The 283,206-nt window shown below is 47.2% G+C and overlaps 10 protein-coding genes and 1 non-coding gene across 14 annotated transcripts; 5 read left to right on the plus strand and 6 right to left on the minus strand.

The window, feature by feature from the left end:
- The first annotated feature begins 14,024 nt into the window (after positions 1–14,024).
- CLIC1 (chloride intracellular channel 1) lies at positions 14,025–51,601 on the plus strand. The gene is made up of 6 exons (XM_053379383.1): positions 14,025–14,217; positions 46,746–46,855; positions 47,006–47,131; positions 47,745–47,851; positions 49,295–49,476; positions 51,223–51,601. Exons 1-6 carry the CDS (start codon positions 14,179–14,181, stop codon positions 51,382–51,384), a joined length of 726 nt encoding a protein of 241 aa, XP_053235358.1. The 5' UTR covers positions 14,025–14,178; the 3' UTR covers positions 51,385–51,601.
- Positions 51,602–52,848: 1,247 nt separating this feature from the next.
- LOC128409157 (protein Bouncer-like) lies at positions 52,849–61,415 on the minus strand. Its single transcript, XM_053379410.1, has 3 exons — positions 60,573–61,415; positions 56,111–56,233; positions 52,849–53,664 (listed from the first exon to the last, which is right to left on the minus strand). The coding sequence occupies exons 1-3, from the start codon at positions 60,622–60,624 to the stop codon at positions 53,453–53,455; spliced, it is 387 nt and encodes a 128-aa protein (XP_053235385.1). The 5' UTR covers positions 60,625–61,415; the 3' UTR covers positions 52,849–53,452.
- A 21,281-nt stretch (positions 61,416–82,696) lies between these two features.
- On the plus strand, positions 82,697–123,192 carry DDAH2 (dimethylarginine dimethylaminohydrolase 2). Its single transcript, XM_053379359.1, has 7 exons — positions 82,697–83,016; positions 104,102–104,410; positions 112,178–112,277; positions 115,693–115,766; positions 118,151–118,270; positions 119,729–119,872; positions 121,702–123,192. The coding sequence occupies exons 2-7, from the start codon at positions 104,105–104,107 to the stop codon at positions 121,816–121,818; spliced, it is 861 nt and encodes a 286-aa protein (XP_053235334.1). The 5' UTR covers positions 82,697–83,016; positions 104,102–104,104; the 3' UTR covers positions 121,819–123,192.
- A 2,988-nt stretch (positions 123,193–126,180) lies between these two features.
- On the minus strand, positions 126,181–140,015 carry LOC128409107 (TNF receptor-associated factor 1-like). Of its 2 annotated transcripts, XM_053379333.1 has the most exons (6): positions 139,886–140,015; positions 133,457–133,523; positions 132,466–132,753; positions 130,685–130,862; positions 129,060–129,208; positions 126,181–127,597 (listed from the first exon to the last, which is right to left on the minus strand). In XM_053379333.1, the coding sequence occupies exons 1-6, from the start codon at positions 139,888–139,890 to the stop codon at positions 127,379–127,381; spliced, it is 906 nt and encodes a 301-aa protein (XP_053235308.1). In that variant the 5' UTR covers positions 139,891–140,015; the 3' UTR covers positions 126,181–127,378. The 2 variants fall into 2 exon arrangements, with proteins under 2 accessions (XP_053235308.1, XP_053235307.1); XM_053379332.1 differs by lacking the exon at positions 139,886–140,015 and having other exon boundaries at positions 133,457–133,692.
- On the plus strand, positions 137,128–137,198 carry TRNAG-CCC (transfer RNA glycine (anticodon CCC)). The gene has a single exon. It is a non-coding gene; the product is annotated as a tRNA-Gly (tRNA).
- A 3,652-nt stretch (positions 140,016–143,667) lies between the features above and the next one.
- On the plus strand, positions 143,668–152,259 carry LOC128409097 (uncharacterized). Its single transcript, XM_053379311.1, has 6 exons — positions 143,668–144,213; positions 146,908–147,240; positions 149,492–149,606; positions 150,888–150,934; positions 151,065–151,150; positions 151,857–152,259. The coding sequence occupies exons 1-6, from the start codon at positions 143,754–143,756 to the stop codon at positions 151,989–151,991; spliced, it is 1,176 nt and encodes a 391-aa protein (XP_053235286.1). The 5' UTR covers positions 143,668–143,753; the 3' UTR covers positions 151,992–152,259.
- An 875-nt stretch (positions 152,260–153,134) lies between these two features.
- Positions 153,135–164,009, minus strand: LOC128409122 (uncharacterized). Of its 2 annotated transcripts, XM_053379358.1 has the most exons (5): positions 163,755–164,009; positions 162,096–162,407; positions 157,847–158,140; positions 154,519–154,586; positions 153,135–154,152 (listed from the first exon to the last, which is right to left on the minus strand). In XM_053379358.1, the coding sequence occupies exons 1-5, from the start codon at positions 163,810–163,812 to the stop codon at positions 154,051–154,053; spliced, it is 834 nt and encodes a 277-aa protein (XP_053235333.1). In that variant the 5' UTR covers positions 163,813–164,009; the 3' UTR covers positions 153,135–154,050. The 2 variants fall into 2 exon arrangements, with proteins under 2 accessions (XP_053235333.1, XP_053235332.1); XM_053379357.1 differs by lacking the exons at positions 153,135–154,152; positions 154,519–154,586 and adding an exon at positions 156,009–156,469.
- Positions 164,010–167,819: 3,810 nt separating this feature from the next.
- On the minus strand, positions 167,820–206,242 carry ABHD16A (abhydrolase domain containing 16A, phospholipase). Its single transcript, XM_053379206.1, has 20 exons — positions 205,955–206,242; positions 199,472–199,528; positions 197,978–198,044; positions 193,004–193,090; positions 191,008–191,093; positions 190,133–190,206; positions 188,947–189,051; positions 187,614–187,728; positions 186,554–186,655; positions 185,499–185,562; positions 183,893–183,942; positions 181,598–181,721; positions 180,466–180,570; positions 177,950–178,013; positions 175,831–175,887; positions 175,554–175,616; positions 173,970–174,046; positions 171,631–171,729; positions 170,130–170,176; positions 167,820–168,149 (listed from the first exon to the last, which is right to left on the minus strand). The coding sequence occupies exons 1-20, from the start codon at positions 206,084–206,086 to the stop codon at positions 168,066–168,068; spliced, it is 1,659 nt and encodes a 552-aa protein (XP_053235181.1). The 5' UTR covers positions 206,087–206,242; the 3' UTR covers positions 167,820–168,065.
- A 1,007-nt stretch (positions 206,243–207,249) lies between these two features.
- LY6G6F (lymphocyte antigen 6 family member G6F) lies at positions 207,250–225,582 on the plus strand. The gene is made up of 6 exons (XM_053379347.1): positions 207,250–208,381; positions 211,518–211,778; positions 214,171–214,494; positions 218,466–218,604; positions 221,415–221,452; positions 225,244–225,582. The coding sequence occupies exons 1-6, from the start codon at positions 208,273–208,275 to the stop codon at positions 225,294–225,296; spliced, it is 924 nt and encodes a 307-aa protein (XP_053235322.1). The 5' UTR covers positions 207,250–208,272; the 3' UTR covers positions 225,297–225,582.
- Positions 225,583–234,757: 9,175 nt separating this feature from the next.
- LOC128409158 (sperm acrosome membrane-associated protein 4-like) lies at positions 234,758–253,161 on the minus strand. The gene is made up of 3 exons (XM_053379411.1): positions 253,014–253,161; positions 238,767–238,880; positions 234,758–235,625 (listed from the first exon to the last, which is right to left on the minus strand). The coding sequence occupies exons 1-3, from the start codon at positions 253,066–253,068 to the stop codon at positions 235,414–235,416; spliced, it is 381 nt and encodes a 126-aa protein (XP_053235386.1). The 5' UTR covers positions 253,069–253,161; the 3' UTR covers positions 234,758–235,413.
- Positions 253,162–268,466: 15,305 nt separating this feature from the next.
- Positions 268,467–277,385, minus strand: LOC128409154 (sperm acrosome membrane-associated protein 4-like). Of its 2 annotated transcripts, XM_053379408.1 has the most exons (3): positions 277,073–277,385; positions 270,049–270,180; positions 268,467–268,764 (listed from the first exon to the last, which is right to left on the minus strand). In XM_053379408.1, the coding sequence occupies exons 1-3, from the start codon at positions 277,125–277,127 to the stop codon at positions 268,550–268,552; spliced, it is 402 nt and encodes a 133-aa protein (XP_053235383.1). In that variant the 5' UTR covers positions 277,128–277,385; the 3' UTR covers positions 268,467–268,549. The 2 variants fall into 2 exon arrangements, with proteins under 2 accessions (XP_053235383.1, XP_053235382.1); XM_053379407.1 differs by lacking the exon at positions 277,073–277,385 and having other exon boundaries at positions 270,049–271,502.
- Between the last annotated feature and the right edge of the window lie 5,821 nt (positions 277,386–283,206).

A 283,206-nucleotide genomic window follows, 5' to 3' on the forward strand; every position in this document is an offset into this window, starting at 1 on the left:
CTTCCTGTGGCTGTTATGAGGGGTGGTTTCCCTTTGTTTCATTTTTGGCTATCATCTACAGTGGTACCTCAGGTTCAGGACTTAATTCGTTCCAGAGGTCTGTTCTTAACCTGAAACTGTTCTTAACCTGAAGCACCACTTTAGCTAATGGGGCCTCCTGCTGCTGCTGCACCGCCGCCACACGATTTCTGTTCTCATCCTGAAGCAAAATTCTTAACCCGAGGTACTATTTCTGGGTTAGCGGAGTCTGTAACCTGAAGCGTATGTAATCCGAAGCGTATGTAACCCGAGGTACCACTGTATTTACAGTGGTACCTCGGTTTTAGAACAGCTTGGCTCCTGAACAACTTGGAACTCGAACGCTGCAAACCCGGAAGTCAGTGTTCCGGTTTGCAAACTTTGCTTTGGAAGCCGAATGTGCTTCGGAGCTTCCAATTTTACTGTTGTGCTGCTAATTTGCACCCCCCCCATTGTAATCAAAGCCTTCTTCCTTCTGTTCTCATTGTTGCGCTGCTAATTTGCTTCTCCCCCAATGCAATCGAAGCCTTCCATTTCTGATTGCAATGTTCTGAGGTGATATTTGGAGCTTATATTTGGTGCTTTTGTTTTTGCTATACTTTTGCGTTTTTGTTTGTGTGGCTTTTTCATTTTTGTGACCGTGGCTCGTTCTTCGTTTTATGATTGATTGATTGTGTGACTGCAGAAATGGATAAAACAATGACTATCATCAGTGCAGGTAAGAAAAAATAATAATTTTAATTTTTATCATCTACAATACTGTCTTATTTATTTTATAGCGCAGTACATTGATTATCGCTTTCATTTTATGGATCAGTGGTCTCATTAGATAGTAAAATTCATGTTAAATTGCTGTTTGGAAGGGATTAATCCATTTTGCATTACTTTCTATGGGAAAGCGTGCCTTGGTTTTGGAACGCTTTGGTTTTGGAACAGACTTCCAGAACGGATTAAATTTGAGAACCAAGGTACCACTGTATTTGTGTTTTTAACGGTATTGTAGCCACTTGGAGACTTTTGGATAACGTGTTTAAGAAATATAATAAATTATTATTATTAATTATCAATAATAATTAGTTGTTGTTGTTGTTAGAAAAGTGTGAGGTGAACAAAGGATCAACAGGAAGATGTATTAACACCACTCAAGCAAATCGAGAGGAAATCAGGATGGCTGCTCGTTCTCATGCAACTTCCCCACAAAGAAATGAGAAGACATAGTCTAACCTCAGAGTGAATTCTCAATAAACAGGTGATCTGAAGAAGCCCTGAGATTGGCTGGTGTAGTTGCTCCGTTTGTGTGCTTTTCTTGCTTTTTTATTTCATTCTTGTAGTTTTAAAACCACCCCCTCTCCGCTGTTCTAAGAGGCTTTGAGCATGTGTTGGGAAAACAACATATAACTGTTTTAAAAATATATTAGCTGATGATGGTGATCCTTGTGACTTACCCTTCAGCCAAAGTTAAGGAGGCTTCAGATCTGACGCTGACACAGTGGGTGCAGGAAGCAAAAGTGTCTCTTACTTTCCTTCCCGTCTGCATCTTGTCCAAAATCGAGCTTTGCAAGTTTCCTCTTGTGGTACTTTAGGCCTGGATAGCACCCACCCTGTCCTTAAATTTTAAGAGAAGTGGATGCTTTGTGCCATATGCGAAATGTTCCACCTTGTGGCCATTGGCTGAAACGTCCCCGTATTAATTAGTAAAAGGAAAGGGAGTTGGGGGTTGGAAAAGAAGGAAAGTTAAACTTGAGGGATTAAAAAAAGCTAACGTTCAGAAAGGATGTTTATGTTTCAATGGCTGTGCAGTTAAAAATAAATAAATTGCAAAGCACTCAGAAGCCTTGTCCGGCACTAAGCGATATCTAAATAAGTAATTAAAAGCTTCAACAGCACTCTCTCTTTCTGAGGTTCCCAACAATTGGCATTCAAATAGCATGCTGCCTCCAGCAGTAAAGATGGAAAATAGCCTTCAGGGTTAACAGCCACTGATAACCACCATGAATCTGTTTAATCCTCTTTCAAAGCCTTCCAAGTTAGTGGCCATCACCGCCTCTGGGGGAGCAGATTCCATCGTTTAACTATTTATTTATTTGTTTGTTTGTTTGTTTGTTGTTTAGTCGTTTAGTCGTGTCCGACTCTTTGTGACCCCATGGACCAGAGCACGCCAGGCACTCCTGTCTTCCACTGCCTCCCGCAGTTTGGTCAAACTCATGCTGGTACCTTCGAGAACACTGTCCAACCATCTCGTCCTCTGTCATCCCCTTACTACTGATGCATTTAACAGAGGGAAGGTAGACGCTTCACTCAGCTAAACCACTTCACTGTATGAAGGGCCTCCTTTCCTCTATTAAACAATTCACTTGGGCCTGCCTGCGACTTCCCATGCTGCAGTTGGCATGGCCACCTACTGGCGGCAAAGCAAACTGCAGAGCGTGACGATACCTTACATTTCTATGTATATAGGAAGATACAGTGTGAATAGTACTGCTACCACCACTACTGATTGAATTGTTACAAGCTTAAAAGTATAAAAGAGTGGTATAAATACTTTAGATAAATAAACATAATGATGCAATTTCGCAGAAGGGAGAAAGTTTACTATTATTTTTTTTTAAAAAAAGATGAATAAATGCATAACAACCTGCAATTTCCTATAACAAATATTCAGAGACTTCCATAGCATCCTCACTGGCCCTGCTATATGTTTCTGAGTTGTGTCCCCTCCCCATTCCAAACAGGCCTCACCTTATCCCTGTTCTACCACCCATATTCTCCCCCTCCCCGATTCTCCATTCCCCTATGCCTTCTTAATTACAGCCATACCTCAGGTTGCGAACATGATCCGTGCGGGACGCACGTTTGCAACCTACAGCATTCCCAGCCTGAAGCGCTGTGTCTACACATGCGCGTGACGCGATTCGGTGCTTCTGTGCATGCGCGTGACGTCATTTTGTGTTTCTGCGCATGTGCCGAAACCCAGAAGTAACCTGTTCTGGTACAACCCCAAAATTTACAACCTGCAGCGTTCGTAACCCGAGGTATGACTGCAGTTTTTTGGGGGTCAGGGGCCGAGATGGCAATAGCTGCAGAATAGAGCATGGAGCCCTGGGAATCCCTTTGCTAACCTGCCCCAGAGTGGCAATGAGGCTGTGGGGGAAAGGGAAGGGATGTGGTGGTCAAGAGAACAGATGCTACCTGCAATTCTCTCGAATTTCTACTGCAGCCTTTGCTTCCTGGTGATGGTCCCTTATGGACACAGAGAACAGTGATCTTGGAAGTCAGGCTTGAATAGAATCATTTGAGGAGGGGTGTGATAGGTTTACGTGATGCCAGCTCTTCCCAAAGGCCTTAGAATATGAGCTGTGCAAAGGGGACGAATATCTGTTTAATGGGATATCTGTTTTTAGGTTTTTTAAAAAGAGGCTCTTTGAAAAGCAGTTGGGGACTCAGAGAAGTAGCGAGGAAGTCTGTGCTTTGATCTGCAGAACTGGCCCTTTATGCACTTGTAAGAAATCGATCCTTTCGTGTGGCAGCACCTACACCCCGGAACTCCCTGCCCATTGACTGTACTGTGTTCGGCTCCTGATAAAAATGTTTTCCTGCCAGCAGGCCTACCCAGGCATGTAACTTTAGTTTGCAATTTTTCACTTTTTCTGGTCATTATTATGAATTACTCGCCCTTCATCCTAAGGCCCCAGATTGGGTTACAACATTAAAATACAGTGGTACCTCGGGTTAAGTACTTAATTCGTTCCGGAGGACCGTTCTTAACCTGAAACTGTTCTTAACCTAAAGCACCACTTTAGCTAATGGGGCCTCCCACTGTTGCTGTGCTGCCGGAGCACGATTTCTGTTCTCATCCTGAAGCAAAGTTCTTAACCTGAAGCACTATTTCTGGGTTAGTGGAGTCTATAACCTGAAGCGTATGTAACCTGAGGTACCACTGTACAAGGGCAGGTTGGGGAGAAAAGGAAGGCGTACAAGCAGTGCAATAGCAAACAAGGATGAATGCATATTGTTGCATAACCTCAGTGCAAAGAAATGGGAATGAATGCTTCACAAAAGCCAGACATAGTCTAACCCAGGCATAGGCAAACTCGGCCCTCCAGATGTTTTGAGACTACAATTCCCATCATCCCTGACCACTGGTCCTGTTAGCTAGGGATGATGGGAGCTGTAGTCCCAAAACATCCGGAGGGCCGAGTTTACCTATGCCTGGTCTAACCTTAGCATTAGCTTTGTGTAGACAAACAAGGATGAATACAAAATAAACAGGATGTGTGGAGAAGTCCCTTCATTTCACTCTTGTATTCTCCTCTCCTGCAGCCATGGGATGGAGGTCTATGTTAGGGTTGGAGGAGAAATATGATTCAGTTGACATATATTTATTTATTTGTACGAATTATATATACTGCTTATATTTAAACAAAACTCTAAGCGGTTTACAAAGGAGAAAGTGCTCAATTCACACTTTCTGAAATGTTATGTAACACACAACCATTCTTTGAATTTTGCAATCCTCTGGATTTTGCAATACTGTTCGCCAGCCAAGTAAAGTGTATGAAAAATTCAAATGCAAGGGTAAAGGGTGCATTAAAATGTATACAGTGGACGCTCGGCTTGCGAATGTGATCCGTGCAGGATGCACGTTCGCAACCCTCAGCGGCGTGTCTGCACACACACGGGCTGCGATTCAGCGCTTCTGCGCATGCGCAAAGCACGATTTAGCACTTCTGCACATGCCCAACTGCCGAAACCCAGAAGTAACCCATTCTGATACTTTCAAGTTTCGGCGGTTCATAACCCCAAAAAAACGCAACCTGAAGCGTCTGTAACCAAGGTATGACTGTATATTAATGAAATAACATTAAAACACAACATTTATGGGGATATGGCTTTGCAAAAGTGTGTGTTAGTATTGTGCAGTGGTTAGAGTGTTGGCCTGGGCCACCAGGGTTCAAATTCCTACCCATTGACCTCGGGCCAGAGCTAGCCAACCTCACAGGGTGGTTGTGAGAATACAACGGGGAGGAAAGGAACTATGTGTGCCAACTTGAGCTCGGAGGAAAGGTGGTATAAAGTGGTACCTCGGGTTACAGACGCTTCAGGTTACAGACGCTTCAGGTTACAGACTCCGCTAACCCAGAAATAGTACCTAGGGTTAAGAACTTTGCTTCAGGATGAGAACAGAAATCGTGCTCCAGTGGCGTGGCAGCAGCAGGAGGCCCCATTAGCTAAAGTGGTGCTTCAGGTTAAGAACAGTTTCAGGTTAAGTACGGACCTCCAGAACGAATTAAGTACTTAACCCGAGGTACCACTGTACAGTGCTTTTTTTTGTACCAAAAATGTTTAGGGGTACTCTCCTTTTTCCAACTCATATTGAAATACTGCCCCTCAATGAGGCCTAACGTAGATTCACAAAACGTCTAGGGGTATGCGTACCCCTGCGTCCCCCAGAAAAAACCCACATTGGTGGTATATAAATGTAAACAACAGCAACAACATTGCGCAAAATTGCACACAAACGTGTGTATGCAGTATTAGGAGAAATTCGCTGATGAATTTCCCCTTGAGGACTTGCTTTAAAAAAATACAAAATTACAAAGTGAGCTGTGAATGTGGAGAGTTGAACTTGTGACAGGAAAAAAGGAGACACTAAGAGAAGCAGGAATTGACAGGTTTAACCATCCTTGGTCTTCAGTAGGGCCATGGGACAGTTTCTCATCAGAGGATGGGGTTGGTGGGGAGACACAGTTTTTGCCAAACCTTCCCTAAAATTAGAGGGTGGAGGAAGAGGAAATCTGCAACCAGTAGCTCTTTGGAAAATCTGGCCTGGACCAGCTTTTTCCAAATTGTGCCTCCTGCACAATAGCCCCTCCTAGTGCCATACTGGTGCCAGTAGTGAAGCCCCCGCCTCCCCTCCCCAGGAACGCCACTCTGCTCTCAAGGGAGGGGGAGGAGAGAGGAATATATATATTTGTTATTTCTTCCCTTCCACCTAATGTTTTTCTCTCTCCCCCCCCCCCATAACAGAACCTAGAAGTGAATGATGGGCTGTTTTAAAAAGGATGTGGCTTGTGGCCAGCCAGTCTCCCATTCATTGGAGTGCACAGAGGTTTATTGTGCTGCTTCAAGTCCACATCCACCTGCATCCCTCTCTTGGCAGTTTCCTGTCTGTAAGTCAGGGGAGTTAAGAGTCACGTCTTAGGAGCTGAGCTCAATGAGATTCTGAGCCTCCTTCCCTCCCAGGATTCGTCAGTCTTAGCTACACAAGAATAAACGTCCATTATATTTGTGAATGTGCTATTGTTGTGTTATACCTATTGTTTGAATTTAACTTTTTACCTTTTTTTGTTAAAACACACACACTATTACAGTCATACCTCAAGTTTAATGCGCTTCGGGTTGAGAGCGTTTGAGTTGCGCTCCGTGGCAACCCGGAAGTAACGCGTTCGCGCATGCGCAGACGCTCAAAATGACGTCAGGCGCATGCGCAGTAGCAGTGAAACGTGACCCGCGCACATGCAGATGCGCCGTCACATCTTGTGTTCTGTTCAGGATGTGAATGGGGCTCCAGAACGGATCCCGTTCGCATCCTGAGGTACCACTGTATTTGGATTTGGATTCATGGATTGTTTTATTGATTGCTGTGCCATCCCTTGATGACATGTCTATATGCGTAGGAAATAAATCCATTAAAAATATAAAACTTACCCGCTTGAGAATCCAGGAGTCCTGGAAGGTGAGAGAGCAGGTCAACTGTTAGGATTGAACATCGACTGATGGTCTGACTAGTATAAGGGTTCAAGTCTGTGTGGAAGTCATATTCCTTTTATCCAGGCAGGCTGTGATGTAACGCTGCGAAGAAGAAAGGAAAATGCACTTTGCACATGTTTGGAGGCACCCTCAGCACATCACTACACAAGCCTAGGGCTGGGGCATGTCTCAGCAGAAATTATGTGCCAAAGATGAAGCTATACAACAGCAGAAATAAATATGAGGAGGAAACAGATTGTTCTTAACTGGGAAAGGCAATTATTTACAATTTCGTCTTGCACACAGAATAAGAGGAATAGCCTTTCTTGCACTTAGTTTTGCTGTCCATTTAAAATGTCAGTTTTTGAGTAACGCACATGCTCTTACCCTGAAGAAAAGTTTTATGTCACTAAAAACTGTGCTTGCTTTTTATGCAACAGAAGGTGGTTCAATCTACATATTTTGTAGAACGGACACAGCTACACCCCCTCCATTTTATAGCTATAGATGTTGGAAAAAATCACAGCAAACGCCTATATTTACAAAACAGGAAGGAGCAGCATGGCTGGACGTGGGAGGAATCCAGGTCTCCCTGATCTGGGTGCAAAACTCGACTCCACCCTCGGTATGCCTATTCATAAATAAGCCCCACTTTCATTTCCCCCAGGCCAGGAAAGCCTGCAAGGAAACAGCTTGTACAGGGAACCGATACAGGAGCTGGCTTTGCCACCTCTTCCTGACTCTCATTAAAGATTTGCTCCAGGAAATATCTGTCGCGAGTGCAATTTCCATATACTTCTCCTCCCAACTCCTGAGGAGCGTCCCAGGCAGAAGTGGGGAGCTTTGGCAGGGACTGGAGTTGACTGACGGCTCGCCATCTCCTTTGTTCCTGTGGGTCTGGAGGAGATGGGGTGGGTGTGAGAGAGAAAGCTAGCCAGGAAACCTCCAGCCCTAGGGGCAGGTATGTCTGGATCTGATAGCTCCTCAACATCATTAGCTCTGTGTGGAGATCTGCTGGAGGGCCCAGCTCGCCTCGCTCATCAGGATCTGAGGTCTGGACAAGGCTGAACCCTGACACGCATTGCATCCAATGGAACTTACTCCCAGGCAAATGTGCTTAGGATTGCAGCTATAGCCCTGTGCGCTTTGCTGGTTCTCGGCGTGTATTATTATTTACTATTATTATTATTTACTAAATTTGTTAGTCGCTTTATCTTGCCCAAGGAAACACAAAGCAACTTACAGCAGTACCTCGGTTCTCAGACGTAATCCGTTCTGGAAGTCCATTCCAAAACCAAAGCGTTCCAAAACCAAGGTGCACTTTCCCATAGAAAGGAATGCAAAACGGATTAATCCGTTCCAGACTTTTAAAAACAACCCCTAAAACAGCAATTTAACATGAATTTTACTATCTAACGAGACCATTGATCCATAAAATGAAAGCAATAATCAATGTAAAAAGGTAAAAGTTAAAGGACCCCTGACTGTTCAGTCCAGTTGCGAACGACTCTGGGGTTGCGGCACTCATCTCACTTTACTGGCCGAGGGAGCCGACGTTTGTCCGCAGACAGTTTTTCCGGGTCATGTGGCCAGCATGACTAAGCTGCTTCTGGCGAAACCAGAGAAGCACAAGGAAATGCCTTTTACCTTCCCGCCAGAATGGTACCTATTTATCTACATGCACTTTGATGTGCTTTCGAACTGCTAGGTTGACAGGAGCAGGGACCGAGCAACGGGAGCTCACCCCGTCGCAGGGATTCGAACCGCCGACCTTCCGACCGGCAAGCCCTAGGCTCAGTGGTTTACACCACAGCGCCACCCACTGTACTATGAAATAAATAAGACAGTATCGTAGATGATAAAAAAATATTATTATTTTCTTACCTGCACTGATGATAGTCATTGTTTGGATGAGGTGGCTTCTATCCATTTCCGCAGTCACACAGTCAATCAGCCAGTAGCTGAACTGGGTTCCACACAGTCACAAAAACAAATTAACCGAAAAAGCCTCAAAAACAAAAACGCAAAATAAATAGCAAAAACAAAAGTGCCAAACTTAATCTATTCCTGAAGTCTGTTTGACTTCCAAAATGTTCGAAAACCAAGGCACAGCTTCTGATTGGTTCAGGTGCACTGGAAAACAATAGCCGACAGCCGCATTGGACGTTTGGCTTCCGAAAAACGTTCGAACACTTACTTTCGGGTTTTCGGCATTTGAGAATCAAGGAGTTTGAGAACCAAGGTACAACCACTGTACAACCAACCCCACCATGGATACCTCAAACCAAGGCTGGGGGGATAGAAATACATTAAAAACATTCCACCCACTTTGAAAGGCCAGAGATAAAGGCCAAAGGTCTGGTTACAGAGGAAGGTTTTCGCCTGGCACCTAAAGATATATACAGTGGTACCTCAGGTTACATACGCTTCAGGTTACAGACTCCGCTAACCCAGGCCTCCTAACAGGTAAACGGCGTTTCTGTGCGCTGCTCTGGTTCACCAGAAGCGGCTTAGTCATGCTGGCCACATGACTCGGAAGCTGTACGCCGGCTCCCTCGGCCATTAAAGCGAGATGAGCGCCGCAACCCCAGAGTCGGCCATGACTGGACCTGATGGTCAGGGGTCCCTTTACCTTTACCAACTCTCAGTGCTCACAACAAACTGCAGTTCCTGAGATTCTTTGGGGGAAGCCATGTCTGTTCGAAGCGGTGTGAAACTGCTTTAAATGCGCAGTCCAGATGGTGCCACTGGTCACCCAGAGAGGGTTAGCTTTCTTTCTGAGGGGCTCCTGCTGAATCCTGTCAGAATGAGCAATAGCAGAGGCAGTGTTTCCCAAACTTGGCTCTCCAGCTGTTTTCGGACTACAAATCAACCCGGTCTTGCTAGCTAGGGATGATGGGAGTTGTAGTCCAAAACCAGTGGAGACTCAAGTTTGGGAAACACTGGGTTAGACGTTCCGTCGAAAGGATGGGAAGAAGCTGCAGCGCTCCAGATGCGGTTGGACTCCAGCTCCCATCAGCCCCAGCCAGCGCGGCCAGCGGTCAGGGGTTGATGGCAGTTGGAGTCCAGTCACATCTGGAGAGCCAATGGTTCTTCGTGCCCCAGTTCTGCACTCAAGGCATGCATCCTTGCTTGTTCGCAGGCCTTTCCCTTCCGACATAGACATCATCGTGACAGGCATTTTAGTAACAATATGGGGTAGCAATCATAACTGTGGTAGTAATTATTTTTGCAATAACAAGGGATTAGTAAGAACAAGGGGATGAAACAGAATGGAAGATTCAATAAAACTGGAGCAAGAGGATTTTTGTGTTCTTTTCTCCGAAGGAAAATAGCTCAAAAGGCCTAGCCAGCCCAGTTGGGGGAGCGGGAATACTAGCTGGATATTGTGAGACGTTTACAAGCAGGGCAAGATTGCTGTTTAACCCCCAACAAGAGGTGTTCTGTTTCTAAATGTACAGCTTCCACTTAGGCGTCCTCGATAAATTTGTCTTGTCTTGTCTTTATTTTTTTAAGGCAGCATGTTGTGGCAACGAATCCCACAAGCTTGTTAGATGCTGCATGGAGAAGTAACCCTTTCTCTGCCGGGTCCCAAATCCACTAAGAAGTCAAATTTAAGGCCTGGCTCCAAATTTTCATGCTTGGGAAGAGAAGTCTTAACCATTTTCTCCACACCAGTTCTATAAACCTTCTTTTAGTTATGGTATGTAAACGAAGCCTATCAATTAGAAGGCCATAAATTACCCCCCACACACACACTTTTAAAGGTGTACATTAAGCGACCTTTTTAAAAAAAATACTCCTGAAAACATAAGTCACGAATGCAACAAATGTGGGCCTTTGCAAGGTGTGAAATGTGCAAATATGCTTTGCCAGAGGGCTATACAGTGGTACCTCGGGTTAAGAACATAATTCGTTCTGGAGGTCCATTCTTAACCTGAAACCTTTCTTAACCTGAGGTACCACTTTAGCTAATGGGGCCTCCTGCTGCCGTCGTGGTGTGATTTCTGTTCTCATCCTGAGGTAAAGTTCTTAACCTGAGGTAAAGTTCTTAACCTGAGGTACTATTTCTGGGTTAGCGGAGTCTGTAACCTGAAGTGTCTGTAATCTGAAGCTTCTGTAACCCGAGGTACCACTGTATTGGCTACAGCTCTCAGATGAGTGTTACTTGTGACAAAACCCAGGTTTCTAGAAACTAAGAGGAAAATGGGAAGTGGATTCATACTGAAGTGGAGGGTTGGTGCATCCAGCCCAATATGGTCAACAATGAGTGGCAGTGTAGGCTCCCAAGGGTTTGAGACTCTCCCAGTCCTAGATGGAGATGGTGGGGGGTGGGGACTGCAGCAGACACTTGTGCAGCAGACACTGCCCCCCCCCCCAATCTAGGACCCTTCCCGTTTGAGCCATACAATGCATGAAACGGCCCAGTCGCTTTGATTTCTGCCAAAACTATCTCCCTGCCCCCAGTAGTGATGTATGGAAGTGAGAGCTGGACCATAAAGAAGGCTGATCGTCGAAGAATTGATGCTTTTGAATTCTGGTGCTGGAGGAAACTCTTGAGAGTCCCATGGACTGCCAGAAGATCAAACCTCTCCATTCTTAAGGAAATCAGCCCTGAGTGCTCACTGGAAGGACAGATCCTGAAGCTGAAGCTCCAATACTTTGGCCACCTCATGAGAAGAGAAGGCTCCCTGGAAAAGACCCTGATGTTGGGAAAGACGGAGGGCACAAGAAGGGGATGACAGAGGACGAGATGGTTGGACAGTGTTCTCGAAGCTACAAACATGAGTCTGACCAAACTGCGGGAGGCAGTGGAAGACAGGAGTGCCTGGCGTGCTCTGGTCCATGGGGTCATGAAGAGTCGGACACGACTAAACGACTAAACAACAACAACATCTCCCTGCCCCCCAAGAAAAGTGCTTTACATTGGCCAGAATAAGCTTGGGAGACGGAGCCCCCATGCCTCTGGGAGACTCTACCCTCAGCTCAACAGGACTGGCAGGCTTTTGTAGTATAGCCAGAGCCTGAGAAACCTGTTGGACCAGCCGCAACAGGGCAAACAGTGGCACTTATGTCACTGTGGCTCATGGAAAGCGGTGGGCCACTTTAATGCTTTAAAACAGGGGCAGTATGTCGGGGGGCAGTGGCCTGTGGCCCTCAGGATACTGCTGGCACTGCCATGCCCACCCGCCCCAGCCAGAGGGGTCAGCGGGAAAGGACCATGGGAGCTGCAGTGCGCTGCGAACATCTGGAGAACCACAGGTCCCTCCACATCCCTGCATTTTTTGGGGGCGAGGGAACAAGTTATCATTTGAGTGTCCTCCGAGGCTATAAGGGGTTGGGGGGCTAGCCAGGTTTTTTGCCCTGGGTGAAGCCCCCAGAGGGGCCTCCCAACCGGGTGGGTGGTGCGTGCCAAACTTACTACTACTACTACTATTATTATTATTATTATTATTATTATTATTATTATTATTATATTTGTACTTTTCAGGTTTATACATTTCACTGATTTTACAATCATTTTGATATTTCAAAGCTTGACCTCCTCCCCCCTTTCTGCAGTTCCTTAAATTAATTTTTAATATCTCCTGCATATTCAAATTAACTTATTTGCTCATTCATTCACCTTCTTCAAATATATACTCTTATGAAACTGCAGCTTATTACAAGAATCCTGCCAGTGTTCTTATCTGTTTACAACTTATCTGTCAATATTCAATAAACCATTTCCATCCTGTTATAAAAAGTTTGTCATCTTGATTTCTTATTCTTCCGCTAAGTTTTGCCATTTCTGCATATTCCATAAGTTTTTGTATCCGTTTTCTTTCCGTTTTGGGACAAGTCACATTCTTGCTGCTGTAGTCGCATACATGAATAAGTTTCTATACAGTTTCTGAGCACAATTCAAAGTGTTGGTGTTGACATTTAAAGCCCTAAATGGCCTCGGCCCAGTATACCTGAAGGAGCGTCTTCACCCCCATTGTTCTGCCCGGACACTGAGGTCCAGCTTTGAGGGCCTTCTGGCGGTTCCCTCAATGCAAGATGTGAGGTTACAGGGAACCAGGCAGAGGGCCTTCTCTGCAGTGGCGCCCACCCTGTGGAACGCTCTCCCATTAGATATCAAAGAAATAAACAACTATCTGACATTTAGAAGACATCAGGGAAGTTTTTAATCTGTGACATTTTAATTTATTTTTTATCTTTGTTGGAAGCCGCCCAGAGTGGCTGGGGAAACCCAGCCAGATGGGCGGGGTACAAATAATAAATTATTATTATTATTTAAGTCAGGCATGGCCTAACTCGGCCCTCCAGATGTTTTGGGACTACAATTCCCATTATCCCTGACCACTGGTCCTGTTAGCTAGGGATGATGGGAGTTGTAGTCCCGAAACATCTGGAGGGCCGAGTTTGGCCATGCCTGGTTTAAGTAGCCCCTATAATTTCCAAAGGGACGTGGCTAGCGCTGTGGGTTAAACCACAGAGCCTAGGACTTGCTGATCAGAAGGTCAGTGGTTCGAATCCCCATGACGGAGTGAGCTCCTGTTGCTCGGTCCCTACTCCGGCCAACCTAGCAGTTCAAAAGCACGCCAGTGCAAGTAGATAAATAGCTACCGCTCCAGTGGGAAGGTAAACGGCGTTTCCGTGCGCTGCTCTGGTTCGCCAGAAGCGGCTTAGTCATGCTGGCCACATGACCCGGAAGCTCCCTTGGCCAATAAAGCGAGATGAGCGCCGCAACCCCAGAGTCCTCTGTGACTGGACCTAGTGGTCAGGGGGTCCCTTTACCTTTATAATTCCCAAAAGAAAGGCTGCTGGGTTTTGTGTTTTGTGTTTGTTTTTTAAAAAACGTTATTTTAAACATCCTTTTCATTTCATTATACACCATTTCCGAGTAAGCTTTCACCTTACTACCAGACCACCACAACTGTGCGTGCCAAACTTTGACCCAGGTGAAATGAAGCCTGGTTTCCCCTCTGCTTTAGGGCTTAAGGAAGAGGCTGAGAAAGTGGAAAAGGGGCAACGGGAGCGAAATCGGAGGAGAGGGCGAAGCGAAGGAGGTTGGCGCAAGAGAGAATCCCACCCGGCGGCTGCTCCACGGCCCCCCAGCCGGGGCTGGTCCTCTCCCTCCCTCTCTCTCCCTCCCTCCTTCTCTCCCTCCGCCCGCGCTCTGCTCCCATCCGCCCATCCTCGGTGACTCACGGCTCGCCCGGGCTCAGTTCCTGGGCGTGGCCCGGAGCGGCGGAGGGAAGTTGCTTGAAGTTGCGAGAGGCTTTGCTCTTCTTTCTCTTTTTGAGCCGATCGGCGCGGCCCGTCGTCCTCTCCCTTCAATCCACCGAAGCTTCTCCTTTACACCCCCAAAGCAGCTTCCCTCCCTCCCGCCCCCCAACCCCAGCGCGCCCAGCCTCCCTCGACATGGCCGAGGAGCAGCCCCAAGTCGAGCTCTTCGTCAAGGTAAGAGGAACGCTGCGCCCTGCGCGCCCTTTCCTGCGCCTCCTTTCCTTGCGGGGAATCGGGGAGCGTGGAAGCTGAAAAACCATATATATGTGAGCTCCCTCTCCGGGGGAAAGACGCATCCGATCCTCCTTGGCCGCCACCCTCTCCTCGCTTCCTCCCTGGCTGGGAGAAGAAGCCCCCGCCGCGCCCTTTTTGGGCAGACTTCTGTTTTCCTTTTTTGCTTTTCTTAAAAATACTTCCCCTGGCGGTTATCTGTCTGGTTATCTCGGCGCCTCATAGCGTGAGAATGGCCGAGAGTTAAAGAAAACAAACGCAAAACTTTCGTTTAAGGCGCTTGGCTTGATGTTGGGGGGGGGGGGGAGAGGGGAAAGCCGCCTTTCTGTTGCAGCCGGAGAGAAACAAAGAAACATGTGGCAACTCTGAAAATAAAGAAGGGGAAAGGGCTATCCAAAACTGTGGTCGCATGTCCTTAGTGTTAAACTCTGGACCTGGTTGTTTTAAGTGCAGGATGATGGGCATTGCCACATTTGGGTGGGCGAGGGAGGTGCCCGTTTTGCTGAGTTTCTGCCCCCCAAGTCTTAGATGGTGCTGCTGGTCAGAAATTGATTTCCTGCAGTTTTTTGTGCTTGTAAAAAACTCTTTATTTGCTGTCAAACTTATTTTGGAAATTGCTTTCCTGCAGTTGTGTGTGTGGTTTAAAAAGAACTTTTTTTGCTATCAATCTTATTTTGGAAGTGGCAGTGGCAAGTTAGAAAAGAGGTGGGAGAGGGTTTTATTTATATTAAATTTGCATCCCGTCACCCCCTCCGACTTTTCCACCAAGAACCACAAAGTGATGTAAAAATGGTTCCAGCCCCACATCTTTCCCTCCTCTTGCCACAGCCTTGTGCAGTAGGTTTGGCTGAGAGGCAGTAGTAATTGCCATGAGGTCACTCAATGCACTCGTGTGGCTGAGTCAAACTCTAGTCTTCCAGGTCATGGTCTGACACTCTTAGCCACGCTGGATGACGAGGGCATTTGGCATTTCTGGCACAAATCCACTGCCTGAGAGCTGTGTGGAATGCGTGTTCCGAAAGGCGAGGCAAACCCATCCCCTTTTTGATGAAGTTGCGGCGGTCCCATGTCTTCTGTGCTTCTGGTCCATAGATGGCCAACTCGCTTGTGCAGGAAGGGGTGTGGTATCTCTAGACAGGAGCAGGAGGACTTGTGGGCCAGGATGTGGTGTGGAGGTTCAGTCTACATGCTTCTTCAGCCCTCTGAAAGTAAAGGAAGGCAGGAAGCTGATTCGTACCAGGTCAGGCTAACCGTCTCTCTGGTTTGGCATTGTCTGCACGGACTGGCAGCAGTTCTGCAAGGCTCCAGGCTAAAATATCTTCCAGTCCTATCTGGAGATGCCGGGGACCTTCTGCATTCTTGACCCGCTGAGCTATGCCTCTTCCCGAAGGAATCAGTATGATCTTGTGCATTGGACTTGGGAAGCCGCCTAGGACTGAGTCAGGCTTCTAGTCCCATCTTCACCCTACTGCCAATATCTCAGGTCTTCCCCATCACCTCTTAACCCGAGGCTACGTTTAGCTGAAGCTTTTGGGGACTGGACATCAGCATGCGCTGCATGTGTTCTTCCACTGATCTGAGCCAAGTTACAGGGAACCAGGCAGAGGGTCTTCTTGGTAGTGGCACCTGCCCTGTGGAATGCCCTCCCACCAGATGTCAAAGAGAACAACAACTACCAGACTTTTAGAAGACATCTGAAGGCAGCCCTGTTTAGGGAAGCTTTTAATGTTTAATAGGTTATTGTATTTTAATATTCTGTTGGAAGCCGCCCAGAGTGGCTGGGGGAAGCCCAGCCAGATGGGCGGGGTATAAATAATAAATTATTATTGTTATTGTTATTGTTAGGCCCCTCCTATGAGGCAAGGCGTGGTGGGGTCTCTGTTCTGCCTTCTTAAATCGGTACCCTCCTCCTGCCTCCATTGCTTCCTTCTGTTCAGGCCTTTGGGGACCCTTTGGTAAGCTGAATGGTTCGTTGCTTCCCATGTTTGCACCAGCTGCTCAGTGTCCAGACTTGCGCTGTGAGCAACGCAGGGCCTGTTGCAACCCTGCGTGGTGGGAGTGTGCTGTGAGGCAACCTCGGTCCTCTTTTGATTTGTGGCTCCGCAGCCTGCTAGCCAGCCTGCTAGCCAGCACATGTATATTTGCCTGTGTTTGTTTCAGTCAGGAATGTGGGGGCTTCACCTTGGGAGCCAATTGTGGCCTTCTAAGCCTGGCTTCAATGTGCCCTTGGACACTGGTCATGCTTCCATGGATGGGGGATAGAGAGGGCTGGCTTTGCAAGCAGCTTGTGTGGAAACCAGCCTACCACACAAAGGCAAATTTGACATTCATTGCATTGCGTATGCTTGGGGCATCATACCTAGTCCTGCTACTCCCCGTGTTGTCCTGACAGAAGTTTGGTTAGGCTGAGAGGCAGTGATTAGATCAGGGTCACCTGGTGGTCTTCATGGTGGAGCAGGGATTTGCAGCAATATGCCCTAGACTGACACTCTAACCCAGGCATGGCCAAACTTGGCCCTCCAGCTGTTTGGGGACTACAGTTCCCATCATCCCTGACCGCTGGTCCTGTTAGCTAGGGATGATGGGAGTTGTAGTCCCAAAACAGCTGGAGGGCCAAGTTTGGCCATGCCTGTTCTAACCACTATGCTGGCCAGCAAGCCATGCTTCTCCAAGGTCTGGGGTGGGTGGTCTTTCCTAACCATACTACCTAAAACTGGAGGCAGGAGTTTCTGCATGCAAAGCAGGTGTTGTCTGGTTGTGTTGCTTCCCTGGAGCATTTGGCGACATGCAGTTCTTCCTGTACTCCTGTTCTGGCAACCCACCCACCCTCTTCCTGCCTTCATGTTAAGACCCTCCACCCATTCCTAGCTCATGTCTGGCTGCTCTTTTCTCAAGCAGGCGGAGTTAAGGCAAAGCACCACCTTTGCAGCTTTTAATTTCCGAAGCTCATTACAGTTTTTAGTTTCAGGAGCTCATTAAGCTTTCAAGCTCTGTCGCTTTTTGAGTTATTCTGCAAGCCGGTGGGTTTCTTCTTATCCGTGGGTTCCCGGTAGGATGTCACCTCTGCTAAAGGTCCCGAGGGCAGGCAGCAGTGGCTTTTAAATCCCAACTGGACCCGGAATGAGGGTCATATTCCCAGGCCATTCAGGTATTAAAACAACTGGCCTGCGTGCCGGAAACTGGGAGTTCTGTGACCTTTACCTCCTTACCTTTCAGAATGGTGCAGGGATGGACACGATACTGACAAAAAGGGTGAAGGGTGTTAAGTGCTTTGTGGCTTAGGGCCCTTGTATTTACGGGACCTCCTCTCCTGGTATGCCCCGCAGAGGACCTTAAGGTCCATGAATAACCATAGTTTAGAGGTCCCGGGCCCTAAGGAAGTCAGACTATCCTCCACCAGGGCCAGGGCCTTTTCAGTGATGGCTCCGACCTGGTGGAATGCTCTGTCCCATGAGACTAGGGCCCTTCAGGATTTAACCTCCTTCCGCCGGGCCTGTAAGACAGAGCTATTCCGCCTGGCCTTTAATTTGAATTCAGCCTGATCTTTTATTTCCCTTCCCTTCCTTCCCCCTCCCCTTTTATGAAGATCACCCATTCTGAGACCCCACAGCTAATTCTCCCCTGGCCTCCTCGCTGGCCCAAGTAGGACTAATTCAGCCAGCTAGCCCTGGTGACTATCTACAATGGTTATGGGGTTGCTTGTGCGTAAGTTGCCGCCACTCCTGGCTAGGTGGCCTGGTTAAACCTTTCCTGACTGGAGAGCCCCTCACTTCGTGGCTGTTCAGTCGCTGGCAGAATCCGACAGTGGGCGTTTCTTCAACCTTTTCCAACATAAAAGTTCTTTGACGCCCAGTCTCCTCCTAGCCTCCCTGCGCGGAAGCCTTCTGCGCAGGGTGGGCGTGGGTAGCGGAGGACCTGTGCTCTCCCCACTGGTGTCCAGTGAAGAGTCTCTGAGCCTGCTCTCCACTTCCCCCATTGGCCTCCCTCCATCCCTGGTGTTGCGCTGATTTTCTTCCCCAACAGGAGACCTGCCTCTCTCCCTACTTGGCCCCTCTCCAGCATCGTCGTGGAGCCCCTCCTCCTCCTCTCGTTCTGATGGCAGTTCCCTGACACTATCTAATGCTTATTCGATGGATTTCCCCTAAATTGATATCTGAACTCTGAATTTTATTCTTATTCATGTTTTTATACTGTATTTTATGCTGCTTTTACAATTAAGTGTTTTAAATTTGTTGTTAGCCGCCCTGAGCCCTGAGTTTTTGTACCGGGAAGGGTGGGGTGTAAAGAAAAAAAATATTATTTATTATGTAAGCATCCCAGAATAATCTGGCTGACAATTCTTGGGAACAGGGTGTTTGGCTGCATGGACTTTGCGTCAGGGCCATGCAGAATATTTGCATGATCTTTTTCTTTTCTTTTCACTTTAACACACCAAGAAAGACAATTATCCGTATACATCAACACAAAAGAAAACGAAAAATAATATACCAAAGAGTAATCACAAAACGTTGAAATAAAAATGGTCTTTTTCTGTAGACCCGACTTCCCGTCCAGGCGAAGGAGTAAGGATCTTTGCATGTTCTTATGCCTTACTGCCTCTTTCAGCTTCCCCTGGTTTTGTTTCCAGGTTTCCCTCATAAGAAGAGGCCTTCTGGACCAGGCCAAAGACCTAGTCCAGCCTCTTGTTCCCATAGCAACCAGCCAAATGCCCATAGGTAAAACATAGCCACTGTGTGTAGCATCCAGTGGTAGTCTTATCCACCATGATTTTTGTCTAATATTCTTTTTAAAACCATCCAGTTGGTACCCGTCACTCTCTCTTTTGGGACCCGATTCCTTAGTTTAAGGATGCGCTGTGTGAATAACTGCTTTCTTTTGTCTGTCCTGAACTTTCCAGCATTCCACCAGGTTCTGGCATTATGAGAGAGGGAGAAATCCTTACCCACTTTTCCTATACTGCTCAAAATCTTACACATCTTCCATGCTCCCTTAACCTAGAAGACTAATCCCCGGGCCTAACAAAATAGCTTGGTTTGTCTCCTGGGTGGCTACAAAAATTTTATAAACGTATTCAGGAGTATATGAATCCTCAGTAGCCAGAAATGAGATACCTCAGTGTATGGTGTACTGTAGTTTTCTGTGTATAAAACTAGGTTTGTTTCTTTAAAAATCCTGCTAAAAAAATGAGGGTTGTCTTATACATGGGTAGTGGTTCGTTTGGTTGCTGCTAGCAGCTATTGTGCATGTTCTTGGTTGCTGCATCAATGGGTGGTGTTGATTGCCTGACGCTGCAGCAAATTGGCGGGTGATTGGCATCTTCTGCCAGCGATAGGACAGACGAGTGCCATCTCCCCCCATTTTCTTAAATTTGAGTCCCCAAAAATAGGGGGCGTCTTATACATGGGGGCATCCTATACACGGAAAAGTACGGTACTTCTCAAGCACCTAAGTTCCTAGTGGAGGGAAGAGACCCAGAATGATATAACAGAGCTGTTTCTTTTCATGACTTCAATATTTCTCAAGTCAAGGCAGAGAGCAGCGTTCGAAATGGACTGGGCACATTTTGCACCTGGCTATTGGCCACTTGCAACCAATTGAAAATGTCTGGGCATCAGGATGGTGCCTGACGTCTCCACCATCTAGAGTTGGAATCCATGGATCTTGATCGTTTTCACACACTGGCAACTCATCCTGTGGAATTCTATCCCTTACATTTTATCCGCACAATCGGAACAAATTTCAGGAACCAAAAAGTCTCACTGAAAAATAAAACCTTTGAGCCGCCCGGCTCCAAAATAGCAACTAGGCATTCTGTTTTGGTGACTGTAACCCTGGTTTAAGGAGCCATTGCCTAGCATATATATCTTGAGTTTCTAACACTGGCAGAAAACCTATATAGGTGTTCGTTTGTTTTTCAAAAACCTGGGCAGGCTGGTAGCAGATAATAAACAAAACAGGAACGTTTGTCATTTTAATACGAAAGGGGAAGTCGCTCCCCCCCGCCCACAAACTTAGCATGGGATGCTGAGCAGGCAAACAGTGCTGTGTTGTAATAAGGCACTGTCATATTCTGAGGAATATTCAAACACGCAGTCCATAAATTTCCTGGAAGATGAGAAAGAAAAAGAAGGGGAGATCAGTAACCAGAGAACCACAAATTTGGGAGGCCAGTTAAACCTTGCCCTCTTCAAGAAGCATGGTAAAAAGGTCCAGGCTGACACACTGGGAGTTAGAGATGTTTTTACTGCCTGAGTGGCTGCAGGGAGAAAACAGCCTTCCCAGCTCTGAGCTGAGGAGGGACTGTGGCTTGGTGGCTGAGCAAACTGATTTGCATGCAGAAGGTCCTGGGTTCACTCCCCAGGTTAGCACAGTAGTACCTCAGGTTAAGAACTTAATTCGTTCTGGAGGTCTGTTCTTAACCTGAAACTGTTCTTAACCTGAGGCACCACTTTAGCTAATGGGGCCTCCCGCTGCTGCAGCACAATTTCCGTTCTCATCCTGAGGTAAAGTTCTTAACCCAAGGTACTATTCCTGGGTTAGCGGAGTCTGTAACCTGAAGCGTCTGTAACCTGAAGCGTCAGTAACCTGAGGTACCACTGTACTGGGGAAAGACTCCTGTAACTGAGGCTGATGGGAACTGTAGTCCAAAGCATTTGGTGGGTACCAAGTTGGATGCGGGTGGTGCTGTTGTGTAAACCACTGAGCCTTGGGCTTGCCGATCGGAAGGTCGGCAGTTCGAATCCCCACGAAGGGGCGAGCTCCCATTGCTCGGTCCCTGCTCCTGCCAACCTAGCAGTTCCAAAGCACGTCAAAGTGCAAGTAGATAAATAGGTACCGCTCTGGCGGGAAGGTAAACGGTGTTTCTGTGCGCTGCTCTGGTTCGCCAGAAGCGGCTTGGTCATCCTGGCCACATGACCCAGAAGCTGTATGCCGGCTCCCTTGGCCAATAAAGCGAGATGAGCACCGCAACCCCAGAGTTGGCCAGAACTGGACTTAATGGTCGGGGTCCCTTTACCTTTACCTTTACCCCAAAGATGCGCAGCACAGAAATTGCAGGGTGTGTCTCCCCCCAAAAAACTATGTGAGGATATAAACTCATTCTCAGCATTGGACTCGGGCTTTGTGATGGCATGGAATGTTCATAAGCATTTTACTTGTTCGAGGGCAAGGTGCCCACAGTAGAGCACTGACAGGCCATGACATTTCTCTGAGAGGAATTAAAAGGTCATTTCTCCTATAACAAACATCACATGGTTTACGGACAGAAGGGACTGTGTACTTTTGTCAAGAAGGGAGTAGACAGGCAAAAAAAAGGAGGGTATGTTCAAATGTTGGATCTAAAGTAGGCCAGCGTAGAATTTAATTTATTTTAACCTTGCCCAAACCTGAAGGCTTAGAGCTAGTAAACACCATTTCTCCTTCCTTATAATAGCCTGCAAAGGTAGGTCAGGTTTATTGTTTGAATTCTGTAGGTGGAGAAACAGGTGCTGAAAGGTAATTGACTTGCCTGGGGATATCAGAGAATTGCAGAGTTGCAAGGGACCCCGAGGGTCATCTAGTCCAACCCCCTGCAATGCAGCAGTCTCAACTCAAGCATCCATGACAGATGATGATCCAATCTCTGCTTTAAAACCCCCAAGGAAGAAGAGTCCACAACCTCCCAAGGGAGTCTGTTCCACGGTCAAACAGCTCTTGCCCTCAGAAAGTTCTTCCCGATGTACTGTGGTACCTCGGGTTAAGTACTTAATTCGTTCCAGAGGCCCGTTCTTAACCTGAAACTGTTCTTAACTTGAAGCACCACTTTAGCTAATGGGGCTTCCTGCTGCCACCGCGCAGCCAGAGCACAATTTCTGTTCTCATCCTGAAGCAAAGTTCTTAACCCGAGGTACTATTTCTTGGTTAGTGGAGTCTGTAACCTGAAGCGTATGTAACCCAAAGCATATGTAACCTGAAGCGTATGTAACCCAAAGCATATGTAACCTGAAGCGTATGTAACCCGAGGTACCACTGTATATATCAGTGGTGACTGTGGCTGAATTGAGGACACGTGTTTTCAAAACATGGTTCTCCCTTTAAAACGTGGCAAGGAAGAAAGGAATGAGCTGCCTCACTCTCCTTGAAGGGCACTGCTTGAAATGTGTGTCTCCCTTGCACAATGCATAATTAAATCAATGGTGTTATATATTGCAAGGTGTGATGGCCTCTGGCTTAGAAGCATTCTTTAGCTTAGGTCTACCAGCAACCATTGGTCATCCTAGCAAAATTGGAACTTCTTTATGCAGAGGCATAAATACCAGGTGCTGGGGACAGCCAGATACCCCCTGTTCCTTCTCATTTGCAGAGTCTGTATGTCCCCAGACGCATCTCTGGTTGGTCTCTGTTGGAACATAATATTGGACCAGATGGAATTTTATCTGCTCCGTCAAAGCCAGGAAACCAATGTCCCAACTGTGGAAGGACGTGTGGATCCAGAATTGGCCTCCACAGTCACTTACGGACTCATTGTTAAAACCGTGTTTATGGGAGACAATCTTACTCGGCTACGAGCGATCGCCAAAGAAAGAAGTGGGTTGGCCCCTTATCTCCCCGTGTCAATCGTCACAACTATGTCAGGTGACCTGTTTATGCCTGTGCTGCCAATCAGCTGATCGGTGCGGCTTGCAAAGTGCCAGAAGCGAAGCTTAAGCAGGGCCTGAGCGTCAGCTGATAGGTGAGGCTTTGCAAGCCCAGACAATCGGCAACCTGCCCCTGTTAGCCCAGCCAGCTGCAGGTTTCCCTGTCACTCACACGACATCGTAAAGGACATCCGCTCTAGGACAGGTGGATTGGGCTTAATGTCCTTTTTTTTTTTAAATGATATTTATTAAAAATTTTCCATTATCCAAAAAAGTCAAAGAAAAACACAAAAACACAAATAAAAAACAAAACAAACAAAAAAATTAAAAACACATAAAATTCAAAGCCCTCACTTTCAATGACATATTTTCTTGACTTCCCCCCACCTCCCCCTCTTGTATTCCAGTTCAAATTGTTAGCTCAACAAATTCTTATCCCCAATTCTTAACCTTTTTACATTTTGGTCATTTTAAAAAACCAATTTTAACTTTTAAACTTTTGACTTATAAATTTATAATTTATAACTTATAAACATCAATAATTGCATATCTGTTCTCATACTTAAAACCCTTTTTTCCCCTAAAGTCGACCTAAGTTCCCTTCCACGATTTCCCCAATTCTCATACATATAACCAAACAAAATAAAAACAAAGCAAATTATAATTATGCCCCCTTTGGATTCCCAAACTCCACCCCCCCTTTCCCGGTTTCAGTCCCCAACAAATGTCCATCAGTCTTAGTCTACTTTCAGCCTGGGGATCTCACGTCCGAGGCCCTCAATTCTCTCTCAGTTCCTCTCTGCCGGCTTTTTAGATAGTCCTTAGTGTTAAACACCAAATCTCGGAGAAGCTCAAGTCCAATAAAGTCCATATTTCTTCCAGCCAGGCCTCCACACTCAAAATTGGAGCCTAAGTCTTGTTTCTTACTCTTTTTAAATCCAAATGTCCCAAAAGCTCCAACTTCCATCTTAATCAGATTTGTAATCCATAGGTCTTCAGATCTCCACACAAGAAGATCTCTCCATTCTTCAATCTCCAATTCAAGCCAAATTTTCACCATCAAGCTCTTATCTTCCTTTACAGCCATCATGCCAGGCCTCTGGCTCTCCTTTGCCCTCTGTACAATTACAGCTCCTCCTTCCTCTTTCTCAGGAACACCATATATCTCTTTCTTCCCACTCTCAAAACTCTCCAGTTTCTCTTCTTGTTCAGCTACATGAACTTCCTGTGTCGATTCCTTGTCAGATTCAATGAGTTTGTTTACTGTTAAGTCCAGAGTTGTAACATTTGTAGCCAAAACATCAATTTGGCCTTGTAACTTTCCCAAGAGAACAAAGACTCTGTCCAGTTCAGCTTGAATTTCCCCTCCTTCAGCCATTCTTGTAATGTCCCAGAACCCCCTCTAGAGGGATTTTGGTTACTTAGTGTTCTTTCCAGTTCAAACCCAAAAATCAGATTAGTTTGTATCGGTTCTTCCTTGTTTTCAACAAAATATAGTCAAATTGTAACAAATATAGCCAGCAGACGCAACAGAAACAAAGTTCTCTCTTTCCGTCTGACAGCTAATTTGACAGCTGTCAAACTCTTACAGTACCTTCAGCAGGCTCTCTCGCGGATCACTCCCGGGTCTGGGAGGGTGGCACTTCAACTCCGAAAAATTAGCTCTTATCCTCCAGTAAGATTTCTTCTAGTGCCAAATCGTGAAATTAATATCTTTTATCAAATGATGAAAGAAAAATTCTCTCGACCTTAGTTAGCAGGTCCTTGCTTTAGGTTGTTTACAGGAGGAGGAGGCTGACTTCCTGTTTACACCTCCCCCGATCGTACCTAATTCTTCAAAAAATTTCATTTAAAAATCCAATTTCCGTACTACTCACGGGTTGTTATTTTGGAGTCCAAATCACAAGAAGAAGTCAGCGCTCTCCGGCCATGGCACGCGGCTTCACTCCACAGGAGGAGCAGACGACTCACAGCACCGCGCCGCTCACCCCGTCCCCCGTTCCAGAGCCTTTAAAAAGGCTCCTTCGCGGGTCGGGGGGGCGCAAATGGTGCCCGCCGAGTCACCAGGTTCACAGGCTTCAGCGCCTGTGATTTTTAAGGGTCTCCGCGTCGCCGCAGCGGTACGACCCTAATCCTGTAGAGCCGATTCCCTCCGGAGCTCGGAGGCAATCCGCCATTAGCCGTTGGCGCTAACCCGGAAGTCCCCGGGCTTAATGTCCTTGTGGGCCAAATGGGGAGGGGGCCTGGAGGGCCTGAAGTGGCCCAGAGGCTGGAGATGTCTCACTCCTAATCAGAGCAGCAGTTATATTTTGTGCCTGCAGATTGGCTAATTTTACATAGGCGCGGGCAATCTTTTCTCTGTTGAGAGCTGCATTCCCACGGTGGCGTTTGGGGTGGGTCGATGGGATGTCCTGGAGATTGCATAGTAGCAGCAGGCAGGATCAGAGCCGAAAGTGTGTGGGGCCACCCCTCTTCTTTTCCCCCTTGGCCATGTGTTTGCTGGATTCACATGTGCTACCCTGGCCGCATGGGGATTGCTGCACGGAGAAGCAACTCCCATGACATTGCCAGTGCATCGTGTTTTGCAAAGGAAAACACCCCTGTTTTTCCTTACACTGAAAATTCCTTCTCATCCCATACGCCCCCATAAAGCAGGGGGATTGGAACAGATGAGCCATCGGGGTCCTCCCAGCTCTCAAATTACGTTTTTAAAAGTCACAGTTGCAGAAGCAGTTGCTAGTGTGACAGGGCTCCCCCCCTCCGGAATTGGCTTGTGGGGATCAGGAGAACCCCAAAATAGCAGAAGGGGGTCATTTCACCTGGCAAGCTGAAATGTGTGCACTGACAGAATGACTGCCATAGTGCTATGCTGAATTCCTTCCTGCGATTCTGTTATATATTGCTGAAGTATATTTTCTGCTTGTGTTATGTTGCTCTGTGATAGTCCGTCCTGCACTGATTTACGATACAATAATCTTTATTGTCATTGTCCCATACAGAACAACAAAATTGAAAATCTACCGTATTTTTCGCACCATAGGGCGCACCTAGTTTTTAGGGGGGGAAATCAAGAAAATTGATGTGGGGATCCATTTTGCAGCACAAGGCTAGGGTTAGGGGGGCTGAAGTGACAGAGCCCCAGGCCAACCATCCCAAAGACATCTTCCTTCCAAATCAGGTTGACAAAACCAAGCGCTGCTTTGCAAGCGACACGATGTATGTCTGCACTGATCTTTTTGCCGTCTTAAGTCGTGTTTGTGTGTGAAAACCGTCCCCAGTGCAGGTGGGGTAACAGCAGCCAGGATTTGGGGCTGCAAAGAGGAAGGAAACAGACCATGTGGGGAGCGGGATTTAAATCCACACTCTCGCGCTTAAACCCCGCCCCCCTGTAAACGCTGCTAATAAAATCCCCTAGCACTGCGGCGGGTTGGACTAGATGACCCTTGGGACCCCTTTTAACTCTACAATTCTATGATCAAAGTCGGACTTCTATGATTCTATGCTTCCCTTGTGGCTGCTTCAAAGTTTATAAAAAAGAAAGAAAGTCGGGAGATCCCATCGCGCCTATTCTGCGTCTCCTTTCCCGGCTGCCTTCGCTGCCTCCCCCTGCAAAAAAGGGGCCGCTTCTTCTTCAGGAACTCCCCTACTCCAGCAGGCAGGGGCGACGTGTTTTGGCGCGTTCCTCGTCTCCCCCCCCCCACCTCCGCCTCGCCTTCCGGGTTCCTTCGCTCCCTCCCCCGGCCGTTTCTGAGGTGGGTGCTGGCAGGGCTTTCCTTCGAAGAGCAATCCCCCCACAGCGGTGAGGGAGAGGGGCGGTGGGAGTGCGCGTCTACGTCGTCGTCAGGTGGAAGGGAAGCCTCACCGCCTTTAAATGGCATTGCTTGTCATCTGAGCATGCTCCTGTGTCGGCAGGCAAGAGAGAGAGCGTGGCGCGGGGACACCAGCGGAGCGCGTGCTTCTTTCTGCCAGTCGCCGCCACCAGCCCTCCCTCCCCAGCGCGCTTTTTCGGCTGCGAAGCGGCAGAAGCCACCCTCTTGCCCCACCTCTGGCGGCTTTCCACACACATTTCTCCTTTTTCACCTGGGTCTCCCTCGCATTAGAGAGAAACGCCTCAAGGCAGCGAAGAATAAACAGCAGCACAAAGCGAGACCCAACTGCGAGGCGCTCTTTGGGGCACTGGTTTTCTGGCACGCGCGCTCTTTCTCGGCTTTCCCTTTTTTGCTGCTTTTCTCTTTCCCCCGCTTGATGGCTGCCGCCGCCGCCAAGCCCACGGAGCTGATGGGCATCTGCTCAAGCTACCAGGCGGTGATGCCGCACTTCGTCTGCATAGCCAAGGAGTTCCCTCAGCCCACCCGGCCGGCCAAGCCAAGCTGCCTCGGGGCAAGCTGTGCAGACCCTGCCAGTCGCTCTTCAAGATGCAGCTCTCCCGGCTTCAGCAAAAGAAACCCGAAGCCTTTGGAGCAAAACCCGAGTTCCTGCTGCGCTCCAAAGGCTTCAGGCGTCTATCCCTGAAGCCTGCGTTCGCTCCATAGGACGCACACACATTTCCCCTTCATTTTTGGAGGGGAAAAGTGCGTCCTATAGAGCGAAAAATACGGTACATCAGACATTCAAAAACCAACACGCCTGCTATCCCAGCCTGGTTAGCCCCCTAAAAACTCTGATACCCTGTAATTAAATACAATATACTCCCATAGAGACTACCTTACACTGCATTTAAAACCAAGAAGTAAACCAAAACCCCACAACACTCTCTCTCTCTCTCTCTCTCTCTCTCTCTCTCTCTCTGTGTGTGTGTGTGTGTAAAAACAAACAAAAACAAAGCCCTTGCTTAACAGAATCCTTACTATCACATAATGGATCTGACTGCACTGAGCTTAGACTGCAGCTATGGGATTGGCGAATCAGTCTTTATTTCTGGCCTGTGTTGGTTTTGTGTGTGTGGTCAGGCATAAGCATTTCCCGTCCTGTTTTGCTTCAATCTAAGAAGCTTCTTTTGTAAAAAATAAAAATAGACGCAAATACAGACACGGGCAGTGTTTTTCTCACAAATTGTGCGTTTCTAAATATGCATTTTATGTGCTGTTTGGGCATGCTTTTGAGCCGAGAGGTGCAGAATCTGAAAGCGACCAGTGTCCTGATCTGCAAGCCGGGTCTCTGAGGTGGAGATCTGGCCAGCTCCTCTCAGAATTCACTGATAAATTCCTCAAGCATTCCTAAGCTGCAACTGAGATCCCTTTTAGCAACTTCTGCTATCTAGATAAGTAGCTATGGGGGCGTAGATAAAGGGGAAGCAGTGAACTGGGGTGTGTGTGTGTGTGTGTTGCACATGTGAATATGTATGCTAACACTTCTCTTTTTTAAGAAAAATAAAAAATAAAAATATGTTCTTCAGATTTCTCCGAATAGAAAATTAGGGGCAAAATGTGATTCACCAGGAACAGGTAGCAGAATATTGGAGCTTTTTCTGGTCAGTTAAGAGAGCTGGGAGCATATTATTGTCACTTACTAAATTTATGACCTGCTCTTCTCTGGCTGAGGCCTGGGTGGGTCGCAGGAATTTAAAATTCAGAATTAAACAACACCTGGAACAGAGCACAGTCACGGGAATATGGGGGCGGGGGCTGAAAACACACACCTCAGGTGTGTTTGGCCAGGTGTGTTTGACCAGCTCAGCGACGGTGCACAATTTTGTATACAGTTTCAATAATTCAGTCCTTAGGAGATGGATAGCTGCCTTTATTCCAGATCAGAGCATTGGTGCATGAAGCCCAATGTTCTTGACACTGGCTGGCAGCGGGTCTCCAGAGTGTCAGTGGTCCTTAGTATCTCAATGGGAAAGGTTCAGATAGCAGATGAAAGGAAAGATCTTAGGGAGTCACAGCTAGTCATAGACCACAGGTCACCAACCTTTTTGGACCAGAATTTTGAGAGTGTTCTGTGGGTGCCAGCCACAAAATGAGTGCTTTATTGCAGGGGGGGCAGGGGGGGAATGGCATAACTCAGAATTAGAGAGATGGCGAAGCTTTCCCCAGAGTTGCATTTTCATGTAGGAAAAGGCTGAACCGGTTGAATTTCTGCCTGCTGGGCAGCTGCTAAGGGCACAAGAACTCCATTCCCCCACCCCCAGTTGCCAACCTGAAACCAAACATAGGCTGCCATCCCATACTCACTTGCTTGGGCGTAAAGCTCTATTAAACACAAAGGGACTTCTAAGTAGACATGCCCATTATTGCTGTAGATGTTCTGTGTGGTATTAATGTATCGCATAAAGGAACTTTAATAGAGAAATTGCTTTGAAGGGTACTTGCACGCTGTGATTTGTAGCTTTCTTTCTGGGGAGGATTGGATAGTTACCGTATTTTTTGCTCTATAGGCCGCACTTTCCCCCCTCCAAAAATGAAGGGAAAATGTGTGTGCGTCCTATGGAGCGAATGCAGGCTCCTTGGATTCAGCGATAGCAACGCGAAGCCTCCGAAGCGCAGAGGGAGTGCTCCCTCCGCGCTCTGGAGGCTATGCGTTGCTTTCACTGAAGCCTTTGGAGCGCAGCGGGAACTCGCGCTGCGCTCCAAAGGCTTTGGGTTCCTTTAGCTGAAGCCGGGAGAGCAAGACTCTCCTGGCTTCAGCAGAGAGGGAGAGCTGTGCAGCGCCCCTTCAGCGAAGCGGGAGGAGAAATAGAAGGGGCTTGTATCTCCTGCCGCTTTGCTGAAGAGGCGCTGAGCAGAGAGGGGGAGAATTTTATCTCCCTTTTCTCCCCCTCCTATGGTCCGGTGCGTCCTATAGAACGAAACATATGGTAAATTCTTTCTTTTTTTCTTTTTTAAAAGCAACTCCACAGTCCAGGAGCCTTGCCAGGGGGCCACCAACAAAAGCTATAGGGGATTTTATGGTGCTCGTGGGCAGTGCATTTTAGACAGTAGCAGACTAAACGGTCAAAATACTCTGACCTTGAATATGGGGGGAGAGTTATATAGGGCGAACTTTTCTCCAGGCGTCTCAGTCTTGATGCATGTGTTTGTGTGTTTAAAGTCTCTGTTTTTCATCCAAACACCCTGATCCTGTCAGCAAACAGATTCTGTTTGAATACCATGACAAAGTCCCCTCTGTGAGGGTCTTAATTCATCAGGAATGTTTTGTTCCGAGCCAGGTTTACCCTCCAACCAGAATTGTCTGTTGGGGGCCATTTTTTATTCTGAGGCAGCCTGGTGATCGATAGCTTGGAAGCACCTCAGGTGAGCTTTTTGTTTTCCCAGTCATGCTGCCGGGGGGGGGGGGGGGGAATAGCCCTATTGTGGTGATTGAATGGGGCAACAGGGGAGCGGTGGCTGGCAAGAATCTGCTTTATTTGCCTGTGTTAGCAGCACAGAGGATAAATCAGAAAGCTGAATGGGGAGTCCGTGGGACACCGCTCACAAATACATAATTCAACTTAGTCCCTTCCCGGAATGCCTGCTCATTTGTGCACAATATCTGCAAACTGTATGGTATAATTTTAAATGCTGTGGTGTGCTCCGTTTATGGTGAAGGGCAGGTTGTGAAGCTTGCCAAGGGTAATAATTAATTGTGAAGGCTGTTGGCTGGTTCCGCAAACTGAATTGATTCAATAAATCACGTGCAACTAACCCACTCCTCAATTAGGTATTACCTCTGGGGTGCCATGTTACGAACGAACATGACTTTGCCTCCCATTCCACTTCCAGTCATAACTTTCCCACTTTATTTATTTTTATAGTAAACCTTTTGGTTCTGACACCAAATATATTTGCACCAGCTTTTTAAATAATCTTAAAAAAGAATAAAACAGAAGATGAGCCCTACTGGATCAGGCTAGTGGCGCATCTCACTGTGGCCAGCCATGGCCCATGCCTATGGAAAACCTTGTATCACAAGAGCGTTCTGCCCATGTGTATTTCTCAGGAACTGGAATTCAAAGGCTTGCTAGCAAGGGATAATGTAACCATTGTGGCCAGTAGCCCTTGCTAGTTTTATCCTCCATGTTTTCATTTTTATGGTACCTTATGGTAAAGGTAAAGGGACCCCTGACCATTAGGTCCAGTCGTGGCCGACTCTGGGGTTGCGGCGCTCATCTTGCTTTATTGATCTTTATTGTCATTGTCCCATACAAAACAACGAAATTGGGAAAAAATCTACATCAGACATTCAAAAACCAACAAGCCTGCTATCCTAGCTTGATTAACCCCCTAAAAACTCTGATACCCCATAATTAAATACAATATACTCCCACAGAGACTACCTTATAAAGGTGAAGGGACCCCTGACCATTAGGTCCAGTCGTGGCCGACTCTGGGGTTGCGGCACTCATCTCGCTTTATTGGCCAAGGGAGCCGGCGTACAGCTTCCGGGTCATGTGGCCAGCATGACTAAGCCGCTTCTGGCGAACCAGAGCAGCGCACAGAAATGCCGTTTACCTTCCCGCCGGAGATACCTATTTATTTACTTGCACTTTGAACTGCTAGGTTGGCAGGAGCAGGGACCGAGCAACGGGATCTCACCCCATCGCAGGGATTCAAACTGCCAACCTCTTGATCGGCAAGTCCTAGGCTCTGTGGTTTAACCCACAGCGCCACCCGCGTCCCTTACCTTTATGGTACCTTCATTTTTATGGTACCTTCCCAAGCTTTCTTATAACAGGAACTTTCATGAATAGATATCTTCTGGAATGGATTTCCTCTGGATGGATATCCATGAATGGAGGCTAGATACCTCTCTCTGCCCCCCCAAAAGATGAGAGTGGATTGCTTCTTCCAAAATTTGGCGAGCAATACCTATTGGAACATCCTCCCTGTAAAACCTATTAATTGTTTGGCAGTTTTCTTTTGCCTCAGTTGGTTTCAGTTTTGTACCACTGTCTTCTCATTGGTATAATAATAATAATAATAATAATAATAATAATAATAATAATAATAATTTATTATTTATTCCCTGCCCATCTGGGGTATGGTTGTTTCCCTAAACAGGGCTGCCTTCAGATGTCTTCTGAAAGTCAGATAGTTGTTTATTTCCTTGACATCTGATGGGAGGGCGTTCCACAGGGCGCCACCACCGAGAAGGCCCTCTGCCTGGTTCCCTGTAACTTCACAGTGAGGGAACCGCCAGAAGGCCCTCGGTGTCCAGGCAGAATGATGGGGGTGGAGATGCTCCTTCAGGTATACTGGGCCAAGGCCATTTAGGGTTTCAAAGGTCAGCACCAACACTTTGAATTGTGCCAGGAACATGCTGGGAAGATGTTGCTTTACGGTCCGAGTTATTAAGCTTCAGTGGTTGAACATTGGTTCCATAAGATTTATATACTGCTTGATTGTAAAACAGCAACATCCTCCATAGTGCTTTACAAAAACAGGGTGTGTGAAATTATCAGGAAAAACATTTAAAACCAACTATTTACAATATTTAAATTTTTTTTTAAATCAGTCAGATTAAGACACATGCCAGCATTCTACATAGCTGGATAGGCTTGCTAAACAAAAATGTTTTTAGCAGGCGCCGGAAAGAGAACATTGAAGACGCCTGCCTGATGTCTATAGGCAGGGAGTTCCAATGTATGGGTGAAAACGAACATGTTTGCATTAGGGGATGTCCTGAAGTAGAGGACCTTATGCATTATATCTTGCGCTGCCCCTTATATAATGAAGCAAGAGAATGATTTTTAGCACTTATAATGACAAGGTCCCCTGGCCAGAACCCCTCTGACATGACTTTATATCTCCTTGCAGACACGCCACTCCTGGTCTGTAGCACTCTTTGCAACTGCTGCTAGGAAAATTAGAGCAAATTATATAGCCAAGATAGCCACCAACTGTAAAGGAGATGAATTTATTTGACCCTATCTACATCAAGCTAGAGACACGGGTGGCGCTGGGGGTTAAACCACAGAGCCTAGGACTTGCTGATCAGAAGGTCGGCAGTTCGAATCCCCGTGACGGGGTGAGCTCCCGTTGCTCGGTCCCTGCTCCTGCCAACCTAGCAGTTCCAAAGCACGTCAAAGTGCAAGCTCTGGTGGGAAGGTAAACGGCATTTCCGTGTGCTGCTCTGGTTTGCCAGAAGCGGCTTAGTCATGCTGGCCACATGTCCCAGAAGCTGTACGCTGGCTCCCTCGGCCAATAAACCCAGATGAGTGCCGCAACCCCAGAGTCGGTCACGACTGGACCTAATGGTCAGGGTTCCCTTTACCTTTACCTTTACATCAAGCTATATTCTATCTTTATGACCAAACTCCGAATATAATTGCACATTGTATTAATTAACCTTGTTTTTTAACATATTAGTGGCCATGTGGTGATTTTTGCCTATAAATTTTATTGTTTAATGTCTTAACCTGTATATTAAGGTACTTTTTAAAGCTCTGTTTAGAGTAGGTAATGTCTTGATAATATAAATGTTTTAAGTTTTTTTGTATTAATCCAGCGTATTTTCTTTTAATTGTTGAACGATTCTGTGTACATTGCGGCAGCCTTTGGCTATGTGCAATGAAACTGACTGACTGACTGACAATGTATGGGTGTGACCACAATGAAAGATCAAGTTCTTACGAATGTGGAATGAGTATCGTGTGGCACTGGCAACAGTGCTGCTTCCACAAATCTAAGGTTGGCAGGCGTATTTAGAAAGGCATTCAGCACATTGTTATAAACAGGTCAAATAAGTTGTGCAGGCCTAGGGTGGAGCTGTACTGTGGGACTTCGAGTCTCTCCCTCTCTGCCACATCTTCCCCTGTCGTCTTGGATTCCTGTTTCAAAGACACCTCCTGGCTGCCTGTCGTCTTTGTTAGGCGCCAAGGTAATCACCGGAGGAAGGGCTGTTTTCTCTTCCAAGTAAATTTTTATTATTTTCTTTACATACCGTATTTTTAGCTCTATAAGACGCACCTAGTTTTTGGAGGAGGAAAACAATAAGAAAAAAAACTCTGAATCTCAGAAGCCAGAACAGCAAGAGGGATCGCTGCGCAGTGAAAGCAGCAATCCCGCTTGCTGTTCTGGCTTCTGGGATAGCTGCGCAGCCTGCATTCGCTCCATAAGACTCACACACATTTCCCCTTACTTTTTAGGAGGGAAAAAGTGAGTCTTATAGAGCAAAAAATACGGCATTCTTTTCCCAACAATCAGGAATAATTTATTGAATATTTAAAGGTGCACTGTAAAAGTGTAAAGACACTAGCAGGACTGGAATAATAGCTTCAATGTAAAGCAGTAGGGATATAAGAATAATGTGCGCGATAAGAATGGATTTAATATACCAGTTGCAGGGAGGGAGGGAAATCAAGACTCGGCAGAGTCAAAGGGAATATATGGTAATGATAAGGAAGGGCTGTTTTCTCAGCTGCTTTCCCCATCATTGAATTCAGAGGAGAGAGCAGCAAGCACAGGCAAGGAGAGTTTGGGGAGAAGAAAATCAGCAGAGGCTTTGGGCAGTCTCCAGCAGGTAGCTGAATTCTGGTGCTGGAGGAGACTCTTGAGAGTCCCATGGACTGCAAGAAGATCCAGCCTCTCCATTCTGAAGGAAATCAGCCCTGAGTGCTCACTGGAAAGACAGATCCTGAAGCTGAGGCTCCAATACTTTGGCCACCTCATGAGAAGAGAAGACTCACTGGAAAAGACCCTGATGTTGGGAAAGATGGAGGGCACAAGGAGAAGGGGATGCCAGAGGACGAGATGGTTGGACAGTGTTCTCGAAGCTACCAGCATGAGTTTGACCAAACTGCAGAAGGCAGTGGAAGACAGGAGTGCCTGGCGTGCTCTGGTCCAGGGGGTCACAAAGAGTCGGACACGACTAAACAACAACAACAAGCAGGTAGCTCAGTGCTTTGCAGGGCAGAAGGTCCCAGGTCTGCAGCAACCCTGGAGAGCAGATTCCAGTCAGTGGAGGCAAAACTGAGCTGGATGATCCAAGTGGTCTGACTCACTGGAAGTTATCTTCTTCCAGGTGATAAGCTGAGTGCATTTTGCAGGGGCTCTGTAAAGGCGGAAAACTAGAAATGCACGCAGGATTCCCTACCTATAAAATGGACCTTTGCCTATTTTTCTCCTTAAAGAAGGAAGTCTTTCCCAGCACGGAAAACGATTATAGTGGTACCTCAGGTTAAGAACTTAATTTGTTCTGGAGGTCCATTCTTAACCTGAAACTGTTCTTAACCTGAGGTACCACTTTAGCTAATGGGGCCTCCCGCCGCTGGGTGATTTCTGTTCTCATCCTGAGGTAAAGTTCTTAACCTGATGTACTATTTCTGGGTTAGCGGAGTCTGTAACCTGAAGCTTCCAACAAAAGATTAAAAATACATTAAAACATCAGTCATCAAAAACCTCCCTAAACAGGGCTGCCTTCAGATGTCTTCTAAAAGTCAGATACACTAGCACCTCGGGTTACAGACGCTTCAGGTTACAGACTCCGCTAACCCAGAAATAGTACCTCGGGTTAAGGACTTTGCTTCAGATGAGAACAGAAATCGCGTGGTGGCAGCGGGAGGCCCCATTAGCTAAAGTGGTACCTCAGGTTAAGAATAGTTTCAGGTTAAGAATGGACCTCCGGAACGAATTAAGTTCTTAACCCGAGGTACCACTGTAGAAGATTCCTGCTGGATCAGACCTTGCAAATATTGGCCTGAAGCCAGTCTGAAGCAGATTTCTTTGAATCCATGTCAGACTTCAGAGAAGCAGTCTCAAAAGAGGCGTTTTGCAATAAACGGCTAAAATTACTTAACTTAATCCATTAATCACACAGAAGCCAAGAAGTTAGGGGGATAAACTGTCAACAGTCCTGGTTTCAGATGACGGTCAGCACTGCAATTTACCAGTGTTTGACTTCTTCTCTTTTAGCTGCAATCTGACCTTTTCATTTTTTGTTTTAGTACTTCTGCAGACATGTGACCATGCCACGGAGGCATGTGATCACAGGTTGTGCCCAACTAAGCTCCTACTCTTGAGTAGGCCGATTGATTGAAAGTAATGAGTCTAAGTTAGCCATGTCTGTTAACTTCAGGGTCTGCTGTTAAGTAGGACTAGCGTGGGTCATTGGCTCTAGCAACTTAATTTGTAGAGGGGAGGAATCATAGAACTGTGGAGTTGGAAGGGACTCTGAGGGTCATCTAGTCCAACCCCCTGCAATGCAGGAATCTCAGCTAAAAGCATCCATGACAGGTGGCCATCCAACCTCTGAAGGAGCCTCTCCACCCCCATCGTTCAGCCCGGACACTGAGGTCCAGCTCTAAGGTCCTTCTGGTGGTTCCCTCACTGTGAGAAGTGAGGTTACAGGGAACCAGGCAGAGGGCCTTCTCGGTGGTGGCACCTGCCCTGTGGAACACCCTCCCACCAGATGTCAAGGAAATAAACAACTATCTGACTTTCAGAAGACATCTGAATGGAAGTTTTTAATGTTGGATGTTTTAATGTGCTTTTAATATTCTGCTGGGAGCTGTCCAGAGTGGCTGGGGAAACACAGCCAGACGGGTGGGGTATAAATAATAAATTATTATTATTATTACTATTAAATAGAAGTCTAACAATACTGGCCTAGAAAATGTTTATTGAGTATATGGGGGGGGAATTGTGTACAGTTGAAAACGCTGGCAGCATTAAGATAAATTGAACAGCATAAATAAGTTTTGATGGATGTAATAATGGAATGCTGATTGGTTTAGTTTATGTAAAGTATGCAGGGATTTTATGTTACGCAAAATGAACTGTGGAAAGAGAAGAAGGAAAGTCACTGATACTTTAAGGTTGTTTAAATGAACACTCTAAAAAGTAAAATAGAAAATTTAATAAAATATATACGAGGGGGCGGGGGAGAAAGGACTCAAGCCAGGAACCTCTCAGATGAAATAAAGCAAGCTTACTTTTGATTGCTCACAGGTCCCCACCCTCGTCTTCAGCGCAGGGGATAATAATATTGACCTTTGTTACTAGGTGTCATTACAACAAGGTAATGTATCTAGAGTGCTATTTAAAGGGCGGGTATTATTATGCTTCACAGGGCACAGTCAGAAACCATGGAATTCCCTCGCACAAGATGAGCTCTGCAGGGGCAGCAGTGAAACCCTGAAGGAGGGAGGTGACAAAATAGTGCCACTCCCGTCCTGCTTGTAAGATGACAGCCAGGTGCGGGCAGGCTGAGGTTGGTGGGCCAGTGCCCCGTTTGCCCTGATTAACCAGGCCTCCCCTGTCACTGGTGAGATTCCCTCTCCTACAGAACTATTAAAGGCACAGGAGCATCTTCTCCTTCGCCTTTTCTTTTTGCATTTGGCTACTTTGCTCGCAGCAAATTTACCTGCACGCCGGTTTTCCGGGTCTCTTGCGCAGCTGTGAGCTCCTCGCAGGATTTCTGGCTTCATGGAAAGTTGTGGAAGGGACCTTGAGTAGGACTAGCCGCCTGAGAAACAGTTTTTATCCAAATGCGATTTTGGTTTTAAACGCAGTGTAAGGTAGTCTCTGTAATTATTATTATTATTATTAATAATAATAATAATAATAATAATAATAATAATAATAATAATAATACCCCGCCCATCTGGCTGGGTTTCCCCAGCCACTCTGGGCGGCTTCCGACAAAACACTAAAATGCAATAACCTATTAAACATTAAAAGCTTCCCTAAACATAATATACTCTGTGGGAGTATATTACAGTGGTACCTTGGGTTACATACGCTTCAGGTTACATACGCTTCAGGTTACAGACTCCGCTAACCCAGAAATAGTGCTTCAGGTTAATAAATTTGCTTCAGGATGAGAACAGAAATTGTGCTCTGGCGGCGCGGCGGCAGCGGGAGGCCCCATTAGCTAAAGTGGTGCTTCAGGTTAGGAACAGTTTCAGGTTAAGAACGGACCTCCGGAACGAATTAAATACTTAACCCCGAGGTACCACTGTATATTTAATTATGGGGTGTCAGAGTTTTTAGGGGGTTAACCAAGCTAGGATAGCAGGCTTGTTGGTTTTTGAATGTCTGATGTAGGTTTTTTCAATTTCGTTGTTATGTATGGGACAATGACAATAAAATTATCGTATCATGAAGTTGGCAGCTCTGGGCGGAAGCCTTGATCGGCATTCTGCAGATCCTCCTCCGTGTACACCAAGTATGGCGAAACTCGGAAATCCAGATGTTTTGGGACTACAACTCCCATCATCCCTAGCTAACAGGACCAGTGGGCGGGGATGATGGGAGTTGTAGTCCCAAAGCTTCTGGAGGGCCGAGTTTGCCTGTGCCTGGTGTACACCATCAGAAAGGGTTTGCGGAGTGAGGCCCTGAGAGGGCTGCAGTGCCCCTGATATTTGCATCGGCAGGCAAGTCCTGTCCTCCCCGCAGCATTGCTTTCAGGGCTCTGCAGCGACGCTCACCTCAGCTTGCCACATCCTTCTCAGGTGTGCACACACCTTCTGGAATGTTGCACCATTTGCATTAATTAACCCTAGCGCAGAATCTGGATCTCCCTGAATCAGCAGGTGCATTCTGCATATTTGTGGCACCTAACAGAAACTGCGCCTCCCTCCCTCCCTCCCTCTGTTCCCTGGAATCCATTTCCTCACAGTGTAGCTTGTTCTTGGCTTTTTATTCCCTTGTTTTTATTGTCCGGGTTGCATTTGATCTGAGCACCGGCTGCTGGGTGTGTGCGCGTGTGTGGGCAGGAACGCTCTCGCAAACTGTACGCGTGTGCTGGAGTCTGTTGTCACTGATTTGCTTCTGTATCTTTCCTGGATTAGGCCAAAGGCTGTGGCAGAGGTAGAGCGTTATCAAACCCAGCAAATTATTCCAGCGTGAGTGTACTCTGAACTAATCCGGGGTCAGGAAAGAGGACTTAGAATTTGGAGTCCTGGGCTCTTTGAGTTGGCGGTGGGGAGGGAAGAAGGAAAGTCTACTGTTAGGTTAGCCAGATGCAAAAGGGGAAATGGATCCTGTACCTTTACTAGTTGTATGGCAGGCTGTCCTTGATGAAATCCCCTCTCCTATTAAAGATACAAGATGATAATGATGATAATTTATTTGTACTCCACCCATCTGGCTGGGTTTCACCAACAAAATATTAAAAACACAACAAAACAAACATTAAAAACTTCCCTAAACAGGGCTGCCTTCAGATGTCTTCTAAAAGTCAGATAGATGTTTATTTCCTTGACATCTGATGGGAGGGCGTTCCACAGGATGGGCGCCACCACCGAGAAGGCCCTCTGCCTTCTTCCCCACCTTCATTTTACAGCTGACCATCCTATCTACCAATAAAAAAATTATAAGATTTAGCTATGTTGGTCCATATTGGGGGAATTCAAAAAGACAGTATATTTATTCATTTGTTGGTCGGTTTAATTGAATTCCATTTATGAATCTCTTCCATAGAATACCTCAAAGCAATTTTGCAAATAAAAATGCCACCTACCAAAACAACTGCAATTAATAAATTTTGCTTGATGTCGGAAAGTTGTGAGCGAGCTTCTCAGATGTTCGACAGAGAATCAAATCCCAGCCAGTCCATCTTTCGGAAAACAAGGCTTTAGAGCCGTTTTGCCCCCAAATAGCAACTAAATATTCTGTTTTGGTGACTACCACCTTGGTTTAAGGAGCCATTTGAGGCCTAGCTTATATACCTAAGTTTGTAACACTGGTCAGAAGGGGAGATGGCAAATTTGAAAGTCATTCCAGTTTTTCATTTTTACCCCCTTTCCCTTTTTCAGGCAGGAGATGTTGTACGTGTGCTTTAAGCTCGGCTGCTCTCGTCATGGTGCGAAATGCAAATACATAAATATTGGGTTAGAGACGGGAAGAGTGCCAGCAGGCTTGGCTTTAAGAGGAGAGCAAAGGGAACAAAGTCTCCTTACAATGTCTTTTCTGTGTGTGTGCTCTAGTGGAAAAGAGAGAGAGACGGAAATAGGGATCCCCGGTTCCCTCTGCCTATATTTAGCCCCTCAAAATGTCATTTCCTTAGAAATGCTGGTGTCATCGCTGGCTGGAATGGGCCCCTGAACTCTATTCATGCCTCTTCCTTGCCTGAATGGAGGAAGAAATTTGTTGAAACCAGCCTTCTGTGAGGAAGGAAAAATTCATATCTGTTGCTCCACCCACTTTTGCCCTTGGCCCCGCCCCCTGCTGATGTGGCCCCCCAAAAGTTGCCCGGTGGCCCTAGGGCCTGAAGAGGGTTCCACCCTGAAGGAGATTCCTTTTCAGATTACGGACCTGGCAGTCTCATTGGTGGGCGTTTGACGGTCTGGGCTGCCTTTGCAGGTTCAAAGGAGCTTGAGGGATCAAGTGGATTTGAAGGTTGGAAGGAATTTGTGAAAGGGAATAAGCCGTAGTGAAGAAGACGTCTCCTCAGCTGCATTTTTAGGGGATTAGAAGAGAGAGAGTGGCTGGGTATCCCACTTTGAGGGTAGGAGTCCCATCCTTAGCATGGTTGCCAACCACTCCTCAGCTACACTAAGTGCTGGCCAGGGGAGTAGCATTTGGCAAGTTAAATTAAGGGTTGGGATTCCTGGGTTCTCCCAAGAGAAGTGGTTCAAAAAAAGGTAAAGGACCCCTGACTGTTAAGTCCAGTCGCGGACGACTCTGGGGTTGCGGCGCTCATCTCGCTTTACTGGCCGAGGGAGCCGACGTTTGTCCGCAGACAGTTTTTCCGGGTCATGTGGCCAGCAGGACTAAGCCGCTTCTGGCGAACCAGAGCAGCGCACGGAAATGCCGTTCACCTTCCCACTGGAGCGGTACCTATTTATCTACTTGCACTGGTGTGCTTTTGAACTGCTAGGTTGGCAGGAGCAGGGACCGAGCAACGGGAGCTCACCCCGTTGCGGGGATTCGAACCGCCAACCTTCCGACTGGCAAGCCCAAGGCTCAGTGGTTTACGCCACAGTGCCAGCCACGTCCCAAGTGGAGTAGGGTCTAATTCAGGGTGGGCAACCTTCTCCACCTTGAGGGCCACAGTCCCTCCCAGGCAGCCTTTTGAGGGCAGAGCAAAAGTGAGGAGGGCGACAAATGCAAAATTGTCATACGTAGGGCAGGCTAGTTTCTACATGTGCTCACACATCCCTCCTTCTGTGCCCTCCATTCAGACAAGCAGGATTCCTTATCAGAGTTCCAGGGTGCGTTTCAGCAGGACCAGTGACGGTGGGGTTCTCTCCTCCTGGCATAATTACTTAGAGTGGGGTTGAATATCTGTGGCCCGGACTCCTGGGTTCCTTGGCAATGGATGAAGCGTGGCTTCTCCAAGAGCGGAATGGATTAGGTGGAGATAAGGGGGCGTTGGGCGGCTGAGTAACTTCTGACAGCCCATAGTGGAATTTCCTGGCTGCCGTTCAAAGGCTGAAATGAACATCTCCTTAGGTTTTTTTTAAAAAAAACCCTTCCAAGTCTCAGAATGATGTCAGCATGGGAGTTCCCTCTTGTCTCCTACAGATCAGACTAGGCTGGCCGCCCCAAACCACCAGGAAATCATGTGACTTCATCTCCACCCTCCATCCTTGTGTACATGTTTTCTCCAGAAGCTAGTCGACTTATCACTTTTATGGCTCATTCTTGCTTGATCTTTTTCCAGGGAAGGGCGTATCTCTCTCTCTCTTTTTCCCATGTAAGGGTTTGCGGTTTTGTTTCTGCGCCCGATTTAGCAACTGGAGAGTCATGGTTTCTTGTTGTTTTTTTTAAAAAAACCTTAAACCTGCTAGTCCCTGGAAGAAAGGAAAGGGCAGAGTTGCCATGAGAACAATTAATCACGATGGCAGAAAGTGGTTAGGAAAAGGCACTGGGGATTATTTAGGGTGGAAACGTTGGTGGGGCTACTGGCTGCATATATTTATAGAACTTTGCACAGTCATGGCTTCCCTGCAAAGAATCCTGGGAGATGTAGTTTACTCCGCCACGGAGCTATGCTTCCCAGCAGTCTCAATAAACTACAGTTCCCAAGATTCTTGGAAGGTGGTTTAAAATGTATGGTACATATGGTATGCAAAATATTCTGGGGAAAGCGCTTGCGGCCCTTTAAAATTACTAATTTTCTGTTTGGAAATTTAGGAAGTTAAAAAAAGGAGAAAGGTTTTTCTTCTTCTTCTCTGGACTGCCAGATTCTTCTTGCCATCGGAACTTCTTATGCAGCTGGGATGCCCGTCGAAATCGCGGTCTGTTGAGTCATGGGAAATGGGCAGTCTGGCTGGATGCAAAAGGAAACAGGGCTCTCTCACACCTTTAATTACAGGGATGGGGAAAACTGATATTGCTGGACTAGAACTCTCAACATCCCTCACTGTTGCCATCGACAGTTCTAGCTGGGGCTGATGGCTGTTGGAGTCCTGACACTACGTAAAGGGCCACAAGTTCCCTGTTGCTGATTTAATAGTTTTTTGGGTGTTTTTTTTTTAATCTAATTTTAAAATATTTATTGGGTTTAAATTTTTTTAAAAAAAATATTTTTAGATACTTTTTGGGTTTTTGAATACGGTTTTGTTTTCTTTAAAATCGTTTTGTTTTATCAAGGATGTGTTTGCCACCTTGGGCTCCTTTGCGAAGAAGGACAGGATATAAATCAAATTATTTAAGTTCAAGCAAACTTATTAGTACTTGCTCAAAAGCCCTGTTTAGCTTGCATGACAGGTTGCACTGGAGTTCCCTCTTCTGTACAAATATGAAAGGTGCAGGAGCTGCCTTATTATATATTATATTATATTATATTATATTATATTATATTATATTATATTATATTATAATATTATATTATATTATATTATATTATATTATATTATATTATATTATATTATTATATTATATTATATTATATTATATTATATTATATTATATTATATTATTTTTGCTACCCTGAGTATATCTTGCACAGTGACAGTCGAAAAATGGAGATGGTTACGTCAGCACAATGTATTCTGCAACCTGAGTCAGGTTTTCAAAGAATTTTAGATGTGGGTTTTTCGTTTTGTTTTTGTCTGCACGGGAATAGCGAATTGCCAAAAAAAACCAAACAAACAGCCGATTGACATTGCGGAGCAGCTCTTAAGTCCGGCGGCCATTTTGATTGATGAATGGCTCCACACGCCTTTCTGTTTGGGCATTTCTATAGCAACTTCTTGTCCCTTGTGCCTGCTGAGGGGTAACCATTGCTGAGTAGTCGAAGTAGGAATTCTGGCTGCACCGTGTTAAGCTGGTGACAACTCAACTTTCTGGAGGATGTTTGGGGAAGCCCTTCTGTTCCCATGGCAACGGTTGGTGGCCGTAGTCCTCCATGGAAGATGATTCATCTTATCTCCTCCTTGACTGTATGGGTTACTAGAGCAAGAGATCTTCTTCCCTTTGGCAACTGTTGATAAGAGATCCCTGTTGTCTATGCAGCCCACTGTCCCCAGAGGTGCTGGCTTGCCCCAAGTTTGGCCATTCTGGCTGGGTCGCACATTGCATCTATCCCCCCCCCCCAATAAATTTTTATTGTTTTCTTTACATAATCTTTCCTTCCATACATTTCATACATACATCAACATATAAACCATTTTGCTCTGCCGAGCCATGACTTCCCTCCTTCCCTTCAGCTGGTATCCCTTGTCACATTCTTTCGCGTATTTTATCCTCTCATCTTATTTATTTTACTTTGTAGAAGTTACTTCAGTCCTGCTAGTGTTTTTAAGTTTTTACAACTGTCTTTTAAATACTCAGTAAATTTACTTCAATTATCCTGGAATCTCTGGTTGTCCCCATCCCAAATCCTTCCCGTCAGTTTGGCTAGTTCCATGTCGTCTATCATTTCCGACTGCCACTCCGCAATGGTAGGAACTTCTTGTGGTTTCCAGTTTGGGGCCAACGAAGTCCTTGTCGCAGCTGTGGCATACATGAATAATCTTTGGTCCTTTATCTTAATTTCCTTTCCCATCAAACCAAGCAAAAAAGCCTCTGGTCTTTTGGGAACAAAGGCCTGTATAGTTAAAGCTATGGTTTTCCCAGTAGTGATGTATGGAAGTGAGAGCTGGACCATAAAGAAGGCTGATCGCCGAAGAATTGATGCTTTTGAATTATGGTGTTGGAGGAGACTCTTGAGAGTCTCATAGAATCATAGAATCATAGAGTTGGAAGAGACCACAAGGGCCATCGAGTCCAACCCCCTGCCAAGCAGGAAACACCATCAGAGCACTCCTGACATATGGTTGTCAAGCCTCTGCTTAAAGACCTCCAAAGAAGGAGACTCCACCACACTCCTTGGCAGCAAATTCCACTGTCGAACAGCTCTTACTGTCAGGAAGTTCTTCCTAATGTTTAGGTGGAATCTTCTTTCTTGTAGTTTGGATCCATTGCTCCGTGTCCGCTTCTCTGGAGCAGCAGAAAACAACCTTTCTCCCTCCTCTATATTTGAACATGGCTATCATATCACCCCTTAACCTCCTCTTCTCCAGGCTAAACATGCCCAGCTCCCTTAGCCGTTCCTCATAAGGCATCGTTTCCAGGCCTTTGACCATTTTGGTTGCCCTCCTCTGGACACGTTCCAGTTTGTCAGTGTCCTTCTTGAACTGTGGTGCCCAGAACTGGACACAGTACTCCAGGTGAGGTCTGACCAGAGCAGAATACAGTGGCACTATTACTTCCCTTGATCTAGATGGTATACTATTGATGCAGCCCAGAATTGCATTGGCTTTTTTTAGCTGCCGCGTCACTCTGTTGGCTCATGTCAAGTTTGTGGTCAACCAAGACTCCTAGATCCTTGAACTGCAAGAAGATCAAACCTCTGCATTCTGAAGGAAATCAGCCCTGAGTGCTCACTGGAAGGACAGATCCTGAAGCCGAGGCTCCAATACTTTGGCCACCTCATGAGAAGAGAAGACTCCTTGGAAAAGACCCTGTTGTTGGGAAAGATGGAGGGCACAAGGAGAAGGGGACGACAGAGGACGAGATGGTTGGACAGTGTTCTTGAAGCTACCAGCATGAGTTTGACCAAACTGCGGGAGGCGGTGGAAGACAGGAGTGCCTGGCGTGCTCTGGTCCATGGGGTCACAAAGAGTCGGACACGACTAAACAACAATATTTCAATATTTTTTTAAGCTTGTTATAGGAGAGCACATTGCATCTAAAGTACATCATCAAACGCAGGTATAGTAAAAGATAATAAAAGCAACGCCATTAAGGCGCCCCCTTCAGTGCAGTTTGGCCGCTTGGATCCCCCGTGTCTTTCCTCATTTTGGACTAGGAGAAATCCTGCTGCAGGCTTGCGCCCTCCCAGGAACTTGTATAGAGCCCGGTTGATAAACCTGCTTAGTTAGCGACTCCTGTGTGGCAAGCTAAACAGAGATCAAGGTTCAGCAGGAGCTCCCAGCCTGCAGGGGAGACCGAAACCTGCAGAAAGCATGCCAACTGATCACCAGCGCTGTGATTTACAGCCACTTCGGAACAGGGCGACTCTGTTTTTTTCTTTTTTTTTAAAAAAATGGTTTGGGTGGCTGTGACCTTTGTAAGCACAAAGAGCCCAATACTATATTTCACTGTGGCAGAAGGTATTGTGATCTTTCGTATGCCACTGTCTCCCTCTAGTGGTTAAAACTCTCTCATTTTTATTAAGTTTTCAGTTTTACAATTTAAAGTACTCATTTCTACATCCTTAAGATATCAGTGACTTCCCTTCTCCCCTTTCCATGGCTCATTTTACATACCATAAATCCCTGCTTAATTTACGAAAACTATACCATTCAGCATTCCATTATTACATCCATCAGAACTTATTTGCGCCGTTGAATTTGTCTTCATGCTTCCAGCGTTTTCAGCTATACACCGTTATTTCCCATACATTCAATAAACGTTTTCCAATCTTCTCTAGACGTATGTCCTTCTTGTTCTCTTATTCTATATGTTAAGACTGCAAGCTGCGCATATTCTGTCGGCTTGAGTTGCCATTCTTCTTAGGTTGGGACCTCGCTCGTTTTCCAGTTTCTGGCCTGACAAAACACAGGCCACAGTAGTGGCATACATAAATAACATTTTTTGACACCTGGGAATTTCAAGTTGCAAGTCAGTCTCAGCCCTTTACTACATGCTTTTGTGGCTTCCTGAAAGCCAAGTCGCTAGTAAAAAGTGCTGTGATTCTGACTTTTGTAAAACACCCCACTCGTACTAACCATCCCAGGGCGCTCAACCACTGCCACAATGTCCTTTCTCCTATCAGATCAAAATTGTTCTATCAGATAACAGCAAAGGTTGCTAGGTTCATAGCAGGGGCAATCAGAAGAAGGGCCACTAACTGACGGCTGATTCAGGACTTTACATTGTGCTCTTAAATCAAACTTCCTTTTCTGCGTATACTGTAATGTTTTACTGTTGCTATGGCCATTGGCTAATGTGAATAAAGTTTTATCTGTCTATCAAACACTGGCTTGCAGCAGGAATTACTTTAGCTACGTTTCCAGAATTACTTAAGCTACGTTTCGGGTACCATCCCAAGGCTGTGGGGTTAGCTAGCAGAGTGGCTGGGGAAACCCAGCCAGATGGGCGGGGTATAAATGATGATGATTGTTATGTACTGAAGTTCTCACCCTGGGCCAGCAGGGGGATACTGTAGATAGTTTTCACTCAGGTCCACATATGCAAATAAGGGATTGAAAGTGACGTTCAGTGATTGGATAGTTACAGAAAATGGTTACTGTTGTGTTCTAGTGGAGCTCTATATAAGCAGGCTGGCTGAACCCTTCAGTTCAGTTCTGTTCTGGCCTGTGAATAAACAAGAGCTGTTTGAAGAATCGCTGTGTCGTCTGATATGTTCACCCACAACTTAACGATGATGATGATGTACATAAGATGAGCTGGATTAGGCTAAAGGCGGGTCTAGTCATTGAATTATAGAATGGCAGAGTTAGATTGAGGCTTAGATCTCAATGTTTTGGTTTCATTTCCTCAGGCCGGCAGCGATGGAGCCAAAATCGGGAACTGCCCCTTCTCCCAGCGTCTCTTCATGGTCCTTTGGCTCAAGGGCGTGACCTTCAACGTCACGACGGTGGACACCAAGAGGTGGGTAGAAATTGCCGCAAGGACACCCTAGGGCGTCCTCCCTTTTGCTATGGACTCGCACCGGCCAGCATCGCTTATCTTCGCTCCGGGGTCCTTCTCGCAGTTACAAACACTCTTAATATGTTCTTCTTCTTCTTCTCTTCCTTGTAGGAGGACCGAGACGGTGCAAAAACTATGCCCCGGAGGTCAGCTCCCATTCCTGATGTACGGGACCGAGGTTCATACAGACACCAACAAGATTGAAGAGTTCCTTGAGGAGGTCCTTTGCCCTCCCAAGTAAGAATTATTTGAGGCAATTGAGCTGATTGTGGGCATACTAAGGATTATTATTGTATACCAGAAGGAGCATCTCCACGCCCATCGTCCAGCCCGGACACTGAGGTCCAGCTCTGAGGGCCTTCTGGTGGTTCCCTCACTGTGACAAGGTTACAGGGAACCAGGCAGAGGGCCTTCTCGGGAGTGGCACCCTCCTGTTGGATGTCAAGGAAATAAACAGCTATCTGACTTTTAGAAGGCATCCGAAGGCAGCCCTGTTTAGGGACATTTTTAATGACTGATGTCTTAATGTATTCTTAATCTTTTGTTGGAAGCCACCCAGAATGGCTGTGGAAACCCAGCCAGATGGGCAGGGTAGAAATAAACCATTATTAGTATTATTATTATGAGCATTTTTTAGGAGATCGCCCCCTCAAGGGGGCAGGCTTCTGCTGGGGGGCAGGGGGCAGAACCTCCGTTTATTGAGCACTTTCAATGCTTTTCAATAATTTTTGTGGATCTGGGGGAGCTGGTTAGGGAAAGGGGGTTGCTGGGTCTCTAGGAGGAGTTGCGGGAGACGCCACGAAGCGAGGCCACTTCACGGTTGATGATAAATCTGCCTTCTCTCCCACAGGTACCCCAAGTTGGCTGCTCATAACCCCGAGTCCAACACAGCTGGCCTTGACGTCTTTGCCAAGTTCTCTGCCTATATCAAGAACTCGAACCCGGGGCAGAACTCCAGTGAGTATCTTGGCCCCCAAATCTTCACTGGGCGGCCTCTTCTCAGGTGTTTTGATTCTCAGTTTGTTATTTTTTCAATTCTATCGGCCCCTTCTTTCCCAGGCCTCTCAGTGAACTGACTGGGATATCCTTTCGTTGTCACTGGCTTCTTTCGTCCATGGGGTTCAGTTGCTGCTTGCTTGCATCTTCGTTTTAATTGGGCGGGATTCATCTAGGTTATTGCATCTGACCCCCCCCCCCTAATTTTTAATAATTTTTATTAAAGTTTCCAGGTTTTACATTTCCATGTTAGCATCTTTCATTATACCAGGGTGGATAAAAAGCAGTGATTAAAATAAATAAATAAAATAAAATAAAATCGGATTATTATTTTTTTAAATTGATTTTTTTAAAATTAAATTGGATTTTTTAGAAATAAAATGCTTTTGGAGGAAAAAAATTCTATAGATAGTTTTCTATTTAAGTCCAAAGGCTATTCATCAGGAAATAAGGATTTGTTTTAAGTTTATCATGTGTGCTAAAACTCAGTCTTAGGTTGTTGTTTTTTAATTGTTTAACCACATCAGTTAACAAACATGGATACATATGCTATAATGTTATTGTTTCAGTTAAATAAATTGTTTAAATTGTTATTATGGAAATGATTATTTTCCCCCTACCAATAAAGCACAGCAGAAAAGTTGTCCAAATATAAACAGTTAACTTATTAAACCTCACAATAATTTCATAATGACCTGTCTATGCATTTCCAATAGTATAACCAAATCAGTATTTTTTGATATAACTGTAAAAACTACTCTGAAAATTTATTATTCCAAAAATGAAACCTTCATTTGGTTGTAAATATTAAGATTATACCAGCAAAAATGTCTTTCTGTAAAAAAAAAAGTTTAAATCAAGTCTTACTATCTAGTGATTTTAATTGTGATTTAAATCGATTTGATTTAAATCAAATCCACCCTGTATTATACCCATACATTCAACGACTTCCCACCTCCCCATTCCAAAGAAAAAGGTGCTGAGACCCTTTTTCTCCTTCAGTGCTATGATTCCCAAAGTTCCTTGAAAAGAGGGGTCAATCGTTAAACCACTCTGGGAATTGTAGACCTGTGAGGCGTATAGGGTGACTTTCGGCACCCTTAACAAACTACACCTCCCATAATTCCTTGGGGGGGGATCATGACCATTTAAAGTGGTATGACACTGCCTGAAATGCAGATGGCGCCTTAATTCCTTAATCTCATTGGCTCTGTCATTCTCTTTTTCTTGGATGCCATTGGCTCCCTCTGCCTCTCCCTCTTGCCTCAAATCCCAATGGCTCCCTTTCCAGCTTAGATGCTACTTGAACCCTTCCTGACGTTTCCCCTCGTCACTCCTTGGCTTTTCAATGGTTCCATTCATTCCTCCCCCCTCTCCCCCTGCCCGTCCCCCCGTATTTCTTAGATCTTGAGAAAGGTTTGCTGAAAGCGTTGAAGGTGCTGGATGTTTATTTGACAACGCCGCTACCGGAGGAGGTGGATGAGAATAGTGCCGAGGACGAGGGTCAGTCCCGCCGCAAATTCCTTGATGGGGATGAGCTCACGTTGGCCGACTGCAATCTTCTGCCCAAGCTTCACATCGTCAAGGTGAAAACCTCTTCTTTTGCTCCTCCTCCAGTCCCACTCCACCCCAACTCCCCTAAGGCAGGTTGGATGTAATCTGGGAGTTAAGAGGGCTTTCCCCAGCGGAATTGGAACTTTAGATTCCCCAAGACTCAGGTGATAAAGTTAACCTGGCCAGATCTCACGTGGGATTGGCTTTTAATTTAAATCATTCTTCTAAGGACAAAAGGGCAAAAAGATAGGCATCTCTGTGGAAAGTTTCTCCTGTTAAGTACCTGGGTAGATGGCTACTTCAAGATCTAAATACTGTATATTTCGCTCTATGACGCACCTAGTTTTTAGAGGAGGAAAACCAGAAAAAAAAATATTTTGAATCAAATGTTTTTGAAGAGGCTTCACGCGGCTATCCCTGAAGCCAGAACAGCAAGAGGGATTGCTGTGCGATAGCTGCGCAGCTGCGCATTCGCTCCATAAGACGCACACACACATTTCCCCTTACTTTTTAGGAGGGAAAAGTGTGTCTTACAGAGTGAAAAATATGGTAACTTATCAAAATATAAGCATGGAAAGCTGTTGGGTGCAGTTTGAGGTTAATTAAATCACTGGTCTTTCTTGAAATCGAGCTACAGTGGGAAAAGAAAAATTATCTTCATCCACAGTGGCCCCAGCTGCACCACACATTCAAAGCAGTTTGTTATGGTTGCTGAGTGTAGCAGAGCTACAGTTCCCACAGGCATTGATGGCTAAAAACTGCTCTGGAAACTGTAGCTCTGCGAGGGGAACAGGGATTGTTTCATGACTCGGTCCAGTATACCTGAAGGAGCGTCTCCACCCCCATTGTTCTGCCTGGACACTGAGATCCAGTGCCGAGGGCCTTCTGGCGGTTCCCTCACTGTGAGAAGCCAAATTACAGGGAGCCAGACAGAGGGCCTTCTTGGTAGTGGCGCTCACCCTGTGGAACGCCCTCCCACCAGATGTCAAAGAGAACAACAACTACCAGACTTTTAGAAGACATCTGAAGGCAGCCCTGTTTAGGGAAGCTTTTAATGTTTGATGTATTATGGCATTTTAATATTTTGTTGGAAGCTGCCCAGAGTGGCTGGGGAAGCACAGCCAGATGGCCTGGGTATAAATAATAAATTATTATTATATATTATTATGACTTTCGGCACCCTTAACAAACAGCAGTTCCCAGGATTCCTTGGGGGAAGACATGACTTCTTACAGTGGTATGATACAGGTTTAAATGTGGAGTGCAGCCAATCTCATTAGCTGTGTCCCTTCTATGTTAATAAACACGGCAACAAGAATGCTTGGACAGGGGTACAGTGGTACCTCGGGATAAGTACTTAATTCATTCCAGAGGTCCGTTCTTAACCTGAAACTGTTCTTAACCTGAAGCACCACTTTAGCTAATGGGGCCTCCTCCTGCTACTGTGCCACCGGAGCACGATTTCTGTTCTCATCCTGAAGCAAAGTACTTAACCCGAGGTACTATTTCTGGGTTAACGGAGTCTGTAACCTGAAGCGTCTGTAACCTGAAGCGTATGTAACCTGAAGCGTATGTAACCCGAGGTACCACTGTATTGTGTGAGATGTTATCTGTCCTGTTTTGAATCACACAAGCAGGCAGAATGCTTTGATTTTACTGAATTCTAAGTTCTGCACCTATTACCAAATTCCTTCTTGTGTGGAATCTCAGAAGGCATGCCCGCCTGATTCATTCATACGCCATGTTGCTGAAATTGTTTGATCTCTCCGTCTCAACAGGTGGTGTGCAAGAAGTACCGCAACTTTACCATCCCTGAGGCATTCCAAGGCATCCACCGCTATCTCAAGAATGCTTACGCCCGTGAGGAGTTTGCCAGCACCTGCCCAGACGACGAAGAGATTGAGCTAGCTTATGAGCTGGTTGCCAAAGCTTTGAAATAACAAACTTCTGAGAGTTGGAAAAAGGGACGTAGGGTTTCCGTGGCAGGGATATTGGGGTCTGGGGTTGGGCCCATTGAAGGGTATTTTTATGTATGTACTTAGGTTTGGCGGGGAGGAAGGGGGGAGAATGACTTATTTTCTGGGGGGGGGGGGATGTGATTTGAATTTCAGTAAGAACAAGAATAAAATAAAAGTACACATTTGTAAAAATATTAAACCCGAGTGCTTTCCCTGCCTCCTCACTCCTGAAAATAATGGGGAACCAATGAATGGCTACTGAAATATTTGGCTGCTTCTGTAGTATTGAGGAATCTTAATTGGGTAGTTATGCAAAATGGAGAGACTTGAGGGTCATACCATAGGAATCTTATTAAGTATTTGAGGAACGGCGGTGAAATGTTCTGATTGGCTAATTAAGGAGACTGACTGGGTTAGAATGCTGGGGTCCTTCCATGAGTTTTGAGGGACCCCACCGATTGGTCCTGCTGCTGGTGGCTGAAAGAACTCTGGTTGGCTGCTTCTGGTCAGGTGACTAGAAACATCAGCGGTATCTCGGATTTTATCAGTGTGACACCAGCCACTAACTGCCACGTGATTATTAGTGTTAGATGCCCAACTGGGCTGCACTACACATTTAAAGCAGGATTGTACCACTTTAAACAGTCACGGCTTCTCCCTAAGAAACCTGGCAGCTGTTGCTTTTTAGGGGTGGTGAGAGTTGTTCGGAGACACCCCTCAAAGGGGACACGGGGAGAATAGTCGCTTGGGTGTGATGATGAAACGGGGGCTCCTTGAGTTTGCCTTTAGGAGTCACTTTTGTCAATCTCTTGCGCCAATCCTTCCTTGGCTGTTCGTAGCCACGTGCTCTGTGGCATTGGGAATAATGCCCCCTCGCTAAAGGTAAAGGGACCCCTGACCATTAGGTCCAGTCATGACCGACTCTGGGGTTGCGGTGCTCATCTCGCTTTATTGGCCGAGGGAGCCGGCGTACAGCTTCCGGGTCATGTGGTCAGCATGAGTAAGCCACTTCTGGCGAACTAGAGCAGCACACAGAAACGCCGTTTACCTTCCCGCTGGAGCAGTACCTATTTATCTACTTGCACTGGTGTGCTTTCGAACTGCTAGGTGGGCAGGAGCAGGGACTCTGCCCCCTAGCTAGATGATGCCTAAAATAACATTAAAACACTTTTTAGTCAAGGCATTCTATAACTAAATAATCCAAAGTGCCCTCGAAAACTTCCAATAGTTTTTTGTTTTTAAGGTTTAGCTCTCTTTCTGAAGGATTTCCTTCCCCTTGCTAATTGGTGGGGGTAGGAAACCAGGTCACTGTCTCCCAAATCTTGTAGGAAATTCCACGGTTCAAGGTGGTTGTTGCTGTTACGTACCCATGGTACGCGGTGCATCCAAAGTACCACCTTTCCCCAGCCTTCTGCCCTCCAGATGTAGCTAGACGTACTCATTTCATTTCATTTATTTTCATTCATTTTATTTATTCCATAAAGCTTATATACCACTTGATTGTAAGGGGACGACGACATCAACGCGGTTTAGATTTGGATGCTTTAGTTGAGATTCCTCCCTCGTAGGGGGTTGGACTCTACAATTCTATCATTCAACTCCCATGGGAATTATAGTCCAAATCATGTGGTAAGGAAGGCTTCAGCAAACAAACAGGGCTCTGCCCCAAGCAGCTTACACTCTGAATTTTGAAAGCACAGAAAAGGCAAAGAAAGAGGAGAGGCTTGTGTCCCTCTGTTTCTACCATCCTACCAAATTTCCCCCCTCTTCTTTTTAATGCAAAGCCAACTGTAGCATCAGATAGCTGGATAAAGTTGTGCGTGCGTTATGGGGAGGGGGGTGGTTTAAAATAAATTTCCGTGCACAAATTGCAGTTAAGAAGATAACCCAAAGAAAGAGATGAAAAAAGCGATGTGAAACCAGGAAAGTTGTTATTTAGACTTCTTCCAGAGCATTTTGGTTATCGGGGGCCGAGAGAAAGCAGCGGTATGAGGTGACTGGTCCCGAGTCGTCTCACATCCTGGGGCATAGCTGCTTTGGGGGTTGGCTCTCATTGGAGGTTGACCAGGATGATTGACAGAGGGATCAGGGCGGCTTGCCCCCAGAAAAGGCTCGGCCCCCTGGCAGCTGAGTTGCACAGGTCAGTGTCGCAGCAGGAAGAATAAAAGGTGAAATTGGTTCCCAGCATGGATCGGGTGCCGTGGGCCCCACACATCGAAGAATCCCCACAGGTCTTCTCATAGATAACCAGTTCCAGGGCACCTGAGGAAAAGAGATCAGGGATGAGGGTGAACAGAAGATCAGGGGCAATCCCACATGCACCCATTTCTTCCTTTTCATAGACTTGAAAAATGAACGTCTGAAATCAGGTGTTTCCCAACTGTGGCCTGTGAGCTTCCTTCAGTCGCTCTAGGGGGCGTCTATAAAATTACGATTCAAAACCCTCCAGTACATTACAATTGCAGGAAAAGTACCATATTTTTTGCTCTATAGGACGCACTTTTCCCCTCCAAAAATTAAGGGGAAATGTGTGTGTGTCCTATGGAGCGAATGCAGGCTCCTTGGCTTCAGCGATAGCAACGCGAAGCCTCCGAAGCGCAGAGGGAGCGCTCCCGCTGCGCTCCGGAGGCTACGCGTTGCTTTCGCTGAAGCCTGGAGACTGAGAGGGGTCGGTGCGCACTGCCCCTCTCGCTCTCCAGGCTTCAGGAATAGCCGCCTGAAGCCTCCGGAGCGCAGCGGGAACTCATGCTGCGCTCCGAAGGCTTCGGGTTCCTTTTGCTGAAGCCAGGAGAGCAAGACTCTCCTGGCTTCAGCAGAGAGGGAGAGCTGCGCAGCACCCCTTCAGCCAAGCGGGAGGAGAAATGGAAGGGGCTCCTTTCTCCTGCCGCTTCGCTGAAGGGACGCTGAGCAGAGAGGGGAAGAATTTTTTTTCCTTGTTCTTCCCCTCTAAAACAAGGTGCGTCCTATGGCCGGGTGCGTCCTATAGATCGAAGAATACGGTACTCTGTGTTCCACCAGGAATCTCCACAATTTTCAAGCAGTCCATGGTCTGGGCCATGTTGCGTGAGGAAAGGAAGATGCCATCTCAGGAAGCTGAGTTATAACGAGTCTGATCCTTTGGTCCACCTTGCTCAATATTGTCTACACTGACTGGCAGCGACTCTCAAGGGATTCACACAGGGACATTCCCAACCCTAACTTGGAGTTGCCAGGGATTTGAACCTGGAACATTCTGCATGATAACTTTGGGTGTTGCTTTCCCTCATCTGGAGCAGCAGGAGTATACCAACTGCAAACAGGAATTGTTATTAACAGTAAAAAAAGGTAAAGGTAAAGGACCCCTGGACGGTTAAGTCCAGTCAAAGGCAACTATGGGGTTGAAGCACTCATCTCGCTTTCAGGCCGAGGGAGCCGGCGTTTGTCCACAGACAGCTTTCTGGGTCATGTGGCCTGCAGGACTGAACCACTTCTGGCGCAACGGGACACCGTGACAGAAGCCAGAGCGCACAGAAACACTGTTTACCTATTAACATTAGTGCATTTATAACCCACCTTTCCTGCAGAGAGTTAAAAGTGGTGTGGAGAGTTCTCCCCCTTTCCCATTTCACCCTCTCAACAACCCTGTGAGGTAGCAGAGGCTGAGAGAGAGCGACTGGCCCCCGTTTCCCCAACAAGCTTCATTGGCTGAATAGGCATTTGAACCCTCAACTCCCAGGCCCTGGCCCAGCAATCTTGCCGCTACACTGATGGGAGATACACCCAAACAGGAAAAGTTGGGTCATGTTTGATAGACTTGGTTCTATGTTTTCTGACGTTGGAAAACTGAAAACCCTCCTTTGCTCGTTACTATGCTTTGACTAAAAGAAAGGGCTGGATCTGCTTCCAGTGTAAACAACAGAGAAGCTGGCTTTGGAACCTAAGAGGAGTGGGATCTGTAATAAAATGTGGCAGCGTAGCCTCACCCTGAAACCTGAGCTCAGGGTGCCAGCTGGCCACACTCTCCACTGCAATATTTTAAGCAAATAGGGGAGAGGATGGAGGACAGCATTCATTCTGCTCTTTTCCTCTTCCTAGCTGACACTCAGAAGTCCATTAGAGTTGTACCTTGGAAGTCGAACGGAATCCGTTCCGGAAGTCCGTCCGACTTCCAAAACATTCGAAAACCAAAGCATGGCTTCTGATTGGCTGCAGGAAGCTCCTGCAACCAATCGGAAGCCGCGGAAGCCCCGTCGGACGTTCGGGTTCCAAAGAACATTTGCAAACTGGAACACTCACTTCCGGGTTTGCGTCATTCAGGAGCCAAAACGTCCGAGTACCAAGGCAGTCGGGATCCAAGGTACCATTGTACTCCTGAGCATAATGGACAAGCCCAGTGGACAAACCACTTCCTTCAAAGGTGGTACATAAATCTAAGAAATAATAAAACAAAATAAAATCCAGGTTCCCCCAGTGTGTGGGTGCTTTCCCCTTTGTTTCCTACTGGGCCTGTTTTTGTCTCCCATTTCTATTAGCAGTAAAAATTTTGAGTTTGCTTCTAGAGGGAGTGGTAGCTTCAGAAGTTCAGGGCTGCTCCCTGTCCATCTCTGAAAACATTCCCTCCTCTCTTCCTCCCACGTTCCCAGGATTTCTTTCTCTGGCCTTGACAAAAGCAGGATCAAAACGTCAAAACTATTGGTAAAAGCGATCGCTAGAAATCTGGCAGCAGAACCTCTGTGCCCTCTGATGACGGACGTGAGGCATCTCTGAGACGGGCCGCAGGGTGTGGGGAACTTCAGGCAGTCCAGCGGGGAGATGGTAGGAAACAGGCAGGTGTAGCATCGCAAGGCGGATCCTGAAGGCAAAGAACAAAGGTGGCCTTAAGGCACAAAGTACTGAAAATCAGAGCTCTAAATTGGCACAGTGGTGCGGACCAGGGATGAGCAACATCTTGCCTCCTGCAAATGTTGAACTACAACTCTTGTCACTCCTGCCCATTGCCCAAGCTGCCTGGGACTGATGGGAATTGGAGTCTAACAGTATCCAGAGGCCAAATACTCCAGGCGTAGAAAAAATGGTAGCCAATAATACTAAAAAACTTATTTCATTTATGAACTGCCTCTTACGAAGTACAGTGGTAACTTGTGTTACAGGTGCTTCAGGTTACAGATGCTTCAGGTTACAGACTCCGCTAACCCAGAAATAGTACCTCAGGTTAAGAACTTTACCTCAGGAAGAGAACAGAAATTGTGCGGCAGCAGCAGGAGGCCCCATTAGCTAAAGTGGTATCTCAGGTTAAGAACGGTTTCATGTTAAGAACCGACCTCTGGAACGAATTAAGTTCTTAAAGGTACCACTGTATCACAAAGCAATTTCACAATTCAATGAAACAGGGATAGCTCAGTCAGTTGAACATGAGACTCTTAATGTCAGAGTCATGAGTTTGAGCTTCCATGTATCTAGGACTACAGCTCCCATCCGTCTCAGCCAGGCAAAAGTTAGCATAAGGTTATATGCTACTACTGCGGCCCGTGTTTTGTGAGCCCAAAAATGGAAAATGAGTGAGGTCCCAACTAAAGAATGGCAACTTAAACTGATGGAATATGCGCTGCTTGCAGACTTAACATAAAGAATTAGAGAACAAGAAGAACATACGTTTAGAGGAGACTGGAAAATGTTTATTGAATATACAGGGGGAAATTGTGTACACCCGAAAATGTTGGCAGCATTAAGATAAAACCAACAGTGTAAATAAGTTTTGATGGATGCAGTGATGGAATACTGAATGGTTTAGCTTTTGTAAAATATGCAGGGATTTATGATATGCAAAATGAACCATGGAAAGAGAAGAAGGGAAATTGATATTTTAAGGATGTTTAAGTGAGTATTCTAAATTGTAAAACAGAAAATTTAATAAAGATATTCTGCTCTGGTCAGACCTCACCTGGAGTACTGTGTCCAGTTCTGGGCGCCACAGTTCAAGAAGGACACTGACAAACTGGAACGTGTCCAGAGGAGGGCAACCAAAATGGTCAAAGGCCTGGAAACGATGCCTTATGAGGAACGGCTAAGCGAGCTGGGCATGTTTAGCCTGGAGAAGAGGAGGTTAAGGGGTGATATGATAGCCATGTTCAAATATATAAAAGGATGTCACATAGAGGAGGGAGAAAGGTTGTTTTCTGCTGCTCCAGAGAAGCGGACACGGAGCAATGGATCCAAACTACAAGAAAGAAGATTCCACCTAAACATTAGGAAGAACTTCCTGACAGTAAGAGCTGTTCGACAGTGGAATTTGCTGCCAAGGAGTGTGGTGGAGTCTCCTTCTTTGGAGGTCTTTAAGCAGAGGCTTGACAACCATATGTCAGGAGTGCTCTGATGGTGTTTCCTGCTTGGCAGGGGGTTGGACTCGATGGCCCTTGTGGTCTCTTCCAACTCTATGATTCTATGATTCCATTCTATATTTATAAGAACCCACTTTTTCAGCGGTGCCAACTTGAATCAAATATTGGGTTTGGATACTGACCCACGTGGCACAGTTTATGACGATTCAATTAAATGCAGGCAACACAAGCATAGTTTGACTATTCATGACAGCAGTAATCGGGTTACCACAACAGAGCTGCTGTTAGTCCTCCTTCCTTCCACAAGGGGGAAACATATTCCTCCAAATCCCATTAATCTCAGGATATGATTATTTCCCCGTGGGCAAGCAGGCCTCTAGCTCTGCCAGATGCTTCTCGCTGTAAAGGAACTCCCTTATTATGCTGAACAGCTGTTGCTTTATTCCAGAACATCTTACTTCGATAACTCAATGAAAAGAGCCTTATTGCAGAAGGATCACAGCCTAGCAGCCTTCAACTTTGGGGTGTCCTGGGTGGGGACTCCAAGCTCTTCCCTCCTTCTCCCAAAGTCCTTCCCCCTCTTAGTCATAGAATCATAGAAGAGTTGGAAGAGAGCACAAGGGCCATCGAATCCAACCCCCTGCCAAGCAGGAAACACCATCAGAGCACTCCTGACATATGGTTGTCAAGCCTTTGCTTAAAGACCTCCAAAGAAGGAGATCTTTCATAGATGGTGTGTGAGAAGGTGAACCCAAGATCTCTGTTTAAGATAAAATTAGAACCATTAGCCATCTGTTTTGCCAGGGAATAGGGCAACAGGGGCCAAAGGTTTTCTGATAATTAAGGTGCCTGGTCGAGGTAAATGTAAGATATATGGCTACTTGTCTGCCATTTATAGATAGTAGGAAATATAGCTCTTTGTCTCCCATAAAAGGTAAGAGGAAATGGGTGTATCTTTTATGATTGGTTCTAGCAAACAGCCAATAGGAATTTCAACCAGGCTGATTGGACAGAGGCAGCCAAAGGAGGAGCAAGGGGGCTGGGCTGAGGGAATATAAGTGCTGGCTATCAGGGCTGGAGTGGGCAGAGCTTTGGTAACCATATACCACTGTGTCTCTCATTTATTTGTCTGACAAATAAATTATTATTTTAATTTCTCTATTGCTGCGTTGAATATTTCATTCCAGCTAAGCGTTAACCACAAGCAGGGTGCTACAACATAACTCCATATCCTCCAACATTTCTCTGATGAAAATCAGGCCGTCCTAAGGAAAAGCAGGACATTCCAGGATAAAATCAGAAACCAGGGTGGCTTCTGTAAATCCAGGGCTGTCCCTAGAAAATCGGGTCACTTGGAGGGTCTGGCCTTCTGCATGAAAGGCAGATTTTCTGTCTCTGAGCTATGGCTCTGCCCCTTTCCTCCTGTTATGGCCTTCCTTGTGCCAACTTGATTGTAAGCTCCTTGGGGCAAGGATCTGCCCTCTTTCTTAAAGTGTAAAGCCCCTGTATGTTGATGGCATTGTGTACAAAGAGTTGTTATTTTTGCACTGTTTTTGCCTTATGGCTGAGGAGGTCCACAGTTTCAATCACAGTCCTCCATGTTCCCAAATGTTGAATAGGCATTCTTCATCCCCACATATATCTATTTGCTAGGCTTCCCAATTTTCCACTCTGTTCCAGCTCTGCTCTGGGAAAACTTTACTGACTACATTTATGCCTGTCTGCCTGTTTAGCACCACAGGAGCTAAACCAATATAAGATAATATAAAATGTTTTGTTTTTTTTAAAGTGAACAGTTTATCAAGACTTTCCATTTTTTAAAAAAAACAAAACAACCGGGCAAAGAATCACTAACAACTTGTGCATGTACACTTATACACTGGGTTACAGCAAACCTAAGAGCGAAACCAGTAGACAACAGAAATTATATACAATCCACAACACATGAACATTCAGTGAAGCAATCAGGGAACCATCACAAAAGCCATCAGCTAGCCAAGCGTAAAGAGAATAATTCTTTTTCAAGTCAGTCAGCCTGAAACATCAATCCATCCGTATGTTGTCAGGAATACATTCCCAAATATTTTCTTTATATTTGCATTCAGCTATCCTAAAATCCCAGGGTCTACCTGGTCCTCTGCTCCAAATTAGTTGCTCACAGTATAATCCCACACTTGTTTGCTGGGAATCAGGGAAGGGCAAACCTCTCCTTTTCAGTTTATTTCCCATCCTTCCAGGCTTTAAGTTCCCCAGGTCTCGATGTCGCTTTGTGATTTCCATGAAAACCCATCAGCATCTCAGAACAAATTTATCCTAATGTATGCATACGTGTATGATTTTTTTTGCCCAACGTACACATTTTCGCGGGTCCCTTTTCCTAACGTGATGCATCTTTGCATGCTATTTTCACAAATATATGCATTTAAAAGCAAATCCCCCCACCCCCCGGATAATGTGCATTTTTGAACATATTGTTGTTTTGTTGTTTAGTCATGTCCGACTCTTCGTGACCCCATGAACCAGAGCACGCCAGGCACTCCTGTCTTCCACTGCCTCCCGCAGTTTGGTCAGACTCATGTTTGTAGCTTCAAGAACACTGTCCAACCATCTTGTCCTCTGTTGTCCCCTTCTTCTTGTGCCCTCAAATTACTGTGCTGGAAAAGTGCATTGCAAAATTCAGAAAGGCCCAAATTTTAAGGGGTGGCTTTGATTTGGTTTACAAATTGTTTTGGGAAGTGTGGATTAAGGTGGAGCCACCTTTAAATGTGAACGGAGTCGAATTCCTCCCCTACTGCTACTCAGAAGTAAGAGGATATAGGATTGGGTGAGGCCTGCCACTTAACTTCCACTTACCTGATGGAAGGAGAAGGAGGGTTGCACAGCTGACCAAAAACAGGACCTTCATCTTTGGCCTTATCCTGTCCCTCTGGCTCTTGCACTGCCTGACTGGGCTAGGCAGAGGGTCCCTTTTAAAGTTTTCCACCCCGCTAATGAGCAGCCTTCTTCATGTGATTAACGTTAATTTAACATCCGGGCTTAGAAGAGGCTGGAAAGGCAGAAATTGAGGAGGACAGTGCTTTTCAAACAGTGGCAAGAACTTCAGGCTTCCTTGGAAACTCCCATTTCCTCAGAGTTTCCTTTGTAATGGCGAACACTCTGCTTGAAAAACAGCCCGCTCCCTTTTTAAATTAGCTTGTTTCTGTTAAAATTTTAAAAGTGAAATCCTATGTGTGTTCACTGGCAAATAAGTAGGAAGAAGTAAATAACTCAGAAGTAACAAGTAAGTGTTCAGCCATCCTCTTGAAGCCACCCAGGGTGTTTCTATCAAGAAGGTCCTTGAATAATAGAATCATAGAATTTTAAGAGCTGGAAGGGAACCAAGGGTCATCTAGTCCAACCCCCTGAAATGCAGGAATTCTGAGAATCCTAAAGCATCCATGACAAGATGGCCGTCTAACCTCTGCTTTAAAACCTCCAAGGAAGGAGACTCCACAGCCTCCCGAGGGAGACCATTCCACTGTCAAACAGCTCTCACTGTCAGAAAGTTTTTTGGTATGGAATCTCCTTTTCTGCAACTTGAAGCCATTGATTCGGTGTTAGAATTCCTGCTCCATGATTGCAGTCATGGGATTTTTGTCTATCACATGACGGTGTATGTTTTGACTCCACAGAGTGGGAAGTGACGGAAACAGGATGTTTGTGTTACTGTGTTCAATGAAGTGGGACTGTTGTCCTTTGTTCTTTTTCTCTTTGCTGTCTGATGCTAGACAGAGAGGGAGCCATTTTGCAGTGCTCCGTGTGTGTTTATATGTAAATAAATTAGATTAGCCAAAAAGATGAGTTGCTGAGGTCTGTCATGCAAGTTGTGCAAACTCTGCGGATCCCCAAGTGTGCCGGTGTCTGTTGCCATCGGTTGCTTTGATGTTCGGGCAAAAGAAAGCTTTTGAAGCTCCCGAACCATCGACCAGGAGGGAGAGAACATGCCAGTTGGGCATGTGTCTCTGCCAGGGTCCTACTCGAGTGTAGGTTGAACTCCTGACATTCGGGTCTTACCCTCCAGAGCAGAGAAAATAAGCTTGCTCCATCTTCCATGTGACATTCCTTTCAGATGATTTGAAGATGGCTATTATATCTCCTCTCAGTCTTCTCTTTTCCAGGCTAAATATACCCAGCTCCTTCAGCTGTTCCTCTTAAGGCTTGTTTTGCATCAGTATGTATCACACTGAGGTGAAGGACTCAGAACGTCGTCTTCCTCTTCTTCTTCTTCCCAGTATGTTTCGAGGGCACAATTCAGTGTTGCTGCTGACCTTTAAAGCCCCCCCCCGCAAAAGAGTAGCCAAGTTACTAGTCCTCATGGAGGCAACACAGAAACCTGATAACACTGATGCTCCACCCCCATTGTTCACCCGGACACTGAGGTCCAGCGCCGAGGGCCTTCTGGCGGTTCCCTCACTGCAAGAAGCGAGGTTACAGGGAACCAGGCAGAGGGCCTTCTTGGTAGTGGCGCCCGCCCTATGGAACACCCTTCCATCAGAAGCCAAGGAAATAAACAACTATCTGTCTTTTAGAAGACATCTGAAGGCAATCTTGTTTAGGGAAGCTTTTAATATTTGATGAATTATTGTATTTTAATATTTTGCTGGAAGCCGCCCAGAGTGGCTAGGGAAACCCAACCAGATGGGCGGGGTATAAATAAATAAATAAATAAATAAATAAATAAATAAATAAATTGTTGCTGTTGTTTTCTTATTATTATACCATACCATCCTTCATCAAAAGATCTCAGGGCGGTTCAGAAGATATACAAGATAAAAGCATAAATAAATACTTAAAAAAGAAACAACAAAACAACAACTCCCTCTCCAACAAACACATTTAAAAAGCTGTTGTATATAATCAGCCAAAGCCCTGGTTGAAGCGGTATGTTTTTGCCTGGCGCCTAACGATACAGTGGTACCTCTGGTTACGAACTTAATTCATTCCGGAGGTCCGTTCTTAAGCTGAAACTGTTCTTAACCTGAGGTACCACTTTAGCTAATGGGGTTTCCCGCTGCGCATGTGCCTCCGGCGTGTGATTTCTGTTTGCATCCTGGGGCAAAGTTTGCAATCAGGAGCAGCTACTTCCGGGTTAGCGGAGTTTGTAACCCAAAGCGTTCGTAACATGAAGCGTTCGTAACCAGAGGTACCACTGTATGTGACAAAGCCTCCCTGGGGAGAGCATTCCACAAATGGGGAGCCACCACAGAAAAGGCCCGCTCTGCTTTCGCCACCCTCCGGACCTTATGTGGAGAAGGCACATGAAGAAAGGACTGTGATTATGATCACAGGGTCCAGGATGGTTTGTATAGGGAGATGTGGTCTTGGAGGTTTTGTGGTCCTGAGCTGTACTGATCACCTCAAAGGCTGGACTAGAAGGCAGTCTTTTAAATAGGTAAAGGTAAAGGGACCCCTGACCATTAGGTCCAGTCGTGACAGACTCTGGGTTGCGGCGCTCATCTCGCTTTATTGGCCGAGGGAGCCGGTGTACAGCTTCCGGGTCATGTGGCCAGCATGACTAAGCCGCTTCTGGCGAACCAGAGCAGCGCATGGAAACGCCGTTTACCTTCCTGTCGGAGCGGTACCTATTTATCTACTTGCACTTTGACCTGCTTTTGAACTGCTACGTTGGCAGGAGCAGGGACTGAGCAACGGGAGCTCACCCCGTCGCAGGGATTCGAACTGCCAACCTTCTGATAGGCAAGTCCTAGGCTCTGTGGTTTAACCCACAGCGCCACCTGCGTCCAGTCTTTTAAATGCTCTGGTCTAAAACAGTATACACAGGGATTTACGTAGTATAACCACTGCACAAGTAAATTATGACGGATGCTGAATAAACAGGCTGCCGGGAGGTGCCCACGCCTCAGAAGACCCTGAAGCATTTTGAAGGCAGGCAAATCGATGTGAAAAAGAAGCGCTTCCTGAGTCGTCGAAGGCTGAAACTAACTAGATGTAGGTGTGGCTCTGCCTGGTTCTGATGAGGCCCAGATAAGCTGTCTGCCATCAGAGGAAACCGCAGAGTGTGTAAGTTTCAGAAATCGAACTCGGGGCCGAAAGACGATGGTTAAGAATAGCCCCTTTAATCCCGTTACCCCTTGAAGCTGGATAGGGAAGGCGCTACGGCAGGTTGGAAATGAGGGCCTTCAGCTGCACGGCGCTCGTGTGCCAGATTCAATGACTGCTTGCGCTCCTGATCCAAAGCTCCAGGGATTTGAGATTAACAGGCCTAATTGACTTGGCTCCGGGCCTCCGGGGCGAGACAGGCAAGACGTCAGCGAAAGCGAGCGTCAACAACAGCAGCCTCTGGCTCAGCCAAATCATGCTGGGGCCGCAGGCACCCCGTAACGGGAGAATTGCGGCCCCTGGAACAAACGCAGAAGAGCGAGGCAGTTAATTCTCCGTCCCCCTTCCACCCCTGCCCCTAGCTAAGCCCAGGGCATTTGACCAAGCACCCGAAATTTCTGGATTCAGAATGGATTAAGCTAAAAGGCAAAGGGTCTCCAAATCCTCAGCAATTTTTTTAAGCAGGGGTGCGGATTTTTTATCGGTCTGATGGCCCCCTTCCGGAACTTTCCACGGGCCACATGCGATTAGTGGGCGGGGCCAGAGTTAACAAGTGGGCAGAGCAACAGGTGTGGGCTGCATTTCCACCGCTCACCTTCAGAGATTTCTTTCTACACACGACGCACGCCTTGCTTCTTTCCCTCTAGGCGAGCGAGAAGCATTGGTCCCCATCTGCACTATACATTGAAAACAGCATCGTACCACTTCAAACAGACACAGCTTCCCCCACAGCATCCTGGGAAGGGTAGTTTGTTAAGGGGGGGTGAGAGTTGTTAGGGTACTTCTGCCCCCCACACACTGTTTACCTCGTAGACCTAACAATTCCCAGAGTTCCCTGGGAAAAGGGATTGACTGCTAAACCCCTCGGGGAAATGTCCGCTTAAATAAAGCTAAGTCAATAAAACGGTTGTGCCACAGTTTGGGTGCCTTTCCCCACCTCTTGCTTTGCAGCAAAAAGTCAGATTTCCTTTGGGGAGGAGGGGAGTGGGTTTGTTGCACGAAAGCAACAAATCCACTTTAATTACGTGTCCTGAATTTGCCAATAGGGGATTGAATCTCGCCTGCGAAAGAAGGACCCGAGGAGCTGCTCCTCTCTGCTGCTGAGATCCTTTTTCTACTGGAAAAGCCGGGACACAGGACCTTTTTGCAGTCCTTCTCCAAAGGAACCGCTACTTTGGGTTGCTTTTGTAAAATCTCATTACAACCCCAGCAATGTTACCAATGCAAATCACGTAGCCTCTCTCTCTCTCTCTCTCTCTCTCTCTCTCTCTCTCTCTCTCTCTCTCGTGAAGGATTTATGCCTTTGGCAGGCCTAGCGACTCGAAAGAGGCCCATTTCACTGTTTATAACAACAGGCACTCAGTGTATGGAATCAGCCAGCCAGCTGAGAAGACACGTGGCCCTGCAGAAACATCACATGGTGGTCTAACATGAGGTTGGGGGGCTGCGGAAGTGCTATTCACCTCCTGGCCCCCGCCGAAGCCCTCCTGAAATGGCGTCTTTGATAACAGATGGCGCCTGGGCAAACCTTTTGCTACAGGCTTTCTTCGCAGACTCCGCGCTGTCACCTAGTTCAGCTACACATTTCAAGACAGCCCACCAAAGAATGAAGTGGGGCACGATCGGAGGAGATACACCTTCAGATACCTCTGTACCTCAGGTTACAGATGCTTCAGGTTACAGATGCTTCAGGTTACAGACTCTGCTAACCCAGAAATAGTACCTCGGGTTAAGAACTTTGCTTCAGGATGAGAACAGAAATTGTGCGGCGGCAGCGGGATGCCCCATTAGCTAAAGTGGTACCTCAGGTTAAGAACAGTTTCAGGTTAAGAACGGACCTCCGGAACGAATTCAGTTCTTAACCCGAGGTACCACTGTATCTAAAAAACTGCCTGCTCCTACGCAGATCTAGATGCACCCTCGAGCATCTATGGAAGCCCTCCTCAAATGGTCTTTGCCCTCTGGCATGAGGCAGAACAATGGAAGCGGCAAAGGTTTTGGACCTTTTTCAATCCACAGCTCCCCTGAGTGACGGCATCCTTTCTGCGGCACCTCTGTGGGGCTCAGGAGCCCAGTCTTCTCATCCCTTGCCTGCAGAGCCGGCAGCCTCTCACCCTTTTTCGAACACTCTCCCTTGTGGGGTGTTCCCTCAGCCTCCTGAGGGCCTCAGCTCAGTGCCCAGTGCATGCACAAAGCTTGCGCAGCCTAAATTAGTCCCTGCTACATAGCAGTTTCAAGGCTTCAAGGCCTGATGAGGAGTGGTTGAAGGAGCTGGGTATGTTTAGCCTGGAACAGAGGAGAGTTGGTAAGAGATATGATAGCCATCTCCAGCTATCTAAAGGGTGTCACATGGAAGATGGAAGCAAGCTTGTTTTCTTTCTTTCTTTCTTTTTTAAAAAAGTTTTTACTGTATACTTTTCAAGTTTGTACATTTTATTAGTTTTACAGTCAATTTAACATTTCAACGTTGGACTTCCTTCCACCTCTTTCTGCAGTTCCTTGAATTAATTTTTTTAATATCTTCTGCATATCCAAATTCATTTTATTTGCTCATTTAGTTATCTACTTTAAATATATACCCTTATGAAACTGCAGATCATTACAATAATCCTGCCAATGTTTTTATGTGCTTGCAATTTATCTGTAAATATTCAATAAGCCATTTCCATTCTTCTATAAAAAGTTTGTTATCTTGTTTTCTCCTGCTCTGGAGGTAGGATTCGAACCCATGGCTTCAAGTTACAGGAAAGGAGATTCCAACTAAACCTCAGGAAGAACTTTCCGGCAGTAAAAGCTGTGGACTCTCCTTCCTTGGAGGTTTTTAAGCAGAGGTTGGGTGGCCACCTGTCAGGCATGATCTAGTTGAGATTCCTGCATTGCAGGGGGTTGGACTAGATGACCCTCAAGGTCCCTTTCAACTCTACAATTCTGTGAGTTCATGATTCTATGGCTCAAAGCCTCTTCAACCTATAGGGGTTGCTGGACTGCCAGCAGCCACCTGCCCCAGTGTGCTGGGCCTGGGGGTAACCCATGAAAAGCGGTCCAGGACCGGACCAGAATCTGGAGGTTCCTCTAGGAGTCAGTCCGACAGGGCCAAGGCAGGACATGAGGCAGGATACCAAGCAAGGACAGGTACAGGATCTCAGGCATGCAGCAATGTTGCTCCCGCAACCTGGTGTGGGGTCCGACAGCCTTTGTCGGGGTAACAGCCGATCCTGATCCCCCGGCGACTCACCTCCTTGTTTTGCCCGAAGGCGAGCACTCCTCTTGCGAGTACTCGGGTCTCTCCTTCTCTGAGACCTGAGTCTCTGCAGCTTGGGAGACGTCGGTGGGTTACTAGACCCAGGGGCCGCCTCAGCCTCCCCTGACCCAACTGGTAGTGGAGCAGCTGTAAGTGATGGCCCAGCTGAAGGCAATGAGGTAATCCCCGCATCTGGAGCCAGGGCAGGCTCAGGCCCCTGACTCGGCCCAGCTGGTGTTTGTTGCAGGGGCACCTATGCAGACTGGGACTCTTCAGGATCAGGCCCCAGGCTTGGTTCAGGTGATGCCTGAGGCAAAGGATCCGGTGCAGACTGAGACTCCTCTGGTTCCGAGTCCGAGCCTGAGTCCCAAGCCATCACACCCAGCCAGCACAGCTGATGGCTCAGGAGTCATCATCTAACAACATCTAGAGGGCCACAGGTTCCCTGCTGCAAATGTTTTAATCCAGCTGTGGTGCTATGTTGCTGCTGTGTTGCTTTCTTTAAATAAATAAATAAATAAATAAATAAATAAATAAATAAATAAATAAATTAATAAATTTTTATTTTATTTATATCCCGCCCTTCCCAGCCAAAGCCGGGCTCAGAGCGGCTAACAACAGTAAAAACAGCACAGTTTACATAAAATCACAGTCAATTAATTGAAATACATTCTAAAATCAATTCAGAATCAAATTAATGGCAACCATTGGGCTAGATTTCTGTGAGGATTACAGAAGGAGAGAGGGGGTCAGACTGTGCCTTGGCCAAAGGCCTGGTGGAACAGCTCTGTCTTGCAGGCCCTGCAGAAAGATGTCAAGTCCCGCAGGGCCCTAGTCTCTTGTGACAGAACGTTCCACCAGATCGGGGCCAAGGCCGAAAAAGCCCTGGCTCTGGTTGAGGCCAGCCTAACCTCTCTGTGGCCTGGGATCTCCAATATGTTTTTATTTGAAGACCGTAAAGTCCTCCGTGGGACATACCAGGAGAGGCGGTCCCGTAGGTCCGAGGCCGTATAGGGCTTTAAAACCAGCACCTTAAACCTGATCTTGTACTCCACCGGGAGCCAGTATAGCACCGGGTGAATGTGATCTCGCAGCGAGGACCCCGTAAGGAGTCTCGCCGCGGCATTCTGCACCCGCTGGAGTTTCTGGGTCAGTCTCAAGGGCAGCCCCACGTAGAGTGAGTTACAATAATAAAGAAGAAAAGAAACCCAACACATTTTGAATTTTTATTATTCCAGCTGTTTTGATCACAGCCACGAGAAGCTCAGAAAGCACTAATATGGAGGGGGGGGGGAGAGACATTAAACCCCAAGCAGATAAACAGAGGCGCAGCTAAAATGGACACCCTGGGCCAAAGGTTCTGAATAATTCAAGCAAGAGCATCCAGCCGAATGCTTCTCAAGAGAGAGCAAAGCGTCTGCAGGGCTCCCTGACGATCTGACCTGCGGGCGAGTGGCTGTCTGACCCCTGCTGTGGAAAACAGCAAGAGCCAGTTGAGCAGGAAAAGATGATGGCATCCCACCCCCCAGACTGTATGACTTAAGGCTGTGGTCATCAGCATATTTGAATCAGCTGTGCTCTCAGGGCAGGACTCTGGGGCAGAAGTCCCAGGCCCCACTCAGCAGAGATGGCTTACTATACGTTTGTGTGTTTGTGTGTCAATTAAGGTTTCCCTTTTTTCAAACCAGCTCTTCCCATTTCCGCACCAATTTGCACTTTAAAAAAAAGTCCTCATAAAAACCTACCAGCATTTTAGTGTGAATTTCTCCTAATACACACGGTTTTGCATGCAATTTGGCAAAGTGTACTTTCCCTAATCTAATGCTTTTTTTTTTTTAATGTTGTATGTGGTCACGGCCACAAAATGGAAGATGGCAGATGTCAGCATCGCCCTTGAGCCAGTGACACCAACTGGACTCATACACTGCAGCCCCGACTGGGTTAGGCGAGCTGGGTAGCACTTTCAGAGACCACCTTCTGCACAGGAACAGGTCAAAGTGCTGTGGACTCACAACTTAAGAGTTGTGAGCACCGGATTCACTCCAACAAGAAGACAGTCGTCGCACAGCAGAGTACAGCAGAGTATAGCAGAGCATAAACAACTCAGAGAGCAGCTCTGTAGAATATCTTCTTTTATTCTATCTACAACTATAATACACAACTATGTACAGAGCTAAATGAGGTCTAAGCGAAAATGCTGAACTGCACTGAGTGTCTGCAGCTGCTCTTAGCAGCAACCTTATCTATACACACGATCTCTCTCTAACACTCAGTCTCTCTCTCTCTTTGATGTGAGGCTGGAGCGAAATAAGTAGAGAGCAGAAATCGCCCCTCCTCTCTGGAGAATCAGCAGAGAACATCAGCAGATTCTTGGATATGGGAGGGGTGAAATCTCCTCAGCAGAATCCCCAAGGATGTGCTGGCTTCAGGTACCAGGCCCCTGTGAAGCTAAGGTCCAATACCAAGGTGAAGGTCTACCAGGCTAGTGTCTTGAGCATGGTGCGAGTGCAGCTTTCTCCCGATTGAAGTGCAGAGTGTTTGAGGACCAGCACGTTCGCAGGGAAACCAAAATGCTTGTTTACAAAGCTATTGTACTAACAACCTTACTGTATGCTTGTGAAACATGGACCACTTATAAACGCCATCTCACACTCCTCAAAAGATTCCATCAACGGTGTCTCTGAAAATTTTTACACATCACTTGGGAAGACAGGCAAACCAATGTCAGTGTACTAGAAGAAGCAAAGATCACCAGTGTTGAAGCAATGATTCTTCAGCATCAACTTCGATGGACTGGTCATGTTGTGCGGATGCCTGATGATCGTCTTCCAAAGAAACTACTCTATTCCGAACTTAAAAATGGAAAGCATAATGCTGGTGGTCAACAAAAGAGGTTTAAAGACTGTCTCAAGGCAATTTTTAAAAAAATGTAGTATGAACACTGACAACTGGGAAACTCTGACCTGCGAGTGCTCCAGTTGGAGAACAGCCTTTACCAAAGGTGTCATGGGCTTTGAAGACACTCGAACACAGGACACAAGGGAGAAACGTGCTAAGAGGAAGGTATGCTTGGCAAATCCACACCGTGATCAGCTCCTGCCCAGAAACCAATGTCCCCACTGTGGAAGGACGCGTGGATCCAGAATTGGCCTCCACAGTCACTTACGGACTCATTGTTAAAACCATGTTTATGGAAGACAATTCTTACTCGGCTACGAGTGATTGCCAAAGAAGAAGAAGAAGACAACTGCTAGGAGTGATGCCTCAATGCCTTCCAGATGTGTTGCATCAGGAACAGAGTTTCAAACAAAGATGTCCTCTCCCAAGCCGACATTCCCAGCATGTTCGCACTCCTGTCTCAGCAACCAACATCTACACTGGCTTGGTCATGCACACAGAATGGAAGATGGCAGGATCCCCAAGGATGTGTTGTACGAGGAGCTGGCTTCAAGCACCATGCCCATCGGGAGACCAACTCTGTGTTACAAAGACGTCTGCAAACGGGGCGTGAAGGCTGTCAACATCAGCCCTGCCATCTGGGAATCCCTTGCAGATGACTGCAGTGCCTGGAGGCAGACAGTCAGGTTGTGCATCCACAGCAGCGGCCAGAGGAGGAATGACTGCTGGGAGGAGCACAGAGAGAAGAAACGCCACGGTGCATCTGCAGCAGCACAACTGGACGCCTTCATCTACCCCAGCTGCCACAAAACATGTCTCTCCCACATCAGTCCTTACAGCCACAGCAGGCAATGCAACTGTCCAAGAGCTTGACTTCACTCACAAAGGCACGCCCTTCCATAGTCTCCTGAGACAGATGGAAGTCAACATTCAGTCCAGAATAACGATGGCCAGGGACGATTGTGTCTGTAGCCCAGCAAAATCCGGTCCCCTGACCCTGATTTAGCATTTGAGCTCTTGTTGAGGAAAGCGATTTGGAAGCATCCTTTTCCCAGAGCAACTCCTGTTTGGACACTTGGTATCCTGCAGCTTTTACCTCATAAACGCTAGTCCCAGAGATGGAAAGAAGACAAAGTCCCTAACAGAGAGGAATGGCGAGCTAAGTTTGCCAAAATGGCAAAGCTGACTGGAAAACTCAAGAACCAAGAGGACAAACACTTTACGAAAGAAGGGGGGAAATTCGTAAGTTATCTAGGAAACCACTGTAAGCAGATGGAAGCATTAGCAGGATTTTAATTCCACTTGTAAGGTAATAATAATAATAATAATAATAATAATAATAATAATAATAATAATAATTTATTTGTACCCTGCCCATCTGGCTGGGCTTCCCCAGCCACTCTGGGCAGCTTACAACAAAGATTAAAAATACGTTAAAAGGTAACCAATACTATGGACAATATGGATTGAGATGGAAGAATATGCAGTTGTAAATGTTTAGAATGTTTAGAATAGGACCCCATGGAGGGCGTGAGGGGAACTCACGAGATTCAGAGTAATCTCTACATATGGATTGTAATTGTAATTGGATTGTTATAATTTCCTATTTGTAAAATCAAATAAAAATGATTTTTTTAAAAAAAATCAATACACCGCAACTTGTGTGTCGTTCTGCAGTATGATTTAAGCAAATGCTTTTGTCATAACTTATTGTGGTTTTCCCCGCTAACTAATTTTAAAATCCCATTGCTTGTGTTTGATGTTACGAGAAACCTGCCTCTGAGGTCTCCATACGGAGGGAGGGCTGTAAATTACGAAAATCAACAAATAAATGCACACTTCAGTTCTGCTGATGTTATAAACTGTTCCTTGCAGCACCCAAGGGGATACAGCACGGTGCTGTCCTGCTTACTGAGTCAGGCATCACGCGTACTGGTACCATAAACAAGTTTATGACTGTTGAACAGCTCCCTAGCAGGGCACTAAATGCAGGCCTGCGGCAGGGTTTCTTGTCACAGGAAAGAGAGGAGCCTGGAAGCAGTACTTAAGGCTATTAGCAAAGTCACTGAAATAATGCAGAGTCCAGACACAAAACCTCGATAACACTTTACGGAGGAAACAGAAGCAAAACAGTGTATAGCTGAGGAGGAAAAAACAGAGAGGGTTTGTCTTTCCGACTTCAGGCTTTGCGCATAGCAGGAAAACATTCAAACAAACATTCAAAGCAATTGGAACTGTCAGAGATGCACAAGTGTTGGTGCTGACCTTTAAAGCCCTAAACGGCCTAGGTCCAGTATATCTGAAGGAGCGTCTCCTCCCCCATCGTTCTGCCCGGAAACTGAGGTCCAGCTCCGAGGGCCTTCTGGCGGTTCCCTCACCGCAAGAGGCCAAGTTACAGGGAACCAGGCAGAGGGCCTTCTCGGTAGTGGCGCCCGCCCTGTGGAACGCCCTCCCATCAGATGTCAAAGCGATAAACAACTACCTGACATTCAGAAGACACCTGAAGGCAGCCATGTTCAGGGAAGTTTTTAATATGTGACATTTTAGTGTATTTTTCATCTTTGTTGGAAGCCGCCCAGAGTGGCTGGGGAAACCCAGCCAGATGGGCGGGGTACAAATAATAAATTATTATAATATTATTATTATAAGGGAAACTGTGTTTTAATGCTTGGGAACCCAGGAAAGTCTTCGCTGACTTTTTAATACTATGGATGTATGCTTTGTTATTAGTTTATTAATTGTTGTTGTTGTTTAGTCGTTTAGTCATGTCCGACTCTTCGTGACCCCATGGACCAGAGCACGCCAGGCACTTCTGTCTTCCACTGCCTCCCACAGTTTTTCAAACTCATGCTGGTAGCTTCGAGAACACTGTCCAACCATCTTGTCCTCTGTCGTCCCCTTCTCCTTGTGCCCTCCATCTTTCCCAACATCAGGGTCTTTTCCAGGGAGTCTTCTCTTCTCATGAAGTGGCCAAAGTATTGGAGCCTCAGCTTCAGGATCTGTCCTTCCAGTGAGCACTCAGGGCTGATTTCCTTCAGAATGGATAGATTTGATCTTCTTGCAGTCCATGGGACTCTCAAGAGTCTCCTCCAGCACCATAATTCAAAAGCATTGCTTAATACAATTTTGTCATGGCCTTCGGCTAGAACAATACACTTATGAAAGGGAAAACTCCCTCAGAACTACACAGCCAATCAGGGTACATGCTGCCTCAGGAATGATCATACTTCTTTGCCTGGTTGCTACATAACACGTCCACCCTGCCCGGCTAGCTCACTTTAATGACGATAGATTTAACCCTTAAGTTTCACACGGAATGATCTCTGCTGTGATACAGCCAACAAAAGCAGGGGCAGGGAACTTTTTCTAATAGGAGTTATTGGCACAGAGGGGTGGGAAATCAATTGGGCCCACACACACCTAAAAAAGGACCTCTTCTGCTACAGGAGAGCTTTTGAAGACACAGCCTGATCTGTACTTTTAAAGCATATCAGGCAACAGGCAACAAAATCCACACCTTCCGGTTGGCTGATAACAGGCGTGATCGGTTCCTTCACAGCCCTCCTTGTGCGAGGGGTGTGTGGAATCCAGCAGATTTGGCCCCCCAGGCTATAAGATCTCCACCCTGACTTATTCCATAATGGCACAGTTAATTGACAGCACCTGTCCTACAAGGTTCAACACCAACTTGCTCTTGTTAAATTGAGTTGGTTGTCACGCTTAACTTCCAGTAATTAAGAGGGGCCACCACAGAGAATAAGGGATAGAGGAACACCTCACTCTGCAAGCGTACTAGAATTACAGTCACAATATGGACCAACGTTGCATTTTAACTGAAAGTCCAAGCTGTGTGAGACTCTGATCTTTTTCTGTCTCGGTACTTAAGACCTCAAGCGTGAATTAAAAAGGAGGGACCTGTTTCAGAACATCCACCCTATCTGATCTCCTTTGTCTAGCTTGGGTTTCTGCAGGGGTGTCCCCCCCTCCATCAGCAAAAAAGTTTGTTAAAGGAAAATAGGTGGGGATAATCTAGATGAGGATGAGTAGGGGAATACAGCTTGGGAGGAGCATGAATCTCAGCCTTTGCCCTGACACTTCCCTCTGTGCTTTGCAATGAGGACTAGGAACTAAAGACCCTCCCAAATCCACATGCTGTGCCATGCACAAGGTTCTGTATGGATTTTTAATAGCAGCAGGCGAAAAAGAACAGCGACACATATTGTTGTCTTCCTGTGCTCTCTCTTTCTCTCTCAACTGATCTTTCTTTTGCCGTGGATCACATGGTGTCTTTCTCCTCTTAGCTCAAAACACAGAGCCTCCTGTTGTTTTTTTGTCCCCTTGTCTGTGTCTCTGTGTCAGGGCTGGCCCTGCTGTTAGGCACAGTGAAGCAACTGCCTCAGGCAGCAGATGATGATGGGCGGTAGCAACAGCAGCTCCCGGCTGTTCTTCCAGAGGCCCCCGTTGCCATTTCTACCTGTTGCCAAAGCGTCTTTCCTGAACCCCACAATCTTGCCAGCTGCCTCAAGTACAGTGCAGGGCACTATCCTGTCACCAGCGTTGAAGCAAGACCCCATCCAAACCATGTATTTGAAGTACTATCATTTCCTTTAAACAGCCACAAGGAGAAATTTCCCTATATAGAACACATTTTGGGGTACACTATTTTCAGTAATATGTGCACCTTTACCCTAGCGCTTGTGTTTTTGTACATGTTACTTGGCTGGAGAACTGCATTGCAAAATTCAAAGGAGCGCGGATATTTTTCCTTTTAAATGGTGGTGTTTCAGTTCACATACAGTCATACCTCGGGTTAAATATGCTTCAGGTTGACAAATTTTGGGTTGCGCTCCGTGGCGATCTGGAAGTAACGGAACGGGTTACTTCTGGGTTTCGCCATTTGCGCATGCGCAGACGCTCAAAATGACGTCACGCGCATGCGCAGAAGTGGGTTGCATTCTACTCAGGACGCAAACAGGGCTCTGGAACGGATCCCGTTCGCATCCAGAGGTACCACTGTATTGTTTCAGAAAGTGTGAATTGGGTAGGTTTGCCTTTAAATGCAAACTGCAGTGGATTTCCCCCCTCAACTCTGTGTTGGTGTTGTTTGACTACAAAACCCATCATCCCTCCCCATTAGGCAAGGAGTGATGAAAGCTGAAGTCCGGCAACTTCTCTTCTCGAACTCTCTGTTACCTCAGGAAATATGCGTTTGCCTGTAAACGACAACACAAAGGGGGAAGGATTTGCAGGACTGAGCTGGTGAACACATGTGGACTTATTAAGACCACCAATGCAAAGTACCTCTCAAGAGGAGAGAGGAAAAGAAGACTTAGCACATGCTGAGATTTAGGAGAGCAATGTTATTCACACATGCAAGACCCACAACAGAGTGACAATTACAAAGCATTTCTATCTCTCTCTCTCTCTCTCTCTCTCTCTCTCTCTCTCACACACACACACACACACACACACACACGAACACGCTGGAGCAATTTGGAAACATATGCCTCAAATCAGCGAACACAAAACAGAATTCAATTATTTCAACAGGCTTAAGTGCGTCTACCTCTTGCCTTGGATCATGGCCAAGCTGCAAATGGAAACAGCTTTCCCTCAGGGAGATTTATGGTGTAAGAGCCTGAGGGACGAACTGTACCCTAAGGGAGTGCTCGGATCCTGTTTTTTCTCTATAAAATGAACAAATCCCAGAATTCTGCACCGAGGGTGTGTGCGTGTGTGGAAAAAACATTTTAAAATGGTATAAACTGAGGCAACTTTGCACACCTTTGCACAATGTACGTTGCTTTTGCTGCTAATTAGAAATTAGGAACAAGGTGAAGAGGATAAAAAGCCGGCATTCGCGCCATTACAGTAAGCAGAATCCAACCTCCTCAGACATGACGCACGGCCATTCTGGGGAGAATGGGATAGCCACACCATACAACGTTTTAGGACTCAAAACTGTATCGTGTGTCTTCTGGGACATGCTCCTGGGTGAGTCATGTGACCTGCGCCTCGCTCTCACCCCCTGAAAAGCACTTTTGGAGGGGGCAACTTCTTGCACAGAGCCCAAAATGTGTGTTTTGGGGTGCCACACAATATTGCTGTTCCCCCAAAGTGTTTTTTTCAGGGTGACAGTGAAGCATGAGAGCGGGTGAGATCATGGCACCCAAAATGGCTGCCACAATCTCGTGCGGAAATCATTTTGTATCATAGACTTGCAGGAGGACTTGCAGGCCAGCTGGTCCACACCCCAGCTTGAAGCTGGAAATCCAGACCCAGAGCTCCCATAAAAGATGGCTGTCCACCATCTGTTTCATTGTTGCAACTCCTCTCGCCATCAAGAAGTTTGTTTGGTGTTCCACCTAAATCTACCCTCACGCAGCTTAAACTCATTAGATCTCTTCCCACCCTCTGGGACAGTGGCGAACGAGGCTGTGTATATTCAAAGCGCATGACTTCCCCCCACCAAAAAAATCCTGGGTATATATGAATAAATGATAAACTACAGTTCCCATGATTCCTTGGGTGAAAACAATCATGTGCTTTAATTGGATAATATCTACACCAGGGGTCAGCAAACTTTTTCAGCAGGGGGCTGGTCCACTGTCCCTCAGACCTTGTGGGGGGCCGGGCTAGATTTTTTTGGGGGGAAATGAACGAATTCCTATGCCCCACAAATAACCCAGAGACGCATTTTAAATAAAAGCACACATTCTACTCATGTAAAAACACCAGGCAGGCCGCACAAAGAACCCAGAGATGCTGTTATGTACTGAGTTGAATAGGATCCCAAAGGCAGCAGTCTGATTTGTCCTAGAACAATAGGATTCAGAATGCAGCAGTCTGATTGGTCTTAGAGCAATGCTGCAGTATGATTGGTCCACAGGAGCCACCCAATCCAGCTCCAGGTGGAAGTGAATCCGCAACCTGATTGGCCTACAGGAGAATCCCAGAATTAGCCAATCACGTGCGACCCATTGTGTAAATAATGTATATATAGCAGATAATTTGGAGGAGCTTTCATTCCTCACTACTATGAGCTGAATAAAGAGCATGAAATCCACACTCGACTCTGAGTATATTTCAGATGCATTTTAAATAAAAGGGCACATTCTACTCATGGAAAAACACGCTGATTCCCAGAACATCCGCAGGCCAGATTTAGAAGGCGATTGGGCCAGATCTGGCCCCCGGGCCTTAGTTTGCCTACCCATGGTCTACACGGCCTTTGGCCTCTTCACTGTGTCAGCCCTGCTGGCAATTTTTATGAACGCAATCTATACAGCTTTGGCCTTTCTGCACAGGAATGCACCATGTGCCTCAAGGTTGTCTGCTTTTTCGTTGTTTAACCACCAACAGTAAATATTGTCTGTCTTGTGGGCCTGGCCATTTATATGCAACCTGCTGCAAATTCCTGCAGTTCTCTGAGTTAATGGCTGCAAGTCTACGTGCCCGTCCCCACTGACACAAGGAAAACTTTGGAAATGCAATGCAAACACTCCAGCAAGACAGACAGACATCCCCAGGGCTTTTAAAATTTATTTTTACAGCCGGAGTTCAGCTCGGGAACCTCTCAGGTGGGCGCCGATGCCATTCCAAGAGAGCTCTGGCTCCTCTTTTTTCTAGAAAAATTGCTACTTAAGCGAAGTTGTGCAGTTTCTATACAAAAACTGAGCTATACAAAAGCCACAGATGTATTCCAGCACAGCCCTCGGAACACAAGCGATAAAATACAAAGGCCGAGATTCATCAAAGAGGCAGGGATGCTTGCTGGGTGTGTGACAGAAAGTGGTCAGAGGAAGAGTGGGATAAGACCGGGAGGAGGAGGTGTCAGAAGCTGAAAAGGTAACAGGGTTTAGTGAGCAGGAAGAGGCTGTGACAGAGAGCAGTGTAGAACAAGAGGCAGAAGCGGAGGCTGGAAAGGAGGAGGGCCAAGATACAGAGATGAGCCCGGCTGGTGAAGAGGCACAGGTGTTTTCTCCTCCTGCGACGGGCAGCTCCCATTTCCCCTGGTCTCACAGAACCCAAAGAGACATGAAGAGGGTGGAGCAAAGACAGACAAGACGAAAGAGTCTCAGAATGCTTGGGAAGGAGCCAAGGGAGGAGAAGACTTAAGGATCGGTTGGAAGGTGGGGACATTCAGTCCTTGCAACTGCCTCACTGGGGCAAGATCTACTGGGAAGAGTTGCTGTGCTCACTAGGCCTGAGCTGTTTTGTTTCTTTGAATAAAGAGTTAACTTTGCTGACGCCTTGTGAATTATTACTGACCTGACCCTGGCACCCATTTTGCTGGAGCACTTTCCACAGCTAAAAAGGCAAGCGTCTTTTAAAAATTGCCTCTTTGGCAATGGGAACTGACGTGTCAGAAACAGCAAGCAAAAAGGCACCTCGTGTGTGTTTGTATGTGTGTGTAGTTATGGTATTTCTGACCCACGCTTGCCCATGCTTTAGATTCCATCTCCAGACCTGTGGGCAAGCAATTAACAAGCCAACATCACAAACACAGCTCTTGTTCAGATCCTTGCAAGTTCCCCACAGAAAGACAAAAAACGGGAGCTCAGGGGATCAAACCGGGCACAATATTTCAGCATGCATAAGCACACCGAGACAACCGGCTACACAAAGTAAAGGAAGAAGGAAAAGCACAACCAGCTGGTAGTTACACAATACAGAGGCACAAGCCCATCTTGCAGAAGAGAGCCGAGCCTGAAGACGACACATAGACACATTACACCCACAAAAAAGGGGGCTGGTGGGAAATCTGAAAGCACACAGATGGCTTGAACAGACACTCTGATAACATAAACAGTAAAACACAAGCTGACTGATAAATACGTTCTCTCCTTCCTGCCTGTCTCCGGGAGCTAAGCCCACACATGTTCTGATCCACAGAATGTGAGGAGCCCCACAAGTGCAGAAGTGTCACCTTGTCACCTCTGTTTCCACAGAGATGAGCTTGGCAAAGGATCTGGGTAGCATGCTCACGTTTCTGGGATGCCATGTTGTTCTCTGGATAAGAGCAATGAGGTGCAGTAGCAGAGACAGGGTCACATGACTGATGTGAAGTATCTTAAGACACCACAGAGGTCACCTGGAGATTGTCAGGATTCAACTTTCGGTTTGTGCAACCAAAGTGGACACAAAGGCTTTTGCATGAAGACTCCGCCTTTTTCTTTTCTTTTTTTAAAAAGCGGACTTTTGCAGTTAGGAAAGTAGCAGGGAAATGCACTGAAAAGCAACACAGTGTTTCTCCAACTTGGGTCCCTAGCTGCTGTTGGACTCCAACTCCCATCATCCCTAGATTAGCAGGACCAGTGGTCAGGGATGATGGGAGTTGTAGTCCAACAGCTGCTAGGGACCTAAGTTGGAGAAACACGGGGTTAACAGGAAGACGGGTAAACGCCATTCAAGCCAATCAGGATGGATGGATGCTCAAGAATACAAGTCATTTGGCATCACTAACGGCCGCAATTCCTTCCACTAGGAAACATACTGATGATGCCCATCGTGTTTATTTAAAACGTTAAGGTAAAGGTAAAGGGACCCCTGACCATTAGGTCCAGTCGTGACCGACTCTGGGGTTGCGGCGCTCATCTCACTTTATTGGCCGAGGGAGCTGGCGTACAGCTTCCGGGTCATGAGGCCAGCATGACTAAGCCGCTTCTGGCGAACCAGAGCAGTGCACGGAAACGCCGTTTACCTTCCCGCCAGAGCGGTACCTATTTATCTATTTGAACTTTGACGTGCTTTCAAACTGCTAGGTGGGCAGGAGCAGGGACCGAGCAACGGGAGCTCACCCTGTCGCGGGGATTCAAACCACCAACCTTCTGATCAGCAAGTCCTAGGCTCTGTGGTTTAACCCACAGCGCCACCCGCGTCCCTCATTTATCCATGCGGAAAATGCCAGTGCCGATATTCTCCATGAATTGCGGTAAATATTGTCCTCCGTGGTCAGTTCACCACATTCCACTTCCCACCCCCACAGACATTTCGATATTCGCCTCTGGCCCACATTTAGGCCAGGCGACAACGGAACGGCATTCCCACTGGGAGAACATTTCACCCAGCATGTTCACTGCAAAAGAATCTCAAGACTTCAGTTCTCACAATGTGGTTTTATTTCAGACTTCTAAGTCTGCCTATAAAGCCTTGTGGAGGTCGTTCCAAAGGGAGAAAGATAGGCCGATATTGGCCCATGCTGGTGTCCCATTCTCAAACTGGAAATACGTTTACTGTGAGAACGGAGAAACATGTCCTTTCCTGTGGAGGTGAGTGATGAAGACCCTTATTAGCAAAACATTATCTGTGTGCCTATAGTGTGTGCGATGAAGTTAAGTGTGTTTAAGTGCCCCTGAGAATCATATCAACATACCCGTTTTTTCCTTCTGGCTATCCAACCTTGCCTGCGCTGCAGTTTTCAAGCTGCAGGCCAAGCCCCATTCAGCTCATTACATGGTAGTGTAGCTATGTGACCTGGTTGCCCCCGGAAGGTGAGATATTTGGGCCTCGGTCCTGGAGCCGCAAAGGCAGGAGGACCCGATGGAGGAGAGGGTGAAAGAGCTCTTTAACTCCCAAGTACTTAATTCGTTCCGGAGGTCCATTCTTAACCTGAAACTGTTCTTAACCTGAAGCACCACTTTAGCTAATGGGGCCTCCTGCTGCTGCTGCGCCGCTGGAGCACGATTTCTGTTCTCATCCTGAAGCAAAGTTCTTAACCTGAAGCACTATTTCTGGGTTAGTGGAGTCTGTAACCTGAAGCGTATGTAACCCGAGGTTGTTGTTGTTGTTTAGTCGTTTAGTCGTGTCCGACTCTTCGTGACCTCATGGACCAGAGCATGCCAGGCCCTCCTGTCTTCCACTGCCTCCCGCAGTTTGGTCAAACTCATGCTGGTAACCTCGAAAACACTATCCAACCATCTCATCCTCTGTCGCCCCCTTCTCCTTGTGCCCTCCATCTTTCCCAACATCAGGGTCTTCTCCAGGGAGTCTTCTCTTCTCATGAGGTGGCCAAAGTACTGGAGCCTCAGCTTCACAATCTGTCCTTCCAGTGAGCACTCAGGGCTGATTTCCTTCAGAATGGAGAGGTTTGATCTTCTTGCAGTCCATGGGACTCTCAAGAGTCTCCTCCAGCACCATAATTCAAAAGCATCAATTCTTCGGCGATCAGCCTTCTTTATGGTCCAGCTCTCACTTCCATACATCACTACTGGGAAAACCATGGCTTTAACTATACGAACCTTTGTCGGCAAGGTGATGTCTCTACTTTTTAAGATGCTGTCTAGGCCTGTCATTGCCCTTCTCCCAAGAAGCAGGCGTCTTTTAATTTCATGACTGCTGTCACCATCTGCAGTGATCATGGAGCCCAAGAAAGTAAAATCCCTCACTGCCTCCATTTCTTCCCCTTCTATTTGCCAGGAGGTGATGGGTCCAGTGGCCATGATCTTCGTTTTTTTGATGTTGAGCTTCAGACTATATTTTGCGCTCTCCTCTTTCACCCCCATTAAAAGGTTCTTTAATTCCTCCTCACTTTCTGCCATCAAGGTTGTGTCATCTGCATATCTGAGGTTGTTGATATTTCTTCCGGCAATCTTAATTCCGGTTTGGGATTCATCCAGCCCAGCCTTTTGCATGATGTATTCTGCATATAAATTAAATAAGCAGGGAGACAAAATACAGCCTTGTCGTACTCCTTTTCCAATTTTGAACCAATCAGTTGTTCCATATCCAGTTCTAACTGTAGCTTCTTGTCCCACAGAGAGATTTCTCAGGAGACAGATGAGGTGATCAGGCACTCCCATTTCTTTAAGAACTTGACATAGTTTGCCGAGGTACCACTGTACTAATGGATTGCCTGACATCTAAAAGGTAATAAGAACAAAGGTGCCAGGTGAGTTTGGTGTGGAATACTTTGAGAGCTGAGATGCTAACGTTTAAAGGAGGTCCTTTAGAAACTTTTTGCTCCAGTCTGTTTAGGACTTTATATGTTACAGCTGGAAGAATCAGAAAGCAGCAACTTTCCAGAAACACCCCCCCCCCAAATTCCAACATCCTAAAAACACTAACCTCCCAAGGTAAGAGAGGAGCTCTCTCCCCCTAAACACATCATAATATCATTATCCCAAGGGACCAATTTCCCCCCCAAGTCAGGGGCACAAAGCTCAGCACTGCCATTTGTTTCCAATGCCAAGCCCAGAATACCTGCCACGATAAAGACACATAGAAGCATGTGCAGAGTGCATTTCCCCCAACCCACCTACAAATCTCAGCTAGTTGTTACATAATCGGGGATCATGAGGTGACAGGGTCGAAGAGGAGTGTCAATCCCTGCCTGCGCAGCTCAGAGCGGTATATAAATTCTGCAAGATGAAATAGTTCTGTGCAACGGGAAGGCTCGCTGCGTCCCACGAAAAGGACGCATAAGATCCCCTTTCTAAGCAGAAAGGCAGGCGGTAAAAACTTCATTAAGCACGGAAAGAGGGTGTGGCTCCAAGGGATATACACATTAAACCACAAGGGTCTCCAAGAAGGATTCTAGTGTGACAAAAGAATTCTCCACGCCCTGCTCCGCCCCCGCCTCTCAGTCTAACTCTATCTAACGATTATCAATATTGCACACTTTTTGGAGACGATCGAGTCCACCGTGACCAAACAACAGGAGCGTGAAGCTGGGGAAGAACTGGCGGGGGTGGGAGTCGGCGCTTGCTTTTAACCCCTTGGGAGGGGAGGGGCGTCCCGGAGCCCCGCCCCCTCCCCGCCCCAGCCTCGAGACAATGAGATCCCAGCCCCGAGCTGCGCTAGCAATGGCGAAGTCGGCGCCGCGCCCCCCGCCCAGCCGCGGCCGCTTTCGGGGGTGACGGAGCCCAGCCGGGACCCCTCTCCTCCGCCTCCCCTGCTCCCCGCTCCCTACGGGGCCGGGAAAGCGCGCGGGCTGCGATCGCCTGCCTGCCTGCCCGCCCCCCATCCCAGGCGAGAGAGCGGCGGCGCCCTCCCGCTTCCTCCCACCCCATACATTCTCCGGCGAGGAGGCGCCTGGTGGATGGAAGCGCCCTGCGAGAGGTGAGAGGGGCACGGGAGGGCCGGGGTGGTTTCTTTTTGGGTGGATGGGGGGCGCTGGCTGAGCTAGGACGCCTGGGTTCCTCAGGCGAAGGGGATCTAGCAGGCTGGATGTCAAAAGAGGTGTCTCTGGGATGGACTTCTAGGTCCCACCCCTTCCACGGGGTCTGGTAGGATAGGTCATAGCAGGGGTGGTGGTGGTGACTGTTCCCAATTTTGTTTGGCTGTTTTGGAGGGGCGGTCTAGGACCAAGGTGGGAGGGAATCGGGACGCCTAGGTCCTTTGGACAGTTTGGGGGCTCTGGGGGCGCGCAGCTAGCAGGAGGTTTGAGAGCAAGGGGGCTTGGGAGGAGGAGTGGGGTCAATCGGACCCACGGTCGGAGGGTGGGGGCTGACTTGGTGTTCTTGGGTTACCACCTCCTGGGAGATGGGTGTGCAAGTCAGGCCAGCAGAACAAGGGGGGGCCGAGGCTCCTCTGGGTGGGAGAGGCTCGTGGGGGTGTGGCCTTTTTGGGTGGGTGGGTGGAGATCGAGAGCCAAGAGTCCTGGTTTCTACTGGTCCGGGACTGGGACTGCAGGTGGCGGCACACGGAGGATTGGAGCCGGTTCCTGGAGGAGCAGGCGTCTAAGCGCGCTGGGAAGGGGGAAGCTGGAACGGGGGTCCTTTGGGAAAACACAGGTATGGTTCGTACCTGGTTGGAGAAGAGTGCCAGACAGGGCACAGCACAGCCAAATCCACCTGTTTAATGAGCGAGGCATGGGGCGAATTCCAGAGGGGCTTCAGCTGCCTTGGTGAAACCCAGGAGTCCTGGCTTTTGCCCACTAGTCTCCTCCAGATATTTTCCTTTGGCCTTCTGCCACCTTCGTCCCCAGACTTTGTGACACTTAAAACAACAACAACAACCGAGAGTTTCTTGTTGACGAGGATTCCTGGGTTCCCTTTTCGGCAGGAGTGCGACATTTGCCAAGAAGACTTTAAAAAAGTTGTGGGGCGTTGCAGAGTTGCTGAGATCGCTGTGTTCTGGGGTCGTGGGGAGAAGGAAAGAAGTGTGGAGTCCTGGGCGGATGGTGTTGCGCATGGTGCTTGATTTGCAAAAAAACCACACGCACGCAGTAGGTTGGGTTAGGCTGTGGCGATGCACTGCCAACGCCCCCTGGATTTTCTGCTGAGAGTGGGCTTTGCCAGCCAGCCTGGTGCCCTCTGACCCCCGGAGGTCATCAGCTGGGTGGAGACTGGGCTAGAAGGTTCTGAGCTAGCTTGGTGGGGAGAGGCTGTGGCTCAGTGGAAGGAAAATGTGCTCCGCATCCAGGTTCAATTCCTGGAAGACTCCCGTCTAACATCCTGCTGGCCAGAACAGGTGGCACATAAGAATATAGGATGCTGCCCTGCATTTCATCCGACCATTGGTCCATCTAGCTCCATACCGTCTTACACTGACTGGCAGTGGCCAGGTTCCAGCAGGGCTCTCTCCCATCTCCTACCTGGAGATGTCTGGGATTGAACCTGGGACCTTCTGCTTGCAAGGCAGATTCTCTGCCGCTGAGCCACAGCCCTGCCCTGGCCCTTCCTAGCACTGAGCTGGCTGTCAATGGTATATGACGCTTCTGACACTCCTTCCTGAATCTTTCTCTCTGGGGTCCTGTTGGTTCCAGGGTGAACTTCCTCACATTAATGGTGTTCTCTATCCTAGCGGCTGCTGAAGCTGGGAGTAAAGAGGCTGAACGCTTGGGTTTCATGGGCTCTTGTTTTCTCCTTGTTATTTATTGAAATATTTGGCGCGGTAGGAATGCATTGATCTCAGCGGGTAAAAAGTTTGTAGCTTGTCAAATTGATTTTCCAAATAATAAATGGATACTGGGCTTTTTTGTATTCTGCTTATTAGTGAAGGCTGCTATTCTGTACCTACTTACCTGGGGGCATGGTTGTACACAGGGAGCGGGCATGTAAGGGAGCAGTGCCCGTCCTGTCCTGTCGATGAAGTGTGACCCCGGCTCTCAGCTTCCTTAAATAAAAGTTTCCAGCCCTTTTAGAACCTGTGATATGAGACAAAATGGATAGACACTCTTCTGTTTCCTTTGTGTGAAAAAATTGCATCCTCCTCCTCCTTCAGTGTTTTATTTTGCCCCCTGGAAAAATTTAGCATCTCCCAACCTGGAAAAAAGTCCTGTGGTGCCCTTGACTGTGGGTTAGTTCCACTTGCATCAGTGGGGCTTACTGTTTAGAAGGCATGTATGGGACGCAGATGGCGCTGTGGGTTAAACCACAGAGCCTAGGACTTGCTGATCAGAAGGTCGGCGGTTCGAATCCCTGCAGTGGGGTGAGCTCCCGTTGCTCGGTCCCTGCTCCTGCCAACCTAGCAGTTCGAAAGCATGTCAAAGTGCAAGTAGATAAATAGGTACCCCTCTGGCGGGAAGGTAAACGGTGTTTCCGTGCGCTGCTCTGGTTCGCCAGAAGCGGCTTAGTCCTGCTGGCCACATGACCTGGAAGCTGTACGCCGGCTCCCTCGGCCAATAAAGCGAGATGAGCGCCGCAACCCCAGAGTCGGTCACGACTGGACCTAAATATGGTCAGGGGTCCCTTTACCTTTTTTATAGGGTTGCCCTGTTAATTATGACAATATTGTTAGAAACTCAGATATATAACCTTGGCGCCAAATGGCTTCTGAAATCAAGGTTTCAGTCGCCAAAACTTGAATGTATCACTGCCATTTTTAGGCAAGATGGCTCTGAAGTCTTATTTTTCAAATGATGAGCTGACTGCGATTGATTAAGCATCCAGCTAGTTCAGATGACAACCTTGAAGCTAGGTTAAGAACTTTGAGAATTTAAAGAAGAAAAGTCGCTTGATCCAGGGACAATCCACATATTTATTGACCTGTTCTGACCTCTTTTTCTCCCGCTCAGACTGCACAGAAAAAGCAATTTGGTTCCAGAAATTCATTTCGATTGTGCAGATAAAATGTAACTGATAGAATTCTACAGGGTGTAGGATTAGTGTGTGAAAACAGTGCAGGTCCAAGGATCCTCAGATGGTGGGGACGTCAGGTGGTTGAAAGCCAAGTGAAATATGTTTGGGAAGAGAAATTGCTTCACATGTCAGTGTAGTGGTTAGGGCAAGCATGGGGAATCCTGTGGCTGATGTTGCCTCGTGTGGTCAGAAACCTGTCTCAATGGCTTTGGGCCAGCCACTCACTTGCTCTCTCAGCCCTAGCCTACCCTACAGGGCTGTTGTGATGTTGAAGTGAGAGGTGAGGGGAAAAACTATTATACCGTATCTTTCGCTCCATAAGACGCACTTTTCTCCTCCTAAAAAGTAAGGGGAAATGTCTGTGCATCTTATGGAGCAAATGCGTCTGTGCATCTTATGGAGCAAAATGAGCTGAATTGCCCAGGGGCAAAAAGCAGTTCGTGCTCTTTTTTAAAAAAAAAGAGGGAAGGGGGTGTTGAAACAAAGCCGCTGAGCAAAACAATAACAACAAGAAGATCGGAAGATGGGACTTGTGAACACCAAAAGCAGCAGAAATATGAGATGATCGGACCCTTACTGAACTCGAAGCATGGGAACCCCCCACAAAAATTTAAAATTTGGCAAAATATTTGGACTTTATGATATGTATTGATATAATTTGGGAATCTAATGTGATATGATTGGATTGTTAAATGAAAAACTTAATAAAAATTATTTTAAAAAAAGAAAGAAAGAAAGCCGCTGAGCAGCAAGCAATCGGGAGGGGAGATAAGGGACTCTAGTGATAAAGGAGGCTGCCTGGGAGGGGGGAGGTAAAAGCCCATGGATCCTCAGGATTTTTGCATTGGGTCACCCCCAAATTCACCATCAGATCACATAGCATGTCTGTGGCCACAGCATGAATCACAAAAATCATACATCCACTGTTTCGTTCAGAATATTTTTTTTCTTGTTTTCCTCCTCTAAAAATTAGGCGCGTCTTATGGCCAGGTGAATCTTATGGAGCAAAAAATATGGTACGTTGCCTTTTGCTCCTTGGAGGAAAAGCAAGATACAAATGCCGTAAGCAAATACATAACTTGGTTTGGGCTCAATTGTGTCTTTGAAACCAAATTACGGAGTTGGGTCGGGTGAAGCCCTGACAGGTGTGTTGGGCAGAATACATTCCCAGCTAGAGGTGCCTCTGTGTGTTCATTTGTGGATATACAATTAAAGCCTGCCAACTTTGCTCTTGAAGTTTCCTCCCTAGGCTTCCCAAGATTTTTAAACAGATTTTTGGCAATGGGTGGGACAGTTCTCGAGGCCAGCTGTGGAATTGACTGTACTCAAGAGTTCAAGAGGCAGAGGAGGAGTGCAGTAAGTCCCGAGTTTATTACTTGTGTTCCCACATCATCAATTCCTTTCCCTTCCTCCTGGCCAGAACTAAACCAAACCAATAAAAAGAATCCGCTGGATCGGGATCAGCCTTTTCTTTGGAGAAAGGAAGGAATTGGGGCGCAGGTATGTCACGGCCAGCTCCGGTTCTTGTCTTAGACAGCAGAGAAACAAAATAATGAATTAGCAGGTCAGGAGGCAAAATGGGGAGGGAAGGAACTGCTGCTGAAACGTGTTCTTTAAGGAAGTGGCGAATACATATTTCTTTTCTTGACAAGGCTTATATTCCGCCCAGAGGCCCTTTCCTGGTTTTTCTCGCTCTGTGTTGCATTTTTGCTGTTCGTTCTCTGATTGCTTCTGTGCTTTATGATTCCTGTTGGGGAAAGGGCGTGTTGATATGTGCGCCCAGGGAGACTGGCTTTGAGCTGCTTGGCTGTTGGTTAGCAAAACTGCTTCTTGATAAACTTGGGGGGGGTGTGTGTGTGTCACACGCTGAGACGGAGAATGTAGAGTCCACCTCAGGGACGAGTCATTCCACTTGGCTCGTGCCGGGAATCTCTGTGGGCTTGAAGGTTTCGACAGGGGATGTGCGCGGGAAGCGCAAGTGAGCTCTTTCACGGCTCCCACTTAAGACGATCTCTCTTTTTCTTGCCGGATTTTGTTGCCCACCCCAGTTTGCCCTCCGTCCAAGCCTTCTGCAGTTCTGCTCACCCTGGCGAGTCTGCCGCTGACTTCTGGCGAGTGTGACGGGAGGAGGGCCTTTCTCCCGACTTGGAAGGTGGGCTGGGATCCTTCTGGCCATTGTGTAGGCTCTCTGTCACCCCGCAGCTTCACATTTGGGAGGAAGGAGTGGCTGTTGTCTGGTAGCTGTGCGGAAAGGGTAGAGCAGGGATGTGGAGCCTGTGGCCCTGCAGATGGCATTGGCCTCCAACTCCCATCCAGAAAAGCTATTCACCACGTGGCTCATGGACCCTGGGTTATGGGTGCAAAAACAGAATGGCTAGTCACTTTTTTTCTCATTACAGCAGCACTTTCTATTTTTTTGAAATGCATGAACTATGACACTATTGGCACCAATGACACATTGTTAATACCACGTTTTTAATAGCAATTCTTAATTGGACGCCGCAAATGTAAATGGGGCTCAGCCCCTCCCATTGTGGCCAAAATCAATAACAATAATTTGTGTGTGTAATATATGTTATGTAATGTACCGACAGATGCCAAACAGAATCCGTTCGACTTCAAAAACATTCAACTTCCAAGGCGCGGCTTCCGATTGGCTGCAGGAGCTTCCTGCAGCCAATCGGAAGCTGCAGAAGCCCCACCAGACATTCGGCTTTCGAAAGAACGTTCGAAAACTGGAACACTCCCTCACAGTTTTTGATCGTTTGGGAGCCGGAATGTTCGACTCTCAAGGCGTTCAGGAGCCGAGGTATGACTGTATTGTGCTAGATTTGAACTAGAATCTTGAATCTCAGTTACCATACGCAGCACCTAGACTTCTCAGATTGCTTGCAGTCAGACGATTCCCAGTCGCAAAATGCACCTGCCTCCCTGCTGATTTTGAATGCTGCTCCCATCAACCTCAACCGTTGACCAACATAGGGGCTGGTGCACCATGTCCTCATCCCTGCCGGTAGGACTTTGGCCAGCCAGGGCCTAACAAGGGGGAGGGCTTTGTAGCTCAGCGGTGGAGCATCTACATGAGGAAGCTCCCAGGTTCAGGCCCCAGCGTCTACAGTGCTGCCCATAACTCTGGGGCTCTGCTGCCAGTCATTCCAGACAATACTGAGTTTGGTAACACTTCCGGGTTTGCGGCGTTTGGGAGCCAAAACGTCTGAGTACCAAGGCGTTTGCAAACCAAGGTACGATTGTATTTCGTTTGGTCAGCAAGGCGAGACTGAGATTGAAGACCCCCTGCTCTTTCCGTCTCGTTTTACCGCATCAGGGAAAAGAGAGGGAGGCGGCCTGAACATCTGTCCTGCTACCGACCCTTTGGAGTAGCACATCACCTTGGGCATTTGGCTCTTAGGACTCCCAGTTGTGCCAGCAACCAAATTTGGAGTCCAGTCCAGCCCCTGTCCTCAGGTAATGTGGGAATAAGCTCTATTCAACATGTTGTTGTTGTTTAGTCGTGTCTGACTCTTCGTGACCCCATGGACCAGAGCACGCCAGGCACTCCTGTCTTCCACTGCCTCCCGCAGTTTGGTCAAACTCATGCTGGTAGCTTTGAGAAAACTGTCCAACCATCTCATCCTCTGTCGTCCCCTTCTCCTTGTGCCCTCCATCTTTCCCAACATCAGGGTCTTTTCCAGGGAGTCTTCTCTTCTCATGAGGTGGCCAAAGTACTGGAGCCTCAGCTTCAGGATCTGTCCTTCCAGTGAACACTCAGGGCTGATTTCCTTCAGAATGGAGAGGTTTGATCTTCTTGCAGTCCATGGGACTCTCAAGAGTCTCCTCCAACACCATAATTCAAAAGCATCAATTCTTCGGCGATCAGCCTTCTTTATGGTCCAGTTCTCACTTCCATACATCACTATTGGGAAAACCATAGCTTTAACTATACGGACCTTTGTTGGCAAGGTGATGTCTCTGCTTTTTAAGATGCCGTCTAGGTTTGTCATTCAACATATGTCTGAGTAAACATAGGTTTGGTGGTTCTTTCAGTTTGGCTTTTCTTGCATCCAAACAGAATGCCAGTTTATTTTATACCAGATTTATTGCTCTTGCTAGAACAGTGGCTACATTTTTATCCTGCCTTTCTTCCAGGGATCTCAATGCGAGAAGCATAGCTTCTGCCACCTCTGGTTTTATCACCAAACCTCTTGGGTGTGTTAATGGCTCAATGACATCCGGGGAGCTTCCAAATTGAGCAGCGATTTGACCCTGGAATATCCCTGGGCCTAGTCTGGCACTAGTATCACTGTGACACACAGCCTCTTAAGCATATTGTATTATTTTTCAGGAACTGTAACATGAAACCTGCTTAATTTTTGATCGACACGCCGCCGCCCTGCTGCTTTTTGTGTGTGGAGTTAACAAACACCAAGAAGGGCACAGCTGCCGCGTGGCAGGAGGGAATCTTGACAGATTTAGCTTGCCCTCATCTATACATTTACAGCTCTGCCTTAAGAATCGTGGCTTCTCCCAGAGAATACTGGGAGCTGTAGTTTATGAAGGATACTCCGGGTTGTTCAGAGAACCCTATTCCTCACCTGGAGCTTCAATTCCCAGAGTTCCCTGGGAAGAGGGATTGGACTGTTAAACCACTCTGGGAATTGTGGCTCTGTGAGGGGAACAGAGGTCTTCTTGCAACTCTCAGCTCCCTTGACAAAGTAAAGGTAAAGGGACCCCTGACCATTAGGTCCAGTCGTGACCAACTCTGGGGTTGCGGCGCTCATCTCGCTTTACTGGCCGAGGTGTACAGCTTCCGAGTCATGTGGCCAGCATGACTAAGCCGCTTCTGGCGAACCAGAGCAGCACACGGAAACGCCGTTTACCTTCCCACCGGAATGGTACCTATTTATCTACTTGCACTTTGACGTGCTTTCGAACTGCTAGGTTGGCAGGAGCAGGGACTGAGCAACGGGAGCTCACCCCGTCGCGGGGATTCGAACCGCCGACCTTCTGATTGGCAAGTCCTAGGCTCTGTGGTTTAACCCACAGCACCACCTGCATCCCTTCTTGACAAAGTACAGCTCCCCTAATTCTTTGAAGGAAGCCATGACAGTTTAAAGTGGTATCGTAGTGTTTTAAATATGCAGTGTGAATGTGGCCCCGCTCAATTTATTTCTATGCCATCCAAACTCTGTTTAAGTATCTCCAGTGAAGGAGAGACTGGTCTTGCCATCAGAATGTTCTTCCCAGCGTTTAGTTGGAGCTGTCATTTGACTTTTCGGTTTGGATCCTACTCTTTGGGACAACAGAAAACTACTGGAAAGGCATAGATGAGTGCAGAGCAACTGCTTTGCAGCCAGAAGGCGTCAGTGCTTGGCTTCCAGAATCTCCTGATAGGGCAGGGGAAAGACTCCCTGTCTGAAACTCTGGTGAACCTCTCCCTTCATAACAGAAGACCCAGGTGGACTGAGCCAGGCTTGGCAGCTTCTTGCAAACATCCCATATATTATCAAAAGCAGTATGGAGGAATCATCAAAGGGACTGGACTTGCTTCTCAACAATGGTCCGAATAACTGCGCAGGCACAGCGTGGAAACCTCCTTGAGGGATACCCGAAAACTAAATGCCTGAATCTCTGCTGGAAGAGTGTCCCAGCAACCCCAAAGGCCTGCTTTCTGGTTGCTTGCCCACAGGAAAGAGATTCTCCCTTATTTCCTGTGTCTGCTGCACAAATATTCCCCTTGAGCAGTTGCCCCAAGGAGCCTGGAGAGTTCGTTTTGCTTTTGCTTGTGGGATTTGGGTGTGTGGTGGCGGAGGAGAAGGCGGAGGCCCTCGAGAGCACCTTCTGGGTATCTCTGCTGCTTGCAAATCCCATTGTTTTCCTTTCCCTCTGCCTCTCTCTTGTCTCCCCCCCCCCTTTATCCCTCCGACATGAATTTAAACAGAAACATGTGTTGCATTTTTTCCGCCTTAGCGCATCCTGGCTGTTCCCCTTGGCTTGCAAGGCCTTCCCCTGTGGGGTCCTGGTTTCCTTTGGCTAAACGCCCCCAGCTGCAAGACTGGCCTCCATTAGTGACCCTCGCTGACCTCGGCTGGCAACTTCGCTGTCCCAGCCCATGAGGAGGAAAGTGTCTCCCTCTGTGTGTGTATATGTGGGGATTTCTGGGTGAGGCAGGGGGTTCCTCGCCCTCCCCTTTTCCTGCTGAGAACCGCTTCTTGGCCAAAACAACCCCAGCAACAAAGGAAGCGCTGTTTGTTGCTGCATTTCGACCGGAATGAGCCGCCCGAGATAAGGGTTGTGTTAACATTGGGAGGCCGGCTGGCTCACAGTCTGCTTCTTCCCATCTCCAATCTCTTGAGATTAACAGCAAACGGGCCTCTGGTCCATAACCGCCATCTGTGCAGCGGGGTTCACGGGAAGGTGGGGCCGAAATTAAGAAGGATGGAAAACTTGGGAGGACCAAACAGGGCTGTGGAATGCCAAAACAATAATACAGTATAGCAGGGGTTGGAAGCATAGAATTGTAGGGTTGGAAGGGACTATGAGAGTTGTCTGGTCCAACCCCCTGCAATGCACGAACCTTTTGCCCAACGTAGGATTTGAACCCAAGACCCTGAGATCAAGAGTCTCATGCTGTGCAGACTGAGCTATGCTTTTCCAGCCAGAGAGCTGCATTCCTTTTTGGGTGACCTGCCAGGGGCCGCATGCCAGTAGTGGGAGGGGCCAGAAGCCAAGGTGGGTGGAGCAACCCTTTCATTCTTGCATTTCCCCTTCTATCCTTCATCCAAAGGCAAGCAAGAAACTGATCCTAGACCTGGGGGACGCCAGTGCTTATTGGGGTACGCCTCTCTAGTTCCTCCAGGGGGGTCTTGGTGACACAATGGGGTGCATGCTTGTGGGGTACTTTATCAAGTGTTCCCTCAAATGTAGAGCTGGCTCTGATCAAAGGGAAGAAGCTTTCTCTTGAGGAAAAAAGAAACTCAGACAGATGATGCTTTTCGTGGCAGATTCGTGCACCAAATTCTGTTCTTGCACAACCTGACTGCAGATTCCCGTCATAGTTAGCTCTACCTCTCTTTTAAATCAGAACCAGTGAAGGCGGTGAAGGTCCTGTATGAGTGTCTGGAGGTGGTTGGAGGATGGATGGCGGCTAACAGATTGAGGTTGAATCCTGACAAGACAGAAGTACTGTTTTGGGGGGACAGGGGGCGGGCAGGTGTGGGGGACTCCCTGGTCCTGAATGGGGTAACTGTGCCCCTGAAGGACCAGGTGTGCAGCCTGGGAGTCATTCTGGACTCACAGTTGTCCATGGAGGCACAGTCAATTCTGTGTCCAGGGCAGCTGTCTACCAGCTCCATCTGGTACACAGCCTGAGACCCTACCTGCCCGCAGACTGTCTTGCCAGAGTGGTGCATGCTCTAGTTATCTCCCGCTTGGACTACTGCAACACGCTCTATGTGGGGCTACCTTTGAAGGTGACCCGGAAACTGCAATTAATCCAGAATGCAGCAGCTAGACTGGGAGTGGCCGCCGGTACCACATAACACCTGAGAGATCTGCATTGACTCCCAGTACGTTTCCGAGCACAATTCAAAGTGTTGGTGCTGATGAAAGAAAGATTCCCCAACTGAACAGAGAACAATTTTTAATATTCAGTTGGAAGCCGCCCAGAGTGGCTGGGGAAACCCAGACACATGGGCGGGGTATAAATAATAAATTATCGTTATTATTATGTGCAATTGAATGCTATGGACAGAACTTTGCCATTTGGTGAGAGAGAATATGGGTAGCATCCAGCCAGGTTCTACTCAGAGTTAGACCCACTGAAATCAATAACTTCAGTTGTGCTCATGAACTTAAATTAGTGCACTCTGAGTAGGGTTAACGTTGGATACAACATTTTATTTTTAAGGGCAAATTGGGGTTCCTTGTTGTTGTTCCTCCTTCCTCACGCTTCTGTTGCAGGGAGGGAGAAACCCTCCCCCCCCCCCCGGATTTCAACTAGGGAAACCTGGGTTTTCCATGCTAGGAACTGGTGGTGCTAGAGGCAGTTTTGTGGAGAGGACACGGGCTCTTCTTCCATTCCTACTATAAGCTACATTCCAGCCACACAGGTAAAATGTTTTGACGCACACACACACACACACACACATGCACCCATTCAGGCAAGTAAAGGTCACTCTCGGGATTGAAGGCCACATTGCAGCCAGGCAGAAGGACTGGAGTAGAAAGTGGAAGCAGGGCTGGTGAGGCGCATGATGCCTTGGGGGAAGTGCTGGGGGCCAGATGGAAAGCCTGAAGGTCCACTTGGCCCCTGGTCCTGAGGTTCGCCACTCCCTACTTTGTTGCCTTCCACATTGCCTGTTTTAGATTGTAAGTTCCTTGGGGACAGGGATCTGTCTACTGGTAATAATACAGTCGGGTGGCTCTGTGGGTGGCTCTGTGGCTTAAACCACAGAGCCTAGGACTTGCCGATCAGAAGGTCGGCGGTTCGAATCCCCGCAACGGGGTGAGCTCCCGTTGCTCGGTCCCAGCTCCTGCCAACCTAGCAGTTCGAAAGCACCTCAAAGTGCAAGTAGATAAATAGGTAGCGCTCCGGCGGGAAGGTAAACGGTGTTTCTGTGCGCTGCTCTGGTTCACCAGAAGCAGCTTAGTCATGCTGGCCACATGACCCAGAAGCTGTACGCCGGCTCCCTCGGCCAATAAAGTGAGATGAGTGCCGCAACCCCAGAGTCGGTCACGACTGGACCTAATGGTCAGGGGTCCCTTTACCTTTAATAATACAGTCATACCTCGGGTTACGAACACTGCGGGTTGCGCGTTTTTGGGTTGCAGACTGCGCCGAAACCAGAAGTACCGGAATGAGTTGCTTCTGGGTTTTGGTGCTCACGAATGCGCAGAAGCGCAAAATGCCGTCACGCGCATGCACAGAAGCACTGAATCGCGTCACACACGTGTGAAAATACAGTGCTTCAGGCTATGAATGCTGCGAGTTGCGAACATGCCTCCTGCACGGATCCTGTTCGCAACCAGAGGTATGACTGTAGTAGTTGGTTGTTGTTGTTTTTTAAAAGAATGATACTATTATTACTTCTACAAGCAGGACCTGTAACAAAACGTTGCAGTTTAGAGTGGCCCCTCACAGAATACTCTGTTCACTTCTTCGTTTCCTCCTGATTTTCTGTCCCCCACCCGCCAAACCATCAATTGATATTCTGTAGCTTATGTTCCCCACAACTCCTTCCCCCCCTTTTTTGCAGTGGGGTTACATTTGCAAACCCTGGGTTTTATTTATTGGTTCTTTCAAAGCATTTGTATCCTGCTCTTCATATTGCACGTGGTTTGCATATGAATAAAAGCAGAACAGAATAGTACCTCTTGCTGATACCTCTTGTGCATGGATGGCTATGACACTCACCGCTGAACATCAGAAAGGGATGTTATTATTCATGACATCCCCATTCGAAAGCCTCCTTGAATTTCCTTCTGCCTTAGAAAGGTAGGACAGAAGTGCTCCAATAAATACTGTAATTACATGTGCATGCTTACTCAGAGGCAGGTTCCGCTGAGTATATGTAGGATTGTAGCATCTCCTCCACTTACGTAAATACAGTGGTACCTCGGGTTACAGACGCTTCAGGTTACAGACTCCGCTAACCCAGAAATAGTACCTCAGGTTAAGAACTTTACCTCAGGATGAGAACAGAAATTGTGCGGCGGCGGCAGCGGGAGGTCCCATTAGCTAAAGTGGTACCTCAGGTTAAGAAACAGCTTCAGGTTAAGAACGGCTCTACAGAACAAATTAAGTTCTTAACTCAAGGTACCACTGTATATAGTTGGGTTGCCATGTTGGGTCGCCATGAAGTGGGGCAGGAATTGGGACATGATGAGGAGTGGAGTTCAGGCAGATGAGACAGGGTGTCACTGCCTTGAAGAAATATGTGTGACATCAGCTTAATCCCTGTCAAGCCAGCTATTAATTTTTTATTTTTTAGTGCAGAAATGGAAATTCCTTTTGGGAGAGCACCATGTTGTGCTTCTGTTTTGGAAAACAGCTGGGACTTCTTCTTTTTTTCCATTTTTGGGCAAGTAACATTCTTGCTGCTGTAGTAGCATGCATGAATAAATTTCTATACAGTTTAGGTTGTTCTGTCCCTTTAATTCCCAAAAGGAAGGCTTTTGATTTTTTTAAATGAAAGTTATTGTGTTTTTCCATGTATAAGACTTCATTTTTTCCTAAATTTTTGAAGTTTAAAATAAGGGGTGGTCTTATCCATGGGAGAACAGCCTTTACATCAAAGGTGTCATGGGCTTTGAAGACACTCAAACTCAGGACGCAAGGGAGAAACGTGCTAAGAGGAAGGTACGCTTGGCAAATCCACACCGTGATCAACTCCCACTCAGAAACCAATGTCCCCGTTGTGGAAGGACGTGTGGATCCAGAATTGGCCTCCACAGTCACCCACAAACTCATTGTTAAAACCGTGTTTATGGAAGACAATCTTACTCGGCTACGAGTGATCGCCAAAGAAATTCACAGTGCATTTTCTTAATTTTGAGACCCCCAAAATAGGGGGGTGTTATACACAAGGGCATCTTACACACGAAAAAGATGGTATTTTAAACATCCTTTTCAATTCATTATATATCATTCCCCAGTAAGCTTTCACCTTACTACAAGACCACCACATACAATAAAAAAAGAACCTTCTCTTTCTTCTTTTCGGAGAACGCATGTTGTGCTTCTGTTTTGGAAAACAGTTCACCATGGAACCGAGCAGATCTGTAAGCAAGGATTACCAGATTCTCTAGATCAGCGGTTCTCAACCTGTGGGTCCCCGGATGTTGTTGGACTACAACTCCCATCATCCCTGAGCTCTGGCCTTGCTAGCTAGGGGTGATGGGAGTTGTAGTCCAACAACATCTGGGGACCCATAGGTTGAGAACCGCTGCTCTAGATGATGGGACTTCTGCGATGGGAGGAAACCGACCAGCTACGTTTTGGGGAGAGGGTGGGGGGAGGGGAGGCCATCTGTGAATAAAAATGTTAAGACACCTTGAGGGAGAATGTAAGGCGAGCCCTTCTGGTCCAGCAGCCTGTTCTCTTCCCTGCTTGCCAATCTCCGCAACGGGCATTCACATTCATGCTGCTCTTTGGCAGTGGAGGTTCTTGGCCCCCGTCTGTCTCGAGAAGCAATGGAGTGTGCCTCTGGGGCAGGGGGCAGCAACCTTTTTCAGCAGGGGGCCGGTCCACCGTCCCTCAGACCTTGGGGGGGGCAGGCTATATTTTGGAAAAAAAGAGAGAACAAATTCCTATGCCCCACAAATAACCCAGAGATGCATTTTAAATAAAAGGACACATTCTACTCATGTAAAAACAGGCTGATTCCTGGACTGTCCAGATTTAGAAGGCGTTTGGGCTGCACCCGGCCCACGGGGCTTAGGTTGCCTACCCCTGCTCTGGGGGGTGAAGTCAAACCACCCTGTTTAGCGGCACTGAAAGTGACCTTTCCCGGGGCGTGAGAAATGGAGGTGAAACATAGTCATTGTGGCTAGTAGTAGCCATTGGTAGCTTTGTCCGCCTGTTGATGGTGCTTCTGTTTTTAGAGAATTGATTTGTTTCCGTGTTGTTCATTTGTTCTGGGTTCTTTAAAAATATGTTTGTTTGTTTGTTTTTTAAAATACTGGTAATTTTATTAATTTTCAATTACAAAAATCCAATACAGTGGTACCTCGGGTTACAGACGCTTCAGGTTAAAAACGCTTCAGGTTACAGACTCCGCTAACCCAGAAATAGGACCTCGGGTTAAGAACTTTGCTTCAGGATGAGAACAGAAATCGTGCTCTGGCGGCGCAGCAGCAGCAGGAGGCCCCATTAGCTAAAGTGGTACCTCAGGTTAAGAACAGTTTCAGGTTAAGAACGGACCTCCGGAATGAATTAAGTTTTCAACCCGTATGCGTCATATTATATCCACACCAAATAGCAATACCAATTCAAATACAAATTAATTACATCAAATAGCAATTCAATTGCAAATCAATTACATATGTTTCAACGGTTTTCTTGCACGCTTCCACAATCTATATAAAAAGAGAGAGAGAGAGAGAGAGTGCATATGCAAACACACAGACCCTCGTTTTTATAAGTTGGTTTTATAAATAGGTGGGGAGCTGGCTTATCGCAGCTCACATCAGCCACTACACCTGACCAGGCGGTCCAGAATGGGCCAATTAGAGTCCTGCCATATGAGTCCTGCTTTTCCCTCTGGAGACTGGTTCTTTGTGTTTGTCACCTGCACTATATCCCTATTTCCCCTTATTAATAATGGCAGAAGGCCGGGCTGGAATAGCACCTGCCAGGGAGGGAGGCTTTTTATCGAAATATTTTTATTTTTATTAAAAAAGGTAGGCGGTATGCAGAAGGGGAGTAGATAAATTCCAAATAGAGTGGTACCTCGGGTTACAGACACTTCAGGTTACAGGTGCTTCAGGTTATAGACTCCTCTAACCCAGAAATAGTACCTCGGGTTAAGAACTTTACCTCAGGATGACAACAGTAATTGCGTGGCGGCAGCGGGAGGCCCCATTAGCTAAAGTGGTACCTCAGGTTAAGAGCAGTTTCAGGTTAAGAACGGACCTCCAGAACGAATTAAGTTCTTAACCTGAGGTACCACTGTAAAAAAAAAAAGCACCACCGCCGCCATAATCACACAGAGAAGGGAGGTGTCTCCACCCAGCCGCTGCCTGTGACGCTTGCCAGAGAAGGTGTACGGAACCATAGAACTGTATAGCTGAAGGGACCTGTAGGGTCATCTAGTCCAACCCTTCAATGGAGGTATCTCAGCTAAAGCACCCATGACAGATGGCCACCCAAGCTCTGCTTGAAAACCTCCAGTGAAGAGTCCACAACCTCCCAAGGGAGACCTTCCCACTGTCAAACAGCTCTTAGTTTTTCCTGATGTTTTAATCAGAATCTCCTATCTTGTAGCTTGAATCCATTGGTTCGAGTCTTCCCCTCCAGGGCAGGAGAAAACAAGCTTGCTCCATCTTCCTTTTTTATGATTGTGGAAGTGAGTTTTGTTTTTTTTTTTATTCCAAAACCAAAAAAGAATTACAAACATCAAATTCAAAATCCATATTCGTTTTGTAACATAAGCCTATTGCATAGTTGCCTAAATTAAAATATACCTAATTGCTATAGACTTCCTTTTGCTGTATATAAATGCAACACAACTAGAAATATTATATTAGAATTTTTTATAAATTCCCCTATACCCTCCACTCCCCTTCACCCATGTGTGATCTCAATTTTTTTTTACTTCTTCCATCTTGTTGTGTTGTTGTAATTTAATAATTATTCAATTGACTCTTTTATTATTTCCTTGCTTACCCCTGCACGTTTTACACATTATTAATATTCCAGTTCCAGAACCATATTTTTTCCATGTATTCCTTCACTCCATCCCACTCTTTAATTATTCCCTGATTTGAATGGCCTCTAATGATTGCCGTCAATTTTGCCATTTCCACAAACTCACAGAGCTTGCTTTGCTCCATCTTCCATGGGACAACCCTTGAGATGGGATAGCCATTGTCAGCTGTCTCCTCTCAGTTTCCTCTTTCCCAGGCGAAACATTCTCAGCTCCTTCAACCGCTCCTCATAAGGCTTGGTTTCCAGACTCTTGTATCATCTTGGTTGCCCTCCTCTGCACACTCTTGTTGATGGATCACAGGTTTCCACTAGATCCCAAAAGCCCATAGTCCGCCTTCCCCTAAAATAGAAGACTAGAGAAGATGTGGAACTGAAAGCTGTGCGTGGGGTGTTCTTGCCCCCCCAGTGCTTTGTATACCATTTGGGAATTGAACAATTGAGGATTGGAGTGTTGGACTACTTTGGAAAGAAAACGAGGAAACTCTGAAATCCAGGGTAGGTGGTAAAGGGACCCCTGACCATTAGGTCCAGTCGTGGCCGACTCTGGGGTTGCGGCGCTCATCTCGCTTTACTGGCCAAGGGAGCCGGCGTACAGCTTCCGGGTCATGTGGCCAGCATGACTAAGCCACTTCTGGCGAACCAGAGCAGCGCACGGAAACGCCGTTTACCTTCCCGCCGGAGCGGTACCTATTTATCTACTTGCACTTTGACGTGCTTTTGAACTGCTAGATTGGCAGGAGCAGGGACAGAACAACGGGAGCTCACCCTGTCATGGGGATTTGAACCGCCGACCTTCTGATCGGCAAGTCCTAGGCTCAGTGGTTTAACCCACAGTGCCACCTGTGTCCCTAGGTAGGTGGTAGAAAATTCAATTGATGGGATTTGGAGGCACGCATAACACACAGGAATGGATGGGTCAGTCTGTTTCGGGTTTGTATCAATCCATGTATAGGTCCACCCCATTTCTGCAACAGTTTGCAAATGTCAGTATGGAAAATCTGCAGGGGGGGGGGAGTGTATTTAAATATTTTCGCTCAAAACACACCTTTCTAAACAGATTTGATCCTAAAACACACATTTGGGTAACATGCCGGTACGTGCTGCAGAAGTCAGAGACGTGCAAAATCCAAAGGTTAGCAGCATTCCAATCTGGACTGTGGATCAGGTCAGTTTGTACTGGGATTTGCAAAGATCAGGCCCCTCACGCTCTGAACTTTGCAAACCAAACTGGAGCGACTCACGTTAACATTCCATGCCTGGCCTCAGACTCTGTGCTAACACCGCCTGGGTCTTTGCAATCTGCGAAATGGATGGAACTGTTGCTGATTTGGGTCGTTTGCATAAATTGCAGCAAAGAGCTCTGGAGGCCACTGAAGTGGTGCCCCCTTGACCTATGGATATTTCTGCTCCGCCCCAGAGATGTCGTCTGGCAGCATCTGTGTACTTGGAACCATATTTCCGCAAGCCTTGTGCATGTCAAAGTGTACGCCTTGGTTTTGTGTGTGTGCTCTAAAGAATGCTGAAGAGTTCCAGATGTTGGACTGTTCAGTGCTCAGCTCGTGACTGATTTGTGCAATGAGCAACAACAACAGCCCAGCGGCCAGTCCCAAACGCAGGGCATTGATTTGCTGATTGGCTTCCTTTTGGAAGCAATTACCTAATCAGCTTGGTGCTTGAGTGGAATCTATTATTGTCCTCTGGCGCTATTGATTGGCCTTTGGAAGACTGTTTGAAACCTCCCAGGAAGTCGGGAGCTGGTGGAACCTTAGAACCTTTGATCTGGGACCTACTTAACACACACACGCACGCACACACACACACACACACACACACACACTCCAATAGAAGGGCGGAGGGGGATGCAACCCTTAACTAGATTCCTAGCTTCATTTTCTGCACAGATGAAGTGTCTCTGTTATATTCATAGCCCACCATTATCCCTTGGGTTCAGAGTGTCCCACAGCAATGTCATTAAACTCACATTTATCAATGCTGCCTAAAGGATCACAAGATAAGGGGGGAGGGTTTGAAGGACAATGCTTTGGCCTGCAGAAGGTTATAGGTTGATCCCAAGCACCTCAAACAGTAGGCCATTGATATAGAATTGACTATTGTTGTTTAGTCGTGTCCGACTCTTTGTGACCCCATGGACCAGAGCACGCCAGGCACCTCTGTCCTCCACTGCCTCCCGCAGTTTGGTCAAACTCATGCTGGTAGCTTCGAGAACACTATCCAACCATCTCATCCTCTGTCGTCCCCTTCTCCTTGTGCCCTCCATCTTTCCCAACATCAGGGTCTTTTCCAGGGAGTCTTCTCTTCTCATGAGGTGGCCAAAGTATTGGAGCCTCAGCTTCAGGATCTGTCCTTCCAGTGAGCACTCAGGGCTGATTTCCTTCAGAATGGATAGGTTTGATCTTCTTGCAGTTCATGAGACTCTCAAGAGTCTCCTCCAACACCATAATTCAAAAGTATCAATTCTTTGGCGATCAGCCTTCTTTATTGTCCAGCTCTCACTTCCATATATCGCTACTGGGAAAACCATAGCTTTAACTATATGGACCTTTGTCGGCAAGGTGATGTCTCTGCTTTTTAAGAATGGACTATAGGTAAAGGAGCCCTGGATGGTTAAGTTCAGTCAAATCCAACTATGAGGTGCAGCGCTCATCTTGCTTTTCAGGCCAAGGGAGTTGGTGTTTGTCCGCAGGTAGTTTTCCAGGTCATGTGGCCAGCATGACTAAACCGCTTCTGGTGCAAGGAAGCCAGAGCGCACAGAAATGCCGTTTACCTTCCTGCCACAGCGGTACCTATTTATCTACTTGCACTGGCGTGCTTTTGAACTGCTAGGTAGGCAGGAGCTGGGACAGAGCAACGGGAGCTCACGCTGTCATGAGGATTTGAACTGCCAACCTTCTGATTAGCAAGCCTAAGAGGTTCAGTGGTTTAAACCACAGCACCACCACATCCCCTAAGAATAGACTAGTAACAGCAGACTAGAAGGGCCAGGAGTCTGTCTCTGCGTACGAGAGGCTCCATCCGTATTGGCATTCTGCTGGCTTTTGAAGAGACACCTGTTTACGCTTGCACTCCCTCGATCTCTTGATCTGAACCTCCTGTTTTAATTGCTGTTTTGTTTTTAATCAGGACTGTCTTATTGCGTATTTTAATTAGGAATGCATTTTAATTATGAATGTTCCTACTTCCATGCTTGTGTATCTGCTGTTTGCACTTCACATACGGCTCAGAAGGCTATTTTAGCATTAAGTGGCATATCAATATTGTTGTTGTTATGAATATAAGACTGCTACTTACGATTAGTGTTTGCAATTCCAGCACTTTTCTTCAATTAACCAGAACATTTCCTTTGATAACAGGGTGTGTACATGGCTGGGTGTCTCTCATCCCCACAGCCCAGTTGTTGTGTATGGCTGGATGTTTTCATTTTGTTTTTACGTTGTGCTGCCTTTGCTGTTTCCGCTTGTCCTGGGACCCTTATAGTGAAGGGCAAGAGATTGAATGAATGAATAGCTCAGAGGTGAATTATTTGGAAGAAAAGCTCGCCTAAGACTAACCTAGTGAGTAGCCCTGGGCAATGTTGTGATACATTGCCCAGGACTGGTTTGAGGGGTAGAGTGCAATGGCGCCTTCACCCAGTGGTATATTGCAAGTGAAACTGGGTCCCTCCACTGCCAGCACCCACCATGCAGAGGGAGGAACAAGCTGCGTTGGTTCCGGCCCGCAAGGCTTCAGCGTGAAACCACCACTGCAGCTTGTTCTTCCCTCCAATTTTCCACATTGCGATGTGTCACTAACAGTAAACAGGCAGCCCTGTTTAGGGAAGCTTTTAATGTTTAATAGACTATTGTATTTTAATATTCTGTAGGAAGCCGCCCAGAGTGGCTGGGGAAACCCAGCCAGATGGGCGGGGTATAAATAATGAATTATTATTATTATTATTATTATTATTATTATTATTATTATTATATCACGGTGTTTGGCTGGCGATACATAGCGACGTTGAAAAGCTGATCTTGCCCAACCCTACTTCCAACCTTTGCCCCCCCCCACCGCCATGGCACATGCTGGCGCCTGTTTGGCGGCCATCTTACGCCTTCAGAAATGGTATCCTAACATTTCCTGGGAAATACTGTTAACTGGACCCAACCACTCGTTCTAGAATGACAGGGGTGTTTGAGTCATGCAGAGCTGGCTATATACCTTGCTCCTTCCCTAAGAAAGCTCAGGGCATGGAGAGATCCCCCTTTATCATTGCAACACCCCTATGAGGTGGGTAGGCCCGAGACAGCATGACAGGTTTGGTGAGCTTCGTGACCGAGCAGGTATTTGAACCCAGAACTTCCTGGTTTCCTGTCATGCTGACTCTCAGTTCAGTGGTTCGTGTGTTGGACTAGGACTTGGGAGACCAAGGTTCGATTCCCCACTGGGCCAGAAAGCTCACTGAGTGACCCTGGGCCAGTCACTGCCTCTCAGTTTTAACAGGGTTGTTGTGGAGATTCAGTGAGGAACGATATGCATGCAACAACAAAAATCCAAGCTCTGTTTCTTCTGGGCCTGAAGTGGTTCTCCCTCGTTCTCAACAGCTGACCAGGGCAATTCATTGTCTTGCCCCTCAGACTTGAGCGAGAGGAGCAGCTTGCCAGCCAGCTCAACGGTTCATCCCTCTGTTCCTCTCTTCCAGACCATGGCCAGCGTCTCCTCCTTTGGCAAGTATACGCACGCCATTGTCCGCTGCATCCCTTCCTCCTTCGGCACGGCAGAGACAGCGGCAGACGCGTCTGATGGCGGGGCTGAGCCTGTGGACCTGGCCAAGGCCCATCGGCAGTACGGCGTCTACACCGGCATCTTGCGCCAGAAGCTAGGGCTGCAGGTCATTGAGCTGGCTGCGGACGAGGGCCTCCCCTGCTCCACGCTGGTGGGGGACCTGGCCGTCATACAGGGAGACACCGCGTTGCTCACGCGGCCATGGGTGCCATCGCGGCGGGACGAGGTAAGCTGTTCATTTTGTTTGTGTTGAATCACCTTGCAAATAAACCTGCCAGGGTTGCCAGTCGTCTTGCGATCTCCGCTTTTTATTTGCTGGGAGCTATTTTTCTCCCATTCCCCCCAAAATGTCCTCGCCTGGTTGCCCGGAGGCAGTTTTGAAGCACCCTAGGAAATGGCTATTTACTAACTTGGCAGTGAGCATTTACAGTGGACGCTCGGGTTGCGAACGTGATCCGTGCGGGATGCACATTCGCAACCCGCAGCGTTCGCAACCCGTGTCTGTGCATGCACAGGTTGTAATTTGGTGCTTCTGCGCATGCGCAAAGCATGATTTAGTGCTTCGGCGCATGTGCGACTGCCGAAACCCGGAAGTAACCCATTCCAGTACTTCCGGGTTTCGGTGGTCCGTAACCCGAAAAAACCGCAACCTGAAACGTCTGTAACCTGAGGTATGACTGCACTAACCTTTAGGCCTTTGAAGCCCGAGTATAAGCCCAGTCCTTGTGCCAGATTGCTACGGTTGGTTTTTATTTCTTTTTAAAATTTTAACGGGCCATTATTGAGGGTGTGACAAGGTCACGGGGATAAGTCAGGAGCGTTCTCAAAGTTTGTCATAGCATGCTTCCGTGAGGCGGCAAACGGCTGCCTTAAATACATTTGCCAGCCTCATCTGTGGGCGAGTCTTGCTCTTGAGTAAACATGCACAGCATTGCCCTCTTAAGGTTCCAGTCCCGTCCTAGTGGATTTGCTGCCTTCGAAAGGGTGGGGGCGGGGGAGAGCAGCCGGTCGGCAGCTAGCTGTTAGTTAAACCCTGTCAATCGCAGGTCCCATCTGTTCCTCTGTAGGAACCTCTGGGACTAATCCCACCCGTGTCCCCAGAGCGCTGAGGCAAGCCGCCTGGCCGGTTGCCTCAGCAGTTGGCATCCTGCCTCATTCCCACCCGCTCTGCCATCCGCCATTCTCATGACCCACCTCCCTACTCCAGTGCAGTGTGCTGAATATAGAATTGTGTGTCCATACACACTCTACCCAAGCCCTGGAGAATATTTGGCACCTCTTAAAGGGTCCACATTTTCTTGCCTGCTAATTACTGCCAGACAGAAGTTGATTCATTCTCTCTCTCTCTCTCTTGTGTTTTTCTTCTTATGCTTTTAGTTAAAATAAATATAAGTGTTTTGCGGCACCTTCACCCATGAACTCCCTGTCTAACTGTTGCTTCTGTGCCATATGCTGCCATCTTTATTTTGTTTCTGTTTTTTTAAAAACAACAACAACTTCCTAGCAACTCATTTGTGGTGTCTCTGAGCATGCATGGAAGGCCTTCTCCACCCCTCAGTGGAATGGAGTTGGCCTTTTGAAACCCTTTGAAAAGGGCTTCAGAGCACTTCCAGAACGCCTTTCCGCAGCTTAAATAAAAGGAACGTGAAAAGTACTGAGTTTCCCTTGGAGCAAGCTTAAAAAAGGCTCTTGTGCAAGTTGGAAATTATCGAAGCAAAGGCACCACAAGAGATCCAGTTGGCTGACCACTCTGTACACACATTATCATGTTGACACAGTGTTGGCTTGGCCCAAGACATTTCGCTGCCTGAGGCAATTTAGCAAATGGCTTCCCTTCTTTCTCCCTCTCTCCCCTCATGCCCTGTCCATCAAATCAAGGCGCAAAGTAGTCAGGGAGCCCTGTAAGCACCTCTGGGAGTCAAAATGCAATAAAAAAAAATGATATTTACCCTTTCATGACACCCCAAACCAGCTGCCAGAGTTAATAATAATAATATATTATTTATACCCCACCCATCTGGCTGGGCTTCCCCAGCCACTCTGGGTGGCTTCCAACAGAATATTAAAATACAATAGTTTATTAAACATTAAAAGCTTCCCTAAGCAGGGCTGCCTTCAGATGTCTTCTAAAAGTCTGTTAGTTGTTTTTGTCTTTCACATCTGGTGGGAGGGCGTTCCACAGGGCAGGCGCCACTACCGAGAAGGCCCTCTGCCTGCTTCCCTGTAACTTGGCTTCTTGCAGTGAGGGAACCGCCAGAAGGCCCTCACCGCTGGACCTCATTGTCCGGGCTGAACGATGGGAGTGGAGACGCTCCTTCAGGTATACTGGACCTAGGCCGTTTAGGGCTTTAAAGGTCAACACCAACACTTAGCCACCTCCCTCTGCCTAATGGTAGGGACGGCACCTAACATGTGCCTTTTACTTTTTGTACATAAAGAAGGAGGTTCATGTTGGTAGACGTAATGCTGGGGAGCCCAGTTGATGTTTTATGTGTGCTTCCAGCTCAGGGGTCGCACAAAGTTTTAGAGGCCAGCTCCTGGGGTACTTGAGGAGATAGATTTTGGTGGGCTTTTCCTATGCTTAGTATTTGTTTGAGTTTGTTCTAAGTGTAGTGTTTTGGTCACCTCCTTTGTACAAAGGGTACATCTTAAAGCAGTGGGATCCTGTGTAAACCTGGCAAAATAGACACACATGCAGTCAAAGTGTGCTGGGCCCCCTGGGTAACCCGTGAAACGCAGTCCAGGTCCGGTCCAGATTTCAAAGCTTTCACTAGGAGTCAGTCCGACAGGGGCCAAGGCAGAACACCAGGCAAGGACCCGTACAGGATCTCAGGCAGGATCTGGCATACAGCAATGTTGCTCCTGCAACCTGGGGCGGGGACCGACAGCCTTTTATCTTTGTAGGGGTAGTGGCCGGTCTCAATCCCCCAGCGACTCACCTCCCTGTTTCACCCAAAGGCGAGCACTCCTCCTGCGACTACTCAGGTCTCTCCTTCCCTCAGACCTTAGTCTCTGCAGCTGGGGAGACGTCGGTGGGTTACTAGACCCAGGGGCCGCCTCAGCCTCCCCTGACCAAACTGGTAGTGGAGCAGCTATAAGTGATGGCCCAGCTGAAGGCAACGAGGTAATCCCCGCATCTGGAGCCAGGGCAGGCTCAGTCCCTGACTCGGCCCAGCTGGTGTTTGTTGCAGGGGCACCTGTGCAGACTGGGACTCTTCAGGACCAGGCCCCAGACTTGGTTCAGATGATGCCTGAGGCAAAGGATCCAGTGCAGACTAAGACTCCTCTGGTTCCAAGTCCAAGCCTGAGTCCCAGGCCATCACACATAGAATCATAGAATTGTAGAGTTGCAAAGGCACCCCAAGGGTCATCTAGCCTAACCCTCTGCAATGCAGGAATCTCAGCTAAAGCATCTAGGACAGTCATTGCATATCTGTGTAAGATGCAACTTTTTTAAAAAAATATTTTTATTGGTTTTTAACATACAAAATTATAAAACATACTGCACAATTTATCACAAATACATTCTTATTGGACTTCCATCAGCACCTCTGATAATCCTCCGTCTTAATCACTTCTTGCGCATTTCCTAACTTAATATTGCCTTTACATTCTTAACATATCACGTCTCCTCCTCCATTTTTGCAATATTTCTAATATTATTCCTCACAGAACATGCAACTTTTTGCATTAAGCAGCCCTCATTCTGGGGTGCTGATGGTTAACCCTTTGTTTCTGAAGTTTTTATTATTATTATTATTATTTCTCATTTATTTGTCACACTCAATAAAATGTCTCAAAGTGACTTAAAATGATCAAAAACATTCATAGCTTAAAACATCAAAGAGAATAAAGCAACGTTATTTAAGGGCTCGCCCTGCAGTTTTTATAAAAAGCACACATCCTTCTATTAATTCCCTTTGTTCTCTCTTTTTTAATATCTACCAGTAATATGTGAACTATGGCACAGAGGGTGAAAAAATGTAAATAGACTGTCGAGCTAAGAAACGAGAATGAGGAAGTATCCTGAGGTTATAAGACTGTGTAAAATAGGAGGAAGTCCAAAGCAAAAACTCATAATTTGATGAAAGGGAAATCTTTGCTGTGGTCAAAACCCGATAGTACATCCCGTTGTTGACTTCAATTACCGTATTTTTTGTTCCATAAGACTCACTTTTTCCCTCTTAAAAAGTAAGGGGAAATGTATGTGCGTCTTATGGAGCAAATGCACGCTGCGCGGCTATCCCAGAAGCCAGAACAGCAAGAGGGATTGCTGCTTTCACTGCGCAGCGATCCCTCTTGCTGTTCTGGCTTCTGAGATTCAGAATATTATTTTTCTTGTTTTCCTCCTCCAAAAACTAGGTGCGTCTTGTGGTCTCATGCGTCTTATAGAGTGAAAAATACGGTAATTAAATTGAAATCTTGGTCTGTGTGTGAGAGAGAGGCCTGTGAATCATCTGTGAAATAAGCCTGGCCCAGAAGGGTCTGTGGAATGAAAATGAAACAAAAGGTCATGCTGATTTTCTGGAGGCCCTTCTGGCCCTCTGAGCCCCCCCCCCTTATATAACCAGGGCTTGAATTAAACTCTGCTATAAACCAGTGCTCCAGATCACAGTTTGGGCTTTCTGGCAATTCTTGTCCTGAGAATATTTGCCTGTCTGGAATTCTATGCAGAATTGTGTGCTTACCGTATTTTTCGCTCTATAAGACGCACCAGACCACAAGACGCACCTAGTTTTTGGAGGAGGAAAACAAGAAAAAAATATATTCTGAATCTCAGAAGCCAGAACAGCAAGAGGGATCGCTGCGCAGTGAAAGCAGCAATCCCTCTTGCTGTTCTGGCTTCTGGGATAGCTCCATAAGACGCACACACATTTCCCCTTACTTTTTAGGAGGGAAAAAGTGAGTCTTATAGAGCAAAAAAATACAGTATATAGCGAGGAGGACTCCCATCCTCAGGAAATATTTCCAGGCCATCTCCCACACCATCTTGGAAAAGGAAAAGGAGAAGCCGAGGAAATCAGAACCCTTCTGTGTCCTTTTACCTTTTTAAAGAAGCTGTTTGGCAACTGCTCTAGCTTGGGGAAAACTTTTCCAGCCCTAGGATGGGTCAGTTTCTGGAGGTCTCCTGCCAGCGGTGAGGAGGGTGAGAGGCAAAAGCAGGCCAAGCCATGGATGCGAAATTTACGTCGTGCAGCTGGCTACGTTCCAGATGTTCAGAAGCCTGTGGTTCTACACACATCTGCGCTCTCCCCTTTCCATCCTTCATCCGGTACTGAGTTGAATAGGATCCAAAAGGCAGCAGTCTGATTGGTCCTAGAACAAGAGGATTCAGAATGCAGCAGTCTGACTGGTCCACAGGAGCCACCCAATCCAGCTCCAGGTGGAAGTGAATCCGCAACCTGATTGGCCTACAGGTGAATCCCGGAATTAGCCAATCACGTGGGGCCCATTGTGTAAATAATGTATATAAAGCAGACATTCTGGGGGAACTTCCTTTCCTCCTCACCATTCTGAGCTGAATAAAGAGCATGAAAACCACTCTCGGCTGCAAGTATATTTCAATCACATTGCAAAGATTCTAACCAGCCCCCCACCCAATTTTACTGGAAGAGGATGTGGAGTGGGGCTTGTAGGGAGATGGTTGTCCTAAGGGGCAGAGAGAGGAGGCCGTAAGGCCGCATTTGGGTTCTGTGGTTCCCCCACCCCATCTCTACTTGCTGACTTTGCCTGCTCAGGCAGCATCAATTGCCTGACGTTGGACTGCCTGCGGGGTTGAGCTAGATGACCCTCCAAGTCCCTTTCAATGCTAGGATGCAAACTGATTGCATATGGCTTCCTCAAAGAGAGCTGCAACAGCCGTGTGTGTGTGTGTGTGTGTGTGTGTGTGTAATTTTTATTAAATTTCCTGTTTTACAATTTAGAATATTCATTTAAACAACCTTAAAATGTCAGTGACTTCCTTTCTTCTCTTTCCATGGTTCATTCTGCATGCCATAAATCCCTGCATATTTTACATAAATGAAACCATTCAGTGTTCCATTATTACATCCCTCAAAACCTACTTACGCTGTTGAATTTATCTTAATGCTGCCAGCATTTTCAAGTGTACACAATTTCCCCCTATACAGTGGTACCTCGGGTTACATACACTTCAGGTTCCAGACGCTTCAGGTTACAGACTCTGCTAACCTGGAAAAATAGTACCTCGGGTTAAGAACTTTGCTTCAGGATGAGAACAGAAATCGTGCTCCAGCGGCGCGGCGGCAGCAGGAGGCCCCATTAGCTAAAGTGGTGCTTCAGGTTAAGAACAGTTTCAGGTTAAGAATGGACCTCCGGAACGAATTAAGTGCTTAACCCAAGGTACCACTGTATATGCAATAAACATTTTCCAATCTTCTTTGAACGTATGTCCTCCTTATTCTCTTATTCTATATCAGGGGTCAGCAACCTTTTTCAACCGTGGGCTGGTCCACCGTCCCTCAGACCATGTGGGGGGCCAGACTATATTTTTTGGGTGGAGGGGGTAATGAATGAATTCCTATGCCCCAGAAATAACCCAGAGTTACATTTTAAATAAAAGGACACATTCTACCCATGTAAAAACAGGTTGATTCCCGGACCGTCAATGGGCCAGATTGAGAAGGCGATTGGGCTGCATCCGGACCCCGGGCCTTAAGTTGCCTACCCCTGCTCTATATGTTAGGTCCGCAAGCTGTGCATATTCCGTCAGTTTAAGTTGCCATTCTTCTTTAGCTGGGACCTCGCTCGTTTTCCATTTTGGGGCTCACAAAACACGGGCCGCAGCAGTGGCATACATAAATAACCTTTTTTCGACACCTGGGAATTTCCGTCTGAATTATCCCCAACGAAAAGGACTCTGGTTTTTTTTGCAAAAGTACTTTTAAACATTCCCCCTGCCCCAATTCGTTATAGATTATTTCCCAACAGTCTTTTACCCTTTTACAGGTCTACCACATGCAACAACTAGAGTTGATGGGGTTTCGTGGCAACAGGATTTTGTTTTCCTCACTTTTTCTTGTTTGTTTTCAGCGTGACTCTATATGAAGCGCCTTCCGAGCTGAGGCCATTTTAGTTTTGCTTTAATTCACTTTTCCACATGTGGCCGATTCCTGTTGTTGGGCAGGCGTGGAGTAAAGCAATTTGGGGAGCCGCCAAACAGGGAGATCTTGAGGCAGGCCACTGTGGGGAGTTGTTTATGGAGGCTTGCATATAGCGTCCATTTTGTGGCCCCTGGGGCCTGTCTGTCAGTGATACGGCAACGTTTGATGGGAGCCAATAATAATAATAATAATAATAATAATAATAATAAATTAATTACTTATACCCCGCCCATCTGGCCGGGTTTCCCCAGCCATGCTGGGCTGCTCCCAACAGAATTAAAAGCACAATATAACATCAAATATTAAAATCTTCCCTAAATAGGGCTGCCTTCAGATGTCTCCTAAAAGTCAGATACAGTGGTACCTTGGGTTACAGACGCTTCAGGTTACAGACTCTGCTAACCCGGAAATAGTACCTCGGGTTAATAACTTTGCTTCAAGATGAGAACAGAAATAGTGTGGCGGTGGCGTGGCGGCAGCATGAGACCCCATTAGCTAAAGTGGTACCTCAGGTTAAGAACAGTTTCAGGTTAAGAACGGACCTCCAGAACGAATTAAGTTCTTAACCCGAGGTACCACTGTAGTTGTTTATTTCCTTGACATCTGATGGGAGGGCGTTCCACAGGGTAGGTGCCACTACCGAGAAGGCCCTCTGCCTGCTTCCCTGTAACTTCGCTTCTCACAGGGAGGGAACTGCCAGAAGGCCCTCGGAGGAGGACCTCAGTGTCCGGGCTGAACGATGGGGGTGGAGACGCTCCTTCAGATATACTGGGCCGAGCCTGGGTTGAGAGTTGCATGAAGAGGTGTTAAGGAAAGGGGATGCGCTAGAAAATGTCTGATCTCTCCCTCTATCCCTGCTGCTTTCCCAGATCAGCAGCGTCAAGAAGGTCTTGGAGGAGCTCAAACTGCGCGTGGTGGAGGTTACAGATGAAGGAGCCACCTTGGATGGGAGCGATGTCCTGTTCACAGGTAAATGACTCCTCTGTCACCGAGGACGGTGGCCCTTATCTCAGGAGCGGGGAGGTCCAGAAGATGGAGGGAACTTTGCATTTGGGTTAACCTGACAAAATGGGAATTTGTAAGTGCACCACGGGGTTTTCGTTTCTTTGTTCTGCGGTAAGGGAGAAGGGCAATGACAGGCCTAGACAGCATCTTGAGAAGTAGAGACGTCACCTTGCCAACAAAGGTCCGTATAGTTAAAGCCATGGTTTTCCCAGTAGTGATGTGTGGAAGTGAGAGCTGGACCATAAAGAAGGCTGATCGCCGAAGAATTGATGCTTTTGAATTATGGTGTTGGAGGAGACTCTTGAGAGTCCCATGGACTGAAAGAAGATCAAACCTATGCATTCTTAAGGAAATCAGCCCTGAGTGCTCACTGGAAGGACAGATCCTGAAGCTGAGGCTCCAGTACTTTGGCCACCTCATGAGAAGAGAAGACTCCCTGGAGAAGACACTGATGCTGGGAAAGATGGAGGGCACAAGGAGAAGGGGACGACAGAGGATGAGATGGTTGGATAGTGTTTTCGAGGTTACCAGCATGAATTTGACCAAACTGCGGGAGGTAGTGGAGGACAGAGGTGCCTGGCGTGCTCTGGTCCATGGGGTCACGAAGAGTCGGACACGACTAAACGACTAAACAACAACAAAAGGGTGACTAAGCCTTCAAAACCACTTTTCATAGTGGAAGTGCCATGTAAATGAAGATGGTAGCACTGAGAGCGGTGGAGAACTTGATGAGATTCTGTGGAGGGTTTCCCCCCACCCCTGGTGGCTGGTTAGTTTCTGTTGCGTGGCGAGTTCCCGCCTCCCACTAGTAGAAATAAAGACACAGGACACCATAATTTAGGTTAATGGCTAAAATTGGCCACAACTTTATTGATTACAGGTGATGAGCGGTATTGGCTTAGGCATTGGTCCTAATCAACTATCCGGCTTCAGACTGTCTGACTGAGAGGCCGGGAAGGGTTAACACCAACAGGGGGGAGCCCTGCTGATGCACATCAACTAGGCCAGGGGTCTGCAACCCGCGGCTCCGGAGCCGCATGTGGCTCTTTTACACCTTTGCCGCGGCTCCGGGGCGGATACTAGCGAGGGGAGGAGGCGCATTGTGCGTCCCGACACTCCCCACTGTGGCGGGCGCTGTACTGGCTGTGACGTCGCATGGGGGCGGTGCGTGCGTTAGTCACGCATCGTCCCGACGTCACCTGCCCGCCCGCCTGCTACATTGAAAGGGGGCATGTACGCTGGTCCCTGTTTTGAAGGGGAGTGAAGAACACACACGCAAAAAAAGGTAACTTGTTAATTTAACGTTTATTTCTATGAGGAGGAGTAATTCTGAGGGGTCAAACAAAGAAATAATAAAAAAGTGACAAAAAAGTTATTTTTATAATGACGATTTTTGCGGCTCCCAGTTTTTTTTTCTTCGGAAACGGGGCCAAGTGGCTCTTTTTGTCTTAAAGGTTGCAGACCCCTGAACTAGGCACTCCCTGGGGGTCACCGCTCGGGAGCGTGACGTGGGCCCTGACCTCCATAGGCTTTGGATGGAGCCACGCCCCCCGGAGTCCTTTACCGGACTACCCTTCACTAACCAGGGGAGGTGATGGCGCTCTTCCCCCCCATTCATCTACATAACAATACCCCGACCAATGCCTAACTGCCAAACCTTGGACGATTTGCTACGAGGTAGGCGAAAAAAACCAAATGGCCGGTGCCAATTTGCCAAGTGGAAAAATTCCTACCAGGCCCCTTAACGGCGACCTTAACCGAAGTCCATAGCAAGGTCAAAGGAGGAACCTAAAGGGTGGGTGGGAAATTCCCAGCTGATCGGCAGCAAAAGAGGAAGCTCCTCTGCCGCGCTAGCCTTAAATGCGGCAAGCCACACCCTCTGAGCCAGCCGATTGGCTCGCCAGGGGGATGACGCGCTAGAGGATTCCCCTGTTCACGCGGGGCTGGGAGCAGGAGCTCGCAACACCACCTCCTCCCGAGGTCGGAAGTGGCTTTCTAATAACACACACACACACACACACACACACACACACACACACACACACAAAGCTGCCTGGAAGTCATAGACACCGACCTGAAAACCCTTTGCCCTCCAATCCCAGATGTCTGCAGGTGGGCATTGAAGGAGAGAGGGAGCTGCACTTAATGCATACTCAGAGGCACTCTCGCCAGTACGGATCTGCATGTTCCAGGACTGCCTCTTGCTATTTGTAAATGCATTTTAGGCAGAAGCCTGGTGCAAATGAAGCCCTTTCTCCTCTCCACATACATTCCCCCTTTTTTTTTTTTGATGATGATGATCTTTATTGAATTTTTAGTTACATGCTGTAATGGGTATGAGTTGCTCGTGCGTAAACTGCCGCCTCTCTAGGCTAAATAGCCTTGTTAAACCTTTCTGACTGCACAGCCCTTCTCATCGTGGCTGCCTCAGTCACTAGCAGAATCCGTCAGTGGGCGTTTCTTAAACCAACATAAAAGCTGTTTGACTCCCAGTCTCCAAGAGTCCTGGAGCCCTCTCTCCGATTCCCCCATCTGCCCCCCTTTATCCCTGGTGTTGCGCTGATTTCCTTCCCCCTCTACTGAGCTGCTTCTCCCCCTGGTGCTGGGTCCTTCGCCAGCATCATCTGGGAGCCTCCCCTTCGCCTCTCGCTCCGATGTCAGTTCCCTGACACATGCTATACATACACATACATTATGTTTCATATTTGTTCTTACTCTCCCGAGCTGACTTCCCTCCTTCCGGCTTTTTTATGTCATCTTTAACTTTTCGCATTGTCTTTGTCCATTTTATATATAATTGTTCTTCAATTTTTTCCCTAAAATGTCTGTAAACAAATAAATCTTTCTGTATATACAATTCTTGTTGTCTGTCTATATTCATTTACAAATATTGTTCAACAATAGTCCTAATATACATTTTTAATTCATTTTGATATTATTATCCAATAAATTTCTTGTGTTTCTCTGTTACGAGGTTTATTTTAGTTCTACTGTTTCCCTATTTCACATTGTCTTCTCTATATATAACATAAATTTTCCCCATTCTTTTTTATACGTTTCGTCACCCTGATGTCGAATTTTTGCTGTTAGTTTGGCTTTTTCTGCATATTCCATAACCTTGTACTGCCACTCTTCTATTGTAGGCAATTTTTGCTGTTTCCACACCTGAGCCAGCAATAACCTTGCTGCTGCTGTTGCCCTCTCCACATACCTTCCATGATTGTAGCTTTAAGGCAGCAGTTGTAGTCAGATCTGAGTTGGAAAGAGATAAACCAGCATTGTTATTCAGGTCTGGGGAGAGCTAACGCTCAGGAATATGGCTTGCCCTTTGACTTATTGCCGGTTCTAGTATTCTCCATCTTCTTAATGCCTTTTACAGGTAGAGAGTTCTTCGTGGGCATTTCCAAGTGGACTAATCACAGAGGAGCAGAGATGGTTGCGGATGCTTTCAGGGTGAGCTGGAATCTTGGAACTAAACCTTCGCTACCTCCCTGCCCAAAACCTGCACAGTTGTGGTTCCTAGCTATTCAGTTGTTGCTATTCTGCTTCTGCTCCCCACCCCTGTTCTAAGGTGTACGGCAGCCTTGCAGTTAAGCAGTAGCCTGGTAGCCATAGGGGACAAGGATATTGCCTGCAGGCAAGTGCCTGCAGTTCTGGGCAACTGCTTGAGCAGACTGCTGCAGGAGGGCTGGAACTTTCTGCCCCTCCTCTGCCAGCCCCTAGCAGACAAGTAAACATTTTTCTGGCCTTATTCACAAGGCTGGCACATGTTTAGTTCATCTGTTGGATGCCCCCCTCCCCCGACGCTCCGCATGAATAGATGGAGTGCCCCGGAAATATAACCAGTACAGTGGTATCTCGGGTTACAGACGCTTCAGGTTACGCATTTTCGGGTTGCGCACCGCGCCGAACCCGGAAGTACTGGAACGAGTTACTTCCGGGTTTTGGTGCTTGCGCATGTGCAGAATAATAATAATAATAGTAAAGGTAAAGGGACCACTGACCATTAGGTTCAGTCGTGACCAACTCTCTGGTAGTGGCGCTCATCTCGCTTTATTGGCCAAGGGAGCCGCGTACAGCTTCCGGGTCATGTGGCCAGCATGACTAATCCACTTCTGGTGAACCAGAGCAGCGCATGGAAACGCTGTTTACCTTCCCGCCGGAGCAGTACCTATTTATCTACTTGGCACTTTGAAGTGCTTTTGAACTGCTAGGTGGGCAGGAGCAGGGACTGAGCAACAGGAGCTCACCATGTCGCAGGGATTTGAACCGCTGACCTTCTGATCGGCAAGTCCTTGGCTCTGTGGTTTAACCCAAAGTGCCACCCGCGTCCCTTAATAATAATAATAATAATGATAATAATAATAATAATAATTTATTTATTTATATCCCACCCTCCCCAGCTGAAGCCGGGCTCAGAGCAGCTAACAACAGTAAAAATAACACAGTTTACATAAAATCACAATCAAGCACCAAATCGCGACCTGCGCGTGCACAGACACGACACTGCGGGTTGCGAACGTGCCACCCGCACGGATCACGTTCTCAACCCAAGGTTCCACTGTAGTCTCCTGTGGTGTCACATTAAAGGGAAGATTGATAATTTGTCTTTCAAGGCCACTGCTGAGCCAACTTCTACTCAGAACTCCCACGTTGAAAACAATTCAAGAAATGAACAGAGACTTCTTTCCTCCCAACTGCTTAACCTTTCCACTGCTTCCTCAGCTATTTTTCCTCGCTCCACATCCCAATGTGACCCGCATATCAGAGCCACACCCAGAGAATGTGGGCCATATCCTTGTCCTCATCTTGGGACTCTTCCTTAACCCACTGAAAAAGCAACTATTGGCTGGTGGTGGACGGGCTGGGGGTGGGGGCTGCATTTCTTTCTAATTTCTCTTTGCCTGTGCATTTGTATAAAACATGCTCCCCCATGTTGTGAAAGGGAGACTACCAAAATATAAATATTTTTCAGCAGCTCACAGCCATATAATTAGTCTCACCATGTGTGATCCTCAGGTATAAAAAGAAAGCCCCAAATGAGTTGTTGTTGTTGTTTGTTGATATATTTTATTGTTATATTTGTACAGACTGGGTTGCCCCAGCCACTCTGGGTGGCTTCCATCAGATATATGGTGGAACGCCCTCCCACCAGATGTCAAAGAGAAGAACAACTACCAGACTTTTAGAAGACATCTGAAGGCAGCCCTGTTTAGGAAAGCTTTTAATGTTTAATAGGTTATTATATTTTAATATTCTGTTGGAAGCTGCCCAGAGTGGCGGTGGAAACCCAGCCAGATGGGCAGGGTATAAATTATTATTATTATTATTATTATTATTATTATTATTATTATTATTACTACTATAACATAATAAAGCATCAAACATTACCAGCTTCCCCATACAGGGCTGCCTTCAGATGTCTCCTTAAAGTTGTATAGTAGTTTTATATAGTTGTATCTCCTTGACATCCAATGAGAGGGCGTTCCACAGGGCGGGCACCACTACCGAGAAGGCCCTCTGCCTGGCTCCCTGTAACTTCGCTTCTCGCAGGGAGGGAACCGCCAGAAGGTCCTCAGTGCTGGACCTCAGTGTCCGGCAGAATGATGGGGGTGGAGACGCTCCTTCAGGTATACAAGACTGAGGTCATTTAGGGCTTTACTTGCAGGGGAAAGATCACCTCATCAGCAGTTCCCTGTTAGAAACTTGTGTGGAGCCTCCCGTTGGTTTCTCACCCCTGCCCTTTTCAGTCCTGTATGGGGAAAGAATGGGTGGAGCTCTTGGTTGCGACTGTGTGGCATGGACTTCTGGAAGTCTTACGGAATGTCTCTGTGCAGGATTTTGCAGTGTCGACTGTTCCTGTCTCGGGTACGTTGCACCTCCGCAGCTTCTGCAGCATGGCTGGCTCTGAAACGGTTGTCATTGGCAGCAGCGACGTGGCCAAGAAAGCCATGAAGGTAACGTCCACAACCTCCCAGGGGGCCTCTCCCGAGAAAGAGCCGCAAGGCAGGAGTGGAGAGCGCTGTTACGCTCAGTTCCTGCTTCCCATTGGGGCATCTGATTGGCAACTGTGAGAATAGGATGCTGGATTAGGTGGGCTACTTGGGTCCGCCTCCTCTCCACTCCAAGAGCCAGTGTGGTGCAGTGGTTAAGAGCGGTGGACTCGTAATCTGGTGAACTGGGTTTGATTCCCCGCTCCTCCACCTGCAGCTGCTGGGTGACCTTGGGCCAGTCACAGACTTATTTGAAGTCTCTCAGCCCCACTCACCTCACAGAGTGTTTGTTGTGGGCGGGGGGGGAGGGAAAGGAGAGTGTTAGCCGCTTTGAGACTCCTCAGGGTAGTGATAAAGCGGGATATCAAATCCAAAGTCCTCTTCTTCAAGAAAGCCTTTATCCCTTATGAATGCCTTATGAGACTTGCTCCTTCACACCCCCCAAATACCAGAAGCCGCACCCCACAGAAAGTTGAAGCAGGGCCTTCTGCGTAGCTGCCCCTGTTCTGTGGAGATGTGACTGGTGCCTGCTATCTGTGCTCTTCCTGAAACCACATTATTGGGGTGACCAGCTCTTCTGGTTAGCAGAAGAGATCTCTGCTTTCCCCTCCACCCGATGACCTTTATTAGTTTTTACTATACATAAACATATTACATTATATTTTACATTTGTACTTGTTCCTGAGAGCTGACTTCCCTCTTTCCTTCTTCTGGCTTTTTTATATCTAAAAATTTTCACATTGTCTTTGTCTATTTTACATATTGTTGTTCTTCTTCCATCTTTATCCACAAAGTTTGTATACAAATAAATCTTTCTATGTATACAAATCTTGTTGTTCATATTCATTTACAAATACTGTTGATTATCTTAATTATATTTTACATTTTAGTTCACATGTCATTAATGTCTAAGACAGTTTCTTTTTATTTTCCCATTATGAGTTTTAATTCCATTCTACTGGTTTCACTATTCCATACTGTCTCTATACGACATAAATTTATCCCATTCTTTTTAAAATGTTTCATTGCCCTGTTGTCAATTTTTCCCTGTTAGTTTGGCCATTTCTGCATATTCCATAACCTTATAGTGCCACTCTTCTACTGTCGGCAATTGTTGCTGTTTCCACACCTGAGCCAGCAGTAACCTCGCCGCTGCTGTTGCGTATAAAAACAATTTCTGGTCCTTCTTATCAATATCCTCTCCCACCATTCCCAACAAGAATGCCTCTGGTTTTCTTCAGAAACGTCTCCGCTTTCAGAAGAGGTCTCTGCTTTGGGTCTTTACTCTGTGGTGTTTTTAGAACTTATCTTTCTTGGTTTTGATGTTGGTCAGTTGCCTTGGGGCTCATGTGAAGGCCTACTCCTCCATCCCTCTGTTAATGAACTTCTCCCTTCTCTTCCCACTACCCTTTTTTGTTGAAGACCATGGAACAATTGACCGATCACCACTATGAAACACTGACGGTGCCGGATGACCCAGCTGCAAATTGCGTCTATGCACGGCTTGGTCAGAAGAGCAGTGTGCTTCTGCATCGCAGTGCTGAGGAATATCCTAACAGCGTACAAGTAAGGGGAAAGAGTGCTTTACCTGGTGGGTGGGGGATAAAGGGTTGAGTTTATATTCCTGGACCAGGTGTGGAGGCTGCAAGGAGGAGGAGGAGGAAGAAGAAGAAGAAGAGGAGGAGGATTGCATCTAGGAATAATAATAATAATAATAATAATAATAATAATAATAATAATAATAATGTGCCACTTAGGGACGCGGTTGGCGCTGTGGGTTAAACCACAGAGGCTAGGACTAGCCGATCAGAAGGTCGTGGTTTGAATCCCCGCGACGGGGTGAGCTCCCATTGCTCGGTCCCTGCTCCTGCCAACCTAGCAGTTCGAAAGCACCTCAAAGCGCAAGTAGATAAATAGGTACCGCTCTGGTGGGAAGGTAAACGGCATTTGTGCTGCTCTGGTTTGCCAGAAGCGGCTTAGTCATGCTGGCCACATGACCTGGTAGCTATACGCCAGCTCCCTCGGCCAATAAAGCGAGATGAGCGCTGCAACCCCAGAGTCTGCCACGACTGGACCTAATGGTCAGGGGTCCCTTTACCTTTAATGTGCCACTTACTTGTCAAAATGGCATCTAAGTAGCTTGCAAGGTTAAAATCCATGCCTAATTAAAATACTCAACAAAGCAATTCCAACTCAAAGTATTAAAAGCGTAAACCCTAGCCAGTTAAAAAATGCATAACAATTAAAGCAATACAGTTGTACCTCAGAAGTCGAATGGAATCCGTTCTGGGAGTCCGTTCAAATTCCGAAACATTTGGAAACCAAGGCACGGCTTCTGATTGGTTTCCAGTTGCGCAGGCACTCCGGAAACAATAGCAGAAGCCGCACAGGACATTTGGCTTCCAAAAAACAACAACCCAAAAAACCACCATTCAGAAACCAGAACACTCACTTCTGGTTTTCGATCGTTTGGGAGCTGGAACATTCAACTCCCAAGGCATTCGGGAGCCGAGGTACGACTGTATGTACTGTATTTTTTGCTTCATAAGGCGCACCTGACCCTAAGACGCACCTAATTTTTAGAGGAGGAAAACAAGAAAAAAAATATTCTGAACGAAACAGTGGATGTATGATTTTTGTGGTTCATGCTGTGGCCACAGACATGATATGTGATTTGACGGTGAGTTTGGGATAGCCCAATGCAAAAATCCTGAGGATCCATGTGGATCCATGCTTTGTAACCACGTTTTTGTGCCATTGCGGCCCCACGAAACAGTGGATGCATTTTTCTTTGGTGCAGGCTGCAGCCATGGACATGCTATGTGATCTGATGGTGAATTTGGGGTGACCCAATGCAAAAATCCCAAGGATCCATGTGCTTTTACCTACCCCCTCCCAGGCAGCCTCCTTTATCGCTAGCGTCCCTTATCTCCCTCCCGACCGCTTGCTGATCAGCTGCTCAGCGGCTTTGTTTCAACACCTCCTTTCCTCTTTTTTAAACAAGAAGAAAGCACAATCTGCTTTTCGCCCCTGGGCAGTTTGGCTCCAGGGACCACACATTCGCTCCATAAGACGCACAGACTTCCCCCCTTACTTTTTAGGAGGAAAAAAGTGCGTCTTATGGAGCGGAAAATACAGTATTTATGTCAATTCATTTTGGGGCAGAATTTGAGACGCCGTAATGGCCAGCTCAGAGGCTGCCACAAAAGAATGGTGGCTCATGCGTTGACCTTTGAGCATGGCCTTTTGCAAGCTTTGCAGCCATTCTGTGTGCTCTGTCTCCCCGCGCAAAACCGCCTGCCTTTTCACGAGCTTCAGGTGTGGCTTGGCCACTGCAGGGGTGGAGATTGCTTTGGGAAGAGGTCTAACCGGTTTCTCTCTGCCTCCTCTCACAGCCCTTCCAGAAGCTTCCGGACTACACCCTCATCCCTGCGGCTTGCACTGAGGTGGCCAAACTTGGTGGGACTCTCAGTTCCTGCTCTCTTCTCATCAACAAGAAGCTGGAGATCTAGTGCCTATTGAACCCCACAATACAACGCAGGTTCTTGCATTCCCTCGAGAGGAACCCCTTCTCTTGGTTCCTTTGTGCAGGCACCCCGCTTTCTCTCCCCTTAGCTTCCTTGTGAGGCAAGGACACCTCCAAACACGCTAATTTGACCGGCCTTAAATCTCGCAGTTTCTCTCTTTTATTTACATTGGATCTTCGCTTCCACGGAGCCACACAAGTCTCTTTTTATCTCCTGTCTTCTACAGTGTACGCTTTACGAATACATTTTTTTTACCCCAGAGTAGATAGGTGCTCAACTTTGCTCCAAGTGCTGAAGAAAAAGCCATCAGCGGGAAACTTGAAGTTCTAGCTCTTCAATCAATGATCGCTTTTTTCTTAGTGAGGTTCCCTCAAGTTTCTTAGCCCATTATGGACCGTTAAAAAGAGCAGCACTGCTCTCCCTTCATCGCTGAGGGGGACGTGTTATGAAACCGGGTGCTGAGAAACATTGGTGGGCAGCCATCTTGGAAGGTGCTTAAGGGATGTGTCCATTGTGAGGACTAGACCCAAGATGGTGGCCATTTCTCTTTCATAGCCACCATGTTGGAAGAACTGTTGAGCAGGAGACATGGGCGGGTGGGACATAAGTAGCTTTCAAAGTGTTTGAGGTGATCCAAGTGCTACAGAACCAGGCAACTCCATTACGATGGATGGTTGTGGGACTATGGGGTCTCCTGCTCAGTTTTGAATCTCAACAACTGATGATTCGTGTCAGATATAGGAAGGTGTCCCTAGAGTCAAGCACTTGCCCTGCCATGAGATTCAATAACTAGAATGAGTTTTGTTGGACTACATCTCCCATCATGCTTGACTATTGGCCATGCTGGCAGGGACTGATGGGAGTTGGAGTCCAACAAGTTCCACAGGTTCAACCATCCCTGATCTGGAATGACCTCTGGAATGACTTTCCTTCTGTGACTGCTTGGCCTGCCACATCCATCTCTTATGGTGCTGCAGTTTGGGGACTGGGGGTTCAGAATCAGACCCCCCACGCTCCCCAAACTCAAAACAATGGCTTCCCCCACTGCCACCCTCAACAGATAACCTCTCTGCATATCCGCAAGGCAGCCACAGAGGAGCAGCTAGATTAAGACAACGAGTTGGCGAGGGTCTCTGCTTCCTTCCGAGCGGCGCTGTTGTATGTGTTTTGTGTAACGTAGTTAGGGGGCAGGAGTGGGGTGGGGGTCATAGGAATGTTCTTGAAAACTGTAGAGGGAGCGCCCTCTGTTGGGGGGAGTTAGGCGTATTGACGGATGTAGGACTTTAGATTCACTCACTGCCTCTTTAACCCCTTGTGGAATCAATTTACACAATTAATAATAAAAAAAGATTGAACCAAGTCACCGTCTTGATGAGTCTTTTTTGCTTTTGCTGCGGGGCGGTGGGGAAGCTAGGTTCCTGAGCGTAAGGCGTGTGGACTAAGCCCCTTCAACACGGGGAGGTCCTGGCTTAATGCAATTAATGCAATGTCTTTAACGGCTCAGGAACGCAATACGTCAAGGGCTGCCTCTTTCCATATGAACCTATCGGGTCCCTGAGATCACCCTCTGAGGCCCTTCTTCATGTGCCCCCTCCTCGAGAGGTGCGGAGGGTGGCAACATGAGAACGGGGCCTTCACTGCAGTGGCTCCCCATCTGTGGAATGCTCTCCCCAGGGAAGTCCGCCTGGCGCCTTCATTATACACCTTTAGCCACCAGGCAAAAACGTTCTTTTTAAACCAGGCCTTTGGTTGACCTGACCAACACCCTTTTAAAATGTGGCTCTTTTTGGGAGGGTGTTATTGGGTTATTGTTTTTATTTTTATTTTAGATATTGTGATCTTTTTTTGTGAACCACCCTGAGACCTCCGGGTATAGGGCAGTACATAAATTTAATAATAATAATAATAATAATAATAATAATAATAATAATATCCTTTGGGGGGGAGGGATGATAATCACATCCTATTCCAGGTGTCACCTTGTAACAATGTTGAATTTTGGACCCTATAACAATAACCCTTTGTGTTGTATAGGTCCATCCACGTGTGTGTGTGTGTACGCACCAATGTGGTTGGCAACCTATTTCCGCTAACAGCCATTTGGTTGCCCTTGGTCTGCGGAATAGCATTCCTGTTGAGATATGACAGGTGCCCAGCTTCTGGAAACACCCAAAGACAGTTCTGTTGTGACACACTTTCCAAGTCAGATAACTGGGTCTTTACCACAAGTGTCCATGTTGCATGGTTTCAGCTGTGTGTGTATATTGCTATTTTTATAGGAAAAAGAGGTGCCGGGATTCACCATGAACGACTCTCCCTTGTTCTCTTATAATGCCAATGGCGACCACCTGAGAGGTGCCGGAATTGAGTTCCGGCTGGGAAAAAAGCCCTGCTGTTTCTGCGTTGTACATCTTCAATGTACAGTGGTACCTCGGGTTACAGATGCTTCAGGTTACAGACTCTGCTAACCCAGAAATAGTACCTCGGGTTAAGAACTTTGCTTCAGGATGAGAACAGAAATCGCGCGACGGCAGCTGGAGGCCCCATTAGGTAAAGTGGTGCTTCAGGTTAAGAACAGTTTCAGGTTAAGAATGGACCTCCGTAACGAATTAAGTTCTTAACCTGAGGTACCACTGTACATCGGCTTGATATGGCTGTTGGAAGGGAAAAGATCAATAACAGTAATGAAAAACAGTAATTTCAGTTCCTCTTTTCAAAGATTCCTGCCAGAAATTGTGTATTTCTGTGGTAGCGATCTTGAGCGAGGCCTCGGCAAGTGAAAGGAGTTGGGGCCTGTTCTTTTTTTTTTTTTTAATCATTTTTATTAAATTTTCCACTTTAACAATCCAATCAAATCACATTAAATATTCCAGATTATACATATACATATCAAACAATCCGAATATTCTGCCAAATTATAAATTTCTTAATAGGACTTCCCATTCTTCAAGTCTGGAGGGTTCTGATCATCTCATACTTCTACTGCTTTTCATAGTCACTTCCGATGGTTCATCTAATTCTTTCTGTTGTTAACCTTCCTTCTTTCACAGTCTCTGAGTTGTTCCCACAAGCAAGTTAAAACAAGCAATGATGCGTTTCTGTGTGGATTTTATGTCTTATGATTCCCCTCTATTGTGGTGATCAGATGGGATCACTATGAGGAATTATAAAATATGCATCAAGCCATTGTGTCCGCAATGAAAGCATTGCGTTGACTGGGTTTGATTCATTGACAATAATTTCTGATCAAATCCCACAAACTGCTCCATCTCTGCCATTTGATTTCTCTATGCCAGACAGGCATGTATAAGCATTCTAAACACAGACTGGTTGTTCATCAGGCATCCTGGGTCATGAAGATACAGTGGTGCCTCGCAAGACGAAATTAATTCGTTCCGCAAGTTTTTTCTTCTTGCGAGTTTTTCGTCTTGTGAAGCACGGTTTCCCATAGGAATGCATTGAAAATCAATCAATGCGTTCCTATGGAAACCGCCTTCAGACCAGGTCCGGGGACAGTCTGTCCCCCGACCTCTTCTGAAGGCTGGGGGGGGCAAGGGCTTTTCTTCCCACCGCCAGCCTTCAGAAGACTGTTCTGAAGGCTGGCGGTGGGAAGAAAAGCCCTTCTCCCCACCTCCCACCCCGCAAGCTCCGGGGACAGGAGGGCTTTCCTCCCGACTGCCAGCATTTTAAAAGCCCCCAGGACAGTGGAGACTTCTCCGCTGTCCCGGGGAGATTTTAAAATGCTGGCGGGCGGCAGCGAAGCCTTTGCTGCCGCCCGCCAGCATTTTCAGATCGCCCGGGACAGCAGAGAAGTCTCCGCTGTCCCAGGAAGGCAGGCGGGGGAAGCAAAGACTTTTGCCCCCCGCCGGCCTTCAGAAGAGGTCCAGGGCCTCTTCTGAAGGCCGGTGGAGATTTCCCTATGGGCTTTCTTCTTGCGAAGCAAGCCCATAGGGAAATTCGTCTTGCGGAATGACTCAAAAACGGAAAACTCTTTCATCTTGCGAGTTTTTCGTTTTGCGAGGCGTTCATCTTGCGAGGCACCACTGTAGTAGGTAGCTTCTTTGATGTAGCTATTGTTAGTTTTGTTAATCTTAGGGCCAGGAAGAGAGTTCACAAATAGATGGTAAATCCTGCCATCCCGCCTCTCCTGTTTACTCCTGTTTATGACCCCCGGGGTTTCCTAAAAGCATTCCTCCTTGCTTCCTATTTTATTTACTCTGGACTACTATGCATGCTCAAATTAGCTCTTTGTAGTTTTAACTTTTAACTTCGTCCCCACGTGGGTGGTTTTTTAAATGCTCAGAGGAAATCTGATTGGTTCTTACGAACACTGTGTAAAAAGTTCTTTTGTGAATAAAACGAGGGTTGGAGAGAATTATTATTATTATACGCGCTCCTCCCAGAGTCTTGCTGGTCAAGCCTCGTGTGTATTTTATTAATCAGAGTTCAATTCTTCCTTGCTTTGAGAACGCTACACTCTATAAGTTCGCAGCATCTCCTCGCACGCTGGTGTTTCTGCCGAATCAATCCAAAGGTCTTTTCACGGCTGGCAGCCGCCATCTTCACTCAGTTCTGATGAAATCAAGTCTAAGCGTTGGGGCCTGTTCTTAGCGCAACCGTGACTGTAGCACATCATTTACAGTCGTTGCGATCATTATTATGATCATTATCCCATTGCCTGTCACGCAAATGTGTTCCAGAGCAATTACGAATTTAGTAAGATGCAAATAACGGCGAAACGCATCAAGGCCACTTGGAAAAACGAAAACAAAAAAACCTACAAATGCTCACCCATCGATACGTATAAAAAGCACAAATCCTACCCACCGTAGTACAAGGGAAATAGACCTCATATCTCAATACTTTAATGGCCAAAAGTTCTGAGTGCCTGCAAACAAGACTGTCGGTGCTACGCTGCGCTTCCAAGGAGACCATCGTGTATTGAGGTCTTTTCAGGTAACTTGACAACCTCCCTGACCTTGCAGTCCTAAGAAGGCAAGGGAGAAGAAAACAACAACATTGAAGGCCTATCAGACCACTGGCAGGGCACAACACCAGCTTGGTGGGTCGCTGGTTTCAGGTACAGCAGGCGGAAAACCAACAGGTGCAGTCTTGGCATGTGCCACAGGGAGGGGGAAAGCTTTACTTGTTGAGATACTAGAATTAAGGCAGAAGCTTTTTTTTTTTTTAAGTTCACACCTTTCATCCGTGCCGTAACAGCCTGGATTTTACACGAAAGCGCTACACAGCTCTTGGAATAAATTTCTAAGTTTATAGAACCTGTCATGTTTTGGGTGCTGAATTTACTTTCTTCTTCTTCGGATAGCACAGAGCGCTCGCTGCCCTGTCTTGCTAGCGTTTTGGGGGGACAAGGGAAGCTTCCAAAGGTTTCCTTTTTTTCCTTTTCCAGTCGCACCCCATTTGAGAAGAGACTGTGGAGAATGCAGCAAAGGGTCCCTTTGGGCAGAGTTCCCTTTGGAAACTTGCCACCTCGGCCTCTCGGAGCAGCAGTCATACAATAGGAAGGGTGAAAGTTGCTCGAAGTCTAAGCCTTTGTGTCTATCACAGCTTGAATGGCTAATGTGTCGTTATGGATATAGGTAGCCCCCGGGGCGTGGAGCAAGTTCAAGGGGCAAAACTCGGGCAGGCCACTGGCCACGTTGGCTTCGCTCATGGGGCGCTGGAAGGAAGACGAGGTCTCCAAGGGGCGGAAGGAGGTGGAGATGTGGCGCTTGTTGACTTGATCTAGGAGAGTGAAGGTGACCTGGGGGGGGGGGGCGGGAAGAGGGCAAAAGAAGGGATGTCTCTCAATTGCAAATTTCAATCCATTGTAACCATCACAGCTTCTGAGTGGTCTTTCATACGTCATTGGCAGTGTTAGATATATATGAGCTCGTTGCCAAATGGAACCTTAAATCACAACGGCATGTCTAGGCACCGTCCTCCATGGAGTTGTTTATTATTATTATTATTTTCATTTTTATACCGCTTTATATTTTAAGGGGGGGGGGAAATCTTAAAGCGGTTTGCAAAAACATTGAAACATCAAGCTTCTAGCTTCAGCGAAAATATTTCAGATCCTGCTCTAAAAACGCAGCAACATTAGAAAAGAAGCAATGATTTGATGTGCTATAAACATGCAACACCAGTTGGCGGCAGAGAGCAGGAAATTTTTAATACGCTTTTTTCCATAAGGTTTTTGTTTTGTTTTGTTTTGTTTTTTGTTTTGTTATAGCAATCTAATTCCCAACTTATTCATAGTGGTCGTCGTCGTCCCCCCCGCCCCGCCTGTGTGTAGATCCACATTTGGTGACATTTTGCTTTCCCCATATTTATTTACCGACTTAATTTATATAGCTGCCCCGTAGCAGAAGAACTCTGGGAAGCCAGTGAGGTGTAGTGGTTAGTGTTGGACTAGGACTTGGGAGATCAGGGTTCAAATCCCCACTCGGTCGGGAAGCTCACTTAACCTACCTCGCAGGATTTTTGTAGAGATTAACTGACATGGGGAATGAACCATGTATTACTTGAAGAGAGAAAGTGAAAAATGAACGCAGTAAATAAGACCTTCTGCTTACCTGCTTAAAAAAAATGGAGGCCAGCCCAAATGGAAATGTCGGTCGCCAGCCTGGCTTCCCGAGATCTCCACATGGTCGTAGCACCAGTCACAAAACACACCTAGCTAATTTCTAACACCGGTTGTTGGACTCCAACTCCCCTCAGCTCCAGTCAGGGATGATGGGAACTGGAGTCTAGCAATGCCTGGAAGTTTACAGGCTGCACACCGCTGCCTTATGGTTCTTATTCGACTCTCCTATACCCCCAGCAGGACCGTGTCCCAGAGGGACACAGGTGGCGCTGTGGGTTAAACCACAGAGCCTAGGACTTGCCGATCAAAAGGTCGGCGGTTTGAATCCCCGCGACAGGGTGAGCTCCCGTTGCTCGGTCCCTGCTCCTGCCAACCTAGCAGTTCGAAAGCACCTCAAAGTGCAAGTAGATAAATAGGTACCGCTCCAGCTGGAAGGTAAACGCCGTTTCCGTGCGCAGCTCTGGTTCGCCAGAAGCGGCTTAGTCATGCTGGCCACATGACCCAGAAGCTGTACGCCGGCTCCCTCGGCCAATAAAGCAAGATGAACGCTGCAATCCCAGAGTCAGCCACTACTGGACCTAATGGTCAGGGGTCCCTTTACTTTACCTTTATACCCCCAGCACAAAAGCCCCCGTACCTTGTGCCGGAAAGGCCACTTGAGATGGAAGTCATGTTCTCCTCTCATCAGAACGAGGAAAAGCGAGAGGTGGGTGCCTGCTCCGGCCCCGTCTCCGTTCAGGAACAGCTTGAGACAGAGCTTGTAACCGTAGCGGCTGGTATAAAACGCTTGGGGGCAAAAGGGAAGGAAACAGGTGGCGTCAGAAAGTTGGGTCTGGCATTGAAAGTCTACTCAATATTGATCCAGAGCAAATTCCAATGTGTATACAGTGGTACCTCGGGTTACATACGCTTCAGGTTACAGACTCTGCTAACCCAGAAATAGTGCTTCAGGTTAAGAACTTTGCTTCAGGATAAGAACAGAAATCGTGCTCCGGCGGCGCGGCACCAGCAGGAGGCCCCATGAGCTAAAGTGGTGCTTCAGGTTAAGAACAGTTTCAGGTTAAGAACGGATCTCCGGAACCAATTAAGTACTTAACCCGAGGTACCACTATAGTTGGCAGAGTAAAAACTGAAACACGTTGCAGGATTCCCCCAAAATACAGTGGTACCTCTGGATGCGAACGGGATCTGTTCTGGAGCCCCGTTCACATCCTGAAGCGAACACAACCCGCATCTGTGTGTCTGTGTGGGTCGCGATTCACCGCTTCTGCGCATGCGCGTGACATCATTTTGAGCGTCTGCGCATGCGTGAGCAGCGAAACCCGGAAGTAACGCGTTCCGTTACTTCCGGGTTACTGCGGGACACAACCCGTAAACGCTCAACCTGAAGCAACTTCAACCCAAGATAGGACTGTAGACCAGAGGAAATTAAATTTCATCCAGCAGAGCTTTACTGAAGGCAAATGAGCATAATGGTCACAAATCCGAAACATTCAGGATTGGCACTGCCCATAAGAAGAAGAAGAAGAAGAGTTTGGATTTGATATCCCGCCTTTCACTCCCCTTCAGGAGTCTCAAAGCGGCTAATATTATCCTTTCCCTTCCTCCCCCACAACTAACACTCTGTGAGGTGAGTGGGGCTGAGAGACTTCAAAGAAGTGTGACTAGCCTAAGGTCACCCAGCAGCTGCATGTGGAGGAGCGGGGAAGCGAACCCGGTTCCCCAGATTACGAGTCTACCGCTCTTAACCACTACACCATGCTGGCTCCCAGTTGAAATCCAGTTGCAGCAGACTTAACTTAAACTTACAATCTAAACCTTAACACTAAGCATGCTGCATGCTATGTACAGAACACCATACCAGAAGGAAGAGAGAGAGAAAGAAAGAAAGAGAAAGTGAAACCCAGGCTCCTTCTGGCCTCTTTTTATAGTCAGCATGACCTTGACAGAAGGGGTAGCAGAACCTGTTTAGGCCAGCTGTACTCAGCTTCTCTGACAGAATAACTCAGACATTGCGAGCCTTCTGCTTGTTTCTTTCACACAGGGAAGCTTCCAGAACCCTCTTGAATTAAGTAGAATAGGAAAGATCTCCACACATCAGATCAATACTTTCTGCACTAAGAAATGAAAACTGACAGGGTTACGGTACCTTAACCACTACACCACAGTTTAAAAACTGGTCCCTCTTCACAGGGAACGTTCTTACAAAACCAGAACCCCCCTTTGTGTTTCTTTCCTCTTTGCGCTTTCAGGTCAACTCACTGGGGGAGTACAGGGCATGCCTGTTTCCTGTTTGCACCTCCTGCAGTCTGAGTCCCATCTCGGGGACTTTCCAAAAGAAACACCCGTCGTACGTGGTTTGCTCCAAGACTTGGAGGCGGGATGCTAAGTTGCTGATCATCACATCCTTCAGGGTCAAGAGGGAGTCTTGTTGTTGAACCTGGAAGGAAATGAATGGAGAGCTGTAAAGAAGCTGCCGTCCATTTGAGTGGGAGGTGAACAGAACATAAAGCAAAAATGCTCACAGGGACATGGGAGGAGCTGCCTCAGACCATCTCAGTATTGTCCCAGACTTGGGTCTCCAGCTGTTTTTGGACTGCAGTTCCCATCATCCCTAGCTAGCAGGATCAGTGGTCAGGGATGATGGGAGTTGTAGTCCAAAAGCAGCTGCATGGCAGCAGTTCTCCAGCCCTAACTAGATTTGGTGGGCAAAATTTGTGCTCTGTCACTGAGCCCAAGGCTCTTCCTCAAAGTCTTTTGCATCAAATTATTCATACCTTCAGTAACAGAGGAATGGTGGAAACTGCCTAATGCAGTCATATCATTGTTTCATCTGGACCAGTGTTTTGCATAATAATAATAATAATAATAATAATAATAATAATAATAATGGCCCTGCGCTGCTCTATAAATTTCTGGAAACCGGACGTTTAAATAGCAGCATAGGAGTGTTTGCAAAAGGACTTCAAAGCACAGTGTCACCTGGTACCACTAAGGTGCCAGGTGATTGACAGGTGGGCAGCCCCACCCACCTGTCAAATTTGACCCTCCAGGCATGGGAAGATAAGGCTCCTCAGCCTGCTATGTAGCGGAGCTGCTTTGAGTGTTCCAGTAGTGCCCTTATAAATGCTAAGGAATAAACCCTACATAAATCTGGTGTGGAGTCCCTAAGGCGGTTGAATATGCACCTTGTACGTCTCCTGGCAACTCCTGCAGCCAAGCTGGGGCCAAAACTCTTGCTTTTCTTTCCTTTGGACCACATCAGCGAGGCTGAGAGCGGGGACTTGTCACCTGGCCAGTCCAGGACCTCTGTATGCACTGCCCAGGTTTGCGTTCCGAAAAGGTCACTTTGCTAACGCAGCTGTTTGCCTTCACCCCCGGAGACGCACTCCATTGTCTCCTAAGACAGATGGATGCCAACAAATGCTAAATAACAATGGATGTACCGTGCTATATTAGAAGCAAAAAAACTTGTTTTGATGAACTGGAAGAGCCTCAAAAAGATTCCATTGAGCACACGGATTGGTAACATGGACAGATTAGCTACATACGAACGAATTGCATGTTGACGCGAATTAAGACTGGATAAATATGAAGAAATCCGGAAGGAATATTTAAGCGATAAGGGGGATAGTGGTGGGAAGTGGGGGGGGGGGGGGGAGAGAGGTGGGAAAATATTGTTAAAAAGGTGTAGTCGTATGTATATCAATGTATTCAAATCTGAAATGTCAAATTGTGTTATTAGTTTTTGTTGTATGTGTCTTTTGCGGTTGTTGTTTGTATTGAAAAAATGATTAAATAAATTTAAAACAAAACAAAAAAAATGCTAAATAGCATTGCAGAAGGTCTGTTGTGGGGACAGGTGCATCCTTCCAGATATGGCCATATTCCAGTTTGCACCAGCATAGCCAGTGGTTAGGGAACAGGGGATTCATAGCCCAAGAAAATCTGCAGGCCCATAGGCTCCCCTTTCCTACTCCAGTGTTTCATGAGAGTGAATCCTAGTCTTTCCAAGCTGTGGTCTGCATGAGGCTGTCTCCTACCTTCTCCTCCAGGTAAAGGATCCTGGCCATGGCTTCTCCGAGGGCATTTGCAGGGGCCTCCTCTCTCCTGCCCAGCTCCCGACTCAAAACCGAGACGATGTTCTCCAAGGTCTTCTGCCGTGTTTCCAGCTCTCCCAGTTTCTGCTTGCACGGAAGGTCGGACTTTAGCCTCTCCCACAACTTGTCCAGACCCGATAACTGCTGCAAAGCCCCCAGCAGGTGAGAGTGCTGGGACGCCATGGCTCCACCTACCTGTTCGTCGGGAGCCTGCTGATATCGAAGGCTAACCTGCAGGAGAGCATCGCCCAGTGTCATTTTGTTGTTGTTTTTTTAAAGCATTTTTATTAAGCAATTTCAGCATAACAAAATATCAATCCACATAATCAATCACATTATTTCCCCCCCACCCAGGACTTCTCTCAGCCCCCCTCTCTGATTTCTTTGCACATATTGTTCTCTGCATATTATAAAATTGTACATATCCTTGCCTTATCTGTCCTGTGTTCAACTAATAAATTTGTGGGTGTTTATTCAAAACCTGCCAAGGAGTCCAAATCATTTTGTTGTCTTTTTAAGTAATTTGTAAAAAGTTCCCATTCTTCCTTGAAGTCACTGTTGTCCTTTTCACACAGTTTATATGTCAATTTGACCAATTCTGCATAACTCATCAATTTTTTTTGCCACTGTTCTTTCGTTGGGATTTCCTCATTCTTCCATCCTTGTGTTAACAAGACTCTTGCCGCTGTTGTAAATAAGTTCTTTATTTTTCTTGGGCTGGTCACACTTCTCTGAAGTCTCTCAGCCTCACTCACCTCACAGAGTGTTTGTTGTGGGGGAGGAAGGGAAAGGAGAATGTTAGCCGCTTTGAGACTCCTTAGGGTAGTGATAAAGTGGGATATCAAATCAAAACTCCTCCTCTTCTTCTTCTACCTACCTACCTATCTATCTACCTACCTACCTACCTATCATCTATTATCTCCTTAAGACCCACCATGTCAAAATGGGTGAGGAGCTCAATTCCTTTCTCCTTCAGGCATTCAGGTGAGGACATTTCACAGCTGAAAGGCAAGAAAGTAAAGAAAAGAAAGGTCAAGACCACTCCTGCCAACTCAGGCCTACATAGTCCAATATCCTGCTTCTCACAGTGGCCAACCTGATACTTTGAGCAAGACAGGAAGAAAATGCCCATCTCTTATAGTCTGACAGTATGGTGCCTCCGAGGCTCCACTTAGCTCTCGTGTCCATTGGCCAGGCCCGGCCTGCATCAGTAACTGGTGCGGTGGCAGCAGGGACAGCCCAAGACATTTTGTCACCTGAGGTGAACCAAAAAATGGCGTCCCACCTCTCTGCCAGGGAAGAAGGGGACAACCTCCCCTTCCCTCAGTGGAGTTAGGCTCCAGTCTTTTTTCTGGTTTGAAACTTGCCAGACCTGTAGTATGTTCCCATCAATATCATGGGTCACCACCTCTCTACTACCCGTGTTGCCAGTCGGTATCCTTCCAGGGCTCTTGGAAGTTACTTCCATTGTTATGTTTGTTTCAGAACTGGTTCGAGGTTTCCTTCTCAGATATAGACTGAGGCTTTGCCTTACTGTTCCTGCTTTGCCTTTCTCTTTACTGCCCCTTGAGGTGGATATATTTAAACCCTAGATGTCTTCCAAGCTAAACCCCTAGCACAGCTACTATACGGGGCTCAGATTTGGACTGGTAACCACCTTAGCACTTTGGAAGCTTTTCAATCAAAATCTCTAAGGCAGATTTTTTCCTGTACCGCCATGCGTCCCAAACGCATCATTGAGACTGGAGGCAAGTCTCCCTTCAGCAGAAGTATGGACTTGGCAAAGAACTCTTAATTTCTGGCTCTGCCTAAACTGAAATCCCCCCCCCCCGGTTTACTATCCCTAGTACTTCAAGACTCCCATAAAAGTGCCTGGCTTAAAACCGTCTATCAAAAACTCTTGTGTCCTATCCCCACAACACCTACTCACCATGGGCCCTACTAAAGCAAACAGTCTAACCGGTCAACGTCTAAAAGATACTGAGCATCAGAACAACCTGGCCACTATAAGGAAATTCTGCCCTTGGTATGTTCATTTTCCACCTCTCCATTCTGATTCTCTGGCCCCATATCTACACAAAATACAGACGTGCTTTTACACTTGCAAGACTGGATGTTTTGCCATCTGAGGGTCGTTTCCAAAAGATCCCGCCTGAGAAACGTCTTTGCCCCTGTGGAGACGGTAGCACCGAAACAGCGGCACACGTCCTCCTGTCTTGTACTCTCTACAAAGACCTGAGGAACGAGATCATCACCCCACTCGTACTAACCATCCCAGGGCGCTCAACCACTGCCACGATGTCCTTTTCTTCTATCAGATCAAAATGAGCAGATAACAGCAAAGGTTGCTAGGTTCGTAGCTGGGGCAATCAGAATAAGGGCCACTAACTGACGGCTGATTCAGGACTTTACATTGTGCTCTTATATCAAATTTCCTTTTCTGCGCACACTGTAATGTTTTACTGTTGCTATGGCCATTGGCTAATGCGAATAAAGTTTTATCTATCTATCAGTGGAGTTAGACTGCCGGCCGTGTTACCAGATTCCTTGCCGTTTAGCTGCTGCCAGAGGTTTTTACTGCCACAAGCGCAGTATAGGGTAGATCTCCTGCAAATGATTATAGCCATTTTGCATCCCCTCCCTGGCTCCCGCTATTGTGCCTGGGAGCCCCGCTTTGGGTTCCCCCTTGTTTTTAGTTACTCAGGCTGCAGTTCAAACATTCTGGGTTTCCCCCAACATTCCTGCCAGTCGTGCAAGGAGATCACAGTTTCTCCCCCCAGATGCAGCCGACGTTTATTCTACTCAGCTTTGTCACCAGATGACATCAAGTGTAGGGAATTTTTTTTCTGTGGTTAGGGGGGAGAGAGCCCCAGGGGAACCCCACTTCTGAGATGTGCAGGGGAGGGGAAGCAGTGGGTGGCTGGCTGGATGGAGGCAGCGGCAAAATGTAATTCCCCAGCTTTCAGGAAGAAGGAAAGACCTCATGTAAGCTGAGAATGGCACAGGCATTTTCCAGAGTGGGAAGGGGGAGAGTCGCTCAGACCACGTTTACGACCATAAATTTAAAGCGCTGTGATGCCTATTATTATTATTATTATTATTATTATTATTATTATTATTATTATTAATTTCATATACCATCCTATACCCGTAGGTCAAAGTTACAATATACGAAGCACAAAATACACAAACAAAATAACAAAAGCACAAAATGCATAATCAAAATAATAAAAGCACAAAATACAAGGTGAGTCTTTTAAAAGAAGTCCCGTGGAACATGTGTACTGTGTATCCATGGGGCCTCTTTTAATAACCAGAATAATCCAAGCACAATCAAAATAATCCAAACAATTAACCTACAGTGGTACCTCGGGTTAAGAACTTAATCCGTTCTGGAGGTCCGTAATTCGTTCTGGAGGTCCGTTCTTAACCTGAAACTGTTCTTAACCTGAGGTACTACTTTAGCTAATGGGGCCTCCCGCTGCCGCCGCGTGATTTCTGTTCTCATCCTGAAGCAAAGTTCTTCACCCGAGGTACTATTTCTGGGTTAGCGGAGTCTGTAACCTGAAGCGTCTGTAACCCGACGTACCACTGTATACACACACCAATAAACAACACACTCCCCAACAAAAGCCCCTAAACAATACTCCAGCCTACAAATACAAAAATCCAACTCACATATAATGTTTAACAATTTAAAACAACCCCGCTCTCCAAATAAAACAGCACCCACCCAAGTTAAAAAACCCATCGAACAGCTCCGCCCCCCCCCCGAATTCTGGGAGCTGTCATTTGTTAAAGGTGCTTTGAATTAGGAGACCTCCATTCCTCTCCCATTCCCAGAGCTTCCCATGAAGAGGAATTGAATGTTAAACCACTCTGGGAACACCCAGCCCTACGTGTTGTGAAAATGCTGGGGTTGAAACTTGCCCCCCTCCCACACTTAGTTCAACTCCTAGCTTCGCTCCAGACCGAAGTTTCCAGCTGCAGTCTTGTCACACGAGGATTCGAACAATCGACGTCATTCCTTTGAGCATGTGCGAAGTATTTTCTCTTTGCCACTGTGTAGCCACTGGGAGTTCTTTAACTGCTGGGCAAAAACATTCTTTCATTACCCAGGCTTTAGGCCCTTCATCCAAAGGATTTTAAAGTGTTTTGGGTCTCTTGGGGGTGGGACAGTTCTCATCAATTGCAATCCGTCCCAAATTTAGTTTTTGAGAAGGAGGAGGGAGGGGCAGAGCTGATCCTGCGGCCGTGCTCCCACCGAAAAGCTGTACAGTGGTACCTCGGGTTACAGACGCTTCAGGTTCCAGACTCCACTAACCCAGAAATAGTACCTCGGGTTAAGAACTTTACCTCAGGATGAGAACAGAAATCACGTGGCGGCAGTGGGTGCCCCCATTAGCTAAAGTGGTACCTCAGGTTAAGAACAGTTTCAGGTTAAGAACGGACCTCCAGAACGAATTAAGTTCTTAATCCGAGGTACCACTGTCTTTATCCATCATAAAATTTGAGGCTGTGTGCATGAGTTTCCCAGGCAGTCTCCCCATCCAGGCTCTGACCGGACACAAACCCCTTTAAGCTTCAGGGAGGCAGCTGTCACCAGCGCTGCTGGTGTAGTGGTATCATGCAAGATTCCCATTCTTGCGACCCGGGTTCGATTCCCGGGCGGCGCACAAAGCATTTTTCAGGTTTTTTTTGGGGGGGGGGACGACTAAGCAAGGTAGCTGTCATTGTGGGTCCTCAAACCCTCTTTATCCCACAGCTGAGCCATGCCACCAAAGGAAGTCTCTTGGGCCTTTGAGGGGCAGTAGGTCACTGGTAGGCAGACCTGTTTGGGGAGGTTTTTAATATTTAATGCTGTACTGTTTTAAACATTTGATTGGGAGCCGCCCAGAGTGGCTGGGGAAACTCAGCCAGATGGGCGGGATATAAATAATAAATTATTATTTTTATTATTATTATTATTACTACTACTACTACTACTACTACTACTGGTAGATCGTCTCCTTTGCATGCAGGTTCTATTCTTGAAATCTGCCACAGGCAGCTCAGTTGGCTGGAACATGGCGCTCATAATGCCAAGGTTGAAGGTTTGATCCTCATAGGGGAAAATTGTACATTTATCATATTTTTTACCTTGTTTTTAATACTCTGTTCGGAGCCACCCAGAGTGGCTGGGGAAATCCAGCCAGATGGTCGGAGTATGTATAAATAAATAAATAAATAAATAAATAAATAAATAAATAAAATAATAATTCCTGCCCTGCAGGGGGTAGGACTAGATGATCCTCAGGGTTGATTCCAACTCTACAATTCTGTGATTCTATGTCCCAGTAGGGCTGGGAGAGACTGCTGCTCAAAACCCCAGAGAACCACTAATACAGTGGTACCTCGGGTTAAGAACTTAATTCGTTCTGGAGGTCCGTTCTTAACCTGAAACTGTTCTTAACTTGAGGTACCACTTTAGCTAATGGGGCCACCCGCTGCTGCCACGTGATTTCTGTTCTCATCCTGAAGCAAAGTTCTTAACCCGAGGTACTATTTCTAGGTTAGCGGAGTCTGTAACCTGAAGCGTCTGTAACCCGAGGTACCACTGTATTTACGTAAGTGGAGGAGATGCTACAATCCTACATACACTCAGCGGAACCTGCCTCTGAGTAAGCATGCACAGGTTTTCATGTAATTACAGTATTTATTGGAGCACTTCTGTCCTACCTTTCTAAGGCAGAAGGAAATTCAAGGAGGCTTTCGAATGGAAATTCAAGGAGGCTTTCGAATTCAAGGAGGCTTTCGAATAGTACCCGAGGTACTATTTCTAGGTTAGCGGAGTCTGTAACCTGAAGCGTCTGTAACCTGAAGGTACCACTGTACAGCAGAAAATGCTGAGTTGATGGACCAATTGTCCCTAAGACACAGGCAGCTAAAAACTCCTGCCTTCCCCACCCCGCTTTCCATCAAGAACATAAGAAGACTGGATCAGGCCCAAGACCCCTTTGCTCCAGCATCCTTCTCCTCACAGTGGCCAACTAGATAAAATAAGAGAAGCATAGAATTGCTGAGTTGGAAGGGACCCCAGGGACCAGGATATTATAGCAAACTTTTTCAGCAGGGGGCCGGTCCACCGTCCCTCAGACCTTGTGGGGGGCCGGACTATATTTTGGAAAAAAATAATGAATGAATTCCTATGCCTCACAAATAACCCAGAGGTGCATTTTAAATAAAAGGACACATTCTACTCATGGAAAAACACACTGATTCCCGGACCGTCCATGGGCCGGATTTAGAAGGCGATTGGGCCGGATCCGGCCCCCGGGCCTTAGTTTGCCTACCCATGATCTAGTCCAACCCCCTGCAGTGCAGGAATCTTTTCCCCAAGACAGGGATCAAACTCACAACCCAGAGATTAAGAGCCTCTTTTTCTACTGGCTGAGCTATCTGAGGAAACCCGCAAGTGGGATTCAAGCACAAGACCCCTCTCCCTCGCCATGGTTTCCAGCAGAAGCCTGACTCCCACCGAGCATGAAGGCAGAGCATTGGCCATTGTGGCTATTAGCCACGGATAGACGTATCCTCCATGAATTCACCCAGTCTTCTTTTAAAGCCGTCCAAATTGGCGGCCATCGCTGCTTCTTGTGGCGGTGAGTTCCGTAGTTCCGACTATGTGACCCATGAAAAAGCGCTTTCTTTTATCTGCCCCGAATCTTTGAACCTTCAGCCTCGTTGGATGTTCACGAGGCCTAGCGTCGGGAAAGAGGGAGGGGGAAAAAACTCTGTATGCTTACACAATGCTAGAAACCTCTACAGCGGTTCTCAACCTGTGGGTCCCCAGATGTTGTTGGACTACAACTCCCATCATCCCTGAGCCTTGCTAGCTAGGTGTGATGGGAGTTGTAGTTCTTTTTTTAAAAAAATTTCTAATTCACAGATAATTCCTTTCCCCATCACCACCCACCACCCCTCACCCCACCTTTGCGTTAGACTTCCAGTCTACTCACCTGCAATTTCTTTCCACTTCTATTGGTACTTTCTTTCACACACCTTTAACCTAATTTCATGCTTCTTTTTCTGTTACACATTGTTATCCGTCTTATTTAGTATTTCAGTATTTAAAAGGGAACTTGTTTATTCTAATAGGAGTTCTGAGTTCCGGAAGGTGTTTAAAGGATACTTGCAAAACCATATTGAAAAATCGGGAATTGTAGTTCAACAACATCTGGGGACCCACAGGTTGAGAAAGGCTGTTAGCATGTCACCTGCCGCTTGCCTTTTCTGAGAAGTCACCCCTGCTGAAATCCATCCACCCTCCAGCCCTGAAAGCGATGTTGTATGTTGCCTTCCCCTCCTGCCACCAACCATGTACCTCATTGTCTTCCTGGGTCCTGCAGATGCCCGTCATGTGCCTCTCTCTTTCTGAAGCTTTCTGGCTTCCCATCTGAAAGCGGGACGAAGTTTTCCCCCTCCCTTGGATGTACCCAAGCAGAGTGGGCAGGGAAAGCTGATTGGTTGGCCGCGGAGGCCGTCACAGCCGCTGGGTGGGGGAATCCCAGAGCCGGGGAGGAAGGCCAAGGTAAGTCATCATGCCAAATCAAAATCAGAACTGAAAACAAAGAGCGCTTTCGATTTAACTTGCTCAGCCAGCTTCAGAAGGGTGGTAAGTAACTCGTTGGGGGAAAGCCACATGCGTTGCATGCCGAATTGCAGAATCACAGAGTTGGAGGGGACCCTGTGAGGTCATCCATTCCAACCCCCTGCAACTAACGCATCATCATCATCATCATCATATATTATTTACACCCCACCCATCTGGCTGGGTTTCCCCAGCCACTCTGGGTGGCTTTCAACAGAATATTAAAATACAATATTCTATTAAACATTAAAAGCTTCCCTAAACAGGGCTGCCTCCAGATGTCTTCTAAAAGTCGGGTAGATGTTTTTCTCTTTGACATCTGGCGGGAGGGTGTTCCACAGGGCGGGTGCCACTACCAAGAAGGCCCTCTTCCTGGTTCCCTGTAACCTAACTTCTCGCAGTGGGGGAACCGCCAGAAGGCCCTTGGCACTGGACCTCAGTGTCGGGCAGAACGATGGGGGTGGAGACGCTCCTTCAGGTATACTGGGCTGAGGCCATTTAGGGCTTTAAAGGTCAGCACCAACACTTTGAACTGTGCTCGGAAACATACTGGGAGCCAGTGTAGGTCTTTCAAGACCGGTTTATGTGGTCTTGGTGGCCGCTCCCGGTCACCAGTCTAGCTGCCGCATTCTGGATTAGTTGTAGTTTCCTGGTCACCTTCAAAGATAGCCCCATGTAGAGCGCATTGCAGTAGTCCAAGCGAGAGATAACCAGAGCATGCCCCAGTCTGGTGAGACAGTCTGCGGGCAGGTAGGGTCTCAGCCTGCGTACCAGATGGAGCTGGTAGACAGCTGCCCTGGACACAGAACTGACCTGTGCCTCCATGGACAACTGTGAGTCCAGAATGACTCCCAGGCTGCGCACCTGGTCCTTCAGGGGCACAGTTACCCCATTCAGGACCAGGGAGTCCCCCACACCTGCCTGCCTCCTGTCCCCCCAAAAACTGCTCCTTTTCCCAAGAGCATGTATAGAGTCCTTATGTAGGTTCTCTATTGGTCGGAGAAAATAACAGAGGCCAACCAGAGAATATTGAGAAGCAAAGCGGCTAGTAAGCTTGATCTTTATTAAACTGTTGCAACAAGGTGCTCACCCCACAGGAGGGAGGAGGGACCCAGAACATTGGTGTGCAAGCTCTTATACAGACTTTTGAAATTGCCCACCCTGTAGCCCAAGACCACCCCCTTGAAACATCATACATACATCACAGAAGGAGGCGGTCAATAGCAGAGGAGGCGGTCTACAGCAGAAATTCTGTCTGCCAGATACCTGATAATGGTCACTGATTGCACTTTCTGGGCAGTCTGGCCATTCTTTTGTGATGGTAAATATTCAGTTCCTGAATCTCTTACGCATATTGATAGTGTGCTCAGCTTAACAGATACTTGCCAGGCTGTATTAGAAAAGGGAGGTGTAAGCCCTCAGTTGGCAACCTTAAGTTTACTCACCCCCTCACCTGCCTGGGCCAGCTGTGAACCGGGTAAAATATAAATATCTCCAGGATCGAGAAGGAGGAAGGTGGGGAAAGTCCCTCAGGTCAGAAAAGCAGAAGCAGGAAGTGAGAAAAGGAAGCTTCGGTGGTAAATTTCAGGTGATCTTTCGTCCCTCATCTGTTGCCACGTTTGCTGTCATCATCGTATGACCTACTTGTCGACCAGAGGGACTCCTCGCCCCAGGACAACTGCAAATTTCCAGGCCCTGCTGAAACACACATGCCTACGTTCTGTGTTGAGCTGGGGGACGGGGAGGAAACTCTCAACCGCATGGAAAGAAAATCTTAAAGGGAGTCAAGAAACCCCCGTTGTGGTCATACATTGTGGTCAGCGATGAGTTACTTGTGGGCGGAAGGTGAACTTCTAGAGGAGATGCTGTAACCAGACAGCCTCAGCCCCTGATTCCTAAGCATCTAATAACAGCAACAAGAAGGGAGATTTTCCTCCCTCGAAAGCAGTGCTTCTTAACATGTTTTGGGTCATGGACTCCTTTGAGAATCTGGTGAAAGCTATGGACACACACACACACACACACACACACACTGCAAATAGATACTGTGATAAGAATTTTAAAGTCTTCTTCTTGTTGTTGTTTAGTCGTTTAGTCATGTCCGACTCTTCGTGACCCCCTGGACCAGAGCACGCCAGGCACTCCTGTCTTCCACTGCCTCCCGCAGTTTGGTCAGACGCATGCTGGTAGCTTCGAGAACACTGTCCAACCATCTCGTCCTCTGTCGTCCCCTTCTCCTTGTGCCCTCCATCTTTCCCAGCATCAGGGTCTTTTCCAGGGAGTCTTCTCTTCTCATGAGGTGGCCAAAGTATTGGGGCCTCAGCTTCAGGATCTGTCCTTCCAGTGAGCACTCAGGGCTGATTTCCTTCAGAATGGAGATGTTTGATCTTCTTGCAGTCCATGGGACTCTTGACATGAGCCAACAGTGTGACGCGGCAGCTAAAAAAGCCAATGCAATTCTGGGCTGCATCAATAGGAGTATAGCATCTAGATCAAGGGAAGTAATAGTGCCACTGTATTCTGCTCTGGTCAGACCTCACCTGGAGTACTGTGTCCAGTTCTGGGCACCACAGTTCAAGAAGGACATTGACAAACTGGAACGTGTCCAGAGGAGGGCAACCAAAATGGTCAAAGGCCTGGAAACGATGCCTTATGAGGAACGGCTAAGGGAGCTGGGCATGTTTAGCCTGGAGAAGAGGAGGTTAAGGGGTGATATGATAGCCATGTTCAAATATATAAAAGGATGTCACATAGAGGAGGGAGAAAGGTTGTTTTCTGCTGCTCCAGAGAAGCGGACACGGAGCAATGGATACAAACTACAAGAAAGAAGATTCCACCTAAACATTAGGAAGAACTTCCTGACAGTAAGAGCTGTTCGACAGTGGAATTTGCTGCCAAGGAGTGTGGTGGAGTCTCCTTCTTTGGAGGTCTTTAAGCAGAGGCTTGACAACCATATGGCAGGAGTGCTCTGATGGTGTTTCCTGCTTGGCAGGGGGTTGGACTCGATGGCCCTTGTGGTCTCTTCCAACTCTATGATTCTATGATTCTATGATTCTATGAGTCTCCTCCAGCACCATAATTCAATGTTCTGTGTGATGTTCTATTGTGCTTTTAATTCTGTTGGGAGCTGCCCAGAATGGCTGGGCGGGGTATAAATAAATTATTATTATTATTATTATTATTATTATTATTATTATTATTATTATTACTACAGTTATCTTAAAACATTTTTAAACAAACACACCCAGCTGCTATCACGGAAGACTTAAGAGGACATACAACTCAGGAATTTTGATCACCCCTCTCCTAAAAGAACAAAACAGACACCAGAAGCCCTGGACTCAGGTCTAGATACAATTTTATCCAGAGCCACCTAGTGGCCAAACAGTATAATTACACTATCCACTCACAGTCTGTTTTGGCAGCCTAGAGTCCTGTTTCCTCATAGAGCACCGTCCTGCCCTTCCTCTTTCTCATTCCCTCTGCTGTCGAGTTTTGCGGCCTCCCTCTTGCACGTTCTTGCCACAGTTCCTCTTGAGAAGCAGAAGCTGCCGTGCTGCGGAAAGGCACGGTTGGAGAACCCCCCTCTCCGTTTTCCCCCATGAAGCCCTTTCCTTTCTTAATTCTGGCCGCAACTGCCCTGGCTGTTTTGATGACAGATGCTCGCAGGGGTAAGCTGCAAACCCTTCCCAGGAAGGGGCGAGGAAACTTCGAGGCAGGAGACACCTTAGCTGATCCAGTGCTTTCAGTGGAGGCTGGAGAAGAGGTTAAAATTCCCTGCCAACTTCAGGGGCCCAAAGTGACTTGGTACTGGATTCCGCAGTACCCCATCTGTGCTGGCTTCAGACACAGAAGCAAGAAGGAAATATTCTCTACAAGTTCTGTTGGAGAAGACCAGGTGCTGCTGGAGCGGTTTCAATCGCGAGCAGAAAAGCAGGGAGAAAAGGGAGAGAGGAACTTGGTCCTCGTCCTCAAAAGCCTCTACATGAACGACTCGGGCACTTTCTACTGTTTCAACGGCAACAGAAATTCATCAAAGATCTCCATCTCCGTGGAGCCTGGTAAAAATGCTGGGAGGTTACATAGCAGTGTGGGTGCTGGATTTACATATAAGTTAACAAGCTATAGCTTAGGGCTCCACTCTCTCGTCCCCCCCCCCCCATTTCACTAATAATATACTTCTTCTTAATTGTATTTCAGTTCAACAATTACTTTGATAAAATCCATATTTTGTTATGTGCAAATGGCTTTAGATACCTCTTAGGTCCATAAATTACCATATAGCATATTGTTGTTGTTTAGTCATGTCCGACTCTTCGTGACCCCGTGGACCAGACCACGCTAGGCCCTCCTGTCTTCCACTGCCACCCGCAGTTTGGTCAGACTCATGCTGGTAGCTTCAAGAACACTGTCCAACCATCTCGTCCTCTGTCGTCCCCTTCTCCTTGTGCCCTCCATCTTTCCCAACATCAGGGTCTTTTCCAGGGAGTCTTCTCTTCTCATGAGGTGGCCAAAGTATTGGAGCCTCATTTTCAGGATCTGTCCTTCCAGTGAGCACTCAGGGCTGATTTCCTTCAGAATGGAGAGGTTTGATCTTCTTGCAGTCCATGGGACTCTCCAGAGTCTCCTCCAGCACCAGAATTCAAAAGGATCATATAGCATATATTCAACAACAACAACAACAAAATGACAATTTGTTGTTGAAAAAGGACATCAGCAAAGCTAACGGATAAGTGCCATGAAAAAGACAGTAGTGATTTTTTAAACAGAATGGGAACCTCTCATAAACTATCTCAGGGGTCAGCAAACTTTTCCAGCAGGGGGCCGGTCCACTGTCCCTCAGACCCAGCGGGGGGGGGGCGGACTATATTTTGAAGGGGGAAAATGAGCGAATTCCTATGCCCCACAAATCACCCAGAGGTGCATTTTAAATAAAAGCACCCATTCTACTCATGTAAAAACACACTGATTCCAGGACCGTCCACGGGCCGGATTTAGAAGGCGATTGGGCTGGATCCGGCCCCCGGGCCTTAGTTTGCCTACCAATGAACTATCTGCAGAAACAACTGAAAGAAATGGACTCGGTAGCAGGATTTGAATAAACATTCACAACTTTACTTAACAAAATGCCTGAAGAATAACATTTTAATAACATTTTGACAGGTAAGGAATAGCAGATTGTATCATTTAATGTAACAAACCAGAGGGGATGCGGAAGGAAATCAACAGGAAGGGGGGGGGCGGGAATGTAGAATGTATGTTTGGAAATGATTTTGATATTTGCTGTTAGAAAAGAAAACTAATAAAAATTATATACCAAAAAAGAAAAAGAACAGCTGGACACATAAAGAGCTCCATTACCTTCAGTAGCTTAGGGCCTCATCAAACCTAAATCCGGCCCTGGATGGGGCTTAGATGCACATAGGACAAATCCACATTAAACGCAGTGTTATACCGGTTTAACAGTTAATAATAATAATAATAATAATAATAATAATAATAATAATAATAAATTATATATACCTCGCCCATCTGGCTGAGTTTCCCCAGCCACTCTGGGCGGCTCCCAACAGAATATTAAAAACACGGTAAAACATCAAACATTAAATGCTTCCCTAAACAGGGCTGCCTTCAGATGTCTTCTAAAAGTCAGATAGTTGCTTATTTCCTTGATATCTGATGGGAGGGCGCCACCACCAAGAAGGCTTCTCTCAAAGAATCCTGGGAACTGTTACTTGTCAAAGGTGCTGAGGTTTGTTAGGAGACCCCTCCCAGAGCCACAATGCCCAGCACCCTGAACCCAAGACAGTTCCCAGGATTCCTTTGGGGAAGCCGTAAGTAATCATTAAAAGTGGAATAAGCTTTAAATTTGTGGTGTGGGTCCAACATGGCCTCAGATGATTTCAGACCCTCCAAGTCTCCCTATTTTCCAGGGACGGTCCTGGATTTACATAAGCCGTCCTGGTTTCTGATTTGATCACGAAATGTCCCATTTTTCCTTAGGACGTCCCTATTTTCATCACAGAAATGTTGGAGGGTATGGTGTTATGTGACCCACTGAGCCAAGGAAATAAGTAACTATACAACCTTTGGAAGACATCCGAAGGCAGCCCTGCATGGGGAAGTTTTTTTGAAAAAAATGTTTAATGTTTTTATATATGTTGGAAGCTGCCCAGAGTTGGCTGGGGCAAAATGAATTATCTGATGTCCAAGGAGGAGAGTAATTTGTAACACCATCAGAACATTGTGCTGGACAGAGAGATTTGAACCTCTCTGCTCACCCCAGTGTCATGTTAATTTGTTTTCTTTTTCCCAACACTGCCACAATGGGGGCATGGAAGGAAATGCAATCAGGACCTCGAACTGTAGAGTACCGTATTTTTGCTCTATAAGACTCACTTTTTCCCTCCTAAAAAGTAAGAGGAAATGTGTGTGCGTCTTATGGAGCGAATGCAGGCTGCGCAGCTATCCCAGAAGCCAGAACAGCAAGAGGGATCGCTGCTTTCACTGCGCAGTGATCCCTCTTGCTGTTCTGGCTTCTGAGATTCAGAATTTTTTCCCCTTGTTTTCCTCCTCCAAAAACTAGGTGTGTCTTGTGGTCTGGTGGGTCTTATAGAGCGAAAAATACGGTAATTGGGATGAAAGAACCGTAGTCTCTGTTAGAGGAATAGCATAGGAGGAAATCCGGTCACGGGAAGAACTGACGTTAGCTCCCCAGGCCTTATCGTTCTTATCCATTCGTTCATTTATGTCAGATAAAGAAAATGGAATTCGTGTCAGACCTTCTACCACACCCCCTCGACACCATGGTTCGGTAACCCTCTCCTGTAATCCCTGTAAGGACCAGAGAAGGGATAAATCTGATGGCAACACGAAGATCACATGGACCCAAAATGGCCTGCCAGTTTCCAACAATAGTACAGATATCCTGGTATTAAGGAACGTCATAACAATAGAACGTTTTTCTAGCCGCTATTATGGTCTCTGGAGCTGTTCTGCCTGTCAGAATGGCTACTGTTTGGAAGGCAATTTAGAAAATCCAAGAATGGAGGATGACACACCATCTGAGCCAAACCCTCATCTGGAAGGTGAGTGTCGAGTTTGGCAAAGGCTTGTAGACATTTTAGCTACGATAAACAGGCCCAGTTCTTCCATAAGTGTTCATTCCAAGGTTTCTTCTAACTCCATCATTCAGTCATTCCTTGATGGCTGCAAGCTGAATGTGTGGACCGACTCTCAACTGAGAAGCTTGACCTTTCAGTGTTGATGTGATGTTGTAATAATAATAATAATAATAATAATAATAATAATAATAATTAATAATAATAATAATAATTTATTTATACCCAGCCCATCTGGCTGGGTTTCCCCAGCCACTCTGGGGGGCTCCCAACAGAATATTAAAAACACGATAAAATATCTAACATTAAAAACTTCCCTAAACAGTGCTGCTTTCAGATTCAGATGTCTTCTAAATGTCAGATACTTATTTCTTTGACATCTGATGGGAGGGCGTTCCACAGGGCGGGTGCCATTACCAAGAAGGCCCTGTGCCTGCTTCCCTGTGACCTCACTTCTCGCAGTGAGGGAACCACCAGAAGGCCCTCGGAGCTGGACCTCAGTGCCCGGGCTGAACGATGGGGGTGGAGACGCTCCTTCAGGTATACTGGTCCGAGGCCGTGTAAGAGACCTATTATTGTATCTTTTATCTGTGATGGCTTATTCATACGTACAAATCACCACCCCATCATACAAGGAACATGCATGTCTGCTACAGCCCATAGATGACAAGGCACCACTTAAAACAAGAAACAAAGACAGGGTTTTTGTACCTTAAAGGATGCATTACCTTACTGTATTGTAATAGCTTAGGGCCCTCATATTTATGGGACCAACTCTCCTGGTATGCCCCGCAGCGGAACTTAAGGTCCATGAATAACCATAGTTTAGAGGTTCCAGGCCTTAAGGAAGTCAGAGTATCCTCCACCAGGGCCAGGGCCTTCTCAGTGATGGCTCTGAACTGGTGGAATGCTCTGTCCCATGAGACTAGGTCCCTGCAGGATTTAAGTTCCTTCTGCTGGGCCTGTAAGATAGAGCTATTCCGCCTGGCTTTCAATTTGAACTTAGCCTGATATTTTATTCCCCTTCCTTCCCTCCCTCTCCCCTTTTTATGAAGATTGCCCGCTCTGGGATCCCACAGCTAATTCTCCCCTGGTCTCCTCGCTGGCCCAAGTAGGACTAATTTAGCCAGCTAGCCCGGGTGATCATCTAATGTTTATTGGATGGATTTCCCCCCTAAATTGATTTTTGAATTCTGAGTTTATTGTTATTCACGTTTTATACTGTATTTTATGCTGTTTTTTTGTTGCATCAATTAAGTGTTTTAAATTTGTTGTTAGCCGCCCTGAGCCCAGTTTTCTGAACTGGGAAGAACAGGGTATAAATAAAAAAATATTATTTATTATTATTAATAGGAGCTGCTTTTCCCACCATGGAGATACATTTACAACAGGGGTGGGGGGTGGGGGACTTTGGCCCTCCAGGTATATCTGAACTACAACTCCCATCAGCCTTAGCAAGCATAGCCAATGGCCAGGATTAGGGGGAGTTAAACACCCAGAGAACCAAAGACTCCACACACCTCAGAAGTAAGCCGAAGGGTTGTTTTTGCTCAGCTTTGAAAAAGAAATTTTTGATAGGGGATGGAATAATAAAAGCAGATCAGAGATTATTTATGTATGCTATGACTGCCGCCAGAATTTTAGTAGCCCCAAAATGGAAAACTCAGGAAATACCAACATTAGCGGAGTGGCAGACAAAAATGGTTGAATATGTAGAATTAGCAAAACTGACCCACAAGATCCATCAGCAAGAGGAATCAAAGTTCAAAAATGAATGGAGTAAATTTGTTGAGCATATAGGTGGTAATAACTGTAGAAGTTTAAAGACGGTAGTAGGATTAAAATTAATTTTGTGATGTGTATAGGATGCTACGAAGAATCTGCGAAAAAAAGAGAAAATTCAATATGAAAGCCTGTTGGAGGGAGGGAGGGAAGTCCGCACGCGGTAGAGCGTTTAGAAAACAAGTGGACACATGACTGCTGAATTTTAGAGTATTTATTTTGTTTGTCTATGTTAAAGAAAAGTCAATAAAAAGCATTTGAAAATAAATAAATAAATCTTTGCATTCAGGAGAAAGGGCAGGTGGGGAGGGGAATTTTTGGGTGGGAGTCCCCTTTGTATGTAAAGGTGCCCCACCCCATCTTCCTCCTGCCCAATGAGGTGTTTGCATTTCTAAGCTGGTTGTCGTTTCCCACCCCCCCACCCCCAATGATGTAGGGAATATGGCTGACCCGCGTATAATTGGGGGCTGCGTAGCTGGACTCCTTGCTCTCGTCTTGGTGGGAGTTGTCGTATTCCTCATCTGCAGGAATCGTCGCTCACACAGCATCAGGTACCGAAATTGGAGTGGTTTTTTTATGTATGTCACTTAGACTGGAGTTTCCAGTCCATGCAATCATCCGTTTGCGCCTGCAAAATACTGGTTTCTGAAAGGATTCAATATGTCTCCACACAAGCATGAAGTTGTAACATACATTTATATTCTGATACAATCAGACCAACAGCGCCACCTAGAGATGCTGAGGTTTGATACTCCTTAGAAGAACTTCTGAATAGGCAAATATCCTTGGTTTTATTTCTGAATCAACATTCCAAGTTTGATCTTTCTATTTTTGCAATGACCCAAGTGGACTGAAACGGATAGCTTTTATGTAATGGAAATTTAGCACTAAAGTGGAAGCATTCTCAGAAATCCCGAGGTTTTTCCCCCTAGTTCATTTACATCAGAGATGGAATTTTTCTCACTATTGGTCCTTGGGCTTGCCAGTCGGAAGGTCGCGGTTTGAATCCCTGTGACGGGGTGAGCTCCCGTTGTTCTGTCCCAGCTCCTGCCAACCTAGCAGTTCGAAAGCACGCCAAAAAGTGCAAGTAGATAAATAGGTACTGCTCCAGCAGGAAGGTCAACAGAAGGTCTGGTTTTGCCAGAAGCAGCTTAGTCATCCTGGCCACATGACCTGGAAAAACTGTCTGCGGACAAACGTCGGCTCCCTTGGCCAGTAAAGTGAGATGAGCGCCGCAACCCCAAAGTCATTCACGGCTGGACTTAACTGTCAGGGGTCCTTTACCTTTACCTTTCAAAATCCAACTCTGTTAAGTGACCAACTTTATCACTCTCTCAGAGTCCAATAAATATGTGCTCTGTCACCCCAGAACTTTGGTCTCCTTGGAACTTGGGGTCATATCCAGTGCTACTCATACATAGAATATACCCATTGAAGGCAATGGACGCAACTGACTTAGGTTTATTGATTTCAATGGGTCCCCTGGATACAACCCCTGGTCTCCAACCAGATGCTGTGGACTTACACTAACTCAGGATCTCTGCCCTGTCACCACATGCTCTGAAAGCCATGACTCGGCTCAAGCATCTAAAATGTAACCAGCCAATCTTGAACTAGCATTCCACGAGGCTCTGGAAACAACAGCTGCACAACCAAGCCACAAAGTTGGAGCTGTATGGACAGAGTCTCAATTTACCGTGTCTTATCAGAAGTGTGTTGTTGTTGGTGATACAAAATGCCCACTCAAACACAGCACATTTCTCCTGTCCGAATGAACAGTGTGAATAGCATATGCGCAGAAAGCATTTCTCTGTCATTCTTTTAATCCCCAGTGAGACTACGAAGGGGAAGGAGATGCAAGGGAGCAAGGACCCAGATGGTGAGTTGTAGGGCTTTTGTCCTACTTATGGCTCTTTTTCAATTGTTGCATGAGGATGATGGGAGTTGGAGTCCAACGCCCAAGGCTGTGGTTTCACTCTCCCTGTCTTATGCCCTTCTTTCGATCCCAGGACCAGAAGGATCTTCAAAGAGAAGAGAAGAAGCAGAACCTGGAATGGAAGTAGAACCTGGAACGGAAGACCCCACCTATATGGAGGTAACTTCTAATTGGGTAACTTCTCCTGTTCCTACTGAGGATAACCGGGGGCCTGATCCTATTGTTATAGGAGTTGGGGGCTGGTATGGGTAAAGGCTTAATAAAGACTGGACATAGGAGATCAGGGTTCAAATCCCCGATAAGTCATGAAGCTCACTGGGTGAACTTTTTAAAAATAAAGTAATAATAATACAAATAAAAATGAGACCATTATTTATCATAACTATCCAACTTTCCCCCCAAAAAACCCCAAACCACTTCTTGAGATGGTGTGACTCCTTTCTACAAATTCCACAAATATCTTCCCAATTTCCTCAAAGTCATTTCTCTTCCATATTCCCCTTCGTACTTTGATAGCGCTCGTGAATTTATCATTAATCACTGTATCTCACACTTCTTTATATACCATTCCATGGGTGACCTTGAGCCGTTTGGGCCAACCTCATGCTTTTGGCCTAAATTACCTCACAGGGTTTTTTTGGGGACGGGAAAGATGCATGTACATGTCACTTGATCTCAGAGGAAAGGTAGGATATTAAATAAATAAATATGGAAAGTTCGGCTTGCAGGCTTCCCACTGGCACCCGGCTGACCCTTGTGGTCAAAAGGATACTGGACAAGATGCGTCTTTGGTCTGATCTAGCCAGGCTGTTCTTAAAACTATCTGTTTATTATCTTTTCTCTTTCCCTACCCAATACCATCCAGGCAGCCGATCGAATCGAATACTCAGCTCTAGAGTTCAGAGAGGCTGGAGGGTGCCAGACTAAGATGGATAACGGGATGCCAGCCGTCGTATACGCCGAAATACCCAAGAGCAACTTAACCAAGAGGGTTGGCTAGTTGCTGCTGCCACTGCGCATCTCAAGGATCGCGAACAGAAACAATTCCTTCTGACGAACTTAGGAATTTCTGCAAACGTTTTAACAGCCCAGGATACCAGGAAAGCTTGATAGGACACCGTCTGAAGAAGTATGAGCAGGAAGTGTTAGCAGCTGTGAACTATTGGGGTCAGAGAAGGCGGAAGAGTGGCAGCCGTTTGAAAGGAAATTTCCTGCCTTTGGATTACAAAATATTAGAAACCACGCACACTGCAATACAATTCCGTCTCCTGTGACCTTTGATTTTCATTTTATAATACCAGTTTCTCAATATTCCAGCTCAGCACAAAATGGCAGAAGTAATGATAATGATGGTAATCAGTGCTTTCCCCCCTAGAAATATAGGTGCTGGTACGCACCATGAAGTTGTTAACAGTAAGTGCCACACTTTTTAGCAACAACAAAAAAGAGGGGCCGGTATTGCGTACCCTTGATGGGGAAAAGCACTAATAGTAATACAGTGGTACTTCAGGTTAAGAACTTAATTTGTTCTGGAGGTCCGTTCTTAACCTGAGGTACCACTTTAGCTAATGGGGCCTCCCGCTGCCACCACGCGATTTCTGTTCTCATCCTGAGGTAAAGTTCTTAACCTGAGGTACTATTTCTGGGTTAGCGGAGTCTGTAACCTAAAGCATTTGTAGCCCGAGGTACCACTGTAATAATGATAACTGCTGCTCTAAGTCCAGCAAGGATTTGGAGTTTATCGCACAAAAGGCTGCTTCTTCCTTTCCTTCCTTGCTTGCAGGGGCAATTTTTTATTTTTTAATGCAGCTGCTTTGTGTAAGAACTCTTCCTTTAATTTTTTTTTTTAAAAAACAAAACACACCACTGGGAACTTGCATCCATTCTTATCAGCTGATGGAAGGAAAATGGATGTAGGGGGTTTGGCGATAGTTAATTTCAACTCTAGTTTGACTTCCTGTAGTACTGGATGAACCAACAGGTCGGCTAAGCACATGCTCAGGACACCAGGAAAGCACAAAATAATATATATTTGTAAAGAATTTGACATTTGATTTTTTAAAAAAATAATTGAAGTAGTCATTGGGGGGGGGGATCAGAATTTTGTTAGATTTCCTTCAACTTACCCTTGTCCCCTTCTCTTTTTATTTATTACTTATTTCTACCTAAACCAGGGGGCACCTACGGGTACAAATTGAAATAACGTGAGGAAATCAGATCCTGTCACGTGTTGCAATGTTTTACTTTTTTTAAAAAAGTTTATTTTACAGTTTAGCATGGTTTTCATTTTGAATGACGTGGCGGGCTGCACCACGACATTTTCAGTGCTTAGGGCCTCTAAATCTGGCCCTGACTCTGTGAGATTAAGGAAGAGGCAGATCTTGAGAAAACATTTGATGGGAAAGGTGTGTGTGAGAGAGAGAGACAGTGTGTGTGGTGCACACACACTGTACCAGTGGTGGCAAAACTTGGCACTCCAGATGTTTTGGAACTACAACTCCCATCATCCCTAGCTAACAGGACCAGTGGTCAGGGATGATGGGAGTTGTAGTTCCAAAACGTCTGGAGGGCCAAGGTTTGCCACCACTGGACTATACATTTAAAACACCTTAGAAGCACCATCATTCCCTCAAGGAATTCTGGGAGCTGTAGTTTACCCCTCACAGAGTTGCAGTTCCCAGCACCGCTTTAACAAGCTACAAGGCCCAGAATTCTTTGAGGGGGCAAGAATGCGCTTTGAATATATTTTAAAATAGGGTTGCCATATTGCCCAAAGTGAAAATCTGAACAAAGTTGTTGTGCTTTTTCCCTCTCTCACAACCAGAGAGAGAGAGAGGCAGCCAGCAGAAAAGGTAACAAAAAGCAGGCCTGTTTAAAGGAAGCAGGAGACTGGGGTGGCTTTTGGGGACATGGAGTCTGAGGAGCAAAAGTCATATGTGGGAACCTCTTGTTCACTGTTTCCGGAGGCATTGAGAGGAAGCAGCAAAAGGAACTGTGCAGAGGAGATGTAGAAGTTGTGGTTGCCAATGTTCGAAGTGTGGGCCTCGGAAGTGATGGCGTCAGACAATGACCGCATAAACCGTGGTGCTGTCTTGAGCCCAAGCAGAGGTGGATTTCCTTCGGGGATATTCCAGTTGTGCATAATGGAGGGAAGCAGGTCCCTGTGAGGAGAAACCAGGAAGAGAAAGGGCGATTTAAGGAGTTGAATGTGCAGGGAGTTACCGTATTTTTCGCTCTATAAGATGCACCAGACCACAAGACACACCTAGTTTTTGGAGGAGAAAAACAAGAAGAAAAAAATTCTGAATCTCAGAAGCCAGAACAGCAAGAGGGATCGCTGCGCAGTGAAAGCAGCAATCCCTCTTGCTGTTCTGGCTTCTGGGATAGCTGCGCAGCCTGCATTCGCTCCATAAGACGCACACACATTTCCCCTTACTTTTTAGGAGGGAAAAAGTGAGTCTTATAAAGCAAAAAATACAGTATATCCTAGCCCCGAGCTCCGCCAGGAATGTCCAGCCAGTATTTACCTCATCCAGACTCTTCCTCTGGTAAAGTTCCTCGTTCACTCTGGCTGGATTTATCGCAGAAGTGCAGCCTTGGGATCGCCGTGACAAGTGGGATGAAACAAACATGAAATCATTTATCAGGGCAATCTCTCTGGGCCACGTGTGGAACTCCCCGCCGTGGGAATTTCATGAGGAAAGATGCCTTCTCCCAACATGATATTCTTAGAGTGCATCTGTGGAACGCCCTCCCACCAGATGTCAAAGAGATAAACAACTACCTGACATTTAGAAGACATCTGAAGGCAGCCCTGTTCAGGGAAGTTTTTAACGTGTGACATTTTAATGTATTTTTAATCTTTCTTGGAAGCCGCCCAGAGTGGCTGGGGAGACCCAGCCAGATGGGCAGGGTACAAATAATATATTATTATTATTATTATTATTATTATTATTATTATTATTATTATTATCTCCCACCAACCCCTGACCACTGACCAGTCTGGAAGACGAAGCTTTCGTTAAATGGCAAAAGGAAGAACTTCTCCTTCATTCCTCACCTGTCCTCTCCTTCCCTCCTCTCTGTTTCCTAGAAAGAAAATTGCAGGAGTCTTAGGGCTACATATATTTTATGGTCGACATGGCAACGTCAGCAACAGTGGTACTCTGAACTAAATTCTCCATCTCTCCTGCACCAGTTTATAGAAATAGATCATTAAGTCTTCATAAAGTGTGTGTGAGAGTATGGAAGTGAGAGCTGGACCGTAAAGAAGGCTGATCACCAAAGAATTGATGCTTTTGAATTATGGTGCTGGAGGAGACTCTTGAGAGTCCCATGGACTGCAAGAAGATCAAACCTATCCATTCTGAAGGAAATCAGCCCTGAGTGCTCACTGGAAGGACAAATCCTGAAGCTGAGGCTCCAATACTTTGGCCACCTCATGAGAAGAGAAGACTCCATGGAAAAGACCCTGATGCTGGGAAAGATGGAGGGCACAAGGAGAAGGGGACGACAGAGGACGAGATGGTTGGACAGTGTTCTCAAAGCTACCAGCATGAGTTTGACCAAGCTGTGGGAGGCAGTGGAAGACAGGAGTGCCTGGCGTGCTCTGGTCCAGGGGGTCACGAAGAGTCGGAAACGACTAAATAACAACAACAAAGTGTGTGTTTCCCTATCCATGGCTACCCGTGATGGGGACTGAGAATGACACACTATGATGCCATCATAATACAAGTGCATAATACATTGTATCTGCTGGCTCTAAGGGGTTGTTTTGATCTTAACCCTGCCTGGTACTAACAGGAAGGCCCAGATGTGTGTCACGGTGGAGCAGGAATATAAAACTGTCTTGCATGAAAATGTCAGAGCACTGGTCTGCCTGCTGCAGGGATGAGGGAACCTATGGCTCTCCAGATATTGTTGAACTCCAACTCCCATCAGCCCCAGGGGCAGATCTACTCTGATACTCATGAAGCTTAGCTTCAAGGCCCTTAATCCTGGAGGAGCTCCAGAAGCAAATTTAGTCCACATTGCTTAAAGTTTAGACCTCCAAGGTCCACCACTGCTGTCAGCTTCTTCCTCCTTAGTCTCAGCGTTGACCTTGGAGGATGGGGACTAAACTAGAATGAGTTGCCTCCTCCTGTCGTTGGCTTTGGCGCCACCTACTGTTGACCTCCCTGTCTCCCGCCCTACCAGGCTCCATAGACACCAGACAGCACTGCGTTCACCGCCGCCAAGTCCCTCCACGGAAAACACCTTTGACTCACCTGGCTGCTAGCTGCCTCTTCCACATCCACACAGCTGTTCCAAGAGTAGCCAGGACCAGAGCCAGACCAAGGAACAGCAAGGCCCAAATCCAGATTTTGGTGCCCTTCATTCCACCGGCTTCTGCAGGCGCAGCATCCGTAGTCACGGCAGCGGCAGGACTTGGCGAGAGAAATGACACCAAATAGGGAGGCAGCTCAGCAGAAGCGGAACCTTCAGGGAAGGGTTTGGAGGTTGTTTTGAAATGAGGAACAAACGGCGCTTTTCACCCTAACCTCAAAATTGCCTGTCAGCCTTCCTTGGAAGCAAGAAGGCCAGGCAGCGTAGGCAGTCATAGAATCATAGAACTGTGGAGTTGGAAGGGACCCTGAGGGTCATCTAGTCCAACCCCCTGCAATGCAAGAATCTCGATCCTGAGCTAGATGGTCCAATAGTATGACTTTGCACTGGCAGCTTCATATGCTCCTATGGACATGGGACCTTCTGCAAGTGCTCTGGCAAATATCTTTGGTTGGTCCTCACTCCTGAACCTCTGTAACATAATTGATCCCTCATGGTGGAATACCAGCCCTAAGATGCTGAGAATAGCACTTTTGTCAAGGGATAGTAGGAGACAATCCTTCTCAGGGCTATAGGCCTGGCTCTTGTGCGTCCAAGATTCACATAACTGAAAGTATTTTCATTTAGGCAAGCCGACCCAGAGACAATGGCATGCCATTTTATTGTGTTTGTGTTTGTTTGAACACTGCTTATCGCTGCACATATAACAAAAATGTAAGTATGTCATCACGCTGCAATTCCCTTGATGGCCCACAAATGGCGCTGAGAACTATAGTATGACCACAGACTTCTGAGAGCAGCTAGGTCACTCACAGTGGTGTTGTAGGGTGAGGAAAAGGGAGATGGATATTTCATATTGTCATGCCCTCCAATACGTTGGGTCCCAAAACTGGGACCCGCATCTTCCTGGACATGCTCCTGCACATGACGCACACAAGATCATGGAGCCCAAAAGACACGCTTTGGGGGGGGTGCTCTCTCACATGAGAGCATGGAGCTCTCCAAAAGCTGTGAAAGATCGTACCACCGCAAAAGTGCTTTTTCTGGGGCGAGATTGCAGCATGAAATTGTGTGGGGTCACAGCATCCAGAATGGCCACCGTGCTCTTACATGAAAATGGGATGTCCTGGTTTTACCAGGGCACTTGCTAGGTAGGTATTATTTTATACAGAAAATGCTTAGAGGTTCCTGTTGATTAAGTGGCATATGAATCTTATCAAACCAAATGAAATAAATAGCATTGCACTAGGTGGGATATCTTCTATCCATTTGGCACTGAGTTGAAAAAAGCTGTACCTGCTGCAGTCTTCCTTTTCTGCGCAAGTCCTCAGAGCCAGGATGGGGAACCTGTGGCCTTCCAGATGTTTTTGGACTCCAACTCCCATCAACCCCAGCCAGCATCAGCCAATGGCGGGGGGAGGATAGGAGTTGTCGTCAAAGAACATCTGGAGGACCATAGGTTTTCCATACTTGCTTTAACGCAGAGGCTGGATGTAAGCTGGACAACCGCACAGAGTATTTCAAATTCACCTGCGCCCTTCTCTCGGACGGGTGGCTCCAAGCAAATTTCAGAGACCCAAGTGTGATTGGCAAGAGAGTGGCATTCCCAGCGCCCCCAAGCCTTCCGCCGGGTGGACAGTAATTGGACAAGGGACCCGTAATTGGTCTTCTCGAACCAGCGCTCGTTGCCCAGTGGTTTTGAGTTCAGCATCCAGCGAAAAGACTTTTCCTTGAAGTTGCCTGGCGAGTGGCAGTGACGGCAGCTGAGCCACAAAGAGGAGGCGTTGAGCCACCAGAAGGTGACAATGACGTTGTTGTGGCAGCCTGGGGAGAGAAGAGGAAAAGGGACGAATTAGCAGGCCGAGCTCCAGGTTCAAAGAGGTCCTCAGCAAAGTACCGTATTTTCCCGTGTATAAGACGCCCCCACGTATAAGTTGACCTCTTTTTTTTAAAACCCAAATTAAGAAATTAAGTTGTTTAGCTTTTGGGGGGTGGGGTGGGGGAGGTCACGTCCTCCAATCACTCACCCACCTGCCCGCCACTGCCTATCGCTTGCCACAGCCACTGCCAATCGCACACCTTGCCGCAGCCAATTGCCAGCAGGCCTTGCCGCAGCCAATAATCACCTACCCAATCGCCGCTGCCCATCTCCTGCTTGCTGCTGCCATTAATTGCACGTCCCCCCTCTGCATTCACTATCCGTATATAAGATGACACCCAATTTTTGCCTATTATTTTTTTTAGCAAAAAGCATTGTCTTATACACAGAAAAATACGGTACTTTCTGGTCAGCCCCCCGCCCCCCCCAATATTCGTAGGCTTATGTTTCTTTTTTTTTATGAGATATTTATTAATATTTTACAAAAAGCAAAAGTTAACAGGATAAGAAAAAAAGACAAAAAAGAAAAGAATCAATACAAAAAATACAAAAATACATGAAAAAAAGAAAATACAAAATACAAAAAAGAAATGAATAGAAAAAGTTAAAAACAAATCCATTTTTTCCATATCTTTAAACTCATTTACTTGTTTCCTTGACTTCCTCACTCCTCCCTTTTTTGTATTCCCGTTCACATAGTCAGTTCAGCAAATCCTTACCCTCTTTCATTTAGCTTAACTCTATATCTTAACATATATAACTGTATATTTTCATCCATTATCAGTCCATTTTTACATATTCTTATTAACCTTGTTGCTAATGCCACTTAATTTCAATCCAACATCATTTTAACATTCATTAATTTTACAATATTTCTGCAGATAGTCTTTGAATTTCTTCCAATCTTCTTCCACCGACTCTTCTCCCTGGTCTCGGATTCTGCCAGTCATTTCCGCCAGTTCCATATAATCCATCACCTTCATCTGCCACTCTTCCAGGGTGAGTAAATCTTGTGTCTTCCAATACTTTGCAATAAGTATTCTTGCTGCTGTTGTAGCATACATAAAGAAAGTTCTGTCCTTCTTTGGCACCAATTGGCCGACTATGCCCAGGAGAAAGGCCTCTGGTTTCTTCAAGAAGGTATATTTAAATACCTTTTTCATTTCATTATAGATCATCTCCCAGAAAGCCTTAATCTTTGGGCACGTCCACCAAAGGTGAAAGAATGTACCTTCATTTTCTTTACATTTCCAACATTTATTATCAGGCAAATGATAGATTTTTGCAAGCTTGACTGGTGTCATGTACCACCTGTATATCATTTTCATAATATTCTCTCTTAAGGCACTACATGCCGTAAATTTCATACCTGTGGTCCACAACTGTTCTCAGTCAGCAAACATAATGTTATGTCCAAGATCTTGTGCCCATTTAATCATAGCAGATTTAACCGTTTCATCCTGCGTATTCCATTTCAACAGCAAGTTATACATTCTTGAAAGTGTCTTAGTTTTGGGATCTAACAGCTCTGTTTCCAATTTTGATTTTTCCACCTGGAAGCCAATTTTTTTGTCCAAATTATAAGCTTCCCTTATTTGATAATAGTGAAGCCAGTCTTGCACTTTGTCTTTTAATTTCTCAAAACTCTGCAATTTCAATTTGTCTCCTTCTTGCTCCAGAATTTCCCAATATTTCGGCCATTTGGCCTCCATATTGAGCTTTTTCTGAGCCTTTGCTTCCATCGGTGACAACCACCTTGGGGTTTTATTTTCAAGTAAGTCTTTATATCCTGAGGAGAAGCAGGGGTCTCCCAAGCCCTTAACAAACTGCAGCTCCCAGAATCCTTTTGGGGGAAGCCATGACTCTCAATGTGGCGCCATAGCACTGTAAATGAACAGAACTGTGAGGAGTTGAACATGATGACTCCCAGCCCTAGCCATCCCAGGGCAAGGGTCAGTGCTAGGAGTCGGAAGGGTGCTGGGTGCCAACACACCTGGCCTGACGAACAGCATCACTTGGCTGAGGGCACTTGTGGGAGATATCCTAGATGTGGCTGCATTTATTGTGCTATTTTTTCCCTTCTAGCTGCCTTCCTACAGCTTAAGATGGTTGGCTTGCAGTTGCTGTGAGGAGAGGATAAAAAGAGCAGAGATCCCCAGATATGGAAAGAAGATGAAGTCCCTACCAGAGAAGAATGGCAGATCAAGTTGATGGATTATGCCGAAATGGCTAAAATGACCGGAAGAATCAGAAATCGGGAAGACCAAAATTTTAATAGGGAATAGGAATTTTTTTTAAACTTACCTTAAAAACCATTGTAAACCATTACAATCGTTAATAGGTTTGGAATAACACTTGTAATTTAATGGTGAATTTTTGGATACAATGGAGAAGTAAAAGATTTGGATTATTATAAAAGATGCAGGAGTAATGATTGACAGTAGGACCCACAAAGGGGAGGTGGGAAGTCCAGGAGATTCTCTGGAATCTTGTTTCTATGTTGTATGTTGGATATGTGACTCTCCAATTCTGTAATTCTGTCGCAAGCCAAGAACAAGGTGGCCTTGTCTTCTGTGTTACAGAGGCCAGTCTTCTATTCAGGGCTGGATTTAGGTTTGATGAGGCCCTAAGCTACTGAAGGTAATAGGGCCCTTTATATGTTCAGTTGTCCTTTGTCAGCAACAAATTGTTGCTGTTTTTTGTGTTGAATATATGCTATATGGTAATTTATGGACCTAATAGGTATCTAAAGCCATTTGAACATAACAAAATATGCATTTTATCAAAGTAATTGTGAACTGAAATACAATTAAGAAGAAGTATATTAATAGTGACAGATCGTGAAGCTGAGGCTCCAATACTTTGGCCACCTCATGAGAAGAGAAGACTCCCTGGAAAAGACCCTGATGCTGGGAAAGATGGAGGGCACAAGGAGAAGGGGAAGACAGAGGACAAGATGGTTGGACAGTGTTCTCGAAGCTACCAGCATGAGTTTGACCAAACTGCGGGAGGCAGTGGAAGACAGGAGTGCTTGGCGTGCTCTGGTCCAGGGGGTCACAAAGAGTCGGACACGACTAAATGACTAAACAACAACATATTAATAGTGAAATACAATTAAGAAGAAGTATATTAATAGTGAAATAAATATTAAGCTCTAACTTAAAATGATTGGGGGGCCCATTACTTACATCATAGGAGCCTACACAACACAAAACACTGTTGCTGTATGTAGGTTTTATTTTATATGTCTTTTATCTTATATTTTGGAAATGTACATCCAGGTTTTTTCCCTTTAATTTTTTTGGAGGCCCCCAAGAGAGTGGGGCCCTAAGCTATAGCTTGTTTAGCTTATACGTAAATCCGGCGCGGCTTCTGTTTCAAGAGGTCCTCTGTTTGAAGGTCTGTATAGTTAAAGCTATGGTTTCCCCAGTAGTGATGTATGGAAGTGAGAGCTGGACCATAAAGAAGGCTGATCGCCGAAGAATTGATGCTTTTGAATTCTGGTGCTGGAGGAGACTCTTGAGAGTCCCATGGACTGCAAGAAGATCAAACCTCTCCATTCTGAAGGAAATCAGCCCTGAGTGCTCACTGGAAGGACAGATCCTGAAGCTGAGGCTCCAATACTTTGGCCACTTCATGAGAAGAGAAGACTCCCTGGAAAAGACCCTGATGTTGGGAAAGATGGAAAGCACAAGGAGAAGGGGACGACAGAGGACGAGATGGTTGGACAGTGTTCTCAAAGCTACCAGCATGAGTTTGACCAAACTATGAGAGGCAGTGGAAGACAGGAGTGCCTGGCATGCTCTGGTCCATGGGGTCACAAAGAGTCGGACACGACTAAAGGACTAAACAACAACTATAGAGAGAAGGCGAACTCTTCTTATTATTTGAGAAACATACCTGCAGTCACGTCCAGCATGGTTCGAGTCTCTGAGCCGTCGGGCGAACGGCAGACGTAGGTGCCTGAATCGCTCATGACCAGATTCCGGAGGACCAGGGATCCTGATGTCTGGTTTGCCAGCCGCTTGTCGAACCGAACAGGAGCCACCTCATTTCCCGTAAGGCTCCAGGTTATTTCCACGTAACCCCTATGGACCTCGGCACACCTGGGACTCAGAGGGAGCCAAAACCAACGGGTCCCGGGGCTCAGGGACTCGCAGGGAAGCGTGGCCTGCTCCCCAGAAGCGCGGACGATTCTCTCGGGGACGAAAGCTGATGGAGAAGAGAAATGGAAGTGTTAACGTCTCCTCTGCCCAAGCCCCATCCCTCCTCACCCCACACTTCCAAGGCCCCCCACAAAGGAATGAAGGAAGCTACCTTATACTGAGACAGGGCAATGGTCCATCTGGCTTAGCAATGTCTACACAGGCTGGCAGCAGCTGTCTGGGATTTCACACAGGATTATTTCCCAGCCCTACCCAGAGAGTCCAGGGATTGAAGCTGGAAAGTTCTGCATGCGAGGTAGGTGCTCTGCCATTGAGGTGTGACTCTGTGCCCTCTTGATTCATTCTTTGCTTTGGAGATTAGGCTGTCTGGTTTATTTGAGCCTCGTATTCCTTTATTCCTTTATTCCTTCATTTATGATTTTCTATTTTATACATTTCAATATTTTTACAATCATTTTAACGTTTCAAAACTCGACTTCCTTCCCCCCTCTTTCTGCAGTTCCTTATTTTATATTTTCTGCATATTGCAAATTATCTTAACTTATTTATCCATCTACAGTGGTACCTCAGGTTACATATGCTTCAGGTTACAGACGCTTCAGGTTACAGACTCCGCTAACCCAGAAATAGTACCTCGGGTTAAGAACTTTGCTTCAGGATGAGAGCAGAAATTGTGCTCCAGCGGCGCGGCGGCAGCAGGAAGCCCCATTAGCTAAAGTAGTGCTTCAGGTTAAGAACAGTTTCAGGTTAAGAATGGACCTCCGGAACGAATTAAGTACTTAACCCGAGGTACCACTGTACTTTAAATATATACTCTTATAAAACTGCAGATTATTACAATAATCCTGACAATGTTCTTATCTGTCTATTTGTAAATATTCAATAAACCATTTCCATTCTTTTATTAAAAAGTTTGTTATCTTGATTTCTTATTTTTTCCGGTGAGTTTCGCCATTTCTGAATATTCCACAAGTTTTTGTATCCGCCCTTCTTTCGCTGGGACTTCTTCCTCTTTCAGATTTTGGGCAAGTAACATTCTTGCCGCTGTAGTCGCATACATGAATAAATTTAGGTAGTTCTGTCCCTATAATTCCCCAAAGCCTCACATTCCTGCCCTGCCCTTCCTCTCAGTCACTTTCAGACTTGGCAACAGCAGACCCCTCCATGCTAGGATTCTTTGATCACTTTATTCAACCACACAGATCCATGTCCTGTTCTCTGTTTTCCCATGCCGAACCTTTCACTTACCAAAAAATTTCCTATAGATAAAGAAATAAAATAATTCTGCCTATTACACCCGTGTTTGAGAAGCAAACATTCCGGGCCGAATGACATCTTCTCCCAACCACCACCCATCCTCCTTCTTCTTGATCTTCACAGACAGATCTATTACCGTGCTCTCTCCTCAGGACGAATAATCCTATCAGTATCCTCAGCCAACAAAACTCCATATTGTTCAGTGCTCTGCCATTTATTTCATAACAATGATAATTCCTGAAGCGAGAGGGTGAACTGCGCTGAACAGGAAAGCATTATTCACTGAGAAATTTTATCTCTCCCTGTGGTGGTGTCTTGGGCTTTTCTATGAAAAGTCAAACGGAAAAGAGCTACATTTTAATCGGCTCCCGGCAGACACAGTATAACTGGATGTGGGACTTTGCGGGAGAGGAGAATGAGGGCCTGGAAGGCTGGCTCACAGTCAGTTAGGATTATTTATGCCTGTCTTCCTCGCGGGTGGCACTGTGGGTTAAACCACAGAGCCTAGGGCTTGCCGATCAGAAGGTCGGCGGTTCGAATCCCCACGACGGGGTGAGCTCCCATTGCTCAGTCCCTGCTTCTGCCAACCTAGCAGTTCAAAAGCACCTCAAAGTGCAAGTAGATAAATAGGTACTGCTCCGGTGGGAAGGTAAACGGCGTTTCCGTGCGCTGCTCTGGTTCGCCAGAAGCGGCTTAGTCACGCTGGCCACATGACCCGGAAGCTGTACGCCGACTCCCTCGGCCAATAAAACGAGATGAGCGCCGCAAGCCCAGAGTCGGCCACAACTGGACCTAATGGTCAGGGGTCCCTTTACATTTACCTTTTTCCTCATCTCTGAGGGCTTCTGGAAAACAACACTCTATTCCTGGTGACAGAATTGAGGAGATGCTACCAAATTCCGAAGTACAGTCCTACCTCGGGTTCGCATCCAGAGGTACCACTGTACGACATTTACCACGTTTTGAAATGATAGCATACCCTCCGACATTTCTCCGATGAAAGTAAGACGTCCCATTCCATAATTATAATTGTACTATTTATATCCCACACATCTTAACTGGGTTGCCCCAGCCACTCTGGGCAGCTTCCAACATATATAAAAACATAATAAAACATTAAACAAACTTCCTTCTATAGGATTGCCTTTAGAAGGCTCAGGGGTCGGATAACTCCACACCCTCCAACATTTCTGCAATGAAAATAGGGACGTGCTAAGGAAAAGCAGGACATTCCGGGATCAAATCAGAAACCGGGACGGCTTCTCTAAATCAGGGATGTCCCTCTCAAAATAGGAACACTTGGAGGGTCTGTAATAAACGTTACCATCTGGGGATGGGCCCTTATAAAACCAGCAGAGTTTAAAATTCAGTTCATTTTGCCACTTGGGCAAACCCTTTTAGCAAACAGAGGCCACACCTGCACTATAAGGTAAAGGGACCCCTGACCATTAGATCCAGCCGTGACCAACTCTGGCGTTGCGGCGCTCATCTCGCTTTGTTGGCCGAGGGAGCCAGCGTACAGCTTCCGGGTCATGTGGCCAGCATAACTAATCCACTTCTGGCGAACCAGAGCAGTGCACGGAAACGCCGTTCACCTTCCCGCCGGAGCAGTATCTATTTATCTACTTGCACTTTGACATGCTTTCGAACTGCTAGGTGGGCAGGAGCAGGGACCGAGCAACGGGAGCTCACTCCGTCACGGGGATTCGAACCGCCAACCTTCTGATCGGCAAGTCCTAGGCTCTGTGGTTTAACCCACAGCGCCACCCACGTCCCACCACCTGCACTATACATGTAAAGTATTATGCTGCTGCTTTTTATAGTCATGGCTCCCCCCCAAAAGAATTTTGGGAACTGTAGTTTATTGTGGGTGTTGAGGGTTGTTAGGAAACCCCTATTCCTTCTCCCAGAGCTACAATTCCCAGAGTGCTTTAGCAACCAATCCCTCTTACTAGGGAACTCTGGGAATTGTAGCTCTCAGGGGAATTGATAGCCCCCCCAAGAACTCTCTGCACCTTTAACAAACTACAGTTCCCAGGATGGTAAAGCCATGACTGATAAAAGTGGTATCATAGTGCCTTGAATGTATATTACAGAGATGGCCAAGCAGCAAAATGAGGACACTGTTAACAGGGAGCAAATGAACGGTTTCATTATATGACCTGTGGGAGAAGCAACAAAATGGTGCAGTGTGGAATGTTACTTTTCGGGATCCGTCTCCACCCCCTTCAAAAAAAGTTGTTAGCATCCTGCTGCTACTAAAGTGGCCTGTTTTTGCCTAACGCTGCTTTTCTGCTACAAGGGCACCTGCAAATTTGCAAGTGGAATGAGGGTGTAGAGGGCAACTAAAAAAAAGAGACGTTAAAAGTGCCAGTGAGGGTGCAATGAATGAAGCCAAACTTTTGTTGTTGTTGCCATATTCTGGGTTTCACAAGAACATACAGGACCCAGGAGGGGGACTGCCATCGTGAACAGTGCCCTGGAAGTGGTATCTAAACTCTTATGAATTCTGCTGTGCGGTCTTTGGGAGCATTTGCTGACTTTGCATAAACTGGATTTTATGCCAAATCATCTTTTTGAGCAGTGCGGAGCCACAGAGAGCTGTAACAAGGGCATTAAGCTGTGCACACATTGGCCCACCTAAAGCTGCTTCTCTAGTCATGTTTGGTGGTACTGTTATATCCTTCAACCTCAACACTCTTGCTTCTGTTGGTGTAGCCTAGAATTGTATTAGTCCTGTTTTTCATTTTGTTTTTGCTGAGCTTTAGGATGTTGGAAGAGAAAACCCACTTCCTGGGAACTAAATGAAACACTGAAGCAGAATTGGTGCAGCGGGCGAGTTCATAGCCTGTGTCCGTTCTCTTGGGCCGAAGCCTTGCCAGGGGTATCTCTGGCTCACTTGCTGTCAGAGCTGGCTCAAGACATTTTGGCACCTGAGGCAAACCCAAATAACGGTATTTGCACCCTGCCAGGGAACAATGGGTGAGTGAATATCTACATCAGGAACAAGACGGGTGGGAATCAAATCAAGTTCACCTGATGTTTGAACTGGGAATCAAAGGCCATCAAGGGAGGAAGGGAGCCTAGGAGACCCCTGAGGGCAGCCCCCACCAGTGGGCAGAGACCAGCAGGGCCTCCTATTCACTGAGGGGCCTCCATACAAACTGTCCAGGCTGGTGCCCCCCAAAAGGTCACGTTGGTGCTGCTAACACAGCAAAAACAACAAAGGAGGCAGCAGTTACGAGTTACCGGTCTCTGCGGCCACCCCAGTGGTTTGACCACCCCCAAAGGTGCAATCCACTGTCTTTTGAGACAGATGCCAACCATATCGCTGTGCACTGCCCTGGTCTTTTGTGAGAGGGCGGTGCATATAAATACTTTTTTAAACCAACAAAACCCATAAAAGAGAGAGTCTTTAACCTTATTTTGTTGATCACCAGCATTATCTTTCCATTTTTTAGTTTGAAATAGAGTAGTTGCTTTGGAAGACGATAATCAGGTATCCGAACAACATGACCAGTCCAACCAAGTTGATGTTCAAAAATCATTGCTTCAACACTGGTGATCTTTCCTTCTTCCATTACACTGGTGGTGGTTCGCCTGTCTTCGCAAGTGATATGAATTATTTTTCTGAGACACCGTTGATGGAATCTTTTGAGGAGTTGGAGATGGCGTTTATAAGTGGTCCATGTGGCTCCTAGTACGTTTCTGAGCACAAGTCAAAGTGTTGGTGCTGACCTTTAAAGCCCTAAACGGCCTTGATCCTGTATACCTGAAGGAGCGTCTCCACCTCCATCGTTCAGCCCGGACACTGAGATCCAGCGCTGAGGGCCTTCTGGCGGTTCCCTCATTGCGAGAAGTGAGGTTACAGGGAACCAGGCAGAGGGCCTTCTCAGTAGTGGCGCCCGCCCTGTGGAACACCCTCCCTTCAGATGTGAAGGAAATAAGCAGCTATCCTATCTTTAAAAGACATCTGAAGGCAGCCCTGTTCAGGGAAGTTTTTAATATTTAATGCTGTATTGTTTTTAACACTTGATTGGGAGCCACCCAGAGTGGCTGGGGAAACTCAGCCAGATGGGCGGGGTATAAATAATAAATTATTATTATTATTATGTTTTACAAGCATACAGTAAGGCTGGCAGACCCCCTGCTCACCACTCACCATTCCCAAGTTACACGGGCCAGGAAAAGACTCGGTAAGTATAAAAAAATACCATCTTTATTGTGAACCTCTACAACTGTGTGTGGTTTTATTTTCTGGGCGAAGGAGGGTGTTGGAGGATAAATATTACAGGGGAGAGGAAGCAGATTTACAGCTTGCAGTAGGAGGGTAGCAGAGATGGTCAGACTCACTCTCTCTCACACACACAAGAAAAGCAGATGCACTACGTTGGGTGGTCAGGTATCAATACAGGAAGCCATGATTGGCGCAGGGGTGATGGAGGTGCTACAAGCTCCAAGGGAGGTGAAATTCCTGGGGAGGGAGTGGTGTGCAGTGCGTCGCTTCAAAATTTTGGAGGTGCTTCCGGGCCTGTGGAGTGAGAAGGAGAGAAAACAAGGTTAAAATGGATTTCCAAGGACGGGGTGAGGAAGGCAGTGGGGAGACAACATGCAAACTTGGGCAACGGAAGCAATAATCCTTTAGCTTTGACGGAGAATCAGTAACCAATTGTGAGGACATGGGGGAGGAAGGAGACAATTCGAGGGCAGAACGTACAGGAAAAGATGCTGTGCTTTGTGATAAAGTATCTCTGCTGCTCTCCCCGCCCTGCCCCCCAAACAGGTCAGAGGTGAAACTAGGAGTGGGCAATTTTCTCCTTTCTCCTGTCTTTAGTTCACAATGCTTCTGCACAGTTTGCAATTTTGTTTTATTCTTTTAAAAGTCTCCACAAAAATTTTCTTTCTCCTAATCAACAGGGTTTTGCATATAATTACGCCTAATAATTTTTTTGCAAGCAATTCCCCGTTAACACATTTTTGTATGTTATTTTCACTAATATGTGCATTTGTACACACTTTCTCTTTATACACACACACACGGTTGGAGAAGAATGAATTTCAAAGGACGGTAGTGTTTTGGTTTGTGTGTTGGGAAGCACAAATTATATTAACGTAAGAACCAAACTCCTCCCTCCTTCCCAGGCAAAACCCAGAACTGCTTTTGCTGCCTGCTGGGCAGACCACAATCTTCTACTTCTTTGGTGATCACTTGTAGCCGAGTAAGATTGTCTTCCATGAACACGGTCTTAACAGTGAGTCCGTAAGTGACTGTGGAGGCCAATTCTGGATCCACACATCCTTCCACGCTGGGGACATAGATTTCTGGGCGGGAGTTGATCATGGTGAGGGTTCACCGAGTGTGCCTTTCTCTTAGCATGTTTCTCCCTTTTGTCCTGAGTTCGAGTGTCTTCAAAGCCCACAAGACCTTTGGTAAACTGGAGCTAGTGTTTCCCAATTATCGGTGTTTATACTACATTTTTAAAGATTTGCCTTTGTTGACCACCAGCATTATGCTTTCCATTTTTAAGTTTGGAATAGAGTAGTTGCTTTGGAAGCCGATAATCAGGCATCCGAACAACATGACCAGTCCAACCAAGTTGATGTTGAAGAATCATTGCTTCGACACTGGTGATCTTTTCTTCTTCCAGTACACTGGTGTTAGTTTGCCTGTCTTCGCAAGTGATGTGAATTTTTTTTCAGAGACACCGTTGATGGAATCTTTCGAGGAGTTGGAGATGGTGTTTATAAGTGGTCCATGTTTCACAAGCATATAGTAAGCTTGGTAGGACAACAGCTTTGTAAACAAGCATTTTGGTTTTGCTGCCTGCTGGGCAGACCACCATACCAGCACACAGACCACTGCTTCCCGAGGCCCTTTCCTTTGAGGCCAGTTCCACCTACACTGAACCCAGTCAAGGGCTGATGGCGGCTGCCACACCTGCTTCAAGAGGGATTTGCCCCCTTCATGCCGAAAGGGGTCATTTCAAGCCAAGAGAGAGCAATCACAGTCAGAAGGTGGAAGAGGCCATGTGCTGCATTTGGTCTATATGTTGATGGACTCCAACTCCCAACATCCCTGACCGTTGGCCATGCTGACCATGGCTGTTGGGAGCTGGGAGTCCAGTAAGACCTGGTGATGTCACCAATCTCTGACCTAGAGGAACATCTGCCAGGGCTTTCCAAACTTGGGTCTCCGGCTGTTTCTGGACTACAATTCCCATCATCCCTGACCACTGGTCCTACTAGCTAGGGATGATGGGAGTTGTAGTCCAAAAGCAGCTGGAGACCCAAGTTTGGAAAGCCCTGGCTCAGTTGGTAGAACATGAGATGCTTAAATCTCAAGACCATTCACTGCATGTCATCCTGGGGATGATGCTGCAAACAGGACCTTGAGACATGAAGAGCTTTGTGGTCCTTCATTGTGGAAAGCAGTATACAAGAAGCCTAAATAAATAGACAGCCCCAGCTCCGACAGGGCAATTGAGGAGGGGCGATGTGTCTTGGAACTCACCAGGAACAGTGCAAGCTGCCGTCTTCCTTCAGAAGTCATGTCATCCCCTTGTTTGAAAAAAAAAAAGAATAATGGGATGAGGTTAGCGAGATTGAAACAGGCAGCCAGGACTGCTATGGCCAACCCAGCAGAGTCCAGCTTGCCTCTTCTACAGGGATAATTCCATACCACAAAATGTGGGGATAGATGGATTTAAAACTGCAACATTTATTACCCACCGTACATCTGTACAGATACCAGAGGGGTGGGGGGAGGGGGAGATGCAACACAAACCACGATAACAAAACCACAGAACAGCTAGCTCTCAGCCCACAGGAGAAGCTAAAACTGCAAAGCAGGCAAATGAGAAAGCCAAGGTAGTTCTAAGCTGTTTTAGTATTTTAACTTTTGATTGTTTTAAAGCAATCTCGGCCCTCCAGATGTTTTGGGACTACAACTCCCATCATCCCTGACCACTGGTCCTGCTAGATAGATATGATGGGAGTTGTAGTCCCAAAACATCTGGAGGGCTGAATTTGCCTATGTCTGTTTTAAAGTATGGTTGCCATCTTTTCCTGATTTCATCTATTTGTAAATCACCACAGCAGGTGGCGCTGTGGTCTAAACCACTCAGCCTCTCGGGCTTGCCGAACGGAAGGTCGGCAGTTTGAATCCCCGTGACGGGGTGAGCTCCTGTTGCTTCTGTCCCAGCTCCTACCAACCTAGCAGTTCAAAAGTATGCCAGTGTATGTAGATAAATAGGTACCACTGCGGCGGGAAGGTAAACAGGATTTCTGTGCGCTCTGGTTTCTGTCACGGTGTCCCGTTGCACCAGAAGCAGTTTAGTCATGCTGGGCTGGCCACATGACCCGGAAAGCTGTCTGTGGACAAACGCCGGCTCCCTCGGCCTTGAAGCGAGATGAGCACCGCAACCCCATAGTCAAATTCGACTGGACTTAACCGTCCAGGGGTCCTTTACCTTTCCCTAAACCGCTTTGGGGTTTTGTTTTACAAGCAGGCAGTGCGTAAGTTTTATGAAATAAATAACCCAGGGAAGTCAAATTGTATATTTTTATTGGGAAACTTATTTAATCTGCATGATTGTTAAAAAAATTCAAAAATTATATATACAGCTGACCAGTTCCCTGAATTATCTGCTCCACTTGGGACCCATTCCTAAAGTTTTCAACTTCCTCGTGGACAATTGCCGCTCAAGTTTCCCCCCTTCAAATAGTCTTCATTGGCACCTCTTATACCCACCCATTCCAACATTGAGTGGTCTGTTCTAAACTCCCAATTGGTCAAGTTGCGTTCAAAGGGACTGGTGGCTCCAAGTTCGCCACTGGCTAATTCCTGGACAGGTACCAAGAAGGACAACGCCCCCGGCCAATCATCCTCATCCTTACTCTTCTGGCGGCTAATGTGGCCGCTAGCCAGTTCCAAGCCCAATTGGTCATTATTCCATTTCCCTTCCTCGTTATTCCCTCCTGGTTGCTCTTTTCCCCTCTAGCACAGGCCTCACCAACACTCCAGGGAAAATCTTCTCCATCTTCGGCTTTGTATGACTTCAGGACAGACAGGCACCAGTCGTCCTCCACTTCGTAGCGGCTATAAACAGAGGCTGCAGGGGCAGGGAAGAGGTTAGTGCGAGTGAGGGCCTGGCTGCCTGAAGGTCGGCAGGTTTTCAAAGCCAACTACGCTGCCCTAGCGGCCACATGGCAAGTTTACTGACACACTGTGGCACATCTGGGAATTCTAGTTTATTTATTATAAAATAAATTTTCTTGCAGGTGTGGTTAATTTGGGTCAAACCACAGAGCCTAGGGCTTGCCGATCAGAAGGTCGGCGGTTCGAATCCCCGCGACGGGGTGAGCTCCCGTTGCTTGGTCCCACAACCCCAGAGTCGGTCGCGACTCGACCTAATGATCAGGGGTCCCTTCACCTTAGCCTCACTCTCTCTCTCATCTTTGGCCACACACCTTATTTTTAAAAAGACAACTGAGCACGCCAATAGGGAATGTATTTCAGCTGACAGGCATTCTCTGCTGGGCAACCTTCCAGCAACTATATGCTGGCGGTGGGCAGGGCCAGGGAAACAGGAGTATTTAAATAAAAAAAATATCTTTGCACAGTGGGAAAGTTTTGATAAACATTCCGACGTCCCTCTCTCGCCATCCATTCAGGCAAGCAAGAGGCATTGTCAGAGTTAATCAGGGTTCACAGACACATTCCAGCCAGGCAAAGGTGTATGGTCCAGGGAGAGTTTGTCAGAATGGTTGCATACAGCTCCTGGTCCAGAGGTCCGTCCCCCCCACGCTATTGTAGAGAGGGTGCTATTCCCTTCTGTTGAGTGACTGCAGCTCTCAAAAGAGCAAGCTGGCAGTAAATCACACCATTCAAAGTTGGAATTAAGAGTGGTACCTCGGGTTACAGATGCTTCAGGTTACAGACTCCGCTAACCCAGAAATAGTACCTCAGGTTAAGAACTTTGCTTCAGGAGGAGAACAGAAATCGTGCAGCGGCAGTGGGAGGCCCCATTAGCTAAAGTGGTACCTCAGGTTAAGAACAATTTCAGGTTAAGAACAGACCTCCAGAACGAATTAAGTTCTTAACCCGAGGTACCACTGTAACTCTTTATTAGTAAAAAAAAAACCCACGATCTTCACTTGGCTGAGTGTCAGACCAGATGAGCACAGCAGCTTATTCTGGTAGGTCTTACCCAGGCTTCCTCAACCTCGGCCCTCCAGATGTTTTTGGCCTACAACTCCCATGATCCCTAGCTAGCAGGACCAGCGGTCAGGGATGATGGGAATTGTAGTCTCAAAACACCTGGAGGGCTGAGGTTGAGGAAGCCTGTTTTATTGCATGCATCAGTTGCAGAGACTGAAAGTACCCCGCTGTCTAAGCCCCTCCTCTCCAGAGCTTTCCCCAAGCAATCGGAGACTGCGCCTGTATGCAGCCAAACTCTCCCCTGCCCTTTTCATGCCTTGTCTGGTTCTGGGATTCCAGTGCGGGGAGGGGAGCTTGTCGCAGAAGGGGGAGACACCTGTGACTCTACACCAGCCTGACTCATCCCCAGAATAGCCCCCCAACTCGCTCCCAAAGAATGATGATGGGGGGTTGCTTCCCAGACATTAGTGCCCCTCCCTAAGCCTGAACCCTTATAAATCAAGTGCTGCCCCACCTCATTTGGCAAAATGCCAAAAACACAGGCCTAGAAAGTTTTTTTAAAAGAAGAAGTCTGAAGCTTTCGGAGGTCCTTCTGTATCACTGCTAACTTTTACGCTTGTCCGCAATACCTGGCCCAACCTAAGGCACCATTGCAGATTGGCACAAGGATAGGTAACGTGAAGGGACGCGGGTGGCGCTGTGGGTTAAACCACAGAGCCTAGGGCTTGCTGATCAGAAGGTTGGCGGTTTGAATCCCTGCGACGGGGTGAGCTCCCGTTGCTCGGTCCCTGCTCCTGCCAACCTAGCAGTTCGAAAGCACATCAAAGTGCAAGTAGATAAATAGGTACTGCTCTGGCGGGAAGGTAAATGGCGTTTCCGTGCGCTGCTCTGCTTCGCCAGAAGCGGCTTAGTCATGCCGGCCATGTGACCTGGAAGCTGTACGCCAGCACTCTCGGCCAATAAAGGGAGATGAGCGCCGCAACCCCAGAGTCGGCCACAACTGGACCTAATGGTCAGGGGTCCCTTTACCTTTACCTTAGGTAACGTGATATTAGCCTCCATATGTCGTGGCCCCCAAACTTCCATCAGACCACTGCCCATGCTGGTTGGGGCTGATGGGAAGTTTGTGGCACACCAGACCTGGAGGCGGACCATGTGGTCTGCTCCTGTCCTGGCATTTGACAACTTTACCTTCCTCCATGGGGGTGGAAGCCTCCAGCCATTCTCGTACGACTCGGATGCCCTCTTCAGCCATGACTTTGGGATACCTGGGGGCAGGGAGAAGCTCGTTGAAACGGATCACAACCAGCAACAACAACAACAACAAAAAGCGAGGAAGGTCGGTGTTGGGTACAGAGGGAAAGGCAGTGAAACAGAGGAGAAGTTAAGAGATGGTGAAAAAATGGGGTTACCAAAAAAATCAGGGTATGTGGCTACCATGCAGAGACATCACCTTGCCGACAAAGGTCCGTATAGTTAAAGCTATGGTTTTCCCAGTAGTGATGTATGGAAGTGAGAGCTGGACCATAAAGAAGGCTGATCGCCGAAGAATTGATGCTTTTGAATTATGGTGCTGGAGGAGACTCTTGAGAGTCCCATGGACTGCAAGAAGATCAAACCTCTCCATTCTGAAGGAAATCAGCCCTGAGTGCTCACTGGAAGGACAGATCCTGAAGCTGAGGCTCCAATACTTTGGCCACCTCATGAGAAGAGAAGACTCCCTGGAAAAGACCCTGATGTTGGGAAAGATGGAGGGCACAAGGAGAAGAGGACGCCAGTGCCCAAAGATTAAGGCGTTCTGGGAAATGATATATAATGAACTGAAAAAGGTATTTAAATATACCTTTCTGAAGAAACCAGAGGCCTTTGTCTTGGGTATTGTCGGCCAATTGGTGCCAAAGAAGGATAGAACATTCTTTATGTATGCTACAACAGCAGCAAGAATACTTATCGCGAAGTATTGGAAGACACAAGACCTACCCACCCTGGAAGAATGGCAGATGAAGGTGATACGACTATATGGGACTGGCAGAAATGACTGGCAGAATCCGAGACCAGGGGAGAGAGACAGCGGAAGAAGATTGGAAGAAATTTAAGGACTATCTCAAGAAACATTGCAAAATTAATGAATGTTAGAATGACACTGGTTTAGAATTTACGTGGTTTCCAGCTGTAATGGATAAGCAAAAAGAAAAGAAAGGTTAAAAATTGAATGAAAATTAAGGGAAAGGATTTGCTGAATTAATAAATTAGAAATTGGAATACAGAAAGGGGAGGTATGAGGAAGTCGGGGAAGTAAGTTATAAGAAAATAAGGGATTGAAAGTATACTTGTTTTTACTCTTGTCTGTTTGTATTTTTGTTTTGTTTTGTTTTATATAATCTTTGAAACTTTAATAAAAATCTTTAAAAAAAAAAAAGAGAAGAGGACGCCAGAGGACGAGATGGTTGGACAGTGTTGTCGAAGCTACCAGCATGAGTCTGACCAAACTACGGGAGGCAGTGGAAGACGGGAGTGCCTGGCGTGCTCTGGTCCATGGGGTCACGAAGAGTCGGACACAACTAAACGACTAAACAACAACAACAATGTGGCTACATGTCAACCCACAAAAGTGCCACATAATTGATTTTCAGAACCTTTTCAAGTTAGTGGGTAAGCGGGTTTTATCTTCGCCCTGGCAGTAGTCACGTCACACGGGAGAAAATGTGAGAGCAAGGGAACCGACGATAATTTTGAGATGGTGCAGCTGAGACTGTGATTTCAACATCTGCTCACCTGTGCTGCAACAACTTCAGAAGCAAATCATTCCCTCTGTTGGACATGATGTCTTCAGGAACCCTAGAGAACCAGAAGTGCATAGAATTAGGACTGTATTATTCTTGTGTATTCTAGCAAAGGTTTTCCCCTAGGCCACCCTCTTCTCTGAGGGACAGCAATTACGTAGAAGCAAGATTTCCATTATCTCATCGTTCACATCTCAGCTGGGACAGGTACGGCTTAGCAATGCCGGCCAGATAGCAGGCTATTTTTCTCCACTGCAGTTGTTACTCACGTTGTAGTGATGATCTCATCTTTGGTTCTGCGCACCAGCAACACGGGGCCCTGGTATCTGAAGAGAAGGAGACCATGTCAAGGCACGTGCGTTGTCTGAAGATTGTATGCTGCTGCCGAAGCTAAGCTAACTGGGCTCAACGAGACAAATGACTGGGAGATTGGCTAGAAGCCATAGGTACACTGCACTGCAGTTCTCCAAAAGAAGAGCAAACTGTCCGAGTAAACCAACCCAAAATATCCTTTGTGAAGCAGATACTGGTACAGTTCAGGCAATCATATCCTGCGGAGAAAGACCCTTTCGCTCCTCCCTTTGCACGAGCCACAATGAAACCAAGAAGCTTCTAAGTACAGTGGTACCTCAGGTTACATACGATTCAGGTTACATGCGCTTCAGGTTACAGACTCCGCTGACCCAGAAATAGTACCTCAGGTTAAGGACTTTGCTTCAGGATGAGAACAGAAATCGTGCTCCGGCGGCGCGGCGGCAGCGAGAGGCCCCATTAGCTAAAGTGGTACCTCAGGTTAAGAACCGTTTCAGGTTAAGAATGGACCTCCAGAACGAATTAAGTACTTAACCCGAGGTACCAATGTAATTCTAACTTCCTGTTCTCTCCAAAGCAAGAAACTATGGTTTGGAACACGTCAGGATCACAAACCACAGCTGAAAGTTGATGCTGAGATTTTGGCTTGTTCCCAAGCTGGTAACTGCAGCCTCCCAGTATGGATGAAAATGGGAAGCTGTGGTCAGAAACGTCTTGGTTTAATCGTTTCTTAATGCGAAGGGACCTCACGGCAGGTCCACACATAATAATAATAATAATAATAATAATAATAATAATAATAATAGTGACAATAAAGATATTATTATTATTATTATTATTATTATTATTATTATTATTATTATTATCTTGGCTTAAAAAGCTGAGATGTGGTGTCCTAAACACAGCCGCTGAGTCTGTTGAATTCATGTAACCTAGCTAGCTAAGGGTGCTCATTTGCTATCTTGTGGAGACCTGGGGCCAAATTCCAGTTGAAAGCAGACGCTGTCATGATTGTAACCACCAAATGGCCAAACCTCGATTTGGAGGCTGGCAACTCACACAGCTTTCATTTTAACTAGGATCAAATTTCTGGTCCTTGGTGGCTCTGAGGGAAAGCATCTCGGAAAGTACTATGTGGATCAGCCTTCAGCAACGTGGTATACCCCAGTTGTCGTTGGGACCGCAATGCCAAGAGCGTGCCAATGGATGATGGGATATGTAGTCCGACAATATCCGAAAGGCACCAGGCAGCTGAAGGCTAGTAGAAGGCGAAGACTCAAAGTCGGTCTCAGACGGAATTTCCCATCTCATTCTGCACAGGACCCTGTTAGCATGCCATCCAAATGTTATTTCTTTACATTAGCCTATTGGTCTGGCCACAACAGCTAAAATACAGCAAGTGTGGTACTAGATTTCTGTCTTGCTACAGACCGACCCTGCCTTGTTCCACAACACAATCTCAATAAATCCCCAATCCCAGTACCACCGGATCTCTCTCCTCAGCACACCAATCAGACAAAACGTTTCCGCGAGCTGAAGGAATCCAGCATTTTGTAACCAAGCCAAATCTGCCCTGGCTCCATTTCTTTCTCCCTTCCCCCCCAAAGTATTCCTGGTGATTTGGGGATCCTGGCTACTGCTCCAATAAAAGTGACAACCGTTCAGCTGAAGGGTTTAATATTTAACATCACGTGCTTTCCAAGCTGCCTTTCAAAGCTACGGCCTCCCGACCGGCAACAAGCCTGAAATTTTATTACAATCGATTCCATGAGAGAGCAATCTGTGCGATGCAATTAAAGCTTTCAGTCAAAAGCCAAGGAAACAGGCTGTTTTCTCAAAAACCCTCTTGAAAGGCAGACAGCCAGCTGCACTCCCCTGGGAAGGAAAAACCACCCCATCTATATGGGGGCCGCTGGCCTGCCTGTTCTTAAAACCAGCTCATTTCCACCCCGGATTTTCACTGATATGCAAAGTCCAGCTTCACTATTCCAAAGATTAGATGTCAACACGTTTGCTAATTTCTCCTCATTTTCCTGTCGGCGCTTTTGACTATCCAGTTTTTCCTTTGCTGCCTACCTGCAAAGCTGTTCCCCGTTGTTTAGGTTCAGGTGTTGCCTCACAGTCCTGGTGACCAAGCCCCCTGCGGAAGGAAGGGAAGGCGTTAGACCAGCTTCGTCCACCAGCAAGCACGTCCGTAACTCAATTCTCTCCCGTAGTTTTCACAGTAACCTGGCTTACCTCCCCCCACCCAAAGTCACCACTTATTGTGCAGTGAAGATGGGGGAGAGGGCTGGTCACTGACAGGAAGTGGCACAGACAAAATGGACGCTTAGTAGTTCCCTCCCCAGAGAGGTACGACTGGCACTGTCATTGTACACCTTTAGGCAAAAGCATTCCTCTTTAACCAGACCTTGGGCTGACTGACATCCAGTGCCTTTTAAAAATGTGTTGGGGAGAGCGAGGTGTTATTGGGTTGTTTTTGTTTTTATTTTTATTATGTACAGTGGTACCTCGGGTTACAGATGCTTCAGGTTACAGACTCCGCTAACCCAGAAATAGTACCTCGGGTACTTTACCTCAGGATGAGAACGGAAATCGCGCAGTGGCAGCAGGAGACTCCATTGGCTAAAGTGGTACCACAGGTTAAGAACAGTTTCAGGTTAAGAACGGGCCTCCAGAACGAATTAAGTTCTTAACCTGAGGTACCACTGTACCTATTTTGTGTTTTTACACAGTAGAACCTCGGAAGCTGAATGCCTCGAAACTCGTACGTTTCGGCTCCCGGACGATCAAAAACCAGAAGTGAGTGTTCCGGTTTCCGTATGATTTTCGAAAGCCGAACATCCGGCGTGCAGTTTCTGATTGTGTGCAGGAAGCTCCTGCAGCCAATCGGAAGCCACGCCTTGGTTTTCGAACTGTTCCGGGAGTCAAACGGACTCTTTTAATGGATTAAATTCAAGAACCAAGGTACGACTGTATTTTGGTTTTATGTTGTGAACTCCCCCGAGACCTGTGGGTATAGGGCGGCATACAAATTTAATCATTAATATTCATTAATTAATAATAAATAGATCACCTAAGCCTGTTTGGGTAGACTTGTCACCTAGGATATATCTCTCATTAAAGGGCAACAAGGGGATCAAGCGGTTTCACAGCCAAGAGTGGTGAAGAATGGACTCCCTTGGGAGGTGGTGGATTCTCCTTCCTTGGAGGTTTTTAAGCAGAGGTTGGGTGGCCATCCGTCATGGATGCTTGAGTTGAGATTCCTGCATCGCAAGGGGTTGGACTAGATGACCCTCGGGTTCCCTTCCAACTCTACAGTTCTATGATATTGATGTGGCATTAAAGGAAAGGGATCATAACCCACCGATAAGAGAACAGGGTTTGCATGTGAATGGCTTCATGTACAGGCCTTGGCATCTCCACTTAAAAGGATCTCTGGGTAAGCAGGCGGGGAAAATCTTATAGATTTGCTGTGTGCTGGAACAAACAGTGCCAGGATAGACTGTTTATTTGTCAGAGCGTGTAAGACAGCGCTGTGTCTCTTTGAAATCTATGGGGTTTACCCCTAAAGTGCACATCTAGAGGACTGTACCCATAGCTTTTTAGAATTTCAGGATTCTGGGCTGACATTCGCTGCCTGCACACAGTTCCCGTGCCCTAGTAAATATCTGCTTAAAGTGTACATTTTGTAAACATCGCAAGGCCCCTTTGAATGGGGGGGGGGAATTCTCTCTAGAACACCCTCCCCTTACTCTTTGGGGAAACACTCGGCAGCCATAGCAGAAACCACAAATACCACACACCCTTGGGGGGTTTAAACTACAAGGAAATGGAAAGGGAAGTGTGAACTAAGACATTTGGTTCATACGAATGCCTGTCCAGGATCGGGGATCTTGGTGGGGCACAGTGATATATTGTACAAAGGTATGGCTAAAATAGAGAAGACGAGAGCTTAGTTGTTTTAAAGTTAAGTGTTTTAAAGTGTTTTAAATTTGTTGTTAGCCGCCCTGAGCCTGGTTTTTGAACCAGGAAGGGCGGGGTAGAAATAAAAATTTATTATTATTATTATTATTTATTATAGGTGGCCAAGGGAGAAACACTTTATCCCTAGCCTGGCAAGAAGGTATCATGCCAAAGAACATTTGGGGCGGGGGGAAGAGAGATATGATCGTGACTTAGAACAAAAATCAAGGCGAAGGGTCCCCTGAGCCCAAATTATGGAGGGGAGAAGGAGACACCCAGGATGGCTTGCTAGTGAACGGAGAACTAGTAAAGTGGTTGTAAGCATGGGAGTTCCTGCTTCAAATCTCATCACAGGAAACGTACTTACTGACAAGCAGCCACTGAAATCTCAGCACGACCCCCCAAAATGTGTACCAGAGAGGGGCTTCCGAGGGTTACTGCTAGGGTGCTGAATGGTTTGAGCACTTGGGGGGGGGGGAGAGGCGGAAAGCGCCGCAGTGAGAAATATTGCATATTAACTCTCTGTGGTGGGGTGGATTTTATTTCAAAACAAAACAAATAAAAGGGTCTGAAACCATTTGAGCATAGAAAAAAAAGATGTGCATTTTCTGTTTGCTTCCCCTTACTCCAGCTTTCCGGCATGACCTTGAGGGCAAGAGGAACGAGGTCATCAAAGGAGGCGTCCAGAATAAGGGCACTGACGTCCGGGTACGACATGGCGGCCCAAGTGGCTGTTGGGTTGGAGGAGAGAAGAGAGAGAGAGAGACAGAGGAGTTATCGGAGGACTCAAATGTGCGCTGGACGGAGCCTCGATGCCACTCCGCTCCCCTGTTTGACTATCACCAAGTTTTGACTCCTTCCCATCCTAAGGCTGCGGTTTCCTGCTCCCAAACCTGATAATATTATTCCAACTCCCCGCTCTTGTTTATGGCTAGAAGCATCAGAACCGTTAGCAAGGTTTCTTGAAGGCATGGACATGCCTTGTTTGCACCGGCTTATAGAAGGAGAACTTACTGGCAGACCGTACATTGTGTCAACTTGTGGGGGAAAGGACAGGTGCTATATGGACTTCCCATCTCTGGGCACAAATACCCCCCTCGCCCAATTCCAGGGAGATGACATCATGTGGCCACCGAGACCATTTAACACCAGTCCTGAAAGACCTACATTGGCTCTCAGTACGTTTCCGAGCACAATTCAAAGTGTTGGTGCTGACCTTTAAAGCCCTAAACGGCCTCGGCCCAGTATATCTGAAGGAGCGTCTTCACCCCCATTGTCCAGCTCGGACACTGAGGTCCACCTCTGAGGGCCTTCTGGTGGTTCCTTTGCTAAGAAAAGTGAGGTTACAGGGAACCAGGCAGAGGGCCTTCTCGGTGGTGGCGCCCTCCCTGTAATGCCCTCCCATCAGATGTCAAAGAGAAAAACAACTACCAGACTTTTAGAAGACATCTGAAGGCAGCCCTGCTTAGGGGAGCTTTTAATATTTGATGTTTTATTTTGCTTTTAATTCTGTTGGGAGCCACCTAGAGTGGCTGGGGAAACCCAGCCAGATGGGCGGGTATAAATAATAAATTATTATAATTAGGCCTTCAAGAAGGGTTTCCTTCACAAGGCCCTGCACATATTCCCAGGAATCCAGGGACAAATTGCATGCTGTCGTTCTCCTGCCTGTTCCAGCCCATCTCTGGCTAATCCCTTTCCCCCTGCCTATCACGGCGGTATCTATGCATCACAGCTCTGGCTAGCAGCGCTTCTTACCTGTAAAGCCCCCAATGGACCAGGCATAGAGGATGATGTCCTCAGGGAAGAAGCCCAAGCGGTGGATGGCGTACTGCATCACTACATCCATGGCGTTGGCTTCATTCTGAGGCAGCGGCACTCCCTGAGGCAGGAGAGGGAAATGGTCAGTGCAAGGAGAGGCTGGGAGTTAAGACTCTTGGGAGAACTGGGATGATGTCGTGTGCCTAATCAAGGAGAGCTTTCCTTTCCTCTCTGCTTCCTCTTGCTTTTACAGTGGTACCTTGGGTCACAGATGCTTCAGGTTACAGACTCCGCAGACCCAGAAACAGTACCTCAGGTTAAGAACTTTACCTCAGGATGAGAACAGAAATCATGCGGCAGCAGCGGGAGGCCCCATTAGCTAAAGTGCTGCTTCAGGTTAAGAACAGTTTCAGGTTAAGACCGGAACTCCGGAAAGAATTAAGTACTTAACCCGAGGTACCACTGTATTTTATTTTATCCTTCAGGCAAACCTCCTTTTCCAATTCTTCCTCCTTCCCTATTCCTTTTGTGTCATGTCTTTTAGATACTATGAGCCTGAAAGCAGGGGCTGTCTAGCTAAGCGATCTTTGTAAGCTGTTCCAGGAACCATCTCAGCCGAAGAGCAGGGTACAAATGCTTCAGATAACAATGGATAAACGAATGATTCCAATTGTTTGCTTGCCCCTTGAGAAGGGTCCTGTCAGGTCTGGGCTGAGGAGAAATGGTGGGGACCGCCTCCCCCTTCTCCTGAACCTTTCTGAGAACAGGAGGATGGTACAGTTGTACCTTGGTTCTCAAACGCCTTGGTACTCAAACAACTTGGAACCCAAACACTGCAAACACGGAAGTAAGTGTTCCGGTTTGTGAAGTTTTTTCGGAAGCTGAACATGCTCCTTTTTGAGTGTTACGCTTCCGATTTGAGTGCCACAGTTCTGTTTGAGCCATGTGGGGAATGAGAGACTTTAGGACGGAAGAGGCAGCTTCAATACATGGAAACAATTTGCACGCAGTTACGATGAGCCCTGAATTGCAGCGGGTTGGGCTAGATGACCGCTGGGGTCCCTTCCAACTCTACAATTCTATGATCATACGACAAGCCCACTTGAAATAGGAGTCATTGCTATTTGTTCAGAAGCATCTGCAATTCTGTTCAGGAAGAAAGCTACCGTTCTGTCAATTTTGCATTGCTGCATAAGGATATGATGCTCCAGGCATGGGTTTGGGATTTTTTGTGCGAGAATCTTCAACACCGATCCAGTGCTAAACGGAATGGCATTCTAACCCCGCAACCTGGATGGTAGGACCTACCCTTCCTTGTGGAAAGACCAATTGCTGTGCTGCTCTCTCTTTTATTAAGGGAGACAGTGCAAAGCAGAGAGCAGAGAGCAGGAAGAGAGAAGCCTCGATATCCAGAATTCTGAGTGACTTGAGGAAATGTCTAAATGGAAGGGCACATCTTCCTCACCACTGGAGGCAGGCAGGCACCCACCACCCCTGTGCCCGATTCCAAATGGGTCCATCTAAATTGGATTTATCCGGACAACATTCACTGGATGCCCTAAAAGTAACCCAATTTAAAATCTCGACGTAACTTGCAAACAGTATGCTCAATAATTGCAAACAGTATGCTCAATAATTTAACAATTAGACTTGGACAACAGCCTGGATTGGAAGATTGGAATGGAATCAGGAAAAGCTGCACTGGTAAACAGACAGCTGAAAAAATATATATACACAAACAAAGCTGTACTCGATGGAGGAAAGGATATATGATTTCTGACATGATTGAGAATCGCATATGGAAAAAAATGAGAACAAGAAGAAGAAGGCAGGAACGAAGATACTGGAGATATACTACAGAGGTCCAGGCTATGGGAAGCCCAGAACAAATTACAGTGGTACCTCGGGTTAAGTACTTAATTCGTGCTGGAGGTCCGTACTTAACCTGAAACTGTTCTTAACCTGAAGCACCACTTTAGTTAATGGGGCCTCCTGCTGCTGCTGCACCGCCGGGTCACGATTTCTGTTCTCATCCTGAAGCAAAGTTCTTAACCTGAAGTACTATTTCTGGGTTAGCGGAGTCTGTAACCTGAAGCATATGTAACCTGAAGCGACTGTAACCCGAGGTACCACTGTAATAATTAATAATTTGGACTGTAATTTGGTTTTTTTTTAGTTTATTGTTTTTAATTGGATTATGATTATATGGATATGTTAATAGACTGTTTTTATTGGAAAAATTTAAAAAATGATTTTAAAAAATAAAAATAATAAAATCTTGACGTAACTCACCGTGCTGCCTGCAAATCCGGGGTGATTCCATCCCAGCACTGAGAATCCAGCTAAAAGAGAAAGAGAGAGGGTGAATTCATAGGAGGTAAGGCTGTCACTGGGCACGATGGCTGCGTTTTAACTTGACCGTCAAGAGGCAGTGCGCCTCTAAACATTGGTTGCTGGAAATCGCAAGTGGGGAGAGGTGCTGTCATGGGTGACTGGCATGATGATGATACGATATGTATATTGCCCTATACCTGTAGATCTCAGGGTGATCCACAACATAAAATCACAATATACATTTTAAAAATAAAGACAACCCCATAATCCTCCCCTATTCCACAACACATTCTAAAAGGGCATCGGATGTTAATCAGCCAAAGGCCTGGTTAATGAGGAATGTACCGTATTTTTCGTACCATAGGACGCACCGGACAATAGGACGCACCTTGTTTTAGAGGGGGGGAAACAAGAAAAAAAAAATCTCCCCCCCTCTGCCCAGCGCCCCTTCAGCGAAGCGGCAGGAGGCGTTGCGCAGAGAGGGGGAGAATTTTCCCCTTTTGTTTTTCCCCTCTAAAACAAGTTGCCGTTTAAGGTGCGTTCAGTCGCCTTCAGGTGGCTACCTCGGAAGCCTGGAGAGGGGTCGGTGCGCATCGACCCCTCTCCTCTCCAGGTTCCTTTTGACCTGCTCCTTGGGGCTGGCGGGGGGAAGCCCACCACCAGCCCCAAAGAGCAGGTCGGGGAGAAGCGGAAAGGCGCGCAGCCGAGAGGCTCCTGCCACAGCCGCCCGTCACCTCTCCAGCTGGGAGAGGGTCGCGGAGGGCTTCTTTAGCCCCGCGTGCGCTCTCCCGGTTGGAGAGGTGACGCGCGGCTATAGAGGCTCCTGCCATAGCCGCGCGTCACCTCTCCAGCCGGCAGAGGGTTGCGGGGCTATGGCTTCTTCGCTCCATAGGACGCACACACATTTCCCCTTCATTTTTGAAGGGGAAAAAGTGCGTCCTATAGAGCGGAAAATACGGTATCTCATGAACAAGGGCTTGGAGGTTCTGCCCTAAGCAGGTCCCCACGAGCTTCACATAATGTTGCCTCTGCTTCTTTGGTCGAAGGACATTTTCACTTGTTAGCCTGTTCGTGCAGCGCCACTTCCAAGTTGCAATAAACAAGGAATTGCCATTCATTTTATCAAGTGGAACAGCAACTGAAGTACAGCATTTGGGGAGCAGAAGAAGGAAAGATTGGTTTTTTCTCCCCAGCAAGATTTGAACGTATCAGTGCCGAGCATATCTCTGCATCCCAGGGAAGGGCACGTATTAGTGGAGAGTTGCACAGATGATAAAGTCACCTGCTTTCTGGTTCAGTCGCAGAAATATCTGAAGAGGCAGCAAAAGGCAATTCACAAGTCCCCAGCACCACAGTCAAAAATTCCTGCATCAGGTTCTGGGAATCAGAACGTCTTGACTGAGCAACTCTGTCCAAGCTGGAAAAATGGAACTAGAACGGTTGCGCCCAAATGTGCTTCCCTCTCTCAAACAGCACAATGCAAAGTTCCAGGAGAATCTTCCATTCTAACCCTAACAGTTTTGCTTTGTTTTTTGGTGGGGAAAAAGAGAGACTTGAATCATACCATCCAGCGGGGTGGAGAGGCAGCCAACTTCATAAAAGCCCGCATTTCCTTCACAGCAAATAACCTGCAGAGAAAAAGGGAGAGAGGGAAGCTATTACGTTTGAAGCCAGCAGGAGATGTACCTTGCAGCAAGCCAAATCTGGAGGAACGTCTGCACCCCCCATTGTTCAGCCCGGACACTGAGGTCCAGCTCCGAGGGCCTACTGGCGGTTTCCTCACTGTGAGAAGTGAGGTTACAGGGAACCAGGCAGAGGGCCTTCTCGGTGGTGGCGCCCGCCCTGTGGAACACCCTCCCACCAGATGTCAAGGAAATAACTACAGTGGTACCTTGGGTTAAGTACTTAATTTGGTCTGGAGGTCCGTTCTTAACCTGAAACTGTTCTTAACCTGAAGCACCACTTTAGTTAATGAGGCCTACTGCTGCTGTGCCGATGCACGGTTTCTGTTCTCATCCTGAAGCAAAGTTCTTAACCCGAGGTAATATTTCTGTTGGGAATCATTCTGAACAGAAACATGTTTATACCTTTAAGAACAGTTTTTGTGAGCTCTGGGCTAATTGGTTGCAGCTGGCCATGGCTACAAAAGGAGAAAAGCTGCAGTTTGAACCCTGCCTGTAGGGAAAACACCCAGAAGCTTTGCTGTTTGTTGTTTTGAAATAAAACCTTTATTTAATTTGGTTTTACACCTGTCTCATGGAGTCAGAGCCTCTGTCAGCAGCCACCAGTGGAAAATCCCCCTCTAACGATTTCTGGGTAAGCGGAGTCTGTAACCTGAAGTGTATGTAACCTGAAGTGTATGTAACCCGAGGTACCACTGTATCAGACTTTTAGAAGACATCTGAAGGCAGCCCTGTTTAGGGAAGCTTTTAATGTTTTATTGTGTTTTTAATATTCTGTTGGGAGCCGCCCAGAGTGGCCAGATGGGCGGGGTATAAATAAATTATTAAGTATTATATTATTATTATTATTATCATCGCTTTCCTTCATCTCTTGCCCCTGCACAGCACTGGATGAATGAACAAGATCTTAGGCGCTGGTCCTTGGGTGTCAACTCACCAGTTTCCTGCCTTGGGGCTCAGAGGTCTCTCTGCGGTCCATGAACATGGTGTCGATTTCATTTCCATCGCAAGCCGCCAGTTTCGCTCGCTTCCCGTTGCACTGCAACATACAAGAGGGACAGAGCACGGTTGGGATTTAAGCCTCTTAGCTTCCCAGGTGAGAAACAAAGCTTGGAAGCAGCACTTCCGTGTCGTCTGGCTACGGAGAAAAATTTTTCCAATTTTTTAAACAAACAAACAAAAACAGAACAAACAAAAACATTTAAAAAGGCATATAGTTCATAAAACGTATTTTTCCATAACAAATTTCTCAGACCTCCCCATACTTCTCCTCCTCGTATTCCAATTAAGATTATTTGTTCAGCAAATCCTTCATTTAAAGCATTACAGCTTATATTATTACCTTATTTTTCAAACCCTTTCCCCCCATCTATATTCATTTATAACCTTACAGCTAGAAACCACTCAATTTCAATCCAACACCATCAACATTCCTTAATTTTACAATATTTCTGTAAATAGTCCTTAAATTTTTTCCAATCTTCTTCTGCCGACTCTTCTCCCTGGTCACGGATTCTGCTCGTCATTTCTGCCAATCCCATACAGTCAATCAATTTCATCTGCCATTCTTCCAGAGTGGGTAGATCTTGCGTCTTCCAATACTTTGCGATGAGTATTCTTGCTGCTGTTGTAGCATACATAAAGAAAATTCTATCCTTCTTTGCCACCAATTGGCCGACTATGCCCAGGAGAAAGGCCTCTGGTTTCTTCAAGAAGGTATATTTAAATACCTTTTTCAATTCATTATATATCATTTCCCAGAAAGCCTTAATCCTGGGGCACGTCCACCAAAGGTGAAAGAATGTACCTTCATTTTCCTTACATTTCCAACATTTATTATCGGGCAAATGGTAGATTTTTGCAAGCTTGACTGGGGTCATGTACCACCTGTATATCATTTTCATAATATTTTCTCTTAAGGCATTACATGCCGTAAATTTAATCCCGGTGCGGCTACGGAGAAACTGATCACAGCTTCTCAGCTAGCTGGCACTCACTTCCTCCACCAGCCGGGCCTGCCCTTGGAGCAACATGGGCATGAGGGCCTTCTGCAGCAGATACACGGAGCCTGGGTACAGCATGCGTCGTCCAAAGGTGTGAGCCACTATGAAGCTGTCAAGGAAAAAGGAAAAGGAAAGGAGAAATAAGGGATCGGTGTCTCCAAAGCATGCATCCGCCATGCTGAGCTTTGCACTAAGGGAGTCTCCAACCATGGATGGATAACTCAGTGGAAAGTTTGGGGCTCATTGCACCCCCAGTCAACCATGCTCTGGGCTCTTCAACTTCTTGCACCCACGACAAAAACAAACAAGCAGACAAATGAAGAACTATAGTGATCAGGTGGGATTGCTATGAGGAATTATAACAAATATAGAGTAAGCCATCTGTGTCAGCAATGAAAGCATTGCGTTGACTGGGTTTAAACTATTTTGATATGATTCTTGATCAATCCACACCTCTGCATCCCTGTTCCATTTCTCTTTCTTCACAAGTCACGTACACACTGAGACAGACAGGCGTTCTGGGTGGGCAGTTTCTTTGCTGTAGCTTTTCTGATATGTTAATCCCAGGATGTTAATCTTAGGGCCAGGAAACAGGTCTCACATGAAGGTGATAATGATCGCTGTCCTCCTGGCCATCTTTCTTATCATGTGTATTGATTGTTTATGACCTCCGGGGTTCCTGAATGCACGCCTTTGTGGTTTTCATTCATTTACCCAAAAGTATGCATGCCTAACTAGTGTTTGTAGTTTAACTTTGTCCCCACGTGGGGTTTGTTGAAATGCTCAGAAGAAATCTGATTTGTTCTTACGAACACTCTGTAAAAAGTTCTTTTGTGAATAAAATGACCTGGGCTGAGGGGTAGAGAGACAGATTATTATACGCACCCTTCCCAGAGTCTTGCTGGTTCAAGCCTCTGTGTGTATTCTTATTAATCAGAGTTCAATCCTTCCTTTACTTTGAGAACACCTCAAAGAACCTACCCTCATGACACCGACACAATAACTCTGCACATATACTAAGGAAAATAAGGATCGTTACCCGCCTTCTTTCTCCCCACCAACCTCACCATGTCTATGACAACAATGTCTCACAGCGAATATAACTGACCTGTAGAAAGGACTCTATGAATTGAAAACAGAGACCCTGGTTAACTATGAAAACCCTACCCTGAGTAGGATATGAGACAGCCAGTCTTTAGAGCACATTCAAGTTGGGCTCCTGGCATGTCAGAGGCCAAACGCTGATAACTGTGGGCATCAGCAGGCAGGGGCTCATGCTTCTGAGCTATACTTTGCAAAAGGGCAAAGAGCGAAAAAGGAGGTTTACCTGGCAATCTGGCAGGGCAGCTTCTTCAGGGCGTGGAGAAAGCCGTTGACAGCACTCCGGTGCTTTGGTTCTGACCGCAACAGGGGAACGTTTCGGGAATCTGACCTGCAGGAGGGAGTTGGAAGTGACTACCCCGACTTTTCTCTGGCGCCCTTCAGGTGCTCTGGGAGCTACAAGACCCGTCAGCTCCATGCCCCAAACATCTGGAGGGCAACAGGTTAGCAGAGAACATATGCACATCTGGGAGGTAAATAGGCAGCTACGTACCCCAACTAAAAGATGAAGGGACCCCTGACCATTAGGTCCAGTCGTGGCCGACCCTGGGGTTGCGGCGCGCATCTTGCTTTACTGGCCGAGGGAGCCGGCGTACAGCTTCCGGGTCATGTGGCCAGCATGACTAAGCCGCTTCTGGCGAACCAGAGCAGCGCACGGAAACGCCGTTTACCTTCCCACCGGAGCGGTACCTATTTATCTACTTGCACTTTGACGTTCTTTCGAACTGCTAGTGGGCAGGAGCAGGGACCGAGCAACGGGAGCTCACCCCATCGCGGGGATTCGAACCGCCGACCTTCTGATCAGCAAGTCCTAGGCTCTGTGGTTTAACCCACAGCGCCACCCGCGTCCCTTCTAATTTTTGCACATTACCCCAACTAGGTAATGTGCAAAAATGACGCGCTGGAATTTACATACATTTGCCGGTGAATGTGCAAAGTCTCCAAGGAAGAATGTGCACAGCAACCAGAAATGTATGAAATGTCTCAACCAATGAATGCTCTTTCCACATCACTTGGAGACGTCATGCATTGGCTAGCATGCAAATGCCCAGCTAATGCTGGGGATGTCTGGAGATCCTGGATAGCTCAGTGGGTTAGAGCGTGGTGCTGATAACGCCATGGTTGCAGGTTTGATCCCTGCATGGGATGGCTGCATATTCCTGCAGTGTAGGGGGTTGGAACAGATGATCCTCAGGATCTCTTCCAACTCTACAATCCTAGGATTGTGGACATTGCTGGACCTTTATGCACATTCACATCTACCGAAGCATAACATGATTAACTATATAAGGGAAGCCTATAGCAGGAAACACCGGCTTTTCCTAAGCGAGAGCTGCCTTCATGGGTAAGGAATATGGAGAGTGGAGAAGAGACTAGGAGGCCAGACTCCTGTTTCCTCCCAACCCACTCACCGACTCGTAGCTTCATCCCACCGGAAATCCACAGGCCAGCTCCGGAAGTCAAAGTTGTAACTGGCGAGTTTCTTCTGCAATGCGGAGAAAGCGTGAGAAAAATCACCGATGTAGATGCTGAATCAATGGGTCAACAAAGCTTCTGGCTCAATAGCCTTTCAGACACAGGCTGGGAAGGAGGCAAACCTTTCGCCTATTTCAGCTGACGCTCAATATTTTCCCCGGGATCAACCAACCTTTCCCGGGATCAATTGAGAAGCATGTGTCAGGCTTCTGGAAATCAGCTTCCTCCCCCTTGGCCACAGATAAGCAGAACAAAGGAAAAGGAGTCTTTGTACCAGTTAGAATCTTTAATAATCACAGCGAGAGACACAGAACGCATCTCTCTAGAACGGCGGCGCTCCCAATTAAGGCTTACTCCCCTTCCGTCCCTATTAATCTACACCACTCCTATGTCTTGTAACCTGAGTCCGTACCCTCTGTGCTTTCCGTTCTGCCACTTTCTCAGCTCTCCTTAACCTTGGGAAAAGCGGATGGATGCTTTCCAGAGACAGTGAATCTGTTAAGCCTCTTTCTTCCAGTGTTTCTTCTCCAAGCTATTCCCCATCCAGTATTTCCCAGCTTCTGCCTTCTGAACTACGCCCCTCTGCAAGGCACTGTTCCAAATCTATACTGTCCTCCTGCTTCTGGGAAGATTCAGGATCAGGAGGAGGGGGTGGCTGCCGCTGGCGAGGAGTAAGTCTAAACAGATCAGGAATGGGGAACCTGCGGCCTCCTAGATGTTGGGATTGCAGCTCCCAGAGGGTAGTCAGGAGATGATGGGAGGGCATTGGGAGACAATCAGGATGGGGCCTGTCAATCACTGCCACTCTTACCTTGTGCTCAGGAGTGCCATACCGGTGTGCATCCTCTAGGATGGTGATGAACTGGATATACTGGGGGTTTGTCCAGCGACCGATGCCTGAGAAGAGGAGGAAAAGCTTTCAAGGACTGAAGCCCTACAGCACGGGTGTCAGACACAAGGCCCGCGGGCCGAATCCGGCCCGCGAGACCTCGTCATGTGGCCCGTGTAGCCTGGTCTATATATATCTGTGAGGGAAGCTTGGGCTGCGGCGCGCGCGCAGGGCGCCTCGGGTCCCTTCTGCGCAGGCGCAGACCTCCCCCTCCTCCAGCTACCTAGCCGAGACTTATTTAACACGGGAAGGGCGGGGTTGGATATGGGAGGCTGCCGCTGCTGCTCTCAACTTCTTTTTGGGCTCGCCGGGGTGAAATAAGTTCCGGCGGGAGCGCAGCGCGCCTGCGCGAGGTGGAACGCGAAGAAGGGCAGAGCCGGCTTCGCGCGTGTTGGAGAGAGGGAGACTGAGAGCACGCTTGTGTTTCAGGAGCGCGCCCTGTGAATACTCGGGGCAGCGTGCTTTTGCTTTGCTTTTCTTTATTTATTTCTTTAGGCGCGTTTCCGCACTGCCCAATGAACAGCATCCTCTGCCTCTGGGGACTCGCGATTCAAAAGCAAATTCGATACGTAAATAACGTCAGGCGCGGCTTCCGCAGGGTGCGTGTTGCAAAAATTTATATATCGAAAAAAAGCTGATAAGGAATTGGTTTATATATGGGAAAAAAGCTGATAAGGAATTGGTTTATATTGGTTTATATATGGAAAAAGAAGCTGATAAGGAATTGGTTTATTTCATGCAATTTTTTCCTCAATGTTATTACAGGGTCCGGCCATCAGTTCCCACCCTCCTCAAAGGTTTAGGGTAGGTAGCAAAGGGGAAAAAATCCAAACAAATGCTTGATTAAAATTTGGGGAATGAGAAAAATTAAAACCTGCACATCTTGTGTAACTTAAACACCAAGCCAAACAGGAAACAATTTTTATATTCATATATGTATTCAAATGAAATCAAGGTGTAGTGTTCCATGAGCCAGAAGCTCTGCATTACTTAATCCAGCTGTTAAAGGTGTCATGGGCTTTCAAGACACTCGAACTCGAACCGGCCCTTTGAGGGTGACCAAACTGCTGATGCGGCCCCCGATGAATTTGAGTTTGACACCCCTGCCCTACAGCATCTGGCTGCCTCTTCTGCTTCAGCACCCACAAAGCACCACCTCCCCACTCACTTTCTTCCCACCCCTCCTCAAAAGCTCTCTCTTCTATGAAGCCTTTTGTTTAACCCCTTGATATCACAAATATTATTGCTGTCGTTCTCGCCCACTGGCCGTTCTCCTGCTCGAAGTGTTGTTTGGAAGCTCCTTGGGGCACAGACGTGACTTTATTCCTTGTGCTACCCTGCCAAGGTGGGTTGAATCCAAGTAAGTCAAAATCTGAAGCAGACTCGCTGAAACCAGTGGCGACCAACTAAAGTCCATTGATTTCAGCCAGCCTGCTTTTGCCTATTAGCTGGACGCAAACCATCAGGCTTACTTTGTTTAATCTGCTGTTTTCTTTCTGTTTTACTCATTTTATAATTGTGGTGTGATAGCTTCTAGGTTGCTTCCCCTCCCCCAAGCATGTTGTGAGCTTAAATGCATTGATGGCCCTACATAAAAAATATGAATCGGACAATTTCATGCCACCAAAATCCAAAGAAGGTAACGGTGGCTCTTGACTCAGCGGATAAGGTTTCCAAGACATTGTTGGGCTCCAGTCAATGCTGGTCCTACTTGGAGTAGACCTGCAGAAATTAATGAACATGTCTAACTTGGGTCTATCAATGGCTTTGCTCTGAGTAAAACATAGATGACTACAACCCCCAGCTCCCGTCAGCCCCAGCGTGCATTGCCCCTAGCCAGGAATGATGTGACTTTGTAGTCTGGAGGTATTGGGCAGGGGGATCTGCCAAGAGCCTTCAGACTCCAGGAAACGCTCACCTCTGAGGCAGGCGATCCCCGCCAGCAAGAGCAGCATTGTCCCGGCATAGTGAGAGATCGCAACAACTTTCGACACCGTCAAATACCCTGGAAAGAGAGACAGGCAAAGAGGGGGAGGCAGTCAGAACAAGCGCACGGAACCTCAAGAGGCTGCTTTGCACAGGATGCTTTTCTTACAGCAAAAACTGCGCTCAGAACGTTTATTCTATCCCAGGGGTCAGCAAGCTTTTTCAGCCGTGGGCTGGTTCACCGTCCCTCAGACCGTATGGGGGGCCGGACTATATTTTGAAGGGGAAAAATGAACGCATTCCTATGCCCCACAAATAACCCAGAGTTGCATCTTAAATAAAAGGACACATTCTACTCATGTAAAGACAGGCTGATTCCTGGAGCGTCCGCAGGCCGGACTGAGAAGGCGATTGGGCCGCATCCGGGCCCCAGGCCTCAGGTTGCCTACCCCTGTTCTATCCCATGGGAAGAACACATAAGCAATTTGCCATCAGTGCACAAAGGGCAAAGGCCAGCATCTCCCGAGCACAGCGCTTGCAGCGAGAAAGCCGTTCGGTGTGCTTACGCGAAAGAGCATTGGCAGCCAGCAGAGGACTGCCTGCATGAGAATGGCCCCTCCGCTGCCCCTGTTACACGTCACATTCCTGCGATTCATCCGGCCTATGCATGTTGAAACACTTGGCAGTTGCACTGTGAACATCAATAGGGCGGCAGGATCCGAAAAACGTAACAAACGGGCCCAGCCACAAAATGTTGCCATGCACCTTCACTTTCTGGAAGGAATGCTTTTGTTCAGGGATCTGCCAGGTGGGTCTCCCTTTTTCCCTTTTTGCTATATGCTGTTAGGCTCCAGCAGAACATAACACACCCATTTTTCTTTTAAAATGACCACTATTCTGTAGCTACCGGCAGGCCCGGACATCAGATGCTGTTGGTTTTTTTAAAAAAATATTTTCTGTCCTTCTGCAAAGCTGAAGGCTCCTCTGAACATGTTGTTAACTCCCTCTTCCCTCACCCCGTTTGCCCCATTTTGGCAACTACAGTGGTACCTCAGGTTACATACGCTTCAGGTTACATACTCCGCTAACCCAGAAATAGTGCTTCAGGTTAAGAACTTTACCTCAGGATGAGAACAGAAATTGTGTTCCGGTGGTGCGGTGGCAGCGGGAGGCCCCATTAGCTAAAGTGGTGCTTCAGGTTAAGAACAGTTTCAGGTTAAGTACGGACCTCCGGAACGAATTAAGTACTTAACCCGAGGTACCACTGTATTCTATTGGTCCTCATTACCCAAGATTACGATTTGAGGGAGGGACGCATTAAATGATCACATTATTCACGTGGGATATAGACACCTCATGCAACTAAATAGAAACAATGCAACATGTCAGACTGAGCTGACTGAAATTAATAATCATTTAAGATGAACTCTGGGATGCGGGTGGCGCTGTGGGTTAAACCACAGAGCCTAGGACTTGCCGATCAGAAGGTCGGCGGTTCGAATCCCCGCGACGGGGTGAGCTCCCGTTGCTCAGTCGCTGCTCCTGCCCACTAGCAGTTCGAAAGCACGTCAAAGTGCAAGTAGATAAATAGGAACCGCTCCAGCGGGAAAGTAAACGGAGTTTCCGTGCGCTGCTCTGGTTCGCCAGAAGCGGCTTAGTCATGCTGGCCACATGACCCGGAAGCTGTACACCGGCTCCCTCGGCCAGTAAAGCGAGATGAGCGCCGCAACCCCAGAGTCGGCCATGACTGGACCTAATGGTCAGGGGTCCCTTTACCTAAGATGAATTCCACACCAGTCTCAGAAGCGAGGTTGTCAATAGGCCAGGGATATTGTGACTTGACTGAAACCATGAAGGCTTCAGACTTGTGCCCCCTCCAAAAAGGGGGGGAGGGAGTGAGGAGGGTAGCCTCAGATTCTTAGAGACTGACAGAAGAAGCTCTTCTGCCAATAACAAATCCTTGAGTGGGGTGTGTGTGAGAGAGATAATAAATTATGTTTTCCCATAGAATCATAGAGTTGGAATAGACCACAAGGGCCATTGAGTCCAACCCCCTGCCAAGCAGGAAACACCATCAGAGCACTCCTGACATATGGTTGTCAAGCCTCTGCTTAAAGACCTCCAAAGAAGGAGACTCCACCACACTCCTTGGCAGCAAATTCCACTGTCGAACAGCTCTTACTGTCAGGAAGTTCTTCCTAATGTTTAGGTGGAATCTTCTTTCTTGTAGTTTGGATCCATTGCTCCGTGTCCGCTTCTCTGGAGCAGCAGAAAACAACCTTTCTCCCTCCTCTATGTGACATCCTTTTATATATTTGAACATGGCTATCATATCACCCCTTAACCTCCTCTTCTCCAGGCTAAACATGCCCAGCTCCCTTAGCCGTTCCTCATAAGGCATCGTTTCCAGGCCTTTGACCATTTTGGTTGCCCTCCTCTGGACACGTTCCAGTTTGTCAGTGTCCTTCTTGAACTGTGGTGCCCAGAACTGGACACAGTACTCCAGGTGAGGTCTGACCAGAGCAGAATACAGTGGCACTATTACTTCCCTTGATCTAGATGCTATACTCCTATTGATGCAGCCCAGAATTGCATTGGCTTTTTTAGCTGCCGTGTCACACTGTTGGCTCATGTCAAGTTTGTGGTCAACCAAGACTCCTAGATCCTTTTCACATGTACTGCTCTCAAGCCAGGTGTCCCCCATGCTGTTAGGAAGATTAAAAATGCCTCATGCTGTGGGAGTTATTTTTAAAATAATATAACTAAAATTAATAATAATAATAATAATAATAATAATAATAATAATAATAATATCTTTATTGTCGAAATTGTGGGAAAAGCAAGGTTCTCGCTGTGTGCAATGGCCAGTCTGGGAAAACCTGCTGCTCCTGTAGCATTTGTGCTGCTTATTGAATGCGTTTAGCCACCTTTCTAAAGAAAACAGGCTGAAGGTAGCTGGCAATTGAAACACACACACGACGGGATTAATGCCCAGACGGGAGACAGCCGGGAGCCCCACGTAAGCTGAGCTGAGCTTTGAAAAGAGGAAGCCCAATGTACGTCCAATGATACGCGCCTGTTTTCCAAGTGTAATAAAATATTTGCCGAGTTGCTAAGAGACCAAGCGGTGATGCAGGATGCGGCTCACCGCCCCGATTCAAATTTCACCCCATCTATGAACTCACTAGGAGGCTCCGGGTTCACCCCTCCCCAAAATATAATGGGGGGGGAGGAAGATTACCACTGGCAAACTTTGGGAAGTGGAGGAGGGGGAAACCCCACACACCAAAAAATCTGAGGAAACATTTGCAGGGCAGAAGTCAGCCTTGCAAAATCTCCTTCTCATTCTCCACACAACATGCGCACAAGGAATCCTTTGTCTGGCCCTGAATGGCAGATGCCTCGTGATGCAGGGCAGTTCCCCGAGAAAGAACGGCCATATCCTATAAGGAACAAACATTTATTGGAGCAAGAGCATATTGCGCTGGTCGTGGCCCGACTGCACTGGCTGCCAATTAGTTTCTGGGCCCAATTCAAAGCATTAGTTTATGACCTTCAAAGCCTTAAATGGCTCAGGACCGCAATACCTCAGGGATTGCCTCTCTCCATAAAGGTAAAGGACCCCTGGATGGTTAAGTCCAGTCAAAGGCAACTATGGGGTTGCGGCGCTCATCTTGCTTTCAGGCCAAGGGAGCCGGCGTTTGTCCACAGGCAGCTTTCCGGTTCATGTGGCCAGCAGGACTAAACTGCTTCTGGCACAACGGGATACAATGATGGAAACCAGAGCGCACGGAAACGCCATTTACCTTTCTGCTGCAATGGTACCTATTTATCTGCTTGCACTGGCGTGCTTTCCGACTGCTAGGTTGGCAGGAGCTGGGACAGAAGCAATGGGAGCTCACCCCGTCGCAGGGATTCAAACCGCCAACCTTCTGATCAGCAAGCCCAAGAGGCTCAGTGGTTTAGACCACAGCGCCACCTGTGTCCCTCCCTCTCTCCATATAAACCTTTCTTTGTGTGCCTCTTCTGCGGGAGGTCTGTAGACTGGCAATATTCCTCTTTTGAAGACACCCACATTACCAACCCTCACTGCCTCTGGCAGGAGTGGATTTCACAGCTTTAAGTATGTGTTGTGTGAAGAAGTCCCTTGTTTTGCCCGCCTGACCCAACAACAATATGAAACACAAGGACAAGAGCGGAGTCACCCCCTGACCCACCCGGCAGAAGCCAGGAGGAAGGTTGACTTATTTATTAAATTTAGATAACTACCCTTCATCCGAAGATCTCAGGGTAGTTCACAGGATGAAAATACAGGGTAAAAGCATGAAATAAAGAGTTTAAAAGCAAAAACAAGATGTGGTGCACAGCCTCTACTGTAAGGGGGCACTTTTGGCTCGCCAGTAACTTTAAATTTATTTCTCAGGGCACACCAGCAGTTTTCTTGTGGCAACGATAGTGTTTTTCAGTGCAAATTTTAGGATTTTCTGCCCTGACCTTATACCATGGTCAGACCGCCAGTCCCTGTAGCTTAGGGTTGGTTGTGCCAGGTGTGGGAGCCTCCAGATGTTGCTGAATTGCCAACTCCCATCAACCCCAGAGGGCAGGGCCAGGGAATGATGGGAGTTGTAGTTCAGCAATGTCTGATGAGCTGTAGCTTCTCTGCATGTGGTATAAAGAATCCTAAGCAGCATGGATTCAAGGTCTGACACGGCGTAAGGCGGCTTCTGCACCTCGTTCATCCTACCAGGCAGCGGACATCCCGTGTTTTGGATACAAATCTTTCCAAGATCTACCTGGAGAGGCCGGGGATTGAACCTGGAGCCTTCTGCATGCAAGACAAGTGCTTTACCACTGAGCTCACAGTCCCGCACCCCCATAACCTCCCAGCGCCGGAAGCTTTCTAGCGCTACGCTTGAGCCAGCAGCACCTTGCCAAAGAGTTTGCCCAGAGAGCAGCAGCCCGTTACCTTTTCTGTACAGGTAAAACACAGCGAGCGGGGAAGAGTAGTAGGAAATGGACCACAGCACGGAAGCCTGCAGAGACAGAGCAAAGGAGCGGCGTAAGTCACAAAGAGAGCAGGCTTTTCCTGGGCATTTCTGGGGGCTCGTTGACAAAGGCCCTGGTGTGTTAAGCGACAGAGAGAAGGGAGCCAAGGGAGCCGGTTTAATGCTCAGAGAGAAGAGAGAATCAACTCTGCAATGTGCAGCGCTGCATCCATGGCTACTAGTGGAAGCCAAGGGGGACTGGGTTGCAAGTAAACATGCTTTCACTGAGCTGCTCCTAATGAGGTCTTGCTTCTCTCAACAACCTCTTAGTAAAAGGTTACATTCTGGACCAGGGAGAGGTGGAAACCCAAATTCCTCAGGACGGGCACCAGCTGTCCTACACATTATTATGCAGGATGAACGGCACTCTGGATTGCACCATCGTAGAATGGAGGATCATGTGAGGGACGTGTGCTGGGATTCTTGAATGCTTCCCCCTGTAAACAAACAAACAGCCCTCCAAGCCTGTAGAAAACTAGTGCAACAGGGGGAAAGGTTCAATGCATTCGTTCCCTGCCGTGCTAGATTATTACATGCAAGAAAGAAGACTGGTTTTATTTTATTTTTAAGACCTCCGCCAATGGTTCAGTGCAGAATGTGATCTCATCAATCTATTACCTCACTATGTGCCAGGACTTCAGTAAAATGAAGTAGGAAGGGCCTGGACCACGTTGGGTGGCAGATCACGGAATCATGGTTTTGAAAATTGCCCCCCCCCACACAGAGTGCTTTTTCTGGGGGTACACAGACCCCTAAACATTTTGTGAATCTTTGTACTTTTGTCCATTTACTGTATTTATTTTCCCCAATTTGAACACACTGTATGTATGTATGTATGTATGTATGTATGTATGTATGTATACACACACACACATATCTCAAAACCTTCCTGCCAGCAGAAAACAAGCATAGCAGGGACTGGACTATATTCTGGGCTGTCCCTCATAGGCTGCATGGTTTAATATTTAACTTGTAGTAAGCTTCTGGGGTTTTGCTTTGCTTTAACATGGGGGGGGGGCTATTGAACTACCTGCAAGTCAGGGGCATAGGAAGGGAGGTGCAGGGGATACGGCCCGCCCCGGGTGTCATCCCTGAGGGGGGGACAAAATGGCACACCACAGGTGGCAGAACGTACAGTGGGGCCTGGCCTGCAGTATGCCCAACCCACACGTCTCTCTCGGGAGTGACGGGTGGCTTGCCCCGCGCTGCCTGAAACAGCAGCGTGGGGCTTGCGTCCACTAGGCGGACTCCGTGGGCAGCTCACCGCAGCACCCCCCTCTGTGCCCCTGAGTTAAGTGGAACCCCCAAAGCTTCCAACACATTTTGCAGAACGAGTACACTGCCATTAGGTCGTCTAGAACAGCTGGGAGATAAAGAGCACACTGGCGGACGGAACACGCAGAGTATGTACTCACCAGAGCGAGGATGCTGTCCGCATGTTTTTCAAGAGTCCGTGGCTGGTAGTAAGATTCCTGTTGGAAGGAAACAAAACACTTGCTGAATTTGGGCTTAAGTCTTTTGAAGAAGGGCTAGAGGAGGGAAGGGAGAGAAGGATGCTTTTCTTTTGAAAAGCTGGCGCATGGGGTTTTTTTGGGTGGGGGGGTGGACCTGGTGCCAATTAAGCAATTAACCCCTGCATTTGTATCTGTAGGCAACACGACCCTAGTTCCCAAACGACAGGAAACTTTTACTGATGCTGTATTATTACTCATGTAAACCACAGAAACCTTTCTGATTTCCACTAACCCAGAAATAGTACCTCGGGTTAATATAATAATAATAATAATAATAATTTTTTATTTATACCCCGCCCTCCCCAGCCAAGGCCGGGCTCAGAGCGGCTTACAAGCAATAATAAAAACAAGAAGAATGATTACAACTTAAAAACAAAAATAAAATACAACATTAAAATAATGGAACATTAAAATATTAAAATGTAGCCTCATTGCAGGAGGAGAAGGAAAAGAAAAAAGAAAGAGAGGGAGGGAGGGAATCAAATTGGCTCCAAGCCAAAGGCCAGGCGGAACAACTCTTGTCTTACAGGCCCTGCGGAAAGAAATCAGATCCTGCAGGGCCCTGGTCTCATGAGGCAGAGCATTCCACCAGGCCGGAGCCAGAGTTGAAAAGGCCCTGGCTCTGGTTGAAGCCAATCTAACTTCCTTAGGGCCTGGGACCACTAGGGTGTTGTTATTTATGGACCTTGAGGCTCTCCGTGGGGCATACCAGGAGAGGCGGTCCCGTAGGTACGAGGGTCCTAGGCCGTGAAGGGCTTTAAAGGTCAAAAGCAGCACCTTAAAGCTGACCCTGTACTCCACTGGGAGCCAGTGCAGCTTGAAAAGCACTGGGTGAATATGCTCCCATGGCAGAGACCCCGTGAGGAGCCTCGCTGCAGCATTCTGCACCCGCTGGAGTTTCTGGGACAGCTTCAAGGGCAGCCCCGCGTAGAGCGAATTACAGTACTCAAGCCTGGAGATGACCGTCGCATGGATCACTGTGGCCAGGTCGGGGCGGGAAAGGTAAGGGACCAACTGCTTGATGCGGCGAAGGTGGAAAAATGTCGCCTTGGCTGTTGCTGTAACTTGCGCCTCCATGGAAAGGGAGGCGTCAAGGATTACACCCAAACTCTTAACGGAAGGCAATGGCACTAATTGGGCCCCCGCAAGAGAAGGGAGTTGGTCCCTCATCCCCATGCCATCCCGACCTAGCCATAGGACCTCTGTCTTCGAAGGATTTAGTTTCAATCGGCTCCCACGAAACCATCCAGCCACAGCTTCCAAGCATCTGGTCAGTGTGTTCGGGGCCGAGTCGGTGTGGCCATCCATCAGCAGATAGAGCTGAGCGTCATCAGCATATTGGTGACAGCCCAGCCCAAAGCTCCGGATAATCTGGGCAAGGGGGCGCATAAAGATGTTAAAAAGCATCGGGGAGAGAATTGCGCCCTGCGGCACTCCACACACCAAGGAGTGGCGCGACCACATTTCCCTCCCTAGTGCCACCCTCTGTCCCCGACCAGAGATAAAAGAGCACAACCAGTTACGGGCTATGCCCTGTATCCCCACGTCTGCGAGGCGGTGGTCCAGAAGATCATGATCGACCATGTCAAAGGCTGCTGACAAATCTAAAAGGATCAGCAGTCCTGACCCGCCTCGATCCAGTTGTCTACGGATATCATCTGTTAGGGCAACCAGAGCCGTCTCCGTCCCAAAACCAGGACGGAAACCGGACTGAAATGGATCTAATGCCGATGTTTCCTCCAGAAACCTACCAAGCTGTTCAGCAACCGCTCTCTCAATTACCTTACCCAGGTATGGAAGATTTGAAACTGGGCGGTAATTGGATAGGTCTAAGGGATCTAATGAAGTTTTCTTTAAGAGTGGACACACCACTGCTTCCTTCAGTTCCCCTGGGAATGTCCCCGTGTCAAGGGACAAATTGATAATTTCAACCAGGGGGGTCCGTGCAACATCTGGACACTCCCTAATCAGCCAAGACGGGCACGGATCAAGGAGGCAGGTGGTGGGCCTACCAACTTGGAGGAATCTATCCACATCAGTAGGGAGTATCCGATCAAAATGGTCCAACACTGGACCTGAAGTCAGTCGATGGGCCTCCAGTTCAGTCACTGTATCTAAATTGGCAGGGAGGTCACGGCGGAGCAACAGGACTTTCTCCGCAAAAAAGCTTGCGAATGCCTCACAGCTGTGGGTCGAATTTGTGCTTAAATTTGGTTGTCCTCCTAAGGACGTTATTGACCTAATTATTCTAAAAAGTTGTTAAGAACTTTGCTTCAGGATGAGAACAGAAATCGTGCTCTGGCGGCAGCAGAAGGCCCCATTAGCTAAAGTGGTGCTTCAGGTTAAGAACAGTTTCAGGTTAAGAACGGACCTCCGGAACGAATTAAGTACTTAACCCGAGGTACCACTGTACAGGGGATGAAGGAGGAGAGGGGAGATCATTTCCTCAGGGACGGCCTTTCCCAACCTGGTCCTGCCCTCCAGTGCTTGGGGCTAATGGGACTGGTGGGAGTTGTAGCCTAAGACGTCCAGAGGGCAGCAGGTTGTGGGGGAAGGCGGTCCTACGAACACAGCAGCCATTTGGGGAGTTTAGCTGCCATCTTCTTCACGATGACATATCGCAAGTCCGGGGAATTTCTGGCCCTCCAAGTGAGGCTGAACTACAACTCCCGCCAGCCCCAATTGCAGGGATGATGGGAGTTATAGCTCAGGCACGTGCGGAGAGCCAAAGATTCCTCAGACTGGATTGCAACTCAAGCCAGCCACACTGCACAGCTTCACATGCAATATATAGCCAGTTGCCAGCAATGGGATGGTGCAATGCTGCAGCGGCCAAGGATCAAGGCAGGTGAGTAAGCTGTTGTTGCAGCCTTAAAGAAAGTGCAAAGCGTTCTCTTCTAAATGATAAGGGATTAAGCTCATGCATGCTGCCCTTTGCTCCCTCACATGTGATTAGTAGCTCTTCCTCTACAAAGCTTGATTTTTACGGATACAGAGCGCAAGTTTCTTCATCTTCAATGCTCCCTTGCTGGGGAGAGGCTGGAGAGCTCAGAGTTTCTCCAAATTCAATAAGCACTAAGCTCACTTCTCGAGGCAGACAGGAATGACTGGGCTGCATCCAACAAAGTCGTTGCAAACGCAGAACAAATTCTGTGAGCACAGCAGAACTTCCCCTCCCTCTCCCAGCAAACCTCCTCCCCGCCCCAAAAAAAAACCTGCTCTAGGTTTCCAGCCAACCTTTCAGAGCAGATTTGAGGGTGCCATGGAGGTGGGGAGAGAAGGCAGGAAGCACAAAGTGATGTATTGCGATTCTTCATTTCTGTGAAGCTGCAAGGCCCGAGAATTGCACAATACAGGAGAGGATGAAAAGTGAAACAGAAAGCAGCAACTCTAGAAATAAGTACGCCCTCTTTAGTATTGTGATGACTCAATATATTTTAGTGGCTAGATGAACCGTTTGGTACACAGCGCTGAAGATGTTGCTTGTTCTCCACCTGCCACCATTTTTATTTATTACCTCTGTTTGGAGGGAGTTCCACAACTTAGGGGCTGCCACAGAGAAAGTCTTATCCTAGGCCAAAGCCACAAGTTTCTGAAGGTGCTGGAGCAACTAGCAGGGTCTCCTCTGCTGAACTTAACACCTGAGGAGGTCTGTATGGGAGGAGGTGGTCTTCTAGATAATCTGGGGTCTAAGTTGTTTAGCGCTTTAAATGCCGCATGAGCACCTTGAACTGGAAACCAGTATAGCTCTTTTAAAACAGGGGTTGTGCGATATCCATAATGGAACCCCAGCCAGTAATTTGGCCGCTACGTTTTGGATCAGCTGTAATTTCTGAGCTGTCTTTAAGAGTAGCTCCACACAGAGCCAAGTGCAACAATCCAATTTGGAAGTTACCAGAGCATGGAGTACTGAGGCCAAGTAATTTCTGTCTAAAAGGGGCTGTGGCTGGCGAACCGGCCAGAGATGGAAAGACATTACTAGTCACTGCCACCTGAGCGTCCAGTAAGGTAAAGTAAAGGGCCCCCTGACCATTAGGTCCAGTCGTGGCCGACCCTGGGGTTGCGGCGCTCATCTCGCTTTATTGGCCGAGGGAGCCGGTGTACAGCTTCCGGGTCATGTGGACAGCATGACTAAGCCGCTTCTGGCGAACCAGAGCAGCGCACGGAAACGCCGTCTACCTTCCCACCAGAGCAGTACCTATTTATCTACTTGCACTTTGATGTGCTTTTGAACTGCTAGGTTGGCAGGAGCAGGGACCGAGCAATGGGAGCTCACCCCGTCGCGGGGATTCGAACCACCGACCTTCTGATTGGCAAGTCCTAGGCTCTGTGGTTTAACCCACAGTGCCACCCGCGTCCCACTGAGCGTCCAGTGAAAAGTGCCAAATCTAGGGGTACCCCTCAGCGACCGACCTGCTCCTTCCAGGGGAGGGCAACCCTGTTCAGAACAGGCAATCTCCCCACCTCTCTGACTTGAAAACTCGGGACATGGAACACAGACATATTCGCAGGATTCAGCTTCTATTTATTGGCCTGCACCCGGCCTATCACCACCTCTAAGCATCGGTCTAGTTCCTAGGTCACCCAGGAACCTGCTTAGCTTCAACAAGGTGGTGGCCTTATGCACCTTCAGATGAGGCTCTGGTTCCTGACCACTGGCCGCGCTGGCTGCGGATGATGGAGGTCCAACATCTGGAAGGATGCAGGCTAGGCCCTCCTGATGCAGGGCACCGTACAAAACTCAAGTCAAAAGCAAAATGGCCACTAAGGCACAGCTTTTGGAAGATGCGGCCTTGCAGCCATGCGTGCCAGGAAGAATGTAGGCGAAAGTTAAGTCAGCCTTGGAAACAAAAATATCTGCTTATCCCACTAGACAAGGCAGTAGTGATGTACACAAGGACGCTGCAGATAACAAGAAACATTGAGCAACCTGATTCTCCCAATTCCCATACTGCAAGCTGTGTGTGTGTTGCTAGCATGTAACCGATACAGCCTTTTCCTGCCAACAGGTTTGCCCAGACAGGCATCAGGAATGAACTAGGACAGTGATTTCCAAACAGGAAACCTGGGGTTTCATGGAAGCTAACTAATTAAGGGACTGTAACTTTGCATGTAAAAGGTTCAGTGCTGGCATCTTCAGATAGCGCTGGGCAATGCTACTGCCTGAAACCTTGGACAGTGTTTGCTATGAAGTGTGGACCGGCTTTTGTCAACCTGGTGCCCTCCATATATTTGGGGATGCAATTCCCATCAGTGCCCCCCAGCACCGCTGGCTGAGTTAATAGGTCAATGGTTTGACGAAGCATAGGGCAGCTTTCTATATTCCTAACCTGTCTGATCTTTGGGAATCTTCCTCACTGACGTGGCTCCAGGTACCCCATCTTCTGAATCTGGGCAGGTGGGGACTGTGGTGGCAGCCTGCCTACAGAACACCCTCTCTTTTAAAGATATTGGAAAGGCACCATCTTCAAAGGGTTGCAGATGCCAAGTACATTAACTCTCTTAAGATACTGGAAATGCACCAACTTTGAAAGGTTGCAGGGGCCAAGTGCATACACTTCAATTTCCCCAGGCCAGGCATTTGGCGTTGACTCCCCTTCCAGCTCGCTGACTGCTTGAAACTGCTGTTAGTTTTGCTTTTATTCTCTCTGCTTTTCCTTTCTTAAATTTTAAAATATTGCTTCCATTTGTTTCTTATAAATGAGAGGTGCATTGAGGGATTTCACACAGAAATACGAGGCTTATCTTTTTTAAAGTTAGAGAAACAGATTCTCACCAGGCAGATATTCATCAGGGGCAGCCTATTCCATCCCAACAGTGCCGTGTCAAAAAAAAAAGTTACACCTGTTGGATCTTTGCAATGCAACTGTAAGGATATTGTTGTGGCAATGCTAATTTTGAACAGGGGAGGAGAAACAGAAGAGGAAGTCTTGTACAAAAAGATGCAACATTCCAGCTATTGTTCTCTCTCCATTCCTCCTTCAAGGCTAGCCACTGTTTTGGAAAATATCCTCAGGGCAGGAATAATCCATCGCCACCCCCGTGTTTTATGATGGCCTCATCCCAGAAAGGTGGCCCCAGACCCTCCAGTAATGACATTGTCCACGATGGGCGTGTGCCATGTTTAAATAAGGGGCTCAGTAATTGGATTTTTTCATACCTCTTCCTCCACTCCCCCCCCCCGCAATCCTAATGGTATCGCCCACTGGTATCCCGGACTCTCCATGAGACTTAGGCTGCTCTATGATGACATCAAGGAAAGCAGGGCAATGCCAACCCCCTTAAGAGTAATGGTTTCGCCCCCCAACCCTATGAAGGTAAAGGGCGACGAGGGAGATACCAAGTCTCCGAAAGGGGGGGGAGAAAAGAGTTGATAGAGCTCACCCAAGACGGTTCTAGCGGGGCCTGCGACGTGTCTTCTGCCTCGGCCCTGAGGCGACGGGGTCTGATGGGGTCCCGCTCCCGGTAGACCCGGTACAGCCGTGGGCCCAGAACGCAGCTCAGCAGCTTCGCCATCTTGGGACGGACCTGAAGCCGAAACGGCACCGGCAGGGAGAGGGTGGGGAGGAGCTACATTTCCGGGTTTCGTACAGGAAGGGAACCGGGACAAAAGACTTCTGGTCTCCCCCCCCCCTTTCTTCCCAGAACGCGATTCCGGCGCCTGCTCTTCCCTTCTGCTTTCTAGGGCCGCTAACGCAAGGGGGCGTCCGCGTCGCTCTAGCCCTTAAAGGAACCGCAGCCCTATTTTGCTTGAGAATAAATCCCATTGAATTTAGTGGGATTCAGTTCCAACCCTGCTGAGGATGTTTAGGCATACAGTCCAGTCCCAACCTTATTTACACAAACATTGTTGTTGTTGTTGTTGTTGTTGTTGTTGTTGTTGTTGTTGTTGTTGTGACTATGATTATTATCAGTGCTTTTTCTGGGAGGGGGGGATACAGGGGTACGCATAGCCCTCAACATTTTGTGAATCTTTGTGCTTTTGTCCATTTACTGTATTTATTTCTCCCGATCTGAACTATAAAATGGTGATTTTCTTGAGTCAAAATGAGAGTACCCCTAAACATTTTTTTTAAGTGAAAAAGCACTGATTATTATTACACTGGACAGAAATCAAGGCATGGGTGTAACCAGGATTTGTGTGGTGGGGGAGGGAGGAGAACCTCAGTTAGTTAAGTATTTTTTTATTGTTTTACATGATTTAGGTGGGGAGAGAGCAGCCCCCTGCCCCCCTTTCCTATGCCCATGACTCAAGATAGAGAGAAAAAATCTAAGAACTGCTAAAACATAGGAAAAACAATCATTAATTTTTAATTAAATATTGGTAGAATTAAAACTATTAAAACTAAAACCACACTAATAATTACAATAGAAACAGCACCGTAGCAGCCCTCTCATGAGGTTCCCCCAAGCCTGTTGGAACAAGAAGATAGTCACCCGCTGGTGGAAGGAGGGCAAGGAGGGAGCCAGGCTAGCTTCTCCGGGGAGGGAGTTCCAGAATCTGGGAGCTAGCACTGAGAAGACCCTCTCCTGCGTCTCCACTAAGTGTGCCTGTGTGGGTGGCAGGACTGAGAGAAGGGCCTCTCCCCTGAAGATCTCAAAGCATGGACAGATTTATATGAGGGAATGTGGTCTTTCAGATAGCTTGGCATAAGCTCTGTGATTTTAGCAGGACTTACCGTATTTTTCGCTCTATAAGACGCACCAGACCACAAGACGCACCTAGTTTTTGGAGGAGGAAAACAAGAAAAAAATATTCTGAATCTCAGAAGCCAGAACAGCAAGAGGGATCGCTGCGCAGTGAAAGCAGCAATCCCTCTTGCTGTTCTGGCTTCTGGGATAGCTGCGCAGCCTGCCTTCGCTCCATAAGACGCGCACACATTTCCCCTTACTTTTTAGGAGGGAAAAAGTGAGTCTTATAGAGCAAAAAATACGGTACTTCCGAAATAAATAGTTTTTGCAGCATAAGAAGTGTTTTCCTCCTTCCCCCTCCCCAGTCAATAAATTCCACTTCTTTCTAATCACAGTCACAACAACCTTTTGAGGTAGGTTAGGCTGCCTCAAGGTCACCAGTAATCTTTATGGTGAGTGAGGAACCTTGGGCTCCCATGTCCTAAAAGGTAAAGGGACCCCTGACCATTAGGTCCAGTCGTGGCCGACTCTGGGGTTGCGGCGCTCATCTCGCTTTATTGGCCGAGGGAGCCGGCGTACAGCTTCTGGGTCATGTGGCCAGCATGACTAAGACGCTTCTGGCGAACCAGAGCAGCGCACGGAAACGCCGTTTACCTTCCCGTTTACCTATTTATCTACTTGCACTTTGACGTGCTTTTGAACTGCTAGGTTGGCAGTCCCATGTCCTAGTCGAACACTTAGCTGTAGCACCATTCTGGCTTCCAAATAAGCAGGACTCCTTGCACAGGACATTTGATGGTCTTTCTATATATATATCCTCTCCCTCCTGCTACTTCCGCCTTCTCCACAACAAACAAAATAATGCCCTTATTGATAAGCCATCCTCCCAGTGCCCTCAGGGTATGTCGGATGTAGATATGACTTGAAGTCTGTATTCTTTGCCTTCCTTTGACGCCTCAGCAGTTTATGTTTGAAAGAAATAAAATAAATACAGCATATGAGTCAACAAAACACCACCGTAAGAACCCAGAAGGAGAGCCCTGCTAGAGGAGCTCATTCTGCTGCCTGCAATGTCCAGCCAGAAGCATCTCCCCTCCAAAATGGATGGCGCCCCTCGAAATTTCAAGGTGGCCCTTGCTGCTCTGGCTGCCATCTTCTTGCGGCTTGGCGGTGCTGAATGTAAGATTCCTCTCCCCACCCGCTTTCTGAATTGCATTTGTTTTGGTAATGGCGTTAATGAAAACCTAGAAGTGATGGGCTGGTTTGCATATGTTTGGGAGTGGAGGGGGTGGAGGCAGTGCCAGGCTGGGGAGAGGTCAGAAGCAGCTTAGTGGGTGTGGTGGGGGTACTGCCATAGCTTCCTGGCAGGTGGGTCGCTGTTGCTTACTGGGAGGGGAGAGGCGGTGGGTCGGTTGGCACGGTGCAAATACGTTAGCAGGAGCACTGGGTTGCATACCCGCCAACATTTCTCTGATGAAAATAGGGGCGTCCTATTCCCTCACCACTGGGTTAAACCACAGAGCCTAGGACTTGCCGATCAGAAGGTCGGCAGTTCGAATCCCCGCGACGGGGTGAGCTCCCGTTGCTTGGTCCCTGCTCCTGCCAACCTAGCAGTTCGAAAGCACGTCAAAGTGCAAGTAGATAAATAGGTACTCCGGCGGGAAGGTAAACGGTGTTTCCGTGTGCTGCTCTGGTTCGCTAGAAGCGGCTTAGTCATGCTGGCCACATGAACCGGAAGCTGTATGCCAGCTCCCTTGGCCAATAAAGTGAGATGAGCGCCACAACCCCAGAGTCAGCCACGACTGGACCTAATGCTCAGGCTTCCCTTTACCTTTATTCCATCATCATAATGATAATAAATGTATTATTTATACCCTGCCCATCTGGCTGGGTTGTCCCAGCCACTCTGAGCAGCTTCCAACATACAGTGGTACACAAATGGCTTGGCTCCTGAACAAATCGGCTCCCGAACACCGAAAACCTCGAAGTGAATGTTCCAGTTTGCGAACATTTTTTGGAAGACGAACGTCCGACTTGACTTCCATGGCTTCTGATTGAGTGCAAGAAGCTCCTGCAGCCAATCGGAAGCCACGCCTTGGTTTTCAAACCGTTTCGGGAATCAAACGGACTCCCAGAATGGATTAAGTTCAAGAACCAAGGTACCACTGTATATAAAAAGGCAATAAAACATTAAACATTTAAAAACTTCCCTATACAGGGCTGCCTTCAGATGTCTTCTAAAGGTTGTATAGTCATCTCCTTGGCTCGGTTTGTGTGTGTGTGTGTGTATGTTCATAACTCCACACCCTCCAATATTTTTCCGATGAAAATAGGGATGTCCTAAGGAAAAGCGGGACATTCAGGGATCAAATCAGAAACCAGGACAGCTCCTGTAAATCCTGGACAGTAGGAGATCTTGGAAGATCTGGGATTGGCTCTGCTGGTGTGTTGCACCATGCTGACCTCCCACCTGCAGGAAGCTAGCACAGCAGTAATTGCCCGCCTGGTGAGACACTTCTGGGAAAGGACTATTAAGACTACAGAAAGAAAAGACCAAGGGAGATGGACACACACACACACAGATTCTTCCAAAACCCGAATAACTGTTGGGTGGAAAAGGGCAAATACCTGCTCTCTGCTGCCCCTGGAAGGCAGGACTTGACCTAAGGTTGCAGGAGAGTGGGTTTAAGCTGAGCAGTAGGAGAAACTCTTTAAGGCTAGGAAAAATTAGGCAATGGGAGCAGTTTGTTAGACGTCTTCAAGGAGAGGCTGCTGTGGATGCTCTAGCTCTGAATTTGCCCACAGGAACCCTTCCAACTCAATGATAAAGGTAAAGCTAAAGGGACCCCTAAGGGACGCGGGTGGCACTGTGGGTAAAAGCCTCAGCGCCTAGGGCTTGCCTATCGAAAGGTCGGTGGTTCAAATCCCTGCGGCGGGGTGCGCTCCCGTTGTTCGGTCCCAGCGCCTGCCAACCTAGCAGTTCGAAACCACTCCCGGGTGCAAGTAGATAAATAGGGACCGCTTACTGGCGGGAAGGTAAACGGCGTTCCGTGTGCTGCGCTGGCTTGCCAGATGCAGCTTTGTCACGCTGGCCACGTGACCCGGAAGTGTCTGCAGACAGCGCTGGCCCCCGGCCTCTTGAGTGAGATGGGCGCACAACCCTAGAGTCTGTCAAGACTGGCCCGTACGGGCAGGGGTACCTTTACCTTTTAAAGGGACCCCTGACCATTAGGTCCAGTCGTGACCGACTTTGGGGTTGCGGCGCTCATCTCACTTTACTGGCCTAGGGAGCCGGCGTACAGCTTCCAGGTCATGTGGCCAGCATGACTAAGCCGCTTCTGGCAAGCCAGAGCAGCGCACGGAAATGCTGTTTACCTTCCCACCAGAGTGGTACCTATTTATCTACTTGCACTTTGAGGTGCTTTCAAACTGCTAGGTTGGCAGGAGCAAGGACTGAGCATCGGGAGCTCACCCCGTCACGGGGATTCAAACCGCCGACCTTCTGATCGGCAAGTCCTAGGCTCTGTGGTTTAGCCCACAGCGCCACCCGTGTCCCTAACTCAATGATACTGGTTGTATAATTTGAAGGAATTATTCATAGGATGGCTGAGGCTCATCCTGGGGACCACACTGGGCAAATGGCCTTCCATGTTTCTCCACATTATTTTCAGTTGGCCGGAGGATGTGGGAGGAACTTTTTGCCAAATGTTCTCAAAGTAGGCCGAATGGGAGGGAGTTTTTTCTCCAACGGTTCTTGGGAAGGCAAGGGGGGGGGGATTATTCTCTGAAAAATTCTCTCGGTTTGAATGATTTGGCTCTGTAATACTGAACAAAACACTGTTGCTACGGCATAGTTGTGGATGTTGGAGGTGACAAGCTCAATGAGGAGGGCTGTGATGAGTGGAGGCCAAGCCCATGACAACCTTAAAATCTGTTGGGTGGGAGTCATAGTGTCGGCTGAAATTCTCCACCCGTGGAAGGACATTGTCCAGCGGAGGGGCTGAGATTCCCCAACGGTTCAGGGGGAGCCTGACCCAAAAAATAAAAATTTAAGAGAATGTCTTGTTCCGCCCCACCCAAACCCAATGGTATGACTCCAAACAATGCAGCTTCTTCTGTTTCTAATGTTAGATATGGCACTGCCAGTTCAGGGGTTACCAATGGCGTGTCTTCCAGATGTGCTGGACTGCAGACTCCCAAAATCCTTTGTTGTTGGCCATGTTGGGTGATGTGAGCTGTGTTCCAAAACATCTGAGGTGTCTCTCTTGTGTCTCCTAACCTTCTGGGGCCTAACGAAGCCTTCTCTCCCCACAAGTGATATATGCAGAGAAAGGCTCTTCGCCGGAGCTGCCATGTCCTGGCGAACATGGGGAAGTATCCTGGTACCTTCAGCAAAGCGGACCCACCCTTCTCTTTTCCAAGCGGGGGAACGGCCCCGTGACTCGTCTCCCAGAGGCCTGGGATCGCCTCAGGGTGCTTCAAAATTACTCCCTTCAGTTTAGCAATGTGACGGACAGCGATCACGGCAGATACTGGTGCAGCTCAGTCAATTATTACGACCTGGTGGTCACCACAGGTGAGTGGACCAGTGTTAAATGAGACTGAAAACGCACTTAGGGTCCCTGTCATACCTGTCACTGTTTTCCTAATATATGGAGTGTTAAGTTGTGGGTGAACATATCAGACGACACAGCGATTCTTCAAACAGCTCTTGTTTATTCACAGGCCAGGACAGAACTGAACTGAAGGGTTCAGCCAGTCTGCTTATATAGAGCTCCACTAGAACGCAACAGTAACCATTTTCTGTAACTATCCAATCACTGAACGTCACTTTCAATCCCTTATTTGCATATGTGGACCTGAGTGAAAACTATCTACAGTATCCCCCTGCTGGCCCAGGGTGAGAACTTCAGTACATAACATGGAGCACTTATGACCTTTGTTTCTCTTATGGAAAAATAATAAAATCCATTTAAACTGACGAATCCCCAGCTCCTATCTTATTCTGAACCCTTTCCATAGGGCCATAAGACTGTAGTTCAATCTGTGGCATCTCCAGGCAGGACTGGGGAGAGTCATTCTCTGAAATCCAGCAGTGCCACTGCCATTCAGCAAGGTCGGTCCACGACATTTTTCTGCCTGAAGCAAATGACAAGATGGTGCCTCCCCTCCTCCTTAAATGTACAGAAGCCTACCAGGCTGGAAGTTAAATCTTACTTCGAAACTGGACGCAGGGCATTGTCCTCTGCCCAGGCGTGCCAACTTGAATAAAATAAAAAAATATAGGGGGCGGGGGAGTAAGGTAATCCCAACCCCACCTAATCAGCCATAAGATTCAGTATGTTGTTGTTTAGTCGTTTAGTCGTGTCCGACTCTTCGTGACCCCATGGACCAGAGCACGCCAGGCACTCCTGTCTTCCACTGCCTTCTGCAGTTTGGTCAAACTCATGCTGGTAGCTTTCGAGAACACTGTCCAACCATCTGGTCCTCTGTCGTCCCCTTCTCCTTGTACCCTCCATCTTTCCCAACATCAGGGTCTTTTCCAGGGAGTCTTCTCTTCTCATGAGGTGACCAAAGTATCGGAGCCTCAGCTTCACGATCTGTCCTTCCAGTGAGCACTCAGGGCTGATTTTCTTCAGAATGGAGAGGTTTGATCTTCTTGCAGTCCATGGGACTTTCAAGAGTCTCCTCCAGCACCATAATTCAAAAGCATCAATTCTTCGGCGATCAGCCTTCTTTATGGTCCAGCTCTCACTTCCATACATCACTACTGGGAAAACCATAGCTTTAACTATACAGACCTTTGTTGGCAAGGTGATGTCTCTGCTTTTTAAGATGCTGTCTAGGTTTGTCATTGCTTTTCTCCCAAAAAGCAGGTGTCTTTTAATTTCGTGGCTGCTGTCACCATCTGCAGTGATCATGGAGCCCAAGAAAGTAAAATCTCTCACTGCCTCAATTTCTTCCCCTTCTATTTGCCAGGAGGTGATGGGTCCAGTGGCCATGATCTTAGTTTTCAGTATACACACACCATTTGAATGGCAATGCTTCTTAACTTTGTGGCGGGGTTGGCGGCCCCCTCAAATATTTTATTGGGTGTGTGTGAAGAGACCTCAGCCCCTAGGAGTTGGCTCCTATACCTCTGCCACACCTGAGGGCAGCAGGATAGCTCTGTAGGGGGGTGGGGCAGAGTAGGCAAAGTGGTACAACAACGCTCTCCGCTGTGCACCTCTCAGCATCTGCCACCTGAGGCGGCTGCCTCGCTCTGTCTCATCATAGGGCCGGCCCTGGCAGTCAGTGTAGGTGATGCTGAACTAGATAGACCGATGGTTTGACTTGGGATAAGGCTGCTTCCTGTGTTCCCTATTCCCAGTAACCGCTGCCATTGGTGGGATAATGAGTTGGCTAGCTGGACCATAAAGAAGGCTGATCGCCGAAGAATGGATGCTTTTGAATTATGGTGCTGGAGGAGACTCTTGAGAGTCCCATGGACTGCAAGAAGATCAAACCTATCCATTCTGAAGAAAATCAGCCCTGAGTGCTCACTGGAAGGACAGATCCTGAAGCTGAGGCTCCAAGACTTTGGCCACCTCATGAGAAGACTCCCTGGAAAAGACCCTGATGTTGGGAAAGATGGAGGGCACAAGGAGAGGGGGACGACAGAGGACGAGATGGTTGGACAGTGTTCTCAAAGCTACTAGCATGAGTTTGACCAAACTGCAGGAGGCAGTGGAAGACAGGAGTGCCTGGCGTGCTCTGGTCCATGGGGTCACGAAGAGTCGGACACGACTAAACAACTAAACAACAACAACAACCAGGCCAGTCCTACCCTGGCAGACCCTCCTGTCTCTGAACCAGCGAGTCCTGGAGATCCCTGGCAATGAAGAGAAAGGCGCTAAGCCTTCCTGCCCCGGTCCCAAATGCTTCTTAAATTGAACATGGCACACCAGAGAGGCTTCTTTCCCACCCAGGCACTAAGCAGATGCTGGAGAGCAGACTGTCTGATCTCGTGTGCTACGTCCTGAGCTGCTCTGTCTCGAGCAAGGAATTAGGCAATAACGTGGTGAGCTGGTGGGAAGGCAAGAAGGCTCTCCAGCAAGGCGAGAAGGAGAGAGACTACAGCATCTTCAAAGGTCACAGGGCATCTCAGCTCCACATTTGCTTGAGGGAAGGGAAGGAGACCAAAGAGAGAAGACTGAAATGCAGCTTTGCTGAGAAGCAGGAGATCGCCTTCCATTTGACGGGGAGGGAACAGGATTCGTGCGGCTGCTGCGGTTGGCTGCCCTTTCCTCCAGGTAAGGGGCTTTCTAGGTATTTGGGCTACTTTGCAGGGAATCCGCTCTCTAGGGTGGGGGTAGCTAAAGTTCTGAGATATTGATGACTGTGTGCATATATTTGAAAGGGCTGTGGAATCGCTAACTGAGGGGAGGGAAACATAGAGCCTCGTTTGAAAACACACCTAAGTCTGTGTACAGATGACACAGAAAGTAGCTGCTGCTTTGGGCGATGTTATCGCACAAAGGTGCGTACAGTCTCAAACCGCTCTATATAAAAGCGCCCTGTGAAGAAATTACTCCTGTGTGTTTCAAAGGCTACATGCCTGCACGGCTGTAGATTGCAATATGTTATTGTTGCAATAACAGTGGGTGGCGCTGTGGTCTAAACCACTGAGCCTCTTGGGCTTGCCGATCAGAAGGTCGGTGGTTCGAATCTGTCCCAGCTCCTGCCAACCTAGCAGTTTGAAAGCAGTGCAAGTAGATAAATAGGTACCGCTGCGGCGGGAAGGTAAATGGTGTTTCTGTGTGCTCTGGCTTCTGTCACAGTGTCTCGTTGAACCAGAAGCGGTTTAGTCCTGCTGGCCACATGACCCAGAAAGCTGTGTGTGGACAAACACCAGCTCCCCAGGGCTGAAAGTGAGATGAGCACCGCAACCCCATAGTCGCCTTTGACTGGACTTAACTGTCCAGGCATCCTTTACCTTTACCTTTTACCTTTATTGGTGCAATAATACTCTGCTTGCACACCTTACATTTAAAGCAGATTTCCACACACCCCAGAGAATGTTGGGAACTGTAGTTTTTTAAGGGTGCTGAGAAATACAGCTTTGTGAGGGGTAAACTACTGTTCCCAGGATTCTTGAGGCGGGGATGTGACTCACAATATAGGTGATTCACAACTTAGGTGGGGGTTACGTTCCGGGCTTAGCATGTATAGCCAAAATTGTTTGTATTCAGTGGTGAGTGGGATTGCTAAGGTCTTTTCTCCTGGACACTCGCTTTCTGAACCCTTTGTAATTTTTATTTATATTTTTTTGCCAAGTGCATAAAGCTGAATGTGCACAAGTTAAATGTGCATAAGTTGCGAGTTAGCTGCATTTGGTGTGTATGTAGCCATCTTAGATTTATTCTGGACCATCCACACATAATTCTGCTTTATTAGTTCTGCAGTGTTCTGCTAGTAGCGTTACTTATGGTGCCATTGCCATCTAGAGGTGCGCTTTTGAATCACAGCACAACAAAATGGGACAAAACAAAAAACAACAACCCAAAACTCTGGAATGTTTGTAATATGCAAAGTTAACAGGATTTTATCAGGAAACTGCATGGAAAATGCAACCAACTGGAAACAAAACCATGTTTCTGTCCCAAAACCTTTGCAGGTGCAAGCTGTATTGAGAGCAGGATCGTACAGAACTACTCCAAAACTACCATGAGCACAAATCACCATTAATGCACAATAAAAAAGATGTCTGGAGGGGCCCTAGATGCAATGCTTGAATGGTGTCCCCCACTATTGCATCAGCTGGTCAACACGGTATTGTTTAATAGTACCAGTATTCTGGAAAGGGTCCCCTGGTTTAGTAACAGAACATCTGCTTTGCATGCAGAAGGTCCCGGGTTCAGTCACCAGATAGGAATAGGACTGTACCCTGCCTGAAACCTGCTGCTGCCAGTCAGTGTATACATTACTGAGCTAAGTGGACCAATGATCTAACTCTGTGTAAGGTAAGGTTACCAGATTCCCCCCCCCCCAATGAATCTGGGGACACTTTAAATAAATAAATAATTAAATACTACACGTTCAGGATGTTGATGTTGCAGTGACGGCATGGCAGAGGGGCTGCCGCCACCTTGACCTCAACCGCCACGTTTCCTCTTCCTCTGAGGCTTCTATCTCCTTTCTCCATGAGCCTGGGCAGCCCCATAGTTGTTGGTTCTTTGGTGGTGGTGGTGGGGAAGCGGTGCGCTGTGGGTCAGGCATGGAAGGCGGAGAAGGAGGGCCGAGAGTGGCGGTGGCGGTGAGGCTTGGGCAGCGAGATGCCGCCCTCCCCATCGGAGCAGCCCTAATCTCATTCCTACTTGCGTGCAAGCAGGAGGGGAACAGGGATCCCTCAGCTGGGAAGGGAAGCTTCCTGTTACTAACTGAGAGATCCCTGCCCCCTCCTGCTTGCACGCAAGCTCTGATAGGCAGCGTGAAGCCTCCCTTCACAGCTGAGAGATCCCTGCCCTGCTCCTGCTTGCACACAAGCAGGAGTCGGGAGGCTGCTCCAAAGGGCAGCATGAAGCCCCCCTTCACAGCTCAGTTGCTGGGGTCAGGGAAGGTGGAGGCAGCCCGGAAGCTGCCTCTTTGAGCCCCTGCACCACCATCCTATGGGGACTTCTGAGCAGCTCCTGAAGCCAGCCAGAGCCAACTGCTCCGGGCTGCTGAGACTGCCGCTGCTGCGTTTCCCAGGGACATGAGATGAAATCCGGGGACATTCTGGGGATGGAATTTGTCCCGGGACTTATTTACAAATCCCTGGGAAACGGGGACGTCTGGTAACCCTAGTGTAAGGCAGCTTTCTACACTGTTCCCTGCTCAATGTCATATACTGGCTGGGCAAAGAGGATTGATGGGAGGCATCAGCTGGGGAATCCCCAAGGGAACTCCCTGGGGAAGAAGGCTCAGAGCCAGAGTGTCAGGGAAAGGCCTGAAGCAGAGGATTGGGGAATGCATGCTCAGGCAGATCAGCTTCCCTCAGAAGAGGGGCTGGGGGGAGACTCACCTCCCTTGTTTCCAGCAGTCTCAGAAGCAGAGGGAGACCCAGACACAGAGCAGATTAGGCAGGAGTTGCCTAGCTACAAGATAATGACAAGAGAAATAAAAGGGAGGGCACAGATAGCAGAGACGTTATTAGAGACTGTGCAGGACCCTCCCTCCCCACGAACTAGGAGATCCGAACGTATGAGAGAACAAAGGGTGCAGAGAGGAGGACGAGGAACTTCCTGTTGGTGAACAGGATGTTGCGGAAGATGGAAGGGGGAAGAATTGGAGTAGCCAACTGCTCTCCTTGTGGAGGGAAGTGGATTTTTGCTTGTGGCCTGACGCCTGAATAAAAGGACTGTAAAATATAAACTGCTTGTTAATTCTTATCTGTGAAGTTACCAAAGGGGGAGGCAGACTCTCCACGCATGACAAAGAGGCTTGATGGTGGGACAACGATGAGCAGTCAGAAGGGAAGACTGGGAGGTGGAGGTGTGGGAAGCTGAAAAGGTAACAGGGTTTAGTGAGCAGGGAGAGTCTGTGGCAGAGAGCAGCCCAGAATCAGAGGCAGAAGCGGAGGCTGGTGAGGAAGGGGGCAGAGAGGCAGAGTGGTGAAGAAGCCAAGGAATCTCCCCCTCCTGCTGTGACAAGCTCGTCTTTCCCCTGGTCTCTCAGGACCAGAAGAGGAATGAAGTAGGAGGAACAACGAGAGAGAAGATGAAGGCGCCTCAGGTTGCTGGGGAAGGAACCAGGAGAGGAGCTGTAGAGAGCGGTGGGAAGGTGGGGACATTCACTCCCTACTGGGAAGAGTTGCTGTGATCCCAAGGCCTGCACTGTTCTGGTTTCTTTGAATAAAGAGTTAACTTCTCAGGCACTGGGCGTTTTATCGCTGACCTGATCCTGACACTCTAGTACAGTGGTACCTCAGGTTAAGTACTTAATTTGTTCTGGAGGTCCGTTCTTAACCTGAAACTATTCTTAACCTGAGGTACCACTTTAGCTAATGGGGCCTCCTGCTGCCGCCGCACGATTTCTGTTCTCATCCTGAGGTAAAGTTCTTAACCCGAAGTACTATTTCTGGGTTAGTGGAGTCTGTAACCTGAAGTGTCTGTAACCTGAAGCATCTGTAACCCGAGGTATCACTGTACCAACATTTTGGGAATCAAAAGGTTGGAAACCTTCTCTGGTGCACTGTGGGGGAGAAGCTGGAGCCAGGATTTCACGGTCTTGTTCTCTCCTGTAGGAAAAGTAAAAGGTTCCTTAACGCCTCCATGTCCAGAAAGTGAAGGAAATGGGGGCACCTGGATCCCGCTGGCAGTTTGTGTCACGCTGCAGTCTGTAATCATATTCGTCCTGGGATTGCTGCTATGGAGAAGCTGTCGGTAAGTGGAGAATTGTCCTGACCAGGCTGGTGAGCATCGAAAGGAAGACCTTGGATCGAGGTCATAGGGAGTTGTTGTTGGTCAGAAAAGATGGTACAGAGCTAGGAAACCAAGCGGGGCTGGTTTCAAAGAGGCCTCGTTGCATTCAATACAAATGAAACTTTCCCCGAGCTGCATTAAGTCCTGTAGAACCAGTTCTGCTCATTCCCAACACGGTCGGTTTGAGCCAGGAAAAGTCAGCTGCGGAGAGTAGCTACTGGCCAGCACCTGGGACGTCACCACCTCTGCAAAGCGTTGGTGGCATTTGTGTGTTTTGAGTGCACAGGTGAAGAGTGGGTGTGTAAACAGGTAAGTGTCCTCGTGTTGGTTTTTGTTGTTGTTGTTGTTGTTGTTGTTTAGTCGTTTAGTCGTGTCCGACTCTTCGTGACCCCATGGACCAGAGCACGCCAGGCACCTCTGTCCTCCACTAACTCCCGCAGTTTGGTCAGACTCATGCTGGTAACCTCGAAAACACTATCCAACCATCTCATCCTCTGCCGTCCCCTTCTCCTTGTGCCCTCCATCTTTCCCAACATCAGGGTCTTTTCCAGGGAGTCTTCTCTTCTCATGAGGTGGCCAAAGTATTGGAGACTCAGCTTCAGGATCTGTCCTTCCAGTGAGCACTCAGGGCTAATTTCCTTCAGAATGGAGAGGTTTGATCTTCTTGCAGTCCATGGGACTCTCAAGAGCCTCCTCCAGCACCAAAATTCAAAAGCATAAATTCTTCGGCGATCAGCCTTCTTTATGGTCCAGCTCTCACTTCCATATATCACTACTGGGAAAACCATGGCTTTAACTATACGGACCTTTGTTGGCAAGGTGACGTCTCTACTTCTCAAGATGCTGTCTAGGCCTGTCATTGCCCTTCTCCCAAGAAGCAGGCGTCTTTTAATTTCGTGGCTGCTGTCACCATCTGCAGTGATCATGGAGCCCAAGAAAGTAAAAATTTATTAACGGTAATTCCCTCCCCCCAAAGGCAGATAGCTGGTCTGAAGGACCCAGCGAGGAGCAAGATTGCGAGCTGACTCAGGGAACTTGCATGAAATGTAAGAAAGAAAAGGATTAAAAAAATATATGAAACTGTCACACCAAATCTCTGTGGCTACCATGTTTGGAAAAAGCATATATGGGTCTGATCACAGCATCTCAAAAAGGGAATTGCAGAGTTGGGAAAGGTGCCGAAAAAGCCGGACAAAGTGATCCAGGGGCTGGAGCAGGAAGGAGGAAAAGGCACAAATGTTGCTCCTATTCAGTGGTAGGCAGGGCTGGAGGCAAAAATGGGCATATCAAGAAATGTACATTTTACTACAGTAGGCTAGTTGATGTACTCACCCCTGCACCCGACTCTGGCCTCCATTGAAAGAGGGAAGAGGCCTCACCCGAGTTCGAGGGAACATCCCAGCCACTTGGGGTTCGAATCAGGACTGGTGAGGGGGTGGCAGCCTAGGGAGGGTGCTGAGGGCCACACAGAAAGGCCTGCAATCGGCTTCTGGGCCACAGCTTTCCAGTCCCTATTGGACACCAGACACAGGCCACTTCAACCCACACCCTGCATTTAACACACTTTTATTTATTTTTGTTTTTTAAAAAATCAATTTTCAGTTACAAAAAATCCAATATGTGCCATATTATATTAATACCAAACAGCAATACCAATTCAAAGACAAATCAATCATATAGCCAATTATAAATTTTGTGTGGCTTCCAACGTGTTGTACGTCAAGGTCAGATTCCCTTTAAATCTGCCTCCAGACCAGGGGTCTGCAACCTTTAAGACAAAAATAGCCACTTGGACCCGTTTCCGAAGGAAAAAAACTGGGAGCCGCAAAACTAACGCACGCACCGCCCCCATGCGACGTCACAGCCAGTACAGCACCCGCCACAGTGGGGAGTGCCGGGGCGCACAATGCGCCTCCTCCCCTCGCTAGTATCCGCCCCGGAGCCGCAGCAAAGGTATAAAAGAGCCACATGCGGCTCCAGAGCCTCGGGTTGCAGACCCCTGCTCCAGACTATCGCTCAAACCAAATACAATCCATTATTGATAAAAACCCTTATACCACAGCTACAATAATTCACTTCAGTTTGCATTAACACATATAGTAGTTTGTAAGTTCGCAAATGAAGTTTTCCTTTCTTCATCCTGTGTGAGGTTTTAATTTCCATTGTTCCTTTAATTCTTCATCAAATATTATGTCCATATTAATTACAATGGTACCTCAGGTTAAGTACTTAATTCGTTCCAGAGGTCTGTTCTTAACCTGAAACTGTTCTTAACCTGAAGCACCACTTTAGCTAATGGGGCCTCCTGCTGTCACCGTGCCGCCGGAGCACGATTTCTGTTCTCACCCTGAAGCAAAGTTCTTAACCCGAGGTACTATTTCTGCGTTAGTGAAGTCTGTAACCTGAAGCGTCTGTAACCCGAGGTACCACCGTAAATGTGTTTTTAATGCATAGCTGTCAACTTTTCCCTTTTCTTGCAAGGAATCCTATTCGGAATAAGGGAATTTCCCTTTTTAAAAAAGAGAAACGTTGACAGCTATTTTTTAATGTATGGCGAGCATGAGACCTATGTGACTGTTAGGATTTTTATCTATCCGAGCTGCTCCAGCTAGTGGTACTGTTGTACTATGTTTTGTGTAGATCATGTGAGTGTCTGAGTGAACATGAGACAGGAAGTCTGAGTACTGTTGGAAGTTGCCCTGCTGGCCAGTGGGTGACACCGGACGGCAACCTGCATTTCTGTTTTCAATCTTTCCCATCTCTCCTTGCAGCCAGAAGCATCCAGCCCACCTTGAGCGGCTCAGGAAAGGTACGTGCTTGGAGGTTCCCTGGCTTATGTGCTTGCATTCAGGGATGTTTCAACATCTGAAGGCAGGGAAGTTTTTAACGTTTGACGTTTATTGTGCTTTTTAAAAAAATTCTTTATTGAAAAGCAAAAAGTGCAAAATTACAAGTGCGCAGAGTAAGACACAAACAAGAAGCAGCAGCAAGAAATAGCACCCATTTGGAAAACAAAACAAAACAGAAAAAAAGATATTGTGTGGACATTATAATATGTTATTTTAGTGATAGTTTTTGTAATATTTTGTTGGGCAGCCTGGCAGAGTGGCTGGGACAACCTGATCAGATGGTTGGCATATACCATACTTTTCCATGTACAGTGGTACCTCTGGATGCGAATGGGATCCGTTCCGGAGCCCCGTTCGCATCCTGAAGCGAACGCAACCCACGTCTGTGCGTCTGCGCATGCATGGGTTGCGATTCGCCGCTTCCGCTCATGTGCGTGATGTCATTTTGACCGTCTGCGCATGCGCGAGTGGCGAAACCTGGAAGTAACATGGAGCGCAACCTGAAAATATTCATCCCGAAGCTACTACAACCCGAGGTATAACTGTATAAGGCAAGGTTTTTTTAAATTAAAAAATAATGTTAAGAATTGGGGATTGTCTTATACCCAGATAGTGTGATTTGTTGCTGCCGCAAACCGGAGATTGTCAGCGGCTACTGGGCGTGTTATTGGTGGTTGTGGCAAGGGCTGTTGTTGATTGGCTGTCACCGCGGCAATTGGGTGGGCGATTGGCAGCTTCTGCCAGCGAGGGGGCAGACGATAGGTGGCTTTTGCGACGCGTGCTAGTGCCAGCATATGTCAGTCAGGTGAGCGATTTTTGGCAACCCCCCCTAAAAAAAGCTCCAGAATGTCTGGGCCACCCCCTCTTAATTTGGAGTCCCCCAAAATAGGGGGCGTCTTATACATGGGGGTGTGTTATACATGGAAAAATACGGTAAACATTATTATTATTATTATTATTATTATTAGGGGTGGGAAGTGCAAAGGAAAGTGGGGTTGGTAATTGAGCTGGAGCAAGGAATTCTGGGTTGGCTAGGGGAGAGTTCTAGTGAGTTGGAGCAGGGAGGGTTGTGGGTTGACCCTCGCAGTACGAGGCCTGCATATCTTTGGCCTAATTGCGTCTTGGCACGGACATCAAAAGCCCTCTAGCCTCGGCCGGGACGCTTCACATACCTCTGTCTCTGCTGGGTCGGATTGCAGCCATGAGCAGCCTTACGCTCGTGTAAGCACCGTGGATCTGGGCCCATAACCCTGTTGTTGGGATGCTGCCAGGAGACAGGGGCAATTGACAGGCTCCCAGCTGGCTCCAGCCACCAGCCAGCAGCCGGGCAACACCCCGGTTCTCGGAATAGCATCAAAACTGCGACTCAAGCCTCAGAAACCTTGAGGGACTGAGCACGCAATCCAGCAGAGATAAGAACTCTTTGCAGCAGAAGTAGCGGGCAGAGACATGTGTAAACATATTTACAGCATTTATTCAGCAGCAGGACAAAGGAAAAACATGTCTTCTTCCCTCCGTGTCCAAGCAAAACAGCAGCATTGCAAAAGCAATATACAACGGAAGTTCCCAGCAGACTGTGCTGGAAGTAAACATGTGACATACAACAACTCCACATACAGTGGTACCTTGGGTTACATATGCTTCAGGTTACATACGCTTCAGGTTACAGACTCCGCTAACCCAGAAATAGTGCTTCAGGTTAAGAACTTTGCTTCAGGATGAGAACAGAAATTGTGCTCCGGCGACGCGGCAGCAGTAGGAGGCCCCATTAGCTAAAGTGGTGCTTCAGGTTAAGAACAGTGTCAGGTTGAGTATGGACCTCCGGAACGAATTAAGTACTTAACCCGAGGTACCACTGTATCTGTTCCTCTTAAGGTGGAGCGGAAGATCAATATCCTAACAGTCCAACGGTAGGATGGGAGACAGAGGAATTTTAGCCTCTGGGTTGTGTAGGGAGCTCTTTCGATGAACATGCTTATTGTTTCGCTCATTTTGAAATGTGGTACGCCAGCCCTGGGGTACTGCCAAATCCCAGTGTTCGTTGAGTCGAAGATCCTGGCTTCATTCCTTTGCGTCTGCAGGTAGGACTGGCAGAGACCCCCTGCCTGAAACCCCGTAGAGGAACTGCCGGTCAGAGTAGACAGTCCTGCTCTAGATGGACCAAATTGTCTGACTTGGTATAAGGCAGTTTTCCATGCTCCACTGCTACATGCGGGAGTCTTCCTGCTTCTTCTGAGTGGGGGGAAAAGAAGTGCCATAATTTTGTGATCCAATAGGTGGGAGTGTTTGGCAAGTCAGACCAACTATGCACAAATAACTGATGAGGTGGTGAAATTGTCCCTGCACTGTGCTGTGTGTCAGATTGCAGATAGGGGCATGCATAAATAAATAAATCACAGCACATACAGAACTAAAAATAGTGAGGGGTTATCCTAGAAACGGTTTTCCTCAAGTTTGTTTATTTTTTAAGTGAGAGAGCGTCCAGCTACGCAACCCCCCCCCCTCCTGAAGTGGCCGAGCCCTGTTCAGGAACTGCATCTGCTTTCTGTGTGAACTAGACTCAAGCATAGGTAAAGGTAAAGGGACCCCTGACCGTTCGGTCCAGTCACAGACGACTCTGGGGTTGCAGCGCTCATCTCGCTTTACTGGCCGAGGGAGCCAGCGTACAGCTTCCGGGTCATGTGGCCAGCAGGACTAAGCCACTTCTGGTGAAACCAGAGCAGCGCACGGAAACGCCGTTTACCTTCCCGCTGGAGCGGTACCTATTTATCTACTTGCACTGGCGTGCTTTCGAACTGCTAGGTTGGCAGGAGCTGGGACTGAACAACGGGAGCTCAACCCGTCGCAGGGATTCGAACCGTTGACGTTCTGATCGGCAAGCCCTAGGCTCTGTGGTTTAACCCACTGCGCCACCCATGTCCCTAGACTCAAGCATACTTCATACTTTTCAAGCACATAGCTTCTTCCCACAAAGAATTATGGGAACTGTAGTTTATCAAGGGTACTGAGATTTGTAGCTTGGAGGTGGGAACTATACAGTTCCCAGAATTCTTTGGGGAAAGTCATGCAGTCTGAATACGTGGTGTGGATCTGCAAGCCTGGGGTAGGATAATAGTTTATCATTTCTGTGTCTGCCTGTGAGCCACACTACATGTTTCGTTAGAGGGTTTCTGAGAGCAGAAATATTTTAGTTCCCGTGTCTCTGTGAGTTCTGCAATTCCATCGCACAGCGGGTGTGAAATTTGTGATCAGAATTCAGCACTCCGAGAAACATCAGAGAAATGTTTTCTTTTTCTTTTCAAAACAGAAGTAGATAATAGTTGATTATCCCTCCCCCAAATTCTGAGCAGAATACAGTGGTACCTCAGGTTAAGAACTTAATTCGTTCTGGAGGTCCGTTCTTAACCTGAAACTGTTCTTAAACTGAGGTACCACTTTAGCTAATGGGGCCTCCCGCCGCCCCCGTGCGATTTCTGTTCTCATTCTGAAGCAAAGTTCTTAACCCAAGATACTATTTCTGGGTTAGCGGAGTCTGTAACCTGGAGCGTATGTAACCTGAAGCGTCTGTAACCCGAGGTACCATTGTAATGCATTTTGCAAACTAAGCAAACACAACCAATTGCATAATTGATTCTGGCTGTGGCAAACACCCCTTGTTTTGATATAATTATTTTGTGTGGGGTTTTGATTGTGAAGCCCAGCGCGTACACAGGTGAAAAACAGAATGACTCATCCCTCTGTCATTTCACAGATGTTTCCAAGTTGGACGGCACATCACAAGTCTATGTGAATGTCAGGACCTGATGAGAGATGCCTGCTGTGGCGAAGGAAAGTCTTTGGTTCCCAATGAGTCAGCCAACCCTGGACCACACCCAGTGGAGCTTGTATGCTGTTATGACCCTCTGGCATTAACTTTTTCCAGGCATCTGATTTTATCTGTCCTTCCAGGGAAGACTTTCCACCTTGCCAGACCTTCCCTAGATTTCTGCATAATGCTCGTAGGTAGAAGGATCAGGCACAGAAAGCCATTCTCCCTGCAAGCAATCTTATTATCTGTGTCCGTTTTTCATTTGAAGCAGTTTCCTGCCTGGTCTCGTGTTGAATATTTGGGGAGGCCATCCTTTCAGCATCAGGATTTCGGGAGCGGTTGTACTGTTAACAGTTGGGGCTTAGCCACACTTATCTTTTGCCTTGCTCCTTCCAGACACAGGTGTGCACTTTGAAGATCTGTATCCAAGCTCCCCTTTTTTCTTTTTGCTCAACGAAACCCTGCTATTTACTGTCGAATCAGAGCAAACTGCGGAAAACCAGAAATTGCCATTGTTGTGCTTCAGCTTTAAAAAGCGAGTTTTCATTGGAAAAGCTCCGGGGTGGGGTGGGGGTGGAGCTCAGACACAGAGCTTTAAAAATGCCTGAGAAAAAACAGGGTGGGGGGAGGAAAGTGTGGAAAGGCACCCTGCTTATGCGTGGTGTAGTGGTTAAGAGCGGTGGACTCGTAATCTGGTGAACCGGGTTCACTTCCCCACTCCTCCACATGCAGCTGCTGGGTGACCTTGGGCTAGTCACACTTCTCTGAAGTCTCTCAGCCCCACTCACGTCACAGAGTGTTTGTTGTGGGGGAGGAAGGGAAAGGAGATTGTGAGCCGCTTTGAGACTCCTTAAGGAGAGTGAAAGGTGGAATATCAAGTCCAAACTCCTCCTCCTCCTCCTCCTCCTCCTCCTCCTCTTCTTCTTCCAGCAATGTTCCACTGCCACTAAAAATTTCACCAGCAGAACAGGTGCACCTGCTAAGTGGCTTTAACTTACCTTGGATATAATCCTATATATCAGCATGTGAAGTTTTTTTTTAATATATATTCTTTATTGAAAAATAAAAAGTATGAAATTACAAGTGCACAGAATAAGAGACAAAAACAAAGAAACAAGAAATAGTACCCATGTTGAAAACGAAACAGAACAAGCAAACAAAGAGATATTGTGTGCATTACAAAAAAGGGGAGAAATTTGTTATTGTAGTTAACCAGACCTTAATCTAATACGGTATTTATAAAAATGAATTCCAAAAAATGTTAAATTTGTCCATGGCAAGTTTATGTTTCTACACAAAGTTTATACATGTCTTCGATTATTAAAAGGAACTGCATTTTTATTTTTCTGGTTCATCAATGTGTGGAGCTTTTCAGAGCACGATCATGAGCATCGCCGCTTGACAATAAGCACCAGCCAAGCTGCTGTTAAAAGCACAGAAGCTGGGGTCGTGGAAGAAGTTGGCAGCTTTCATGACCCCTGTGTGCAAGGGGAATTCCTGCCCGCCCCCCAGGTGCAGCGTATCCTGGGAAAGTGTGGCAGGGACTTGGGACCTGCAGGGCGGAAAAGCAGAGAGGTCAGTCGCAGGCAAAGGCAGAGCCCAAGACAGGCAAGAGACAACAGGTTCTCCACTGAGCCCTGTCATCCCTGCTGAGTTCTGCAAAGGCAACCCTGAGACTAAGGAGGAGAAGGAGGAATCATTGTCATTGTCAGGCCGTCTTTAGTATATGTGGTGCCAGGGTGCAAAGATCCACCCAACGGCCCCCCAATTTTTTTGGGGGGGGGCAGGTCAAAGGTGTTGAGCTTTTATGGAGGGGAACAGCCAAAACCACTAACATGAAAAAATAGAAAGCGGCAGTGATAACGCCCGTCATCCGTTTTTGTGATCATGCGAAAATGAAAGACACCACTAGGGGGCTCCACCGGATACATTGATTCTGCAGCTCTTCCACAAAAGACAACGGAAATGATGATGGTGATGATGATGATGATGATGATAATAATAATAATAATAATAATAATAATAATAATAATAATAATAATAATAATTTCCTATTTATACCCTGCCCATCTGGCTGGGTTTCCCCAGCCACTCTGGGCGGCTTCCAACACAATATTAAAATACAATAGTCTATTAAACATTAAAAGCTTCCCTAAACAGGGCTGTCTTCAGATGTCTTCTAAAAGTCTGGTAGTTGTTTATTTCCTTGACATCTGATGGGAGGGTGTTCCACAGGGCGGGTGCCACTACCGAGAAGGCCCTCTGTCTGGTTCCCTGTAACTTGGCTTTTCGCAGCGAGGGAACTACCAGAAGGCCCTCGGCGCTGGACCTCAGTGTCCGGGCAGAACGATGGGGGTGGAGACGCTCCTTCAGATATACTGGACCAGTTGTATCAGTTGAACTATATATCTGTATCAGTTGAACTATAATAATGCGACAGGGGGTGGGGTGGCGGGCAGGCCAGTCTGAACGATTTCTCCGCCTGCCCTCAACTCTGCAAAAAGAGATTGCTAGAGTAGGTCGGTGTGGTTGGAGAAGCTTAGCCTGGCACATTCCTTTTTTTTGCCGGGGGATTGGCACGGGTGGTCCCAAATGCCTTTGCATAAGTAAAGAAACGGACAGAGGTTCCTTGTGCAAGGTGGCCATTCTTGCTTCCCCCTCCCTTCCCCCTGCCAGGGTGGGGATGATGCCATCCAGCTGTCTCTGTGCAAACTGGATCTTCAGCTAAAGCCAGGCTGGCACAGGCACTGGAGAAGGCGACTTGCTGTCTGCAAGAATCCTACAGCATCGGTGACCCAACACCCTCAATAGAAATCAGACAGAGGAACAGTCAATCATGAGTGTGTTTAGAGCTGTGAACCATGTGCTCAACTTCTGTAATGTAGTCTGTCCTGGGCCCGCCTCCCTCCTCCTTTATTCCCCTTGAAAGAGTGCAATCCAAACTCCTCAGAGCCTTTCTGCAAGTTCCTAGATGCTTTTCAAATGCATGGGTCTTAGGCAAAGATCACAAGACGACCTGGCTGGTAGTCAGATTCTGCACCCAGATTTGTAGGCACAGATCATCCTCTAGGATTAAATAGCTTACCAGGGAAATGCTGAAGTCTCCCTTTGGGGCGCCTCAGGGTCAATTTTTTAGGGTAGCCCAAATCTCAGTTGTACGGGTGTCTGCATATATCTCAATTTTAACTTACGAGCTATTGCTGCAATCTGCTCCGATTGTATATTTTATCTTTATGAATGCTGTTTTTATTGTGTTATGTTATGTGAGGTGGTCTTTGACCGTAATAAATTATCTATCTATCTAATGTAATCTGTCTGTCTGTCTGTCTCAAAACACCAGTAAACTTCAAGGCACTTTATTCAAAGGAAACAGAACCAAGCAAAGGTCTCACTAGTAAATTTCTCAGCACTTGGAGAGTGCTGTGTGTAACTGTTATCACTGCCTCCTTCAAAGTATGCTAGGAATTGTTATTACTCCTTGAAATATTCTTTTGCCTCCTGCCCAGAACTACAATCGTCAGAGCTCCTAAGGGGGAGGACTTTTTAGGCTGCAGTTGTATACCTGCTTACTTGGGAGTAACTGAACTCAATGGGATTCCTGAGCAGACAGGTATAATATGACTGTGCTCCTAGTCTGCTAGTTTTAGATATGCTCACAGGATTACAAGAGGAAGCCCCATTAAGCTGTGATATATAAACACATCTTCTGCCATTCCTCGAAGTAGCCAAGGGTTGTCTCTTGCAGAGAGGAGGCTCATACGTGAGGGCAAACAGGGGAGCGCCCAACCACACTTCAGTTCCCACTTGCCTGCCTTCTTCCTTGCAATTCACCCAGGGCATGACAATGACCAGGGACATCTTTACCTGGGGGTGCAAGGGGTACGGGGCACCTGGGTGCTGAATTCTGGGGGGTGCCAGGCACCCACCTAAGCTCTTAACGATCTACCTCAGGGATGCCCAACCTGTTGAGCAGGATCGACAGGTTGATCCCCGGGTGATCGCGGTCGATCGCTAGGTCATTTCCAGCGGTCCAGTATACCTGAAGGAGCGTCTCCACCCTCATCGTTCTGCCCGGACACTGAAGTCCAGCTCCAAGGGTCTTCTGGCGGTTCCCTCACTTCGAGAAGCCAAGTTACAGGGAACCAGGCAGAGGGCCTTCTCGGTAGTGACACCCGCCCTGTGGAACGCCCTCCCACCAGATGTCAAAGAGAAGAACAACTACCAGACTTTTAGAAGACATCTGAAGGCAGCCCTGTTTAGGGAAGCTTTTAATGTTTGATGCATTACTGTATTTTAATATTTTGTTGGAAGCCGCCCAGAGTGGCTGGGGAATCCCAGCCAGATGGGGTGGTATAAATAATAAATTATTATTATTATTATTATTATTATTATTATTATTATTATTAGTGCATTGCGGTGCAGATAAATCCTAGTACCGCACGGTTGGCTGTCCCTGGACTTGATTTTCCTCACCCGGAAAACCAATAATTTGCTTACCTGAAAAGTGTGGCGTTTGTCATAATAGCCCCACATGTGGGGAAACCGTTGGACTCTCAGAAGTTGCTGAGGCTCGAAATATTGCCATTGAATTTTATTCGCAGAAAATAACAGAGCTGGCTCTGTTGGCTGTTTGCAGTATGGTAGCGCTGCAGAGAGCTTGCTGGGGAGACCATGCATTAAAAAGACTCAAAAATAACTTAAACAAGGTTTTAATAAGAAAAACAAAAACTCCTTTTACACTAAATACATTAACAACCAAACCAGACCCAACCACCAACCCATCCCCCAGGGTAATGGGAGAGCTAGGTGCTGCTCCTTATATACTACACCCAAATGCCAACACAGCTTAATCAAATACAACTCAGCAGCACCTGCTATGCTTCACAGCTGTAAAGCTGGGTCTCATTATCTTACTCTGGCCCTTGCTCTGGCCCCTTAAAGACATACACATCGGGTGGAACAATGATGAACCTTTACATTTAAATAAACCATTCAACAGGCTCCTCCAGCTTCAGGCCATTGTTGGAAACGTGATTTCAGGCCACGGGCTCACTTTTTCCCCAGGTCCGGGATCTTGCACGACACCCCAAAACCCACTTTTTTGGGTGCTGTGGGGGGGACGGGACGGACCACTTTCCCCAGGGCTGCAATCTTATGTGGATCACGTGACTCACGCAGGATTGGGGTCATTGAAGATGATGTCCTGCTTTTGGGTCGTGTCACATTGCGCTGTGCAACTCTCAAATTTTTGAGATTGTTGAAATATATACAGCGAAAAAGCAACTGATTTGAGTCATACAGACTAAAGCCACTTCTGGGGCTCCTCCATGATTAGAAGCCCTGAAGTTTAAGCTTTCTTAGTTTCATAGTAGATCCTTCGTTGCAGGTGCTCTAGACATGCTTAACATCCATTTGCATACCCTCCACCATTTCCCAGATGAAAATAGCGAAGTTCTAGTCATCGTCATCATTTTACGGTTTATACTGTGCCCATCTGACTGGGTTGCCCCAGCCACTCTGGGGGTTTCCAACATACATAAAAACATAATAAAACATAAAACATTTATATAGAAACACACTTCCCTATAGAGCAGGGGTAGGCAAACTAAGGCCCAGGGGCCGGATAAGGCCCAATCGCCTTCTAAATCTGGCCCGTGGATGGTCCGGGAATCAGCGTGTTTTTACATGAGTAGAATGTGTTCTTTTATTTAAAATGCATCTCTGGGTTATTTGTGGGGCCTGCCTGGTGTTTTTACATGAGTAGAATGTGCCCTTTTATTTAAAATCCATCTCTGGGTTATTTGTGTGGTATAGGAATTCGTTCATTATTACAGTGGTGCCTCGCAAGACGAAAATAATCCGTTCCGCGAGTCTCTTCGTCTAGCGGTTTTTTCGTCTTGCGAAGCAACCCTATTAGCGGCCTACCGGATTAGCACTATTAGCGGTTTAGCGGCTATTAAAGGCTTAGCGGCTTAGCGGCTAAAAGGCTATTAGCGGCTTAGTGGCTTAGAAAAAGGGGGGGGAGCGAAAAAAAATTGCAAGACTCGCAAGACGTTTTTGTCTTGCGAAGCAAGCCCATAGGGAAAATCGTCTTGCGAAGCAACTCAAAAACGGAAAACCCTTTCGTCTAGCGGGTTTTTCGTCTTGCAAGGCATTCGTCTTGCGGGGCACCACTGTATTTTTCAAAATATAGTCCAACCCACCACATTGTCTGAGGGACGGTGGACTGGCCCTCTGCTGAAACAGTTTGCTGACCCCTGCTATAGAAGGCTGCTTTCAGATTGTTTGGGGGGGGGGTCAGATAACTCCTAAACCACCAATGTTTCTGAATAAATTAAAAAAATTAAAAAATTGTCCAGTAGCACCTTAGAGACCAACTAAGTTTGTTCTGGGAATAAGCTTTCGTGTGCATGCACAGTTCTTCAGATACTCTGCATGCACATCAAAGCTTATAACCAGAACAAACGTAGTTGGTCTCTAAGGTACTACTGGACAATTTTTTAATTTATTTCGACTGCGTCAGACCAACACGGCTACCTACCTGAACGTTTCTGAAGTGTAGGTGGGTTCTCACAAGGCAATATGTAGTGATAACAGCAAGAACCTTTATTGAGCTACATAACTGGGAAACAGGGGCAAAGCAACTGCTTATATACATTCCTGAAAGCCTGGGCCACTCCCACTCCAATGTGATTGGCTGTCTAAGCTTCCAAGCTGCGAATCACGACTCAGAGTTCAAGAGCCAATGGCAGAGGCCCAAATCCTGAAATGTTCTGTGATTGGACATCATGTATCGAATCAGAACACAGGGGCTCAGAATCCTTAGTCCGGACTCAAGCTCAGGCAAACACAAACTACTGAATATATAACAGTTTCTCTGATGGAAATAGGAACATCCTAAGGAAAAGTGGGACATTCTGGATCAAATCAGAAACCAAGACGGCTTCTGTAAATCTGGGATTGTCCCTGGAAAATAGGGACACTTGGAGGGCCTGCAGAGGTCAGCCTTGGCCCATTCAGTGGGAAATGGCTTTGCCTGCGTTTTTAAGCAGGGTGCGAAATAAGCCAATGTTGCAGCTGCTCTCCCTAAATCCATACAAATATGAGGTTCTGCACCACTAACAAAAGCCTGCCCCCCAACAAAAACCTTGGCTATGCCCATGGTTGGAATGAGAAAAAGGACAAAGGAATCAAACTCAAATATGGAGGAATCATATTTATTTTGATACAATAAAAGTTGCTGTTTGGAGCCATAAGAAAGTCGAGGAAGCGAGGTGGCGAGAGGGAGGGGAACCTCCTCACGTTTTTGGTTTTGCATGTGGAAACCTCCGTGTTCAAGCCCCCAACTTTTAAATGAACGATTCAATACATTTGAATGTTGAAACCCGAGGGAGTGTTCAGCTCTTTAGGGTGAGATCGCACCTGCTATTGGGAACGTCTCTCCTCCCCGCTGCCCTCATAAACAAAATATTAAAACTCTAGTATCAAATTCCTCTCTTCTAAAAAAAAGCATTTTTTCATGAATAATAATCTGAGCTCTTCTTTGCTAGTGAGAAAACAGAAATATGTGATTTAAGGCGCTTTAATTATAATTAGCACACACTATGGAAGGGGGAAAAAATCCACTTCAAACAATCAACGTGTTTGGATCTGCACATGGAAACCAAGTTTAGATTTTTTTAAAAAACATCGCCAAAGTACATTCTCCCCCTGCTACATGAATTACGAAACCCATTTCCCTACCTAATTCAATGCCCTGCAGTGTCTGGATATTTGCGAACTCCTGTCTCCAAATCTTTGATTATGTGGCCGGCATGAAATGTATGTCTTGTGGACAAAAAAAATATATGCGGTTTTTGAGAAGCTAAAAGGCAGGAGGAGAACGTTACTGGATCAACCCAAAGGGTCCATTTTAATCCAGTGTCCTGTTTCCAGATGAAGTCCACATGCGAGGTGTGAAGGGAAACAGAAAAGACAGGAAAACGATTCTTGAAATTATGAGGCTGGAGGCAAATATCAGCAATAAAAGTGTGGCATTGAACTGTCAAGAACGCGACTACACACAGCTCTCACTTCTGACACTTGTAACGTAAGTAGGCAAAGGACTTGTCCATACTTCTGCTTGTCCTGTGCGTAGAAACCACGGGGCTGAGAAGTTTTCCATTTCCCTCATCAGGCTTTCCTCAGGAAAACCAGATTGACGTTTGCACCAATTCAGCCGGAAAGACTGGGTTTCCCTGTGGGGAAGTGGTGGCACCGGCAGAAGTGTGGACAAGCTCAAAGTGTGTGTTGTGGGAACTAAGTCCACTTCTGCCTCCAGATGTGTGTGCACAGTGCAGCTGCAATTGCACAGCTGGATGTCTGCAGGTGTGCGCTAATGGACACACCAGTCCCCAGGTGCTTACTCCTGGGGCAGGCAAAATGTGGAGCTGTAAGCCCATCGCTGTGGTTGCAGCTCGAATAGGTTTTGTCAGGGTTTCTTTCCCCCCTCTTTGTGTAGATGGGCACTTGGACACTACCCATGTTGTAAAAGCGCATTTTTTGTGAGGAGAGGGGAGGAGGGTTTAATTGTCCTCTGAGATCTCCCTCCATCTTTCTCCCTCATTGACACGCTGTTGTCATCAGGAGAAGTCAGGGGAGAGCCAAAAAAATATGTGATGAATCCCACAGCCACGTTGAGAGGGAAGGAGTGGTTATGAATAACCATATTCTGGGTGATTCATGTGACACAGAGACCGCAGACAGTTGTGAGGGGAGCACAACATCCCTTTTGCCGCCCTAGGCGGCTATAAAATGAAAGAGCTTATAAAGAGTCCATTAACAACAATCAAAAAAAGGAAGAAAGAGAGAGAGAGAGAGCCGTGCGGTCAAAGCAGAATGTGGAACGGAGTGTAAATGGTTGAAAAGGCCCAAGAACAGGTGACAAAAAGAAAGCCTGAGGTGAAAGTGTATCTGTAAAAAGAAAGAAAGGCACTGGACAAGAATGCGTGAAAATGGAACAAGAGAAAGAAACAAGGAATAAGGGAAAATACAAAGAAGATGGAAAGGGAGGATGAGGGATAAAACCAGGTCCAGTCTCGGGTTTTTATGGGCCCCAAGCAAAAGATGAACATCAGGAGCACTGCCTGTGGCCTAGGTAGATCCCATGCTCAGCAATTTTGTGCAAAAAAGCACAAGGGACTCCCTGGCACTTTCACACTCTGTGGGCTCCTAAAATGGGTACTGCCAGACCTGGAAAAAGTTCAGACAGGGAGTGGATGGAGGCAACCAGTTTACCGGCCATTGACTCTGTCACAATGCCATGTGTTATCCAATTGTCTAAAGCCACCCGGATGATCTGACAAACTACCTCAGGGCGAACGCTCTCACCCTGGAGTTAGATGTGAGGTAAAAAGGTTGTTCGCAACCATTCTCTGTACCATTCTTAGGGGCATTTACATGCTTCATTCAGTGAGGGTTGAGCTGTACGTGGATATATTTATTCACACGCAACGTTCGACCAGTACACAACAGCTGAGCTGTACAAATCAAAATTCATATCCACTCTTTTATACACATGCAAGTGCACAGACAACTTGTACTTGTGCCCAAGGTGAACAAGCAAACTGCCATGCGGTTACAAGAATTTTATTTAACCGCTTGTCAGGTTGAAATGTGTGGTTAAAAATGACCCACAACGAGGCTTTGTGTCTTCCTGTCAAATGGTAAGGAGAATTTTGCCACGCACCTGGCGCAGGTGTGCGGCAAAACATATAATAAAGTGCCGCCTCTGCATCTTCTCGCGATGAAATAACAAAGCGGATGGGTAAAGCGTTGGCAGGCAAGGCAAGGCAGTTTTCTTCTCCTAACATGGCCCTAGTGTCTCCCTTCCAGCCTGTAACCTTACCCACTTGCACGTGGTTCTTGTTATTTGAGATAGGGAGCAGAAAATCACAGCCCACGATTCATTAACAAGTGCCTTTTTTAAAAGTATAGAGAAACAAACTGAAGGAAGAAAGGGGTAAATCTACTTGAAATAGTGTTCGGTATGATTGGATGATTATTATTTGGGGGCCTTTTTTTTGCTATCCTGTAGAAATCGCTGCTGCTTCCTCCTTCTCCTCAGGAGAGGGCTTAGAGGAGGCGAATGAACCAGACGCCCAGCATAGCCAGAGCCATTGGCAGGGAGAGATGGCTGGTGGGAAGGGCTGCAGCCGAGTTGCAGAAATCGCCTTCACAGCAGTAGTAAGTGGTGGTGTACTTAATGCCCAAATAACTTTCAGTTTCGTTCTTGTTGCATTTCTCGCTAGCGACGCAGTTCCTCTTCATGATAAGCCCCTGGCCAGCTGGAGCAAGGAACAACAAACAAACAAAAGGCAATGAATAAGGTGCATTGAACCTCACATGTTGGAAGCTTCTCGGCTTCCATCGCCTAAGGCCAGCATGGCTAATGGTTAGGGCATAGCTGTCAACCTTCCCCTTTTCTTGCGAGGAATCCTATTCGGAATAAGGGAATTTCCTTTAAAAAAAGAAAAACATTGGCAGCTATGGGTTAGGGAGGATGGTGAGCTTTGGACCAACAATATCTGGAGGGTGCCCTAGTTGAGGAAGACAAACATTTTGGCATGCGGGACCCTTTGTGTGTTTAGGGAATGCATGAAAGTAAGCTTGCCATATTCCCAAAAGTGAAAATCTGGACAAAGCTCTTTTTTTTGTCAAGGTTGTTGAGCTTGCTGGGGTGGGGTGGGGGGGCAGTGAAGTTGTTGAGCTTTGTTTTGGGGAGCATTTCAACTCAATGAAAATGTGCCTGGATGCAGTTTGGGCAGCCCAATTCCCAGATGCGTCTAGGAAAACCTGGACATATGGCACCCCTTGAAAGGTTTTGCCCGAGAAAGACCAGATCATAATATTTAAGGGAGCTGAATGTGCGAGGCATTGCTTCCCAGGTAAGGCTCGTCTGCACCTCGCTTGTCCCGTGCAGGGCCGGCTCACACATGAGGCTGTTAAGATATTCCATTCCACTTTAAGAGGAACAGGCTGTTGTGTGTCACATGCCTGTTTACTTTCCAGCACAGCTTGCTGGGAACTTCCGTTTGTGTATAGCTTTTGCTTATGCTGCTTGCTTGGACGTGAAAGGGAGAAGTCATGTTTTTCCTTTGTCCTGAATAAACTGCTTTACATATGCCTCTTTCTGCCCTTGTGAATATAATAATAACAATAATTTATTATTTGTACTCCGCCCATCTGGCTGGGTTTCCCCAGTCGCTGTTTTATGCTGTGCCAAGGACCGGAGATCGCCTGGCTGCCGGCTGGTGGGCTGGAGCCAGCTGGGGGCTTGTGAATTGCCCCCATTTCCTTGGACCCATCCAACAGAGCCAAGGTGAAGCGGCCGTCTCAGATGGCAGAATCCATAGGGGGACAGCAGATCCAGTCTCCAAGGAAGGCATCTGCCGCTGCACGGGCATGTGAGTTAGAGGCCAGATCTGCCACCTCCTCAGCAACCCCAGCTATGCCACCTCTACAGCAGCTTCTTGGTGAATAGGGGACTCTACTGGTCTCCTCCCAGGGAGGAAATGGCAGAAGCTGCCCTTTGCACCCAGCCAGCCTGATTCAGAGAGGGCCTCTTTCCGCCGCAACAGCCTTTGATTCCCAATTCAACCAACAGGTAAGGTTGATTCGATTCCTCCCTTGTTCCTGATGTACATCTTCACTCACACCTTCCTTCCTAGCTGTGTGTGTGTGTGTGCACACGCGCGCACACACACACACCATTTTGTGGTTCACCTCAGGCGTCAAAATATCTTGGGCAAGCCTTGGTCCTGTGCCTACAAAGCATGGATTCAAGCGGTTTTCCACTTAGAATCATAGAATTGTAGAGTTGGAAGGGACCCCTACGGTCATCTAGTCCAACCCCCTTCAATGCAGGAATTGTCTTTTGCTTTCTGTGCAGGGGGGTCCTAGTGCTTTTCTGTTTGCCTCGCTGCTTCCCCCCAGGAAACCCCTCTTTACTGCAGAATCAGAGCAAATGTCTATCCGCAGAAAACTCGATTGATGTTTGCTCCGATTCCGTGGTAAAGAGCAGGTTTCCTGGGGGGAAGCAGGGGGCAAGAAGAGATCATGAGTCCACGGTCACCGTAGACCAGCTTTTTCTAATCTGATGCCTTCCAGATGTTTTTGGACCACAATTCCTTCCCATCTGCCTGAGCATAGGTGCCAATTCCCTGGGGCCCTGGGTGCCCATGCACCCACAAGATTCCCCATGAAGGGGCCGGGCACCCATAAATTTCAGCACCAGGGGCATGCACGCTGCATGGCACCCACAGTTGTGGGGCCAAGTTGGCACTCCTGAGCCATCCTGGTCTGCGTATGTCATGGGGGGGGGGAGAAAAGGGAGATTGCCACTGCAGCACAAAACAAACAGCTCATCATCATCATCATAGACTTTTATTGCGCTAGCCATAGGCCATGGCATCATTCAGAAAAATAACAAAAGGAAAAACAGCAATAACCATAAAAATCAATGAACAACTCATAGGGATAGCATTGTCTTGTTCAGAGTCCTGAAAGGCGCCTCCAAACACCCTTTTTATTGTGCCTTCATGATAATTTGCAATCATAACACTAGTGGGGCAGTTGCACAAAATCCCTCTTTCGCTGCTGTTTGTGCCCACAAAAGTATTGTGGTGGTCACACTGCTTCGTTTCCAATCAGTGCATATCCTGTAACTTCCCGCTGACATCGCACAAATGTTCTGGCTATTTCCCCCTCACACTTCTGTTTCACTACAGCACAAATGAAAGCAGACTATATCTGTCGCTAATGAACTATTATTTTGCAATAACATGTTGCAGAATAAATGCAGCAGTCTGATTGGTCCTAGAACAATGCAGCAGTATGATTGGTCCGCAGGAGCCACCCAATCCAGCTCCAAGTGGAAGTGAATCCACAACCTGATTGGCCTACAGGAGAATCTCGGAATTAGCCAATCACGTGGGGCCCATTGTGTAAATAATGTACATAAAGCAGATATTTTGGGGGAACATCCATTCCTCCTCACCACTATGAGCTGAATAAAGAGCATGAAATCCTCTCTCGACTCTGAGTATATTTCAAATCTTATGCACCACATCCCTGCCTCATGCTACTAGGATCTATCTGGCTTCAGCGGGTGGATCTTCCTTACGTAAACAGTGTTTTGTAATGAATCTGAGTCAGCCAGATTTAAGATGGCCGAGCAGCTTTAAGAAAATGGGAGAGTTTTTTTGCCAGGCTTATGCAGTTAGAGTCTAAATAGCACTGTAATTTATTCCACATGCGTGACTCTTTCATGGGGACCAGCCCAAACGCTCTCTCAGGGAGGGGAAAAAAATTATGCCAGGAACGGCTCATTGGGGGACGGGGGACAGCAGGGCAGAGAACAGAAGCAGGAAAAGGGTGGGGTATGAGGGGGGAGAGAATAATCTGAGAAATTAAAGAAGTATCTTTACCTGCTGCTCCCCGGATGGTAGCACAGACCTCTCCTGCTTGGCAGGTGGTGGTGGATGTATGGCAGGGCATATTGTGAAACGTGAATGAACATTTCAAACACTGCAGAGCAGATCCTGAAGCACAGAGAAATATATATTTTTAAAAGGTGAGAGATATAATTGAGAATTCTACTGATCAGACATTAGGGCACAAGTCTTAGGACTCTGGTCAGGGCTAGCGGGGGGCAGGGGGCGCCCTTCGCTGAAAGCCTCTAGCTGAAAGGTGGAGCTCAGATTTGGTTTTCTGTCATTCAAGAAGGTCTGCAATTTCTTTTTTTAGGTGCACCAGACCAAAATGTGGCATACTCTCCCAGCTGGAAAAGCATTTCTTTCTTAAGAAATAACTGTATTCTAGTGCTTTATTTTGGTTTCATGTGCTGTCACTTTTTTATATTTATTATGCTTAGGGGCATAGCTGTCAACGTTTCCCTTTTTTTAAAGGAAATTCCCTTATTCCGAATAGGATTCCTCGCAAGAAAGGGGGAAAGTTGACAGCTATGCTTAGGGGCCTCAAAAGCTGGGAGTAACCTGGGCCTCTCTGGTAGAGAATGGGGGCCGCATCCGACTTTTGTGACAATATAATAACATATACAAAACAGTTATAACAATAATCATGATTTATTGTTTGTACCCTGCCCATCTGGCTGGGTTGCCCCAGCTACTCTGGGCGGCTTCTAGCATATATAAAAACATAGTGAAACATTTAACCTTAAAGAGATTCGCTATACAGTGGTACCTCGGGTTAAGTACTTAATTCATTCCAGGGGTCTGTTCTTAACCTGAAACTGTTCTTAACCTGAAGCACCACTTTAGCTAATGGGGCCTCCTGCTGCTGCCACACCGCCAGAGCACGATTTCTGTTCTCATCCTGAAGCAAAGTTCTTAACCCGAGGTACTATTTCTGGGTTAGCGGAGTCTGTAACCTGAAGCGTATGTAACCTGAAGCGTATGTAACCTGAGGTACCACTGTGCAGTGGTATCTCGGGTTAAGTACTTAATTTGTTCCGGAGGTCCGTTCTTAACCTGAAACTGTTCTTAACCTGAGGTACCGCTTTAGCTAATGGGGCCTCTTGCTGCCGCCAGACAACAGATAGGGCTGTCTTTAGAGAGGGTGCCTAATCTTGCCCAGGTCCTTTTTGCTCCGCTTGAAATTCCTTTGGAAGCTTTTCCTGAGAAGGGCTCAGATCTGCCTCAGATTTCGTTTGAAGTGAAATTTTGGGGCGCTCTTCTTAAGATACGGAGAAAGACATCTCTGCTAGAGATTCATAGCCCCCCTCTCCCTTTAAAAGATCAACAGATCTCTGTGGCGAACGCAGCCTTTGAATGCTGTCACTGTAGCGGCATTTGACAATTTAGCAAGCTATGAAAAAGTCTATCTTTTAATTCCATCATCGCTGCCAATGGGATTAGAAAATGACGCACTAAGAGGAGGGTTAATGCAAGACCTTTAAAAGCAATTGTTCCAGCTGTACGGGCTTGTCTGCCTTTAGAGCTGTGGCTTAATTACAAGTTGTGAAAAGTGTTGCTTTGGGACAAATGGTTAACTTTAGAGGCAAACTGGATGAGATTGGCTACAGGCATGATCCAATAGATTCTTCTTACGTTTTGGGTTGTGGGACTGAAATGAGGAGGGCAAGAACCATGCATGCCACCTCGAGTGCCTTGGAGTAAAGAATATAAACATAATAATAATAATAATAATAATAATAATAATATGCAATAATAAAAAATAATAGCATAGAAATGTACTTGCACGGTCTTGCCTAGTTCTCTAATCTTTACATTGAAGAACTGAAGGACCCAGCCCTTCCTAAATATTATCATTTTTCAGGAAATACAGGGAAGACCTCCCAGGGTGAGAGACTGGGAGGAGGAAGAAAAGTTCCCAGGTTTAGAGTCGGGAGGGTCCACAACTTTCTGTGTGAATAATGGGTTAAGACTGCAGGCATAGGCAAACTTGGCCCTCCAGATGTTTTGGGACTACACCTCCCATCATCCCTAGCTAGCAGGACCAGTGGTCAGGGATGATGGGAATTGTAGTCCCAAAGCATCTGGAGGGCCGAGTTTGCCTATGCCTGGTTAAGAGCTACCCTTGAGAGAGTACAGTGGTACCTCGGGTTAAGTACTTAATTCGTTCTGGAGGTCCATATTTAACCTGAAACTGTTCTTAACCTGAAGCACCACTTTAGCTAATGGGGCTTCCTGCTGCCGCTGCGCCGCCGGAGCACGATTTCTGTTCTCATCCTTAAGCAAAGTTCTTAACCTGAAGCACTATTTCTGGGTTAGCGGAGTCTGTAACCTGAAGCATATGTAACCTGAAGCATATGTAACCTGAGGTAGCACTGTACTCTGTGTTTTCTTTTCCCTCTCTCTCTGCTTTTTGTTCATACTTGGATTAGTTTCTTTTTTCTTATTGCACCATGAAAAAAGTTTTAATAAAACCTTTTTAAATAATAAAAAAGGAGGAAATCAAGGTGCACGCACCACCAAATGTAATCATTTTAAGAAGGCACACCCACCCATCACAAAAGATTCACAGATAATCTCACAAGTAGGATTTGGTCCCCAGAGATACAGTGACATGGGTCCTGTGCTTTTTGCACCCTTTAACTCTCTATTCCCTCACGCCTTCGGTGTTTTGCAGAGGGTGCATTATGTGCATTCACAGCTCTTTTAAATAAGCAAGCGATGACCCGCCAAAGGCTTGCACAAATAAGACACTATAATCTCAAGCACACACTCAAACAGGACTAGCAAGCAGCCTGCGGTGAGCTTTGCTGCAAGAAGCAAACATTGCAGACAGGAACGAAGCGGATGCCCAGTCTGGAAAAAACAGCTCCGCTCCAAACCACAGCCCTTCGTGGAAAACAAGACCTTTCTCAGGGCCTCTAAAATGTGTGTTTTCTGCAAACTGTAACAGTATGCCCTGTTTGCGCGCATCCTTGAAAGGGGTGGCGATGGCAACGTTTGTGGGGAAAGAAGGGGTTCCTGCACGAAGGTAACTCTTTTCTGAGTCAGACCGGAGGGGAAATATAACATTTGCTTGCCTGCTGTCCCTTTCCCCACACTGCAGATCAGAATCCAGAAAATCCCTGCTGACAAGACACTATTTGGTTAGAGGACAGAATGACCGCTCCCCACATTAAACGGGGGGGGGGGCGCCCTTTGCGTGGACGCGCGCAGCCCCTGGACCCTGTGCGGCTCCATTAGCACAGGCTTGGCTTTGCCTCCCCCCAGGTGGGAAACCTGGAGGTCTCCGCCTACCTCAGCCAGTTGTCCAATCCCACCTGGGGAAGCGTTGCCAAGGAGACCAAGCCAGGTAGGGGAGGGACCACCTGCCCACACAATAGGGGGAGGATCTTACCTGGGAATCTTCAGTTGGCTTCAGAGCTTCTCCCACCCTACCCACCCTCAGTTTAGACTTCTTTTGCAGGTTAACCTTTTCTTCACAGGTATGCGGGCACTGCTACGTCAAGGTCGCTGTTGAAGGGCCGGAAAGGAATTCCCCTGCATTGGCAGGTTTGCCTTTCCCGTAGCAAAATTTCACAACTTTGGCGGTATCAGGCCTTGGGCGGAATCCTTTAGTCTATCTTCCTGAACGGGGGGGGGGGGCGTGCGTGCAGCGGTGACCCATGCCCCCTTCCTCTTTGCGGAGGCGATACCCGGATTCCCCCTTAAAGGGGTTTTTGAGGGGAGGCTTTGACCGTACACCAAGAGGTCGTCATTGCTCTCCCCTGTGACGGTGGCGTAACGGGGGCGGCTATCTCTGCTTGAACATATGTTCTCCAGAGCCGGCCCATCCCCCCCCCCACTGGATAACCCTGATGTTCCCCAGATCCCCAGCTGGGGACTGGGAGGGATAAACGCCCAATGCCTGAGCCAAGGTCTACCCACACCTGAAATATAATAAAGTTGTGGCCAATTTAATCCCATAGCACATTGTCTTGAGTCGTTATTCCACATGACCAGGGTTTGGGGGACTCCGCCTGTCCACGCAAAGCACTGCCTTTGAAACGAGAGAGCAGTAAAGTGCCTGAAATCTACCTGGAAGCATGCACCTGCCTGGCCCCCGGTTCCTACAGACTGAGAAGCCACACTGTGGTTTGGGAAACTCCCTGTCCTTCCCCACTGTGTTTCTCCTCACGACTGAGCCTGGCACAGACATCAGATTTGGAGGCCGTGTTCACAGGGTGTAGTTCTGGGGCCAATCCCAAACGACACATTATTTGCTAACAGATGCATCCGCTACCAGTTCCTGGGTTTGTTTTTAAATAGCAAGAGGGCAATTTGGAGCACAGAAATTGTGTGGTGCAGTGTTTACTGCTTCGAATTGTGAAGGCAAGCAAGCGTTTGCAAGCTCACAGAGAGGAACACAGATAGGACAGAGGCTCAGGCAGGAAAATAACAATTACGGTATCTGCATATCCTGCCCTGAAGGGCGGAAGGAGGAAAAAATAACGGTTTGGGGAAGTGCTGCTGTCACTTAAAAGATTTGGCTAGAGCCATTAATGCAGCAAAGCGAACTCTGGTACCAAAGCTTAGGGAGCAGCTAGACTGACGAGGTCACCCAGAGAACATCCGAAAGACCCCCCCCAAAATCTCACTCTTATAACAACTATCTTTATTTAAAGACTGCCTTCATCTTTTGGTGTTACTGCATAGAAGCCAGCCACACAAACTGATAAAAATTAAGTTTTTCATGTGCTACTTTCGTTTTTCCCATTGGCATCAGTTTGGGCACACAGAGAAGATGATGGATTAGATGTCCCCTCTTAGGCCAAATCTTACAATTTTTAATGAAATCTGGCCATACGTTAGCGCCTCCCCCTCCCTGATAACCAGTTTAAGTCTTGCACTTTTCCCTTTTTGTAGTGCAGTTGTCGCGGCCCAGTTGTTCTTGTGATTTATGAAAACGGCTTTCCAGCTTTTTTAATTTCCATTCTCCGCAAGGCAGAGGAAAACGGCCAAAAGGGTTTGCATAACAGGCAGCGTGTTTCGGGGTGTGGCAAATGAGTAACGGGGGAAGATTTTAGCAACGGCTTTCTCCGATAAATGCGAGCGAGTTGAAAGAATTCCACTCAGGAGGGACGCTGGCGAAGAAGGGCTGGGAGGGTGCCGTGTGTTTCTGAGTCATCGGGAAAATAACCGCAACACTCCAGCTTAGCTCGAGGCGGAAATTTCCAGATTTCTCTGTAAGGGTGGTAGCCTTTGATCAACAACCAGTTCCTGGCTGGACAATACTGTGACCCATGGAAGTGAAGCAGGAAACTGGTTGAGACATGTTTGGGTTGCAAAGCGAAGGAGGGTTGCAATTTATTGTGGGAGGGGGGGAACCCCACAAGTTGTGAAACCATTCTTGAAGGTGCTCGACTCTCTCTGTGTGAGAGCAGTTTTGGAATTCCTGCTCTAAGAGGCGGGGACAGATTGTGATGACTCAAGTGGACCATGTGAAGAAGACATTTTGGAGCTGAGGAAAGTGGGTTGGTTGTTGTTGTTGTTGTTGTTATTATTATTATTATTATTATTATTATTATTATTATTATTCAGCCTCTCGAGACCAGTGGGCTTCAAATGTTCCATCCTTAAGGAATCTTTTCAGCCTCGATTACATTCTTTGCCAAGGAAGTGTTGTGGTTTGGCTGGGAAATCGCTGAGCGCTTGAAAGAGACCCTGGGGTGTATTCTAAGGTGTGGCAACAGTTTGGCCAGGCTGTGGGGTTACGCCCTGTTCCCATCCCTCAATAACATTCCTCTGCAGCAGCCACACAATGCAAGGGAATTTCAGTCACGTTGCGCAAGCTTTCCGCAACGATCTTCTCATGGAGGGTAAACTTCCAAGGTAGACATTTGGTCTAGGGCCACATCTCCACCATACGTTGAAACCACACGGCTTCCCCCAGATAATCTTAGGAAGTGGAGCTTGTCAAGGGTCACACATTAAAAACTTCCCTGAACAGGGCTTCCTTCAGATGTCTTCTAAATGTCAGGTAGTTGTTTATCTCTTTGACATCTGATGGGAGGGCGTTCCACAGGGCGGGTGCCACTACCAAGAAGGCAGTGTAGCTTTGCTTCTCGCAATGAGGGAACCACCAGAAGGGAACTGTAGCTCTGTGAGGGGGCAAACTACAGTTCCCAATATTGTTTGAAGGAAAGTCTAGATCGAATGAACACTACAGTTCATCCCTAACATAAGCCAGTAGGGCTACATATTTATTTTATTTATTACCGTATTTTTTGCACCACAACACTCACTTTTTTCCTCCTAAAACGTAAGGGGAAATGTCTGTGCGTGTTATGGAGGGAATGCCTACAGGTGGCATGCCTACAGATTTTCCTCCTCTAAAAACTATGTGTGTGTTATGGTCGGGTGCGTGTTATAGAGCTAAAAATACGGTATATTTCTGGCTAACAATTAAAAAGTCTTGGCAAGGGGATTAGACAAGTTCGTGGGTCAGGGTGGTTGTATGCTGCCTCTGAATACCCCTCTGAATACCAGTTGCCTGGGAATTCAAGAGGTTAGAGCATGGTGCTGGTAACACCAAGGTTGCAGGTTTGATCCCTGTATGGGACAGCTGCGTATTCCTGCATTACAGGGGGATTGTACTCGATCCTCAGGGTCCTACAATTCTATGATTCCTGGGCTCCTGTGTGGCCTGTGGGCTTTCCCTAGACAACTGGTTGGCCACTGTGGAAATGGGATTTTGGACTAGATCATAGCTGTCAACTTTCCCCTTTTTTAAAGGGAAATTCCCTTATTCCGAATAGGATTCCTCGCAAGAAAAGGGAAAAGTTGACAGCTATGGCCTAGATGGGTCACTGGCCCGACTGGGTTTTTCTTGTGTTCTGTCCTGATCCTGGGCCTCAAAACAGCTGGTTTAAGGAAATGACAAGGGAAACAGCAACACAAAATGAAGTAATGCGCACTAGGTTAAAACTACATATCTAAAAAACAAAAAGGCCATGGCAAAAAGAGAAAAGGGGGGGGAGGGGAAGTATTCATCTGGTAGTTAAAATGCCAGGAGGTTCAGGAACCGGGCCAAGCAAGCCAGCGTAAGATAACTGTTCCAAAAATAGGGTGTCATGAGTGAAAAGGCTCTTTCTCTCGTCACCCTCTCCCTCAGCTCCACAGGTGAAGCGGACCAGAAGAGGGGCCTCAGAGGAAACCAATAATATCCAGGCAGATACACAGAGGGCTGCAATCTATTCCTATCCGGCAATAAGTCCCATTGAGCTCTTGTCAAACACAGTGATGACTTCGGTCGAAAAGCACGACCTCAGTCTCTACATTAATAAATTCCAAAACGGTGTTTTTCTTCTCTTGGTTGAAACCTACTGGAAACATCTATTCCCATTTTGGTACTTAGGGCGTGCCCAGCTGTGGTTTCTCCTAAGGGCAGGGCACACATATAAATTTTCTTTTTATTGACTTTTCCCATTTATATCCTGCTCTTCCTTCTGGAAGAGCCATGGTGCGGGTGGGAGGGGGGCAAAAAACACTTTAATAATAAAACATTCTGACAAAAAAAAAAGGAGCGAAACATTCTAAAAACAGTTAAAAACATTCTAAGAACGATTTCCTCAGGGTTGCCAGGATTGGTATCTTTTTGGGTAAAGAGGAATGTTTTTTGAATCTCTCTGAAAGTCAACAATGACGCAGACTCTCAGGTTATCTCTAAGCCACAGGTGTGCTGAGTTGATCCCATGATCACCCATCTGTGTGGCAGACAGAGATAACTGTGAAGTCAACAGCAACCAGCCCAAGACGTGACAGCAGATTCCAGTACACTCAAGGGCCGGGCCAGCTGTTAGGTAGGTGAGGCAACCATCCCAGCAGCCTCCTCTACCACCAGCAGAGAAGTGGCGCTGGCACCGATCTTGAGGTGAGATCTCGTGCGCTCCACAAGATCTCTTGAGATTTTGATGAGATCTTGCCTGAAATTGGCACTGATACCAGCACCACTTCTCTGCCACCTGTGGAGGGCGGGTGGTGCAGGCAGTGGTGGCAGGGACAGACGACACTTCCTGTTTTGCCTCAGGTGGTGTAACGGGATGCACATCCCCCAGTAGACACACAAATGAGACTGTGAATAGATGAGGTTGTTTGCTCACATTTTTACCTGCAGGGTAAAAGCAGGGTAAGGAGAAGAACCCCGATAGATCAAACCAAGGGGAGCCCGTCTGATCCAGCATCTTGTTCTCAACAAGAATTACAATGTGAATAGTAAAACCAGACGCCCCTATGGGAAGCCTGAAAGCAACAGCACTTTCCTAATTATTTTCCAATTTGTCAGATATGAACGCATTTCTGCCTGTGTTTTAAGGCTTCTGAGAACCATGGAACCCCCTGTTGTTGGGGTTTCTGGGCCACTGTTTCTGCTTAAATGTGACCTTAGCAACCTCTCCTTCCTTTCCCTTCTTAATTGCTGATCCTGCTAGCTATTCCATAAGCAACCAATCCGTCTCAACAAGATGGACAAGGTGTCAGTGGTGGGTGGAGGTCTGCCCAGTGATGGCGATGTGATAGAAGCCCCACTCCCCTTTTCCTTGAAGAAGAAGAAGAAGAAGAAGAGTTTGGATTTGATATCCCACCTTTCACTCCCCTTCGGGAGTCTCAAAGCGGCTAACATTCTCCTTTCCCTTCCTCCCCCACAACAAACACTCTGTGAGGTGAGTGGGGCTGAGAGACTTCAAAGAAGTGTGACTGGCCCAAGGTCACCCAGCAGCTGCATGTGGAGGAGTGGAGACGCGAACCCGGTTCCCCAGATTACGAGTCTATTGCTCTTAACCACTACACCACACTGGCTCTCTTAAGACAGCAACACAATAAGTCATGAACTTATTGAAACCAATGGGTGTCAGCTGGTGACTAACAAAAATCTACTGATTTCAATGCCTTGGGACCCTAGGGACTAAGTGACTCACCAACCTAAGACAATGGGCGGTGAACTCAAGTTGGTCTGCAAAAGAAAACAGTTCATTGTGATATTGGGCAATTGACAGGTAAGCGCCCTGCCTCGCAAACATAGGTATTGGGGGACGTCAGGTTCTGGCTTGCTGTCTGGATCCAGTTCCGCACCCTTTACTTAGCTGGTTATACAACCCATCGCTTCTTTCCCGCATTCGCAATTGCGAAATTTGCATCTTATTCTTTTGCTTCCTGACACGAACCACTTTGCGTGGCGTAAGAACGGAAGAGAAGCCCAACGAGATTAGGCCAAAGTCCCATTTAGTCCTGTAGCCTGACCTCACAGTGGTCAACCGAAGAGAAATGAGGCTCTTCCCACTTGTAATTCTGAGCAACTAATGTTGGGAGATGCTGGAGGAGACTCTTGAGAGTCCCATGGACTGCAAGAAGATCAAACCTATCCATTCTGAAGGAAATCAGCCCTGAGTGCTCACTGGAAGGACAGATCCTGAAGCTGAGACTCCAATACACTGGCCACCTCATGAGAAGAGATGACTCCCTGGAAAAGACCCTGATGCTGGGAAAGATGGAGGGCACAAGGAGAAGGGGAAAACAGAGGACGAGATGGTTGGATGGTGTTCTTGAAGCTATCAGCATGAGAGAGTCGGAAATGACTAAACGACTAAACAACAACAACAATGTTGGGAGGCATGCAGACAGTGTAGGAAGAACAGAGGTATTGGGTCTAGGAGGCACTAATAGCTGTATCTTCCAGGAATCTGCCTAATCCTGTCTATGGCCATCACCATGTCTTGTGGGAGCAAAACCCAAAGTTCAACTGTGTGAAGAAGTGCCAACCTTAATCTTCATTAAATGAGTTCATTGTCAATGAGTTCTAGTGTTATGAGAAGGGAGATAAGCAAGATATACAACATTTGTAGTTTTGTGGTTTAGTCATTTAGTTGTGTCCAACTCTTTGTGACCCCATGGGCCAGAGCAAACCAGGCACTCCTGTCTTCCACTGCCTCCCACAGTTTGGTCAAACTCATGTTAGTATACAACATACAAACATCTAAATAACAGCCTTTGCTACACCTTTGATTATAAGGATTGTTAGGCGGCCTTCCTGCGTTCTCAGAGTCAACTGTCAAGGCACCCACACTGACAATGCTCTCACCCACCCACCCGTCTTCGAAATTTCCCTTATCCATGCCCTCCACTGTAGGGCAGAGAGCTATCATGGAATGAGACTACCTGAAGGAGCGTCTCCACCCCCATCGTTCAGCCCAGACACTGAGGTCCAGCTCTGAGGGCCTTCTGGCGGTTCCCTCCCTGTGAGAAGTGATGTTACACGGAACCAGGCAGAGGGCTTTCTTGGCAGTGGCACCCGCCCTGTGGAATGCCCTCCCACAAGATGTGAAAGAAATAAACAACTATCTGACTTTTAGAAGACATCTGAAGGCAGCCCTGTTTAGGGATGTTTTTAATGACTGATGTTTTATTGTGTTTTTAATATTCTGTTGGGAGCTGCCCAGAGTGGCTGGGGAAACCCAGCCAGATGGGCGGGGTATAAATAATACATTATTATTATTATTATTATTATTATTATTATTATTATTATTATTTTCCCTCACAAAGAATTTTGAATTCACATCTGCCAATAGAAAAAAACGAGGCCAACTTCTGAATTTCAGCAGAAATGTGAATGCTGAGGGCGAGTTTAAAAAAACCCAAAAAACTATCCTGTTTTTACTGAAATGCTAAGGAAACAATTGTCAAAGGTCTGCATTCTCAGCCCTGTATTTCAAAACACCTATAAAAACTCAAGAGCATAATCTGGAATGGTGCGGGCTGAAACCGTGAATAAACGTTTATGCCACTGCTTTCCCCTGAGGGGGAAACGGCTATTTAGTGCTCAGATCGGAGCAAATAACAATCGAGTTGTCCCTCGGAAAGGAATGGTTCAAGTGGGAAACCGCTCAGACCTGCGTTGTCTAGAATCGGGGCAAGTCGAAGCGTGGAATATCCCTCAGTTCCAAAAGTTTTGTGTGGCACCCTAAGGGCTAGTCATTTTTACTGGAACGTCAACACCCACTTACGATTGCTTCCAGGGAGGAAGCCTTGCCTACACAATGCTGCAATATGTTTGGTAATCTTAAGGTTGGCCCAAGACTTTTAGACACCATCGTCCATCGTTAAAGGAAGAAATAAGTGCTTGGGGAAGAAGAAAAATCCCCTGGTTTTTTCCGACTCTTCTTCGTCTTCTTTTTTCTCAAGTTGGCTGACCATGGTGTGAGTAATGGTGTTGGGGAAGGAAAAATAGATGTCTTAAGAAGAGGAACCAGAACGCTACATGTTTGGATATGCATTTTGTTAACTAGTCTTTAAACATGGGAGCTATCCCTGGCCCATCCCTGATGTGATGGGTGTTTTGCCTATTTCTAAAGATCCCCACCCTCTCTAGATACTCCACAATATATCCTTTGTCTTGTCTGTGGCATTCCTCTTTTCTCTTTTTTTAAAAAGAAACTTGTTAGATGATTATGACTCCCCCCGTTCAATCTTAAGTCCAATGCTTTCAAGCTCTCCACCTGTCCACTTTCTCCTTAAGCTCCTTAACTTATTTCCCCGTGCTTTCTCAACAGCTTCAAAGAGAGTTTCAAAGCCATGACTCTTAAAAAGCAGGGTGGGGCAAGGCAGCATCAGGGAGGCAAATGACCTGTAGTTTTCCATGTAAAAGACGAGGTTTTAGTACATTAGAATAATGCTTAAAAATTGGGGTCTTCTTATACACGGATATATGAGTGGTTGCTGCCGTGAGCAGGAGATTGCCAGCGACGATGGTAGTGCGAGTGATTCAGCAACTCTGGGCAATCCCCCCCCCCATTTTCTTAATTTTGAGTCCCCCCAAATAGGGGGCATCTTATACACAGGGGCGTGTTATGCACGGAAAAATAAGGTATTTGGCACAGTAGAAATATGGAGGTTTGGGGGTGATCCCAATAGGGAGGTGACCAGTCGGTGGTGCCATTACAAAAACAAAACACACACACAGGACTTGCAAAAACGAATGGCGTAGGGAACATTGGGATGCCTTGGTTTTTTCTGAATTGCAATAGGGACACATTGCAGTAAGGTCATCGGTTGCCTGTGCAAGTGGTCTTTGGAGACCACCCCCAAATGGCCAGAGGGGCATAAGAACACAAGTAGAGCTCTGCTGGATCAAAGGTCAAAGGGGGCTCATGTCTTTTCAGTATCCTCTTCTCTCAGTGGGCAACCAGATGTCTATGGGAAGCCCGCTTGCAAGAGCTGGGTGCAACAGTGCTCAGTCCACACCAGTGATTCCCAAGCAGCTGTGCATTCCAGCTCTGACAATGGAGGTAGAACACAACCATCATGATTAGTAGGTAGCGATTGCCATGAGTCTGTCTGGTCCTCTTTTACGGCCACCCAAGTAAGGGGCCACCACTACATATTACAGGAGCAAATCCCACAACTTAACTACTGTATTGGCCTGAATGCAAGCCTCACTTTCCCCCCAAATTCTGACTATGAAAAGCTAAGGTGCGGCTTATATTCACGACTTTACGGCGCGGGGCAAACAGCGCCAGGAGCATGGCAAAAGGGCGCCCACCCCATGCGTCTCTCCCCCAAAGCCAGGAAGGGAGAGAGCGAGGAAGGGAAAGGCTGTCGGCAAAGCAGCCCGGCTCCCCCCCCCCGCCCCAGTATGCAGCCAGGAGCAGCAAGCAATGGAGTGGCTTATATTTAGGTATTTTTTCTTTCTTTGCTCCCCCCCCCCCAATTTCAAAGGTGCGGCTTATATTTGGGTGTGGCTTATATTCGGGCCAATATCCTGTGCAAAAAAAGCGAATCAAATCACCTCTTCAAATGGCCACTGGGATATATTTTTGGGGGGGATGGGTGGTAGTCAAGTAAGTTTTACTCAGAGTAGACCCACCCCATCCAATGGAGAAAACTGAGTCATGTGCATTAATATCAATAGGGTTTACTCTGAGCAAGGCTTACTTGGATACCACCCAAAGATCTGTATGCGTGTATCTCCATCTTAATCCACCTTGGGTGACTTTCAGATTGATCAGTCTTGACAAGTGAGAAAGTTTTGCCCTGAGAGAGTCTTGTGGCAACTTTAAGGATAACAGATTTCTTTGTTTTTTTTGTTTATGGTCAAAATATAGCTCTCCCACTCTTCTGTCACCAGTGTGACCCCCGGGGCAGCAGCTGACAACATCAAAACATTGGTTTATACTGTGGCTTAAGCTTTTGTAGATTAGAACCCAGTTCGAGAGATGCACAACAGTTAGAGCCACAAATCTTTTTGTGTCTTTAAGATGCCACAAGAAGACACTTTTTTCCTGCCAAAAACTAACAGAGGTAAACCCTCTGAGCTGGTAGGAGTTGTAGTTCAAAACATCTGCAGGGCACAACTCTGGCAACTCAAAGATAAGGAGGAGGCAGACAATCCTGACAACTCAAAGATAAGATTCGGGGAAAGAGGTGCTAGAATTGCTGTTTAGTAGCCAAAACCCAGGAGACTGGGACTCTTTGTTTTCTAAGGGATGGCACTGAGCCCATCCCCCCCCCCTTTAGCTTGCAATGTAGTGCTATTTTAATGTATTTATTGAGAATACTTCCATCCCAGTTTATAGCCTCAAGGGGCTCACAAAGCGACTTACAAAATATTCGCACAACATCGCATTCAAAAATATTGTACATATGCTCACAAATAATCCGGTGTGAAGTTTATTTAGGTAGTGGTGGGGGGGGGGGTTGCCCTTGTTTCCTGTCTTCCTTAGAGCTGTCCAGTTTGGAGGGGTTGTTTTTTTTTTATATATAAAAAAGGTCAAGCCTTTATTTGGCACACCTTTTCCCTTCCTTCCCATTTTGTTGAATCCATCCAATTTTTAAAAAACAACAACTTATTTCTTTATCCAGGTCAGATATAGTGGGAAGCACATAGTTTGCCACAAAAGCAGAAGTTTTCTACCACTCTTATCGAGCAGCTAAGGGAATGACAGCTTTGGTGACAGTTACCCCCTGCCCAAATATATAAAGGGCAATACCTTTGAACCCCCCCTTACGAGAATATTTCTACCAATAATAAAGAGTTTGCTCTCCCTGCTGGTACATTTCCTAGTCAGTCGAATGAGGAATTGTTCCTAGTTTAAAAGATTCTGGCAAGCCACAAAGTAAAGGAATTTGGGGGTGGCAGCGAGGTAAAGAGATGAGAAACAAATCCATTAGGAAATATACAAGAACAGGGATAAAGCTGGATGTTTGCCTTACCAATACTGATGCAGGCAAGAACTGCAACACACAGGACAAGGAGTCTGGCCATCATGTAGCTGCTGAGCTGAGAAGAGTTGGGAATGGCAGATTTTCCAAGAGGAGCAATCCCAGTGGCTATGAGTCAGTGAAGGGGTTCATTTCATCTGTGCTATATATATGCATGCCCCACCCACCTGAGGCTAGGGTGGGTCTCCCAGCCGTAAACAGCCTGCCTCTGAGTGGCATATGATCCTCCGAGGCAGAGGATAACCACAAGGGCAGAGTGAGTCAGAGAGCAAGGTATTTGGAGCAAGCGGGAGAGGGATCCACTCGCGGCGGTGGGTGGGTGCATGTAAACACACACACACACACAGTCCTGGTGGTACTACTGTTTGTGACAAAGATGCCGGCACAACAGCTAGGCTCTCCAAACCACTTCAAACAGAGGGCTGCCAGATTTTGCCGGACGTTAGGCAAGCCATTCGAAAAGCGGCTCAGCAATCCTGGTGGTTTTCTTTTTAAAAGGCTCAACGATTTGGGGGGTCTTCCTAATAGAGCTTTTTGAAAAATGGCAACCCTAGACTAGATGATCCTCAAGGCCTCTGAGCTGGACTCCTTGGCAGGTTTTGAATAAACATACACAAATTTATTACTGGTTACATAAAAGGTAAAGGTAAAGGGACCCCTGACTATTGGGTTCAGTCGTGCCGACTCTGGGGTTGCGGCGCTCATCTCGCTTTATTGGCCGAGGGAGCCGGCATACAGCTTCCGGGTCATGTGGCCAGCATGACTAAGCCGCTTCTGGCGAACCAGAGCAGCGCACGGAAACGCCATTTACCTTCCCACCGGAGCGGTACCTATTTATCTACTTGCACTTTGATGTGCTTTCATAGAATCATAGAGTTGGAATAGGCCACAAGGGCCATCGAGTCCAACCCCCTGCTAAGCAGGAAACACCATCAGAGCACTCCTGACATATGGTTGTCAAGCCTCTGCTTAAAGACCTCCAAAGAAGGAGACTCCACCACACTCCTTGGCAGCAAATTCCACTGTCGAACAGCTCTTACTGTCAGGAAGTTCTTCCTAATGTTTAGGTGGAATCTTCTTTCTTGTAGTTTGGATCCATTGCTCCGTGTCCGCTTCTCTGGAGCAGCAGAAAACAACCTTTCTCCCTCCTCTATATGACATCCTTTTATATATTTGAACATGGCTATCATATCACCCCTTAACCTCCTCTTCTCCAGGCTAAACATGCCCAGCTCCCTTAGCCGTTCCTCATAAGGCATTGTTTCCAGGCCTTTGACCATTTTGGTTGCCCTCCTCTGGACACGTTCCAGTTTGTCAGTGTCCTTCTTGAACTGTGGTGCCCAGAACTGGACACAGTACTCCAGGTGAGGTCTGACCAGAGCAGAATACAGTGGCACTATTACTTCCCTTGATCTAGATGCTATACTCCTATTGATGCAGCCCAGAATTGCATTGGCTTTTTTAGCTGCCGCGTCACACTGTTGGCTCATGTCAAGTTTGTGGTCAACCAAGACTCCTAGATCCTTTTCACATGTACTGCTCTCAAGCCAGGTGTCCCCCATCTTGTATTTGTGCCTCTCATTTGTTTTGCCCAAGTGCAATACTTTACATTTCTCCCTGTTAAAGTTCATCTTGTTTGTTTTTGCCCAGTTCTCTAATCTGTCAAGGTTTCGAACTGCTAGGTTGGCAGGAGCAGGGATCAAGCAATGGGAGCTCACCCCGTCACGGGGATTCGAACCGCCAACCTTTTGATCGGCAAGTCCTAGGCTCTGTGGTCCGCGTCCCTATTGGTAACATATAGATAGATAAATTAAGGATCTTTACAATTCTATAATATGCAGAGATTAACATGTGCTGAAAAGCCAGAGAGAGGAGCTGAGGGAAGTCTGGGTGTGTGTGGGAGAGGGGGTTCTGGTTTGGGAAGGGGGGAAATGGGGGGGAATGAGGATATGTTTTTGATAAATTGTTACTGTTGAAATTCTTAATAAAAAAAATTAATTAAAAAAGATGATCCTCAGGGCCTCTTCCAGCTGTATGATTCTACGATTCCTCTGTAAAGTAAGACACATGTTGACAGGGCTGTCTTAAGCATATGTGGTGTTGGGGTGCAAAGATCTGCCCGGTGCCCCCCCACAGGTTGCCCAGTCTCAGGCAAACAGGAGGCCAGAGCCTTCCGGCTGCCTCAGCGTCGCGCTGGCTCAGTCGCCCCCAAACCCGTGGCACAGAGCCGCCCGCAGCAGAAGAGCCTGCCACGGTGCTCTGGCCGACGGCCGGGCTCTTCCCTGGACTCAACTCTAGGGCCCCGGACTCTTGGCCTGGGGCCCCTGAGAGCCCGGCGCCTGGGTGCCCTGCGCCCCGGCGCCTATGGGTAAGATGGCCCTGCATATTGAACCTGTTTAGAGATGGCTGTCATAACTGGCCTGTCCACACGCAGAAGGACTGTAGATGCAATGATGCCCATGCTGCTTTGTAAAGCCCTATAGGGATGGGGAGGTAGCGGGCGGCGGAGTTTGGCTTGTTCTCTAAAGGGTTAACAGAATTGTGCCATAATGGGTTGGGTTCCACTGCCTCTTCAATAAACAGAATCTACATAATAGAAACAAATACCCCTCCCTTTATGTATCAGACAGGTGCCTTCCAAGTGAATAGTTGTTATTCACAGTTGGTGCCTGGGTTGGATTTGAATTTATTTTACATATGATAGCTCAGTCAATAGAGCACAAGACTCTGAATCTCTCACTTTAATCATATTTATTGGAGGGGAAAAGATTAAAACTATTAATAAATCAAGCCAAGGGAATGTGGTATTCTGCTGCTGAAAATTAAAAAAAAAAGAGGAGTCAGTATTTGGATTTTCCATATTTCATTTTTAACAGACGGGATTTTAAAAGACCCAAGAGGATGTTTTATTTTCCTGAAAGGCACATTAAATGATTTCATAGGAGAGAAGTAACAGGAGTACACTAATTTGAAGAATTCCAAATTTCAGTACCACAATCTCTTGTTGATGATTCTGTGGGCTTGAACATATTTTTTTAACTCTTAGCTCAATTCAAGGCAAAGATGATGTAAAGCATGAATTTAAAGCTGGGCTAAAGCATCACTGGAAAACACAGCCAGTAGAAGTTGCAAACAGAACTTTGGCTGCTCAGTTTTTCCACACATGGTTACATTCAACGCAGAAGAGGAAAACAAAAGCCCTGCCCTGGAATCAAACTCGTGATCATAAAAGCTCTTCCACCGGGACGCATTTAGTCTCTTGCAAAAGAAAATGTTTTCGTCCTTGGGTGAAAACCATCATAAAACACAGAAGTTAGCAGTGACTGCATTAAAAGTCCACGTGTAAAAATGATCCCTTGGCATATTCCGGATTGCAAGAACTGAGGGTGCAAAAGAGGCAGTCAAGTTTTCTTCCAGTGGAGAAACATGGCAGCGTCAACAGTAAGTCCAGCAACCATCTGGGTGGGTCACAAACCTAAGCAAAAAAAAGGAGGCCACAGCAGAAGGATCGAAAGGATGGAAAAGTTTGAACAGAAAAGTTTGGTAAGAGAGCCAACATGTCATTCCACTCAGTAGTCCCAAATAGAGTGGGACTTCACAAGATTCAAAGTAGTCATGGCCGCTTCTGTTTGAATCCTGGGATGTCTCGCTTCCACTTCCTCACTTCTACTGCCTCCTCTGCGGTGGCTGCGGCTGTCATGGCAGCCTCTGTCATGGCCCCTGCCACCACACATCCAGAATTGGGCACAGCATATCCAGAAACACACTTCTGGAAGCAAGAATGCCGCTTCTTCCAGCTGTGGTGAGGCAGAAGAGGCCAGGAGAAGCCCTATGGCCGAGGCCTAGCTGCCATGGCGACAGTGGCTGAGAGACAGCTGGTAAGGGCCTTTTCAGGGCCAGGGCCTTTTCAGTGATGGCTCCGACCTGGTGGATTGCTCTGTCCCATGAGCCCAGGGCCCTTCAGGATTTAACCTCCTTCCGCCGTAAGACAGAGCTATTCCTCCTGGCCTTTAATTTGAATTCAGCCTGATCTTCTATTTCCCTTCTCTTCCCTCCCCCTCCCCTTTTATGAAGATCACCTGCTCTGAGACCCCACAGCTAATTCTCCCCTGGCCTCCTCGCTGGCCCAAGTAGGACCAATTCAGCCAGCTAGCCCTGGGGATTATCTAGTTGATTTTTGAATTTTATTGTTATTCATGTTTCTATACTGTATTTTATGCTGCTTTTACAATTAAGTGTTTTAAATTTGCTGTTAGCCGCCCTGAGCCTGGTTTTTGAACCAGGAAGGGTGGGGTATAAATAAAAATGTATTATTATTATTAAGGTGGCGGGTGGGGGTGCTTGCAGCAAGAAGATCGGGTGGGTGGAGGTGAGAAAAAACATGGCTTCCATTGGGGTGGGAGAGAGAAGGAACGAGGAATTGGGGTGGGGTGGGGCAGAGCCATAGCTAGGTGAACTTGCGCCCCTGGCAGAAGCATCCAGATCAGGGGTCAGCAACCTTTTCCAGCCGTGGGCCGGTTCACCGTCCCTCAGACCATGTGGTAGGCCGGATTATATTTTGAAGAAAAAAAATGAGCGAATTCCTATGCTCCACAAATAAGCCAGAAATGCATTTTAAATAAAAGGACACTGTAATGGAAATTGGGGTTGCTCGTGCGTAAGTTGCCGCCACTCTTGGCAAGGTTGCCTGGATAAACCTTTCCCTGGCTGGACAGCCCTGACTCCGCGGCTGTCTCAGTCACTGGCAGAATCCGTCAGTGGGCGTTTCCTGAACTTCTTCCAACATAAAAGTTCCTTGACAGATAGTCTCCGCCTAGCCTCCCTGCGCGAAAGTCTTCTGCGCAGGGTGGGTGTGGGCAGCGGAGGACCCGTGCTCTCCCCGCTGGTCTCTGGCGAAGAGTCCTGGAGCCATCTCTCCGAAGCCCGCCTCTGCCCCCCTTTCTCCCTGGTGTCACGCTGATTTCCTTCCCCGGCCGATGAGTCCCCTCTCTCGCTGCTGGGCCCTTCTCCGGCATCGCTTGGGAGCCTTGCCTCCACTCCTGGCTCCGATGGCAGTTCCCTGACAGACACATTCTACTCATGTAAAAACATGCTGATTCCCAGACCATCTGTAGGCTGGATTTAGAAGGCGATTGGGTGCATCCAGCCCACAGGCCTTAGTTTGCCTACCCCTGATCCAGATTGTACCCCCTAGGAATGTGGCACAGGGAAAAAATAGGGAAAAACAGGGCCCTCACATATCACAAAGACCCACTATTTAAAACCTTTTATTGTGAGGCTCCTGCTTCTTGGGAGAAAAGCAATGACAAACCTAGACAGCATCTTAAAAAGCAGAGACATCACCTTGCCAACAAAGGTCCGTATAGTTAAAGCTATGGTTTTCCCAGTAGTGATGTGTGGAAGTGAGAGCTGGACCATAAAGAAGGCTGATCGCCAAAGAATTGATGCTTTTGAATTATGGTGTTGGAGAAGACTCTTGAGAGTCCCATGGACTGCAAGAAGATCAAACCTATCCATTCTGAAGGAAATCAGCCCTGAGTGTTCACTGGAAGGACAGATCCTGAAGCTGAGGCTCCAATACTTTGGCCACCTCATGAGAAGAGAAGACTCCCTGGAAAAGACCCTGATGTTGGGAAAGATGGAGGGCAGAAGGAGAAGGGGACGACAGAGGACGAGATGGTTGGACAGTGTTCTCGAAGCTACCAGCATGAGTTTGACCAAACTGCGGGAGGCAGTGGAAGACAGGAGTGCCTGGCATGCTCTGGTCCATGGGGTCACGTAGAGTCGTACACGAATAAATGACTAAACAACAAAAACAACAATTATGAGGCAATAATCAATATTTTTATTTATAGGCATATTTATGGACATATTTTTAAGCTGATTTTGCGTCCCCCCCCATTGCCTGCGCCCCTAGTGGGGGCCTTCCTCTCCACCCCCTAGCTGCAGCCCTGGGGTGGGGACGAGAACTTTGGGTGAGATGGGTGGGAGAAAGAGCAAGGAATTTGGGTGTGTGTTTGTTTGTCCCACTTTCTCATCCATGGCGTTCTAGACTGAAGGCAAGGCATGGGAGCAGCAACAGATTCGCTAATTGGTTATTTAAACTGGACCCCGGGCCTGTTTTCTCGGAGCCCCTCTGAACGAAACTGCTTGGGGAATAGGGAACGATGCGCAACTTGGAAGAGACGCTTAGTGCCCAGAAACAGCAGCTGCGCTTGACGCAACAGTGCAATCGTTTCTGAAGCAATCTGGACGGCCAGGCCTGTCCAGACACCTTGCTCAAGCCTCTTGCGAAAGCTGCCGCAAGAGGAAGCCGCGGCTGGACTTTTGGCATGCTTACATGGAATTGTATGGATTTTTAGGGGAAGGGCGATGGCTGAGCGGTCGAGCATTTGCTCCACATGCAGAAGGTCCCAGGTTCAATCCATACTGTTCTCAGCTACCTCATTCAGTGGCAATAACTCACCATTTATTTATTTATTTATTTATTTATTTATTTATTTATTTACGGCTATTAGCACCTGTCCTTACCAGCAAGGTCCACATACCCCATGGAGCTGCTTTGAGGTATTAGCAAGGCTGTTTCGTACTCAGTTCTCACTTACCATCCCAACTTCTGTCTAGGGCCCCATCTACACTGTTCATCTAAAGCCATATCGTGGGAAGTCAGCAAGCACGACCTGAGTGCAAGAGCCGTTCTTATTGCAAAATGCGTTGTGGTTGTTTAAATGAATATTCTAAATTGTAAAACAGAAAATTTAATTTTATATATATATATATATATATATATATATATATATATATATATATACAGTGGTACCTCAGGTTAAGTACTTAATTCGTTCCGGAGGTCCGTATTAACCTGAAACTGTTCTTAACCTGAAGCACCACTTTAGCTAATGGGGCCTTCTGCTCCTGCCGCGCCGCCAGAGTACAATTTCTGTTCTCATCCTGAAGCAAAGTTCTTAACTTGAAGCACTATTTCTGGGTTAGCGGAGTCTGTAACCTGAAGCGTATGTAACCTGAAGCGTATGTAACCCGAGGTACCACTGTATATATGACTTAAATGCAATGTTAAAATGCAAGTGAATATTTAAAAGGGTAAAGAAAAACAGCAACAAGCAAGATAACGCTTTTGATTTTTTTAAAAAAAAATTGGGGGGGAGGGGCAGAGGCATTACTAACCGTTAGCAGACCTGTAAAACAAAACACAGCTTTCCTGAGATTATTTGGTTTGTTTAAATGTGCCAGTTGCTTGAAAGGGTTGGGTGAATGGAAAGATCTTCACCTCGCACCAAAGAGGCTGTGCAGAAGGCCTCCGGTGCTGAGAAGGCTTTGGCTACCAGCCTTTGCCGGCTTGACAGTGACGCACAAAGCAGGGCCCTAGGCCAGCCTTCATTAACCTGGCACCCTCCAGCTGTTTTGTACTACAACCCCCATGAGCCCTAACCCATGCAGCACGTGACATTCCCCTTGCAGATGGGGAAGTGGACAGCAGGCTGAGGAGGACCGTAGAATCATAGAATCATAGAATCGTAGAGTTGGAATAGACCACAAGGGCCATCAAGTCCAACCCCCTGCCAAGCAGGAAACACCATCAGAGCACTCCTGACATATGGTTGTCAAGCCTCTGCTTAAAGACCTCCAAAGAAGGAGACTCCACCACACTCCTTGGCAGCAAATTCCACTGTCGAACAGCTCTTACTGTCAGGAAGTTCTTCCTAATGTTTAGGTGGAATCCTTTTTCTTGTAGTTTGGATCCATTGCTCCGTGTCCGCTTCTCTGGAGCAGCAGAAAACAACCTTTCTCCCTCCTCTATATGACATCCTTTTATATATTTGAACATGGCTATCATATCACTGGGACGCGGGTGGCGCTGTGGGTAAAACCTCAGCTCCTAGGACTTGCCGATCGCATGGTCGGCGGTTCGAATCCCCGCGGCGGGGTGCGCTCCTGTTGCTCGGTCCCAGCACCTGCCAACCTAGCAGTTCGAAAGCACCCCCGGGTGCAAGTAGATAAATAGGGACCGCTTACTAGCGGGAAGGTAAATGGCGTTTCTGTGTGCGGCTCTGCCTCGCCAGGGTAGCTTCGTCACGCTAGCCACGTGACCCGGAAGTGTCTGCGGACAGCGCTGGCTCCCGGCCTATAGAGTGAGATGAGCGCACAACCCTAGAGTCTGTCAAGACTGGCCCGTACGGGCAGGGGTACCTTTACCTTTATCATATCACCCTGTAGGTGTTTGTGGCGTTTGTCCTCCTAGGTGTGTGACATCATACTGGGTTCATAAGGAAAGGGTTAACTAAGTGTAAAATGAGGAGGAGTTAGAGTTGTTAAGAAGTCAGTCTGGAGTTAAGAGAAGAGACAGAGAGGATAAGTGTGGGTTGGGCTAGTCTGATGTGAGAGTGAGAGAAACTGTTAAGTTGAGATAATCAGTCAGAAGGTATTAGGAAGGTATAGGCCGGTAAAGAAACTAAGGATAAGAAACTGACAAGAAAAATTATCTGAAACCATAAACTTTTTAACGCTTATAAAATAAACTTGTTTATTTGGTTTAATGTTAACAACTGTCTGGACTCTGTGTGTACCCAAGAGAAATGGGTTGGTGGCAGCGGGGAAGCGAGCACAGTGGTGGCACAGGGAACAATAGTCCGTCAAACCCTGTGTGATCACCACAGTATCCGTCACCCATTATTTTGTCCACGCAGCTGCATCTACAGCCCGGCTTCTAGAGATGGCCCTTGCCATTATGAATATGAGCTCTCCCTGCTCCGCCAGAGCAGATAGCAGGACTCCCAGACAGGACTGAATCTTGGGTTTCAGACCCTCCAAGTGCCCCTATTTTCCAGGGAGGTCCCTGATTTAGAGAAGCCATCCTGGTTTCTGATTCTGATTCAGAATTTTTCTTAGGATGTCCCTATTTTCACTGGAGAAATGTTGGAGGGTATGGAGTTATCCGACCCCTGAGTCGTCTGAAGGCAACCCTGTATAGGGAAGATTATTTTTTTTAATGTTTAATGTTTAATTATGTTTTATATACCCTGCTCATCTCTCCAGCCACTCTGGACAGAATAATAAAAACACAATAAAAAATCAGGCATTAAAAACTTCCTTACACAGGGCTGCCTTCAGATGTCTTCTAAAAGTCAGGTGGTTTTCTATTTCCCTGACATCTGACAGGAGGGTGTTCCACAGGGCGGGTGCCACTACCGAGAAGGCCCTCTGCCTGGTTCCCCATAACCTCACTTCTCGCAGGGAAGGAACCACCAGAAGGCCCTCAGAGCTGGACCTCAGTGTCTGGGCAGAACAATGGGGGTGAAGAGGCTCCTTCAGGTATACTTCAGTTATAGCTTGGTATACCTGTCAGAATCAGATAAGACCTGGGTAGAGGACCTATTCAGCCCAAGAGTTGCATTCCCTTCTGGTCAGCCACCCAAGAGCCACCAATGTCTTCCCACTCTTGTCTGGACAGCTCCCTTTCCTTTGCTGGACAGCTCCCCTCTCTCCCCTTAGGACAGGGGTCAGCAACCTTTTTCAGCTGTGGGCCGGTCCACCGTCCCTCAGACCATGTGGTGGGCCAGACTATATTTTGAAAAAAATATATGAACGAATTCCTATGTCCCACAAATAACCCAGAGTTGCATTCTAAATAAAAGCACACATTCTACTCATGTAAAAACATGCTGATTCTCAGACCGTCTGTGGGCTGGATTAACAACAACAACAACAACAACAACAACAACAACAACAACAACAACAACATTTTTATTATTTATACCCCGCACATCTGGCTGGGTTTCTTCAGCCACTCTGGGTGGCTTCCAACAGAATATTAAAATACAATAGTCTATTGAACATTAAAAGCTTCCCTAAACAGGGCTGCCTTCAGATGTCTTCTAAAAGTCTGGTAGTTGTTTTTCTCTTTGACATCTGGTGGGAGGGCGTTCCACAGGGAGGGTGCCACTACCGAGAAGACCCTCTGCCTGGTTCCCTGTAACCTCACTTCTTGCAGGGAGGGAACCGCCAGAAGGCCCTCGGTGCTGGACCTCAGTGTCCGGGCAGAACGATGGGGGTGGAGACGCTCCTTCAGGTATACTGGACCGAGGCCGTTCAGGGCTTTAAAGGTCAGCACCAACACTTTGAATTGTGCTCGGAAACGTACTGGGATTGAGAAGGCGATTGGGTTGCCCCCGGACCCCGGGCCTTAGGTTGCCTATGCCTGCCCCAGGACATGGAAATTAGCCCAGCCTCAGAGTTGGTGGGAATGGAGTGCTGAGATTCCATCATCCCTGTCCTAAAATACTTTGGTCAGGGCACAGGACTCCAAACCCCCCAAGGGGAAAGGCATGCTGCCATCAAAGGGGACAGTTTGAGTCCTGAAGCCTCCAGTTGCCTGTACCTTCCTCTAAATTCATAAGATTGCTGAAGGCTGGGATAGGACGGTCGCCAGCTGTTTTTCTCATAAGTTGTGAGAAAAGTTCATATTATGTAAGAGGGCGATGAGAGACGTCTGGCATGGACATCCAAAATGCAGCTGTGCATGTGACTACAAGAAGAAGGGTGTTTAAAAACTCACCTGGGAATGATTATAAGCACAATAATCCTAAGGAGACAGGTAATGTGCTCAGAGCGTGGCGGCAGAAACATGTTCTGCTAGTAATACGAGGGATGAAGGGCGCTTTTCAGCTCAGAAAAGGAGGGGTAAATGCTTAAATCAACGGTAGCAAACACATTTAGACACCCAAAGGAAAATAGAAACCACCTCAGCAGTGTTATCTTAATGGCAGGGAGTATAATGCACAGCACCGGAAGAAACGTGAAGCTTCAGGTCCCTTTTGCAAAGAGATAGTCGAAAGAACAACAACGTCCCAGCATGCACCTCACCTTCCTTTGACTCATCTCTGAAAATGCCCTTTTGACTGACAGTCCAGAACTTGAGAGACACTGCTGGGACAACCCTGACCTCTCTCTCTCCGCAGTTGTTGACATATTTGTTGTTTATTGTTTCTTTGTGAAATGAGGATCGGTTAAAAGTTATTTAAAACGACAACAGCAACAGTGTCCCTGCACCTCATTCTGGAATCTCGCAGAGAAGTAGAAATGATGCCACGGAAAAGATGACCCATCACTTTGACAGAATCAAAAGCGTACAGAGATCTAGGACAGGCATAGGCAAACTCAGCCCTCAAGATGTTTTGGGACTACAATTCCCATCATCCCTGGCCACTGGTCCTGTTAGCTAGGGATCATGGGAGTTGCAGACCCAAAACATCTGGAGGGCCGAGTTTGCCTATGCCTGATCTCTTTTTTTTTGTTAGAGTGTTTATTAATTTTCTAATAAAAAACATCCAATTAACATATTAAATCATAATCCAATAAAAATAAATTTAAAAATTTAAAAAGATCAAATTGCCTTCCGAATTGTAATTTTGATTTTATGACTTCCCACAGTCTGAACCTCGAAGCATATCGAAATCTCAGTCCTGCCTCTCATCGATATTTCCATATTTCCATATCTTGATTTTATCTCTCCACTTTGTCTCTGGCTCTGCGATCCTCAATCATGTCAGAAAACAGATAACCTTTCGTCCGTCGAGTGCAGAGTTATTTGTGTCAAAGATTGTTCCACCACTGAGTAAAACAATGAGAGATAAGGAACTGGCCTGCAGTTCTTTTCAGTTCAAGGGGCTCAATGAATCTCAGAGGGTGTCCTGAGAGACTAGCCTAGTCTTGTTGCGTTGGATGAGTTTCAGTTTGTGAGGCTCGAGGACCTGGACAAAGTGCTTGGATATTTATTTATTTATTACATGACACCCTAAATTCACTCCTTGACATGAGAAATCAGCCTTGTAATTAGGGCGCTTCCCTCCCCACCGACACCTTTTGAATAGCTTCATTCTCTTCTCTCGTACATCTTCCCAGCATTTGCGTATTTCAGTACCGCCTCAGCCCTGACCACTGTGTCCCAGTGAATCAGGAATAGGGAACCTTCGCCTTGGAAATGCTGTTGGAAGCTGATGTTTCCTCATTCCTGGCGAGACTTTTCCCTCAGCCTATCTGTTGTGCTGTTGCTGGGTGGGAAAACCTGTCACATCCCTTCAGGTGGCTTACCCATTTGAACTCCCATTAGCCCCAGCCAGCAGCGCCTACAGACAGCGATGGTGGGAGTTGTAGTTCAGCAACATTTGTGGTGCCTGGGTGGGCAGCAAATATATGTTTTGGTATTTCATCAAATACACCCTGCAGGATGGCTTCTGCAGACAATACCTCTGGTGCAAGGCCAGGACTCCAGGGCCCCTGTGCACATTCAGAGCACCAACGTGGGGAAGGGGAAGTTGGAGGCGTTTATTTTGCTTCCAGAATGGTCCACAGCAGCACCATGCCTCATGGCTTTCCCCCCAGAGAATCCTAGGAACTGCAGCTCCTCACACAGCCACAACGCCCAGCACGCTTCAGAAACGACAGCTTCCAGGAGGGGAAAGCCATGTCCTTGGAATTGCTTGCCGTACCATTAGACAGAGACAGGCAATTGCCTCAGGCGGTTCGTTCTGAGTGAGCAAAAGATGGGTTGCCTTCTCACTGGGAGGGAGGAAGAGAGGTTCTTGTGGGATTTTCTACCTCAGAGGTATGAGTGTGTGTGTGTGGACTGTGCAAATCTCTCAATCTATGTTTCTCTCAGTTTCTCATTCCCCCCAGTCTTAAAGTAATGTTACCAGACGTCCCCATTTACAAATCAGTCCCCTATCATTTCCACTATCATTCCGACGGAAGTTGAAAAGTATCATCAGATTCATTGAAAAAAACCTCTGGTAACCTTATCTTGGGACGCAGGTGGTGCTGTGGGTTAAACCACAGAGCCTAGGGCTTGCCGATCAGAAGGTCGGCGGTTTGAATCCCCACAATGGGGTGAGCTCCTGTTGCTCTGTCCCTGCTCCTGCCAACCTAGCAGTTCTAAAGCACGTCAAAGTGCAAGTAGATAAATAGGTACCACTCCGGCGGGAAGGTAAACGGCGTTTCCGTGCGCTGCTCTGGTTCACCAGAAGCGGCTTAGTCATGCTGGCCACATGACCCGGAAGCTATACACTGGCTCCCTCGGCCAATAAAGAGAGATGAGCGCCGCAACCCCAGAGTCGGTCACGACTGAACCTAATGGTCAGGGGTTCCTTTACCTTTTAACCTTATCTTAAAGTCATGCCTCGTTTTCACATGCTCAGTGGTTGTAAAAGAAAAGAAAAGAAGTCTTCATGAGAATTCATCTACACTTTGCAAAGCATCCCTCGCAATCTAACCCATTTATGAATATAGTTTTGGCTAATATATGCATTTCTCTCTCATATATGCATCATTTGTACACACTGCTCGGTTGGAGAACTGCACTGCACAATTCACAGGGGTGCAAATATTGAAGGGTGGCTGTGGTTTGGTTTGCACATTGTCTCGGAAAGTGTGATGGGCTTGTCTGCCTTTAAATGTGAACTGAACTGAATTTCCTCCTCCTGCCTCTTCATGCCCCTCCTTTGACATTGTTCTCGTCGCTGTCTCACTGGCTACCTGGCAAAAGAATTATGCTCTCGGGCTCATATGGGTCCCTTCAGCAAAACAATACTTGCAAGGAACATTTTAAATCTTTTAATTGGGAATTGTAGATAGACAAACAGAAACGTACATGATCTTTTTAGTGCACCAGCACTCTGTTCATAAGAGACGTTGTTTCTACAGTATTATAATAATGGTAGTTTTGAAGACTAGTGGTGTAGTGCACAACAATTTTGAGAAAGGTTTTCTTTCTTGAAAGCCCCGGACACATCTCAGAGCTTGTGCAGGGTAGCAATCTGGGAAGGAAAAAGATCTCCCTTGCATGTTTGTGCTGGTGAGAGCCTGCGATATAGGCTAGGAAGTAGTCTGTGTTTAAACCAGGGGTGGGTAACCTCTAGTTCATGGGCCAGTCCTGGCCTGATAGGGTGGGGGATTTGACCCATGAGGCTATTTTAAGGAAACCATGCCTACCTTCCCCTCCAATGAGGGGGTGACGCCAGCTGATGGGACAGGGTTTGATCCTGCGTTGACTGCACGGACCGGTTTCACAGCTGTGCAGTAGGTGCAGTCAAACTGAGCAGGATTTAGTCCCTGCTCATCAACCGACCAGCGGGGGTTAGGTTTGGTGAGACATTCCTGTTCTTCTGCTGGGAACAGGAACACACAGTCAAAGCTCAGGTGTGAGGCTGTTTGAAAGCCCTTTTGCAAACAGCCCCGACTGCTCTTTAAACACCTCCATTTTCAGAGGTTCAAAGAGCAGTACCCCCTGCGAAGGAGGTCAGTGTTATTATCATTTCCATGTTGCCATTTAGCAGGGGCACCGACATTGGGCCCCACATTGTGGCTGTCCAATGTTGGCGTGTGCCCTGCAGTGCCATAATGAGGTTGTGATGTGACGTGAGGCCGGAACATGTGCACAGTGCCATGCTGTCATGATAGCACAGTGCACGTGTTCTGGTGCTGCGGCAGTGACTGGATCGGGGCCTCTGCCTCCACGCGGCACCTCTCACAACCACCTACTGCCTTACCTCTAGTGCTCAGGCCCTGTTACTGCCATGGCAGGTGGTGCACAGAGGCGGCCACAGAGGCAGCAGTCATGGCAGGGGGTGGAGGCCTGGCACCCACAGCAAAAAAGTGTGGGTGCCCAGGCCCCCTGGGGCCCCTGTGGTCCCCTGGAGATGGTGCCATCTAGAGAATAGGGTTAGAGTGCTAGAGAATAGGGTTATTCCGAGTTCCTCATTCTGCGTTCCTAGCTGAGGCCACATTTGAACCAGGAAGTTTTGCAGCCTGTGGCTCGTGCGCTTTCAGACTGACCCTACACATGTTTACTCGAAAGAAAGTCCCAATGAATTGAATGGGGTTTGCTTTCAAGAAAGCATGCCTGGGATTGCAGCCTTAACCACTGGGCTATGTCATGAAATCTGATCACCTTGTGAGGTTCTAAGAAGTTTCCCCAAAATCTTTTGTTTGGGCAAAAGTAGCTCACAAATCCCAGACCAAAGGACGGACGGATGTTTGCGTGATTTGCAGCACTTCAGGAACATCAGGAACTGCACACCAGGGGGCGCCACCCAACCAACTCACTGTCATGGCAATGTTTGGGAAGCGGCCATAACTCATCGTGTTATAACTGGTCGTGAAGCGGCTTTTATCTCTTGTCAATAAATAAAATAAATACGATAGGGACCTGCTGTCAGAAGCCCTACGGAGCCACGGCCAGTCACTGGAGTCTGGAGTGGGGCAGACAAGCAGCAGTTTCCTGCGTCTGTAGGGAACTTGATAATAAACGAATTGGTTTGTTCAGAGGGCTGATTTGTAGGCCAGAAGGTAAAGACAGAAATATAAACCGGGAGCCTATTGTAGATATGAAAGGATGGCATTGTGTCCATTATAAGAAACAGGGCCTTGGAGACGGAGGGAGACATGAGGAAGAGGAGACGGTCACTGCGGGGAGCGGGTCAGTTTCCTCACAGGGCACGGGCATGTTCTGGGTCTCACAAAAGGGAGGCAAGCAGCATGGTCAGGATGGTGGCCACGCAGACCAAGGGGAGACGGGGTGCCCCGGAGTAGCCGTCGTTGCAGTAGTCGGTGTTGCAGCAGGAGTAGGTGACACGGAAAGGGTTGTTGGAGTAGCTGATTCTGTCCAAGCCGTTGCACTTCCTGACGGAGACGCAGCCCTTCCCGTAGATGGATTCGTGGACTTTATAATCTGCAAGGAGCAAGCGGGTGCAAAGTTACAAGGGCCGCAGCACAGAGGCAGAGGATCTCCCTTGCAAGCGGAAGGCTCCGGGTTCAATCCCCGGTGTCTCCAGGCAGGGCTGGGGGAGAGTTCTGCCCAAAATCCCAGAAAGCTGGTGCCAGTCCGTGTAGACAGTGCTGAGCTAGATGGACCAGTTGTCCAACAGTACAGTGGTACCTCGGGTTACATACGCTTCAGGTTACAGACTCTGCTAACCCAGAAATTGTACCTTGGGTTAAGAACTTTGCTTCAGGATGAGAATGCAAATCGTGCTCCAGCGGCAGGAGGCCCCACTAGTTAAAGTGGTGCTTCAGGTTAAGAACAGTTTCAGGTTAAGAACGGACCTCTGGAATGTACTTAACTTAAGTACTTAACCCGAGGTACCACTGTACATATGTTCCTACAGAGGTTGAGGATCAGCAGGACGTACCAGGGCTGATAGATACTCCTGATGATAATGGAGGAGCATAGGCATGCTAAGCCAGAAATGTTGCCATGAGAGACAAAGCCCGATGGGGAATGAGATCATTGCACTGCACCCAGAATGCAAGCACAGGTCTCGCCTAATCCCCATCACATTTCACAGAGGTGGCTTGGAAAGGGGATTTAGGCATATGACAGCTCTCTCTCTATGACCTCCAGAAGCAGAGGCAGTATATATACTGTATGGTAGTTATTAGGGAACACAGCGGCATAGCGTGGACTGCCAGCGCCTGGGGCAGGCAAACCACCGACACTGCTGAAGTGATCCCTCCTCTGGAGCCAGGTGGGGCTGCACAGCGCTGCTTAAATGCCTGCCCACACAGGGCAGAGTTTGATCGGCCAATGCGGCCAGTGACGGGTGAATTTCCCTGATGCCCGCAGAGAGGCTGCACTAGGATCGCCCCTCCCTCCCTCCATCCTTGCCCATTCGCCATAGGCCTGGACTGCTCCCACAACTGTCGAGGAGAGCAGCATGCTGAGCGAGAAAGCAAGCACCTCTGCAGTTGCTGTCCCCTGCCAGGAGACCCCCAGCAGCAGGCAGGGAAGGACAGGGAGCCGGGGAGAGGGCCTGCCAGAACGTGCCTGGGTGGTGGCCATGCCCCTCGTCCACCTCCTGCCTCCTGCCAGCCTGCCAACTGTAGTAGACACTCGGTCTGGCCTGCAGGGTACCCATGAAGCCCCACGCCACCTCCGGGCAGGCCATGGCTGCACACAACTTCCTGATTGGAGGCTAGAGGGAGGGAAGCCCATCCCTGGGACAGTGGCACCAACCTGAATGCCCTCTGATGGTGCTGCAGCTCTCTCCTTCATTGCAGGTCACACTCGCCTCTGAGCAGGGTTGATCGAAGTCGCATTTGAAGCAATGGAGCACTGTTCTCGGCTCCGTGATGTTTTGGCCCAGGGCTAAAGTGAGGGAAAAGGGAGAATCATGCCGTGACACGCAGACCCTGCCTTCCAAGTGCGGAGAAACCTCCATGGTTCCAGCACATGCCCTCAGGGTCTGGGCCATAGCTGTCAAGTGTCCCTTATTTGGCGGTACAGTCCCTTGTCCCAGCGCTGTGTCCCGCTGCTGTCCCTTATTGATGATGTCCCTTAAATTTCCTGGGTTTCAAAGGAAGCAGCTCCTCTCCCTCCCTCCCTGCCGGCCAGGGAGGAGGAAGGCTCCAACTGTGTTGCTTGGCTGCCCGCCCCCCCCCTCCGGCCTCCTCTCACCAGCCTCAGCCCCCGGGAGCCCATCCCCGCCAGGACTGCGGAGCCTTGAGAGGAGAGCGAGGGCAACCATAGAGAAAGCAGTTCAGAGAGAGGAGAAGGAGAAGGAGGCGGAGGCACAGGGAGGTGTTCTAAGGGCTAACCATAGAGGGGGAAAGCGGAGGAAGGACCGCAAGCGCTTCTCCCATAGATTTGTAGTGGTAGACTAGCATAGATGGTCTGATCTGCGGGTTTACTTCGGGCTCTATTCCCCCCCCTTCCTCCCGCCCCGCCTGATGGAACTGAGAGCTGCAGATGGAGCACGAGAGAAAAGATACAGAACTGCAGCAGCATCTTCGTAGCTTGGACTTCATTTTGCGCAAAAAGTGGTTGCTGCTTGTAGTTATTTAATTGCAGTGTTTCATCGGCTGGTGTCTTGAGCAGCAACCTCTGGAAATGAAGGGCTAAAAACTGGCGCTGCTCTCCCAAATTATCTGGTCCCTTTTAGCTTCGTATTTCAGCTGGTTGACTAAAATCCCTTATTTTGGCTGCTGATCCCTTATTTCCGAGGCTGCTGGCCCCTTATTTTCAAATCTGTAAGTTGACAGCTATGGTCTGGGCTCCTTAGAACAAAGGTCGTCAGAGCGGGCGCTCCTGCCTTTGCGATGCTTGGTTTGATCTGCACAGAGATGCAAGCTTGCAAACCGCTTTGAGGTTCTTTTCGCGATTGAGTGGCAGGTGCATTTTGTGACATGAAGAAGTGAAACGCGGCGCTGAGCTCAAAGTGCTGACCATCCCAAACTGCTTCCCCTTTAAGTTTTCCCTTGGGTTCTGCCCAGAGAGGAAGTCTCAAGCCTCTACAGACACATCCGTACCACAGATTTTAATATTGGGGGGACTGTAATTCTGTAAGGCTCATAACGGCAAACAAATAAATCGAAACCTCCTTCTTGGTTTTCCCAGAAGCTCCTGTTTGGCCATTGTGGGATAAAAGACAAGATAGACAGAATCTGATCTGATCCAGGGACCCAACAGGTCTCTCTCTTCATCCCCATTTAGGCCTTTATTTGGGTACAAACGGCCTCGGCCCAGTGTATACTCGGCCCAGGAGCGTCTCCACCCCCATCGTTCTGCCCGGACGCTGAGGTCCAGCTCCGAGGACCTTCTGGTGGTTCCCTTATTGCAAGAAGCAAAGCTACAGGGAACCAGGCAGAGGGTCTTCTCGGTAGTGGCACCCGCCCTGTGGAACGCCCTCCCATCAGATGTCAGAAAAACAACTACCAGAGTTTTAGACGACATTTGAAGGCAGCCCTGTTCAGGGAAGTTTTTAATGCGTGACATTTTAATGTATTTTTAATCTTTGTTGGAAGCCGCCCAGAGTGGCTGGGGAAACCCAGCCAGATGGGCGGGGTACAAATAATAAATTATTATTATTATTACAAATGAAGAGAGATCAACCTGTTGTGTTCTTTAGCCCCACTCAGGAGCTCTTCAAGTTCAAACGCCCTCATTTGTGCAGAGCCTGCACACATAAAAACTGAAGGTCACCCCAGGTCACTCCCTGCTAGACCTGGGATCTGCCATTCACCCCGATTACTGAATTGTGTGCCTGGGAGAAGCAACCTCAACTCTTTTCGTACTCGAAACCTGACTACACAGATTTCACAGGTGGGGCCCTTGGGAATGACTTCGGCTGACCTCACATGTACACACCTTGGTTTTCTTTTGCACTTGAAGGAGTGCTTAAGCAGGATTCCTGTGCTCTGAGAACTCCCTGGGGAGGGACGAGTTAAATCACACTGCCACTCACCTCACCTTGACGCCTGCCTGCCGGTTCTTTTTTTGGCGACTTCCTTGTGGTTATGCAATTTGGATATGTCTGGGCTGAAGTGCTTGTTCTTTGAAGCTACTTAGCTTCTAAAAAACCCCCTCCTCTTTATCTCTCCCTCTCTCTCAAGGTAGGGCCACAGGAAAGGCACTTGGGGTTCCTCAGAAGGCAGTCAAGAGTGCTAAAGATCCAGCCCTCCGGCGCGATCTTGCTGAGGAACACAGTGCACTTTGACTCTTCCCACACTGGAAAGGACAATCATTGGGAGGAGACCTGACCTCCTCCACCCCCTCAACGTTCAGGAGACCTGGCTCCTTACCCCCAGATATTGAGGGGGTCCCAAGACCCCAAGACCACCTGTAGCTACTGCAATGCACTCTTTGTGGGGCTACCTTTGAAGGTGAAACTACAACTAATCCAGAATGCAGCAGCTAGACTGGTGACTGGGAGCGGCCACCAAGACCACATAACACTGGTCTTGAAAGACCTACATTGGCTCCCAGTACATTTCCGAGCACAATTCAAAGCGTTGGTGCTGATCTTTCAAGCCCTAAACGGCCTCGGTCCAGTATATCTGAAGGAGCGTCTCCACCCCCATCGTTCTGCCCGGACACTGAGGTCCAGCTCCAAGGGCCTTCTGGCGGTTCCCTCCCTGTGAGAAGCCAAGTTACAGGGAACCAGGCAGAGGGCCTTCTTGGTAGTGGCACCCGCCCTGTGGAACTCCATCCCACCAGATGTCAAAGAGAACAACAACTACCAGACTTTTAGACGACACCTGAAGGCAGCCCTCTTTAGGGAAGCTTTTAATGTTTGATGCATTACTGTATTTTAATATTGTGTTGGAAGCTGCCCAGAGTGGCTGGAGAAACCTAGCCAGATGGGTGGAGTATAAATAATAAATTATTATTATTATTATAGCTGGTGACATGCCCACAATCTAAATCCGTTTTCAGTGTTTCTCCATCTTGGGTCCCCAGCTGTCGTTGGACTGCACTTCCTATCAACCCTAGCTAGCAGGACCAGGGGTATTTCTAAATTTGCATTTGCTAATGATCATTTTGTGCAAATATGTGTCCTCATCTGGGCTGATGCGTTTTCTCTCTTTCGGCGATGCTTGGGGTGTGTGTGTGTGTGTGTGTGTGTGTGTGTGTGTGTGTGTCACCCTCCCCAAGAGGCTGGTGGTGAGATCAGCTTGAAGGGCATTGCAATTGAAAAAGTGGAAGGCAGGGAAAGCGCAAAGCTCCCCTCTCTTGCCTGAGGCTTCTAGCATTCATGTCATAGCCGCTTTAGCATACAAAATGAGCAGAACATAAGAAGAGGCTGCTGGATCAGGCCAGAGGCTCATCTTCATCCAGTATCCTTTTCTGACAGTGGCCCGTTGGAAGCCAGAAAGCAGAACCTCAATTCTGTGTCCAGGGCAGCTGTCTACCAGCTCCATCTGGTATGCAGGCTGAGACCCTGTCTGCCCGCGGACTGTTTTGCCAGAGTGGTGCATGCTCTAGTTATCTCCTGCTTGGACTACTGCAATGCGCTCTACGTGGGGCTACCTTTGAAGGTGACCTGGAAACTGCAATTAATCCAGAATGCAGCAGCTAGACTGGTGACTGGGAGCAGCCGCCGAGACCACATAACACCGGTCTTGAAAGACCTACACTGGCTCCCAGTATGTTTCCAAGCACAATTCAAAGTGTTGGTGGTGAGCTTTGAAGCTCTAAACGGCCTCGGTCCAGTATACCTGAAGGAGCGCCTCCACCCTCATCGTTCTGCCTGGACACTGAGATCCATCGCCGAGGGCCTTCTGGCGGTTCCCTCCCTGTGAGAAGCCAAGTTACAGGGAACCAGGCAGAGGGCCTTCTTGGTAGTGGCACCCGCCCTGTGGAACTCCATCCCACCAGATGTCAAAGAGAACAACAACTACCAGACTTTTAGACGACACCTGAAGGCAGCCCTCTTTAGGGAAGCTTTTAATGTTTGATGCATTACTGTATTTTAATATTGTGTTGGAAGCTGCCCAGAGTGGCTGGAGAAACCTAGCCAGATGGGTGGAGTATAAATAATAAATTATTATTATTATTATAGCTGGTGACATGCCCACAATCTAAATCCGTTTTCAGTGTTTCTCCATCTTGGGTCCCCAGCTGTCGTTGGACTGCACTTCCTATCAACCCTAGCTAGCAGGACCAGGGGTATTTCTAAATTTGCATTTGCTAATGATCATTTTGTGCAAATATGTGTCCTCATCTGGGCTGATGCGTTTTCTCTCTTTCGGCGATGCTTGGGGTGTGTGTGTGTGTGTGTGTGTGTGTCACCCTCCCCAAGAGGCTGGTGGTGAGATCAGCTTGAAGGGCATTGCAATTGAAAAAGTGGAAGGCAGGGAAAGCGCAAAGCTCCCCTCTCTTGCCTGAGGCTTCTAGCATTCATGTCATAGCCGCTTTAGCATACAAAATGAGCAGAACATAAGAAGAGGCTGCTGGATCAGGCCAGAGGCTCATCTTCATCCAGTATCCTTTTCTGACAGTGGCCCGTTGGAAGCCAGAAAGCAGAACCTCAATTCTGTGTCCAGGGCAGCTGTCTACCAGCTCCATCTGGTATGCAGGCTGAGACCCTGTCTGCCCGCGGACTGTTTTGCCAGAGTGGTGCATGCTCTAGTTATCTCCTGCTTGGACTACTGCAATGCGCTCTACGTGGGGCTACCTTTGAAGGTGACCTGGAAACTGCAATTAATCCAGAATGCAGCAGCTAGACTGGTGACTGGGAGCAGCCGCCGAGACCACATAACACCGGTCTTGAAAGACCTACACTGGCTCCCAGTATGTTTCCAAGCACAATTCAAAGTGTTGGTGGTGAGCTTTGAAGCTCTAAACGGCCTCGGTCCAGTATACCTGAAGGAGCGCCTCCACCCTCATCGTTCTGCCTGGACACTGAGATCCATCGCCGAGGGCCTTCTGGTGGTTCCCTCATTGCGAGAAGTGAGGTTACTGGGAACCAGGCAGAGGGCCTTCTCGGTAGTGGCGCCCGCCCTGTGGAACACCCTCCCATCAGATGTCAAGGAAATAAACAACTACCAGACTTTTAGAAGACATCTGAAGGCAGCCCTGTTTAGGGAAGCTTTTAATGTTTAATAGACTATTGTATTTTAATATTCTGTTAACACTCAATTGGGAGCCACCCAGAGTGGCTGGGGAAACTCAGCCAGATGGGCGGGGTATAAATAATAAATTATTATTATTATTATTATTATTATTATTATTATTATTATTATTATTATTATATTTCCAGAAACTGCCGTTCAGAAGCATTCAGAGCACAGCCATCATGGCAAGTAGCCATCAATAGCCTTGTCCTCCATAAATTTGTCCCATCCTCTTTTAAGGAGAGGGAAGCAGCAGACTCACTCCAGTCAGGCAGCAGTTCAAGGACTCTCTTACACCAGATCTCCAGGGAGAAATATCCCTGCACACACTTTCAATAGGTCCTTTGGATGTTTGCAATGACTTGGAGGGGTGATGGAAGACATGCTTGTGGTTGACCATGGCCAGAGGCCAAAGTGGACTTAGATACCAAAATCCCAAAGGAGCAGAAAATACTATTTATGTATGCGACCACGGGCTGCACAGATGTTACTGGCCGAAAGATGGAAATAATGTAAAGTTCCTACCAGAGAAGAATGGCAAATGAAGTTGATGGACTATGCTGAAATGGCTAAAACGACTGGAAGAGTCAGAAATCAGGAAGACCAAAATTTTAACAAGGGATGGGGAAATTTATAAGTTATCTTAAAGACTACTGTGAACAGTTAAAATCGTTAGTAGGATTGGAATATCACTTGTAGTTTAAGGTTGATTCTGAGCATAAAGGAAGAAGTAAAGGGTTTGGATTGTCATAAAAGATGCGGGAGGAACTGATTAATAATAGGACCCACTTAGGGGAAGATGGAAGTCCTGGAGATTCATTGGAATCTTGCTTTATGATTTATGTTTGCTTTATCTCTGCAAATTTTAAGTTGAAAAATCAAATAAATTGTTTTTTTTAAAGTGGGCTGAGCAACAAATGTACTGTATTTTTCGCTCTATAAGACGCACCAGACCACAAGACACACCTAGTTTTTTGGAGGAGGAAAACAAGAAAAAAATTATTCTGAATCCCCGAAGCCAGAACAGGAAGAGAGATTGCTGCACAGTGAAAGCAGCGATCCCTCTTGCTGTTCTGGCTTCTGGGATAGCTGCGCAGCCTGCATTCGCTCCATAAGACGCACACACATTTCCCCTTACTTTTTAGGAGGGAAAAAGTGAGTCTTATAGAGCAAAAAATACGGTAAATTCATAGATTTATACATTCATAGGACTGTAGAATTGGAAGAGACCACAAGGATCATCTCATCCAACCTGCTGTGATGCAGGAATCTTTTGCCAAAACTGAACCATTATTATGCAGTAGGCTAGTTTCTGCACACTCTCACATCTCCATCCAGGCAAGCAGAAAGCATTCTTGGTGCTCAGAGATGGAGCCCAGCCACTCCAAGAGAGTGAGAACCAGGGTTAGTGAGAACCAAGCCGTGGTCTGGGAAGAGGACCAGTTAGAGAGGCCTTTGGGGGGCTGCCTTTGGCTTCCCTCCCCCCGATTTTGAGGTTCCCCTACCGCAGGTGTGCACAACCACAGCCTAAACCACCTGCCGACCTTGCAGTTCACAGACCCTCACTGGAAATAAGCAACGCCCACAGCTGCGGTCGGGTGTGCAAGTCTGGTCCAAGCGGCCTTCCACCTCCCAGCTCTTCTTACCTATTTGTAAGATGGATGCTGTGAGAAGCAAGGCAGCGGCAGCTCTCCCGGCCATAGTCCCGAAATATTCACAACGGAGGCAACTGGAAGGTAGACGGGTAGAAAAATGACACCTCTTGAGGAGCTGCGAAAAACACCAGCCACAGATCTGTTGCTACACGGGCTGGAGCTGAATCATGACAGCCCTATATATTGCAGCGGCAGTCCTCTGTCACAACCTCGGTGTCTTCGAGCTGACAGTGGGTGGAGATTAGTTTATTGTACCAGACACACCCTTTTCATCTTGGTGTTGAGTTCTGCCGTGGCCAAGCATGTGATGGGACACCCTCCCTCAGTAGGTGTGCATCACATGAGCCTTGGAGATCTTTTTTTGCCAACCACAAGCAATTTTTTTTTGGGCATGTTCTGGATTGTTTTACAACTTCTTCTTTTCTTCTGTGCTATTTTAAGCTGCTTTTAATTAATAACGTGCAGAGCGCTCCCCGTCTTGTGAAACCATCACGGTTTGCCAGAGTTTCCATGCTCGTCTCGAGTTTTGGTACAGACGGTGATTTAAGTATGCACGGGTGTGAATTATTTATGTCTTTTTAAAAGGTTTTCGTTTATACTTTTCAAATTTATACATTTCATTAGTTTTACAGACATTTTAACATTTCAAAGCTTGACTTCCTTCCCCCTTTCGGGGATTCCTTAAATTATTTTTTAAAAAATATCTTCTGCATATCCAAATTCATTTAATTTGCTCATTTACCGATCTACTTTAAATATATACTCTTGTGAAACGGCAGGTTATTGCAATAATCCTGCCGATGTTTTTATCTGTTTGCAATTTATCTACAAATATTCAATAAACCATTTCCATTCTTTTATTTAAAAAGTTTGTTATCTTGAGTTCTTATTCTTCCGGTTAAGTTTCGCCATTTCTGTGTATTCCACAAGTTTTTGTGTCCATTCTTCCTTTGCTGGGACTTCTGCTTCTTTCAATTTCGGGGCGAGTAACATTCTTTCCGCTGTAGTCGCATATATAAATAAATTTCTATGCAGTTTAGGTAGTTCTGTCCCTATAATTCCCACAAGATTATTTATGTCTTAGTATACTTGGGACACGGGTGGTGCTGTGGGTTAAACCACAGAGCCTAAGACTTGCTGATCAGAAGACCGGCGGTTCAAATCCCTGCAACGGGGTGAGCTCCCGTTGCTCGGTCCCTGCTCCTGCCAACCTAGCAGTTTGAAAGCACATCAAAGTGCAAGTAGATAAATAGGTACCACTCCGGCGGGAAGGTAAACGGTGTTTCCGTGCGCTGCTCTGGTTCTCCAGAAGTGGCTTAGTCATGCTGGCCACATGACCTGGAAGCTGTACGCCGGCTCCCTCAGCCAATAAAGCCAGATGAGCGTCGCAACCCCAGAGTCGGTCACGACTGGACCTAATGGTCAGGGGTCCCTTTACTTTTTTATAGCCTTTGCCAACCTGGGACCACCCTCAGCCATAACCCCCCCCCCAACTGGGACATTCCAGAAAAAAGAAGCTTCTGTTTGGATCCCAGAATGCCGCGTTTAAGACTGGTACCCTGGCGCGAGTCAGCAGGGTTGCGCCCGATCCTGCTGACGAGTGTCAGAGCGCCTTCTGGGATCGCTCTGACATTGCCAGGGACTTGCCAGGATGAAGCCCCTTTTGCCCTGTCACATCCCATTGACTATTGGGATGGCGCGATGGCCCTCTCAACGGGACACACCAGAGTGCCTCTGCAGACCTTGCGGAGGGGGAACAGGCTAGATTTGGGACACAAAATGTCAGAACGTATGCCCACAGCTCCCATCGGCCCCAGGCAATATGTTCTCAACGACCCAAAGCACAGACTGGAAGAGCTCAAGGCTTAGACTTGGGGATCGAGGGAGATTCCTCTTGAATGGGTCCCTCGAGTCAGCATGAAGGGGCTTCATGAAGACTGTGAGGAGACTAAGTTTTGGGGAAATGGGTGAAGGGCGTTGTATGTGAACTGAGAGGAATAAAATCTGTGCCAAAGGAGTGACTATTTTAGTTTGTTTTTTATGTGGGCACGACTAATTAGCCACTTCTCATAACCCTCATTATTTTGGGCCTAAAAGCAACAAAGGCTTGTGACATCTTATTGCCCAAGCCAAGTGACTCCCACAGTTGGGCAGACACCTCAGGTTAGCGACAGAGCCAAGCAACACCCAAACTAGTGGGGTGTTTGAACTACAGCAGGGCTGAATATGCCCCCCGTACATTTTTGTAGAGCCATCCTGTCCCCCTCATAAAAGGAAGCATCAGGTGTGTGAGGTGGGTTTGAAAAATGAAAATCTTTGCAGAGGGTGGTAGTGGAGGCAGCCATTTTCTGCAGGTGCCCCAAGCATAGCTGTCAAATTTTCCCTTTTCTTGTGAGGAATCCTATTCGGAATAAGGGGAAACGTTGACAGCTATGGCCCCAAGAGGCATCTGGGAGGCCAAAATGAGAACAGGATGATGGACTAGATGGGCATTTGCAGGCCCTCCAAGTGCCCCCATTTTCCAGGGACAGTCCTGAATTTACAGAGGCCATCCCAGTTTCTGCTTTGATCCCAGAACGTTCCACTTTTCCTCAGGACTTACCTATTTTCATCGGAGAAATGTTGGAGGGTATGGAGTTATGAGGCCCCCAAGCCAAGGAGATAACTATGCAACCTGCCCTGTTTGTTAACGTTTAATGTTTTATTATGTTTTTATATATGTTGGAAGCTGCCCAGAATGTCTGGGGCAACACAGTCAGATGGGCAGAGTATAAATTTAATAATAATAATAATAATAATAATAATAATAATAATACTACAATGGTACCTTGGTTTTCAAACGTAATCTGTTCTAGAAGACCGTTGGAGTTGTGAGATGTTCAAAAACTGAAAACTCAATACAGAAGTGTCAATACAGTACAGAAAACTCAATACGGAAGCCTCAATGCAATACGGAAAACTCAATACGGAAGCCGCAAAGCATGTTCGACTTCCGAAAAGTGTTCAAAAAATGAAGCACTTACTTCCAGGTTTATGGCGTTTGAAAACCGAAATATTTGTCAACAGAAAACCAAGGTACCAGTGTAATAATAATAATAATAGGATAGGATAGGATACCCCTATTTTCATGGGAGAAATGTTGGAGGGTATGCCTTTGGCAGAGATCTTCTTATGTTCTGCCTTTGGCAGAGATCTTCTTACATTATTTTACCAGCAAAATCCACACCCAAGGCCGAATTTCCTGGTACCTCCAAGTTTCTCAATCTGATCAATTTCCGCCGCTGACAACGGTACCTCCATCTTGTTTGTGTCCGACTTTTTCTGACCCCAAACTGGGACACACATCTTCCTGGATGTGTTCCTAGACGAGTCACATGACCCACACCTTGCTCCCACTTTTTTGTGGGGGTGGGGACCAAGAGTGCAGCAGAACAGTGTGTGAGATTGCGGCACCCAAAATGGCCGCCGAGATCTCGCGTAAAAAAACCTGGAGGTCCCATTCTCCCCGGGACTCTTGGAAGGTGTGCATCCACTGCGGGCATTAAGCTTCATCTTCATGGTGTTGCTGTAAGAATAAAGTGGGAAAGGAATGTTAGAAGGATGTTGGAATGAAGTTACGTGGTTTTAGCAGAAATGTTATAAAGGATTAAGTAAAAATAGATTGTTAATTGGTGAGAATGTAAAGTTACATTATATTAAGATAAATTATTAGGATAAAAACAAAGATGGAAAGGATTTGCTGAAATAGCTAATTGAACTAGAATACAAAAAAGGGAGGTGTGAGGAGGTCAAGGAAACAAGCAAATCATAGAATCATAGAATCATAGAGTTGGAAGAGACCACAAGGGCCATCGAGTCCAACCCCCTGCCAAGCAGGAAACACCATCAGAGCACTCCTGACATATGGTTGTCAAGCCTTTGCTTAAAGACCTCCAAAGAAGGAGACTCCACCACATTCCTTGGCAGCAAATTCCACTGTCGAACAGCTCTTACTGTCAGGAAGTTCTTCCTAATGTTTAGGTGGAATCTTCTTTCTTGTAGTTTGGATCCATTGCTCCGTGTCCACTTCTCTGGAGCAGCAGAAAACAACCTTTCTCCATCCTCTATGTGACATCCTTTTATATATTTGAACATGGCTATCATATCACCCCTTAACCTCCTCTTCTCCAGGCTAAACATGCCCAGCTCCCTTAGCCGTTCCTCATAAGGCATCGTTTCCAGGCCTTTGACCATTTTGGTTGCCCTCCTCTGGACACGTTCCAGTTTGTCAGGGTCCTTCTTGAACTGTGGTGCCCAGAACTGGACACAGTACTCCAGGTGAGGTCTGACCAGAGCAGAATACAGTGGCACTATTACTTCCCTTGATCTAGATGCTATACTCCTATTGATGCAGCCCAGAATTGCATTGGCTTTTTTAGCTGCCGCATCACACTGTTGGCTCATGTCTAGTTTGTGGTCAACCAAGACTCCTAGATCCTTTTCACATGTAGTGCTCTCAAGCCAGGTGTCACCCATCTTGTATTTGTGCCTCTCATTTTTTTTGCCCAAGTGCAATACTTTACATTTCTCCCTGTTAAAATTCATCCTGTTTGTTTTTGCCCAGTTATCTAATCTGTCAAGGTTGTTTTGAAGTGTGATCCTGTCCTCTAGGGTGTTAGCCACCCCTCCCAGTTTGGTGTCATCTGCAAATTTGATCAGGATGCCCTTGAGTCCATCATCCAAGTCGTTGATAAAGATGTTGAATAAGACCGGGCCCAAGACAGAACCCTGTGGCACCCCACTAGTCACTCTTCTCCAGGATGAAGAGGAACCATTGATGAGCACCCTTTGGGTTCGGTCAGTCAGCCAGTTACAAATCCACTGAGTGGTAGCATAGTCAAGACCGCATTTTACCAGCTTCTGAAAGATAAGTTATGGAAGGATTGATTTGTCTTTTTTTAAAATTGTTTTTATTCTTCTGTTTTTTTGTTCTTTTTTTTCCTTTATTTTATTCAAAACCTCAATAAATATTATTTTTTTAAAAAAAGAATAAAGTGGGGAGTGGGAGAACCACTTGAAGGAAAGGTGGGCTATAAAGGGAATCATCCGTAAAAGTTGCTGAGAGGTCCAGGAAGATTGCATTTGCTTTTTCTCCCAGCTAAGATGGCCCACAAGAGTGATCAACACAGCTTTGATCCCCAATCTGGGCTATAAGCCAGGCTGAAAAGGGGTTAGATAAACTGTCACCCAGGAAATCCTGCTTTGGACAGAGATCACTCTCTCAAGCATCTTGCTTTAAAAGAAGAGATTAGGGAACACCCAATAATTGGAGAAACTCCTGGGATGCAGGTAAGGATTATTCTTTTTAAAAAAGAAAAAGTTGGCTCACAACAGCCAAGAGTTATACGTCACCAAGAAAGAATAAATGCTTCACCAAAACGAGAACAACTATTTGAGTAAAATTTACCTGTGCTGATTTACAGCGCTTTTTTGTGGCAGTGCTCACCAGTTCAGAGTACCAGAACCTCTTCCTTTTTGCTGCCCATGGCAGCCTTTATGTGCTGGCAACTACGACAGTCATCAACATATGAGTACCAGGACCTCATTTTGTTTTTATTTATCAAAAATAGCACTGCTATTTTTTACATATAGATGTGACTTCAGAGGCGCAGGGAGGAATTTAACATCAGGTTGCTAGAAATGTTCACCTGCGTGAGTATTTCAGCATTCCCCAATAGCAGTATCTCTCCTTTTCTCCCACCCACCCCATTCTGTTCTGAGGGGGTGGGGTTCTGCTGAGCCCCTCCAAGATAATTTGGGGAGGTGCGGGTGAATGGGGGGGGGGAGAGGTCTGGGGGAAAGCCTTGTGGCTCTAGCAGACCCCTTCATGTGAGTTTATGGTTATGATTGTGGAAGAGGACCCTGAGCCCCCATCCAAACAATGACTATCATCAGCGCAGGTAAGGGGGGGGGAATCACATTCTCATTTTGTACTGTTTTATTGATTTCATTTTATGGATCAATGGCCTCATTAGATAGTAAAATTCGTGTAACACCGCTGTTTTAGGGGTCACTTTTCACCGTCTGATTCCTGTTTTGGTGTGTTTTGTTTGTTAATTGAGTCCCTCGCTGCTAATCAGAGGCTT

This window comes from Podarcis raffonei, chromosome 2, assembly GCF_027172205.1.
Source record: "Podarcis raffonei isolate rPodRaf1 chromosome 2, rPodRaf1.pri, whole genome shotgun sequence".
Taxonomy (NCBI): Eukaryota; Metazoa; Chordata; class Lepidosauria; order Squamata; family Lacertidae; genus Podarcis; species Podarcis raffonei.

What these genes read in the sequence shown, in the direction of transcription:
- LOC128409158 (XM_053379411.1), bottom strand. Translation starts at nt 253,068, where the DNA reads ATGATGGCCAGACTCCTTGTCCTGTGTGTTGCAGTTCTTGCCTGCATC. An exon ending in TCTTGCCTGCATCAGTATTG is followed by an intron (nt 238,881 to 253,013) that starts GTAAGGCAAACA and finishes TCTGTGCTTCAG; the next exon opens with GATCTGCTCTGCAGTGTTTG. An exon ending in TACCATCCGGGGAGCAGCAG is followed by an intron (nt 235,626 to 238,766) that starts GTAAAGATACTT and finishes TCCTTGCTCCAG; the next exon opens with CTGGCCAGGGGCTTATCATG.
- DDAH2 (XM_053379359.1), top strand. Translation starts at nt 104,105, where the DNA reads ATGGCCAGCGTCTCCTCCTTTGGCAAGTATACGCACGCCATTGTCCGC. An exon ending in TGCCATCGCGGCGGGACGAG is followed by an intron (nt 104,411 to 112,177) that starts GTAAGCTGTTCA and finishes CTGCTTTCCCAG; the next exon opens with ATCAGCAGCGTCAAGAAGGT. An exon ending in GAGCGATGTCCTGTTCACAG is followed by an intron (nt 112,278 to 115,692) that starts GTAAATGACTCC and finishes TGCCTTTTACAG; the next exon opens with GTAGAGAGTTCTTCGTGGGC.
- LOC128409097 (XM_053379311.1), top strand. Translation starts at nt 143,754, where the DNA reads ATGAAGCCCTTTCCTTTCTTAATTCTGGCCGCAACTGCCCTGGCTGTT. An exon ending in CGTCGCTCACACAGCATCAG is followed by an intron (nt 149,607 to 150,887) that starts GTACCGAAATTG and finishes TTTAATCCCCAG; the next exon opens with TGAGACTACGAAGGGGAAGG. An exon ending in AGGGAGCAAGGACCCAGATG is followed by an intron (nt 150,935 to 151,064) that starts GTGAGTTGTAGG and finishes TTTCGATCCCAG; the next exon opens with GACCAGAAGGATCTTCAAAG.
- LOC128409122 (XM_053379357.1), bottom strand. Translation starts at nt 163,812, where the DNA reads ATGGAGTTTTGTTGGCTGAGGATACTGATAGGATTATTCGTCCTGAGG. An exon ending in CGTCCTGAGGAGAGAGCACG is followed by an intron (nt 162,408 to 163,754) that starts GTAATAGATCTG and finishes CTTCTCCATCAG; the next exon opens with CTTTCGTCCCCGAGAGAATC. An exon ending in CGTCCGAGAGAAGGGCGCAG is followed by an intron (nt 156,470 to 157,846) that starts GTGAATTTGAAA and finishes CCTTCCCTGAAG; the next exon opens with GTTCCGCTTCTGCTGAGCTG.
- LOC128409107 (XM_053379332.1), bottom strand. Translation starts at nt 133,654, where the DNA reads ATGGGCATTTTCTTCCTGTCTTGCTCAAAGTATCAGGTTGGCCACTGT. An exon ending in TCCTTTACCTGGAGGAGAAG is followed by an intron (nt 130,863 to 132,465) that starts GTAGGAGACAGC and finishes ATTTCCTTCCAG; the next exon opens with GTTCAACAACAAGACTCCCT. An exon ending in AGTGGCCTTTCCGGCACAAG is followed by an intron (nt 127,598 to 129,059) that starts GTACGGGGGCTT and finishes CCCCCCCCCCAG; the next exon opens with GTCACCTTCACTCTCCTAGA.
- ABHD16A (XM_053379206.1), bottom strand. Translation starts at nt 206,086, where the DNA reads ATGGCGAAGCTGCTGAGCTGCGTTCTGGGCCCACGGCTGTACCGGGTC. An exon ending in GATGAGATCATCACTACAAC is followed by an intron (nt 175,617 to 175,830) that starts GTGAGTAACAAC and finishes CTGGTTCTCTAG; the next exon opens with GGTTCCTGAAGACATCATGT. An exon ending in AGATTTTCCCTGGAGTGTTG is followed by an intron (nt 170,177 to 171,630) that starts GTGAGGCCTGTG and finishes TTTTCAAACAAG; the next exon opens with GGGATGACATGACTTCTGAA.
- LOC128409157 (XM_053379410.1), bottom strand. Translation starts at nt 60,624, where the DNA reads ATGAAGGTCCTGTTTTTGGTCAGCTGTGCAACCCTCCTTCTCCTTCCA. An exon ending in CCTCCTTCTCCTTCCATCAG is followed by an intron (nt 56,234 to 60,572) that starts GTAAGTGGAAGT and finishes CTTTGCCTTCAG; the next exon opens with GATCCGCCTTGCGATGCTAC. An exon ending in CGTCATCAGAGGGCACAGAG is followed by an intron (nt 53,665 to 56,110) that starts GTTCTGCTGCCA and finishes TCTTTTCCTCAG; the next exon opens with GTGCCCTGGAACTGGTTATC.
- LOC128409154 (XM_053379407.1), bottom strand. Translation starts at nt 270,286, where the DNA reads ATGGCCCAGACCCTGAGGGCATGTGCTGGAACCATGGAGGTTTCTCCG. An exon ending in CACCATCAGAGGGCATTCAG is followed by an intron (nt 268,765 to 270,048) that starts GTTGGTGCCACT and finishes TGCTCCTTGCAG; the next exon opens with ATTATAAAGTCCACGAATCC.
- CLIC1 (XM_053379383.1), top strand. Translation starts at nt 14,179, where the DNA reads ATGGCCGAGGAGCAGCCCCAAGTCGAGCTCTTCGTCAAG. An exon ending in AAGTCGAGCTCTTCGTCAAG is followed by an intron (nt 14,218 to 46,745) that starts GTAAGAGGAACG and finishes TCATTTCCTCAG; the next exon opens with GCCGGCAGCGATGGAGCCAA. An exon ending in CCAAGCTTCACATCGTCAAG is followed by an intron (nt 49,477 to 51,222) that starts GTGAAAACCTCT and finishes CCGTCTCAACAG; the next exon opens with GTGGTGTGCAAGAAGTACCG.
- LY6G6F (XM_053379347.1), top strand. Translation starts at nt 208,273, where the DNA reads ATGTCCAGCCAGAAGCATCTCCCCTCCAAAATGGATGGCGCCCCTCGA. An exon ending in GCGGCTTGGCGGTGCTGAAT is followed by an intron (nt 208,382 to 211,517) that starts GTAAGATTCCTC and finishes TCTCCCCACAAG; the next exon opens with TGATATATGCAGAGAAAGGC. An exon ending in CGACCTGGTGGTCACCACAG is followed by an intron (nt 211,779 to 214,170) that starts GTGAGTGGACCA and finishes TTTCCCACCCAG; the next exon opens with GCACTAAGCAGATGCTGGAG.